Raw genomic sequence first — 237,765 nt, 5'->3', positions numbered from 1 at the left:
TTTTCACGGATCCGTGTGTCAGTGATTGGATCAGGGTGCTTCCCTTGTGTATTCCGTGTTTCCAAGAGGAAACTATTCCCATTCACACTATATTGTGAGCACTGCACATTGTAGTCACTGTCCAGGGTGCTGAAAGAGTTACTGCCGATCAGTGCAGCCCCTTCTCTATATCCAGCACTGATCGTAACTTTCAGCACCCTGGACAGAGACCACCGCTGGACCGTGAGTACCATGCGTGGCGCTCACAATATAGATTGTTTCATTTAAAAAAAACCTGCAACAAAAAGTTACTACTTGCCCAGAACTCCCTGCTTCCCTCTCGAGTCCGGCCTCCTGAGATGACGTTTCAGACTGACCGCTGCAGCGGTCACATGGACTGCCGCGTCATCCAGGGAGGTCAGACTATGTCAAAAGAGGGATGTGTCACCAAGACAACGGCTGGGGTACGTATGAACTTATTTTTCTTATCGCTGCGTTCCAGCACTGATCAGCAGCCTCTTCTCTCAATCAGTGCTGGATAGAGAAGGGGCTGCCGATTAGTGCAGTGCAATATCTGTGTGCCGTTGCTAGGCAACGGCTCCGTCACTCACGGACGGCACACAGATGCCTTCTGTTTTTTTTACACCCATTGACTTGTATGGGCCACACGGTCACGGAATCTCGGACAAAAGTAGGGCATGCTCTACTTTTGTCAAAAAGACTGAGTGTGCATGGCCCCATTGAAAAGATTTGGTCAGGGTGCTAACCGTAAAAAAAAAAAAAATAGCACCTTGAAGGAAAAAACATTAGTGGGCATGAGGCCTAAGTGCACATAAAATACTGCCAAACCCCCCTATTGCATGCACCAACATCAAAGGCCAGACAGCATCCTGCAAAAAAAGATACATTGGGTATTGGTTTATATATTAGCCAAAATACGCAAGCTTGCAACTAGTCAAGGGTCCTAATCACCTTGAGTCCCTAACAAATTACTGAAAATGGGGGGTAAATTTAATAGACTCCACTTTACGATTAGTCCAAACAGCACGTGCAGACACATGGCAGTCTGTCAGTCACTGGTTAGAGGGGCTGGGGGAGAGCTCTCCTACTTAATACAGTATTCATTGTAACTAGGAGGCCACTACTTTAGTCTGTAAACCAGGGTTTTGTTTTTTTTTGCGCTACTATAGTCTTTGATCGTGGCGCTTCCCCCTAGAACAAGCGTTCATCTTCCCAGATTGGCTCTAGACAGGGAGACTTCTTCCATCACTGTTTCTGGCTGCATTGGTGGAGCCCCACTACACTGTCCTTTCCCAGGCTTCTAGTTTTGAATTCTTGTATAAACGAAGACTGTTAAATGCATTGTGGTATAGCAAGTAAAAGCCATAGTTGTGTTAGTGTCTCTTTCACAAACATTGAAACAATCCCAACTAAAGTATTAGGGTTGTCCCTCCACAGGATAATGAACTTCTATATAAAACCGTGTAAACATTAAGGAAAAAGTATATAGCCATCCAATTTCATAAAAATAAAAAAACATATTAATCATAAGGCCTCACAAGCAAGGCAAAGACTCCAGTAATTGTACATTAAGTAAACGTGACCAAAAAAAAAAAATCTAATCTGGAAAATATCCTATAAAGTATCCAATTAACAAAGTAGGTAACTACAAAAAAACGGTACAAGGAAGGCTGCTCTCAAACGTGTGGTATTCGAAGACACCCCAATGTCTTATAAGTATTGCTCCCACCAAGAAAATGCCAGTACAAGGCGAAGTTCCCATGGGTCGGATACGATGCGTAAAAATCACGCAGCGTATCTGACCTAGAACCTACAGCGCCTTCCATCTGAAAAATCGCACCACGTTGAGGTTTTTTTTTGGACTGAATTCCCACAGTATAAAAAAAACAAACCTTATACTTACCCCCTCCCTCTGACGACTGCTCCTACACTGATGTTGCTGGCCAAGTGACTGCAGCGTTCACATGGGATGAAATGGATGGCAGAAAGGAGGGTGTTCTGGGTAAGTTTCTACATTAATTTTTCCTTTCCAGATCTGCAATTTATTTATATTTTTTGGCAACGTAATCCCTGTGAAATTATGCTGCAAAAAAACACTTTGCTTTCTGTTGCGGGCTTTGTATCTGCATTGAATTCAATGGGGAAAACCACAAAGTTAACAAAAATGCAGCATAAGTTTACATGTTGCGGATTTAGATTCCACATCGTAGGTCCGTTAATGTTTACGATGTGTTTTCTGCAGCATGGACATGAGATTTAGTAAATCTAATCCACTGGCACATTAGTGCAATTAAAGTGACAGTAATGACCAAAGCTATCACTTTATATCATGTTAAGGTGACAGTGCATGGAGAAAATAAAACCCAGGAAAAAGACAGGAAAGAGTTGAGATTTATATATATATATATATATATATATATATATAAACCATACAATGCATTATTTTTTTTGTTGCAGTTTTATGTTACGCACGGTCACTTGAATGAGATGTATGTACAAAGTTTAGATTTTCCACTGATTTGTTATGACTGACAGTTAATATGGGTAAGGTTGGCTTTATTTAAACATTTACACTTAAAATGTGGTGACAGAGCTCATCTCGTACATAATGTGATCGGCGCTGTAATGTAGATTACAGCTGTGTTTTTTATTTAGAAAAACTATAATTTTCACCAAGTTATGACCTATTTTAGCTTTATGCTAATGACTTAATAGACAACTGGGTGTGTTTTTACTTTTCATCAACTGGGCATTGTGGAGAGAAGTGTATGACGCTGACCAATCCGCGTCATACACTCCTCCCCATTCATTTACTCTGCACAGTGATCCGGCGTTGTTCACTATGTGCAGTCACTTACACACACATTAATGTTACTGAAGTGTCTTGAGAGTCAATAGACATTGCGTCCAACCAGGACACGATGTCTATTCACAATCCCAATTTTCAAGGAACAAGGCAGCACATCCAAAAATAGGAATTTTATTTTCCCACAAATGTGACGTTTCAGTCCAGCAGGACCTTTCTCAAGCATGTCCTGCTGGACTGAAACGTTGCATTTGTGGGTAAATAAAATTCCTATTTTTGGATGTGGTGCCTTGTTCCTTGAAAATTGTTGTTTACATTTGTGGAAACTTGAATCCGGTTCCTGTAAAGGCTTGCACCCATTATATTACATCAAATATCCTCTCCGGTGCTGTGATCATCTTCCTTTATTCAGCTATTCACAATCCTGACACTTCTGTAACTTTTGTGTGGAACTTAATGACAGCAAGCGTGATCTCGCTGTAAATGACAGCAGAGCATGATCTCGATGTGTGAGTAAGTCAGACACAAATGTTACCAAAGTGTCGGGATTGTGAATAGACATCGCGTCCTGGCTGGAAGCGGTGTCTATTTACTGTCAAGACATGTGTGCGTGCATTACATGAATGGAGAGAAGTGTATGACGCTGATTGGTCAGCGTCATACACTTCTCTCCACAACTGTCAAAAAGTAAACACACCCAGTTGGTCATTAACCCCTTCCCGACATCCACCGTATATATACGGCGCTGTCGGGAGGTGCTTCCCGCAAAGCGCCGTATATATACGGCGCAGTGATGGTGTGGGCTCAGGAGCAGAGCCGGCACCATCACCGTGGGGTGACAGCTGTATTATACAGCTGGCACCCTCTTGTAACTGCCAGGACCGGAGCTATTCTCCGATCCGGCAGATTAACCCCTCAGATGCTGCGCTCAATAGAGCGCAGCATCTGATAGGTTTTCACCCGATCGGCAACCCAGTGATGCAATCGCTGGGTTGCTGTGGCAATCGGACGCCAGAAAATGGCGTCCGAGTCTGCCTTGTACGGGAGCCTGCGGCGTGTCCTCATAGGCTTGCTGTCAGTGAATAACTGACAGCGCTAATACACTGCACTACGTATGTAGTGCAGTGTATTAGAGTAGCGATCGGGGCATCAGGCCCTCATGTCCCCTAGTGGGACAAGTAAAAAAAGTAAAAAAAAGTTAATAAAAATGTGGTAAAACAATAAAAACACACACATTTCAAATAAAAATAAAGCTAAACTGACTTTTTTCCCATAGTAAGTCTTTTATTATGGGAAAAACCGTAAAAATAAAAAAAACTATACATAATTGGTATCGCCGCGTACGTAACGACCCAAACTACAAAACAATTATGTAATTTATCCTGCATGGTGAACGCCGTAAAAAAAAAAAACATGAAAAACAACGCCAGAATCTTTGTTTTTAGGTCACATCTCCTTCCAAAAAATGCTATAAAAAGTGATCAAAAAGTCACATTTACTCCAAAATAGTACTAATAAAAACGGCAATCCGTCCCGCAAAAAATAATCGCTGACACCGCTTTGTGCACGCAAAAATAATAAAGTTATGGGTCTTAGAATGTCGACGCAGAAAACAAATGATTTTATAAAAAAAGTGATTTTATTGTGCAAAAGCTGCAATACATAAAAAAAACTATATAAATTTGGTATCGCCGTAATCGTATCGACCCGCAGAATAAAGCTAACATGTAATTTAGGGCACACTGTGGATGCCGATAAAAAAAACAATAAAAAACTATTCCAGAATTGCTTGTATTTGGTAATTTCCTTTACCAAAAAATGAAATAAAAAGTGATCAAAAAGTCGTATGTGTTCTAAAATGGTACCAATAAAATCTACAGCCCGTCTCGCAAAAAACAAGCCCGCACACCGCTGAATCTACTGAAAAATAAAAAAGTTATGGCACTAGTAATGCGGTGATGAAAAACATCTCAATGTGCAGGCCGGAGGGGAACATTCCTTCAGTTTCAGGGCCCCAGGATTTAGGAACTAGGAAAGGGAAGGGACATCCGCTGGAAGCGAGGGTGCCCGTATTATACCAGCGCAAAACTTTCCCAGTAATATTTCCCAAACTACGAAGGAGAAAAAGTCCCCAAAAGGTGCAGTGTAAAGAGTGTTACAAAAGGGGGATAAGAAAGAAAACCGTTTATCAGTGTGACGCCGGCCTGTGCATAACGGATCGCTTCACAGCGTAACACACATCTATGGATAATTGTATTATTTACCCCATTATTATACCCTCTTATTATTCCCTGATGTACTCCGCACAGATTACATATACCCCTGATATACTCCGCACAGATTACATATGCCACCACATTATAAACGGAAATACCAGCAAAACCCCAAACAGAACTATTACCAAGCAAAATCCATGCTCAAAATGGCGGTCTTTCCCTTCTTAGCCCTACAGTGTGCCCAAACAGCAATTTATGGCCACAAGTAAGGCATTACCATATCCGGGAGAACCCGCTTAACAATTTATGGGGTAAGATTCTCTAGGGGCACAACATCTTGTGCGGTGAATGGGCAGATCAGTGGAGAAATTGCAATTTTCACTTTGCACAATCCACTGCGTATTCATTTCTGAAAAACACCTGTGGAGTCTAAATTCTCACTACACCCCTTGATAAATGCCTTTAGCGGTGTAGTTTCTAAAACGGGGTCACTTTTGTTTGGTACATCAGTGGTTTTGCAAATGCAACATGGCGTCCGCAAACCATTCCAGCAAAATCTACGCTCCAAAAGATAAATACCGCTCTTTTTCTTCTGAATGCTCCCATATACGTAAACAGCCGATTATAACCACATATGGGGCGTTACTGTACTCTGGAGAAATTACTTTACAAATGTTGGGGTGCTTTTTCTTCTCTATTCCTTGCAAAAATGAAAAATGTGTATCTCAAACGACATCTTGTTTGAAAAAAAAATTATTTTTCATTTTCATGGCTTAATTCTAATTAATTCAGCAAAAAACCTTTGGGATCAAAATTTTCACTATACCCCTAGATGATTCCTCAGGGGGTGCAGTTTCCCAAATGGAGTCACTTTTGGGGTGTTTCCACTGTACTAGTACTACAGTGGCTCAGCAAATATGACATGACACCCAGAAACCATTCCAAAATCCAAATGGTGCTCCTTCCATTCTGAGCCCTACCGTGTGTCCAAACAGATGTTTGTGACCACATGTGGGGTATTGTTTTACTCGGGAGAAGTTGCTTTACAAATGTTGCGGTGCTTTTTCTCCTTCAGTCCTTGTGGAAATGGAAAAAAAATACCTAAACCTACATTTTCTTTGAAAAAATGTAGATTTTCATTTTTACGGCCTACTTACAATAAGTTCTGTAAAAAAACTGGCTGGTCAAAATGCTTGCTACACCCCTAGATAATTTCCGCATGGGGTGTAGTTTCCAAAATGGGGTCACTTGTTGGGGGTTTCCACTGTTTTGTCCCCTCAGGGGCTTTGCAAATGCGACATGGCCTCCGCAAACCATTCCTGCTAAATTTGAGTTCCAAAAGCCAAATGGCGCTCTTTCCCTTCTCAGCCTCGCTGTGTGTCCAAACAGCCGTTTATTACCACATGTGGGGTATTGTTTTACTCGGGAGAAATTTCTTTACAAATTTTATGGTGCTTTTTCTCCTTTAGTCCTTGTGGAAATGAAAAAAAAATAGCTAAACCTACATTTTATTTGAAAAAATTTAGATTTTCATTTTCACAGCCTACTTGCAATAATTTCTTCAAAAAACCTGTGGGGTCAAAATGCTCACTATACCCCTAGATAATTTCCTCAAGGGGTATAGTTTCCAAAATGGGGTCACTTGTTGGGGGTTTCCACTGTTTTGTCCCCTCAGGGGCTTTGCAGATGTGACATGGCCTCCGCAAACCATTCCTGCTAAATTTGAGCTCCAAGAGCCAAATGGCGCTCTTTCCCTTCTAAGCCCTGCCGTGTGTCCAAACAGCTGTTTATTACCACATGTGGGGTATTGTTTTACTCGGGAGAAATTGCTCTACAAATGTTGTTGTGCTTTTTCTACTTTAGTTCTCTTGGAAATGAAAAAAAATTTGCTAAACCTACATTTTATTTGAAAAAATGTAGATTTTCATTTTTATGACCTAGTTCCAAAAATTTTTGCAAAAAAACTGGCCAGTCAAAATGCTTGCTACACCCCTAGATAAATTCCTCGAGGGGTATAGTTTCCAAAATGGGGTCACTTGTTAGGGGTTTCCACTGTTTTGTCACCTCAGGGGCTTTGCAAATGCGACATGGCCTCCGCAAACCATTCCTGCTAAATTTGAGCTCCAAGAGCCAAATGGCGCACTTTCCATTCTAAGCCCTGCCGTGTGTCCAAACAATCGTTTATTACCACATGTGGGGTACTGTTTTACTCGGGAGAAATTGCTCTACAAATGTTGTGGTGCTTTTTCTACTTTAGTTATTTTGGAAATGAAAAAAAATTAGCTAAACCTACATTTTATTTGAAAAAATGTAGATTTTCATTTTCGTGGCCTAGTTCCAAAAATTTTTGCAAAAAAACTGGCCGGTCAAAATGCTTGCTACACCCCTAGATAAATTCCTCGAGGGGTGTAGTTTCCAAAATGGAGTCACTTTTGGGGGGTTTCCACTGTTTTAGTTCCACTAGACCTGTTCAAAGCGGATATGGTGCCTAAAATATATTCTAATAAAAAGGAGGCCCAAAATCCACTAGGTGTTCCTTTGCTTCGGAGGCCGGTGCTTCAGTCCATTAGCGCACTAGGGCCATATGTGGGATATTTCCTAAAACTGCAGAACCTGGGCAATAAATATTGAGTTGCATTTCTTGGGTAAAACATTCCGTGGTACAAAAAAAATGGATTCAAAATGAATTTCTGGAAAAAAATAATGAACTTTGTAAATTTCACCTCTACTTTGCCTTAATTCCTGCGCAACGTCTAAAGGGTTAAGAAACTTTCTAAATGCTGTTTTGAATACTTTGATGGGTGCAGTTTTTAAAATGGGGTGACTTATTGGGGGTTTCTAATATCTAAGGACCTTAAAGCCACTTCACAACTAAACTGGCCCCTGTAAAAATAGCATTTTGAAATTTTCTTGAAAATGTGAGAAATTGCTGCTAAAGTTCTAAGCCTTGTAACGTCCTAGAAAAATAAAATGATGATCAAAATACGATGCCAATATAAAGTAGACATATGGGGGATGTTAGTTAGCAACATTTTTGTGTGGTATAACTGCCTGTCTTACAAGCAGATACATTTAAATTGAGAAAAATGCTAATTTTTGACATTTTTCGCTAAATTTTGGTGTTTTTCACAATTAAATACTGAATGTATCGGGCAAATTTTGCCAGTAACATAAAGTCCAATGTGTCACGAGAAAACAATCTCAGAATCGCTTGGATAGGTAAAAGCATTCCGGAGTTATTACCACATAAAGTGAAACATGTCAGATTTGAAAAATGAGGCTCTGTCAGGAAGGTCAAAAGTGGCCAAAGAGGGAAGGGGTTAAGAAAGTCATTAGCATAAATCTAAAATAGGTCATAACTTGGTGAAAATAGATCGTTTTTCTAAATCAAAAACATTGCTGTAATCTACATTACAACACCGATCACATTATGTACAAGATGGGGCACTTATGTGGTGAGCCTCTCTAATGCACTGGCACTTCTTTTTCACACCCCCTGACCTTAATCTCTTGGTCGGTATATTAGAGTATGTTCACACGCAGTGACTAAAAACTGCGAAAACAGCTCCTGATTTTCAGACGTTTTTGTAGCCGCTCGCGTTTTTCGCAGCTTATTTTATGGCCGTTTTTTTAGCTGTTTTTCAATGGAGTCAATGAAAAACTCCTCCAAAAACGTCCCAAGAAGTGACATGCACTTCTTTTTCGCGGGCGTCTTTTTACACACCGTATTTTGACAGCGACGCGTAAAATTAAAGCGGCTCTGTCACTACATTATAAGTGCCCTATCTCCTAGATAAGGAGATCGGCGCTATAATGTAGTTGACAGTAATGCTTTTTATTTAAAAAAAAGTTCTATTTTTACCACTTTATTAGCGTTTTTAGATTTATGCTATTGATTGCTTAACCCCTTAAGGACGCAGCCTAGTTTGGGCCTTAAGGCTCAGAGCCCATTTTTCAAATCTGACATATTTCACTTTATGTGGTAATAACGTCGGGATGCTTAAACCTATCCAAGCGATTCTGAGATTGTTTTCTCGTGACACATTGGGCTTCATGTTCGTGGTAAAATTTGGTCGATATATTCAGTGTTTATTGGTGAAAAATTGCATAATTTAGAGAAAATTTTGAAAAAATAGCATTTTTCAGAATTTAAATGCATCTGCTTGTAAAACAGACGGTTATACCACCCAAAATAGTTACTAGTTAACATTTCCCATATGTCTACTTTGGATTGGCATCGTTTTTTGAAAATTCTTTTATTTTTCGTGGACGTTACAAGGCTTAGAACATAAACAGCAATTTCTCATATTTTTAAGAAAATTTCAAAAGCCTTTTTTTTAAGGTACCTCTTGAGTTCTGAAGTGGCTTTGAGGGGCCTATGTATTAGAAACCCTGATAAAACACCCCATTTTAAAAACTAGACCCCTCAAAGTATTCAAAACAGCATTTAGAACGTTTTTTTTAACCCTTCAGGCATTTCACAGGAATTAAAGCAATGTGGAGGTGAAATTTGCAAATTTCATTTTTCTTGCTGAATTTCAATTTTATTCAATTTTTTTTCTGTAACACAGAAGGTTTTACCAGAGAAACACTACTAAATATGTATTGTCCAGATTCTGCAGTTTTTAGAAATGTCCCACATGTGGCTCTAGTGCGCTCGTGGAATAAAACACAAGCCCTAGAAGCAAAGAAACACCGAGTGCATTTAGAGTCCTCTTATTTATTAGAATATATTTTAGGCAGCATGCCAGGTTTGAAGAGGTGTTGAGGTGCCAAAACAGTAGGAATCCCCCAATAGTGACCCCATTTTGGAAACTACACCCCTCAAGGAATTTATTTATGGTTGTTGTTACCATTTTGACCGCACATTTTTTTCACAGCACGTATTTGAATTGGGCTGTGAAATGAAAAAAAATGTGATTTTTTTCCAATAAAATGTCATTTGTGATCAAAATTTCTTATTTTCACAGGGAACAACATACCCCATTTTGTTGCCCAAATTGTCCTTAGTGCGGCAATACCCCATTTGTGGTGATAAACTGCCGTTTGGGCCCATGGTAGGCCTCAGAAGGGAAGGAGCGCTATGTGTTCTTTGGAGTGCAGATTTTGCTGGTTTGGTTTTCGGGTGCCGTGTCGCATTTGCAGAGCCCCAGAGGTATCAAAGCAATGCAAAACCCACCAGAAGTGACCCCATTTTGGAAACTACACCCCTTAAGGAATTCATTTATGGGTGTTTGACTATTTTGACCCCATAGTTTTTTCACAGAACTTATTTGAATTGGGCTTGGAATTAAAACAAAATTATTTTTTTCAAATAATATGTCGTTTTGGCTGAAAATTTCTTATTTTCACAAGAAACAAAATACCCCATTCTGTTGCGCAATTTGTTCTGAGTGCCGCAATACCCCATTTGTGGTGATAAACTGCCGTTTGGGCCCATGGGAGGGCTCAGAAGGAAAGGACCACCATTTGGCCTACTGGGGATTTTCTAGTGCGAAGTCATGTATGCAGAAGCCCCTGAGGTACCAATACAGTTGAAACCCGCAAGAAGTGACCCCGTTTTAAAAACTACACCCTTAAGGCATTCATCTAAAGGTGTAGTGAGCATTTTGACCGGAGACATACACCCCATAAACTGTAATGTGGGTACTCCTGGGTACGGCAATACCCTACATGTGGCTGTTATCAGCTGCCTGGGCACACAGCAGGGCCCAGAGGGAAAGACGAGGGGCATAAGCTGTGCGGAGTGCATCAGGGTAAGTAAAATTGGGGTAAATTATAAACCAAGGGATGTATGATAAATTTTAAAACACTCTTTCATACAGATCTCTGGTTATTCGGGACACGTGTCACATTGATATATTGTGTCATCCCTTATCGCCCTCTTATAGCAGACTTTGCACCTCTTTTGACTTTTTCCCTTCTTGCCAGTTTGGGGAACTTCTCCTGGAAAGTATTGCCGCCCTGGTACGATGCGTGTGGCCCCGCTTCCAGAAGTACTGGGTGCCCCCCCTTCTTGGTACCTAAAGATTAGGTTCTTGATAATCACCTCTTGAAATTCCAGGAAAGTTCCCCTCTGGCCTGTACATCGACGTAGCACGTACGCATTGTACAATGCCATCTGTATGATGTGCACGTCCAGCTTCTTATACCACACCGCATGGCGCTGTAGGGCTTCAGGGCTTGATCTTACAAGTCCATCCCTCCCATGTACCTATTGTAGTCCAGGATGCAGTCTGGTTTGGGGATGGCTTTTCCTTCATATATCCTAAACCTGTAGGTATACCCTGATGCACTCTCGCAGCTTATACATCTTCACGCCATACCTTGCCCTCTTACCCGGCAGGTACTTGCGGAATTGAACCCTCCCTTTAAAATGTACCAGGGACTCATCAATAGAAATACACTTCTCGGGGGGTGAATGCTTGGGAAAACCGGGCATTGAAACGGTCTAATAGGGGTCTCCATTTATACAAACTCAAAACTGGGGTCATCTCGAGGTGGGCACGGCTCATTATCAGTATAATGTAAGAAGCGAAGTATTGCCTCATTTATTTATTTTTTTAGGTTACAGTTCAGTTCTGAAGTTGCTTTGAGGGGCCCATATATTAGAAACTCCTATCAAACACCCCATTTTATAAACTAGACCCCTCAAAGTATTCACAACAGCATTTAGAAAGTTTATGAACCCTTTAGGTGTTTCACAGAAATTTAGAGCAAAGTAGAGGTGAAATTTACATATTTTTTTTGTCAGAAAATCCTCTTTATACCATTTTTTTTATAACACAAAAGGATTTATCAGAGAAACGCAGCTTAATACTTATTGCCCAGATTCTGCAGTTTTGAGAAATATCCCACATGTGGCCCTAGTGCGGTAATGGACTGAAGCACCGGCCTCCGAAGCAAAGGAGCACCTAGAGGATTTTGAGGCCTCTTTTTTTATTAGGCACCATGTCCGGTTTGAAGAGGTCTTGTGATGCCAAAACATTGGAAACCCCCCAAAAGTGACCCCAATTTGGAAACTAGACCCCCTTGAGGAATCCATTGTAGTTTTCTTGGGGTGCATGCGGCTTTTTGATCAGTTTTTATTCTATTTTTAGGTGGCGTGGTGACTAAAAAACAGCAATTGTACTATTGTTTTTTCATTCTATTTTTTTACAGAGTGCACCGTGCGCTATAAATGACATATTCACTTTATTCTGCGGGGCGATACGATTACGGCGATACCAGATGTTTATAGGTTTTTTATGTCTTATGGCGTTTGCACAATAAAATACGTTTTGTAAAAAATCATTCACTTTTTGTGTTACCTTATTCTAAGAGCCAGAACTTTTTTATTTTTCAATCAATAAAGGCGTGCGAGGACTTATTTTTTGCGTAACGAACTGTAGGTTCGATCAGGACCATTTTTAGGTACATTCGACTTTTTGATCTCTTTTTATTCCATTTTTTGGGAGGGATAAATAACGAAATAATTTTGTAGTTCAGGCCGTTACGGACGCGGCGATACCAATTATGTATAGTTTGTTTGTTTATATATTTTTAATAATAATAAATGACTGATAAGGTAAAAAGGGGGATTTTTACTTTTAATAGTTTTAAAACTTTTATTTTCTTATTTTTACACATCTCTTTTTTACTTTATCCCACTAGGGGACTTGAGGGCAGGAGGTCCTGATCGCAATTCTAATACACTGCACTACATGCGTAGTGCAGTGTATTAGAACTGTCAGCTACTCACTGACAGCAAGCATAGTGGGTCCTGAGATTGTCAGGACCCACTAGGCTTCCGTCTATGGCATAGCCGGACGCCATTGTTTGGTGTCCGGTTGCCATAGTCACCATCGCCGGCCGCTATCGTGTAGAAGCCGGTGATGGCAGCTTAACCCCTAAAAAGCCGCAATCTCTATAGAACGCGGCTTTTAAGGGGTTAATCAGCGGGGACACAGCGATCGGTCCTTGCTGTAGGAGCTGTGACAGCTGCTGTACGAGACAGCAGCTGTCACAGCTCCTGTATGTGTCGGGAGGACGGCCGTTACGCCCGAGACGTACTATTAGGTCATGGAGCGCGAACGATACAGCTGCCATGACCTAATAGTACGTCCAGGAGCGGGAAGGGGTTAATGCCCAAGTGTGGGCGTATTTTCACTTTAGACCAAATGGGCGTTGTACAGGGGAGTGTATGACGCTGATCAATCAGCATCATGCACTCCTCTCCATTTACACAGCGCATAGGGATCCTGTTTTTTTTCTTACTATATAACTGGATGGCTACATATCCCTCCCCCCGAATGTTTAAACTATATATGGAGTTGTCGGTCACTGATGGATGGGAGGGAGGTTGTTTTTGGAACATTACCTACCCCCAAATAGACATGCTTTTGGCGTATGTGTAATGGTTAACAGTGGTGCAGGGTCCTCAATTTCATGTAGCTGGATGTGCCTGTTTAGAGGCACATACGCTCTGTAGTCACTAAGACAGGAAGTGATGACATCTGATAGACTGATGCAGCCTGGACATCATTTGAAGCAGAATGGAGCATCACACAGGAAAAAATGACTGCATTCAGGTTACATGGCATGTTGTATCTGTGACATAAATTATACTGTACCTCTAATCTACAGAGATTTTTTCCTAAATGAAACTGAGAAGAGTAATGGTGGTATGTTCACATGGTGCATTAGAGGACTACACTGCCAGATAGAGGCAACATGCTGCTGCCCACTGTTCCTACAGATGCTGTGGACTCCAAGGCATGCTGCTTTACCAGGTGTATGACAGATCAGTTTGCTCAGTAAGTGGTGTGAAAAGAGCCTAAACAAATAGCAATGGGGTGCCTAGGATTCTGCGGCTACAGAAGGTCTGTGTGTAGACTTATAGTCCAGGACAGACTAAGACCATGTTTACACGTGGTGCAGCCAAAAACACATCAATAGCACACTTTTCTCTATAAAAAGTTTAAGGAATCTGTTCCTACAACCACTACAATTGAAAGAAAATGCATTATGATACAGCAAGTAAAAGCCGCAGTTACTTTTTATTTTACACACAAACTGAAATAATCCTAACAGCTACTTATCAGGGACTGTCTAAAACAATGATGGACAGTCTGCATGTGGCTTTGTACAAAACCCGCTTTGAGGCACATAGGAGTATCTCATAGTGAATAACCAGCCAATCATATGTCTATGGCCATCTGAAGTGAGTGTAGTGAAATTGTATGAGAGTTATGTACTTGCGTATCTTAGGCCCCTGTAATGTGGCAGGTTGGCCCACACTAATACAACGTAAAAATTGGTCTCTCAAAGAGGTATTCCGGTTACAACAAGTTACCCACTATCCGTAGGGTAAGGGGCAACTTGCTGATCGGTGGGTATCTGGACCCCTACTGCTTACAATTATAGGGGTTCAAAATCCCTTGTTTTAACCGAGCGGCAGGTCGCTCATGCGCACTGCCGCTTCATTCTCTATGGCAGTTCCCGGGAAAAGCTGATCACTGCACTAGGCTATCTCCGGCGCTGCCATAGAGAATGAATGGAGCGACAGTGCGCATGAGTGACCTGCTGCTCGGTTCAAACAAGGGGTTCAGGCTCCCTGTTCTCGTGAACGGTGGGGGTCCGAGCTGTAGGACACCCACCGATCAGCAAGTTACTCCTTACCCCACAGATAGGGGTAACTTGTTGTAACCGGAATGCCCCTTTAAAGACTACAAAAACAATGCACTAGATCAGGGGTCAGCAGCCTTTGCCACTCCAGCGGTTGTGAAGCTACAATTCCCAGCATTTGACTGTCTGCATGTTTGGAGTTGTAGTTTCACAACAGCTGGAGTGCCAACGGGTGCTGACCTCTGCAGTAGATTTATATAAAATGAAAGGATTCACATTTGAGTGCTAGCTGGTCTGTTTATTTTCTTTCTCTTTCTGTAATCCAAGCAGTTCTGTCTTCAGTTCTCCAGGTTTTGGTGGAATCTCAGGCACACTCTGCAACACATTAATTTCTGATTAATAACTAAAGTAACCTTATATGCCCACTCCTATGTAAAAGTGGCTTTTTCTAGTAAGGCTAAACTGAAAGACTGGCTTAGGGTACGAACACATACGGCGTAATTATTGCACATACTAACCCCCTCCCTCCTCTGACGCCCGCTCCAGCCTCCCTGGATGACGTTGCAGACCATGTGACCGCTGCAGCAGTCACATTGCCTGCTATGTCATCCAGGGAGGCTGGACTGGAGACGCAGGGAACTCTGGGTAAGTATAACTTTATTATTGTTTTATTTTTTTTCTTACTTGTGATTTTTGTGGCGAAATTGCTGTGATGCTGCCACAAATATCGCAACACACACCATTTTGTTGCGGGTGTAGTAATGTTAGGGCTTGTGTATGAGGCTGCACATAGCGATATATCTATATCGCTAGTGCAGTGTAAATGAATGGAGAGGAGTGCATGATGCTGATTGGTCAGCGTCATGCACTCCTCTGTACAACGCCCACTTGGTCGAAATGTAAAAGTACGCCCACTTGGGCGTTAAGAAAGCTCATTAGCATAAACCAAAATCGCTCCTAACGTCGTGAAAAAAAGATTGTTTTTTTAAAATAAAAAGCATTACTGTAACCGACATTACAGCGCCGATCTCCTTATGTAGGAGACAGGGCACTTATAATGTGGTGACAGAGTCTCTTTAAGCACCCGATTGAATTCAATTGGAAAACCCACATGGAAGAGATGCGATTCCTAATGCTGCGGTTGAAGAAACCTCACCTTAGGTCAATTTATGTGCAGTTTTTTTCGGCGGCAGCTTTCCGCAGTGTGGGGACAAGATCTGTATTTCACTATAAGGGTATGTTCACACGGCGGGGGTCCGTAACGGCTGAAAATACGGGGATGTTTCAGCCTGAAAACATCCCCGTAATTTCAGCCGTACCGGCATGTGCAGGCGCTTGAACGCCGCGTCAATTACGGCCGTAATTAGCGCTGCTATTCATTGGAGTCAATGAATAGCGGCTCCAATTACGGCCAAAGAAGTGACAGGTCACTTCTTCTACGCGGGCGTCTATTTACGCGCCGTCATTTGACAGCGGCGCGTAAATATACGCCTCGTGTGAACAGACAAACGTCTGCCCATTGCTTTCAATGGGCAGATGTTTGTCAGCGCTATTGAGGCGCTATTTTCAGACGTAATTCGGGGCAAAAACGCCCGAATTACGTCCGTAAATAGGCCGTGTGAACATACCCTAAGGCCTAGTTCACACAGAGTATTTTGCAGTCATAAAAAAAATCTGCCTCAAAATTCCCTCAAGATTTGACCTGGCTGCGCTTTTTTTGTGCCATTTTTCACCCGTGACTATTGAGGACCGCGGGCAAAAAAGCGCCACGGAAAACGCTTTTTCTGCCTTCCATTGATTTCAATGGGAGGCAGAACCGTGGCAAAAAAAGGACATACCACTTCTTTTTGCCACGAGTGGCTAAAAGCCATCCGGGAAGAAAAACTCCACCGCCTCACATTAAATTCAATGGGAGGCGATTTTGGCGTTGATTCCAATGCGATTTCCACGTCAAAATCAGCACCAAAAAACTCAGTGTGAACTAGATTTACACTGGGTTCCCATGGAGCGTAAACACTGCAGAATTTTTGCAACGGAATTAGTAGTAGCAAAGTGAATGAGATTTTACAAATCCAAGCCACATGATGCGGGGAAAAAAACTAAATGCAGAACAGTCTTGCGGAAAGTCAATTTATGCTGCATGTTCTGTGCGGTGATGCTGTGCGCTGGGCCCATACACGTCAAATGGGAGCACGAAGATACGAATGTTGAATTTTGTACAGCGTTTACGCAGTAAGAAACGCTGGAAATCCATCAGTGCATATAAAGTTTGCTATAATCAATGAAATGCAATGCCGCGCCGCAGGTAAAACCACTGCAGAAAAACACATTGCTTCCAAAGCAATATGCACAGCAATTTGCTGTGGATTTCTGTGACAGATTTACCAGCATTTTGTTTTTTTCGATTCTACTGTAAGAAATCTGCAGCGTTTCCTGCCTGTGAGAGCTTACCCCAAGGCCTGATTTACACGGGCGTGTGCGTTTTGCGCGCGCAAACGGCATTTGACAGCTCCGTGTGTCATCCGTGTATGATGCGCGGCTGCGTGATTTTCGCGCAGCCGCCATCATAGAGATGAGGCTAGTCGACGCCCGTCACTGTCCAAGGTGCTGAAAGAGCTAACTGATCGGCAGTAACTCTTTCAGCACCCGCGACAGTGAGTTCCGATCACAATATACACCAACATGTGAATCAAAAAAAAGACGTTCATACTTACCATGAACTTCCTGCTTCCTCCAGTCCGGTCTCCCGGCTGTTGCCTTGGTGACGCGTCCCTCTCTTGTCATCCGGCCCCACCTCCCAGGATGACGCAGCAGTCCATGAGACCGCTGCAGCCTGTGATTGGCTGCAGCCTGTGCTTGGCCTGTGATTGGCTGCAGCTGTCACTTGGACAGAATTGTCATCCCGGGAGGTCAGACTGGAGGAAGAAGCCGGGAGTTCTCGGTAAGTCAGAACTTCTTTTTTTTTTACACGTTCATGTATATTGTGATCGGAAGTCACTGTCCATGGTGCTGAACCAGTTTAACTCTTTCAGCACCGTGGACAGTGACTGTCTCCTGCCGTCGCGTACCCGAACATTTTTTGCCGGGTTCGGTCAAAACGAGTTCGGCCGAACCCGGTGAAGTTCGGTGCGCTCATCTCTAATTTGACACTCCGTTTGGATGTTTGTAAACAGAAAAGCACGTGGTGCTTTTCTGTTTACATTCATCCTTTTGACAGCTCTTGCGCGAATCACGCAGTCCGCACGGAAGTGCTTCCGTGCGGCATGCGTGGTTTTCACGCACCCATTGACTTCAATGGGTGCGTGATGCGTGAAAAACGCACGATTATAGAACATGTCGTGAGTTTTACGCAACGCACTCACGCTGCGCAAAATTCACGCATCGTCTAAACTGCCCCATAGAGTAATATAGGTGCGTACGACACGCGTGAAAAGCACGCGAGTATATTACGCTCGTGTAAATGAGGCCTAATGCACACAGAGCATGAGCGCACGAGTGGCCATCCCCGACCGCTACAACATGCTAGAAATGTCTAAAGTGGGGAAACGGAGTGACGCAGCAGAGAATTATGGGCTGTTGCACTGTAGGAGCTGTTAACAAAAAACTTGTGATCTGTCTTCCGCTTGTTGCATCAGCACTGCTAAGTTCACATTCATATAGGGAAGATCTTGCTGACATAACTGCAGGATGTGGAACGTTCTGGCTAAACATGCAGAGCATTTTTTACATTATATCCCTGTCTAGTGCCTTGTGCCATTCTAACAGACTCGTGCTAAAATAAAAGCACATCTGTTTCATATCTGCTAAGGAAATCTGATGCAACTCCTTTCAAATCAACTGCAATGAATGCAACTATTTTACAAAGTGACGCTGTTAAATGGATTCTTACAAGATCAGGCCTGTAGTATCTATGCACAACTTCTGCCCCTGCCAACATAGATACCAGTGTAGCACTCATCATCTTCAAATATTGAGGCCAGGTTACACCTGCAGGCATTGTGATAGGTTTCCTTAAAAAGAAATAAAAATCAGATTAGTCGGTTTTACAGGTACAGAGCTCCATATGATGCGATGGCCTAAAATTCAGTATAGCCAAGAATTTAACTGTTAGGCTGTGTTCACACGTAGCGTTTCATTTGCGTTTCTTGCTGCAATAATTTTTGCAAAATGTATGCGATTTTTCAAAGATGGTGGAAAATATGCGCTTTGACCGCGATATATGTACACCACCTAAAGCCTTATTCACACGAGTGTAACCATTTTGCATCCGCAGAAAAACAGACCGTATTTCATGCATTTCAATAGCGTGTGGCATCAGTATGCTTTCCCTATGGCATCAATTTTCACATTCGTGTTTCTGCACTCCCTGTTTTTTTTCTTCTCATCATTCCTTTAGCAAATTATGCGTGAAAAACGGACAGCACACGGATGTCGTCCGTGTGCGGTCTGTTTTTTTTTTTCCACGCACACAGCTCGTTGTTTTTTTCTTATTCTACCTCACAAAGCATTTTTTCCCAGTTTCCCAATACATTACACAGTACAAAAAATGGTACAGTTAAGAACTACCACTCATCCCGCAAAAAAATGTAAATCTAAACTCCCCAAAAATGGCTGGGTCCTGAAGGGGTTAAGGATGGAATCTGAAGGCATTTCTTTAGCCGCAGCACTGGAGGAAGCGGCAATTCTAATGGAATTCACTTTAAAGATACTGGTGTCTATACCTGCGCTTCGCACACCAAAGAGTATCCAACCCCTAATGGTATTGGCTATGGCCTTCCTACCTGGTTAGTAAGAAACAAATTCATCATCTCTCCCTGCAACGGCTGTGTCCTATCCAGATAAGGTTTTAACAGTGTCACAACACTTTGATTGCTAGAATTTCCACACAGAATTCTAGTGTGGAAATTCTGCAACGTTTACACTACGTTGGAACCCGGCCTTAGGGCGGATTTACACGAGCGTGTGCGTTTTGCACACGCAAAAAACGCAGCATTTTGCGTGCGCAAAAGGCATTTAACAGCTGCGTGTGTCAGCCCCGTATGATGCGCGGCTGCGTGCTTTTCGTGCAGCCGCCATCATTATGACACTCCGTTTGGATGTTTGTAAACAGACAAGCACGTGTTGCTTTTCTGTTTTCATTCATCCTTTTCAGTGCTGTTGCACGAATCACGCGCGTACCATGGAAGTGCTTCCATGTGGTGCGCGTGATTTTCACGCACCCATTGATTTCAATGGGTGCGTGACGCGCGAGAAACGCAAAAATATAGGACATGTCGTGAGTTTTTCGCAGCGGACTCACGCACCTGTCTGCATGCCCCCATGGACAAATATAGGTCCGTGCGACATGCGTGAAAATCACGCGCGTTGCCCGGACGTATATCACGTTCGTGTAAATAAGCCCTTAGGGTATGTTCACACGGCGGGGGTCCGTAACGGCTGAAATTACGGGGATGTTTCAGCCTGAAAACATCCCCGTAATTTCAGCCGTACCGGCATGTGCAGGCGCTTGAACGCCGCGTCAATTACGGGCGTAATTAGCGCTGCTATTCATTGGAGTCAATGAATAGCGGCTCCAATTACGCCCCAAGAAGTGACAGGTCACTTCTTTGACGCGGGCGTCTATTTACGCGCCGTCATTTGACAGCGGCGCGTAAATATACGCCTCGTGTGAACAGACAAACGTCTGCCCATTGCTTTCAATGGGCAGATGTTTGTCAGCGCTATTGAGGCGCTATTTTCAGACGTAATTCGGGGAAAAAACGCCCGAATTACGTCCGTAAATAGGCCGTGTGAACATACCCTTAGGGTGCAGTTACATATGGCAGATTTTTAGAATCCGTTCCATTCATCTGATTGAAACATCATGCACCTGCTGCAGGAACAACCACATTCAGATGTGTGGAACTAATTTTCAGTTGCAAAAAATGTCTACAATAAAATCTGCTGCGTGTGACTGCAACCTTATTGTCTATACCTAGTACCTTTCCTCCCTAGCACCTGTTCTTGTCTAGACCCAGTGCCTTTAGGCCTCCTTCACAAACACTTTCAGTGTTTTTAAAACGCATGTAAAAAAAAAACAACATGTGTTTCATGCATTTTTTTAATGTGGTTTTTATTTTGTGATCTTTTGTACATGCAATTTTCCGATCGTTTTTGAAGTCATGTACAGAAGACTATGGGGGGGAAAAAACACCATACATAGAGCATGCTGCAATTTGGGAAAAAAAAAGTAAATGACCGCAAAAACGCTACAAACAAATACACTGCATGTAGGTGCTCTCAAGAGTAAAATTTGGCCACAGTGTGAGCAAAAGAAAAACGCCAATGAAAACGCAGGTAAACGCTATATGTGAATCCAGCCTAACGGTATGTTCACATGCTTCGCAAAAACCGTCTAAAAAAACAGCTGTTTTGAAGGGAAAACAGCTCCTGATTTTCAGCCGTTTTTTAATTAACTAGCGTTTTTCACTGCTTTTTTACGGACGTTTTTGGAGCTGTTTTTCTATAGTCAATGAAAAACGGCTCAAGAAGTGTAATGCACTACTTTTTTGTTAACGTTTTTTTAATGCGGCCGTTTTTCAAAATGCGCAAGTAATAAAACACCCCGTTGTAACGGAACGCCATTTTTCCCATTGAATGGGCAGATGTTTGGAGGTGTTCTACTTCCTATTTTTTGGAAGTTTTTCGGTCCGAAAAACGGCCGAAAATAAGCAGTGTTGAACATACCCTTACTCTCCAGAACCTGTTCTTTTCTAGACCTAGAACCTTTCTTCTTCACCACCCCTATTTTTGTCTAGACCTAGTACATTTCTTCTCCAGCATGTTATTTTCTACACTTAGGGTATGTGCACACACACTAATTACGTCCGTAATTGACGGACGTATTTCGGCCACAAGTCCTGGACCGAACACAGTGCAGGGAGCCGGGCTCCTAGCATCATACTTATGTACGATGCTAGGAGTCCCTGCCTCGCTGCAGGACAACTGTCCCGTACTGTAATCATGTTTTCAGTACGGGACAGTTGTCCTGCAGCGAGGCAGGGACTCCTAGCATCGTACATCACTATGATGTTAGGAGCCCGGCTCCCTGCAGTGTGTGCAGTCCGGGACTTGCGGCCGAAATACGTCCGTCAATTACGGACGTAATTAGTGTGTGTGCACATACCCTTAGTATCTTTCCTCTCCAGCATCTGTTAGGTACTAGGTGTAGAAACTTTCTTCTCTAGCACCTGTTCGTTTCTACACCTAGTATATTTCTTCTCCAGCACGTTATTTTCTACACCTAGTACTTTTCTTCTACAGCACCTAAGTTACTTTTTAGACCTAGTACCTTTCCTCTCCCGCACCTGTTATTGTCTAGACCTAGTACGTCTTCTTCAGCGCCCCTATTTTTGTCTAGACCAAGTACTTTTCTTCTCCAGCACCTTTTATTTTCTAGACCTTGTATAGTACTACTCCAGCACGTTCTAGAACTAGTACCTTTCTTCTCCAGCACCTGTTATTTTCTACACCTAGTACTTTTCTTTTCCTGCACCTATAATTCTCTCAGCAACAGGCAGCAATTTATTGCATCATGTATTTGTCATACCTTGCAATGAGAATGCACAACAAATGCAATTATTATAATCCCATGACAGCCAGAAGGGGGTTTCAGATTACACTCTACTCTGAGAAAAAACATTTACACTAAAATTAGTCTTCAGATGTTCCAAAGCAAAACCTGCTTTTTATGTTTTTTCAGTCATAAATTATTTGATGATCCTACATTATAGTTGATGATCTGATCCACTGCTTGGTTCTTTAATGGCAGGGACTATTCTGAAGGACTGGCGCATAGCAAATGTCGTGACAATATTCAAAAAGGGGTCTAAAGTGAGCCCGGAAATTAAAGGCCCGTAATTTTAACCTCTATTGTGGGTAAAATGTTTTAAGCTTTTCTTAGAGATGCTATCCTGGAATATCTCAATGAGAATTAACGGTATAACTCCATATTAACATGGGCTTATGGGGGGACTGGTCCTGTAAGTGGGTAAGTAACTGGGTCAGTGATGGAAATAGCGGGTGGTTATAAATAATAAGTACTCAGAATGGGTCACCACTACCAGTGTGGTACCATAGGGGTCAGTACTGGGCCCTATGCTGTTCAATAAATGTATTATTAGTGACCTGGTAGAGGGGTTGCACGGTACAATTTCAATTTTTGCCGCTGATACTAAATAATGTAAACTAATTAACACAAAAAACAATATTATGTTACAAATAGATCTAAAGAAGTTGGAGGCTTGGAGAGTAAACTTAAAGGGGCTTTCCCATCAGGAACATTTATGACATATACCATTTAGTTCTATGGGACTTACAGAAACAGCGTAGTTCAGCGAGCTACGCTGTTTTCTTCTTCATGGTCGGGAATCCCACGAGTCAGCCGGAGCATAGAGAGGTAGAACGGGGTTTAGAGGGCTCCCATTCTAGAAATAGGTGCGGGTCCCAGAGGTGGGACACACATATATCTGACATTTATGACCTGTGGATGTGTTAAATGTCCCTGATGGGAAAACCCCTTTAACTGTAGAAACCAGTGTCAGGCAGCTCCTACCAAGGGAAATAAGAACATGGGGCGCATCAAAAAGGGCATAGATGCACATGATGAGAACTTAACTCTACCACCTTATAGATCACTAGTAAGACTGCACATGGAATATTGTGTACAGATTTGGGCATCAGTGCACAAGAAAGACATAGTAAAGCTTGAGCAATTTCGAAGACTGGCAACTAAAGTACTAAAAAGAATGCGTGGACTACAGTACCCAGAAAGATCAAAATTAGGGTTATTTAGTTTAGAAAAAAAACAACTTCTGAGCGGTGACCTAATAACTATATATAAATAAATATTGGGGGGGGGGGGGCGGTTTGCCTTCAACATTGCAGTATAATAGGCTGAGCTGTTTTATGTCTTACAAACTATGAAACTATGACTTCAAGAGCTTACTTGGGACCGAAGTCCCTGGGCAGAGCGCTTTCTGAGGACGGTGGTGCTTATTGAGGCCCTGTGCATGAAGCTCCAGTGGCATTACTGTCCATATGTGGACTGAAGCTTCCCGATGCGATACAGTGGCATCCTTCACCCATAGGCTGCCACGTTAAAAAGTGTATTTCGTGCGATATGTTTTTTGCAGGATCCCTCAGCATGGAATAGCACAGTCGACTACGATATTCCAGCCTTTAAAAAAAAAAAAAGTATATTAGCCCAACGGGCTTAGGCTGTTAACTCAGTGGCGTGCAGCCAAATGTATACAGACATACGCCTTTGCAGTTGCATGTGTCTACCACGCACTCCGATCGTAAAAAAAAGTTTACTGCGCAGTATACATGGTACATATTTTTTTTGCAGGAACCCTATGTATTGAGAAGCGCAGAGGACTACACTTTTAATAACAATATGTACCCTGATGAAATGTATGCCAAAAAGATACTCTTTTAAAATACATTTGTCTATTAAAGTCTATAGGCGCATAGGCTCAAATGTCAGGAGATATTCCTGGCGTATACACCGAATGCGCACCAAAGACCTGGTGTGAACGCAGCTTAATGCGCATAGGTCAACCTCTTACACTGCAGTCTGAGGGCAGCATAAGAAGTGACAAACACACTAATTTTTTAATAGCGTTTCAGGCAAAGTCCTCGGGTGTAACTACATACACGAAGCAACCAGTACACCCGCGTACATTTCTCCTCAGAACCTCACCTTGTCTCACCGGCTTGCGTACAACGTGAGGACGTCAGAAATCTGGCCAGCGCGCAAGCACTTGGTTCATAGAGGTACGGCTTGTGTTTCTCTCACACTGTCTCTACGCCGCAATATAACTTTCACAGCAACAACCATTTTCCTGGAGCCCTACTCGAGCCACCACGTAATAGCATGACTTTACCAAAATGGCCGTCACATAGAGACACTTGTTTTGCGTTCTATTCCGTTAGTCTTTGTAATTAGTTTTAGAAAAGTAATAATTTAATACCAGAGGGAACTTTTGTGGCGTGTAGCTTTAAGGGCATGGCTACACGATGACGTTTTGGGGATGAGTTATATTTTATATGTGCAATATTATTGAATGAGATTTCTATGACATTGGGAATGTACGTTTTTTTTTTTTTCTAGCAGTCTGCGGTACCACCTGTTCTTTTCACATAAAGTTTTTTCCTGGTATCAGTTTTTTCAGTTCAGTATGGACCTTTTTTTGTATTGTGCCTGACAATTTCTTCAGCTGTCACTGTTATGGGGGCACTGTGCTTGTTTTTATGCCGCAATATTGATGTCATTATTGGAGAACTGAGGCTTTCTGGGCACTATGCTTATTATTATTCGGGCACTGTTCTTGAATTTATGAAGTACTATTGCGGTCTTTATGGGGATCTGTGGCTGGCTGTCATTCTGGGGGCTCCAATGCTAGGCTGTGAGGTTTACATTATGGGGCAATGTGGCTTTCTGGGCACTATGCTTGTCATTATTATAGCACCGTTCTTGTCTTCTTGGAGTACTATTGCAGTCTTTATAGGGCTTTGTGGCTGTCATAATGAAAGCACTATCATAGCTGTTATGGGAGCACTGTGGCTGTCATTCTGGGGGCTCCAATGCTGGGCTGTTAGGTTTACATTATGGGGCATTATAGCACCGTTCTTGTCTTCATGGAGTACTATTGCAGTCTTTATAGGGCTCTGTGGCTATTCTAATGAAAGCGCTTTCACAGCTGTTATGGGAGCACTGTGGCTGTCATTCTGGGAACTTCAAGTATAGACTGTTATTATTGGGATCCACTGTGGTTTTCTGGGCACTATGTCATTATTAGGGCCCCATTCTTGTCTTTATGGAGTACTATTGGCTGTTCTAATGAGAGCGCTATCATAGTTGTTATAGGAGCACTGTGGCTGTCATTCTGGGGGCTCCAATGCTAGGCTGTTATAATTGGGATCCACGGTGGTTTACATTATGGGGCAATGTGGCTTTCTGGGCACTATGCTTGTCATTATTATAGCACCGTTCTTGTCTTCTTGGAGTACTATTGCAGTCTTTATAGGGCTTTGTGGCTGTCATAATGAAAGCGCTATCATAGTTGTTATGGGAACACTGTGGCTGTCATTCTGGGGGCTCCAATGCTGGGCTGTTAGGTTTACATTATGGGGCAATGTGGCTTTCTGGGCACTATGCTTGTCATTATTATAGCACCGTTCTTGTCTTCTTGGAGTACTATTGCAGTCTTTATAGGGCTCTGTGACTGTCATAATGAAAGCACTTTCACAGCTGTTATGGGAGCACTGTGGCTGTCATTCTGGGGGCCCCAAGGCTAGGCTGTTATTGGGATGCACTGTGGTTTACATAGTGGGGCATTCTGGCTACCATTGTTATGGGGAACTGTGGTCATCATTATGGGGGATATTGTGGTTGTCACTGTATGAAGGCACCTTGGCTTCACTGTTGTAGGGGCACCCATGACCCATGTAGGGGCTTTTTTTATGGGAACATTGCAGCAGTTTCTGTACTGTTTGGGGGTAATGTGGCTATCATTATAGAGGGACTTATCATAGGACCCTATGATTGATCTGTGAAGTCTTAATGCTTGGACCGCACTACACCATCACTCATATGATCCAACCAATACACCATTAATGTCCATGATGGGAAAACCGAGCAACTCTATGGCTTCTACATTATACACACATACCTCCCAACTGTCCCAGATTAAGCAGGACATTCCGGGCGGTATCCCGCTGTCCCCAGCAGCCGGTGGTATGTCCCGGTTTCAACTGCATCTGTGTCCTCAAGACGCAGATACACTTGAATCCAATGCTGAAGCGGGGAACCGTCAGCTCCCTGCTCCAGCATTCAACTATGGAATCCCGAGCCAGAGCGGGGCAAACTCTCTGGCCGGAGACTCCTCTCTTGGGAAAGCCCTTGACGTCAGTGTCCATATATGGACAGTGACGTCAGTGGCTCCTCCAGGAGTGGAATCCCCGGCCAGAGTGTTGCCGACGCTCTGGGCAGGGATTCTGACATCTTAAAGCCCCTAACATCATAGTCCAAATATGGACAGTGACTTCAGGGGCACCTCCTGGAGCGGAATCCTCAGCCAGAGCATTGCCAAAATCTGTGGGGGTATTATACTGTATGGAGGTAGCTATGGGGGCATTATGCTGTCTGGTGGCAGCAATGGGGCATTATGTTGTCTGGGGATAGCTATGGGGCATTACACTGTATGGGGCATCTGGGTTGGCTTTATACTGTATGGGTGCATCTATGGAGACATTATGCTGTGCGGGGGCAGCTATAGTGGCTTTATACTGTGGGGGTTCTATGGGGGCATTATATTGTGGGGAGGCACTATGGGAGCATGATACTGTATGGGCTGAACCACGTGTGTATGGGCGGGGTTAAAAGCGTGGCTTAAAAGAAAACAAATTGCTGTGACTCGCTACGCATAGGTTGTCTCTCTTTGCGATACTTGAAAGTTGGGAGATATGTACACAGTACACTTACTGGTGATATTTTTTTTTATTCTAGGTGGAAATATCTCATGTGATTGAGAGTTTTTGAAAATTTCTTGTAATGTCAATCAAGGATTTACAGAATGTGAAAAATAGGATAAAAAAAACCCTGTAAACAATTAGATTGATATTGTAGAGTGAATGAGGCAGGAGCCATATTTGGAAGGACTGATGTCACCCACAGTGGAACTTCCTGCCTGACAGTGATACATTGTACATCCGTGCACACCTGATCGCTTCATGCAGGAAGACGCCGCAAGCTGCTGCTCTGACTGTAAGTGTCACCCTCTTCTTGCTGGTTATGACTGTATCACGTACAGTCCGTATATAGTATACAGTATGTCGCCTTATTCCCCTGTAACCCCTTCGTTTCTGAGGAGACCGGTAAAGCGCAGTATAGACCTAAACGATCTCTTCCACTGTAGCCGGCATATGTACTTCTTCACCATACTGCCATACTAACACATCCCATCCCCCCCGTGTTATGTATACCCCCTCCACTGCACCCAGAGAGTTAAAGTCCCCCTGCCCCCCTTTCTCGGCATAGTCACGTGTCACCCAGGACCCCGCCAGTTGGTTAGCCCAGGCGGTGACGTGTGATTCCTACTGCACAGCTAGTGAGAGAAGAGCTCGGTGGTCCCGGAGCAGTTGTATACAGAATTGCTGGTGTTTGAGCTTGCAGGTTTTAGATTACCCATCTGTACCTAGCACGGTCATGGAGGCTCAGGATCCCGGCAGGTGAGAGCACAGGCTTCTTGGGGCCTATGAGTCTATGCAGCGGCCTACTATTTTCATAGAGACGAACAGTGCGCATGCGCCAGTCTAGCTGCCATTGTTTAGAATGGGGGGAAGAAGCGGGGACATTAAATGTCATAAATGTTCTCTCTTCAGTCTATTGCTCTCTTATCAGAATAAAAACCGATGTCAATCGAATAACCGACCCATACGCTTCTAAATTCAGCTGTCCCGTTTATGCTGATCTTCCTATTGACAAGTAGATCTTCCATCTTATGTGTTTTATAGTTGTATGGTTTTTAACATTTTAACCAATCAAAGCTCAGATTTCACTTCTTAATCTGCTCTGGTGAAATGAAAGCTGAGCTTTGATTGGTTGTTAAGAGCAAGAATGACAGTTTTATTGTTAAACAGTTCGATCAATTTGATAACTTTGCAATTTACTTTACTTTGTGACAACTTGGAAAAGTATGTTTTAGCTGAGGCTCTGTTCACATAAAGTCTTTCTCATACAATTGCCATTTTTTTTTTCCGTTGAATTGAAATGTGTTCTATGCAAATATATGCCATATGTTATTAGATCCATCTGTCCACTGACTTTAAAGAGGCTCTGTCACCAGATTATAAGTGCCCTATCTTCTACATAATGTGAACGGTGCTGTAATGTAGGTAACAGCAGTGGTTTTTATTTAGAAAAACAATCAATTTTCACCAAGTTATGACCTATATTAGATTTATGCTAATGACTTTCTTAATGCCCAACTGGGCGTGTTTTTACTTTTTGACCAAGTGGGCGTGGTGGAGAGAAGTATATGACGCTGACCAGTGACCAATCAGCGTCATACACTTCTCTCCATTCATTTACTCTGCACATAGTGATCTTTCTACACTTTTTACACTTCGGTAACATTTGTGTGGGACTTACAGCACAGCACATTGAGATCACGCTGTGCTGTCATTTATAGTGAGATTACACTAGCTGCGCTGTAAGTTCCACACAAACTTACCGAAGTGTCGGGATTGTGAATAGACATCCCGTCCAGGCTGGAAGTGATGTCTATTCACTTTCAGGACACTTCAGTAACGTTAATGGATGAGTATGTGGCTGCACATCATGATCTAGAAAGATCACTATGTGCAGAGTAAATGAATGGAGAGAAGTGTATGACGCTGAATGGTCACTGATTGGTCAGCGTCATACACTTCTCTCCACAACGCCCACTTGGTCAAGAAGTAAAAACACGCCCAGTTGGGCATTAAGAAAGTCATTCGCATAAATCTAAAATAGGTCATAACTCCGTCAAAATTGATTGTTTTTCTAAATAAAAAACACTGCTGTAATCTACATTACAGCGCCGATCACATTATATAGGAGATAGGCCACTTATAATCTGGTGACAGAGCCCCTTTAATGGTAATGGGCACTGTTTTGGCATACTTTTGTCCCGTAGAAACATCACAGTGTACAATTGTTGTATAGTCACTTATATAGTACCAACACACAGCAGCGCTGTACAGAGATTTTCATCATTCTGTGTCCCGAATGGCGCTCACAATCTAATCTCTCTCTATCTCAGACATATATGATTTCTGTGGGATCGGTCAACAATCTTGTGTATGTGGGGCCTCCTAACCGCACCCGTCGGCATGATGACAACAAAGGAATCAGGCTTGTTTGATTTCAACATACCCAATACATTATTCCCACAGGAAATAAGGCGCCGCTTGAGGCGTCTGGCAGCGGCTTATTCTCACACCCCATTAAAATGCATATAAAATTTACCTCAAGTTTATGGCCCTCTAAAAGGGGTTCTCTGGGAAATTACAAAATATGTAAAAATAATTAAAAATGACATTTCTATAAATTCATAGATATCTTCAAATATTTATAAACGCTCGTCTTGACTAGGGGGTAATCATTAATTTAATCAAAATAACCACGTCACATTTGTGTAAACAAAAGCCGTCCTATAATGGAGAGCACATGCAGCAGGACAGGATGAGACCGGTGTAAGCTCTCTTTCCTGTTCTGGCTTTCAGTCATTAGGGACGTGAATACACAAACAGTCCGCCTGACAGAAGAGACTGACTCATAGGTTGTGTCCATATCACAGTTGACGCACCATCTCCGCTACGTCTGTGTACCTCAGAGGCTATCCAGGAACGGAGAGCGCACAGGCACACTTGAGCTGTGTCTGTGCGAGCTCAGTCCGTGTTCTTGCTCTGGGGAGTAGCTGTGGGGGGGTGTATAAATAGCCAGGGGCCCAAAGGCCCCTCTGCCACATAAGTAGATACCAATATTCTAAATAGAATGTGTGGGGGGGGGGGCGCCTGTTACAGATTTTGCATTGGGACACAGGAGATTCAAATTACGCCTCTGTCCATGCTGCAATTCAGCCTCATTCAAGTAAATCGGGCTAAGGTGCAGCACTAGACACCGCCGTATAGATGTATTTTTGTTACAATTGGCAGACCCAATACGTGTACCTCAACGGTTTAAAATAATAAAATGTGGGTCTCAGACTTGACTCTGAAACTTTGTATTAGCAACATACTGAACATAGTAACGTTAACATGATGTATTAGTACAGGATTGCACAAGATACTGTAGACTCTAGGAGCCAATAGGACCACTCTGGAAACCACGATTATTATTATTTTTACATGGGGGGGCTCAAAAAGTTATGCACCAGCAGCTGATTTGTTGGTGCGTTTGCTACCAGGCCGCTAGGATTTGTCTAGCCCTGCATTTAGTTAGGTTTTTTGAAAACCCTTTAAATAAGTTGTTCTTTTTTTTGGTGCAAATCAATTTAGACACATTTATTGTTGATTTGCGCAAAAAAAACCTGAAGTTTGGGCCTTACTAGACGCATTTAAAGAGTTGTCTACTAAAGGGGGTGTGGCTTAGTGGAAAAGGGTGTGGCTTAAAATGCACCAAAAAAAGCCTGTGTAGATTAAGCCAACCAAGAGGTGGTATAAGGAAAAGTGTCTAACCTATCTAGCAAGATGCGCCAAATGTATCATACAATAGGGGAGATTTACTAATAAAAGTGGGCCAGAATTCAGGCTGAAAATAAGGCGGAATTCTTGCGATAGTGTTTTAGACATTTTTTGTGACTCATCTGACAAGGGGGCATGGCTTAGCGGAAAAGGGTGTGTAAACTGTCATATATATGTGTGCAAGAGGAATAACACTTTCTGGCTTGTATTCTGCATTTGAATGACTGAATGACTTATATTCTGCATTTTTTTAGCAGTTTTCCCTCCACAGGCTCTATCTCTAAATATCAGTATTCTCTGAGCTAGTGGGTGGACGGCTCATGTCTTCGATACACAACACACATAGAAGGGGAGAATCCTGCTCTCTTATCTCTATCACATATTTAAAGAAACTGCAGCATTGTGGAGGAGATTATACAGCGGTAATGAGCAGTGTAGCTGAGAATCCAGCACTGGGGTGACATATAACACTTACTAGCAGCTGCAGCACATATCTCTGTGTTTTGCTTTTCTCATTCTGCTCCGGCTTTCCCCCTCCGTATCCATAGACTTTTATATGCAGCATGTCTTTCCCTACCGGCTTAAGAAGCTTTGTGCATTTTTTGCTTCTCATATCCAAGTAATTGTAAACTCATCCAATAATGCTGAGGTCTGGGTTTGATAAGTATGTCTTTATCTGTGCAGTAGTGAACTTGTTGGTATCGTTCTTTGAAATTATTTTTTTTTTTAATCAAATGCTTTCCAGAGGATAATACGTTGTCTGTGCTGATCAACATTCAATGAAAAGGAAATTTACTCTAAATGTTATTATTTACCCCTCCACCATGCTGGACTTGTGGTTGTAGACATGTTTTGAAGAGTCTTTCATTGCTTCGACAGAGTACACATTTTCTTTCTGTCACTTCCAAAGTTCTAACATTTTGACTCCTCAGTCCATAAACCGTACTCCACATCTCAGAAATTGTTTTCTTTATTTTTTTCTTTCTTTAGTCTATATATAATATAATAATATATTTATCGTTTTCTTTTTTAAATTCCAGCTTCTATTATATATTGTTCAGTGTTTGTCTGGTTTTCCTCTCTCTGACTCCTAAAAGGTATTAATGGCTGATCTGAACCTGACATATCCATAGTAGATGTCTTCAATTTTTACATGCATCCTTTATCCTCATGACTAATAGTTATTGTTTTGTTTTTATTTCCAGTTATTACAACTTCCAGCAAGCCCAGGCATTCTATGCCTATCCATTCCATCAAATGATGAATGGTCCATCAAGCATGGAATTGGGAAATGAACAAAGGACCCTGCACACTCTTACTGGAGTCCCAGCCCATGAGCTTCAGGCTTTTTCTGGCATGCCAGCCAATGAGCCTCAAGTACTGCACACTTTGACGGGCGTGCCAGCCAATGAACCCATCGATATGCATATGTCAATGGGAGTCCCGGACATTGCTCAGGGAAATTTGCAAGGTAAATAAAAAAAATAAAACATCCTTTTTATGGAAATGAACAAATGGATGTTTTTCTTCTAGCTTCTGAAACACATAGTCATGTAGAAATTTCCTACTGTTTAGGCAGGGCTTAGCTGTCCTGGTCACGTTTTTTGGATAGCAGTGGGGGAAGGGTCCTTCAGCAGCTAGGTGTCTTGGTCTCTGTTTACACTTTACGTCAGAGCTACGTTTACCGTATATGGCAGGAAGTGCTCCAGGTGTATAAGCTGATGTGCTTATAGATGACCATTATCCACACCGGAGAGTAAATTGAAAAGGTTTTTCCTGCTTGATCTTATTTTCTGTTAAAGGGGTTTGCCCATCAGGGACATTTATGGCATATCCACAGGATATGCCATAAATGTTAGATCGATGTGGGTCCCACCTCTGGGACCCGTACATAGCTGTAGAACGGGGCTCCCTAAACCCGTTCTACCTTTCTTTGTTCCCACTGCCTCCCGGGCCACTACCTGATTACATGGCAGAATTTACCGCTAAGTTACGCTGTATCCGTAACTCCCATAGAAGTGAATGGCAGTTACAGAAGCAGCGTAGCACGTGAGCTACGCTGTTTTTGTAACTGCTATGTCCCTGATGGGTTAACCCCTTTTAAGACAAGTGAATTTGTAGGTGTCTAGCCGTTATTTATGCCTGCTGGCTCCAGAGATTGAGCTGAATGTGCATGGTAACAGAGGGAGTGAGATCATGTGTTTTGTGTTGGTATTTTATGTGCGTTTTTTTTTTTTTTTAGAAGAGCCTACCAATGGAAAAAAAAAGAGGGGGAAAGCTCAAGCTGAACCCAAACCAAAGAAGTCAGCCGCAAAGACTCCTAAAGCTCCTAAATCAGCAGGGAAACAAGAGAAGATCACCGATGCTTTTAAAGTGAAGAGGAAAGTGAATAGATTTAATGGTGTGTCTGAAGCTGAGCTCTTAACTAAAACCTTGCCAGATATCCTAACATTTAATTTGGACATAGTAATTGTAAGTATGTAGGAATGGTGCGTTTATACTTGTATAATAATAACGGATGGTGCCCTCTAATATATATATATATAATTTTTTCTTAAAATATTGTGCAGATTGGAATTAACCCAGGTCTTATGGCCGCGTACAAAGGCCACCACTACCCAGGTCCTGGAAACCACTTCTGTAAGTAAATGAATACACATAAAATACTTTATTTCAAAGGCCCATTTACACGAAAATCATTCAGAACGCGAGCGAGCGTACACAATAATCGCTTAATGTGAATAGTTGTAGCGAATGAACAACTAGAGATAAAACGCATGTTGATCATGCAAATCATTTTTTTTATGCGCACATAGAAATAATCAGTCGCTCTGACATTGTAGTATGTAAACAGGAATCGTTTAATAGCTGACATTGTGACCTTGTTAAATAGGCAAAGAAATGGTTACATTTTAACTATTGAGATAATGTGTGTAAATACATGTTGCTACTCGATCGCATACAGTGATCGTATTAAAGATCCTTAATACGAATATCTGCTCGTGGCAATGGACCTTTAGTGTGAAAAAATTTAGAGCAGGGCTGGACAAATTCCAGGAGCCTTGGAAACCAATGCACCTAGAAATTTGCTATTGGCTTCTAGCTTTTTAGATTGTGTTCTGTGATCCTGGTGTAACTTGCTCCTAAAGTCTACAGCAATTTGTGAACTCCTGTGTTAAGGGCTTTTCATAAAGGGAAACTCCGGACAAAACTAAACTTCCCCATGTGTACCATTGTGGTGTTCCATGTGTCAGTCTCTCACCTGTTATTTTTCTTGCTACTTCTGTCTCTATATATCAGACTGGGATGGTTGCTCCGCAGCAGTGGGAATCTGTCTCGGTGACTTGCTTTCTCTACTTGATTCTATGGAGGTCTATGTGTCACCCATCACGGGCTTCAGCAGTTCCTGTACAACATTAGTTTTGCACAGGGGGGGGACGGACAGAAACTTCTATCAGCTACCACTGATACTTAGACAGGTTCCTGTCACACAGGTATAATGTAGAAGAATATAGCTCAGCCTTCCTGTCTGTATACTTATGGTTTCTCAGCTTCTTTAGGAGAATATAGAGAGAATGATAATCACAGTGCCCCCCAGCATGCAGAAATGGAATAGTCTTTAGCTGGTCATGTGATGCTGTGCTGATGCATCATGGGATTGATAGCAAAGCAGAGAGGAAGAGAAAGCTGGGCAAATCTAAGAATCAACATGGAGACTTTTTTTTTAAAGCACAGACAAAGCAGCAGTTCAAAAAGTAAGTACAGTATACATAAAAGAAGTGTAGAGAATGGTATACAGTCAGGTGGGGAATGCAGACATGGAAAGTTGTTTCCACTGGAGGTTTTCTTTAACCCCTTCCCGACATTTGACGTATCCATATGCCAAAGTTGAGTAGAGGAAGTATGGAATGAGCTCACGGAGTGAACCCGCTCCCTACGATGCGGATGTCGGCTGCATGTTACAGCCGACACTTCAGAGTAACGAGCGGGATCGCGCTCGAGCGCGATCCCGCTCGTTTAACTCGTTAAATGCCGTGGTCAATAGCGACCGCGGCGTTTAAATCATTAGAAAGAGGGGGCGACCCTCTCTAACAGCTCATCACGCCCCCTTCAATGCAATCGCAGGATGACGATGGTTGCTATGGCTGCCTGGGGGCCTAATGAAGGCCCCCAGGTCCGTCATCTTTGTGCTCTTATTAAGCGCTCCCTCCGGCAGGGCTTAATAGAAGCCTGTCAGAATCACGATATACTGCAATACATTAGTATTGCAGTATAAAGTGCAAACGATCGCTGGTTGAATAAAAAAGTAAAAATTAGTCAAATAAAGGTTTTTTTATGTAAAAAAATAAATAAATATTAAAAGTTCAAAAAAAACCTTTTCCCATTTTACCCCTAGAGCATAGTAAAAAAAAAATAAGAAAACAAACATAATTTGTATCGCTGCATCCATAAAAGTCTGAACTATTACAATAAGCGCACGTTGTAAGCCGAAATAAAACAAAACTGTAAACGCCAGAATCGCTTCTAGTCACCTCATCTCCCACATAAATGAAATAAAAATTGATCAAAACGTCGCATGTACCCTAAAGTGGTATCATTAAAAACTACAGCTTAGCCCATGATTTGGCGACACAAAATAAATTTTATTTTTTACACTCAGGTTTTTACTGTAAAAGTAGTAAAATATAGAAAAAACTATATATATTTGGTATCGACATAATTGCATTGACCCACAGAATAAAGTTAACATGTTGTTTAAATTGCACAGTGAATTCCGTAAAAACGATGCACAAACAACAATGGAGGAATCGCTGTTTTTTTTTTCATTTTCTACCCCACAAATAATTTTTGTATAATAATAATAGTAATTAGTACATTATATGGATCAATAAATGGTGCTACGAAAAACTACAACTCGTCCCGCAAAAATCAAGCCCTCATAGGACTATATAGACTGAAAAATAAAAAAGTTATGGCTTTTGGAAGGTGGGGAGGAAAAAACGAAAATGAAAATCTGAAAAAGGGCTGCGGCGGGAAGTGTTTAAAGGGAACCTGTCAGCATGGTCATGCTGCCCTAATTACGGCAGCATGATATAGAGACAGGGCCCCCGATTACACCTCAAGGGGTTTCTCCCACAATTAACATTTATCACCTATCCACGGAATAGGTGATAGATGTACGATCGCTCGGGGTTCCACCACTGGGACCCTTACCAATCACTGTGAGTAGGTGATAAATCCCCTTAACTATGTTTTACTGTAAAGTGCTTCAACATTTTAGAGAAATCACAGGTAGTGGACGCAAGCCAGTGTTAGAACTATGATTTCTCTAAGATGCCTCACTGCCTTACAGTAAGACCTAGTTTAGTGTAATCAGGGCACCTGTTGCTATATTATGCTGCCCACAGTTAGGGCAGCGTTAACGTTCTGACAGGTTTACCCCTTTAGATGCCAAGGATGTATGTAATCTCATGACTATAAATGCTCGTTGCTACTAGAATATAAGGACTAGAGCTTTGTGGTATGATATTAAAGCCCAAAATCTTAGCTATCAAATGAAACCAGGCTTACAGCTCCAGGTGCAATATTTGGGGTGCAGCTAGTTTGAACTCGGGGAGCAGGAGGAAGTTTTACTTCCTTGTTTTGTGCCTCTATAAGGGAGGGGGAGCTGCAGATGACAGCAGGAATAAAGAGCACAGCAGTCTGTTACTGTCTTCTCTGCCCCTGTACAGCCATCCAGTGAACCCAGGGGCTGATACATGAACTTTTCATGTTCTCACCTCTCATACAAATTGGAGAGGATCTATGCTCTACTAAAGAAGTAGGAGTATAAGCAGTTGTACTGTACATCTTATTATCACTCCTTGTCTAATGAGACTGTCTGTCGAATCTGTGACTCGAATGTTTACCGGTATCTGGATTGCAGAGATCTTTGGTTTATTCAGTTCTAGTTCTTATGGGAGATTTGTGCATGTATAAACTCTGCACATCTTGAACTTTTATTTATAGCAGTTGTTGTTCATCTAAGTCTTCGTTCACATCTGCGTCAGGGCTCCGTTCTGGCGTTCAGTCTGAGCTTTCCGTCAGAAAGGAGCCCTGACTGAAGCAAATGGAAACCACAGGTTACCATTTCCATCACCATTGATTTCAATGGTGACGGATCCAGTGCAGATGATTTCAGTTTCCGTTTGTCTCCGTTGTGCAAGGGTTCCGTCGTTTTGACGGAAACAATACCGTAGTCTACAGCAGTATTGCTTCCATCAAAACGACGGAACCCTTGCACTAGGGATGGACGATTCATCGAAACTTCGATACTGTTTCGATACCGTGCACCCTGAAACAGTTCAATCCAGCAATTTCTCACGTTTTCAAGAAAATTTCAAAAGGCTATTTTTACAGGGGCCAGTTCAGTTGTGAAGTGGCTTTTAGGGCCTTATATATTAGAAACCCCCAATAAGTTACCCCATTTTAAAAACTTCAGCCCTCAAAGTATTCTAAACAGCATTTAGAAAGTTTCTTAACCCTTTAGACATTTCACAGGAATGAAAGCAAAGTAGAGGTGAAATTTACAAATTTCATTTTTATTTTTTTTTTGCAGAAATTAATTTTTAATCAATTTTTTTTGTAACACAGAAAGTTTTACCAAAGAAACGCAACTTAAGATTTATTGCTCAGGTTTTGCAGTTTTAGGAAATATCCCACATGTGGCCCTAGTGTGCTACTGGACTGAAACACTGGCCTCAGAAGCAAAGGAGTACCTGGTGGATTTTGGGGCCTCCTTTTTATTAGACTATATTTTATGCACCATGTCAGGTTTGACAGGCTCTTGCATTGCCAAAACAGTGGAAATCCCCCAAAAGTGACCCCATTTGAGAAACTACACCCCTCAAGGACATTATCTAGGGGTATAGTGAGCATTTGATCCCACAGGTTTATTGCAGAAATAATTGAAAGTAGGCCGTGAAATTGAAAATCGAAATTTTTTTCAAAGAAAATGTAGGTTTAACAATTTTTTTTCTTATTTCCACAAGGACTAAAGGAAAAAAGGAAGGCAAAATTTGTAAAGCAATTTCTCCCAAGTAAAACAATACCCCACATGTGGTCATAAACGGCTGTTTGGACACACGGCAGGGCTTAGAAAGGATGGAGTGCCATTTGGCTTTTGGTGCTCAAATTTAGCATGAATGGTTTGCGGAGGCCATGTCACATTTACAAAGCCCCTGAGGGGACAAAACAGTGAAAACTCCCAAAATGTGACTCCATGAAACTGCACCTCTTGAAGAATTCATGTAGGGGGGTAGTGAGCATTTTGACCCCACAGGTGTTTCATAGAATTTATTAGAATTGGGCAGTGAAAATAAAAACAATCCCTTTTCTTCAGTAAGACATAGCATTAGCGCAAAATTTTTCATTTTCTCAAGAAATAAAGGAAAAAAAGAACTGCAACATTTGTAAAGCAATTTCTCCAGAATATGACTATACCCCATTTGTGGTCATAAACCGCTGTTTGGGCACACAGTAGGGCTCAGAAGAGAAGGAGTGCCATTTGGCTTTTGGAATGCAGATTTTGCTTCTGGTTGCTGTGTCGCATTTGCAAAGCCCCAGTGGGACCAAAACAGTGGAAACCTCCCAGAAGTGAAAATGGTCATAACACTTTAATATAATAAAGTTGCCCCACAACCTTTTTTTAGGGGTCCAATCTCAGACATGGGTAAATAAAAAATAAAGTTGTGGAGAAACTCTTTTAAACCCTTCCTACATGTAGAAACAACGCTACGTCCATTTTAGTGGTTCATTCCCTCTGTCAAACCACAAATATGCCGCTAGCGACCGCAATATCTAGGTCTCACTCATCGGTGCCCTGTGACACAATTTCGGGTTGACTTGTGTTACTGACAGGCAATTGTTCTCTGGTATACTTAGTATATCAAAGCATTATACAAGTGATCAAATTATCACATTGTGAAGTCCTCTATTAAATAAGGTTTGTTAGAAGAAAAAAAAAGTGTTCACATAAACAAAAATGCTGGGATCCGCATCTTTCAGACATTTATGGCATATGCTGTAGATATCCTACAAATGTCTTTGGTGGGAATACCCCTTTAATCACCGTTTATGGTTGCATTGGTTTAACTCCTTAACGACCGCCAATATGCCTTTTCATGTCGGCCGTTAAGGGTACTTATGCAAGAGCGCAGCCTTTTCACAGGGCTCTGACGTAAGCCCGGCACGGGTGTCCTGTGCCGGCTAAAGCGGGTGTCGGGCAGTCTAAAGACAGCCGTACACCTGCACTAACGCGTGGGATCGATTTCAACATTGATCTCACCTGTTTAACCCCTTAGATGCAGCGCTGGTTTTGGAGGAAGGGTGCTCCCTCTTTCACCCCATCAGAACCCTGCGATTGCAATCGCAGGGTGCCAATGGCTTCTATGTCAGCCGGGGGCCTAACATAGGCCCCCAGGTCTGCCTGTAGTGTATGCCTGCTAAGCCATGCCTGAGGCATGACCTAGCAAGTGCCTGGCAGTTTTACACTGATAGGGAATAATACGCTGCAATACAGAAGTATTGGAGTGTATTATAAAAGCGATCAGAAGATCGCATAGTGAAGTCCCCTAGTGGGACTAAAAGTAAAGTTATCAAAAAGTTTAATAAAGTTAATAATAAATAAATAAAAATCCCAAATAAAAAAAATGATAAACCCACTTTTTCCCTTAAAAATACTTGAATATGAAATTAAAACATTACACATATATGGTATCGCCACATCCGTAACGACCCCAACTTTAAAGCGATTATGTTATTTAACCCGCACGGTGGACGCCGTAAAAAATAAAAAACAATGCTAGAATTGCTGTTTTCTGTTGATCCTGCATTCAAAAAATTTGATCAAAAGTGATCAAAAAGTCACATGTACTCCAAAATGGTACCAATAAAAACTAGAAGTCATCCCGCAAAAACCAAGCCCTCGTAACCGCTGCATTGGCGTAAAAATAAAACCATTATGGCTCTTAAAACAAAAAACAAATAATTTTGAAAAAAAGAAAGTGTTTTTACTGTGTAAATGTAGTAAAACATACATAATCTATATAAATTTGGTATCCCCACAATCGTAATGACCCGCTGAATAAAGTTATTATGTTATTTATACCACACAGTAAACGGCGTAAATCTAAGACGCAAAAAAGAGTGAGGAAATTTATGATTTGTTTTCCATTACCCCCCAAAAAAATTACAAGTTAATCAATAAATTATATGTACCCCAAAATGGTGGTATTAAAAAATAGTTGTCCCGCAAAAAACTAGACCTTATACAGCTATGTCGACGCAAAAATGCAAAAGATATATCTCTTGGACTGCGACGATGGAAAAACTTAAAAAAAATAGCTTGGTCATTCAGGTTTAAAATAGGCTGGTCATTAAGGGGTTAAACCTATATTGCCATACGTTATTTTGATAAAAGAGAAGTAGTATGATTTATTTTTTTCATTTTATATTGCTAAAGAAATAAATTAAAAATGTACCGAATTCTCCTGCACCCTGAAGTAGTCTTTGTCTTGTCGCCACCGATATCCTATGTGTTTTATTTATAACCAGAAACATATTTTCCACTGTGCTTTTGAGCTTTGCAGGATTAATTGGTGTAATTCTCAAGTGGCGTAGTGGTGCTAGTGAACCCGTTAATGAATATTTGGTAATTGGCAAAAAGTCATGTGCTGTGTGCTGGCAGATCTGTCTATATGTTTACTCTTCATCCTTTCAAAGAAAGTGACTACAAGAGGTATTACTTTATGAAAGTCAGGGGACATGGAGACATTTCTGATTGGGAACTGTATGTTTTTAAAGCTAGATGTAGAAAGATTTCAAACTAAGCCTGCATGGAGAAAAATAAAATCTATTTTATTTCCTCCCAGGGAAGTGCCTTTTCTTATCCGGGCTCAGTGATAAGCAACTGAACCACATAGATGACCATGATCTTCCTGAGAAGTATGGCATTGGCTTCACCAACATGGTAGAGAGAACTACTCCAGGGAGCAAGGACCTCTCGAGGTGAGCGGGCATTAAAGGGAACAAAATATGTCAATTATTGCTCAGGAAATATTAATCTAATGTATTTTTCCGCCCATAATTTCTCCTCTAGTAAGGAGTTCCGCGAAGGAGGAAGAATCCTGTTACAAAAGCTGCAGAAATACAAACCACGCATAGCTGTTTTTAATGGAAAATGTGAGATGACCCCTTCCTACACTCCAAATTATAACCGTATTGTTCTCGTCTAAAGTTTAAATACGTTTTGGACATCATTTTCTTTTTTCTTTCAGGTATATATGAAATTTTTAGCAAAGAAATTTTTGGTGTCAAGATTAAAAAGTTTGAATTTGGAATCCAACCACACAGAATTCCAGACACGGAAACAGTCAGTATATTGCATTAACAACAATATCTTTATTATATAGCACAGTATCAAAATAGTTTTGTTTTTTTTCTCCCAAACAGAAGAACGTTTTGGAAAGCAAAATAATAATAATAATAATGTATGTAGATTCTGAACAGATTCATGCTTGGGTGTATAGAAAACATCTCACACAGGCAGACGCTGCAGGCAGGCATTTGAGGTCATTCTGTTCCCTCCTATTGTGTGGGTTGTCGAATACTTTGGAATTGGAAGTTCTAAAACCATGCAAGTTAATAGCCTAAGGGGGTTAGTTATGTTCACAACTACATTAGAGGCTCCATTTGGAGTCTACACCAGAGCGCTAATTTTTTCCGTCAAAGCAGTGGACACCACGGCAGAACTCGACCAACCCCATTGTAAGTCAATACAATACTATATAATATCCATCCACACATTCCAATATGACGGGATACTCCGTTTCTATATATTGAGTAAAGACACCACGACATTTGCGGAGGGGTCTACTAGAGGATCGCTGCCTGCTTGGTGCAAACAAATCTGCTTATGCCATGCTTAATACTTGAAGTGAGAAGTATTAGTAGATAAATGCCAATGTATTACTGATCATGGCCCATCTGTATTTGAAAGATAAGCCACTCTCTAAAAGGTTCATCTTTCTATTTGAGTCCGGCAGACTTTTTCTCTCTCTCTTCCTGGTTTCTCTATTAAGAAGTTTCTGCCTCCATTGCTTAGTTCTATGTGAGTAAATGACGGGCTGCAGCAGGAAGGATGGATTATCTGTGCCAATATCCTTTACTAGGGAAAAGGATTTACTGCTCCTCCAGCAAGGTGACCACCACATTACAATGGAACCCAAACAAAGAACAGGTGGTCACCATACTGTCAGATGGGATGCAGGTTTACAGCTATTGTAAGCACACATTTTTAAAGACGCACTTCTGGAAAAACTGATACTGTGTTATGCCCAGTGCAGGGCCTGAGGGGATGGTGCATGACTTCTTTCTTTGGTGTTCTTTGAATGTCTGTAAATCATGCATCGTCTGATCATAGCTGCATTGGGCATTACACCGTGTATCTGTTTCTGGGACTGTCCTAAATATCATTTAAAGCAAGCCGCACTAATCACATGGGTAGATTGTAATGTTTTGTAAAAATGACACCGAAACGTCCCTTTCATCTGACCTGTCCTTTTTTTGGATGCAGGTTTGTTATGTGATGCCTTCATCAAGTGCTCGGTGTGCACAGTTTCCTCGAGCTCAAGACAAGGTTCATCACTACATCAAATTAAAAGATTTGAGAGACCAAATGAAGGGTAGCGAGAGTACCCGGGAAATTCAGGAGGTGCAATACACATTCGACTTGCAATTGGCACAAGGTAGGCTACTTTACAACAACAAATTGGATGTGTTCTTGTAATAAGCATTTGCAAATTTCACACCCAAAAAATTTTTTTCAAACACTGTACAACTCGACATTTTACTAAGTCACTATGTACTATATTCTTGTATGTGGAGATGCATTCATAGCAAACATGCGGTTCCTAGATATAAAAACTTGGTGACCAAATTAGTTGTTTTTTTCTCCAGTGCTCTCACTTATCTTAGCTCTTCGTAAACATTTACTTATTAATATACTTCTATTTTCAAAAGTAGCTGCGATCCGGTCACGCATCACATGACTTGTGAAGTCACCTTTTCTTCCGTCTCCAGTGACGTCCTGTATACCAATAACATAGGCTAGGAGCTGATGGTCCTAGCCCAGTATATGGCATGTCACTAATGACCTATCGTTTTGGGGGAGCGTAGTTTCGCTCCCCCAAAACACGGGGAGGTCACCGGTTTATCGGGAAAGATGGCTGGGAAACGGAGAGGAGCCTACTAACCACTGCTTACAGCTTGCTAAGCATCATGGGAACTATAGGCTCCTCTTGATGCTGAGTATACAAACACGCTCGACGATTACAGGCCAGCAATAAAAAGAAATGGCGCGTGCTGGGAATGCAGGTACCGTATGGGAAAGTGTTTTAGCTAGGATTTATTTTTGGGTGGAGGGGGATCTACGAAAACCTCTTTTAACATACATACTGTTTCACAATACTTGAGCTGTTTCTATGCTCTATTACACAATTTTTATTTAACCAGCACAGAGAACTCCAACAGTGTCACTACATTTAACTAGGGATGCACGATGCATCGAAACTTCGATACTGTTTCGATATTGTGTACCCTCAAACGGTTCGATACAGTTATTTCATGTATTTTGATACTTAGCTGTGCGGCTGCACAGCTTAGTATAGTAACACATGAATGTATGAGAGCGGGGCTGCGGCTGTGTAATACCGCCACTGCCCCGCTCCTGAGTCCTGACAAGTGCGCACGCGCGGTCAGCATGATGTGATGCGACCAGCACTGCACTAAGACCAAACATGGCGGGCGCACTGCAAAACACCCACAACACTTCAGTGCCTGCCCCGATGCTCATTAGTGCAGCGCTGGTCACATCACCTCATGCTGACCACGCGTGCACTAACTATTAGGAGCGGGGCAATGGCTGTATTACACAGCCGTAGTCCCGCTCTAACGGCGGAGATCAGAGAAACCTCCCATCTCCGCCGCTATTCCCCTGAATGCTGCGATCAAAGCTGACCGCCACCGCAGCATTCAGGGGAAAATGAGAAGGGAGAATTCCCTTTGGATCGCGTCACAGGGAATTCCTGTGACGCGATCGAGGGCCATAATATATATTGTCAGACAGCCCTGGGTCCATTGAAGGACCCCAGGGCTGTCTGACCATATTTCCTGTTAGGGCATACTTAGGTATGTCCTAACAACTGCCTGTGTACTATCAGTATATCCATATATGCCAGTACATTGATGTCTAAAAATAAAAAAGTATAAAATAAAGTAATGTTAAAAAAAAAATACACACATTACAATAAACATTAAAATAAGTTTCAATACATAAAATATACACATTCGGTATCGTCGCGACCGTAATAACACATTTATAGCGTCATTCATGTTTACACTGTTATAAAATAAAAAATACTGCTTTCTTTCACTTATTAATGTGAGGCACGAGGTATTATGAATTTTGAACCTCCATGTGCCTCACATTAAATGTAATTAACCCCATCATGTACCTCACACATTAACGCACTGTTGTCCATTATGACTGAGAAACATGATGAAATTAATTACTATTAATGTGAGGCACATGGAGGTTCAAAATTCATCACACCACGCGCCTCACATCAGAAAATGGAAGAACTTTTTTTTATTATTATTATTGTTGGCAAAAGTATAGTTTTGGTATCGAGTATCGCAATACGCCAAGTATCGGTATCGAAATCCAAATTCTGGTATTGTGACATCCCTACATTTAACTCCATTTTAACCTTTTTTTTGGGCCTCATTCAGACGGCCGTATTTGGTCTCGATACACGGACAGTATGTCGGCAGTATTTCCCGGACCGAACACAGTGCAGAGAGGATTATAGTTCTCTATGATGCTAGGAGTCCCTGCCTCCCCGCGGGAATACTGTGCTGTACTATAATCATGTTTTCATGTACAGTACAGTACAGTACAGTATGCCCGCGGGGAGGCAGGGACTCCTAGCACCATAGATAACTATGATGCTAGGAGCCAGCCTCCCTGAAATCCGGTCTGGGAAATACTGCAGACACACGATCCGTATATCACGGACCAAACACGGCCGTCTGAATGAGGCCTTAGGCAGATGACTAAATTATTTTAAAATTCATTGGCACTCACCCAGACATTGGCATTAGGTAAAGGAAAAAGTCCTCTGTCAGTTTCCTGTATTGGTTTCTAGATTTGACTCCCATAACATAAAGCTGTTTCTTAACCTAAAGAATACTTTTAATTTTGATTTGTGTTTCATTTCCTTTTTCTGTTCTACAGAGGATGCTAAGAGGCAGGCTGTAAAGGAGGAGAAGTATGATCCTGGATATGATGCTGCAGCTTTCGGGAATGCTGCTGAAGAGACGCCTAATGCAGAGGGGGGAATTAGTAACTTGCCAGACCCTGCAGGTAATGTATACAGTGAGATTACTATTGGGATGTAATGGGATGAGAAAATAACTTCTAATTGCTGTAAATTCTTTTTTTAATGGAGTTGTCAAAACGTCTTAGATTGTATTCACCTAGGTGATCAGCGGATCCCTGCTGGTTCATTTTTTATTGAACGGATTGGCAAAAGATCCAACAACCCAACATTTCTTCCTTTATTCAGGAGAGATATAACCGTGCAGACAGCCGCTTACACGTTTTCGAGCCTAATAATTTAAACATATGCACATCTGTCTGCGCTGTTATGTTTGCTGAATCAACAAAGCATTTTACCATATGTTGGCGTGCTGGATCTTATACCAATATTGTTATCAAGTTCTTCCATCTACCCAATGGAGATCTTGACAAAGCAACAGACTTATTGGGTGAACGGATATTTTGACTTTTTCAGCTTTAACCTCCGCTATAAACTGTTGTAGAAACTGTGGACATTCACTCATTGCAGGGGAGATAGAGTATTGTATGAAGCCCATTCAAACGTCTATATGCCCATATAATAAATTGTGAAAGGTTTTTTCAGATGGAACAACTTTTTTAACCCCTTCCCGCAAATGGGCGTGACTGTACATCCTGATTAACAGTACATTCTCGCAATAGGGCGTACAGTCACGCCCTGTAGATGAAGCGGGCACAGGAGCTGCGCTCGCTTCATCTTCAGTGGGTGTCAGTTGTAATATACAGCTGACATCCCACTGCAACGGCGGCGATCACAGTTACCGCCGATCGCCACCAATTAACCCCTTAAATGCAGCAGTCAATATTGACTGCCGCATCTAAGTGGTTGACAGGGAGGGGGCTCTCTCTGTACCCCACCGAATCCCCCCTCCCGCGAGATATCGCGGGTGCCAATGGTTGCTATGGCAAACAGGAAGCCTAGCAACAGCATCCTGGTTGGCCAGGTACAGAAGCCTATTAGGTCCTGCCCAAACGTCAAAACACGCGTCAAGAATCGCGGAAAAAACTTGTTTATTTCCATCTCCCATTGATTTTCAATGGGGTTTTTGAGGCGGAAAATGGGCATGTTGCTTCCTTTTACCACAAGCGTGTTTTTGGTTTTTTTTGCTCCCGTTAAAAAAAACGCCTCCACTTCCCATTGAAATCAATGGGAGTCAAGTTCGGCCGTTTTTTTCCACGGTTTCCACCGAAAAAAACGCAATAAAAAAACTCTGTGTGAACAGGGCTCTACGGCCGGACTGTTGCCGTCTTTAGAAAATAATAAATGTGTTATATAAATATAAAATCTAGAATAACCTTTTTTCTTTTAACATTTAGCACCCTGTAACTCGGAGATAGCTGGACATGCTCAGAATGGACAATGGATGCCTCAGCCCTTTGTTGAACAGATGTCTACATTTAATCATAGCGAGGGCCCGCAGCAAGAAGACGGCAGCGTTTAAGGACCACCGGCATTCCAAGCTATGCAAGCGTTCTGCAGTTTTATTGCAGTGACAAGGAACTGAACCTCAGTTGAAGAACTGATGCCTTTTTGTTCTCATTTTACCTCTGATCTTAATCCTAGTGTAAGCATCGATAGTAGCTATTACCTTCTAAAGTAGGTAGTTATATTGAAAGATTTGAACTTTTCTAGACAACTTGTGCGTAGACTTTTATTTTTTTTCGTCTTCTTTTTTTTAAATCTCGTGTTTGATGTTTATTGCAGTTCTTCACAAACTGCAGCTCCACTTATTGTTTTATTCGGGGGAAATGTTATCTGTTTTAACTGCCTTTTTATATGCATTTGTTGAAAGGTGGTTCTGTAAATCTTGGACATACTTTATTTTCAAAAAATGACGAGGATTATGGTTGTTTACTGCTTTGCGGATAAAAGGCTTAGCCCATTAATAATGAGGTTTGCCTTACCAGGACATGTGCCAGGTGTGGGGGGTTTTTTTTTTGTTTTTTTTGTTCATACGATGCTTTTTATCAGAGGGATTTGTGTACTATACAGTAGTTGGACACCAGTGTAGCTACTAGTTTTAAGTCATACTTTGATATAAAATAATAAAAATTGCTCCATAGCTGAAATTACAAGATCACAACAACTTTTTATTTATTATCTTACAATGTTTCTATACTTGAAGAATCAGCATAATTAAATCCAGTGGCAAGGATTTATTTATTTATTGTTGCTGTATGTGACTGACTGCAGTGTGAATGATATTGTCAAATTTAAAAAATGTTTGAATGATGTCACAAATTCCAGTTTTTGTAACAATTTCTTTCTTCTGTAAATGTGAGGTCACAGATTTTTAGATATGTAACTCTTTATGTGGTTTCAGCACATTAGAGGGGGAGGGGAAAATGGTTAATGCCAATCAAGTCAAGTACGTGCTCCTTTACTACAGTGAGGGCGGCCTACTGTGTGATGGATTGGATTTATCCCGCAGTACTTTGAGTATTGCGTTGTGGATGAGCCAAGCTATAGTGTGGCAACCATTTTGAATTTGTAATGCATCAGGAAAAATAATTGTGCACATACAGATGTAAAAACAAAGCACTAACCCGCGGTTTTGGCATTTAGGTTAGCATTTTTGAAATGTTAGACTAGCGGAATTTCTAGACCTGGATTGAGAGCTGCTGAGTTATAGGAATAAAACTTTGTTAAATTGCTTGCAGAAATCATAATTGCATTCAAAGATAACATCGAAAAACCATTAGTAATGGTTGAGTGCTACTGGGATGAATTTCAAGTCTACCAATACAAGCTACTATGTGGGTCATTACATTCTGATTGTTTCTTTATGGTGCTATGTTTGAGCTATTGTTGCACATGTGTGTAACAGCAGTACAGTATCAGTATGTCAGTTGAAATTTTTATTTTATTTTCTTGTAACTGGCAGTTTTCTTGTTGAAATGTTATATAATGTAGACAAATATTATGGTTCAGGTCTTTTTTTTATATATTTGTGACGTGTATTCAAAAAAAGAAGCAAGAGTAACAAGCAGATTGAAAATAAAAGGCCTCTCAGCCTACATGCTACATGGTTTTATTTACTTGAATAAAAAAATGAAAATAACTGTAAAAGGTGAGTTTGTGTTTTTAAGATATATCTGTTCGGCTGTCGTTTCCCTCTACATATAGGGAATAGCCTGCGCTCTTTCCCATATAATATTGTACTGATGCCAGCCTGTTACCATTGAAACAACTCACACCATTAGTTTCTAAATGCCTCTTCCTATGAACTAATAATTAAAAACAGCACGGGGGATGGTTTTATGCAATTGGCTACCTTAAAAACCACCTGGTAGTTTACATAGTGGATTGAAATAAGACACCATTCCATCAAGTTTAACCCCTTCCCGACATTTGCCGTATGGGTACGCCATGGAAAGCATTGACTTCCCGCATTTTGCCGTACCCATACGCCGAATGTTTGGGACCGGCTCAGAAGCTGAGCCGGTGCCATCATCACCGGATCTCAGCTGTATCTTACAGCTGACATCCGGCTGTAACGGCGGGGACCGAAATTAGCTTCGATCCCCGCCATTAACCCCTTAAATGCAGCGCTCAAACGCGATCGCTGCATTTAAGGTGTTTGCAGCTCATCGGAACCCCAGCAATGAAATTGCCGGGGTTCCGGTGGCTGCAATGGCAACCGGAGGCCTAATACTGGCCTCCCGGTCTGCCTAGCACGGAAACCGGTCAAGATCCGCTCGGCGGCGGAGCCTGACCGGCTTCCGTAGCTTCCGGCAAGATGGCACCGGCTCAGGAGCTGATCCGGCGTCATCAGCGGTGGAAGTCAGCTGTACTGTACAGCTGACATCCACCTGTAACGGCAGGAACCGGAGCTAGCTCCGATCCCTGCCATTAACCCCTTCGATGCAGCAATCGAAAGCGATTGCTGCATCGTAGCGGTTACTAGCAGATCGCCAGCCCTGACAGGCAATCGGGACTGGCGACTGCTGCTATGGCAACAGGAGACACAATGGTCTCCTGCTCTGCCATTACGGAAGCCGATTAGGCTCCGCCGGGAGGCGAAGCCTAATCGGCTTGCTGTCAGTGAATGACTGACACATCTAATACATTGCACTACGTAGGTAGTGCAATGTATTAGAAAAAAATAAATCTGACAGCTGGACCTTCAAGTCCCCTAGTGGGACTTGAGAAAAAGTGTGAAAAAAATAAAAGTTTGAAAACAATAAAAGTTTCAAGTAATCAAATAAAACACAATCCCCCTTTTACTCTTATCAAGTCCTTTATTATTGAAAAAAAATAATAAACCATACGTATTTGGTATCGCCGCGGCCGTAACGACCTGAGGTATCAAAATATTATATTATTTATTGCACGCGGTGAACAGCGTAAAAAAAAAACGTCAAAAACTATACCAGAGTTTCTGTTTCTTGGTCACTTTGCTCTATAAATATAGGAATAAAAAGTGATCAAAAAGTCGCACGTATTCAAAAAATGGTACCTATAAAAACTATAGCTTGTCTCGCAAAAAACAAGCCCTCATACAACTCGGTCGACAAAAAAAATAAAAAGTTATGGTTCTCACAACTTGGCGACAGAAAAAATACATTATTTTTACAAAAGTAATTTTATTGTGCAAAAAGTTGTAAAACATAAAAAAGTGCAATAAATTAGGTATCGCCGGAATCGTACGGACCCGCAGAATAAAGTTAACATGTAGTTTATAACGCATGGTGAGCGCTGTATAAAAAAAAACTAAATAAAACTAGAATTGTGTTTTTTTTTGTTTACCTGGCCTCCCAAAAAATAGGATAAAAGGTAATCATAAAGTCGCATGTACCCCAAAATGGTACTAATAATAACTACAGCTCGTCCCGCAACAAACCAGCCCTCATACCGCTACGTCTATGAAAAAATAAAATTAGTTATGGCTCCAATAAGTCAGGAAATCAAAAAAATATGCAGTTGTGCCCGAGGGGAACATTTCTTCTGTTTGAAGAGGCGATTTATCAAGGACCTAAAATTAGGGAACCAGGAAAGGGAGGGCCCAAACATATCCGCTGGAAGCGCCGGTGCCCGTATTATACCAGGACAACACTTCCCAGCAAAATTCCCCAAACTGCAAAGGTGCGGAGTGTGGACCAAAAGGGGGATAAGAAAGGACGCCATATATCAGTGCAACACCGGCCTGTGCAGAAAGGATTGAGCACAGCGTAACACACATCTATGGATCATTTTATTGTTTTTTTTTTACCCCATTATTATACCACCTGAATATGCCCCTTATATACTCCGCCCGGCTTACATATACCGCCACATTATAAACGGAAACACCAGCAATACTCAAACAAATCTACTACCAAGCAAAATCCGCTCTCCAAAAGCCAAATGGCGTTTCCTCCCATCTGAAACCTACAGCGTCCCCAAACAGCAGTTTCCTTTCACATATATGGCACCGTCATACCCGGGAGAACCCTTTTAGCAATTTTTGGGGTGTGTGTCTCCAGTGGCATAAGCTGGGCACGACATATTGGCCACTGAATTGGCATATCTAGGGAAAAATATAAATTTTTAATTTGCACCATCCGCAGTGCATTCATTTATGGAAAAGACCTGTGGGGTGAAATGCTCACTACACCCCTTAACAAATGCCTTGAGGGGTGTCGTTTCCAAATGGGGTCACTTCTCAGGGGTTTCTTTTTATTATTTCACATCTGAGTCTCTGCAGTTGTGAACCAATACTTTGTAAATCGCCAAATTCGGCCTCAATTTTACATGGTACTCTTTCACTCCTGAGTCTGGTCAAATGTCCAGGCAAAAGATTAGTGCCCCATGTAGGGTGTTTCTAAAACCAGAAAACCCAGCATAATAATTAGAGAGCTGTCTTGTTATGGTGGCACAAGCTGGGCACCACATATTGGCATATCTATGGAAAAAATCCCATTTTCACTCTGCAACATCGAGTTCACACAAATTTCTACAAAACACCTGCAGGGTTAAAATGCTTACTACACCACTAGGTAAATGCATTGAGGGGTGTAGTTTCCAAAATTGGGTCAATACTGGGGGGTTTCCACTGTTTTGCGCCCACAGGCGCCCAGAAACCAATCCAGCAACATCTGCACTCCAAATGGCGGTCCTTCCCTTCTGAGCCCTGCTGTGTGCCCAAACAGCAGTTTATGACCACATATGGGGTATTGCCGTACTCGGGAGAAATTGCTTTACAAATGTTGGGTTCTTTTTTTTCCTTTATTTGTTGCGAAAATGAAAAATTTTTTGCTAAAGCTACGTCTTATTGAAGAAAAAAGATTGTTTTTATTTTCACTGCCCAATTCTAATAAATTCTATGAAACATCTGTGGGGTCAAAATGCTCACTACGCCCCTAGATTAATTCCTCAAGGGGTGTAGTTTCCTAAATGGTGTCAAGTTTTGGGCGTTTTCATTGTTTTTTCCCCTCAGGGGCTTTGCAATTGTGACATGGCCTCCGCAAACCATTCCTGCTCAATGTGATCTCCAAAAGCCAAATAGCGCTCTTTCCCTTCTAAGCCACGCCGTGTCTCCAAACAGCCGTTTATTACCACATGTGGGGCATTGTTTTACTCGGGAGAAATTGCTTTACAAATTTTGTGGTGCTTTTTATTTTCAGGGCCTACTAACAATAATTTCTGCAAAAAAACTGTGGGGTCAAATCGCTCACTTTACCCCTAGATAATTTTCTCAATGGGTGTAGTCTCCAAAATGGGGTCACTTGTGGGGGGTTTCCACTGTTTTGTCTCCTCAGGGACTTCGTAAATGTGACATGGCCTCCGCAAACCATTCCTGCTAAATGTGATCTCCAAAAGCCAAATGGCACTCCATCCCTTCGAAGCCCTGCCGTGTGTCCAAATATCCATTTATTACCACATGTGGGGTATTGTTTTACTCGGGAGAAATTTCTTTACAAATTTTACAGTGCTTTTTCTCCTTTAGTCCTTGTGGAAATGAGAAAAAAAATCGCTAAACCTACATTTTCTTTGAAAAAATGTTGATTTTAATTTTCACGGCCTACTTCCAATCATTTCTGTAAAAAACCTGTGCGGTCAAAATGCTCACTGTACCCCTAGATAATTTCCTTGAGGTGTGTAGTTTCCCAAATGATGTCACTTTTGGAGGATTTTGACTGTTTTGGCACCGCAAGAGCCCTTCAAACCTGACATGGTGCCTAAAATGTATTCTAACAAAAATAAGGCCCCAAAATCCACTAGGTGTTCCTTTGCTTCTGAGGCCGGTGCTTCAGTCCAGTAGCACGCTACGGCCACATGTGGGATATTTCCTAAAACTGCAGAAACTGGGCAACAAATATTGAGTTGCATTTCTCTGGTAAAACCTTCTGTGTTATAAAAAAAATTGTATTAAAAATGTATTTCTGCAAAAAAATATGAAATTTGTAAATTTCACCTCTACTTTGCTTTAATTCCTGTGAAATGTGTAAAGGGTTAAGACATTTTGGGGGTTTCTAATATATAAGGCCCTCAAAGCCACTTCACAACTGAACTGGCCCCTGTAAAAATGGCCTTTTGAAATTTTCTTGAAAATGTGAGAAATTGCTGCTAAAGTTCTAAGCCTTGTGATGTCATAGAAAAATAAAAGGAAGTTCAAAAAACAATGCCAATCTAAAGTAGACATATGGGGGATGTTAATTATCAACAATTTTGTGTGGTATAACTGCCTGTCTTAAAAGCAGATACATTTAAATTGAGAAAAATGCAAATTTTTGCAATTTTTCGCTAAATTTTGGTGTTTTTCACAATTAAATACTGAACATATCGAGCACATTTTGCCAGTAACTTAAAGTCCAATGTGTCACGAGAAAACAATCTCAGAATCGCTTGGATAGGTGAAAGCATTCCGGAGTTATTACCACATAAAGTGACACATGTCAGATTTGAAAAATGTGGCTGATGAAACCAGACGTGGTGTAAAGTCAGCAGGCGAAGTAGATGGCAAAACACGATTCCAACACTAGAGATTGCAAAGGAAAAAATACAGCACGGGACACAGGATACAGGTAGCATGGCACAGGGAACAGGATACGACTAAGGGACCATTTGCAACCCTAACATACGAATACAAACAATGCAAGGAGTGAAAGGGCAGAGCCCCCTTTTCTAGTCCAGAGTGATGCAGGCTAATTTGTAACATATTTCATGTGTGCGCGCTGGCACTTTAACGAGCGTGCATGGGCACCCTACGGTACACTGCAGGGCGGAGTGGAAGTGAGTGTTGGCGTCTCCTGGGGAGGAGATGCGGGCCAGCACTCAGATCCGTGGCTGTCGAGGCGTGAGTCAGAACGATAGTCTGCAGCCATGGACGTTACAACAGGCATCCGTTAAACTAATATGTTATAGGCTTTCCAGTAGCCTTTCATTAAAGTAGCTGTTAAACGGATACCATTATAGTCTATGGGTAATGGATCCGTTGATATGATGCCTAATAGTGACATCCGTCATGACTCTCATGACCCCAGTTCACCATGTACCCATATAACCGATAACATTAATGTCTATGGTGATGGATGCCACTGTTGGAAAAGCGTCAAAGCCTATGTTTAATACCTATGCTTTAAAGCCTTTACTACTTTCCGAAGCATACATTAACGTATGTCTTAGCAAAATATTTCACAAATTTACAACGTATTTACAAACCATGTTTATTTGAGAAAACATTCTAAGTTAATGCAATTAAACTAAAACATATGTACTTAGATGCGGCGGATCTGAAACTTTCCAGTGGGGTCAGGAATGAACCATTTCTCCCATAGCTTGTAGTGTGAGCAGGGGAACTTCCAAGGTTTAAATCGTCCATTCCAGTGGAGCAGCTTGGCATCTTGAATCACATTCTGAGATATCTGTTCATCTGGGCTCAACCCTTCGGTATATAAATGGAATAAAATCATTATGGCATAAATCTTTATATTCTATCTTTTGCAACCTACCCATTGAACATCCACCAAATAACAATCCTCAGTGTTTTCCTTACACTGAACATACTGTAGTTTATGAATGTAAAGCTATGTTCAGACTTGGTTAAGGGATAGACTTTGGTTTTGCCACATTTGAAATTTTTGTTTCAGAGGACCTGTCACCTTTTAGTTTTATTATCTCAATGACATGAAATTGCAAAAGCACTTGATACTATTCCTCACAACAGCTTCGTGCTGAAGCTACAGAGGAACGGACTGGAGGGAAATGTAACATGGGTAAAGAATTGGTTAAGGCCCCAGGCACACGACTGTATTTTTGTCCACCCGTAAATACTGGCGTAAATACGGGTCCTTGGTCACACGTATTCGACCCGTATTGCACCAGTATTTACGGACCCGTGCCGGTAAATACGGCTCCGGTGTCACCCGTATTCCACCCGTATTTACGGGCACGTTTTCTCTGCAAAATTACACTGCAGTAATCGGCAGCCCTTCTCTCTATCAGTGCAGGATAGAGAGAAGGGACAGCCCTGTCCGTAATAAAAGTAAAATAAATTCATACTTACCCGGCCGTTGTCTTGGTGACGCGTCCCTCTCTTGACATCCAGTCCGACCTCCCTGGATGACGCGCAGTCCATGTGACCGCTGCAGCCAGTGATTGGCCTGTGATTGGCTGCAGCGGTCACATGGGCTGTAACGTAATCCCAGGAGGCCGGACTGGAGGAAGAAGCAGGGAGTTCTGGGTAAGTATGAACGTCTTTTTTTTTTTTTTACAGCTTTATCTATATTGTGATTGGCAGTCACTGTCCCTGGTGCTGAAAGAGTTACTGCCGATCGTTTAACTCTTTCAGCACCCTGGAGAGTGACTATACACTAACGTCGCCTAGCAACGCTCCCGTAATTACGGGTGCACACATGTAGTCACCTGTAATTATGGGAGCCCCATAGACTTCTATGGGCCTGCCCGTGCCGTAATTACGGCCTGAAATAGGACATGTTCTATATTTTTCAACGGCACGGGCAACTTCCCGTAAGCATACGGGGAGGTACCTGTGGCCAATAGAAGTCTATGGGCCCGTAATTACGGGCCATAATTACGGCCCGTAATTACGGGCGTTTTTACGGTCGTGTGCATGGGGCCTAAGGGATAGAAAACAGTCATTATAAACTATACACACTCAAAATAGGCTAAATTCAGAAGCGGGGTACCACAAGGATCTGTGTAAGGCCCAATTATTTTAATCTCTTTATTAAAGGCGTTGTCCAGTTTAGAAAACCAACTTTAATATAACCTATTAGGTCTGAGGGTACCCCCAACCTTTTTGGGATCCCTATCTCTTGGCCATAACAGAAAGCGATTATGAAGAGCACCTCTCGCTCTGGAGGACCTGTCCTATCCTGCATTACACAGACAAATCATTGTTATGAATGGATACAGTGTAATGCTTCATTTCTCTTGTACTGGCGCTGCAGGGAAAATTAACACTTACTGCCAGGTTTTCCCACAGATTACAGCTGATTACTGGGGCTTCCAGAAGGGGAACACTCTGTGATCTGCTTATTGTCAAGGGACCCTTCAAACGAGCAGGGATTATCCAAAGCGGAGAACCCCTTTAACCCCTTGACGCACCAGGACGTAGCGGTACGTCATGCACTGCAATGCTTTAACGCACCGGAACGTACTGGTGCGTCATGGATGTAAACTGTCACCCTGTCAAAAGACAAGGTGACAGAACTGTGCTATCAACTGTTTATGACAGTTGATCGGCACAGTAAGACAGGGGGGGGGGTGAACGCTGTGATTGGTCAGTCACAGTGGACTGACCAATCACAGTTCCTTGACAAAAAAAACTGTCTGTAAACATTGTTACACCATCTGGTCTCCTCAGTGTGAAAGTGAGTAGATCAGACATGTAACAGTGTGCCCACTTACCCGCAAAATCACGTACAGTTACCTGATGGCGCCTTCTCTTGTAACTGGAGCTGAGCCAGCTCCATCACCGCCGGGTGTCGGCTGTATATTACAGTGGACATCACGCTGTACTGGCCAGGACCGGAGCTAGCCTCCGATCCAGCCAATTAACCCCTTAGATGCAGCGATCAAAAGCGATCGCTGCATCTAGGTCAGGGGTCTCAAGCACGCGGCCCGCGGCCTGCATGCGGCCCCTAGGGCTGTCATCTGCGGCCCGCGGGACACAGAGCCGCTAGTACAGACTCTGCTCCGGGAGTCTGGAATTCACTGACATCGCTGTCCACATATGAACAGCGATGTCTGGGGCTTCCCCAGAGCCGGAGTCCCGTGCAGAGCGCTAGTATAGGCTCTGCTCTGGGACTCTGTGGAATTCCCTGACACCGCTGTCCATATATGGACAGTGTGTCAGGGTCTTTCCCAGAGCGGAGTCCCGGGCAGAGCGCTAGTATAGGCTCTGCTCCGGGACTCTGTGGAATTCCCTGACATCGCTGTCCATATATGGACAGTGTGTCAGGGTCTTCCCCAGAGCGGAGTCCCGGGCAGAGTGCTAGTATCGGCTCTGCTCCGGGACTCTGGAATTCACTGGCATCGGTGTCCATGTTTAGACACACAATGTCTGGGGCTTCCCCAGAGTGGAGTCCCGGGCAGAGCGCTAGTACAGGCTCTGCTCCGGGACTCTGTGGAATTCCCTGACATCACTGTCCATATATGGACAGTGTGTCAGGGTCTTCCCCAGAGCGGAGTCCCGGGCACAACACGTCCACATAAAACTAAGGGAAATGCTAAAGGGGAAAAATCATCTAAACTCGCACCCGCTAAAGTGCGATCTCCGCAGCCGAAATGCTCCCCGGAGCTACTTACAGGAGATAATATGACCACCCCTCAGCTGTCCCCACAATGTACCCCTCAACACGGCTCTGACATGGACTCTGTTTAGGCTACCCTGGTGGTGCAGGAGGTCTCGAAGTTGTTGATGCCTCTCTTTGACAAGCGTTTGGATGTCCTACACACGTCTATCAACTCGGCCTTAGCCCAGATCACCTCCAACTCACAGAAGATTGCTGACTTGGAGACCGGATTCACCTCCTCGGAACACACCATATCAAATCTGGAGGATACCCTGCACCAGAACCAAGCCACAACTCAGGCAGTGAGGGACAAGTTGGAGGACCTGGTGAACAGGGATAGACGTAGCAACCTGAGATTTGTGGGCAGCCCTGAAACGGTGACAGCTGATTGCTTGACGGACTATCTCAGCAAATCCCTCCCACAAGCGCTTAACCTTGAACTTTGGGGTGACCCCCTCATGATTGAGAGAGCACACAGGCTGGGCCCTCCTAGGTCAAATAGAGGAGTGGGTGACACTAGTCCGCGTACGGTCATAGCCAAGTACCTCCATTGGGCTATAAAAGAAAAAGTTCTGAGAGCCTATAAGAACCAGAGGGACTTATTGATCAACGACTCCAAAATCCTGATTTTCTAGGACTACTCTGCAGCTGTCTCTCAAAAAAGAAAAGCCTTCACTCCTGTTTGCCGCTTGCTTCATGAGAGGAACACTCGCTTTCAACTTTTATTCCCCGCAGGGCTGAGAGTTCAAGATGGCGGCCGCATCCGCATTTTTGAAGATCTGGTTCTGGCTTGGAGACAGCTTCACCTGGAGGACCGCGATGCCGAGTAATATGCACCTGTGTTGTCAGGGAATATGCCCGATTTTTATTGGACATGTGCACGAATTGATGCAGACAACATTCCGTTTGCTTTATTGACAGTAACCCCGCTGTTCTTAGCCTGGATTGCTGTTACTGTTGTTCATCTAATTGTTCACCTGTTTTGCCTTTATTGCTTTTACTGAATGTCTTTGATGTTTTCTCTCCTCTTTCAGACTCCTGGGTGCACGACTCCAGCAATTGCTGACACCACTCTATCTAGGCTACACATGCTGCTCGCTGGGACCATGTGGGACCGCGTGGAGTGGCGACTGGTTTGCATCTCTACTGATCCAGAACTTTCTACTAGCCACAGGATGACATAGCCTATAAAGTGTGGAGTACAATTAACACAACACATGTATTTTAGGAAAATATAAGCTTTATTCAAAAAAATCACAAGAATTAAAAGATGAGTCATGCAAAGCATGAATAAAAACGTTCATCCAATGCAGAGGATATGTATACATAATGGGTAGAATAACAAATATAGACAATGTCAATTTGTCTAACTGGAGCAGACAGACTATTTAACCCGTTAGTGACCGGCCCATCGTGTTTCTACGTCGGTCACTAACGGGCCTTATTCCGATGCCATAGACTTTTTACGTCGCGGCATCGGAATAAGTAAACAGAGCAGGGAGCTGTCAAATCTCCCTGCTCTCAGCTGCTAGAGGCAGCTGAGGGCTGGGGGCGTCCCTGCTCTGCCGTGTGAGATCAATATTAGTATCGATCTCACCCGTTTAACCCCTCAGATGCGGTGCTCAATAGCGAGCACCGCATCTGAGTGGTTTTGGAGAGAGGGAGGGAGCTCCCTCTCATCCCACTGACACCCGGCGATACGATCGCCGAGTGTCTGTGTCTCCAATGGCAGCCAGGGGTCTAATAAAGGCCCCCAGGTCTGCCTGGAGTGAATGCCTGCTAGATCATGCCGCAGGCATGACCTAGCAGATGCCTGTCCGTGTTAAACGGACAGGCAGTAATACACTGCAATACAAAAGTATTGCAGTGTATTATAAATGCGATCGCAGAATCGCATATTATAGTCCCCTAATGGGACTAGTAAAAAAGTGAAAAAAAAGTTTAATAAAGTTAATTTTAAAAAAAATGTGAAAAAAATGAAAAACCCAGCTTTTCCCTTTACAAAATGCTTTACTATTAAAAAAACAAAATAAAGTTAAAAAGTTACACATATTTGGTATCGCCGCGTCCGTAACGACCCCGACTATAAATCTATTACATTATTTAACCCGCACGGTGAACGCCGTAAAAAAAATTAATAAAAAACTATGGAAAAATTGCTGTTTTCTGTGAATACTGACTTTAAAAAAATGTGATAAAAAGTGATCAAAAAGTCGCATCTACTCCAAAATGGTACCAATAAAAACTACAAGTCGTCCCGCAAAAAAAAAGCCCTCATACAACCGCATCGGCGAAAAAATAAAAACGTTACGGCTCTTTAAATATGGAGACACAAAAACAAATAATTTTGAAAAAAAAGAGTTTTTACTGTGTGAAAGTAGTAAAACATACAAAAACTATACAAATTTCCGACCAGACATTTTGTCCTGCGGTGCGTATTTATCGTACTGCAGCATGTCAATTCCTGCTGCGGAAAGTGACTAAATTGCAGCGTTTTTTCAGAGGAGACGTCACCATCCCCCAACACTGAGAAAAACGCAGCAAAATACGCACCACTTTCTGCAGTAAAAACCACAGGAAATGGTGCTTTTTTTCTGTAGCAGAATTTCTGCTGAAATATATATATATACACACACACACGTATGTATATATACACTATCTCTATCACAGACAAAGTGACAAAGTACGCACATTATGCACATAGTACGCACAGTACACAAAGGTCGCACAGTACACACATTATGCACAAAGTACGCACAGTACACAAAGTACGCACATTATGCACAAAGTACACACAGTACACAAAGTACACACATTATGCACAAAGTACGCACATTATGCACAAAGTACGCACATTATGCACAAAGTACACAAAGTACGCACATTATGCACAAAGTACGCACATTATGCACAAAGTACGCATATTATGCACAAAGTACGCACAGTACACACATTATGCACAAAGTACGCACAGTACAAAGTACGCCCCTTATGCACAAAGTACGCACAGTACACACATTATGCACAAAGTACACAAAGTAGGCACATTATACACAAACTACGCACATTATACACAAAGTATGCATAGTACACAAAGTACACACAAGTATGCACATTATACACAAAGTACACCTTGTAAACACATGAATATGGACATTAAACATACATGAATATGGACATTAAACACACATGAATATGGACATTAAACACACATGAATATGGACATTAAACATACATGAATATGGACATTAAACACACATGAATATGGACATTAAACACACATGAATATTGACATTAAACATACATGAATATGGACATTAAACACACATGAATATGGACATTAAACATACATGAATATGGACATTAAACATACATGAATATGGACATTAAACATACATGAATATGGACATTAAACACACATGAATATGGACATTAAACACACATGAATATGGACATTAAACATACATGCAGTTACCTTTTATGTCTTCACTGCATCTCTTCTCCTGCTCACAGCACAGAGCCCGCCGACAGTCTCCCCTTCCCCATGTCCCGACAGCTAGCAGCAGAGGAGAGATGTTTAGAGCAGGGAAGGGGGGCTGGAGGGGGAGCTTCTAAAGCAGCACAGACCACGGCTGCTAAGTAGAAGCGAAGCTCCCCTCGCCTGACAGGTGCGGTCCTGGCACCGGGGCTCCCTCCGGTGCTAGCGACGCCACTGGGCATGAGGGGGTTCGGGCGGTCATGGGCCCCCTGGGAGCCTTGGGCCCCCTGGGAGCCTTGGGCCCCGGGCGGCCGCCCGAAACGCCCTTATGATAATCCGCCACTGTGTATGCTGTTTTGAATACTTTGAAGGGTGCAGTTTTTAAAATGGGGTGATTTATGTATATATATTTATATATTCTAATATATAAGGCCATCAAAGACACTTCAGAACTTAACTGGTCTCTGAAAAAATAGCCTTTTGAAATTTTCTTGAAAATTTGAGAAATTGCTACTAAAGTTCTAAGCCTTGTAACGTCTTAGAAAAATAAAAGAATGTTGAAAAATGATGCCAACATAAAGTAGACATATGGGAAATGTTAACTAGTAACTATTTTGTATGGTATTAATATCTGTTTTACAAGCAGATATGTTTAAATTTAGAGAAATGCTATTTTTTTCACATTTTCTCGAAATTTTTGGTGTTTTTCACAAATAAATACTGAATTTAATCAACCAAATTTCTTCAGTAAAACAAAATACATGTCGCAAGAAAACAATCTTAAAATCGCTTGGATAGGTAAAAGTATTCCACAGTTATTACCACGTAAAGTAACACATGTCAGATTTGAAAACATCAACAGTGTCCTGAAGGCCAAAACAGGCTGTGTTCTTAGGGGTTAATGACCTTGTGAGTGGGATTGAAAGTAAAGTGTCAGTTTTTGCTGATGATACAAAATTTTGTATAATACTTTAAACTCAGCTTGATTATAAAATATTATAGAAGCTGGCAGCCCGGACAATAAGGTGGCAGAATGTAATGCATGTAAGTCACAGCAATAGTATTACTGCATATACATAAAATGGAATAAAACTAGGGATTACAGAACAAGAAAAGGACATGGGTATTCTGATTACAAGTTGTAAAGGATCTGCCTGACACAACTTCTGTGTCGACGCCCATAGGTAATCAGTCTGCACCTGCTTCTATGTCTGTGAGACTGACTCCATCTTCCACCACCCAGGATGGCAGGCTTAGGAGTGGGAGAGCCTATCACAGCCTGGCCAGATGGAGCTAGCTCCCGCCCTCTGTCTATTTATACCTGCCTTTCCTGTTCCTCCTTTGCTTGTGATTCTTCTCTGTTGGTTTCCTGGCCCTGCTGCAGCTTCTTGAACTACTGATCCTCTGCTTGTGATTGACCTTGGCTTTTCTGACCACTCTTCTGCTCTGCGTTTTTGTACCTCGCTCATCTCCTGGGTTGACTCTGCTCGTTCACCTCGCTTGTTGCTCACGGTGTTCCCGTGGGCAACGTCCCCATTTCCCTGGCTTCTTTGTACCCTTGTCTGTTTGTCTGTCGTGCACCTATTGAGTGTAGGGACCGTCGCCCAGTTGTACCCCGTCGCCTAGGGCGGGTCGTTGCAAGTAGGCAGGGACTGAGTGGCGGGTAGATTAGGACTCACTTGTCTGTTTCCCTACCCCGACATTACACAAGTAAACTAAGCAGAAGTACTCAATGCCAAGCAGTAGCTGCAAAAGTAAATGAGATTTAAGAGTGTATAAAAAGAGAGATATAAACTTGTGATCCCGATGTAATATATCCCTCTATTAATCCCTTGTAAAACCACATTTAAAATGTGCCATTTAGTGTCGGGCTCCACATTATAAAAGGGTTTCTAATAGAGATGGCGACTAGATTGTTACATAGGATGGGAGGTCTCTCTTACAATGAGAAGCTAGAAAAATCAGGATTGTTCATCTTGGAAAAAAGACACCTTAGAAGTAAATCTTATTAACATGTGTGGTCAATACAAAGAACTGGCATAATTTATTAATAACAAGAACTGCACTAGGGACATTCTTTATGTGTGGAGGAGAGGTGATTCAGGCATCAATATGGAAAACGGTTCTGTACAGTTACAGTGTTTGAACTATGGAATTGCGTTGAGGATTATAAATCTGGGATAGGTTATTATTTCACAGCCTTGAGAGAAGGGCTAATATCAGGTATTTTGAGACTGAGAGAACCACTCAAGGTTTATCTGCGTTAAAAAAAAAAAGAAAGGCAACATCCTTTATGAAATGTTCTTAGGACTGCTTGTGTAGAAAACTGAGAACGCTGTTTTTACATGAAGTTCACAATGGTCATTTAAAACTGTAGTAAATTTCTGACCGATAGAGAATGCTTGCCCCAAATTGTAATTTTCAAACTAAAGATAAGACAATTCTCATTCAGATTGAAGTTCTTTCCACCCCACACAAAGCATCGTTGAAAGAGCTGAAGACCATACCACCATTTTCTTTATTTAAAATGGTACTTTGTGCCAGGGAATTCCTGACTGGGTTCCAGGAAACTCCGGTTGGAAATGTCTACTAAGAACAAATATATTGTAATTGTGATGTATATATGATGGCTCAGTGATTAGCAGTGTGGTCAAGGGCCACATCTGCAAGTAATGTGTATGTTCTCCCTCTGCTTGCATGAGTTTCCTCTGGTAGTCTAGAATCCCCCCACACTCCAAAAACGTACTGATTCATTGGGTTCCTACGAAATTGGCCCTTAAAATTGTGTCTGATATTGTTAGCCTCCCCTCTGACAGGAACTGATATGAGTTATTACAATATATGTACAGTGCTACAGATTATGTTGGTGCTACTAAAGAGGAATTAAATAATAAAATAAATAATGTTTTGTGAGAATAATATAGAGGCAGGGGTATATTCACCAAGATGCCGAATGTGCCAGACTGGAGCGATGACAGAATATTTTTCATGAAACACAATAAGCATGGGAGGAGTACTCACTCCACCTCCAACAGTACTGCTGTACAGATTCTCTCTGAAAAATAAGACAAAGTATCTTGTGTTAATATACCAAAACATTGTAAAGTGCACAATTTTTTTTAGCAAGTGCTGAGAGTTATTTCCTGTACAGGTTGTTAGGTGTCTCATAACCACTGCTCAGGACGTGACCAGGCAGCCATGTTGAAGAAGTCTCCCATATAAGTTCCCAATGGATCTCTGGAATGGCAGGGACGAAGTAAGTAAAAGCTGAGAATGCTTCTTTTGCCCAGAGGGTCACTTTAACGCTATAAAATATATCTAAATATCATATCTCAAAAATTTCAGGTGTAACAGTTTTAAACTTTATCTGGCATTCAAAAACTTGGCAGTCCCAAACAGTTTTGGATTTTCTTATCATGCCAGGACAAAAGAAGAGACACACGGGTACCACAATATTTATAATATATCAGAAAGTGAGGTGCTCTACAATCCCCCCAAAAACTGCAATATACTAGAAGATAGAAAGGATGGGGATAAAGTTGAGGCACTCACTGTTATATTTTATTTGAATGTTATATTAAATAACGTACTCCACATTTTTCTTCATCCATTTCTCCAGTTTTTTTGTAATGTGCTGCTGTCTCCACTCAGTCATGTTTGCTACAAATACTCCTGGGTTGAAAGAACATGTACTTGGGCTGATTCCAAGTTTCCGTATTATCTTCTTTCTATAGTCAAGGAACCCCATATATGTGTTCTACAATAGAAGGATATAGTTAAATGAAACAGAAGGGCAACTTGATATATGTTTATGAAGTACATGACACATGATGGAGCATAACAAGGAGAGAAGAGTCTCAACATAGGTCAACTCTCCAAAAGGGCACAAAATATTTTTTCACCTTTGTTTCCACTGAAAGAATCTTAACCTGCACCTGTCATTTATTTAAATCATACTTATCATTAGGTGTGACCTTTTCCCTTACCTTGGCATTATTTACATGCTGCCTATACATCTCAGCGCCGTGCGCAACAATTGGAGCAATTTGAGCCAATCGGATGCTCCCCCTCCCCTCTCACAGCCTGCAGTTTCAGCTGCATCATTCTCCTCTCTGTCGAATGCTTACTGGACTACTGCAGACAGGAAAAAGAAGGATACAGGCTGCTGCAAAGTGAACAAGATGCCCCTTTCTCATAATAAACATATATATCAAATATTGATATACTCACAAAGGCTATGTAATAAAATACACTCTAATTTTACATATAAGCTCCTGATCTCTGATTTTCAATGAATAGGTGACAGCTTCACTGTATCCTCTATATCTCTTCTGCATTGTTAGCAAGAAAAACAAATCATAGGTTTGTGCCTGCACCCAGCACAGGGGCTCTGGTACCCTCTCTCCTAGATCCGAGATTGTATACTAGCTTTGAGGAACCCTAATGGCTGATATATTTTCATATGGGAATAACTCGTAAGCTCTTTTTGTTCAAAGGTATTAGGGTATCACTGTTTTGTATCTGACCTGATCCATCAGTATTTATAAAATGCAATGCTTTATGTATGCATATCTTATATATACTACCTGTCAATGTTTTAAAACGTACATCATCACAGAATATGATGGTACACTAATAATAATAATAATAATAATAATAATAATAATAATAATAATAATAATATCATAATAATAAATCTAATACTTGTTCCCTTTGGGAAATATTTTATTGACTTTTTTTTGCTTAATCTTTTACATGGTATATTATTGTTTTGGGAATGTCTGGGTGGGGTAAAGTAGACACTGTTGGGGTAACATATCACATAGGCTACACAGGCTGTTATATAATATAGTGTCTCTAGTATTCATTTTATGCATAAAAAGCTCACTTACTATAATTTTTTACATATTTCAATCTAATATATAGCATGCTGATGTCTCCAGGAAATATGTCATTCTGATATGCCATACAGATGAGTTACAAGGTCACATAAGTGAGGTCCTGAACAAATAGGTCCTGGTACTCATTTTCAGCTGAAAGTACCCATTTATGTGCACATATTTCTTTATATAGTATCCCTACACTTCTTTATACCTGTATCCCTACGCTTGTGATCACATCATGGAGTGACGGCAAGTCACAATCATCAGAAAATGCAGCAATGTGTCCTCTTGATATTTTAGTGTTGTAAAGTTCCTGGATATCTCCTGTAAACAACAGAAAATCAGAACACAAAGTAAACTGCTAGTTTAGGAATAAGATGTGTTGAGGCAACATGCGCTAAGTGAATAGGACTAATGGTGGAATAAGGATGAACAACTACTTCACTGTGCGTGTATTCACTGTATCTAGATGATTTATAAAATGGCTGCCTGTCTCTTTGAAATGTTGTCATGTTGTTAATAAAGTTAAAGGGGTTGTGCAGTTTTCATTTATTTTTACACTTGTTTGTAGAATAGGAAAACATACAGTTTTCTACTATACATGTATTAGAAATTCTGCTCACATACATTTCTTATAGTGCATGAGGCCCCTGTCTGTCACAGAATGGTATAGCTCACAGATTAGTTCTGTGTAATGCATCCACAGGCTTATGTTCCATGCACACGACTGTAAAAAAAACTCAGTAATTGCGGACCGCAATATGGTCCGCAATTACGGACCCGCCCGATTCTATTGGCCGCAGACACTCTTCCGTACCATTATGGATAGGTGTGCGTGCCATAGAACCGTGCCGGGAATTATGGAGCATGTCCTACTTTTCGTTTTTTGTGGGCCGTGCTCCCATACTTTGTATGGGAGCACGGCACGAAAATGCGGTCCGGGCGCATGATTACAGGAATGGCCGTGTGCATGAGGCCTAACTGAATATGACTAAACATGGTGTCATTCACGTGACCAACACACACACAATGTGTTAAGACATAGGGGACACATGCATGGGCTAAGTGAATAGGTCTAAGGGCGGGTTCACACATAGCGGAATTTCACTTAAATTCCGCTGCGGACACTCCGCAGCGTTAATCCGCAGCGGAGCCGTTTCTCCATTGACTTTCACTTTAATTTAGCAGTGTTCGTTTACACGATGCGTACAATTCCGCTGCGGAGCATAGGCTGCGGAGCGGAATTTGGTGTCCGCAGCATGCTCTGTCTGTTGCGGAGCAGTGGCGGACTCATGGCGGAATTTCTCCATTGACTTCAATGGAGATTCAAAGTTCCGCAATGAAGTCCGCAGCTGTCATGCACATGTCATGTGTGCTGCGGATGCGTCTTGCTTTTTTAACTTGACATTTCTTCATTCTGGCTGGACCTATGTATTTCTAGGTCTACAGCCAGACTGAGGAAGTCAATGGGGCTCCCGTAATGACGGGAGCGTTGCTAGGAGACGTCAGTAAATAGTCACTGTCCAGGGTGCTGAAAGAGTTAAGCGATCGGCAGTAACTGTTTCTGCACCCGGGACAGTGACTACCGATCTCAATATACATGTATCTGTAAAAAAATATATAAGTTCATACTTACCGAGAACTCCCTGGGTCTGTCTCCAGTCCGGCCTCCCAGGATGACGTTTCAGTGTAAGTGACGGCTGCAGCCAATCACAGGCCAAGCACAGGCTGCAGCGGTCACATGGACTGGAGCGTCATCCAGGGAGGTCGGGCTGGATGCCGAAAGAGGGACGCGTCACCAAGACAACGGCCGGTAAGTATGAAAGTCGTTTACTTTCACTAGGGAAAGTGCTGTCCCTTCTCTCTATCCTGCACTGATAGGGAGAAGGGAAGCACTTTTCCCGCAGTCCGCAGCAGCTAGTCCGCATCAATGTACTGCACATTTTGTGCAGATCCGCAGCAGAATCTGCAACGCAGATTCTGTGCGGCATGGATGCGGACAGTTGCGGAGGAATTCCGCCATGTGTGGTCATGCCCTAATGGTGGAATAATGATATACAACTTCTTCACTGTGCCTGTAATCACTGTCTATAGGTGATTTATAAAATAACTGCCTGTCTCCATGAGATGTTGTCATGTTGCTAATAAAGTTAAATTAAAAAAAACACACACAGAGGAGACAGAAGATTGGAAGATCTCCTCACACACACTGACAGACATGATGAGATGTTGCTGTAGGTAGAAATACTTTATAACTTCTGCTCCTCAATAACCTATTAATCACCTGTTATATACCTGGACAGTGTTACCTGAATGCCAGTGGTCACATGCAGTGGCGGATTATCATTAGGGCGGTTCGGGCGGCCGCCCGGGGCCCAAGGCTCCCGGGGGGCCCATGGCCGGCCGAAATGCACATGATCGCACGGGCCCCCTCATGCCCGGTGGCATCGCTAGCACCGGAGGGGGCCCCCGGTGCTAGCGGCAGCCACATTCATTTGTATAGGAGTCCTCAGGTCTTAGATACAAATGAATACTATAGGCTGCAGGTCACGTTCGGCTTGCAGCCTATAAGGCGCTGGGAAGACTCCCTGCGCAGGCCGGCGTGATGAGGTACTGCATCACGCCGGTCTGCGCATGCATCTAGTCCGGAGGATTCACACGCGTCCAGTTGGAGCGGCCGCCACGGGGTAAGGTAAGTAAACTGTATATATTTTTTTAGGTGGGGACTATCGCTGTGTATATATTCAAGGAGGGGGGGATTGCTCCGTTACACTATATACCAGGGGGAGTGCTGGGTGGCCCTATATACAAGGGGGAGGGTAGCGCTGTGTGGGCCTGTATACAAAGGGGAGGAAGTGCTCTGTGTCACTATATACAAGGGGGGGAGTGCTGTGTGGCACTATATACAAAGGGGGAACGCTGTGTGCACTATATACTAGGGGGGGGCGCTGTGTGGCCCTATATGCAAGGGGGAGCGCTGTGTGGCCCTATATACAAAGGGGGAGCCCTGTGTGACACTATATAAAATGGGGGGGCGCTGTGTGACACTATGTACAAAGGGGGAGGACTATGTAGCACTATTTACAAGGGGGGGCAGTGTAGCGCTATCCACAGAGGTATATGTGTGGTGCTCTTTATAAGGGGCTTTTGACCTTATTTACAAGAGGGGGAGGGCTGTGTGACGCTCTCTACAGTGGAGCTGTATGGCACTATCTATAGGAGGCTGTGTGTAACGCTTACTATGGGGCGATGTGTGATATCTACAGGGGGCTGTGTGTGGCGCTATCTATGGGGGTGTGTAATATCTACAGGGGCTGTGTGTGGCACTATGTACAGGGGGCTGTGTGTAACACTCTCTACGGGGGGGATGTGTGATATCTACACGGGGCTGTGTGTGGCGCTATCTATGGGGATGTGTAATATCTACAGGGGCTGTGTGTGGCACTATGTACAGGGGGCTGTGTGTGGCACTATGTACAGGGGGCTGTGTGTATGTGGTGTTTTACAGTGTGTGATATTATTATATTGAGGCGCGCAGTGTTTGGTGCTATTATATTTAGGGGCACAGTATGAGGCACCATGATAACTTTATTTTCGTTTATAGGTGTGGAAATGTTGGAAAAGTGAGGAGCCGAAGACATCTGAGTGGCAAATTCTGTAGAAATGAGACATGGAGGGAGAAGTCGTCATGAGCTCTGGGCCGGATGGGGAAAAGAAGAGGAAAAAATCTACTAGAATCTGAGACGTCGTCACCTGTGATTCACTAGATATATAGAGAATCTGTCACCTCTCCTGACATGTTTATTATAGGAAACCCTTGTATTTCACAAAAAGTCTTTCTGCAGTCCAGGACTTGTCAGGAGGACGTGTCCCTGCACGGTGTGATACTGTCAGTATGTACGGACACAGCCCTGTGACAAGGGGAATCGTAACACCCATTTGTTAATGCTTGCCCAAAAAGGTAGTGTTAAAAATAGTTACGGTGGGGTAGGGCAGCGGTGCGACAGGGGGGCCCAAGTTTGGGTAACAGCCCAGGGCCCATAGTCTACTTAATCCGCCACTGGTCACATGATATGGGTCACATGACTGCTGCCATCTTTAAATTAATAAAGAAAAGAAAATGTGGACAACCCCTTTAAGTATACATTGAGTTGCTAAATGCCAAATGTTTTGAACAAAACGTTTACCAACAGTTGGCATTAGTAGGCTTCACTCAATGCTGAGATAAATTTACATTTTACATTTTTAGTACATAGTAATAAATCCTAAACAAAAAATAATTCTGTGATAATAAAAAAAAACCTACCTAAAACAATTATGTCATCATCCAAATAAATGACTTTCTCATGTTCTGAGGTAAGCAATGGCAGATAGAAACGTACAAAATTCAGCTGTTTTTTGTAAATGAAGAGAGAGAGAGAGAGAGAGAGAGAGATAACTAATACAGTATAAAACATGTTCTAAAACAAGTCATAAAGTCTACTTACCACCAGAACTGCACAGTTTTAGGCCGCATGCCCACTTCAGGTTTTTTACTCAGGGTGCTATCCATTTTTTTTAACTGATAGCACTCTGACACATTCATTTCAATGGGGCCATGCACACTTCCGTTGTTTTAACGGAACCGTGCGGCCATTCCGACAAAAATAGGACAGGCCCTACTCCTGTCCGTTTTTGACAGAACAGTCTCGGCCTTTTCATTCATTTGGTCCTTGAAACAATGGACTGCACACTGAAGCCATCCGTGTGCGGTCCGTGTTTCATGGATCCGTCATTAGCGGCCGTACAACGGAAGTGTGCATGAGGCCTAAAGGAGACATACAATTTAGAAAAGGCTTTTTCATGTAGTTGTGTTGCATCTTAATTATAATTTTAGTTCTATGCTGATATATAAGCCTGAGGTTGCACTACTGAGAGATTAAGGTGGCATCATGTCCACTTCCGATTTCTGGCAGGTACAATGTTGTCATTGAGACCAAGGGTATGTCAAAATCAAAGCTACATGGCTTGAAAAGTAGCAACTATGTGTGTATATGTGTGATCACTCGGTGATTTGGATACACACATTGTCACAATGACAATACTGCACTTCACAGAAATCAAAAAGAAGTAGGTTACTACACAAAGTTTCCTATTTATTTCAAATGAGCTGGTTTGAGTCAACCATGCAAAAGGACAAGTTCAGAAATATTTTGCAACCTGAAAAGTTTTATCCAGATCCTCCACGCCTCCACACAATCTCACCTAAAAGAACACACTCAGATCACCACAGGTAATTGAACTGATGAAAATATGTCACAGACCTCTAGATTTAGATGGAGAAACAGGAACTACCCCTTCCCTTTTTCCTTCTGCTATTGTACTTTTTAGTTACTTTTAATAATGTTCTTCCCTGTGGACCTATTCTTTCTAACTCCAGGAACCTGCATGTCCTTCACCCTTAGTTGGGCTAATGATGACCAAACTGTTGATTACAACTAGTCTCTGCCATTGCAATAATATAATTTACACCAAAGGCCGTCAAAACATTGATTGGGATTTAACAGAAGATTGTGGATGGTTTTGAGTAGATCACTGTGGGCTTGTCAGTTTACACTGTGCTGGTAGCACTGCATGTCCCTCGGTGTCACATTGCATTGCACATGGGCGTAGCTAACTTTTCCCACGGGCGCAACTTAGAGGGGGGTGACAGGGCCGCACCATCCATGACAGTGGCCTGCTGCCTCTCTATGGGGTCGGTGGCGCCCCTCAAACGAGCCACCGCCACCCCCTCCTGCACTATAATTGTACCTGCGTCTATAGGACATAGGTACAATTAGAAGCAATGTATGGCTGGATACGTTCCGTGCCCGGACATTCAGCGCCTTTCCACGAGCGAAGCGGCGCGATACTTTGCGCCAATAGCGTAGTTGAAAGGCGCTGATTGACAGGGCAAGTCATTCTGCCCTGCCAATCAGCTCCTTTCATAGACGCAAACGCGCGATCACGTCATCGCGCTGCTTACGTCGTTCAACCCCAGGAAACCTGCGCAGAAAAGAGCAGGTCTCCATTGCCGCCGGACGACGTGGGAACGGGATTAAGGTGAGTTTGTATAGTTTTTTTTTAAATCTTAATAAAAAAGTGTGTGGCTTTATCTACTGGTGGTGTCTTTATCTACGGGGGGCTCTATCTACAAGGGGGGCTATATACTGGGGTGGGCTATATGTGGAGCACTATATATAGGGGTGTATAACAAAAAGACAAGAGCATGGAAGCAGCACTCACGAAAAAAAGTGACGTTTATTCACCCAACAAATGCAACGTTTCACTTCCTCAATGGAAGCATTTTCAAGCTTGAAAATGCTTCCATTGAGGAAGTGAAACGTTGCATTTGTTGGGTGAATAAACGTCACTTTTTTTTGTGAGTGCTGCTTCCATGCTCTTGTCTTTTTGTTATACATCATATGGGGAGAAGTCACTCCTATCATTTGAAGCTTAGCACCGACCATTTATTTGGTAATCTGCACTTGTGCTGCTCCTATCCGCCTTACTATATACAGGGGTGGGATATAAGAGAAGCACTATATACAGGGGTGGGCTATATCTACAGGGGGGCTATATACAGGGGTGGGCTATCTGTGGAGCACAATATACAGGTGTGGGCTATATGTGGAGCACTATAAACAGGGGTGGGCTATATCTACAGGGGGGCTATAAACAGGGGTGGGCTATCTGTGAAGCACTATAGGGGGAGCTATATGTGGGACACTATATACAGGTGTGGGCTCTATGGGGGCATTATCTACAGGGGGCTCTCTGGGGGGCACTATCTACAGGGGGCTCTATGGCAGGCACTATCTACAGGGGCCACAGTGTATAGCACTATTATAATTAGAGGTGCAGTGTATGGCACTATTAAATTTAAGGGCGTAGTGTGTGGTATAATGAGAACTTTATCTTTGTTTATAGGTGTAGAAACGTTTGAAAATTGAGAAGCTGAAGACATCTGAGCGACAAACTGCAGAAATGGGCTGTGACCGGGAGAAGTCATCATAGAGGTCTGGACCGGATGGAGAAAAATAACTAGAATCTGAGATGTCACCGGTGAGTCATTTAATGTAAATGTTTATTCTGCCTCTAATCAGTACTGTAGTTACTGTATGATCTGCAGCGAGATGATGGGTGGTATCATTATGATATGATTTTTTTTGTGAAACAGCAAATCCCTGCATATCCTTACCATTGTTCGGGCCATGCTGGGAGCTGGAAACAATTTAGTGCAAACCTATACGGCACGGGTTGCACTAAATTGAGCTGTATTTGTGCTGGTGTTGTAAATATGTACTGAGCTTGGTTCTGTTACTATATACATGTACTGAGCTTGGTTCTGGGGCTGTATTTATGTACTGAGCTTTGTTCTGGTGCTGTATATATGTAATGATCTTGGTTCTGGAGCTGTATTTATGTACGGAGTGTCACGGAGCGGGTTAGTGGACCCACTAGGCCGTACCGCCGCAGCGGGGAGGCAGCTGGCCAAACAACAGGACACCCCAGAAATACAATGTCCCGCACAAGGGCACCTGAATAGTCCAGATGGTGACCGCAGCTCTGGCACAGATGAGATGGGTGCAGCAGATGGCGCCAAACGTGGCGGATGACACAGGAGCCGCAAGTTGCGCCAGACGTGGCAGATTCCTCCGAACGTGGCAGATAACACAGGACGTGGCGGATTCCTCCGGACGTGGCAGATTCCTCTGGACGTGGCAGATGACACAGGACGTGGCAGATTCCTCCGGACGTGGCGGATGACACAGGACGTGGCTGATTCCTCAAGACGTGGCAGATGACACAGGACGTGGCGGATTCCTCCGGACGTGGCAGATGACACAGGACGTGGCGGATTCCTCAAGACGTGGCAGAAGACACAGGACGTGGCACGACTTGATACTAGGGCAAAGCACGGGAAACAGGAACGGGAACAAGGTACGGGTAACAACAGGAACGGGAAACACTAAGGGACCATTTGCAAGACAGACTGGGAAAACTAACAACGCTCAGGCATCGAACTAGGGGGCTGGACCCCTCTTATAGCCCAGGGTACTCACGGGTCAAAGGTCGTTCAAGATGTCCGGTGCGCATGCTGCCCCTTTAAGAGCGGGGACGAGCGTGTGCGCGCACCCTGCGGGCTCCGGCGAAGGTGAGTGGATGCAAGCACTGGCGTCTCCTGAGGAGGAGGCTGGGGCCAGCGCTTGCCGACTCGTGGCTGCGGCTGTCAGCGGGAGGCTGGAGCTGACAGCCCGCAGCCACGGACATAACAGTATCCCCCCTCTTACGCCCCCTCTTCTTGGGACCGGAGCGAGAGAGAAACTTCTTTAGAAGAGTTGGGGCATTGAGGTTCTCCTCTGGCTCCCAGGACCTCTCTTCGGGGCCAAATCCCCTCCAATCCACCAAATAAAAGGTCTTTCCTCTCACTCTCTTGGTGTCCAAGATCTCCTTGACCTCAAAGATGTCCGAGGAGCCGCTGGGAGCAACCGCAGGGCTGGGAGTCTTGGAATAGCGGTTTAGGATCACAGGCTTCAGGAGGGAGACGTGGAAGGAGTTGGGAATCCTGAGGGTAGGAGGCAGCCGAAGCTTGTAGGCGACAGGGTTGATCTGCTGCAGGACCTCGAATGGTCCAAGGAACCTGGGGGCGAACTTGTATGAGGGCACCTTCAAGCGAATGTTCCGAGAGGACAGCCAGACTTTAGTCCCCGGAAGATACTGAGGCAGCTCTCTTCTCTTAGTATCTGCCTTTCGCTTCATGCGATCTACTGCCAGCAAAATAGAGGACCGGGTCTGTTGCCAGATTTGCAGGAAGTCCCCATATGCAGAGTCAGCAGCGGGAACCAAAGATGAAGTCGACACAGGAAGAGGGACTCTGGGATGTTGACTGTACACGATGTGAAACGGAGTGGAAGTGGTGGACTCACTTGTGTGGTTGTTGTAAGAAAATTCAGCCCATGGTAGAAGGTGTGCCCAGTTATCGTGCTGTGAAGTGGCGGAGATAATTCTCCATGATCTGGTTGATCCTCTCAACTTGCCCATTGGACTGGGAATGATAGGCAGAGGAAAAGTCCAATCTCACATCCAGGAGTTTACAGAGGGCTCTCCAGAACCTTGAGGTAAACTGAACCCCCTGGTCGGACACAATGTGAAGAGGCAAGCCATGCAAGCGGAAGATGTGCTGAATGAAGAGACTTGCCAGACGAGGAGCAGAAGGTAGGCCGGTCAGCGGGATAAAATGAGCCATCTTAGAGAACCGGTCCACCACCACCCAGACAGTGTTACATCCTGCTGAGGGGGGGGAGGTCTGTGACGAAGTCCATCGCAATGTGCTGCCAGGGGGCATTGGGTACAGGCAGAGGTTGAAGCAGACCGGCAGGCTTGGAGTGAGTCCGTTTGTTAGAGGCACACACCATGCAAGAAGAGACAAAGTCCGGAACATCCTTAGGTAGCGTGGACCACCAAAAGTGACGAGCAATCAGGTCTCTGGTTTTACGGACACCGGCGTGCCCAGCAAGTTTAGAACTATGTTCCCAGCGAAGAATTCTTCTCCTGTCTGCCAACCGAACAAAAGTCCTCCCAGGAGGGATGTCTCTAACCTGCAGAGGATTAGCAGTGATAATGCAGGACGGGTCTATGATGGTCTGAAGGGACTCCACCGTGTCTTCCGTCTCAAAGGATCTGGACAGGGCATCGGCCCTCACATTCTTGTCCGCGGGACGGTAGTGGAGCACAAACAGAAAACGGGTGAAGAACAGCGACCACCTGGCTTGACGAGGATTAAGTCTTTGAGCGGACTGAAGGTAAGTGAGGTTCTTGTGGTCGGTGAAGATCAGGATGGGGTGAGCAGCGCCCTCCAGAAGATGTTTCCACTCCTCCAGAGCCAATTTGATGGCCAGCAGCTCCCGATCTCCAATGGAGTAATTGCGCTCAGCAGAAGAAAACAGTCTAGAGTAGTAGCCACATACTACTGCCTTTCCTTTCGAGCTCCTCTGGAACAGAAGTGCACGTGCACCGACAGAGGAAGCGTCCACTTCCAGTGAGAACGGCCGAGATACGTCAGGATGATGGAGGATCGAGGCTGAAGTGAAGGATTTCTTGAGGCTAATAAATGCGGACTCTGCCTCTGGAGTCCACACTTTGGCGTTCACACCCTTCTTGGTAAGGGTCGAGATGGGAGACGTCAGAGAAGAGAAGTTAGGAATAAACTGCCTTGGGGACGTGGCCATTCCAGGACAGCCTTCACTTTCTCAGGATCCATCTTGAGGCCTTGATCCGAGATGATGTAGCCCAGGAAGGGCAGAGAACTCTTCTCAAAGACGCACTTCTCCAGCTTGGCATATAAATGATTCTCCCTCAATCGTAGTAGAACCTGACGGACATGCCTCCGATGAGTGGTCTGATCTGGGGAGAAAATCAAAATATCATCGAGATAAACAACACAGACATAGAGTAGATCTCGGAAGATGTCGTTAACAAACTCCTGAAACACTACGGGGGCGTTACACAGTCCGAAGGGCATCACCAGGTATTCGTAGTGCCCGTCCCGGGTGTTAAATGCCATCTTCCATTCGTCACCCTGGCGAATCCGGACTAGATTGTAAGCTCCACGCAGGTCAAGTTTAGAAAACATTTTGGCCCCTCGTATGCGATCAAAAAGCTCAGAGATGAGTGGCAACGGGTATTTGTTCTTGACTGTGATCAGGTTGAGGCCCCTGTAGTCAATGCAGGGACGAAGGGATCCATCCTTCTTTTTAACGAAGAAGAATCCAGCCCCGGCCGCGGAGGAAGATTTTCGTATAAAACCCCTCTCCAGATTCTCCTTGATATAGGCCGACATGGATAGAGACTCAGGCAAGGAGAGAGGGTATACCCGTCCACGGGGAAGAGAGGCATTAGGAACGAGTTCAGTGGGGCAGTCATAGGTGCGATGTGGAGGCAGTGTCTCAGCCTCCTTTTTGCTGAAAACATCTGCATACTGAGCAAAATGGGGAGGCAGTCCCGACAGCGACTGATGCAGAGAAGGCTTGACAGGATGAATCTGCAACAGACAACGACCATGGCACTTGGAGCCCCATTGGAGAACCTCTCCAGAATTCCAGTCCAGGACTGGGGCATGTAGTCGAAGCCAAGGCAGGCCCAGCAGATTAGGATTGATGGCCTTGGGCAAAACAAGGAACGAAATAAATACAGAGTGAATTACTCCAATCTGGAGCTTCAACGGCTTGGTTTTAGAGATAATGGGATCAGGCAGAGGCAGTCCATTAACTGAGGCAACAGCCAAAGATGTCTCCAGGGGAACTGTGGCAGCTGAAGATGATCCACCAGCTCTTTCTGGATGAAATTTGCAGCAGAGCCAGAGTCAAGATAGGCAGAGACTTGATGCGTCCTGTCGCCGGATACCAGGGTCACAGGTATAGTTAATTTGGAAGTGAATCCTCTGTTAGATTCCGTTCCACCTAGGGTTGTCTCTCCAATCAATCCTAGGTAATGGGGTCTCTCCGGCCTCTGGGGGCACAGACGCACAATATGGCCTCCATGGCCGCAATACAAACAAAGTCCAGAAGTGCGTCTGCGTTGTCTCTCCTGGGTAGACAATTTAACATAATTACTCTGCATCGGGTCCTCTGGTGGGACGACTGAGAAGGATTGCGGGACAGCAGAATCCAGCCTGGGAAGTTCTCTCCCCCGGAGAACCTCTTGGGAACATTCCCGGATCCTCATGTCGACACGGGAGGCGAGTAGAATAAGATCGTCCAGGGTAGATGGCAGATCGCGAGCAGCCAGCTCGTCCTTGATCCCTGAAGACAGTCCCTGCCAGAATGTAGCCACCAAATCCTCGTTGTTCCAGGTCAATTCAGCAGCCAGGATACGGAACTGAATGGCATACTCGCCCACGGAGAGGTCTCCCTGGTGTAGGGTCAGCAAGGGTGCAGCAGCCGAAGAAACTCTCCCAGGTTCCTCAAAGATCGAGCGGAAGGTCTGTAAGAAGCACTGCAAGTCCCGGGTCTCTGGTCCCTGATGTTCCCACAGAGGATTGGCCCATGCCAGGGCTTTGCCGATAAGGAGAGAGATGATGAAGGCGATCCTGAGGTCATCCGAACAGAAGGACCTGGCATGTAGTCTGAAATGGATCAGGCACTGATTCAAAAATCCCCTGCAGGACCTCGGATCTCCGTCATAGCGTGGAGGTAGCAGCAAGGAACACAGGGGGTTGGTACCAGTACAGACAGGAAGTGTAGTAGGCGGAACCGCAGGAACGGGTGCGGTGATGACTGTGGTTGGAGCAAGCAGCCGATGGGCTATGGCGTTCACCGAAAGGAGGAGCTGGTCTTGTCGTGACTGGAGATCCTCCATCTCAGCCAACATGGCTTGTGTAGTCAACGTCTCAGGTTGACCAGCGGGGTCCATGGCCTGAGCGTACTGTCACGGAGCGGGTTAGTGGACCCACTAGGCCGTACCGCCGCAGCGGGGAGGCAGCTGGCCAAACAACAGGACACCCCAGAAATACAATGTCCCGCACAAGGGTACCTGAATAGTCCAGATGGTGACCGCAGCTCTGGCACAGATGAGATGGGTGCAGCAGATGGCGCCAAACGTGGCGGATGACACAGGAGCCGCAAGTTGCGCCAGACGTGACGGATTCCTCCGGACGTGGCAGATAACACAGGACGTGGCGGATTCCTCCGGATGTGGCAGATTCCTCTGGACGTGGCAGATGACACAGGATGTGGCGGATTCCTCCGGACGTGGCGGATAACACAGGACGTGACAGATTCATCAAGACGTGGCAGAAGACACAGGACGTGGCAGATGACACAGGATGTGGCGGATTCCTCCGGACGTGGCAGATGACACAGGACGTGGCGGATTCCTCAAGATGTGGCAGAAGACACAGGACGTGGCACGACTTGGCGACTTGATACTAGGGCAAAGCACGGGAAACAGGAACGGGAACAAGGTACGTGTAACAACAGGAATGGGAAACACTAAGGGACCATTTGCAAGACAGACTGGGAAAACTAACAACGCTCAGGCATCGAACTAGGGGGCTGGACCCCTCTTATAGCCCAGGGTACTCACGGGTCAAAGGTCGTTCAAGATGTCCGGTGCGCGCGCTGCCCCTATAAGAGCGGGGACGAGCGTGCGCGCGCACCCTGCGGGCTCCGGCGAAGGTGAGTGGATGCAAGCGCTGGCGTCTCCTGAGGAGGAGGCTGGGGCCAGCGCTTGCCGACTCGTGGCTGCGGCTGTCAGCGGGAGGCTGGAGCTGACATCCCGCAGCCACGGACATAACACGGAGCTTGGTTCTGGTACTGTATATATGAAATGAGCTGTGTTCTGGTGCTGTATATATGTACTGAGCTTGATTCTAGTACTGTATATGTCACTTTGCGTGTTTGTGGACCCAATGGACCGTACCGCCGTAGCGGGAAGGCAGCTGATCAAACAGGGAACCCCTTCAATACAATATCCCGCACAAGGGTACCTGGATAGTCCAGACAGTGGCTGCAGCTCTGGCACTGATGGAGATGGGTGCAGCAAGTAACGCCAAACGTGGCGGATGACACAGGTGCCGCAGGTTGCGCCAGACGTGGCGAATACCTCTGGACGTGGCAGATGACACAGGACGTGACACGACTCCGACACTAGTAGGCACAGGAACAAGAACAGAACGGGATACAGCAACAGGTAACAGGTAACAGGGCACGGGTAACAACTGGAACGGGAAACACTAAGGGACCATATGCAAGACAGACTTGGGATAACTAACAATGCCCAGGCAAGGATCAGAAGGGCCGGGGCCTTCCCATAGACCTGGAAATCATGGGCAGTTGATGATGATGATTTCCTCTTGTGCGCGTGCTCTCGTGCCCTGCCTTGAAGGGCCACCCCACGGGACACAGCAGACCGCCGGGAGGCGAGCAAACCCGACGGCCTGCGGCCATGGATGCCACAGTATATATGTAATGAGCTGGGTTCTCGTGCTGTATATTTGTAATGAGCTTTGTTCTGGTGCTGTATACATGTAACGAGCTTTGTTCTGATACTGTATATATGTAATGAGCTGGGTTCTGGTGCTGTATATATCTAATAAGCTTTGTTCTGGTGCTGTACATATGTACAGAGCTTTGTTCTGATGCTGTATTTATGTACTGAGCTTCGTTCTGGTGCTGTATATATGTAATAAGCTTTGTTCTGGTGCTGTATATATGTAATGTCAAGAGAAAATACAATTTTGCGGTTAAGCAAAAAGAAGTGCCTTAATTACCAGCCAAGCTATAATAATATGTATAGGTTAAAACATAACTTTTATTAATTAGGGTTAAATATAGTTAGGACACACAAGAATGGATTTAAAATTTATCCAAAGTTCACTGACAGTTGTGAATTTTGCATCGGTCAGATGCAATCAGTATAAGATGTAATCTTGTCTATGTGTGTGTCACCTACGGCGTCTGCAGAACGCCGGGTAACACAATTGAGTAGCGTCTGTGTCTATGTCAGTGAAAACTCTGAGGTTTTAAAATTATTAACGAAGCTCCCCCGACATGTTTCGCTGCATCCGCAGCGTCTTCAGGGGTAAATGGAGCAACTGAACGGCGCGCAGAGGGTCCGTCCCTCTTAAGACCTCGGGCCGCCATGACAGTGGGCGTAATTGATGAAGGACCAATCAGGAGGGTTGGTACAGTCCAGTCATAATACGTATGACGACCGTCTTGGTCAGCCATACAGAGACTAGGAGAGAAAGTGCCAATCACTCAGGAGCGGAGGCGCCTGCGCGGTCGGCATTAAACTACGGTAAGATGAAATTAAACTAAGTGTGAGGGGGCAAGGACTGCGCATGTCACCACACTTAGAGAATCGGAGGTGAAGAAAGAGAAAAAGTGAGTAAATATTATCGGCAAAATGCCTAAGAAAAACTGTGTAGTGATGTGTATTGACAGTATCTCTGCACAATATGTGGAAGAGACCGTATAGTAGTTTTGGATGATGATAAATATGATTAAAATGTTGAAAATGATAAAAATGAAAATAAATGAATGGAAATTATGAAAGTAAAAATAATAAAAAGAGGAATGGATATTGATGAATAGATATAATAAAAGTGCATAAAAATGAATTAAAAGAGTGATGAGCGATAAAATATTGTTAGAGGACGCTCAATTATAATAAGGGTGTGTATTAAGTCACTTCCAATATATATAGGAATGTGAAGGGATAAATTGTATAGAGTGAATAAGGAGGGAAAAAGGGGGGGGGAAAAGGGGTGGGGGGGGGGTAGGGGGGGGGGGGGAAATGTAATGTAGTGTGATGCTGAGAAAAATGATAATGAATGTGAAAATAAAACGTGATGCTTATGAGTGAAATTGATGACTAATGTTAGAAAAAGTTATATTATAAAGATTATGTTAATTAATAAAGGAAAAATATAGGAATAGATATCCTACATTATGAATATAAGGTCCTCAAGAAGAGTCCCATAAATTTATTAATGGCATAAACAAAAGAACATTATAGATATAGGAGTAATAGTAACACAGATCGAGAAGACGGACATTATAAATAATCCATAGAGCTAGAATAGCATGTAGGATACGCCGTGTTAATAAAAATTCTGGAGTAGTGTCCATATTGTCTGAGTATTAATTTATAAATATCAATAATCATTAGCTGTAGAGTCACAGATATACGGGAATGTATATAGATGGCGATCAGAGGGGAATTTTCCCAAACAAAGGGGGAAAAAAGAAAAGAAGAAGAAAGGTAAGGGTTAGGTTGAGGATATAGTGCCTATCAGAGAAAAGCTGTATAGTTAAAGCCTTCATTTAGACCAAGGGGGCTCAATGAGCTCAACCTGTGAATCCATCGGGCTTCTTCTTGAAGTAATTTCTTATCAAGGTTACCAGCTCTAGGTCCCAATTGTAATTGGGTAATTCCCCAAATTTGAAGGTTCTTAGTATTTCCATTATGTATGGATCTGATGTGTCTGGAAAGTGGAGTGTCCTCACCACTGACAACTGTGCTGAGATGTTTTGAAATCCGTCTACGTAGTTGCTGTATGGTTTTACCTATATACAGTTTGGGACAAGGACATTGTATCGCATAAACAACATCACTGCTTTGGCAGTTGATGAATTGTTTGATGGTATAAGATTTGCCATCAACAGGATTAATGAAGGACTTAATGGTTGGCATCAGGGGGCAGAACGAGCATCTGCCACAGGGATGAGATCCTTTAATGGGGGGGGGGAAGCCAAGTACTTTTTGGAATGGATGGTTTGGAATAGTGACTGTGCACAAGGTACTCTCTTAGATTTTTACCCCTACGAAACGTAATATTGGGTGTGTTCGAAATAACATTAGCAAGATCAGGATCAGCCTGAAGGATCGGCCAATGTTTTTGGAGTATTCTAAAGACCTGTGAGGAACCCACGTCAAAATTCCCTATGCATCTAATGGTGGATGTAGAGATATCTTTTTCTTTCCTCCTTCCATGGAGTAGCTCCTCCCTAGTGGTCGCTCGGGCCCTAGCGTACGCCCTATGTAAAAACTTCTTGGGATATCCCCTCGCGCGAAATTTGTGATAAAGCTCATCACATTCAGATTGAAATGATACCTCCTCAGAGCAATTGCGCTTCGCTCTGAGGTACTGTCCTATCGGTATGCCCCTTTTAAGGGCTGGAGGATGGTAGCTTTCCCAATGAAGAAAGTTATTAGTGGCGGTGGTCTTACGGTAAATGTCAGTATGGACACTGCCACCAGGATCAAGGGAAATCTTAAGGTCGAGAAAATTAATCTCTTGTTCATGTATTTCAGATGTAAATTTCATGCCTATGTCATTGACGTTAAGAATCTCCATAAATTCTAAAAAGAGTGCTTTATCCCCATCCCAAAATATAAGAATGTCATCAATGTACCTGCCCCAAAAAAGAATGTGACAGGTAAAACGAGACAAATCCTCAGTGAAAACACAAGTATCTTCCCACCACCCTAGGAAAAGGTTGGCGTACGTGGGTGCACATACTGTGCCCATGGCCGTGCCTTTTATTTGCTGATAAAATTTACCATCAAAAATGAAATAATTGTGAGATAGAAGGAATTGGAGTAAAGAAATAATAAGTGCATTATGTGCTTTGAACTGAATTCCCTTGGTGTTCAAAAAGTGTTGGACAGCAATTAAACCCAAATCATGTCTGATATTTGTATATAGAGATTCAACGTCAATACTGGCTATTAGAGTGGAAAGTGTAACTGAAATTCCCTGGATCCTGGTGACAGCGTCCTTTGTGTCTCTAAGATATGAAGGTAAGGTAGAGACAAAGGGTACAAGCATCTCATCAACATATGAACTGATCCCCTGTGTAAGATTGTCGTTGCCCGAGACAATGGGTCTACCCGGTATAGGACGAGTTATTTTGTGGACCTTAGGTAAGGCATAAAAAGTGGACAGAGTAGGGTTGGCATCATACATCCTCTTGAACTCATCCATAGTGATAAGATCTTGAGATTGCGCTTGAGTTAGCACAGAATGTAATTCTTTAAGAAAGACTTCAGTGGGGTTCTTTTTGAGGATGATATAGGTAGATCTATCGTCCAAAAGTTTATGAACCATGTTTGTATAGTCTATCCTGTCCAAGATGACAATATTGCCCCCTTTGTCCGATGGCTTGATGATAATGGATTCATTCTTGTTAAGTTCAGACAAAGCGGCCTGCTCCATCTTATTAAGATTGCCAAGAATTTTAGATTTATTGAATTTTAATTTGTGTAAGTCTGCACTGACCATCTTAACAAAAATGTCTATGTGACCATACTGGGAGAAGGATGGTGTCATACGTGACTTTGGTCGCAGAGATGAAAAGGGGCCAGTGGCCGCAATGGCTCCGAATTCATTCTCATCAAGAAGTGCCTCTAGATCAGTCAAGGTTCTCAGTTCATTATAAGTGGATGAAGAGATAGGAGAGGAGTTAGTCCCAAAAAGTTTGTGTAAGGCTAATTTTCGCGCAAATAAATTCACATCTTTAGTCCAGTTAAATTCATTAAATCCAGGAGTAGGGGTATAAGACAGACCCTTCTGCAAAAGTGTCATTTGATGGGGATTCAGATTATAAGATGAAAGATTGTAGATTTGCATACCACCTTCACATGTGGTGGAAAAACTGGAGTCAGGATTATTTAATTCGTCTGACTCCAGTTGGTGTTGGGTGGTCCTAAAAAAGGAGAAGGAGTATTCAGAGCAGCTGATGTCCTCCCGATCACACTTGATGTAGATGTGTTTATCCCCAATAGACCCATGTTTTTTCCCGCTGTTAATGGTGCAGCAAGAGCACTGGTAGTGAACATGGTGGGTAAAGCAAAGGATGAAGTAGAGGAGGGTGCCAAAACAGGTGCTCTGGATATGGTCTCTTGTCCCAATGGGCCTGGACATATTTGTCTATTTCCCTTTGGTGGCAAGAAAGTCCTTTTTGGGGGGTTGTATCTCTTGTTGTTAGTTTTACGCTTAGTCCCTAATCTCTTATCATCAAAAGAGGGTCTGGAGTCGTCGGTACCTGAGACGTCAGACTCAGAGTAGTCTGTAGATCTAGCCTCTCTATAGGTACCAGTAGAAATATGTCTGCGAAACGTATATGCCTGCCCTGTTTCGAAATCCTTGCGATCGCGTATATATTTGCGATGTTTTCGCTCTTTCATATCTCTTTGCAAATTTTCAATATTCCTCTGTAATTTAATTTCACAGTCGTTGAAATCAGATGTTGTACTGAAAATTTTTATGTCCTCAATCTCTTTAGAGAGCTGCAGTTTGATTTTTTCAAAGGCGCGTTTTTCAAAGTCAAGAAGATATTGTAACATACGCAAGGAATTATCGGTCAGTAAATCTTCCCAACCTTTAAGAAAAATGCTATCATTACGAAGTGCATTAGGTATGATGTTAATACGTAAACCTCTGTAAACAATTTTTTGTTGAACATATGTATCCAAACTAGCAATTTCCCAGTAGGATCTTATATATTGTTTGTATGTTTTTTGAAGGTCCTTGAAAGCAGTGTTTACATCAAGGTGGTGAAAAGGTAAGTTGTCAATGGAAAAAACACTAGCCACTTCCGCAGAGAAGTCACCAGAGTGTAGTTTCTGAGATAGAAAACTCGCCATCCCCTGTTGATTAGGGAAATACAAAAAGTGACTTTATCCACAATGGGGAATGGGTCAAGAAAGGGTAATTAACCCAAATGATCTAACAGGTAATAGGTAGGAGAAGACCCAGCAGGCTGGCGGGCATTGAAATATCAAGAGAAAATACAATTTTGCGGTTAAGCAAAAAGAAGTGCCTTAATTACCAGCCAAGCTATAATAATATGTATAGGTTAAAACATAACTTTTATTAATTAGGGTTAAATATAGTTAGGACACACAAGAATGGATTTAAAATTTATCCAAAGTTCACTGACAGTTGTGAATTTTGCATCGGTCAGATGCAATCAGTATAAGATGTAATCTTGTCTATGTGTGTGTCACCTACGGCGTCTGCAGAACGCCGGGTAACACAATTGAGTAGCGTCTGTGTCTATGTCAGTGAAAACTCTGAGGTTTTAAAATTATTAACGAAGCTCCCCCGACATGTTTCGCTGCATCCGCAGCGTCTTCAGGGGTAAATGGAGCAACTGAACGGCGCGCAGAGGGTCCGTCCCTCTTAAGACCTCGGGCCGCCATGACAGTGGGCGTAATTGATGAAGGACCAATCAGGAGGGTTGGTACAGTCCAGTCATAATACGTATGACGACCGTCTTGGTCAGCCATACAGAGACTAGGAGAGAAAGTGCCAATCACTCAGGAGCGGAGGCGCCTGCGCGGTCGGCATTAAACTACGGTAAGATGAAATTAAACTAAGTGTGAGGGGGCAAGGACTGCGCATGTCACCACACTTAGAGAATCGGAGGTGAAGAAAGAGAAAAAGTGAGTAAATATTATCGGCAAAATGCCTAAGAAAAACTGTGTAGTGATGTGTATTGACAGTATCTCTGCACAATATGTGGAAGAGACCGTATAGTAGTTTTGGATGATGATAAATATGATTAAAATGTTGAAAATGATAAAAATGAAAATAAATGAATGGAAATTATGAAAGTAAAAATAATAAAAAGAGGAATGGATATTGATGAATAGATATAATAAAAGTGCATAAAAATGAATTAAAAGAGTGATGAGCGATAAAATATTGTTAGAGGACGCTCAATTATAATAAGGGTGTGTATTAAGTCACTTCCAATATATATAGGAATGTGAAGGGATAAATTGTATAGAGTGAATAAGGAGGGAAAAAGGGGGGGGGGAGGGGGGGGGAAAGGGGTGGGGGGGGGTAGGGGGGGGGGGAAATGTAATGTAGTGTGATGCTGAGAAAAATGATAATGAATGTGAAAATAAAACGTGATGCTTATGAGTGAAATTGATGACTAATGTTAGAAAAAGTTATATTATAAAGATTATGTTAATTAATAAAGGAAAAATATAGGAATAGATATCCTACATTATGAATATAAGGTCCTCAAGAAGAGTCCCATAAATTTATTAATGGCATAAACAAAAGAACATTATAGATATAGGAGTAATAGTAACACAGATCGAGAAGACGGACATTATAAATAATCCATAGAGCTAGAATAGCATGTAGGATACGCCGTGTTAATAAAAATTCTGGAGTAGTGTCCATATTGTCTGAGTATTAATTTATAAATATCAATAATCATTAGCTGTAGAGTCACAGATATACGGGAATGTATATAGATGGCGATCAGAGGGGAATTTTCCCAAACAAAGGGGGAAAAAAGAAAAGAAGAAGAAAGGTAAGGGTTAGGTTGAGGATATAGTGCCTATCAGAGAAAAGCTGTATAGTTAAAGCCTTCATTTAGACCAAGGGGGCTCAATGAGCTCAACCTGTGAATCCATCGGGCTTCTTCTTGAAGTAATTTCTTATCAAGGTTACCAGCTCTAGGTCCCAATTGTAATTGGGTAATTCCCCAAATTTGAAGGTTCTTAGTATTTCCATTATGTATGGATCTGATGTGTCTGGAAAGTGGAGTGTCCTCACCACTGACAACTGTGCTGAGATGTTTTGAAATCCGTCTACGTAGTTGCTGTATGGTTTTACCTATATACAGTTTGGGACAAGGACATTGTATCGCATAAACAACACCACTGCTTTGGCAGTTGATGAATTGTTTGATGGTATAAGATTTGCCATCAACAGGATTAATGAAGGACTTAATGGTTGGCATCAGGGGGCAGAACGAGCATCTGCCACAGGGATGAGATCCTTTAATGGGGGGGGGAAGCCAAGTACTTTTTGGAATGGATGGTTTGGAATAGTGACTGTGCACAAGGTACTCTCTTAGATTTTTACCCCTACGAAACGTAATATTGGGTGTGTTCGAAATAACATTAGCAAGATCAGGATCAGCCTGAAGGATCGGCCAATGTTTTTGGAGTATTCTAAAGACCTGTGAGGAACCCACGTCAAAATTCCCTATGCATCTAATGGTGGATGTAGAGATATCTTTTTCTTTCCTCCTTCCATGGAGTAGCTCCTCCCTAGTGGTCGCTCGGGCCCTAGCGTACGCCCTATGTAAAAACTTCTTGGGATATCCCCTCGCGCGAAATTTGTGATAAAGCTCATCACATTCAGATTGAAATGATACCTCCTCAGAGCAATTGCGCTTCGCTCTGAGGTACTGTCCTATCGGTATGCCCCTTTTAAGGGCTGGAGGATGGTAGCTTTCCCAATGAAGAAAGTTATTAGTGGCGGTGGTCTTACGGTAAATGTCAGTATGGACACTGCCACCAGGATCAAGGGAAATCTTAAGGTCGAGAAAATTAATCTCTTGTTCATGTATTTCAGATGTAAATTTCATGCCTATGTCATTGACGTTAAGAATCTCCATAAATTCTAAAAAGAGTGCTTTATCCCCATCCCAAAATATAAGAATGTCATCAATGTACCTGCCCCAAAAAAGAATGTGACAGGTAAAACGAGACAAATCCTCAGTGAAAACACAAGTATCTTCCCACCACCCTAGGAAAAGGTTGGCGTACGTGGGTGCACATACTGTGCCCATGGCCGTGCCTTTTATTTGCTGATAAAATTTACCATCAAAAATGAAATAATTGTGAGATAGAAGGAATTGGAGTAAAGAAATAATAAGTGCATTATGTGCTTTGAACTGAATTCCCTTGGTGTTCAAAAAGTGTTGGACAGCAATTAAACCCAAATCATGTCTGATATTTGTATATAGAGATTCAACGTCAATACTGGCTATTAGAGTGGAAAGTGTAACTGAAATTCCCTGGATCCTGGTGACAGCGTCCTTTGTGTCTCTAAGATATGAAGGTAAGGTAGAGACAAAGGGTACAAGCATCTCATCAACATATGAACTGATCCCCTGTGTAAGATTGTCGTTGCCCGAGACAATGGGTCTACCCGGTATAGGACGAGTTATTTTGTGGACCTTAGGTAAGGCATAAAAAGTGGACAGAGTAGGGTTGGCATCATACATCCTCTTGAACTCATCCATAGTGATAAGATCTTGAGATTGCGCTTGAGTTAGCACAGAATGTAATTCTTTAAGAAAGACTTCAGTGGGGTTCTTTTTGAGGATGATATAGGTAGATCTATCGTCCAAAAGTTTATGAACCATGTTTGTATAGTCTATCCTGTCCAAGATGACAATATTGCCCCCTTTGTCCGATGGCTTGATGATAATGGATTCATTCTTGTTAAGTTCAGACAAAGCGGCCTGCTCCATCTTATTAAGATTGCCAAGAATTTTAGATTTATTGAATTTTAATTTGTGTAAGTCTGCACTGACCATCTTAACAAAAATGTCTATGTGACCATACTGGGAGAAGGATGGTGTCATACGTGACTTTGGTCGCTGAGATGAAAAGGGGCCAGTGGCCGCAATGGCTCCGAATTCATTCTCATCAAGAAGTGCCTCTAGATCAGTCAAGGTTCTCAGTTCATTATAAGTGGATGAAGAGATAGGAGAGGAGTTAGTCCCAAAAAGTTTGTGTAAGGCTAATTTTCGCGCAAATAAATTCACATCTTTAGTCCAGTTAAATTCATTAAATCCAGGAGTAGGGGTATAAGACAGACCCTTCTGCAAAAGTGTCATTTGATGGGGATTCAGATTATAAGATGAAAGATTGTAGATTTGCATACCACCTTCACATGTGGTGGAAAAACTGGAGTCAGGATTATTTAATTCGTCTGACTCCAGTTGGTGTTGGGTGGTCCTAAAAAAGGAGAAGGAGTATTCAGAGCAGCTGATGTCCTCCCGATCACACTTGATGTAGATGTGTTTATCCCCAATAGACCCATGTTTTTTCCCGCTGTTAATGGTGCAGCAAGAGCACTGGTAGTGAACATGGTGGGTAAAGCAAAGGATGAAGTAGAGGAGGGTGCCAAAACAGGTGCTCTGGATATGGTCTCTTGTCCCAATGGGCCTGGACATATTTGTCTATTTCCCTTTGGTGGCAAGAAAGTCCTTTTTGGGGGGTTGTATCTCTTGTTGTTAGTTTTACGCTTAGTCCCTAATCTCTTATCATCAAAAGAGGGTCTGGAGTCGTCGGTACCTGAGACGTCAGACTCAGAGTAGTCTGTAGATCTAGCCTCTCTATAGGTACCAGTAGAAATATGTCTGCGAAACGTATATGCCTGCCCTGTTTCGAAATCCTTGCGATCGCGTATATATTTGCGATGTTTTCGCTCTTTCATATCTCTTTGCAAATTTTCAATATTCCTCTGTAATTTAATTTCACAGTCGTTGAAATCAGATGTTGTACTGAAAATTTTTATGTCCTCAATCTCTTTAGAGAGCTGCAGTTTGATTTTTTCAAAGGCGCGTTTTTCAAAGTCAAGAAGATATTGTAACATACGCAAGGAATTATCGGTCAGTAAATCTTCCCAACCTTTAAGAAAAATGCTATCATTACGAAGTGCATTAGGTATGATGTTAATACGTAAACCTCTGTAAACAATTTTTTGTTGAACATATGTATCCAAACTAGCAATTTCCCAGTAGGATCTTATATATTGTTTGTATGTTTTTTGAAGGTCCTTGAAAGCAGTGTTTACATCAAGGTGGTGAAAAGATAAGTTGTCAATGGAAAAAACACTAGCCACTTCCGCAGAGAAGTCACCAGAGTGTAGTTTCTGAGATAGAAAACTCGCCATCCCCTGTTGATTAGGGAAATACAAAAAGTGACTTTATCCACAATGGGGAATGGGTCAAGAAAGGGTAATTAACCCAAATGATCTAACAGGTAATAGGTAGGAGAAGACCCAGCAGGCTGGCGGGCATTGAAATATCAAGAGAAAATACAATTTTGCGGTTAAGCAAAAAGAAGTGCCTTAATTACCAGCCAAGCTATAATAATATGTATAGGTTAAAACATAACTTTTATTAATTAGGGTTAAATATAGTTAGGACACACAAGAATGGATTTAAAATGTATCCAAAGTTCACTGACAGTTGTGAATTTTGCATCGGTCAGATGCAATCAGTATAAGATGTAATCTTGTCTATGTGTGTGTCACCTACGGCGTCTGCAGAACGCCGGGTAACACAATTGAGTAGCGTCTGTGTCTATGTCAGTGAAAACTCTGAGGTTTTAAAATTATTAACGAAGCTCCCCCGACATGTTTCGCTGCATCCGCAGCGTCTTCAGGGGTAAATGGAGCAACTGAACGGCGCGCAGAGGGTCCGTCCCTCTTAAGACCTCGGGCCGCCATGACAGTGGGCGTAATTGATGAAGGACCAATCAGGAGGGTTGGTACAGTCCAGTCATAATACGTATGACGACCGTCTTGGTCAGCCATACAGAGACTAGGAGAGAAAGTGCCAATCACTCAGGAGCGGAGGCGCCTGCGCGGTCGGCATTAAACTACGGTAAGATGAAATTAAACTAAGTGTGAGGGGGCAAGGACTGCGCATGTCACCACACTTAGAGAATCGGAGGTGAAGAAAGAGAAAAAGTGAGTAAATATTATCGGCAAAATGCCTAAGAAAAACTGTGTAGTGATGTGTATTGACAGTATCTCTGCACAATATGTGGAAGAGACCGTATAGTAGTTTTGGATGATGATAAATATGATTAAAATGTTGAAAATGATAAAAATGAAAATAAATGAATGGAAATTATGAAAGTAAAAATAATAAAAAGAGGAATGGATATTGATGAATAGATATAATAAAAGTGCATAAAAATGAATTAAAAGAGTGATGAGCGATAAAATATTGTTAGAGGACGCTCAATTATAATAAGGGTGTGTATTAAGTCACTTCCAATATATATAGGAATGTGAAGGGATAAATTGTATAGAGTGAATAAGGAGGGAAAAAGGGGGGGGGGAGGGGGGGGGGGGAAAGGGGTGGGGGGGGGTAGGGGGGGGGGGGGAATGTAATGTAGTGTGATGCTGAGAAAAATGATAATGAATGTGAAAATAAAACGTGATGCTTATGAGTGAAATTGATGACTAATGTTAGAAAAAGTTATATTATAAAGATTATGTTAATTAATAAAGGAAAAATATAGGAATAGATATCCTACATTATGAATATAAGGTCCTCAAGAAGAGTCCCATAAATGTATTAATGGCATAAACAAAAGAACATTATAGATATAGGAGTAATAGTAACACAGATCGAGAAGACGGACATTATAAATAATCCATAGAGCTAGAATAGCATGTAGGATACGCCGTGTTAATAAAAATTCTGGAGTAGTGTCCATATTGTCTGAGTATTAATTTATAAATATCAATAATCATTAGCTGTAGAGTCACAGATATACGGGAATGTATATAGATGGCGATCAGAGGGGAATTTTCCCAAACAAAGGGGGAAAAAAGAAAAGAAGAAGAAAGGTAAGGGTTAGGTTGAGGATATAGTGCCTATCAGAGAAAAGCTGTATAGTTAAAGCCTTCATTTAGACCAAGGGGGCTCAATGAGCTCAACCTGTGAATCCATCGGGCTTCTTCTTGAAGTAATTTCTTATCAAGGTTACCAGCTCTAGGTCCCAATTGTAATTGGGTAATTCCCCAAATTTGAAGGTTCTTAGTATTTCCATTATGTATGGATCTGATGTGTCTGGAAAGTGGAGTGTCCTCACCACTGACAACTGTGCTGAGATGTTTTGAAATCCGTCTACGTAGTTGCTGTATGGTTTTACCTATATACAGTTTGGGACAAGGACATTGTATCGCATAAACAACACCACTGCTTTGGCAGTTGATGAATTGTTTGATGGTATAAGATTTGCCATCAACAGGATTAATGAAGGACTTAATGGTTGGCATCAGGGGGCAGAACGAGCATCTGCCACAGGGATGAGATCCTTTAATGGGGGGGGGAAGCCAAGTACTTTTTGGAATGGATGGTTTGGAATAGTGACTGTGCACAAGGTACTCTCTTAGATTTTTACCCCTACGAAACGTAATATTGGGTGTGTTCGAAATAACATTAGCAAGATCAGGATCAGCCTGAAGGATCGGCCAATGTTTTTGGAGTATTCTAAAGACCTGTGAGGAACCCACGTCAAAATTCCCTATGCATCTAATGGTGGATGTAGAGATATCTTTTTCTTTCCTCCTTCCATGGAGTAGCTCCTCCCTAGTGGTCGCTCGGGCCCTAGCGTACGCCCTATGTAAAAACTTCTTGGGATATCCCCTCGCGCGAAATTTGTGATAAAGCTCATCACATTCAATTGCTCTGAGGAGGTATCATTTCAATCTGAATGTGATGAGCTTTATCACAAATTTCGCGCGGCCCGAGGTCTTAAGAGGGACGGACCCTCTGCGCGCCGTTCAGTTGCTCCATTTACCCCTGAAGACGCTGCGGATGCAGCGAAACATGTCGGGGGAGCTTCGTTAATAATTTTAAAACCTCAGAGTTTTCACTGACATAGACACAGACGCTACTCAATTGTGTTACCCGGCGTTCTGCAGACGCCGTAGGTGACACACACATAGACAAGATTACATCTTATACTGATTGCATCTGACCGATGCAAAATTCACAACTGTCAGTGAACTTTGGATAAATTTTAAATCCATTCTTGTGTGTCCTAACTATATTTAACCCTAATTAATAAAAGTTATGTTTTAACCTATACATATTATTATAGCTTGGCTGGTAATTAAGGCACTTCTTTTTGCTTAACCGCAAAATTGTATTTTCTCTTGATATTTCAATGCCCGCCAGCCTGCTGGGTCTTCTCCTACCTATTACCTGTTAGATCATTTGGGTTAATTACCCTTTCTTGACCCATTCCCCATTGTGGATAAAGTCACTTTTTGTATTTCCCTAATCAACAGGGGATGGCGAGTTTTCTATCTCAGAAACTACACTCTGGTGACTTCTCTGCGGAAGTGGCTAGTGTTTTTTCCATTGACAACTTACCTTTTCACCACCTTGATGTAAACACTGCTTTCAAGGACCTTCAAAAAACATACAAACAATATATAAGATCCTACTGGGAAATTGCTAGTTTGGATACATATGTTCAACAAAAAATTGTTTACAGAGGTTTACGTATTAACATCATACCTAATGCACTTCGTAATGATAGCATTTTTCTTAAAGGTTGGGAAGATTTACTGACCGATAATTCCTTGCGTATATTACAATATCTTCTTGACTTTGAAAAACGCGCCTTTGAAAAAATCAAACTGCAGCTCTCTAAAGAGATTGAGGACATAAAAATTTTCAGTACAACATCTGATTTCAACGACTGTGAAATTAAATTACAGAGGAATATTGAAAATTTGCAAAGAGATATAAAAGAGCGAAAACATCGCAAATATATACGCGATCGCAAGGATTTCGAAACAGGGCAGGCATATACGTTTCGCAGACATATTTCTACTGGTACCTATAGAGAGGCTAGATCTACAGACTACTCTGAGTCTGACGTCTTAGGTACCGACGACTCCAGACCCTCTTTTGATGATAAGAGATTAGGGACTAAGCGTAAAACTAACAACAAGAGATACAACCCCCCAAAAAGGACTTTCTTGCCACCAAAGGGAAATAGACAAATATGTCCAGGCCCATTGGGACAAGAGACCATATCCAGAGCACCTGTTTTGGCACCCTCCTCTACTTCATCCTTTGCTTTACCCACCATGTTCACTACCAGTGCTCTTGCTGCACCATTAACAGCGGGAAAAAACATGGGTCTATTGGGGATAAACACATCTACATCAAGTGTGATCGGGAGGACATCAGCTGCTCTGAATACTCCTTCTCCTTTTTTAGGACCACCCAACACCAACTGGAGTCAGACGAATTAAATAATCCTGACTCCAGTTTTTCCACCACATGTGAAGGTGGTATGCAAATCTACAATCTTTCATCTTATAATCTGAATCCCCATCAAATGACACTTTTGCAGAAGGGTCTGTCTTATACCCCTACTCCTGGATTTAATGAATTTAACTGGACTAAAGATGTGAATTTATTTGCGCGAAAATTAGCCTTACACAAACTTTTTGGGACTAACTCCTCTCCTATCTCTTCATCCACTTATAATGAACTGAGAACCTTGACTGATCTAGAGGCACTTCTTGATGAGAATGAATTCGGAGCCATTGCGGCCACTGGCCCCTTTTCATCTCTGCGACCAAAGTCACGTATGACACCATCCTTCTCCCAGTATGGTCACATAGACATTTTTGTTAAGATGGTCAGTGCAGACTTACACAAATTAAAATTCAATAAATCTAAAATTCTTGGCAATCTTAATAAGATGGAGCAGGCCGCTTTGTCTGAACTTAACAAGAATGAATCCATTATCATCAAGCCATCGGACAAAGGGGGCAATATTGTCATCTTGGACAGGATAGACTATACAAACATGGTTCATAAACTTTTGGACGATAGATCTACCTATATCATCCTCAAAAAGAACCCCACTGAAGTCTTTCTTAAAGAATTACATTCTGTGCTAACTCAAGCGCAATCTCAAGATCTTATCACTATGGATGAGTTCAAGAGGATGTATGATGCCAACCCTACTCTGTCCACTTTTTATGCCTTACCTAAGGTCCACAAAATAACTCGTCCTATACCGGGTAGACCCATTGTCTCGGGCAACGACAATCTTACACAGGGGATCAGTTCATATGTTGATGAGATGCTTGTACCCTTTGTCTCTACCTTACCTTCATATCTTAGAGACACAAAGGACGCTGTCACCAGGATCCAGGGAATTTCAGTTACACTTTCCACTCTAATAGCCAGTATTGACGTTGAATCTCTATATACAAATATCAGACATGATTTGGGTTTAATTGCTGTCCAACACTTTTTGAACACCAAGGGAATTCAGTTCAAAGCACATAATGCACTTATTATTTCTTTACTCCAATTCCTTCTATCTCACAATTATTTCATTTTTGATGGTAAATTTTATCAGCAAATAAAAGGCACGGCCATGGGCACAGTATGTGCACCCACGTACGCCAACCTTTTCCTAGGGTGGTGGGAAGATACTTGTGTTTTCACTGAGGATTTGTCTCGTTTTACCTGTCACATTCTTTTTTGGGGCAGGTACATTGATGACATTCTTATATTTTGGGATGGGGATAAAGCACTCTTTTTAGAATTTATGGAGATTCTTAACGTCAATGACATAGGCATGAAATTTACATCTGAAATACATGAACAAGAGATTAATTTTCTCGACCTTAAGATTTCCCTTGATCCTGGTGGCAGTGTCCATACTGACATTTACCGTAAGACCACCGCCACTAATAACTTTCTTCATTGGGAAAGCTACCATCCTCCAGCCCTTAAAAGGGGCATACCGATAGGACAGTACCTCAGAGCGAAGCGCAATTGCTCTGAGGAGGTATCATTTCAATCTGAATGTGATGAGCTTTATCACAAATTTCGCGCGAGGGGATATCCCAAGAAGTTTTTACATAGGGCGTACGCTAGGGCCCGAGCGACCACTAGGGAGGAGCTACTCCATGGAAGGAGGAAAGAAAAAGATATCTCTACATCCACCATTAGATGCATAGGGAATTTTGACGTGGGTTCCTCACAGGTCTTTAGAATACTCCAAAAACATTGGCCGATCCTTCAGGCTGATCCTGATCTTGCTAATGTTATTTCGAACACACCCAATATTACGTTTCGTAGGGGTAAAAATCTAAGAGAGTACCTTGTGCACAGTCACTATTCCAAACCATCCATTCCAAAAAGTACTTGGCTTCCCCCCCCCCATTAAAGGATCTCATCCCTGTGGCAGATGCTCGTTCTGCACCCTGATGCCAACCATTAAGTCCTTCATTAATCCTGTTGATGGCAAATCTTATACCATCAAACAATTCATCAACTGCCAAAGCAGTGATGTTGTTTATGCGATACAATGTCCTTGTCCCAAACTGTATATAGGTAAAACCATACAGCAACTACGTAGACGGATTTCAAAACATCTCAGCACAGTTGTCAGTGGTGAGGACACTCCACTTTCCAGACACATCAGATCCATACATAATGGAAATACTAAGAACCTTCAAATTTGGGGAATTACCCAATTACAATTGGGACCTAGAGCTGGTAACCTTGATAAGAAATTACTTCAAGAAGAAGCCCGATGGATTCACAGGTTGAGCTCATTGAGCCCCCTTGGTCTAAATGAAGGCTTTAACTATACAGCTTTTCTCTGATAGGCACTATATCCTCAACCTAACCCTTACCTTTCTTCTTCTTTTCTTTTTTCCCCCTTTGTTTGGGAAAATTCCCCTCTGATCGCCATCTATATACATTCCCGTATATCTGTGACTCTACAGCTAATGATTATTGATATTTATAAATTAATACTCAGACAATATGGACACTACTCCAGAATTTTTATTAACACGGCGTATCCTACATGCTATTCTAGCTCTATGGATTATTTATAATGTCCGTCTTCTCGATCTGTGTTACTATTACTCCTATATCTATAATGTTCTTTTGTTTATGCCATTAATAAATTTATGGGACTCTTCTTGAGGACCTTATATTCATAATGTAGGATATCTATTCCTATATTTTTCCTTTATTAATTAACATAATCTTTATAATATAACTTTTTCTAACATTAGTCATCAATTTCACTCATAAGCATCACGTTTTATTTTCACATTCATTATCATTTTTCTCAGCATCACACTACATTACATTCCCCCCCCCCCCCTACCCCCCCCCCCACCCCTTTCCCCCCCCCCCTCCCCCCCCCCTTTTTCCCTCCTTATTCACTCTATACAATTTATCCCTTCACATTCCTATATATATTGGAAGTGACTTAATACACACCCTTATTATAATTGAGCGTCCTCTAACAATATTTTATCGCTCATCACTCTTTTAATTCATTTTTATGCACTTTTATTATATCTATTCATCAATATCCATTCCTCTTTTTATTATTTTTACTTTCATAATTTCCATTCATTTATTTTCATTTTTATCATTTTCAACATTTTAATCATATTTATCATCATCCAAAACTACTATACGGTCTCTTCCACATATTGTGCAGAGATACTGTCAATACACATCACTACACAGTTTTTCTTAGGCATTTTGCCGATAATATTTACTCACTTTTTCTCTTTCTTCACCTCCGATTCTCTAAGTGTGGTGACATGCGCAGTCCTTGCCCCCTCACACTTAGTTTAATTTCATCTTACCGTAGTTTAATGCCGACCGCGCAGGCGCCTCCGCTCCTGAGTGATTGGCACTTTCTCTCCTAGTCTCTGTATGGCTGACCAAGACGGTCGTCATACGTATTATGACTGGACTGTACCAACCCTCCTGATTGGTCCTTCATCAATTACGCCCACTGTCATGGCGGCCCGAGGTCTTAAGAGGGACGGACCCTCTGCGCGCCGTTCAGTTGCTCCATTTACCCCTGAAGACGCTGCGGATGCAGCGAAACATGTCGGGGGAGCTTCGTTAATAATTTTAAAACCTCAGAGTTTTCACTGACATAGACACAGACGCTACTCAATTGTGTTACCCGGCGTTCTGCAGATGCCGTAGGTGACACACACATAGACAAGATTACATCTTATACTGATTGCATCTGACCGATGCAAAATTCACAACTGTCAGTGAACTTTGGATAAATTTTAAATCCATTCTTGTGTGTCCTAACTATATTTAACCCTAATTAATAAAAGTTATGTTTTAACCTATACATATTATTATAGCTTGGCTGGTAATTAAGGCACTTCTTTTTGCTTAACCGCAAAATTGTATTTTCTCTTGATATTTCAATGCCCGCCAGCCTGCTGGGTCTTCTCCTACCTATTACCCGTATATATGTAATGAGCTTGGTTCTGGTTTTGTGTATAGAACCATATTGCTTGTAAAATGTACAAATGTTTTTATGCTCAAGTTACATAAAAAAAATGTGGAAAAGAAATTACACGTCATTGATTGGTAGAGAAAACAAACATGGCGAGGGGGAAGGAGATGTCGGGAAAGAGGTTGGGGGGGCGCCAAACTGAATCTTTGCCCCGGGTGCTGGAGAACCTAGCTACGCCTCTGGCATTGCATATGTGAGGATGCTGGGTAAAGGAGGCTGGTCTGTTTGTTCCAGGTGCCATATGTCATAGGATGGCTTCAGCAGATAAGACAAATGAAGGGGCCCCCCTGTTTTTTTTTACCTACTCCCGTATTTTCACCTAAAGAACATCTCAGGCAAGTTTTTGATAGGGGCCAATAGGGTCCCTCTGGTAACACTATTTTATGAGACACTATTTATGGGGGGAAATGAAGAAAAAGTTCATACATCCTCTTGGTAACGGCGCCAGGCTAGTAAGTACAATTGCAATGTGTAAAATTATATTCTTTCTTTATTCGTGCAGACTACACATTTCAGGACCGAAATGGTCCCTTTGTCAGGTCAGGTATAATGTTTGCACATGGAAGGTGCTCCATTTTATATCATAAAGAAAATGGGAAACCCGGGCAGAAACAGTTACATTTCTTAAAAAAACATACAGAAGGGGAGGAGGAAAAAGAAGGAGGGAGCTTGAATAAAGAAAGAATATCATTTTACACATTGCAATTGTACTTACTAGCCTGGCACCGTTACCAAGAGACTGCATGAACTTTTTCTTAGTTTCCCCTTGCTTACAATCTTATCCCAACGACAAGGATTTATCCTTCCAGGGATCGCAGTAGGTGGCTGCCAGCATATACCGATACCATATAGACTCACGACTTCTGGTTCTTCTGGTGGTGTGCCCACTACCAGAGAAAAGGCTTTTTGGTGAGTCCTTTGGCCTGACTAATTTCCAAACTGTATTAATGAGGGAACTCTGTTGGCAGTGTTAATGAGCGCACTGCGATGGCACTATAATTGGGAGAATTCTTATGGCACTATTAATGTGGGTACGATGATGGCATTATTGAAAAAACTGTTTGTGACCCAGCGGGGTCAGTTTCTTGCACAGTTTATCAATTTCTTGATCATTTTTATTGCTATAGATCTTCAGAACCGTCAATATTATTACATTACATCTTCTCTCCAAGGTTGCCTATGACTGTTATACAGCTTATTCAACATTTGGATCCTGGGTCTGTGAAGGATCACCACTATGTATATTTGTGTGCTTGCAAAAATCATTATTATCCTTACATAAAGCTTCTCAGTATATCATATTCTGCTATAATGCTATGTAGTATGACAAGATGGCACAAGATGGCGCTGGAGCATGAGACAACGCCCTGGAATGTGAACAAAGCAACAATGAAGTTTGTAACCACAAACTTCTGCCAACTTACTGAACAAATAAGAAAAGGGCATGTTTGAACAAGAACCAATTAGCACCTTGGAGGCGTCCCAAGATCATATACTGATAATTGACGTCATTTTTGCTATATGAGTTTTTGCATTGTTTTAAATAAAGCGTTGTGCGCCCCTACACTCATCGAGTGAGGACATTCTACCTGAACTCTGCTTCTGGTGTAATTCTTCCCGCGCTACTCGGTGAAAACCAGGCTGACTAACTGAGGACGAGACTCCACATGTCTATACCCATAACAATCTATATAACTTGTTTTTTTCCACAATCTTACTGTGTCAGACATCAGCAAACTGTTTCTTATTCTGTTCTTGGGAATTCTTTAGGTAAAAGAATTTCCTGTAATATAACAAACATGTCAGAAGCTGAGCAGTCTAGGTGAGCGCAGTACAATGAGGGGTTTATGGTTAGATTAAACTGAATGTTGCAATCCTTAAATGTTTAACTCTAATGTTCTATAAAGTGACCCTCCGGTTTTTGCTAAAAATGTAACATGTGCTAGGGAATGCAGAGTTAACTTAGCTGCTGCCCTCCGTTTTGCTTGTCCAGCCGATCCGCCAGGCCCCCTCTTCTGTCATCCAAGATGGCTGCAGCGCTTCTCAGACTACACAATGCCCACTGTGTTTCGGTAGTCTGAGACACTGTACCCTGCTCTCAGATTCGTCAGCAAATCGGATAGCAGGATGGAGTGTCTTGGACTATTAAAGCAAAATATGTATCGGGTAGTCTGAGCAGATTTACAGCCATCTTGGATTACAGGAGAAAGGGCCCAGGGATCGGCAGCACAACAACCGAAATAGAAGGTACCAGACAAGTTTATGCATTCCCCAGAAAATGTTAAATTTTTTTAAGCTAAAACTGGAGGGTCGCTTTTTCTGTAGTAAAAAGATTTACTTACTGGTTGAAGAAGCTCAGGGAAGGCTGCATCAGGGTGAATTTTTCCTTTAAGAACCATGGGGTTAAACTCCACAATTTTAAATTGTATTTCAGACAAATCTGTTTCTTCAATCCATTTTCTGAAATATAGCATTAACCAACTGAATATTCCTATACAAGAAGATATTTGTATTTGACGAGGAATTGCATGTAAAATAGGCTACATTTTATTACTTTCAAGTAACGTTACATTACCTGATATGTACCAGAGAATTTCTCAGACCAATAATATAAAATAGCACATTGGCGTTAGTGTTACTGTAGATACTGTTGATCGCAGCAATGGTAGCACCTATGCGGCCTGAAGCAGCACAAATAACAACAGGAATGACATCCTCCTCCTCTTCCAGTTCCAAAGCAGCATCTACAATACACATTTATGTGACTCAGTTCATTTAGAAGTCATGCAGAACACAGGCTTCTTTGTACAATAAGCTACTATTGATGTGTTTTGAGTAATCACTTGAATGTCAATTTTTGTTTCAAATGGTTTTTGAAAGTTTTAGAAAAATATCAGTTTAAAAACAAGATAGCATTCTGTACTTACCTACGTGTTCTTCCATTAGGGTAGGTGTCTTATACATTGTGCTATACCATATTGCACAAAATGTCAACACAAGCAAAAACAGCAATATGTGATTAACTGAAACAAAACATATAGACTTTTTAGCAAAACATTTGTATATTGTTTTTCTTTAAAGAATGTTTTTATGAGATTAAAAAAAACCCTGAAGCATAACCCCATTATATCCTATAGGAGAGATCTGAACTAACATATGACTGATGTCTCTAATCTACTAAAACTTAAAGAGAGCCTTCCACCTGCCCATACATGTGCAGCTGAGTGCAGCATGTAATGGGCAGGGCAGTACAAACCCTGTCTCACAATAAAAAAAAATCCTATCTTTCTCCATTATTTAGATATCGGTGCCGTTATATTTGGCGCCCAATATTTAAATAACCCCCTGAATTGTCAATGGGGCGTATAATTGGCAAGGGGGCATGTAACATCGTGGTGACACTGTCCAATCAGCTACAGACAGTGTCACAGCAAGAGCTGTAGAGAGGAAGCGCGTGTCCCGCCACCACAGAACAGAAGAGGAGAGGAGAAGAAGAATGTGAATTCTTCTGTTCCATGGCGGCGGGAGTATCTTCGGCAGCGGCATCGGAGCATCTCACTCACTCTTCTCTCGTGAGAGATCACACAATCTTGTCGTCCTTGTCTGCCGAGAGCAGAAGAGTGAGAGCGCGCGCGCGCATGCTCGCACAGCTCTGAGCTGCGCGTGCGTGCGCACACACTCTCTCCAGCTCTTGCTGTGACACTGTCCGTAGCTGATTGGACAGTATCGCAGTGATGTTACACGCCTCCTTGCCAATTACACGCCCAATTGACAGTTCAGGGGGTTATTAAAATATCAGGCGCCAAATATAACGACACCGATATCTAAATAACGGAGGAGGATAGGAAAAATGTTTAAAGTGCTCCAGGGTTTGTGCAGCCCTGCCCATTACATGCTGCACAAGTATGGGCAGATGAAAGGTTCTCTTTAAGGGCTATGAAAACCTTTGGTGTATTATTATTGTAATGTTTGTATATATTAATCATAACAACTTTTCTATATACATTTACTAAAAATGTTGTACCGTTTCAGCGCTGCAGCTTTTATGTATCCACTAGAAGCTGCAGAACGCGGCTGTAAACCCAATCCGTTAGTGAACTGGATTGAGGGCTCGTCTCACAGCGGTTCCTGTGTGCCTCTGACACATTATCCAACCCTAATAATAATAAAATCTATTATAATCACCATATACATACATTATAATAAAAAAAAAAAATGTTACCAACGGTTTACATAGCCTTTAAAGATCACTGTAGAAATGAATAGTTATGCAACCATCTGATATACCATGACCCACATTTAACAATGTATTTGCGCCTCTTTTGGGGTGCATTTTACTTCAAAATAATTTATAATCTGCTGGGTTACATAATTATTAACCATTTGTGTCAGAATTTAGAGCTATTTACCACCTTGCACCTCACTTTGTAAAAGTACAGTGAACATTTATAAAAAAAGGTGCAAATGTTGGTTGTATGGAAGAGCTCAGTGACTTTAAAGACGGCACTGTCATAGGATACCACCCTTGCCACAAGTTAGTTTGTGAAACTTCTGATCTGCTAGATTTGCCCTGGTAAACTGTAGGTGCTATTATTGTAAAGTGGAAGCGTCAAGGAGTAACAATAGCTCAGCCAAGAAGCAACAGACCACACAAACTCACAGCGCGGAACTGCCGAGTGCTGAAGCGTGTGACACATAAAAGTCGCCTATCATCTGTTGCATCACTCTCTACAGAGATCCAAACTGCCTCTTAAAGTGACATCAGCACAAGAACTGTGCGTCGAGGGCTTCATGAAATGGATTTTCAAGGTTAAGCAGCTGCACACAAGCCTAAGATCGCCATGTGCAATCTCAAGAATTTAATGGAGTGTTGTAAAGCATGCCGCCACCACCTGACTGTGGAGCACTGGAAACATGTTATTTGGAAAAATGCATACTGTAGAAATTATTGGAGAAGGGCCATTTCATGTTAAAGCATGACTGTGTCACTGCGCACAATCAAGGTCTATGAACACTTGCATTGACTGATTTGACGAGTTCGTTGTTGAGGAACTTGAGTGGGCCCACACATCGTCCTGACATCAACGCCCTTGAACACCTTTGGGATGCCTACTGCAAGACAGACCTTCTTGTCCAACATCAATATCTGACCTCACAAATGCTTTTTTGGCTGAATCGGCACAAATTCCTACAGACACACTCCAAAATCTTGTGAGAAGCCTTACCAGAAGAGTGCCCAACTCCAAGATAATGATGGATTTGGAATAGGATGTCCAAAAAGTTCATATAGGTATGATAATTGAGTGTCCATGTACTTTTGGCCATATAGTGTATGTGCTTATGATCAGGGAATGAAAACATTATTGTATACATTATTGTATACATTTAGAGGCTGCAAACCTGTACATGGCTAGTCCTGCTCTCATCTAAGAAGTGGATAGAATTGTATCCAGTCTAGACAATGCTCTGTAGGATAAATACATCACCAGCAGCTGCACAAATCTCACTGATAATTTTCTACAATTTATAGGCCTTATTATACCCACAGAGACCAGTGATTGGCTGCAGTGATCACGTGGGTATACAAGCACAACATCACTGCAGCTATGTCAATACACAGCAGCAATTATTGGAAACAAGCCTTCTATGAACGCTTGTCTGCCCGATAATTGCCCAGTGTAAAAGCAGAGGCGTAGCTAGGTTCTCCAGCACCAGGTGCAAAGATTCAGTTTGGCGCCCCCCCCCCCAACCTCTTTCCCGACATCTTCCCCTCACCATGTTTGTTTTCTCTACCAATCAATGACGTGTCATTTCTTTTCCACATTTTTTTTATGTAACTCGAGCATAAAAACATTTGTACATTTTACAAGCAATATAGTTCTATACACAACACCAGAACCAAAATCATTACATATATACAGTACTAGAACCAAGCTCATTACATATATACAGCACCAGAACAAAGCTCGGTACATAAATACAGCTCCAGAACAATGCTCTGTATATAAATACTGCACCAGAACAAAGCTCATTGCATATATACAGCACCAGAACAAAGCTCAGTACATAAATACAGCACCAGAACAAAGCTCAGTATATATATAGTACCAGAACCAAGCTCAGTACATATATACAACACCAGCACAAATACAGCTCAATTTAGTGAAACCCCTGTCGTATAGGTTTGCACTAAATTGTTTCCAGCTCCCAGCATGGCCCGAACAATGGTAAGAATATGCTGGGAGTTGCTGTTTCACAAAATAAAAATCATATCATAATCATACCACCCATCATCTCGCTGCAGATCATACAGTGACTACAGTACTGATTAGAGGCAGAATAAACATTTACATTAAGTAACTCACCGGTGACATCTCAGATTCTAGTTCTTTTTCTCCATCCGGTCCAGACCTCTATGATGACTTCTCCCGGTCACAGCCCATTTCTGCAGTTTGCCGCTCAGATGTCTTCAGCTTCTCACATTTCAAACATTTCTACACCTATAAACAAAGATAAAGTTCTCATTATACTACACACTATGCCCCTAAATATAATAACGCCATACACTGCACCTCTAATTATAATAGCACCATACACTGTGTCCCACACACACACACACACCGTGCCCCCTGTAGATAGTGCCTGCCATAGAGCCCCCTGTAGATAGTGCCCTACATATATCTCCCCGATAAATAGTGCTCCACATATAGCCCACCCCTGTATATGGTGCCTCACATATAGCTTCCCCTATAGTGCTCCACAGATAGCCCACCCCTGTATATAGTGCTCCACATATAGCCCACCACTGTATATAGTGCTCCTGTAAAGGATCTGCCAGGCACAGCTTCGGGGTTAACTCCCAGAACTAATCAGTCAGCACCTGAGAATACATCCCTGAGACTGACTCCTGCTTCCACCATTCAGGCTGGCAGGCTTAGGAGTGGGAGAGCCTATCGTAACCTGGCCAGACTCAGCTAGCTCCCGCCCTCGGTCTATTTAAACCTGCACTTCCTGTCCCTCGGTGCTTGTGATTCTTTCCTTGTGGTTTCCTGGCCCAGCTACAGCTCCTGCTATTTTTGATCCTGCTCCATACAGACCCTGGCTTAACGACTACTCTTCTGCTTTTCGTTTTGTACCTCGCACACTCCTGGCTTGACTCGGCTCGTTCACCACTCTGGTTGCTCACGGTGTTGCCGTGGGCAACTGCCCCTTTTCCTTGCTTGTGTTCCTTTGTATGTTTGTTGTGTTTGTCGTGCACTTACTGAGCGCAGGGACCGCCGCCCAGTTGTACCCCGTCGCCTAGGGCGGGTCGTTGCAAGTAGGCAGGGACAGAGTGGCGGGTAGATTAGGGCTCACTTGTCCGTCTTCCTACCCCCTGCCATTACATAATCACAAGCCCATACCTAGTCTACCCCTGGTCCCTGACACCACTATGGACCCCCGTGAGACCCTGGCTCAGCAAATGCAGGGTCTCTCCCTACAGGTCCAGGCCCTGGCTCAGAGGGTCAACCAGCCTGATGCTACCCTGGTAGTTCCCCTCACCGCACCTCTTGAACCCCACCTCAAGTTGCCCGACCGGTTCTCAGGGGACCGGAGGGCTTTTTTCTCCTTTCGGGAGAGTTGTAGGCTTTACTTTCGTTTAAAGCCTCATTCCTCAGGTTCTGAGAGCCAGCGGGTGGGTATAATTATGTCCCGGCTCCAGGAAGGGCCCCAAGAGTGGGCCTTCTCCTTGGCTCCTGACGCCCCTGAACTTTCCTCCGTTGATTGTTTCTTTTCTGCTCTCGGACTTATTTATGACGAGACTGACAGGACTGCCTTTGCCGAGAGTCAGCTGGTGACCTTAAGTCAGGGTAAGAGACCTGTTGAGGAGTATTGCTCTGACTTTCGGAAGTGGTGCGTAGCTTCTCGGTGGAATGACCCTGCCTTAAGGTGCCAGTTTATGTTGGGTCTGTCGAATGCCCTGAAAGACCTGCTAGTTAGCTATCCCTCTTCTGACTCCCTACACCAGGTTATGGCTTTAGCGGTACGACTTGACCGACGTCTCAGGGAACAACAACGTGAACGTTTATGTGTTTTCTCCTCCGACTCCCCCATGATGCCTCCCGAAGCTCCGTTGCTTCGTTCCTCCCCGAAAGATTCAGAGATACCTATGCAACTCGGGGCCTCCGTGTCCCCCCAACAACATAGAGAATTCCGCAGGAAGAATGGTCTCTGCTTCTACTGTGGGGACGACAAGCATCAAGTGAACAACTGTCCTAAGCGTAAGATTGCAGCCAGAGAACTTCCGCATCTAAGTGATCATCGGGGAGGTCACTTGGGCGCACAGGTATTTCCCGTAAATATGAAACGTACTAAGATCTTGCTTCCCTTTCAGGTCTCTTTTGGTGGTAGGTCTGCTACCGGCAGTGCCTTCGTGGATTCAGGGTCCTCTACTAATATCATGTCTGTGGAATTTGCTATGTCCCTTGCTATGCCTCTGATTGATTTGCCTAAACCTGTCCCGGTAGTGGGTATCGACTCCACTCCTCTTGCTAATGGTTATTTTACACAGCATACCCCTGTTTTTGAACTCCTTGTTGGCTCCATGCATTTGGAGCAATGCTCTGTACTGTTGATGCAGGGCTTATCGTACGATTTGGTTCTAGGTCTTCCCTGGTTGCAGTTGCATAATCCCACGTTTGACTGGAATACTGGGGAGCTAACCAAATGGGGTAATGAATGTTGTATGTCATGTTTTTCTGTTAATTCTATTTCTCCCCCTAAGGAGGCGAATACGCTACCCGAGTTTGTTCAGGACTTCGCTGATGTTTTCTCTAGGGAGGCCTCCGAAGTGTTACCTCCTCATAGAGAATACGATTGCGCTATCGAATTGGTACCAGGAGCTAAGCTTCCTAAGGGTAGGATATTTAATCTTTCTTGTCCCGAACGTGAAGCTATGAGAGTGTATATCCAGGAATCCCTGGCCAAGGGTTACATTCGTCCCTCTTCTTCTCCGGTAGGTGCTGGCTTCTTCTTCGTGGGGAAGAAGGATGGTGGTCTTAGGCCATGCATTGACTACCGTAGCCTGAAAGGAACCAGTATCCCCTTCCTTTGATTCCTGATCTCTTTAATCAGGTTCAGGGGGCCCAATGGTTTTCTAAATTGGATCTACGGGGGGCGTATAACCTTATTTGCATCAAAGAGGGGGATGAGTGGAAGACTGCGTTTAACACGCCCGAAGGCCATTTCGAATACCTCGTCATGCCCTTTGGGTTGTGTAATGCCCCTGCGGTCTTCCAGAATTTCATAAATGAGATTTTGAGAAATTACCTGGGGATTTTTCTGGTAGTGTACCTTGATGACATACTGGTGTTTTCCAAGGACTGGTCCTCCCACATTGAGCATGTCAGGAAGGTGCTCCAGGTCCTTCGGGAAAACAAACTGTTTGCCAAAACCGAAAAATGTGTGTTTGGGGTACAGGACATTCCATTTTTGGGTCAAATCCTCACTCCTCATGAATTCCGAATGGACCCCGCCAAGGTTCAGGCTGTGGCGGAATGGGTCCAACCTGCCTCCCTGAAGGCGTTACAGTGTTTTTTGGGGTTCGCTAATTATTACAGGAGATTTATTGCTAACTTCTCGGTCATCGCTAAGCCCCTTACGGACCTCACTCGCAAAGGTGCTGATCTCCTCCACTGGCCTCCTGAGGCTGTCTAGGCTTTTGAGGTCCTTAAGAAGTGCTTTGTCTCGGGCCCGGTGCTGGTTCAGCCCAACCAAATGGAGCCATTTATCGTGGAAGTTGACGCATCTGAGGTGGGAGTGGGGGCTGTCTTGTCCCAGGGTACCAGGTCCCTCACCCATCTCCGCCCCTGTGCCTACTTCTCCAGGAAGTTTTCGCCAACTGAAAGTAACTATGATATTGGCAACCGCGAACTCTTAGCCATTAAATGGGCATTTGAAGAGTGGCGCCACTTCCTGGAGGGGGCTAGGCACCAGGTAACGGTCCTTACCGACCACAAGAATCTGGTTTTCCTAGAATCTGCCCGGAGGCTAAACCCGAGACAAGCTCGATGGGCGTTATTTTTTACCAGATTCAATTTTTTGGTTACCTATAGGGCTGGGTCTAAAAATATTAAGGCTGATGCACTGTCGCGTAGCTTCATGGCCAGCCCTCCTTCGGAGGAAGATCCTGCTTGTATTTTGCCTCCAGGTATAATCATTTCCTCGATCGATTCTGATTTAGTCTCTGATATTGCTGCTGATCAAGGTGCAGCTCCCGGGAACCTTCCTGAGGACAAGCTGTTTGTTCCCCTGCAATTCCGGCTAAGGGTACTTAGGGAAAATCATGACTCCGCACTATCTGGCCATCCAGGCATCCTGGGTACCAAACACCTCATTTCCAGAAATTATTGGTGGCCTGGGTTGCCTAAAGACGTTAAGGCCTACGTCGCCACTTGTGAGGTTTGTGCTAGGTCCAAGACTCCCAGGTCCCGACCAACGGGCTTACTGGGTTCGTTGCCCATTCCCCAGAGACCTTGGACACATATCTCCATGGATTTTATCACCGATTTGCCTCCATCCCAAGGCAAGTCGGTGGTGTGGGTGGTGGTGGACCGCTTCAGTAGGATGTGCCACTTTGTGCCCCTCAAGAAACTACCCAACGCCAAAACGTTGGCTACCTTGTTTGTCAAACACATCCTGCGTCTCCATGGGGTCCCTGTCAATATTGTTTCGGACAGAGGGGTACAATTTGTTTCATTGTTTTGGAGAGCCTTCTGTATGAAGTTGGGGATTGATCTGTCCTTCTCCTCTGCCTTCCATCCTGAAACCAATGGCCAAACGGAGAGGACTAATCAATCTCTAGAACAATACTTAAGGTGTTTTGTCTCTGACTGTCAATTTGATTGGGTCTCTTTCATTCCCCTCGCCGAATTTTCCCTTAATAACCGGGTCAGTAACTCGTCAGGGGTCTCTCCTTTTTTTTGTAATTTTGGGTTTAATCCACGGTTCTCCTCCGTTTCACCTGGTAGTTCCAACAATCCCGAGGTAGAGGTCGTTCATCAGGAACTGTGCACAGTCTGGGCCCAGGTTCAGAAAAACCTAGAGGTGTCCCAGAGCGTACAAAAAACTCAGGCTGATAAAAAACGTTCTGTTAACCCCCTGTTTATGGTCGGGGATCTGGTGTGGTTGTCGTCTAGGAACTTGCGTCTCAAGGTTCCGTCCAAGAAGTTTGCTCCCCGGTTTATTGGGCCGTATAAGGTCATTGAGGTCCTCAATCCTGTCTCCTTCCGGCTGGAGTTACCACCGTCTTTTCGGATACACGACGTGTTTCATGCCTCCCTCCTCAAACGCTGCTCCCCGTCCTTGGCTCCCTCGAGGAGACCTCCTGTTCCCATCCTCACCCCTGAGGGGGTGGAATTCGAGGTGGCCAGGATTGTGGACAGCAAGATGGTCCAAGGCTCCCTCCAGTACCTGGTCCATTGGAGAGGATACGGGCCTGAGGAGAGGACTTGGGTACCCGCCCGGGATGTTCACGCTGGGGTATTGGTCAGGAGGTCCCACCTGCGTTTCCCCAGTAAGCCAGGTCCACTTAGAAAGGGTCCGGTGGCCCCTCATAAAAGGGGGGTACTGTAAAGGATCTGCCAGGCACAGCTTCGGGGTTTACTCCCAGAACTAATCAGTCAGCACCTGAGAATACATCCCTGAGACTGACTCCTGCTTCCACCATTCAGGCTGGCAGGCTTAGGAGTGGGAGAGCCTATCGTAACCTATGTACATATAGCCCACCCCTGTATATAGTGCTCCACCTATAGCCCACCCCAGTATATAGTTCTCTACCTATAGCCCACCCAGGTATATAGCCCCCTGTAGATAGAGCCCCCCGTAGATAAAGCCCCCCGTAGATAAAGCCCCCCTGTAGATAAAGCCGCCCCCCGTAGATAATGCCACACACTTTTTTATCAGGATAAAAAAAAAACTATACAAACTCACCTTAATCCCGTTCCCGCGCTGTCCGTCAGCAATGGAGACCTGCTGTCTTCTGCGCAGGTCTCCTGGGGTTGAATGATGCAAGCAGCGCGATGACGTGATCGCGCCGCTTGCATCTATGAAAGCCACTGATTGGCAGGGCAGAATGACTTTCCCTGTCACTCAGTGCCTTTCAACGACACCCGCGGCGCAAAGTATTGCGCCGCTTCACTCGTAGAAAGGCACTGACTGGTCAGGAACGGAACGTACCCGGCCATTCATTGCTTCTAATTGTACCTGTGTCCTATAGACGCAGGTACAATTATAGTGCAGGAGGGGGTGGCGACGACTGGTTTCAGTGGCGCCGCCAACCCCTCAGAGAGGCAGCAGGCCGCCGTCATGGATGGTACGGCCCTGGCACCCCCCTCTAGGTTGCGCCCGGGGCACATGCCCCGCCTGCCCCCCTAGCTACGCCCCGGGTAAAAGGGCCTTATCAGTCTAGAGTCCAGGCTGTTTAGTTCACAGAGCATTGTGAAAACTTTATACAATTGCATCCATTTTTCAGCTAAGAGCAGGACTAGATATGTACTGGTTTACAGCCTCTGAATGTAAACAAAAGTGTTCTTATTCACTGAAAGCAAACAAATATCTTAGAAATAGAGTGAGGAATTGAAAGACAAAGTAAATTATAAACTTGTGAAAAGTTTTATTTATACAATGATAAAGCTTTATTTACATAAAACCGGAAACCCCTTAAAGTCCAAGTCATTTTTTTATTTTTCGTTTTACACTCCCCACCTTCTATGAGCCATTTTTTTTTCTGTCAATGGAGTGGTGTGAAGGCTTGTTCCATTCAATTCTTTGCCGGGTATACGACACGTCACTTGTGACGTGGTGTATATCGGCTTGTTCTGCTTCACAGCCCGTAACACGCATGCGCTGTCACTCCTGTTCTCGCGGTCCCTGCTGTTCTCGAGATAACAGCAGGGGCCGCGCATGTGCATTACAATAGAACAAGCCGATATACACGCATACCCGGAAAAGAAGTCAAGATCAACAAAGCGGCCAGAGCCAGAGCAGAGAGAGACGTCACCCATCAAGTTCCCCACGGCAGGATCTGGAAACGGGGCCACTTTGGAAAATGTAAGTATATTACAAATGTATTTACATTTATAAATTACAAGCATTAACACAAAGTCATTAAATCTCGGACAACCCCTTTAAGGCCAATAGAGTGGAGCATGTTAAGTAGGAGTTGGTGGTCTACAGTGTTAAAGGCCGCAGAGAGATCCATAAGAATCAGTAGAGAGCATTTGCTTTTAGATTTAGCCGCCAAGAGATCGTTTGAGATTTTAGCAAGGGCAGTTTCTGTGGAGTGTAGAGTGCGGAAACCAGATTGTAAGGGGTCACGAATAGAGTTAACAGAGAGATAGTGGATAAGGCGAGAGTAGATCAAGCGTTCCAGGAGTTTGGAAATGAAGGGGAGATTGGAGACTGGTCGGTAGTTAGCAGCGCAGGATGGGTCAAGAGTTGTTTTTTTTCAGTAATGGATTTATAATGGCATGTTTAAAGGAGGAGGGAAAGATTCCAGAAGAAAGAGAGAGGTTAAAGATTTTAGTCAGGTGACTAGTGACAGCTGGGGAGAGGGACTGGACAAGGCGTGAGGGAATAGGATCACTAGGGCAGGTAGTAGGATGAGAAGAAGAAAGGAGCCTAGAGAGACTACTTCTTGTTCTTCTGTTATTGGGTGAAAGGCTGAAATTGAAGAAGAATGAGTGCGGGAAGGAAGGGGATCGATGTTACTAGGGGACTGGGAGATAATATCATGCTGGATGTTGTCAATTCTAACTTTAAAATAAGTGGCCAGGTCTTCAGCACTGAGATCTGTGATTGGCAAATGCACTTTAGGACTAAGGGTATGTTCACACGCTTAGCAAAATACGTCTGAAAATCCGGAGCTGTTTTTAAAGTGAAAACAGCTCCTGATTTTCAGACGTGTTTGTGTCAGGGATCATTAGCCTGTATATTGTTTGCAAAAACATTATTGCTTTATATCAGTATATTCCACAAAGATTTGAAAATGAAACAAGATGGAACCTGTATCAGGAACACGCCTATGGAGACAGCGCCCCTGGAATGCAAGAGGAGTGTACAGATGAACTTACAGCTGAATAGAGCCAATGGGGCTTAAGCACGTCCCACATCTCTAGGGAGGAGATTGTGTTTCTTTGTTCAATAAAGTTTAGTCTTCACTTCCTACTTCACTGAGGGAGGATCTGTACCACCATTTGTCTGCCTGGTATATTTCTTCCACACATGCCCTCAGTTTCCAATTTACAGAGGTGGCTATTCGGTGTGAAATAACAGGGAAAAGGAAGTTTACCCTGACATTTGTAACAACTCGCGTTTTTCGCAAAGTATTTTACGGCCGTTATTGGAACTGTTTTTCAATGGAGTCAATGAAAAACGCTTCCAAAAACGTCCCAAGAAGTTACATGCACTTCTTTTTCACGGGCGTCTTTTTAAGCGCCGTATTTTGACGACGAAGCGTAAAATTAAGCCTCGTGGGAACAGAGCACCATAAATCCCATTGCAAGCAATGGGCAGATGTTTAGAGGCGTAATAGTGCTGTTTTTTCAGGCGTAATTCGAAGTGTAAACGGCCCGAATTACATCTGAAACCACTGCATGTGAACATACCCTAAGGAGGGAATGAAATAAAAAATAAATCATGTTTTAGTAGAATCAGCAGGATCAGATTGATGAGAGCTAAATAATAATTACTTACGTTTTCGTAAAATAGCCATATGGTTTATCGAACTGGGGTATCTGGAAATAAGCAAAATAAATAATGCTGCTTATCTTATTATAGACATTGGTGGCATAATGCAAGATGATAGCTAGAAAAAAATGGCAGCAGTGCTAGGAAAGTGCAATGCATCTTTTGTCACCTGATGGCTTTTTTTCTGTACAGCCTCATGTAAGGTGAAAGGCAGGGGTCGCATAAGACTGGCATCGGGGCAATGGAGTGTAATTAGTAAGATAAACATATTAAATTGTATTAGTTTTACATTTTGAGCCATATGCAGATATTATGAAAACCTTTATATTACATTCCCATATCATAAAGCTGGAACTATTATATTGTATAATGTAATTGTACTAGTATAATGTAATCTTAATTTGTGTATTTCATAATATTAAAAAAGCATTCAATGGGAATCTTGTAATTATATTTGGTACGTATCTAGACTTAAGTCTGGAAAAGGTTAAATTATTTGGCAAGCACTGCCAAAAACTGAGTATTACTTCCTGTGTCTACAAGCAGACAAATATACATTAAATTCCCTGCACAGCAATGTCTAAAAGTTTTACCGTTAGAGATTTTAACATTTGTAACAAGTGTTATCTTTGCCAACATTTGAACAAAAACAACTTTTTTTCTAATGAGATAATTATAATTTCGATTCAATGCATGATGAAAATCTAACGTTATATACAACATATTTTCAAAGTCACGATAACTTATTATTTAAAGGGAAAAAACATACAACATTTTAACAGCTGAGTTTCACATACCAAGGCGGTGAATGTTTAGGCCAAGTTTTCCTTATCGGACATTTCGTGGGAGGAGTGGAGAAAATGTCCACTGTGTTAGTGTAAGCATAAAAAACAATGCTGAAATGTATATTCTTTAGTGAGCAAAGGTGTACCAGGATGAAGGAGGCATAGATTGTGATCCCCGTATTTTCTTTTGTTCTATCCAACGTAATGAACTGCTCCGTAAAATGCTAGATTTGCAAGCACAGACAGAAAGAAATGAGTTCCAGATGAAAACTGTTCCAACATCTGCAAATCCCCCTTGTGCCTTGCATAGGGATTTTTGGCTTTCTGAATGGAAAATAAGAATATTACTGTGAAGGTGCCACTAAAGGTTTGACAATACTATATATATATATATATATATATATATATATATATATATATATAGTGCCTTGCAAAAGTATTCACCCCCACCTTGGTGTTTTTCCTGTTTTGTTGCATTACTAACCTTGAATTAAAATGAATTTTTGGAGGGTTTGTACCATTTAATTTACACAACATGCCTACCACTTTCAATGTGAAAACTATATTTTACTTTGACATAATTAATAATTAAGACAAAAAGCAGAGAACTTTAATGTGATTAAGAAATTACCCCCTGATAGTGAATACTTTGTGGAGCCACCTGTAATGACAGGGGTGGGGAGACAGACAAGTGAGCCCTAATCTACCCGCCACTCAGTCCCTGCCTACTTGCAACGACCCGCCCTAGGCGACAGGGTACAACTGGGCGACGGTCCCTACGCTCAATAAGTGCACGACAGACAAACAGACAAGGGTACACAGAGCTAGGGGGAGAAAGGGGCAGTTGCCCACGGCAACATTGTGAGCAACAAGAGAAGTGAACAAGCCGAGTCAAACCAGGAGAGTACGAGGTGCCAAACGCAGAGCAGGAGAGTAGTGAACAAGCCGAGTCAAACCAGGAGTGTACGAGGTACCAAACGCAGAGCAGTAGAGTAGTCAGCAAGCCGGGGTCAATATGAAGCAAGGACAATAGTACAAGAAGCTGCAGCAGGGCCAGGAAACCAAACGAGAAGAATCACAAGCAAGGAGGAACAGGAAAGGCAGGTATAAATAGACAGAGGGAGGGAGCTAGCTCCGTCTGGCCAGGCTGTGATAGGTTCTCCCACTCCTAAGCCTGCCATCCTGAGTGGTGGAAGATGGAGTCAGTCTCACAGACATAGAAGCAGGTGCAGACTGATTACCTATGGGCGTGGATACAGAAGCTGTGCCTGGCAGATCCTTAACAGTACCCCCCTTTTTATGAGGGGCCACCGGACCCTTTCTAGATGGACCTGGTTTATTGGGGAAACGAATGTGGAACCTCCTGACCAATACCCCAGCGTGAACATCCTGGGTGGGTACCCAAGTCCTCTCCTCAGGCCCGTATCCTCTCCAATGGACCAGGTACTGGAGGGAGCCTTGGACCATCTTGCTGTCCACAATCTTGGCCACCTCGAATTCTACCCCCTCAGGGGTGAGAACGGGGACAGGAGGTTTCCTCGAGGGAGCCAAGGACGGGGAGCAGCGTTTAAGGAGGGAGGCATGAAACACGTCGTGTACTCGAAAAGATGGGGGCAACTCCAGTCGGAAGGAGACAGGATTGAGGACTTCAATGACCTTGTACGGCCCTATAAACCGGGGAGCAAACTTCTTGGACGGGACTTTAAGGCGCAAGTTCTTAGATGATAGCCACACCAGATCCCCGACCATAAACAAGGGGTTAGCAGAACGTCTTCTATCAGCCTGAGTTTTTTGTATGCTCTGGGACGCCTCTAGGTTCTTCTGAACCTGGGCCCAGACTGTGCACAGTTCCCGATGAACGACCTCTACCTCGGGATTGTTGGAACTACCAGGTGAAACGGAGGAGAACCGTGGATTAAACCCAAAATTACAGAAAAAGGGGGAGACCCCTGACGAGTTACTGACCCGGTTATTAAGGGAAAATTCGGCGAGGGGAATGAATGAGACCCAATCATATTGACAGTCAGAGATAAAACACCTTAAATATTGTTCTAGAGACTGATTAGTCCTCTCAGTTTGGCCATTAGTTTCAGGATGGAAGGCAGAGGAGAAGGACAGATCAATCTCCAACTTTTTACAGAAGGCTCTCCAAAACAAAGAAACAAATTGTACCCCTCTGTCAGAAACAATATTGACATGGACCCCATGGAGACGCAGGATGTGTTTGACAAACAAGGTAGCTAACGTCTTAGCATTGGGTAGTTTTTTGAGGGGCACAAAGTGGCACACCTTACTGAAGCGGTCTACTACAACCCACACCACCAACTTGCCTTGAGATGGAGGCAAATTGGTGATAAAATCCATGGAGATATGGGTCCAAGGTCTCTGGGGAATGGGCAAAGAACGTAGTAAGCCCGCTGGTCGGGACCTGGGAGTCTTGGACCTAGCACAAACCTCACAAGCGGCAACGTAGGCCTTAACGTCTTTAGGCAACCCAGGCCACCAATAGTTTCTGGCAATGAGGTGTTTGGTACCCAGGATGCCTGGATGACCAGATAGTGCGGAGTCATGATTTTCCCTAAGTACCTTTAGCCGGAATTGCAGGGGAACAAACAGCTTGTTTTCAGGAAGGTTCCCGGGAGCAGAACCTTGATCAGCAGCAATTTCAGAGACTAAATCAGAGTCAACAGAGGAAATTATTATACCTGGAGGCAAAATACAAGCAGGACCTTCCTCCGAAGGACGGCTGGCCATGAAGCTACGCGACAGTGCATCAGCCTTAATATTTTTAGACCCAGCCATATAGGTAACCAAAAAATTGAATCTGGTAAAAAATAACGCCCATCGAGCTTGTCTCGGGTTAAGCCTCCGGGCAGATTCTAGGAAAACCAGATTCTTGTGGTCGGTAAGGACCGTTACCTGGTGCCTAGCCCCCTCCAGAAAGTGGCGCCACTCTTCAAATGCCCATTTAATGGCTAAGAGTTCGCGGTTGCCAATATCATAGTTACAGTGAAGGAAATAAGTATTTGATCCCTTGCTGATTTTGTAAGTTTGCCCACTGTCAAAGACATGAACAGTCTAGAATTTTTAGGCTAGGTTAATTTTACCAGTGAGAGATAGATTATATAAAAAAAAAAAAAGAAAATCACATTGTCAAAATTATATATATTTATTTGCATTGTGCACAGAGAAATAAGTATTTGATCCCTTTGGCAAACAAGACTTAATACTTGGTGGCAAAACCCTTGTTGGCAAGCACAGCAGTCAGACGTTTTTTTGTAGTTGATGATGAGGTTTGCACACATGTTAGATGGAATTCTGGCCCACTCCTCTTTGCAGATCATCTGTAAATCATTAAGATTTCGAGGCTGTCGCTTGGCAACTTGGATCTTCAGCTCCGTCCATAAGTTTTCGATGGGATTAAGGTCTGGAGACTGGCTAGGCCACTCCATGATCTTAATGTGCTTCTTTTTGAGCCACTCCTTTGTTGCCTTGGCTGTATGTTTCGGGTCATTGTCGTGCTGGAAGACCCAGCCACGAGCCATTTTTAATGTCCTGGTGGAGGGAAGGAGGTTGTTACTCAGGATTTGACGGTACATGGCTCCATCCATTCTCCCATTGATGCGGTGAAGTAGTCCTGTGCCCTTAGCAGAGAAACACCCCCAAAACATAATGTTTCCACCTCCATGCTTGACAGTGGGGACGGTGTTCTTTGGGTCATAGGCAGCATTTCTCTTCCTCCAAACACGGCGAGTATTTTGGTCTCATCTGACCACAGCACCTTCTCCCAATCACTCTCAGAATCATCCAGATGTTCATTTGCAAACTTCAGACGGGCCTGTACATGTGCCTTCTTGAGCAGGGGGACCTTGCGGGCACTGCAGGATTTTAATCCATTACGGCGTAATGTGTTACCAATGGTTTTCTTGGTGACTGTAGTCCCAGCTGCCTTGGGATCATTAACAAGTTCCCCCCGTGTAGTTTTCGGCTGAGCTCTCACCTTCCTCAGGATCAAGGATACACCACGAGGTGAGATTTTGCATGGAGCCCCAGATCGATGTCGATTGACAGTCATTTTGTATGTCTTCCATTTTCTTACTATTGCACCAACAGTTGTCCCCTTCTCACCCAGCTTCTTACTTATGGTTTTGTAGCCCATTCCAGCCTTGTGCAGGTCTATGATCTTGTCCCTGACATCCTTAGAAAGCTCTTTGGTCTTGCCCATGTTGTAGAGGTTAGAGTCAAACTGATTAATTGAGTCTGTGGACAGGAGTCTTTTATACAGGTGACCATTTAAGACAGCTGTCTTTAATGCAGGCACCAAGTTGATTTGGAGCGTGTAACTGGTTTGGAGGAGGCTGAACTCTTAATGGTTTGTAGGGGATCAAATACTTATTTCTCTGTGCACAATGCAAATAAATATATATAATTTTGACAATGTGATTTTCTTTTTTTTTTTTTATATAATCTATCTCTCACTGGTAAAATTAACCTAGCCTAAAAATTCTAGACTGTTCATGTCTTTGACAGTGGGCAAACTTACAAAATCAGCAAGGGATCAAATACTTATTTCCTTCACTGTACTCTCAGTGGGCGAAAACTTCCTGGAGAAGTAGGCACAGGGACGGAAATGGGTGAGGGACCTGGTACCCCAGGACAAGACAGCCCCCACTCCCACCTCGGACGCGTCAACCTCCACGATAAATGGCTCCATTTGGTTGGGCTGAACCAACACACCGGGGCCGAGATAAAGCACTTCTTAAGGACCTCAAATGCCTGGACAGCTTCAGGAGGCCAGCGGAGATCAGCACCCTTGCGAGTGAGGTCCGTAAGAGGCTTAGCGATGACCGAGAAGTTAGCAATAAATCTCCTGTAATAATTAGCGAACCCCAAGAAGCACTGTAACGCCTTCAGGGAGGCAGGTTGGACCCATTCCGCCACAGCCTGGACCTTGGCGGGGTCCATGCGGAATTCATGAGGAGTGAGGATTTGACCCAAAAATTTTATCTCCTGCACCCCAAACACACATTTTTCGGTCTTCGCAAACAGTTTGTTTTCCCGAAGGACCTGGAGCACCTTCCTGACATGCTCAATGTGGGAGGACCAGTCCTTCGAAAACACAAGTATGTCATCAAGGTACACTACAAGAAATACCCCCAGGTAATCTCTTAAAATTTCATTTATGAAATTCTGGAAGACCGCGGGAGCATTACACAACCCAAAGGGCATGACGAGGTATTCGAAATGACCTTCGGGCGTGTTAAACGCAGTCTTCCACTCATCATCCTCTTTGATGCGGATAAGGTTATACGCCCCCCGTAGATAAAACTTAGAGAACCATTGGGCTACCTGAACCTGATTAAAGAGATCAGGAATCAAAGGAAGGGGATACTGTTCCTTACAGTGACCTTATTCAAGTTACGGTAGTCAATGCATGGCCTAAGACCACCATCCTTCTTCCCTACGTAGAAGAAGCCAGCACCTAGAGGGGCGAATGTAACCCTTGGCCAGGCATTCCTGGATATACTCTCTCATGGCTTCACGTTCGGGACAAGAAAGATTAAATATCCTACCCTTAGGGAGCTTAGCTCCTGGTACCAAATCGATAGCGCAATCCTATTCTCTATGAGGAGGTAACACTTCGGAGGCCCCCTTAGAGAAAACATCAGCGAAGTCCTGATCAAACTCAGGTAGCGTGTTCACCTCCTCAGGGGGAGAAATAGAATTAACAGAAAAACATGACGTGAAGCATTCATTACCCCATTTGGTAAGATCCCCAGTATTCCAGTCAAACGTGGGATTATGCAACTGCAACCAGGGAAGGCCTAAAACCAAATCGGACGATAATCCCTGCATCAACAGTACAGAGCACTGCTCCAAATGCATGGAGCCAACAAGGAGTTCAAAAACAGGGGTATGCTGTGTAAAATAACCATTAGCAAGAGGAGTGGAGTCGATACCCACTACCGGGACAGGTTTAGGCAAATCAATCAAAGGCATAGCTAGAGACATAGCTAATTCCACAGACATGATATTAGCAGACGACCCTGAATCCACGAAGGCACTGCCGGTAGCAGAGCTACCACCAAAAGAGACCTGAAAGGGAAGCAAGATTTTATTACGTTTCATATTTACGGGAAATACCTGTGCGCCCAAGTGACCTCCCCAATGATCACTTAGGCGCGGAAGTTTTCCGGCTGCTTATTCTTACGCCTAGGACAGGTGTTCACTTGATGCTTGTCATCCCCACAATAGAAGCAGAGACCATTCTTCCTGCGGAACTCTCTACGTTGTTGGGGGGACACGGAGGCCCCGAGTTGCATAGGTACCTCCGAGTCTTCCGTGGAAGAACGAAGCAACGGAACCTCGGGAGGCATCATGGGGGAGTCAGAGGAGAAAACACAAAAACGTTCACGTTGTCGTTCCCTGAGACGTCGGTCAAGTCGTACCGCTAAAGCCATAACCTGGTCTAGGGAGTCAGAAGAGGGATAGCTAACTAGCAGGTCTTTCAGGGCGTTCGACAGACCCAACCTAAACTGGCACCTTAAGGCAGGGTCATTCCACCGAGAAGCTACGCACCACTTCCTAAAGTCAGAGCAATACTCCTCAACAGCTCTCTTACCCTGACGTAAGGTCACCAGCTGACTCTCGGCAAAGGCAGTCCTGTCAGTCTCGTCATAAATGAGTCCGAGAGCAGAAAAGAAAAGATCAACGGAGGAAAGTTCAGGGGCGTCAGGAGCCAAGGAGAAGGCCCATTCTTGGGGCCCTTCCTGGAGCCGGGACATAATTATACCCACCCGCTGGCTCTCAGAACCTGAGGAGTGGGGCTTTAAACGAAAATAGAGCCTACAACTCTCCCGAAAGGAGAGAAAAGTCTTCCGGTCCCCTGAGAACTGGTCAGGCAACTTGAGGTGGGGTTCAAGGGGTGAGGTGAGGGGCACTACCATGGTAGCATCAGGCTGGTTGACCCTCTGAGCCAGGGCCTGGACCTGTAGGGAGAGACCCTGCATTTGCTGAACCAGGGTCTCAAGGGGGTCCATAGTAGTGTGAGGGACCAGGGTAGAGTAGGTATATGGGCTTGTGATTATGTAATGATGGGGGTAAGGAAACAGACAAGTGAGCCCTAATCTACCCGCCACTCAGTTCCTGCCTACTTGCAACGACCCGCCCTAGGCGACGGGGTACAACTGGGCGACGGTCCCTACTCTCAATAAGTGCACGACAGACAAACAGACAAGGGTACACAAGCAAGGGAAAAGGGGCAGTTGCCCACGGCAACACCGTGAGCAACAAGAGGGGTGAACGAGCCGAGTCAAACCAGGAGTGTTCGAGGTACCAAACGCAGAGCAGGAGAGTAGTGAACAAGCCGAGTCAAACCAGGAGTGTACGAGGTACCAAACGCAGAGCAGGAGATTAGTCAGTAAGCCAGGGTCAATATGAAGCAGGGTCAAATGGTACAAGAAGCTGCAGCAGGGCCAGGAAACAAGAATCACAAGCAAGGAGGAACAGGAAAGGCAGGTATAAATAGACAGAGGGCGGGAGCTAGCTCCGTCTGGCCAGGCTGTGATAGGCTCTCCCACTCCTAAGCCTGCCATCCTGAGGTGTGGAAGATGGAGTCAGTCTCACAGACATAGAAGCAGGTGCAGACTGATTAGCTATGGGCGTGGATACAGAAGCTGTGCCTGGCAGATACTTAACAAGTACGTAAAACATTCCAGCAGAATCCATATAGTCTGTACAGGGTACTGCAAGATGGCTTACAAAGAGATATTGGGGCAGATTTACTACTGTATCTGCGTCTAGAATGTGTAGAAAAATGCTCCAAATTTTTACATTAATTGGCGCATTTAATTTTAGACTCATTTAAGAACAGAACATTTTGCAATTCACTAGACACTTTGAAAATTCCCAGAAAATGGGGTGTGGTTTTGCGGGAATGAGGTTTAAAATGCACCAAACGAAAACTAAGCCAACCAAGAGTTGGCATAAAGAAGAAAAAAGTGTCTAGCATGTCTAGCAGGATACACCAAATTTATTATACAGCATGCACCACTGTGATAAATGTGGCTGTCTAAATCTTAGCAAATGTGCTGCATTGTTGTTAAGCTGACTTTCTACAAGACCATAGAAAGCCTCATATGTAAAAAACCAGAGGTCATGACATTAACATTTTTGAACCGTCAACAATCCAACGCAGGAGGACGCTCACTCTGCTCTTACATGTCCTTGTGTGATGCTATCAAATATCGCTGGGGCTTCCCCTTTCAATTGCTGTTTAATTATCAAAAGCACTCCCATGCTGTAAAGGATCTGCCAGACACAGCTTCTGTGTCGACGCCCGTGGTTAGTCAGTCTGCACCTGCTCCTAAGTCTGATCGAGTGACCCCTTCTACCAATCATGCTGGGAGGCTGAGGAGTGGGAGAGCCTATCACAGCCTGGCCAGACGGAGCTAGCTCCCGCCCTCTGTCTATTTATACCTTCACTTCCTGCTCCTCCTTTGCCTGTGATTCTGTCTGTTTCCTTGCTCTGCTGCTGCTGCTTGTACTTTTGTCCTCTGCTCCATATAGACCCTGGCTTACGGACTACTCTCCTGCTCTGTGTTTGGTACCTCGTACACTCCTGGTTTGACTCGGCTCGTTCACTACTCTCCTGCTCTGCGTTTGGTACCTTGTACACTCCTGGTTTGACTCGGCTCGTTCACTACTCTTGTTGCTCACGGTGTTGCCGTGGGCAACTGCCCCGTTCCCCTAGCTTCTGTGTACCCTTGTCTGTTTGTCTGTCGTGCACATAGTGAGCGTAGGGACAACTGGGCGACGGTCCTTATGCTTAATACGTGCACGACAGACAAACAGACAAGGGTACTCAGAAGCTAAGGCAAATGGGGCAGTTGCCCACGGCAACACCGTGACCAACATGAGTAGTGAACGAGCCGAGTCAAACCAGGAGTGTACGACGTACCAAACGCAGAGCAGGAGCGTAGTCAGTAAAGCCAGGGTCAAAATGAAGCAGAGGTCAATAGTATTAGCAGGAGCAGCAGAGCCAGGAAACAAGAGAGATTCACAGGCAGAGGACAAGCAGGAAATGAAGGTATAAATAGACCGAGGGCGGGAGCTAGAACCGTCTGGCCAGGCTGTGATAGGTTCTCCCAATTAGACAAATGCAAACAGACAACATTAAACATAATAAAATTGTAATGGCAGGAAGGAGGTGAAGGGAAAGTGAGCCCTAATCTACCCACCGCCCTGTCCCTGCCTACTTGCAACGACCCGCCCTAGGCGACGAGGTACAACTGGGCGGCGGTCCCTACGCTGTCTAAGTGCACAAGAAAACAAACAGGGAACATGCAAGGGAAGGGGCAGTAGCCACGGAACGCCACGAGGAAACGGAGCGGCGAACGGACAGTCAGGACCAGGACGAAGTGAGTACACCCAAGCGGGCAAGGAGACAGAAGCAAGCCAGGGGCAAAGCAAAGCAGGTCAAGCAGAACTGCAGCAAGGCAGAAGCACAGCAGAAGCAGGCTGGAGAAAGCAGCAGTGGGGCCAGGAATCCAAAAGAATTACAAGCACTGAGGGAGAGAACAGGGCAGGTAATAAAGGACAGGGGGCGGAGCTAACTCCGACAGACCAGGCCGCGATAGGCTCTCCCACTCCTGAGCCTGCCACCCTGGTTGGTGGGAGATGGTGTCAGTCGAACAGGTCTGGCCTCAGGTGTGGATTGATTAATCCCAGGAGTATACCTAGATGAAGTACCTGGCAGATCCCTAACAGTACTCCCCCTTTTATGAGGGGCTACCGGACCCTTACTAAGGGGACCCGGTTTAGTGGGGAAGAGAAGGTGGAACCTCCTGATTAATACCCCAGCGTGAACATCACGGGCAGGTACCCAAGTCCTCTCCCATGGACCAGGTACTGGAGGGAGCCCTGGACCATCCTACTGTCCATAATCTTGGCCACCTCGAATTCCACCCCCTCAGGGGTGAGAACGGGAACAGGAGGTATCCTCGAGGGGGACCAGGACGGGGAGCAGCGTTTAAGGAGGGAGGCATGGAAGACGTCATGTATGCGAAATGATGGGGGGAGCTCCAGACGGAAGGATACAGGGTTGAGGACTTCAATGATCTTATAAGGTCCAATAAATCGGGGAGCAAACTTCCTGGACGGGACCTTAAGGCGCAAGTTCCTGGACGACAACCGGACCAAATCCCCGACGACAAACCGGGGGTTAGCAGAACGTCTACTATCCGCCTGAATCTTTTGTGCGCTCTGGGACGCCTCTAGGTTCTTCTGAACCTGGGCCCAGACAGTGCACAGTTCCCGATGAACATCCTCTACCTCAGGATTATTGGAACAACCAGGGGAGACGGAGGAGAATCTTGGGTTAAACCCGAAATTACAGAAAAACGGGGAGACCCCTGACGAGTTACTGACCCGGTTATTCAAGGAAAATTCAGCAAGGGGAAGGAATGAGACCCAATCGAATTGACAGTCAGAGATGAAACACCTTAAATATTGTTCCAGGGATTGGTTGGTCCTTTCTGTTTGGCCATTAGTTTCGGGATGGAAGGCGGAGGAGAAGGACAGATCAATCTCCAACTTTTTACAAAAAGCTCTCCAAAATAAGGAAACAAATTGTACCACTCTGTCAGAAACGATATTGACTGGGGCCCCATGGAGACGCAGGATGTGTTTCACAAACAAAGAAGCTAACGTCTTGGCGTTAGGTAGCTTCTTATCACCGACTTGCCCTGAGATGGAGGCAAATCGGTGATAAAATCCATGGAGATATGGGTCCAAGGTCTCTGGGGAATGGGCAAGGAACGTAGTAGGCCCGCAGGTCGGGACCTAGGGGTTTTGGACCTAGCGCAAACCTCACAAGCGGTGACGTAAGCCCTAACGTCTTTAGGCAACCCAGGCCACCAATAGTTTCTGGTAATGAGGTGTTTGGTGCCCAAGATGCCAGGATGACCAGATAGAGCGGAGTCATGGTTTTCCCTGAGTACCCTCAGCCGGTATTGCAGGGGAACAAACAGTTTGTCCCCAGGGACATTCCCGGGAGCTGCACCCTGATCAGCCGCGATATCAGAAGCTAAATCAGAATCCGTGGCAGAGACGATTATACCAGGGGGTAAAATACAAGCAGGATCCTTCTCAGAAGGAGGATTGGCCATGAAACTACGTGACAGAGCATCAGCCTTAATATTCTTGGACCCAGCCCTATAGGTAACCAAGAAATTAAATCTGGTAAAGAATAGTGCCCACCGAGCTTGTCTAGGATTAAGCCTCCGGGCCGATTCTAGGAAAACCAGATTCTTGTGATCCGTAAGGACCGTTACCTGGTGTCTGGCCCCCTCCAGGAAGTGCCGCCACTCCTCAAAAGCCAATTTAATGGCTAGAAGTTCGCGGTTGCCAATATCATAGTTACTCTCCGTGGGCGAAAACTTCCTAGAGAAGTAAGCACAGGGGCGGAGATGGGTGAGGGAGCTGGTACCCTGGGACAAGACGGCCCCCACTCCCACCTCGGAAGCGTCAACCTCCACAATAAATGGCTCCTCTTGGTTGGGCTGAATCAGCACGGGGGCCGAGATAAAGCACTTCTTGAGGGTCTCAAAGGCCTGGACGGCCTCAGGGGGCCAATGGAGGACATCAGCACCCTTGCGGGTAAGGTCCGTAAGAGGCTTAGCGACGACCGAGAAGTTGGCAATAAATCTCCTGTAATAGTTGGCGAACCCTAAAAAACACTGTAACGCCTTAAGGGAGGCAGGTTGGACCCATTCCGCCACAGCCTGAACCTTGGCAGGGTCCATGCGGAATTCATGAGGAGTGAGGATTTGCCCTAAAAATGGTATCTCCTGTACCCCAAAGACACATTTTTCAGTCTTAGCAAACAGATTATTCTCCCGAAGGACCTGGAGCACCTTCCTGACATGCTCCACGTGGGAGGACCAGTCCTTGGAAAACACCAGTATGTCATCAAGGTACACAACAAGAAAATTACCCAGGTACTCTCTCAGGATTTCATTAATAAAATTCTGGAAGACAGCAGGGGCATTACACAACCCAAAGGGCATGACCAGGTATTCGAAATGACCCTCGGGTGTGTTGAACGCAGTTTTCCACTCATCCCCCTCTTTGATGCGGATAAGGTTATATGCCCCCGTAGATCGAACTTAGAAAACCATTGGGCTCCCCGAACCTGATTAAAAAGATCAGGAATCAAAGGAAGTGGGTACTGGTTCCTTACGGTGACCTTATTCAGGTTACGATAATCAATGCACGGCCTAAGACCACCATCCTTCTTCCCCACGAAGAAGAAGCCAGCACCTACAGGAGAAGTCGAGGGGCGAATGAAACCCTTGGCCAGGTATTCTTGGATATACACCCTCATGGCTTCACGTTCAGGACATGAAAGATTAAATATCCTACCCTTAGGAAGCTTGGCACCAGGCACCAAATCGATAGCGCAATCGTAATCTCTATGGGGGGGCAACACCTCGGAGGCCTCCTTAGAAAACACATCGGCGAAGTCCTGAACAAACTCAGGAAGCGTGTTTACCTCCTCCCGGGGAGAAATAGAGTTAACAGAAAGACATGACATAAGACATTCATTACCCCATTTGGTAAGCTCCCCAGTATTCCAATCAAACGTGGGATTATGCAACTGCAACCAGGGAAGGCCTAAAACCAGATCAGACGATAATCCCTGCATCACCAGTACAGAGCACTGCTCCAAATGCATGGAGCCAACCAGGAGTTCAAAAACAGGAGTATGCTGAGTAAAATAACCATTAGCAAGGGGAGTTGAGTCGATTCCTACTACAGGGATAGGATAAGGTAAATCAATACAAGGCATCTTTAGAGACATAGCAAATTCCACAGACATGATATTAGCAGATGACCCTGAATCCACGAAAGCACTGCCCGTGGCAGCCCGGCCAGCAAACGAGACCTGAAAGGGAAGCAAAATTTTATTGCGTTTCACATTAACGGGAAATACCTGTGCGCCCAAGTGACCTCCCCGATGATCACTTAGGCGCGGAAGTTTTCCGGCTTCTTATTCTTGCGCCTGGGACAGGTGTTCAGTAGATGCTTGTCGTCCCCACAGTAGAAGCAGAGACCATTCATTCTGCGAAACTCCCTACGTTGTCGAGGGGACATGGAGGCCCCGAGTTGCATAGGTACCTCCGAGTCCTCCGTGGAGGGGCGAGGAGACGGGACCTCGGGGGGGATCGCAGAAAAGTCAGAGGGGAGCACACTGAAGCGTTCTAGCTGACGTTCCCTGAGACGTCGGTCAAGTCGTACTGCTAGGGCCATAACCTGGTCAAGGGAGTCAGACGAGGGGTAGCTAACCAGCAGATCCTTCAGGGCGTCAGATAATCCTAACCTAAACTGGCACCTTAGGGCCGGATCGTTCCACTGAGAAGCTACGCACCACCTCCTAAAATCAGAACAGTATTCCTGAACCGGTCTCCTACCCTGACGTAAGGTCACCAGCTGACTCTCGGCTAAAGCAGTCCTGTCAGTCTCGTCGTAAATGAGTCCGAGGGCAGAGAAAAAACGATCAACAGAGGAAAGTTCAGGGGCGTCAGGAGCCAAGGAGAAGGCCCACTCTTGGGGCCCTTCCTGGAGTCGGGATATGATGATACCCACCCGCTGGTTCTCGGAACCTGAGGAGTGGGGCTTTAGGCGGAAATACAGTCTGCAACTCTCCCGGAAGGAGAGAAACGTCTTACGGTCCCCTGAGAACCGGTCAGGTAACTTGAGGTCGGGTTCTAGAGGTGAGGTGAGGGGTACTACTAAAGCAGCGTCACCCTGATTGACCCTTTGGGCCAGGGCCTGGACCTGTAGGGAGAGGCCCTGCATCTGCTGGGTCAGGGTCTCAAGGGGGTCCATGATAGCGTCAGCGTAGGAGAAATGGTAGACTAGGTAAGGGCTTGTAATTATGTAATGGCAGGAAGGAGGTGAAGGGAAAGTGAGCCCTAATCTACCCACCGCCCTGTCCCTGCCTACTTGCAACGACCCGCCCTAGGCGACGAGGTACAACTGGGCGGCGGTCCCTACGCTGTCTAAGTGCACAGGAAAACAAACAGGGAACATGCAAGGGAAGGGGCAGTAGCCACGGAACGCCACGAGGAAACGGAGCGGCGAACGGACAGTCAGGACCAGGACGAAGTGAGTACACCCAAGCGGGCAAGGAGACAGAAGCAAGCCAGGGGCAAAGCAAAGCAGGTCAAGCAGAACTGCAGCAAGGCAGAAGCACGGCAGAAGCAGGCTGGAGCAAGCAGCAGTGGGGCCAGGAATCCAAAAGAATTACAAGCACTGAGGGAGAGAACAGGGCAGGTAATAAAGGACAGGGGGCGGAGCTAACTCCGACAGACCAGGCCGCGATAGGCTCTCCCACTCCTGAGCCTGCCACCCTGGTTGGTGGGAGATGGTGTCAGTCGAACAGGTCTGGCCTCAGGTGTGGATTGATTAATCCCAGGAGTATACCTAGATGAAGTACCTGGCAGATCCCTAACAAAAATAGCATAACCCTCGCAGATTAAAAGATGGAATCGGAACAATAGCGCAGCAGGACAACCAATTAGTAATCCAAAAATTAGGCTATAAAAATTAATATCAACATTTTTCCACTAAAAAGTTGCAGTTTTACAAGGGATAAAGGAGAAAAAGCCACCCAACATTTGTAAAGCATTTTCTCCCGACTAAGGCAATACCCCACATGTGGTCATAAACTGCTATTTGCACACAGAGCAAGGGGAAGGAGCGCAATTTGTTTTTTGGAGTGGAGATTTTACTAAATTTGTATTCTGACACCATGTTGCATTGAGCTAAGGTACCAGTAAATTCGAAAGCCCCGAAAACTAACGCCATTTTGTAAACTACATCCCTGAAGAAATTCATCTAGCGGTATTGTGGGCATTTTGACCCCGCAAGTGTATTGCAGAAATTAGTGCATCAGGGTATATGTAAGCTGGGCGGAGTACATCAGGGTATATGTAAACTGTGCAGAGTACATCAGGGTATATGTAAGCTGGGCAGAGTAGATCAGGGTATATGTAAACTGTGCAGAGTACATCAGGGTATATGTAATCTGGGCGGAGTACATCAGGGTATATGTAATCTGGGCGGAGTACATCAGGGTGTATGTAAACTGGGCAGAGTACATCAGGATATATGTAATCTGGGCGGAGTACATCAGGGTATATGTAATCTGGGCGGAGTACATCAGGGTATATGTAATCTGGGCGGAGTACATCAGGGTATATATAAAATGAGCGGAGTACATCAGGGTATATGTAAACTGGGCGGAGTACGTAAGGGTATATGTAATCTGGGCAGAGTGCATCAGGGCATAATAGGATGATGTAATAATGGGGTGAATGAATATTCCATGGATTGGTGTAGTACGCTTTGAACCAATCCTTCATGCACAGGCCGGGCTTATTGGGTATTATACAAAATAGCTGCGCTCCAGTATTGCCTAATCTTTGACTTCTTCACTAGCCCTATAAGTCGCACAGGGCTCTAAAGTTCCCTCATCTCCGCCGCATCCATGGGGTCCACCTGTGGAGTCTAGCAAATGATGATGTGGGGTTTCTAGTGAAAACTCATGGACCTAAAAAATGTGCCGTCATTTTGCATCATTGCGTTTTGAGAGTCATAACGTGTTATTTTTCCATTGATGGAGCTGTGTGGGGGCTTGGTTTCTGTGGAACGAGCTGTAATTTTTATTGGTTCCATTTTGGGGAACAAGCGATTTTTTTATCACTATTTATTAAATTTTTTGGGAGATGAGGAAACCAAAAAAAGCAATTCTAGCACGGTTTTGGTTCTTCTTTTTTACAGTGTTCACCGTGCAGTATAAAATACATGTTAAAGGGAATGTGTTGCCAGAAAAACATGTTTTTTTTTTTAAATTTAAACATTTAGTGTGTGGGTGATTAAACATTGTTCAAATTTTTTTTTTTTTTTTTGCACGAGTCAGGAAATATTATAAATTATTTCTAATTTATAATACTACCCATTTTTGGTCACTAGATGGAGCTGTTCCCAAAATTGCAGCATTGCAACTTTGGGTTAAAAGCCCTCGCTCTAGTGAGCTCTCAGCATCCCCCCCTCCTTTATCCTGGCTAGTGCCGGGATAAACGAGGAGTTTGAACGGTGTAACCTACTACACTGTGTGTCGCCATTTTTTGAGCTAACCCACAGTGTAGTAGGTTTACATACAGTAGTAAACACACACAAACACGAACATACATTGAAATCTCTTACCTGCTCCTGCCGCCGCGGCTCCCTCCGGCCCGACCGCTCCGTTTGCTGCCGCTGGTGCAAGTGCACAAATCCGGAAGCCGCGACCGGAAGTAGTAATATTACTGTCCTGCCGCGACTTCCGGTCCACAGGAAAATGGCGCCGGACGGCGCCAATTTCGAATAGGACTGTGTGGGAGCGGCGCATGCGCAGTTCCCACACAGACGCCGTACACTGCAGTCAATGGGACGGGAGCCGTTCGCAGTCCCTATTGGACTGTGGCTGCCGTATTCCATGTCTGTATGTGTCGTTAATCGACACACACAGAAATGGAAAAAAAAATGGCAGCCCCCATAGGGAAGAAAAAGTGAAAAAATAGAAAAAAGTAACACACAAACTCACAAATAAATAAAAACGTTTTTAATAAAGCACTAACATTAAACTGACATGAATTTTTTTTTTGTGGTGACACTGTTCCTTTAACTTCATTCTGCGGGGCGATACGATTACAGCGACACCAAATTTATATTGTTTTTTTTACGTTTTACTACTTTCCCACAATAAAAATACTCTTTTCTAAAAAAATCATGTTTTAGTGTCGCCATTTTCTGACAGCCATAACTTTTTTATTTTTCAGTTGATATCGTTGTGGGAGGGCTTGTTTTTTGCGTGACAAACTGTAGTGTTTGTGGGTACCATTTTGGGGTACTGGCGACTTTTTGATCACTTTTTATTACATTTTGACCAAAAAAATAAATTCTGTCAAAGTTTTTTATAATAAATTTTTATATTGTTTACCGTGCGGTAAAATTAACGTTATATTTTTATAGCTCAGGTCGTTCCGAATGCGGCTATATGAACTATGTATAGTTTATTTTTCTAATTATAAAGGACTTGATCAGGGAAACAGGGCGATTATTGTTTTTATTACTTAAAACTTTTATTTATGTACTTTTCATTAACTATTTTTTTTTTACACTTAGGCCTCATGCACACGACCGTAGCCGTGTGCACGAACGTGATTTTCGGGTCGGCCGGCTGCGGACTGTCAGCCGCAGGCCGCCCGCAAATCGCGGTACAAGCACATGGCCGCCGCCATTGTTTTCAATGAGCCCGGACCGCAGAACAGGGTCGTAATAAGACATGCCCGTTCTTTCTGCGGTCCAGGCTCCCGGGCCGTGCAAGGACCGCAAAAACTACGGTCGTGTGCATGGCCCCATAGAAAAGAATGGGGCCGCAATTCTCTCGTGGATTTTCGGGGGAATTGCGGCCGCAAAAACACGGTCCTGTGCATGGGGCCGTACTTGAAGGGGGATTTGAAGATCTTATCTTCTGATCGCCGCTACAATACACTGCACTACTTATGTAGTGCATTGTGTTGTAACTGTTATTCTTCATCTGACAATTAAAGAGGCTCTGTCACCACATTATAAGTGGTCTATCTTCTACATAATGTGATCGGCGCTGTAATGTAGATTACAGCAGTGGTTTTTATTTAGAAAAACAATCTATTTTGACGGAGTTATGACCTATTTTAGATTTATGCTAATGACTTTCCTATTGCCCAACTGGGCGTTTTTTAGCTTTTGACCAAGTGGGCGTTGTACAGAGGAGTGTATGACGCTGACCAATCAGTGACCAATCAGCGTCATACACTTCTCTCCATTCATATACTCAGCACATAGTGATCTTTCTAGACCATGATGTGCTGTCACTTACTCACACATTAGCGTTACTGAAGTGTCTTGAATTGTGTGGTGGCATTAAGGGGGCATCACTACTGTGTGGGGGCACTAAAGGGCATTACTTCTGTGTGGCGGGGCAACACTACTGTGGGGGGGGGCAATAAAACTACTGTGGTGTACTAAGAGGGCATCATGTCTATGTGGTGGTGGGCATGATCATTGTATGAGGGCACTAAGAGGCATTCTTACTGTGTGTCGGGCACTAAGGGGGCATAATTACTGTGAAGGGGAATCCTTACTGTGTGAGGTGTAATAAGGACGCATTATTTCTGTAAGGGGTCACTGAGGGAGCATCATCATTGTGTGGGGGCATTTTTCGTACCTACGGTCCGCAATTAGGGACCAATTTACTTCTATTGACCACGGACACCTTCCCGTATATTTGCGGGAAGGTGTTCGGGCCGTAGAAAGCCTCCGCAAAAGATAGGACATGTCCTATCTTTTGATATTTACGGACTGTGCTCCCATACTTTGTATGTGGAAAAGTGAAGAGCTATAGATACACTACCGTTCAAAAGTTTAGGGTCACTTAGAAATTTCCTTATTTTTTAATGAAAAGCACAGTTTTTTTCAATGAAGATAACATTAAATTAATCAGAAATACACTCTATACATTGTTAATGTGCTAAATGACTATTCTAGCTGCAAACGTCTGTTTTTTAATGCAATATCTACATAGGTGTATAGAGGCCCATTTCCAGCAACCATCACTCCAGTGTTCTAATGGTACATTGTGTTTGCTATCTGTGTTAGAAGGCTAATGGATGATTAGAAAACACTTGAAAACCCTTGTACAATTATGTTAGCACCGCTGTAAACAGTTTTGCTGTTTAGAGGAGCTATAAAACTGACCTTCTTTTGAGCTAGTTGAAAATCTGGAGCATTATATTTGTGGGTTCGATTAAACTCTCAAAATGGCTAAAAAAAGAGAGCTTTCATGTGAAACTCGACAGTCTATTCTTGTTCTTAGAAATGAAGGCTATTCCATGCGAGAAATTGCCAAGAAACTGAAGATTTCCTACAACGGTGTGTACTACACCCTTCAGAGGACAGCACACACAGGCTCTAACCAGAGTAGAAGGAGAAGTGGGAGGCTCCGCTGCACAACTGAGCAACAAGACAAGTACATTAGAGTCTCTAGTTTGAGAAATAGACGCCTCACAGGTCCTCAACTGGCAGCTTCATTAAATAGTACCCGCAAAACGCCAGTGTCAACGTCTACAGTGAAGAGGCGACTCCGGGATGCTGGCCTTCAGGGCAGAGTGGCAAAGAAAAAGCCATATCTGAGACTGGCTAATAAAAGAAAAAAAATTTATATGGGCAAAAGCACACAGACATTGGACAGAGGAAGATTGGAAAAAAGTGTTATGGACAGACGAATCGAAGTTTGAGGTGTTTGGATCACACAGAAGAACATTTGTGAGACGCAGAACAACTGAAAAGATGCTGGAAGAGTGCCTGACGCCATCTGTCAAGCATGGTGGAGGTAATGTGATGGTCTGGGGTTGCTTTGGTGCTGGTAAAGTGGGAGATTTGTACAAGGTAAAAGGGATTTTGAATAAGGAAGGCTATCGCTCCATTTTGCAACGCCATGCCATACCCTGTGGACAGCGCTTGATGGGAGCCAATTTCATCCTACAACAGGACAATGACCCAAAGCACACCTCCAAATTATGCAAGAACTATTTAGGGAAGAAGCAGGCAGCTGGTATTCTATCTGTAATGGAGTTGCCAGCGCAGTCACCAGATCTCAACCCCATAGAGCTGTTGTGGGAGCAGCTTGACCGTATGGTACGCAAGAAGTGCCCATCAAGCCAATCCAACTAGTGGGAGGGGCTTCTGGAAGCATGGGGTGAAATTTCTCCCGATTACCTCAGCAAATTAACAGCTAGAATGCCAAAGGTCTGCAATGCTGTAATTGCTGCAAATGGAGCATTCTTTGACGAAAGCAAAGTTTGAAGGAGAAAATTATTATTTCAGATAAAAATCATTATTTCTAACCTTGTCAATGTCTTGACTATATTTTCTAGTCATTTTGCAACTCATTTGATAAATATAAGTGTGAGTTTTCATGGAAAACACAAAATTGTCTGGGTGACCCCAAACTTTTGAACGGTAGTGTATCTGGGCAGCAAACTCTGCAGAGATGAGTCGTGGCCAGGAGAAGTCGTCATGGAGATAAAAGGGAAAGTGAGTCCAATCAGAGAAGAGAGTGTAAGCCACTGGATCAAATTGTACTGTATTCATCGCACGGTATTCACAGCGTGATAATACGCAGTGTAGTCCTGGTATGTGACCACTGTATGGTGATTTGGTTGTATTGGTGCAGTTGCACACGACCGAGTGCCACTCGGGCCGTATTTCACGGCATCCGAGTGGCACCCATTTACTTTAGCGGGTGAATCGGGTCCATGAAAACTGACCTGCTTCTCTGATCCGTGGAAAGATAGGACATCTCCTATCTTTCCACAGATCACTGACGGGACACTACTGGCACACAACAGTCGCGTGCATTAGGCGTAAGTCTTTGTGGTAATCATATGTGCATATAGTGTGGGTGTATTATTTGGCCTTTGTTTAGTAGTATTGTTTGGTAAGTGCGTGATTGTATTATTGAGGGGTAAACTATCATATATACATTAGTGTTTATGATGGGGCAATTTATTTGGGGGCAGGACTGATGCATTTACTAATACCGGTTCCAGGCCCTGTAATTTCTCAACCTTAAACTTAATGTGGTGACAGAGCCTAAGTGGCCTATCTTGTACATGATGTGATCGGCGCTGTAATGTAGATTACAGAAGTGTTTTTTTAAATTAGAAAAACGATCATTTTTGACAGAGTTATGATCCATATTAGATTTATGCTAATGAATTTCTTAATGGACAACTGGGCGTGTTTTTACTTTTTACCAACTGGGCGTTGTGGAGAGAAGTGTATGACGCTGACCAATCAGTGACCAATCAGCGTCATACACTTCTCCCCATTCATTTACACAGCACATAGTGTTCTAGCTAGATCACTATGTGCAGCCACATACACACACATTATTGTTACTCAAGTGTCGTGACAGTGAATATACATTACCTCCAGCCAGGACGTGATGTCTATTCAGAATCCTGACACTTCGCTAACGTTTGTGTGAGATTTACAGCAAGGCAAGCGTAATCTCGCGGAATTACAATGTAAACTGTTATTTAAAACGAGATTACACTTGCCTTGCTGTAAATCTCACACAAACGTTAGCGAAGTGTCAGGATTCTGAATAGACATCACGTCCTGGCTGGTAGTGATGTCTATTCACTGTCAGGAGTCTTCAGTAACGTTAATGTCTGAGTATGTGGCTGCACATAGTGATCTAGTAAGATCACTATGTGCTGTGTAAATGAATGGAGAGAAGTGTATGATGCTGATTGGTCACTGATTGGTCAGCGTCACACACTTCTCCCCACAACACCCACTTGGTCAAAAAGTAAAAACACGCCCAGTTGTCTATTAAGAAACTCATTAGCATAAATCTAAAATAGGTCGTAACTCTGTCAAAAATGATAATTTTTCGAAATAAAAAACACTGCTGTTATCTACATTACAGCGCCGATCATATTATGTACAAGATAGGCCACGTATAATGTGGTGACAGAGGCCTCATGCACATTTCCATTGACCGTCGTACGGCCGCTAACGAAGGATCCGTGAAACACGGACCGCACACGGATGGCTTCCGTGTGCAGTCCGTTGTTTTAACAGACCAAATGAATGAAAAGGCCAAGGAGTAGGATCTGTCCTATTTTTATTGGAACGGCCACACGGTTCCGTTAAAACAACGGAAGTGTGCATGGCCCCATAGAAATTAATGTGTCAGGCCCCATGCGCACGGCCACATTTTCGGGGCCGTGTTCCCGTACAAAGTATGGGAGCACGGACCGTAAAATGCAAAAGAACGGACCTGTTCCATTATTTTCTGAACAATTCTACGGCACGGCCACCCATCCGTAGCGATATGGAAAGGTGTCCGCGGCCAATAGAACTGAATGGGTCCATATTATGGTCCGCAATTACGGAGTTTTTGGGGTCGTGTGCATGGGCCCTAAAAAAACGGAAGAAAATAACTGAAATGGGCAGGAGGGGGAGCAGGTAAATAATCCTGTTCGAGGAAAGAGGGCATTCAATTGTTTGCTACGCGGCCCACTCTTTTCTAGTTATGCCTCTGACCTCAACAGGTGAAAAAACTGCGTCCTTAATGGGTTAATAATGACTATTTCGCCTCTGTAAATACAAACGGAAAGGTGTCAGGTTATGGAACTGATGTGTATACTGTAGCTTGGTAGCAGCCACCGCCACCTCAGACGATACAAGTGCTACACGACAGAGAGCCAGGCAAAATGACAACACGTCCAGAGGTCTATGCGCCGCGCTACAGGTGGAAGGGACGCCCCCACAAGCAGCCCTAGCGACAGGCCTGTCCCCGCCTCCCCGCCGCTGCTCGCCCTGCCAGTGACCCCGCCGCCCCGCTGCATTGTGGGATGGGGGATCAGAGGAGGCGGCCCGGGATCTGATGGCGGCTGATCCCGTCCAGTTGAACTGGAGGCATGTGACCTCTTTTACCGGCCCGGTCCCAAGCTCCAGGCACGGACACCGCGCTGTGGTCATACGGGAGCTCATGATCATCTTTGGGGGCGGTAACGAAGGGATAGCGGAGGAGCTGCACGTCTATAACACAGGTGAGAGGCGGGCGGTGGGGACACCGGGGAGGCCGCACATGTGTACAGTTCCAGTATGCCACCTACATGTCCTTGTCCCTGTGTATACGTCCCCGCTGCAGTCGCCTGCACCAGTCTCATTGGAATGGATGAAAAGTGCAGTGCTGTCAATGGAGCTAATAAAGTTGTGGCTACTCCACACTGCTGTACATTGGCACATGACGTCATGTTTCCTGTCAATATCGTCTGTACGGCTGGCATATCCTGGCACCGTTACTTTATTCTGAATTTAGCTGGTACTGCTATTTCCCACCTGTCATTGTTCTGCTTGTCTACAAGATTACATCTGTATTCGCGAAATACATTGGGTCACACAAAGGACAGTTAATGGCATATATTATGAGTGGCATACCGATGTACAATGTTCGTGACTGTGCACCGTATCCCTCATCATACCCCACATCTGATTAGGAATATGTAGCAGCTATTGGAGCTTACTGTCGTGCACCTGGCATTATTCACTGCCACCATACCACCCTGCACCTGCCATTATTCACTGCCACCATACCACCCTGCACCTGCCATTATTCACTGCCACCATACCACCCTGCACCTGCCATTATTCACTGCCTCCATACCGCCCTGCACCTGCCATTATTCACTGCCTCCATACAGCCCTGCACCTGCCATTATTCACTGCCTCCATACCGCCCTGCACCTGCCATTATTCACTGCCTCCATACAGCCCTGCACCTGCCATTATTCACTGCCACCATACCGCCCTGCACCTGCCATTATTCACTGCCTCCATACCGCCCTGCACCTGCCATTATTCACTGCCTCCATACAGCCCTGCACCTGCCATTATTCACTGCCTCCATACCGCCCTGCACCTGCCATTATTCACTGCCTCCATACAGCCCTGCACCTGCCATTATTCACTGCCACCATACCGCCCTGCACCTGCCATTATTCACTGCCTCCATACCGCCCTGCACCTGCCATTATTCACTGCCTCCATACAGCCCTGCACCTGCCATTATTCACTGCCTCCATACCGCCCTGCACCTGCCATTATTCACTGCCTCCATACAGCCCTGCACCTGCCATTATTCACTGCCACCATACCGCCCTGCACCTGCCATTATTCACTGCCTCCATACCGCCCTGCACCTGCCATTATTCACTGCCTCCATACAGCCCTGCACCTGCCATTATTCACTGCCACCATACCGCCCTGCACCTGCCATTATTCACTGCCACCATACCGCCCTGCACCTGCCATTATTCACTGCCTCCATACAGCCCTGCACCTGCCATTATTCACTGCCTCCATACCGCCCTGCACCTGCCATTATTCACTGCCTCCATACAGCCCTGCACCTGCCATTATTCACTGCCTCCATACCGCCCTGCACCTGCCATTATTCACTGCCTCCATACCGCCCTGCACCTGCCATTATTCACTGCCTCCATACCGCCCTGCACCTGCCATTATTCACTGCCACCATACCGCCCTGCACCTGCCATTATTCACTGCCTCCATACCGCCCTGCACCTGCCATTATTCACTGCCTCCATACCGCCCTGCACCTGCCATTATTCACTGCCTCCATACCGCCCTGCACCTGCCATTATTCACTGCCTCCATACCGCCCTGCACCTGCCATTATTCACTGCCTCCATACCGCCCTGCACCTGCCATTATTCACTGCCTCCATACCGCCCTGCACCTGCCATTATTCACTGCAATCATACTGTTGTGTACCTACAATTAGTCACTGCTAACATACTGCCATGTACTTGGCATTAAATACTGCCACCATACCGCTGTGTACCTGGCCTTTTATACTGCCACCCTACTGCTGTAAACCTGGCATTATTCACTACCACCATACTGTTGTGTACCTACCGTTATTCACTGACACCATACTGTTGTGTACCTACCGTTATTCACTGACACCATACTGTTGGTTACCTACCGTTATTCACTGCCACCATACCGCTGGTTACCTACCATTATTCACTGCCACCATACCGCTCTGTACCTGGCATTATTCACTACCACCATACCGCTGTGTACGTGGCATTATTCACTACCACTGTACGTGGCATTATTCACTACCACCATACCGCTCTGTACGTGGCATTATTCACTACCACCATACCACTGTACGTGGCATTATTCACTACCACCATACCGCTGTGTACGTGGCATTATTCACTACCACCATACCACTGTACGTGGCATTATTCACTACCACCATACCGCTCTGTACATGGCGTTTTTTCACTGTCACTTTTCTGAGGAGAACAATGACTGACAACTTGAGGAATTCATTTGCATGGAGTGCCACCATATAAGTACCGCTCATTTTCCTGACACATTAGAATAGTTGTCAACCTCTTTTGTACAGTTACACTTTAGCTCAATGTGCTGTAACATTTGCATAAAAATAAGTTAAATCATGTAACACAAATTCCATGTTTATTATTTACCCACTGGGTATCATAGGGCACAAGTAGCTGTGTATTGATATTCACTGACTATTGATGTCTTTTTATTGGGAAGCTGCTCTTATGTCTCTGTTCACACTGGCTTCATGCGGAATGGTTGTGTATTTGTTTTGTGAATTTTCCCCATTAAGATTAACGGTGTAGTAAAAATCTGCAACAAAAACCAAAACTGTTGTGATTTTTGCTGCACAAAAACTGCGAATGTGTGACTAAAATCACAAGTAGGAAATTTTTTAAAAAAAAGCCCTATTTCCAGTTTAAAATGTTAGAAAAAAGTCCATACTCTACTACCCTATTGCTCCTATAGCGACTCCTTACTGCTACCCCAGCTAATATCTGTGCTGCCGGCCTCCTGGGATGACGTTTCATCCCATGTGACCGCTGCAGCAACAACATGAGGGTAAGGCCACACGGAACGGCTCTGACATGGTTGCAATGCGGGCACAACTGCACTGGCACTATGTAGGCGCAGCTGTCAAATACCTTGTTATGGGGTATTCTGGTTACATGCTCATGCGCACTGCCGCTCCATTCATGGGAGCGCCGGATATAGCCGAGTGCAGTGTTTGGCTTTTTCCGGCGCTGCCATAGAGCATGAATAGGGGGTAAGTTGTTGTGTCCTGCACAATCGTGCGGCCATTAAGGGTGTATTAAGTCATGGCCGCACGATTTTGCAGATAAAGGGACGGTTTACCCGCATTAACGTGTGGCCACTAACAGGCTGTTTGACAGCTGCACCGAACATGGTGCCGCGAGGTTGTTAGCCGCGTTGCGACAATGTCAGGGCCGCTCCGTGTGGTCTTACCTTGAGGTGCATCATTGACGCTTTTTTTGCGTTTGAAAACTTCATGCGGTAAATGATGTCGTTCTGTTGCGTTTTTTTTAGGCACATAGTTTATGGACATAGTTTTCACTGGTGTTGAAGTTTGTTAAGGCTTCCCGTATATAGTTCATTACAAGGCATTGCAGAACTGTTAGCAAAAACGCAAGCAGTTCAGCAACAACTTTGGCAGCGCGGTCACTAACCGCATGCGGTCGGACATTATGAAGAAGCAGTTAACTGCACAAAAAACACATTGTAATATAATAGCAGCAGTCTGTCCATAAACATTTCACCATTGACTTCTATTGAAAAATAACTTGATGCGGTTTAAAAACGCAACGTGGCTGCACCGTGTGGACTTAGGCCTCATGCCCACGAACTTAAAAACGCCTATAATTACGAGCTGTAATTACGGGCCCATAGACTTCTATTGGCCACGTGCAGGCCTATAGAAGTCTATGGGGCTCCCGTAATTACGGGTGGCTACGTGAGTGCACCCGTAATTATGGGAGCGTTGCTAGGCAACGTCAGGGGATAGTCACTGTCCAGGGTGCTGAAAGAGTTAACTGATCGGCAGTAACTCTTTCAGCACCCGGGACAGTGACTTCCGCTGGAGTTAATAGTATTAAAAGTTAACTTACCCAGAACTCTTCTTCTTCTTCCTCCAGTCCGGCCTCCCGGGAGGACGTTTCATCCCATGTGACCACTGCAGCCAATAACAGGCCAATCACTGGCTGCAGCGGTCACATGGACTCCCGCGTCATCCAGGGAGGTCGGACTGGATGTCAGAATAGGGACGCGTCACCAAGACAACGGCCGGGGTACGTATGAACTATTTTACTTTCAAACGCTGCGTAAACTCTGCCCGAAAGGGCTGCCTCTTCCCTCTATCCTGATCGAGAGAAGGGGCTGCCGATTAGTGCAGAGAACACGGGTCCGTAAATATGGGTCGAATACGTGTGACAATGGAAAAAACAACGTTCGTGTGCATGGGGCAGAGTGTTATCCCAGGAGGCGGCTGCAGAGAGACAAGTCGAGGAGCAGTGACGCGTCGCTATAGTAACGCCTGGGCAGATAAAAATTGTCTTTTTTCAAATCCCCTCTTCTCCTGTCGTCTTCTCCACAACAGCTGATAGGGCCGAAAATCTGCACCAAATCAAACACAATTTAGTGCAGGCTTTTGTCCAGCAGTTTCTGGGTTAGATTTGCTGAGGAGTTTTTCGCAGCAAATCCGACCCTTGTGAACATAACCTAGGGGTAAGTACACACGCGGTCGTTTTGTTGCAGCATTTTCTGTTACTGAAAATCAATTCTATTCATCTGAATGGTGTTGTATCTTCAGCAGGTGCATGGATTTCTGCAAGCCCTATTCACAAGAATGGAACTGATTTTCAGTTGCAGAAATTTCTGCAACAAACTTGTAGTGTGTGAATCCACCCTAAGGCCTTGTTCATACAGTGCAGATTTGCTTTAGATTTTGCATGTATTTTTTTCTTTACCAAAACCAGAAATGAAACCTATACAGAAAACATATATAAAGGGAGGCCTTATGGGTCTGCTCTCTTGGATCTAATTCCGGGTTTGGCTTAAAAAAATGCTTGCAAAATTATACAGTGTGAATAAGGCCTAAGGTAGAAATCCGTTCCATTCATCTGATTGGGGTTGTTTCTGCAGCAGGTATATGGATTTCTGCAAATTCTATTCAGATGAATAGAATTGATATTCAGTCGCAGAAATTTCTGCAACAAAATTTGCAGCGTGTGCAGGGGGCCTAAGCCCTCTTACACGTGACCGAGGGCCATGTTGCACGGCACCCGAGTTTTCATGGGCCCGTTCACTTGAGTGGGTATATATCAGGCCTGACTCTCTGATCTGTGGAAAGATAGAACATGTCCTATCTTTCCACTGATCACGGGTGCGGCACACACAGTTGTGTGTAAGAACCCTAAGGCCTTTTTCAAGTAGTGCAGATTTTCCATCATAGGAGTAAAACAATGAGAATACCGGAAACACCCGATCCATCGCATAACAGAAATCGACGGAAAATATTGACCTTGATGAGTTTCGGCATTTTGACCGGCAAAATAGCGCCGCATGCTGCTATCATCATCCGGTGTGTGTGTACATATGTTATGTATATAGTAAGGTAGAACCCGTTATTACATACACCAGGCGTAAGATGTACAACCTTTGCCATCTAAGCCTTGTTTCCTTCTTTCACTTTAAATCTTGTCATAAAGTTACCGGATTTTAGTGTAACTAAACTTTTAAAATACTTTTGACATGTCGGAAGTTTTGATGGGTGGGGTCCAGGGACTGAGACCCCAGGCTTTCCTCACAGTGGTGTATTTCCGAGGAAAGCCGATCAGAAATGAATCGGCACAGCACTTCATCCGAGCACTTCTGCCGCTTCGTTTCACCGATCATAACTTCTGACATGTCAGTGTGTCACTTTTATTGTCATTATTATTATTCTAAACAATATTTTTATGTTTCTTTACAGCTACAAATCAATGGTTCCTCCCAGCTGTGAGAGGCGATATACCACCAGGTTGTGCTGCTCATGGATTTGTATGTGATGGGACGAGGGTTCTGGTGTTTGGCGGAATGGTGGAATATGGAAGATACAGCAATGACTTGTATGAGTTGCAGGTATGATATGTCTCAGTGGCTCAAAGACGCTCCTGTAATGTATAACCATTATGATCCATTTAGAAGCACGTGTTCCTTCCAAATGGTGGAGGGAACTGATAGACAGGTGTGAACGGGGCATAAAATAGCAAGTTGTGGAAACTGTATTTTAACCAGTTCAGGACCAGAAACCGTTTAGCTATTTTTAGCACGCGCTAGTTAAACGACTAACTTTTTTATTTGTTGGGCTAGCGACATGATTTTTGTGAAGTTTTTTCCGTAGACTATGCAGGTTCTATACACATTCTCCTTGCTATTTTCACATTTTTCAGCTTATAGTTTGAAAATTATAGTAGAAAAATATGCTTTTTTTTACTTTTCAGATACATTTTTTTTGGTAATAATATAGCTTTATCCTGAAGTAGACCTTTTATTTGTGATCATCATTGTCTAATTGGGTCAGGGTGAGCGATACAACAATGATTGGCGAGGGGAGTGTTTTTTTGGGTGGGTATTTTATGTGTATTTATTATTTCGTTTATATGCACTTTTTATTTTACTTTTATTTTTAATATTATGGCTTGCCCCTTAACCCCTTCCCGCACCTTGACGTAACTGCACGTCAATGTGTGCAGTAAGTTCGCGCACCTTGACGTGCAGTTACGTCTGTGCTTTGACAGTTAACCTCCGCGCGGCGCTACACCGCAGCGGCGGTTAACTGTGCAGGGCGTCTGCCCTGCATTCCTCGTTGCCGATCAGCGGCCTATCGCCGCTGATTTCGTCAGTTAAAGAGGCTCTGTCACCAGATTTTGCAACCCCTATCTGCTATTGCAGCAGATCGGCGCTGCAATGTAGATTACAGTAACGTTTTTGGCCAAGTTATGACCATTTTTGTATTTATGCAAATGAGGCTTGCAAAAGTCCAAGTGGGCGTGTTTAAAGTAAAAGTCCAAGTGGGCGTGTATTATGTGCGTACATCGGGGCGTTTTTACTACTTTTACTAGCTGGGCGTTCTGACGAAAAGTATCATCCACTTCTCTTCACAACGCCCAGCTTCTGGCAGTGCAGACACAGCGTGTTCTCGAGAGATCACGCTGTGACGTCACTCACTTCCTGCCCCAGGTCCTGCATCGTGTCGGCCACATCGGCACCAGAGGCTACAGTTGATTCTGCAGCAGCATCAGCGTTTGCAGGGAAGTAGCTACATCGACTTACCTGCAAACGCCGATGCTGCTGCAGAATCAACTGTAGCCTCTGGTGCCGATGTGTCCTCGCTCGTCCGACACGATGCAGGACCTGTGAGTGACGACACAGCGTGATCTCTCGAGAACACGGCTGTGTCTGCACTGCCAGAAGCTGGGCGTTCTGAAGAGAAGTGGATGATACTTCTCGTCAGAACGCCCAGCTAGTAAAAGTAGTAAAAACGCCCCGATGTACGCACATAATACACGCCCAGTTGTACTTTTACTTTAAACACGCCCACTTGGACTTTTGCAAGCCTCATTTGCATAAATACAAAAATGGTCATAACTTGGCCAAAAACGTTACTGTAAACTACATTGCAGCGCCTATCTGCTGCAATAGCAGATAGGGGTTGCAAAATCTGGTGACAGAGCCTCTTTAACCCCTTAATTGCGGCGTTCGATTTGAACGCCACAATTAAGGTGTTTAGCGCCGATCGGCAGCCCCCATGTGAAATCACGTGGGCTGGCGATCTGTCATTGTGACGTGACAGTCCCACTGACAGGAAGCCTACGACGACCACCCTCCGGGTTGTCCTCATAGGCTTCTGTACATGGCAACCCAGAAGCCATTGTCTGACGTCCGGTTGCCATGGGTACCATGGCAACCGGACGCCAGACAATGGCTTCTGGGTTGCCATGTACAGAAGCCTATGAGGACAACCCGGAGGGTGGTCGTCGTAGGCTTCCTGTCAGTGGGACTGTCACGTCACAATGACAGTTGGAATGCATTACACTACGTAGATAGTGTAATGTACTCTAGCAGCGATCAAAGCTGCAAGTCCAATTGTCCCCTAGTGGGACAAGTGAAAAAAGTCAAAAAAAAAGAATAAAAATGTTTTAAAAAAAGTGTAAAAATAAAAGTTATAAGTGACATAGACATGAACTGCTTTTTTTCCTATAGTAAGTCTTTTATTATAGGAAAAAAAATGAACACGTAAAAAAAAAAGTACACATATTTGGTATCACCGCATTCGTAACGACCCCAACTATAAAACTCTAATATTATTTTTCCCGCACGGTGAACACCGCAAAAAAAATAAATGAAAAATAAAGCGAGAATCACTATTTTTTGGTCACCACCCCACACAAAATATACAATAAAAAGTGATCAAAAAGTCGCATGTACGCCAAAATTGTACCGATACAAACTACAACCCGTCCCGCAAAAAACAAGCCCTTACACAGCTTTTTTGACTGAAAAATAAAAAAGTTACGGCTCAGAATATGGTGACACAGAAAATAAATTATTTTCTAAATAAGTTATTTTATTGTGCAAAAACCTATATACATATGGTATCGCCTTAATCGTACCGACCCGCAGAATAAAATATAACGGTCATTTATAGCCCAGGGTGAACGCTGTAAAAAATAAATAAAAATCATTGTCAGAATTGATGGTTTTTGGTCACCTTGCTTGCCCAAAAATGGAATAAAAAGTGATCAACAAAATCGCATGTACCCCAAAATGGTACCAATGAAAATTACAGATTGTCCCGCAACAAATAAGCCCTCACACAGCTCCGGTGGTGAAAAAATAAAAAAAGTTCCGGCTCCCAGAATATGGCGATGCAAAATGTGCAGAGCGTTCCAAAAGCGGATAAGATCGGGCGCCATTTATAATATAAGTGCAACACTGGCCACATATCTGCGGATTATTATTTATTTACCCCATTATTATACCCTCTTATTATGCCCCTGATGTACTCTGCCCAACCTACATTTGCCCCCACATTATAAACTGAAATACCAGCAAAATGCCAGAGCTTCTACCAAGCAAAATCTGCGCTCCAAAAGCCAAATAGCGTCCCTCCCTTCTGAGCCCTACAGTCTGCCCAAACAGCCGTTTACGTCCACTGATATGGCATCGCCATACCCGGGAGAACCCTGTTAATATTTTATTTGTGGCACAAACTGGGCACAACATATAGTGCACTAAAATGGCACATCAGTAGAAAATTGTAATTTTCACTTTCCACCATCGGCTGCGCATTAAACCCTTTGCGCACCATGACTTAATAGCATGTCGTGGTGTGGGGTGTGATATATGGAGTGTCTCACGCGCTGAGCCCGCGCCATACGCTGCGGGTGTCAGCTGTGTATTACAGCTGATAGCCGGGACTAACGGACAGAAACAGCGATCGCGCTGTTACAGGAGCCTGTAAAAATCACAATATAATGCAATACATTAGTATTGCAGTGTATTCTACCAGTGATCTAACGATCGCTGGTTCAAGTCTCCTAGGGGGACTAATAAAATGTGTAAAAACAAAAGTAAATAGTTATTATTAGTGGAAAAAATTAAATAAATATTTAAAGTCCAAAAATAAACCCTTTTCATATTTTTTCTCTAAAGTAATGTAAAAAAATACACAAAATTGGTAACGCTGCGTCCGTAAAAGTCCAAGCTATTACAATGTACCATTATTTAACTCACAAGGTGAACGCCGTGAAAAATAAAGAATTTTAAACTGCAAAATCGCAGTTTTTTGGTCACCTTCGCTCTACCAAAAAATTTAATAAAAAGTGCTGAAAAAGTCTTATGTACCAAAAAATTGTACCAATAAAAACTACAGCTCGTCCCGCAAAAAATAAGCCCCCACACCGCTCTATTGACGGAAAAATAAAGACGTTGTGGCTCTCTGAAAGCGGGGAGGAAAAAGAAAAAGCAAAACATCGATCAGTCCGGAAAGTGGTAATTTATTTTCTAATGAAAAAACATTTATGACCACATGTGGGGTATTACCGTACTCGGGAGAAATTGCTTTACAAATGTTGGGGTGCATTTTCTCCTTTATCTTTTGTGAAATTGAAAAAATTCAACATTTTAGTGGAAATAATGTTGATATTAATTTTCACGGCCTAATTCTAATAAATTCTGCAAAAGACGTGTGGGGCCTAAATTCTCACTATACCCCTAGATAGATTCCTTAAGTGGTGTCGTTTCCCAAATGGGGTTACTTTTGGGGGGCTTCCACTGTTTCGGTCTCTCGGGGGCTTTGCAAATTCGACATGACACCCAAAAACTATTCCAGCTAAATTTGAGCTCCAAAAGCCAAATGGTGCCCCTTCCCTTCTAAGCCCCTGAGTGGGTCCAAACAGCAGTTTATTACCACATATGGGGTATTTACGTAATCAGGAGAAATAGTTTTACAAATGTTGGGGTGCTTTTTCTCCTTTATTCCTTGTAAAAATTAAAAATTTCTAAGTTCTTACAGAAAAAAAGGCGATTTTTACCTTTACAGACTAATTCCAATGACTTCAGCAAAACAACTGTGGGGTCAAAATGCTAACTTTACCCCTAGAAAAATTCCTTGAGGGGTGTAGTTTCCAAAATGGGGTCACTATTGGGGGGTTTCCACGGTTTTCATCCCTCCAGTGCATTGCAAACGTGACACGGCACTGAAAACTATTCCAGCAAAATCAGAAATCCAAAATCCAAATGGTGCTCCTTCCCTTCTGAGGCCTGCTGTGGGTCCAAACAGCAGTTTATTACCACATATGGGGTATTGCTATAATCGTAAGAAATTGCTTTACATATGTTGGGGTGTTTTTTCTACTTTATTCCTTGTAAATATTTAAAAATTTTACGTTTTTTCACAAAAAAAGTAGATTTTCATCTTCACATACTAATTCAAATAAATTTAGCAAAAAAACTGTGGGTTCAAAATGCTAACTATACCCATAGATAAATTCCTTGAGGGGTATAGTTTCCAAAATGGGGTCACTTTTGGGGGGTCTTTACTGTTTTGGTACCACAAGACCTATTCAAACCTGACATGGTACATAAAATAGATTCTAAAAAAAGGAAGCCCCAAAATCCACTAGGTGCTCCTTTGCTTCTGAGGCCGGTATTTCAGTCCATTACCGCACTAAGACCACATGTGGGATATTTTTAAAAACTGCAGAATCTGGGCAATAAATATTGATTTGAGTTTCTCTGGCAAAACCTTCTGTGGTACAGAAAAAATGTATTACAAATTAATTTTCGGAAAAAAAAATGAACTTTTTAAATTTCACCTCTACTTTGCTTTAATTCCTGTGAAACGCCTAAAGGGTTAAAACACTTTCTGAATGCTGTTTTGAATACTTTGAAGGGTGCAGTTTTCAAAATGGGGTGATTTATGGGGACTTTCTAATATATAAGGCCCTCAAAGCCACTTCAGAACTGAACTGGTCCCTGAAAAAATAGGCTTTTGAAATTTTCTTGATAATATGAGAAATTGCTACTAAAGTTCTAAGCCTTGTAACATCCTAGAAAAATAAAAGATTGTTCAAAAAACGATGCAAACATAAAGTAGACATATGGGATATATGAAATAGTAACTATTTTGTGTGGTATTACTATCTGTTTTACAAGTAGATGCATTTAAATTTAGAAAAATGCTAATTTTTGCTAATCTTCTCTAAATCTTGGTGTTTTTTACAAATAAATATTGAATTTATCGAACAAATTTTTTCCCTAACATAAAGTACAATATCTCACGAGAAAACAATCTCAGAATGAGAGCTTCAGCTGCTTCGTTCTAGCGATTGGTGGCGGTCTCAGTGCTCGGACCCCCACCAATCCAAACTTCTGACATGTCACTATGACATATCAGAAGTTTGACAAACGTTTAGCTACACTTTAAGCTATATTCACACACGGCGGATACGCTGCGTAAAAGCACACAGCGTCTCCGCCCTTGTCGCCACACGGAATTCCAGCCGAAAAACAGCACCAAATTGTGGTGCAGTCTTTTAGCCGGAATGTCCGCTGCGGAAAACTGCACGTGTAAGAATAAAAAAAAAATTCATACGTACCCTCTGACATCCTGCATCCCTACCTTGGATGTAATTGGCTGCAGCGGTCACATGGCATGAAACGTCATCCCAGGAGGCCGGCCTGGACGAAGAATCACAGAATTCTGGGTAAGTATAAGATTATTATTTTTTTCCTGAGTTGCGATTTTTGTGGTGGAATCGCAGCTTTTTCACGGCAAAAATCGCAACATCTGCTATTTGTTGCGTGTTTTACCTCCCGATTGAATTCAACGGGGAAAACCCAAAACAAAAAAGCAATGATTACTCAAATACAATTGACATACTATGGATTAAAGTACCGCACCGCAGGTCAATTTCTGAGCGTTGTTTTCCGCTTATTATCTACGTATAGATTGAGATTTGTTCAAATCTCATCCACTCTGCTGCTACTGTATTATGCTGTGGGTTTTACACACTGAAATCCGTTGCAGAAAATCTGCAGTATTTACGCTACGTGTGAACTCGGCCTTAGGGCTGGGTCTATTTAGACCTAGCAGCAGCCTTCTACTACTAGCATCCAGGCGATCAATCACATAATCAACAGGATCATGTGACTCTATTCTATATATATATATATATATATATATATATATATATATATATATATATACAGTGAAGGAAATAAGTATTTGATCCCTTGCTGATTTTGTAAGTTTGCCCACTGTCAAAGACATGAACAGTCTAGAATTTTTAGGCTAGGTTAATTTTACCAGTGAGAGATAGATTATATAAAAAAAAATACAGAAAATCACATAGTCAAAATTATATATATTTATTTGCATTGTGCAAGAGAAATAAGTATTTGATCCCCTACCAACCATTAAGAGTTCAGCCTCCTCCAGACCAGTTACACGCTCCAAATCAACTTGGTGCCTGCATTAAAGACAGCTGTCTTAAATGGTCACCTGTATAAAAGACTCCTGTCCACAGACTCAATTAATCAGTCTGACTCTAACCTCTACAACATGGGCAAGACCAAAGAGCTTTCTAAGGATGTCAGGGAAAAGATCATAGACCTGCACAAGGCCGGAATGGGCTACAAAACCATAAGTAAGACGCTGGGTGAGAAGGAGACAACTGTTGGTGCAATAGTAAGAAAATGGAAGACATACAAAATGACTGTCAATCGACATCGATCTGGGGCTCCATGCAAAATCTCACCTCGTGGGGTATCCTTGATCCTGAAGAAGGTAAGAGCCGAAAACTACACGGGGGGAACTTGTTAATGATCTCAAGGCAGCTGGGACCAAAGTCACCAAGAAAACCATTGGTAACACATTACGCCGTAATGGATTAGAATCCTGCTGTGCCCGCAAAGGTCCCCCTGCTCAAGAAGGCACATGTACAGGCCCGTCTGAAGTTTGCAAATGAACATCTGGATGATTCTGAGAGTGATTGGGAGAAGGTGCTGTGGTCAGATGAGACTAAAATTGAGCTCTTTGGCATTAACTCAACTCACCGTATTTGGAGGAAGAGAAATGCTGCCTATGACCCAAAGAACACCGTCCCCACTGTCAAACATGGAGGTGGAAACATTATGTTTTCGGGGTGTTTCTCTGCTAAGGGCACAGGACTACTTCACCGCATCAATGGGAGAATGGATGGAGCTATGTACCGTCAAATCCTGAGTGACAACCTCCTTCCCTCCACCAGGGCATTAAAAATGGCTCGTGGCTGGGTCTTCCAGCATGACAATGACCCGAAACATACAGCCAAGGCAACAAAGGAGTGGCTCAAAAAGAAGCACATTAAGGTCATGGAGTGACCTAGCCAGTCTCCAGACCTTAATCCCATCAAAAACTTATGGAGGGAGCTGAAGATCCGAGTTGCCAAGCGACAGCCTCGAAATCTTAATGATTTGCAGATGATCTGCAAAGAGGAGTGGGCCAAAATTCCATCTAACGTGTGCAAACCTCATCATCAACTACAAAAAACGTCTGACTGCTGTGCTTGCCAACAAGGGTTTTGCCACCAAGTATTAAGTCTTGTTTGCCAAAGGGATCAAATACTTATTTCTCTGTGCACAATGCAAATAAATATATATCATTTTGACAATGTGATTTTCTTTTTTTTTTTTTATATAATCTATCTCTCACTCGTAAAATTAACCTAGCCTAAAAATTCTAGACTGTTCATGTCTTTGAAAGTGGGCAAACTTACAAAATCAGCAAGGGATCAAATACTTATTTCCTTCACTGTGTGTGTGTGTGTGTGTGTGTGTGTATGTGTGTGTGTGTGTGTATGTATATATATATATATATATCGCTCATTGAACAGAGAAGACAGAAGTGGTGAAAACTACTTGTACCTTCCGCCTGTCCTCTGATTTATCCTCTTTCTTCTCCAGCTTAGAAGTAAATTCTTTAGAAGCTGGCAAAAGACAGCGTAAATCAACATAATCATTCTTCCAAATGTTATCCTTAACTGAAGGAGATAAATGGAACCCTAATGGGGACACAGCACACGTCATTGTCTCTTTATAACAATGTTCAGCTACTCCCTTGTACATTTTGGGGATGCTACAGACTCCAATTCACTAGTACCCGTGTCATTAGAAGGATCAATAGACCTCCATACCCCTGCTACGTTTACTGGGGTATAGCTGACGATGGTGAAACAACCCTGCTATAAGCAGCAGCTGTGGGAGCAGAAGCAGAGTTCTGCAGGGATGAAATGAAAGTGGACATCTGCCCTAACAGGGATGTGAGATCTATCTGTGGTAAACCACATTCACCATTCCTGGCGGGATGCTGCTCCACTGGGTCCTGTAGTCCTGAAAATGCCACAACCGGAGGCCAGCAACAGCATTAAGCTGGCGATCTCTACGGGCCTGCCGAGGTTGGGACTGCGCGAATCCTTGTAATCCACTGGAAGCCACAGGAATTAACCCGGGCTATGACTTCTGTCATAATCCAGAAGATAATCTGCTGGACGAAGCGTCAGTAGCGACTGGAACAGGGAGCCTCAGGTCTTCCGTTCGTCCTCGTCTGCGCCGTCCTCTGATAGGAGAAGGGGAATACAGCTGACGTCGACGCCTGTTACGTAAGCTCCACCGTCATCCGCCGCTGCCGGAACTTCTTCCTCCACAGACACTGACCTCCCCACTCCAGATACCGCCTCCACGCATGCTTCTTCGCCTCCGAATCCAAACTGTGGTATTACATCACTCCGCAGCTCCAGCAGACATGACTCCAACCAAGCCGACGTCTCAGCAGATGTAGCCTTGGTTCTCAACTCCTCCATCAGCATCTCCATGATGACTGTAAGTAAACGACTGGTTCCGCACTACTCTTGAGGGTCTAAACTTGCAGCGAACATTTATTCCAGGAATATGTAAGAAGGTCTGCCAAGACGACTGCATATTCCTGGTATATATCTACCTAACTAGTCACCTGACCACACCTCTTACATCAATCCCTGACTGTCACTAAGGCCCTAAAACTGCCCTCACTGTCACATAGGCCACAGCTGTGGCCCAATGACCGACATCACCGGGCAGAATTCCCATTCTACCCTGATACCAGCGGGAAAAAACCTAATCTAAAACCAGGGATGTCTGTAATCCCATATAGAACCCTCCTAATGGTCCGGGTTCTTTCATTATCTTGTGTCTTTTACTACAAGCCGCTAGGGTTGCATGATGCATCAACATATCGATACTATTTAGATGCCGTGCACCCTCAAATGGTTCAATACCGTTAATTCATGTATTTCGATACTAAGCTGTGCAGCCACACAGCTTATTATTGTAACACATGAATTTAGTTAGTGCGGGGCTGCGGCTGTGTAATACAGCCATTGCCCGCTCCTGACAAATGTGCGTGCGTGGTCAGCATGATGTAAATGCAGCGCCGCTCATTAGTGCAACGCTGACCGCATGCACTTGTTGTCAAGAGCGGGGCAATGGCTGCATTACACCGCCGTAGCCCCGCTCTAACGGCGGAGATCAGAAAAACCTCTGATCTTCGCCGCTATTCCCTTGAATACTGCGATCAAAGCTGACTGCAGGAGGGGAAAATAAGGAGGATGCCGTTTGGATCCCATCACAGGGAATCCCTGTGACGCAATCGAGGGACATACCATATGTGGGCAGACAGCCCAGGGTCCATTGAAGGACCCCAGGGCTGTCTGACCATATTTCCTGTTGTTAGGGCATACTGTCCTAACAACTGCCTGTGTACAATCAGGCTAATGTACTGGCATGTAGATATATGCCAGTAAAGTAAAAAAAAAAAAAAAAAGTAATGTTAAATAAAAACAATACACATTTTTTACAATAAACACTCAAATAAAAGGCTCAATACATTAAATATACACATATTTGGTATCATCGCGACCGTAATAACCTGCACAACAAATTTATAGCGTATTTTATGATCTATACACTGTAAATAAAATAAAAACTGCTTTCTTTCACTTATTAATGTGGGGTACGAGGTGTTATGAATTTAGTACCTCCATGTGCCTCACATTAATAGTCATTAACCCCATCCTGTACCTCACAAATTAACCCAATGTTGTCCATTATGACAGTGAGAAACATGATTACTATTAATGTGAGGCACATGAAGGTTCAAAATTCATCACACCACGTGCCTCACATTAGACATTGTAAGAACTTTTTTATGTATTATTATTGGCAAAGTATAGTTTTGGTATCAACATCTTGGAGCTGAAGGCCATCTTCCTGGCCTTGATCTCACGGGCCGTGCTCCCATATAAACTTATGCACATGGATTTATTGTGTTATACCAGATTTAATTTAGGGGTTTCCTAGAAAAGAGGTGAATGCATATGCACTTACAGCTTTGTAGTTTTTTTTCTTCAAGCAAAGCATTTTTTCAATTATATTCTACTTTAAGAATTTTGACTATTTTCATGTCATTTTAGATAATTCCAATTTGTGATACAACAAAACAGGAAAAACACCAAGGGGGTGAATACTTTTGCAAGCACTGCATATTAAACAGACTATTGTTGTCTATGGGCAACGTATCCGTTAAATGGATGCCTTATAGTGACATCCATCACCCACAGACTAATGGTATTTGTTTAATGTATACGTCATGAACAGGGTCATGAGAGTTCATGACGTATACGTTTAACGTATACCATTAAAGGGGTTTTCCACTTTCTGACAACTGATGACCTATCCAGACTCATAGGGTGTCCGGGTGTCAGACACGTACCGATCATATACTGATGACCTATCCGGTGGATAGTTCGTCAGTTGTCAGAATGTGGAAAACCCCTTTAAACTTTATGGTGACGGATGCCACTGTTAAGGCATCTGTCACAGTCTACGTTTAACATATATATGTTGGAAGCTTTTCCCAGTATATAAGTTAAACGTAGGCCAAAAACGTGATGTGAACATAGCTTAATTTACATAAAATGGAAAACCTCTTTAATGGAGATTTTATCTACTTACTACCTGGTCACACTGTTAGTTCAGAATAAAGAAAAATATTTTGCTGGTTTTTCGAGGGTTATACTAATGAGTCTATATACCAAGAATGAAGAGAATTTATACTTAAAGCAAACCTAGCTTTTCAGGTGACTTTTCAAAATAAGCTGTCATATGTGTGTACATGAGGAATAACACTATTTCTGGTAATTATATGTCGTTTTCCCTCTGCAGATTCTTTTCTAATTCTCATTTGTCTAGTTAGTGGGCGGAGAGTAATGGCTATCATGTTTTCAATACAGTTCACACATAGAAGAGGAGAGTCCTGCTGTCCTATCTATCACGTATATAGAAGCTGCAGCAGCATAGAGGATGTTATACAGCAGTAATGAGCAGTGTAGCTAACAATCCAGCTCTTAGGTAACATAGAAGTCTTACTAGTTTCTCCTGCACATTTGTATGTTCCTTTGTCTCACTCTGCTCGCACCCCCTCTTCTACAGGCGGCGTGTCTGTCTCTCACTCTGCTGCCGCCTCATGCTTCCGCCTCCCCTCTCAATAGACTTTGGGAACAGCGTCTTTGTCTTTTTCTCCCTGCTCCCTACTCCTCCTCCCCCTCTTCATAGACTTTTGTGGGTAGAGTGTCTGAATCTCTCACTCTTCTCCCTCCTGCTCTCCCTTCCCCTCTCCAAAGACTTGTATGGACAGCAGTGAAGAGATGCACCCCACTTCCTGCAGTCTCTGCTCTTCTACTAGGAACAGATTTTGCTTGACAACAGGGGGTGGACAGCAGATTACAAGAAGGGAAAAAATCTGCTAGCAGTAACTTCACATAGAATTTGCATGGGTAAAACAAATACATTTTAACAGTAAGTAAATTAGTTGATTTATATCCGGTATACTATTAGATTAGCATAATTTGTTTGAAAAGTTATTGTCCATTTAATTGCCCAAGCACAATTTCTATAAATATTCACTCCCTATTGCGTTTTTTTTTCTTGTTTTTTCTTTTTTATAGGCAAGCCGTTGGCTATGGAAAAAGTTGAAGCCTCACTCTTTAGCCAGTGGGTCCCTGCCTTGTCCTCGTCTTGGACACAGTTTTTCTCTCCATGGCAATAAATGTTATTTGTTTGGTGGCCTTGCGAATGAGAGTGAAGACAATAACAATATTCCCAGGTATATCTATGTACAATTAGTGTTTATCTTGGCACCCTTTATCAGCATTATGTCCAGGAACCCTTTGACCTATCATTGTAGCGTTTTTTTTAAATCATTTTGGCAGTTTGGAATTGGTGAAAAAGAAGTATTCCGATGTCAGAAAATAGAGCATATTCTTTGTGAAATGAAAAGTTACGCAATTTTCCATTATACTTTCTGTATTAGTCACAGTTTTCAGGATTACTGCTTACAGTCATTCAATAGAAACCCTTATTGTTTATTTACAGTGGATAAAAATCAGTCATTGTCTTGTGATGCAAGCACAGATGCCTGTCTCATTACAGCAAGGTTATCAGAGTTCATTATATAGATCTTCTAGACCTGATGAAGCTGGTGTACTTACTCTGAAAATTCATGCCATAATCACTGTAATCCTTTTTTAAAGTGTTCCTGCCTCATATTAACATGAGCACTATGCATGAAACCAAGTATATGCATGATATAATCTCAATCTTCGCACACTTAGAGCTGACAAGCTCCTATCCCTCCTCCCCTCCACCATGCTGAAATCTCGCACATGCTCCGTACGAGCTGCAGTTTCCCTTGCAGTGAGTGCTGTCTTCCAGCAGCAGTTTCAGTGTAAAATTACAGCTTCTAACACCAGATTGTACTGAGCATGTGCGAATTTTCAGCGTAGTGCGGTGAAGGAGGGACACTGATAGGAGCTTGTCAGCTCTAGGTGGAAGGAGATTAAAATCACATCATGCTTATACTTTGTTTCGTAAAATGCTTATTTTAATATCCGGCAGGAAAACTTTGGGAACGGATTATGCCTTCATGCTTACAGAGTTTCAAAGTAAGTACACCAGCAACATCAGGTATAAGAGATCTATTTAATCATGTATGACGTTTATATTGTGAAATCTTGTGACAGATCCTGTTCTTTAAAGAGGCTCTGTCACCAGATTTTGCAACCCCTATCTGCTATTGCAGCAGATAGGCGCTGCAATGTAGATTACAGTAACGTTTTTATTTTTAAAAAACGAGCATTTTTGGCCAAGTTATGACCATTTTCGTATTTATGCAAATGAGGCTTGCAAAAGTACAACTGGGCGTGTTGAAAAGTAAAAGTACAACTGGGCGTGTATTATGTGCGTACATCGGGGCGTGTTTACTACTTTTACTAGCTGGGCGTTGTGTATAGAAGTATCATCCACTTCTCTTCACAACGCCCAGCTTCTGGCAGTGCAGACACACAGCGTGTTCTCGAGAGATCACGCTGTGACGTCACTCACAGGTCCTGCATCGTGTCAGACGAGCGAGGACACATCGGCACCAGAGGCTACAGATGATTCTGCAGCAGCATCGGCGTTTGCAGGTAAGTCGATGTAGCTACTTACCTGCAAATGCTGCTGCAGAATCAACTGTAGCCTCTGGTGCCGACACGATGCAGGACCTGTGAGTGACGTCACAGATCTGCACTGCCAGAAGCTGGGCGTTCTGAAGAGAAGTGGATGATACTTCTCATCAGAGCGCCCAGCTAGTAAAAGTAGTAAACACGCCCCGATGTACGCACATAATACACGCCCACTTGGACTTTTACTTTTCAACACGCCCAGTTGTACTTTTGCAAGCCTCATTTGCATAAATACGAAAATGGTCATAACTTGGCCAAAAATGCTCGTTTTTTAAAAATAAAAACGTTACTGTAATCTACATTGCAGCGCCTATCTGCTGCAATAGCAGATAGGGGTTGCAAAATCTGGTGACAGAGCCTCTTTAAAGTGAAGCTTCACCTTTCCTTAATATTGGCTCTATAGTCGGCAAACTTTCATGTATCACAATTGGTGTTTGTGCTGTTTTCACTTATCAAGTACCTGAATTGTTTGATATAGTCTAATGTATTTTATGTTTCTAACTGTGTTTTAATGTATTCTCCAAATACAAGGTACCTGAATGACTTTTATGAGCTTGAGTTACGTCAAGGAAGTGGAGTTGTAGGCTGGAATATACCACAGACCAAAGGTGCCCCTCCTACCCCACGGGAGTCCCATTCAGCTGTGATATACAACAGGAAAGATCGTGGGAAATCAAAGCTATATATTTTTGGAGGAATGTCTGGATGTCGACTCTGTGACCTTTGGGAACTAGATATTGGTGAGCAATATACTAATAATACAGGAAGAGCTGTCACTCTGTGTGGGTGGAGAGAAGCAGAACCCAAAGGTTTTCTTCATGATTGACATTCTGATTGACTGACATTTTGTGTCAGTATATTTTTCCTTTAAATTTAAAACGATACCACAGCTGTCATTCAGATGCTGGGAAGGCAGAAATAGTGTTAAGACTCATCAGACTTTCTGCTTTTGTGTACTGAATGCTGGATTTGGCACAGTTTAATTAGCATTTTGGGTGCACTGATTCCTTTGCTGGATTGCTGAAGTTTGTCTTAACTCCTCTGCTGGTTTACTCAAGCGGTTTACATCCTTTTTTTGAATTTTTAAATGCTTTATTTATAGTTTTACAGTACAATACATTATAAATGTAGATTGCAGCAAACAAACCTCTGCCTTGGTCGGCAAGCAAAATAAAAACCCCTCTGTCGGAGGAAGATTAGTGTGTCGTTATATGAGGATTATCTCCCATGGGAGAGAGTGGGTACATAAGGGATATGTTGATATTAACAACTAATTAGGTCAAAGGCAGACACACAACACAGCCATACCACAAACATCCATACATTCCCCCCGACTCTCAATCCCTGACAACTACTCCTAGCAAGGTAAGGATTAGACCTCTGTTTCAGGCGTATTCAGCCACCTGGACCAGATCTTCTCAAACTTGTAAGGACAGTTCCTATGAATATACAATTTTTGGTAGAGGGGTACATATTTATTGATCAGCTGAAGCCAATGTGCAATATTTGGATCCTCCATTGCCTTCCATGAAATAATGACTATACTGGCACAAAACAAGGCAAATCGAAAGAAAATCTTGTCATAGTAGCCTGGTACTGCTTCATTAATGATCCCTAGCAAACAAACTTGGGGGACTAGAAGCCTAGGAAACTGAAAGTGATATTGGAGAAATTCAACAACCGCTGACCAAAAGGGCAAGATCTTAGGGCATAACCATACACAGTGAAAATACGTGGCAACATCCGATTGGCATCTAAAGCATATAGTTTACCTAATTTTTGAAAGCACCACTGATCTCGCAAATTCAAACCGTTTTATAACAAGAAAATACTGAATCAAATAGACAACTGAATATATCCCGCAGCTCAGCATCTCCCCCTCAATCCTCTGCTGCCGTCAGATAGATTAGCATAGGAGAACTGATAGATCCGCTTTCATTTATGTGTTGTTTATTCCAAATTGCTTATTATTTGAAAATTGTAACGACAAAGTGGCCTCAAGTGGTTAATTGACCTTTCTTATGCAGCTCCTCTCTAACCAACTCCATTCCAAACAAATGTCCATGATTCAGTGAGACAGTTATATATTCCACTCACTGCGTTAGAATTGAATACATCTGTCATCTTTTCTGCCCGACTTGTCATCTCCCTTGCTGATCTGCGACTGCAGAAATTGTCACAAGAATAGATAAGCACATTCCTGTGGCTGCTGACTGGCTGCTTGCATGTAAGCTGAGCGTAGTGCAAGACTGTGGCGAAGAATAGTAAATTATATTGTAATTGAGACTCCGAAATTGCAGTTAGCCATTATCGTGGCCCAAAAAGACAGTTAATGGGCCACTTCTGTTATAAAGTTTTCCAGCAACTATTTTTCTCAAATCCTTGAGGAACACAGCACCATGGGTTTAGGCTCTTCCCACTAGGAAGCTGACACTAGGTAGGAAAAGTTTTGACACCGCTCAGTTTTACCCGCCTAGTATACGTAGGAGGCAGGCATGACTTGATTCTCAGGTCTGCTACTATTTTTTTATTTTAGTTTTGTTTATTTCAAATTCTCTCCTTAGCTGTAGGAGGGTTGTCCGCCTGTTCTCCAGCCTAGTCAACCCCACTGTAGTGCCAGTTACCCCACTATACGTGCAAGGTTACTAAAGCGGTGATTATGCGCACACCCGTAATACCCCAGAGGGTATGTATGTTCTCACTCCCCCCTCCACCGGAGACTTTATCCAAACCTTACAAAAGGGACATACTTTTAATAAGATGAACATCCTATCTATCATGACATTCCTTTATTGTGGAGGGGAAGTCCCTATCTCTAGTGGACAGACCTGGAAAAATGCTGTATCAGGCTTAATTTGCCTGTCTTTGGGTCAGTGCCGCAGAACAGTTCTTTTGCGGCGTTCTCCAACTTGTACTAGGACTAGATCCGCCCCTGGTGGTCACGTGATCTGCCGATGTAAAGGTTGCCTGCAGGGAGTCTTCACTTAGTAGGTGCTGTTTTCCCAGGGGTCCCTGACACTGTGTTTTTTTATGTTCCCCTTTCCCTTGTGACATGTCTTAATTTCAAGAGGATTCCATCAGACAGCCAGCACAGGTGGACGTGGCTACATACTATGTCTGGTGGTTGTAAAAAAAAGTTTACATTCTGCCCACCATGTCTGCAATCCAGGAACTTCCAGGATGCTACAGCTGCGGCCGCTGACGCCGCCACTCGCCTCCATTGGAGGCCCGCAGACTCCTTGCTGCTTGCCAGCGTCTCCCTCCTAGGAGAAGCCAGCTCGTCCGTCCCCTGACTGTCTGTTCGGGTGTGATAGGGAATTTTTAGTAAGCGCACACACTGGCCCTTTAAAGCTGGAGACGAGCGCGTGCGCTTACTAAAAATTCCCTATCCATTCCCCAGATCACACTGGACTATAAAAAGGCCTCTGCCCTTTCATTCCTTGCCTGAGCGTTGTCTACCCGTGTTCATATTGCAAATGGTCCCTTAGTTGTATCCTGCGCCCAGTGTTCCCGTATCCTGTATTCTGCCACACCAAGTCCTTCCTGTGCCTAAGCCTCTGCTACTGTTGGGACTCTTACAGGTACTATCATGCTAGAGACTTTTGCATAGACTGTCGTTTGGCCAGCTGCCACTCCCCTACAGCGGAGCGGCCTAATGGGTCCACGTATTCCTAGTTCGTGACAGTATGCTCAGGTCATGGAACCCACTGGCCAACCTAAGACGGCATTTCAGGTGATGCAAACGGATATGCGTGACCGGCGTGCACGCCAAGCTCTACTCGTGGCAGTAAATTCTATCAGCACCCGTCTGGAGCATCCTCATTCTCCTCCTCTGGATGCTGCTGCCGTTCCATTGCCTGTTACTCCTCCTGCCTGTTCCGGAGGTATGTTCGCCAAGTTCTGTCTCAGTTAAGAGGTTATCTTTTATATACCAAACTTGAAAAGTGTGTGTTCGAGAAAAACTCTCTGCCCTTCTTGGGCTATATCGTATCTGACCGTCCACAGGGTCTTCGGTCCATACAACGATTTCTGGGATTTGCAAACTTCTATCGGCAACTTAACTCGAACTTCTCGTCTCTGACTGCCTCAATCTCTGCCGTCACAAAGAAGGGGGTGAACACCAAGTTTGGCCTCCGGAGGCAGAGTTAGCATTTACCATCCTCAAGAGCACTTTCACCTCAGCCTCCGTTCTCCATCACCCTGATGCATCTCGGCAGTTCTTTCTGGAGGTGGACGCATCTTCCGTTGGTGCTGGAGCACTACTATGTAAAAAAAAACCTCTAAAGGCAAGGTGGTGGCCTGTTGCTTCTTTTCGAAATTATTCTCTCCTGCAGATCGCAACTATTCCATCGGGGATCGGGAGCTGCTGACCGTCAAGTTGGCATTAGAGGAGTGAAAACGCTTTTTGGAGGGCGTGGTCTTACCCTATTATCATTTATACAGATCTAAAGAACCTCACGTACCTACAGTCAGCAAAACGACTAAATCCTCGTCAAGCCAGATGGTCACTGTTCTTCGCTCAATTTAAATTCTTGTTTTACTTCCATCCTGCTGACAAGAATGTGAAGGCCGATGCCCTGTCTCGATCATTTGAAACCAATGACTTTGAGGAAATTCCTCAATATATTCTAGATCAGTCTAGGATTATTGCCGCTAACCCTCTGCAAATTATAGACATTCCCCCTGGAAAGACTTTTGTTCGTCTTGCAAACAGGAAGAGAATTATTCGCTAGGGACACAACTCCAAACTGGCGGGGCACTCTGGTGTTCGAAAGACTCAGGACTTGATAGCTCATAATTACTGGTGGCCCACGCTGCCTAGAGATGTTGCGTACTATGTCTCTTCATGTACGAACTGTGCCTCAAACATTTCTACCTGCTACAAAGCTACTGGTCTGCTCCTACCCCTGCCTGTCCCTGATCTTGCTTGGCAACATATCGCTATGAACTTTATTACAGACTTTCCCTCAGCTGGATGTACTACAGTCTGGGTAGTAGTGGATCGTTGTTCTAAAATGGCACATTTTATTCCGTTGACTGTTCTTCCGTCTGCTTCTCGTCTGGCAAATCTATTTATGCAACACATCTTCCGTCTGCACGTACTTGCTCTGCATATTGTCTCGGATCGGGGTGTACAGTTTACGTCCAAGTTCTGGAGAGCCGTGTGCAACCTGTTCGATGTAAAGCTGTACTTCTCTGCCTATCACCCACAGTCCAATGGTCAAGTGGAGAGGACCAATCACATTTTGGAGAATTATATTCGTCAACATGACAATTGGGTGCAACTTCTGGCCTGGACAGAATTCTCCTACAACAATCATGCAAGTGAGTCTACTGCCTCTTCTCCTTTCTACATTGTACACAGCCAACATCCACGAGTCCCTCTTCCTATTCCAGCGATGACTCAAGTACCGACCGCTAACTCTTCATTTGGGACTTTTTTTCACATCTGGCAGAAAACTAAGTCTGCGATCCTCCCATATACATGCATGCTCGGCTCGGCCGAGCCTGCATGTGTTACCAGGGAGAAAGCGGCAGCCAGACTCTTTTTGGCAGCAGCTTATCTACAAACAAACCAAAGGATTGGGCATGTTGGAATTCAACATGCCTGACTCTTCTTTCCACATACATCTACCATCAGGAGAGAGTCGGGATGCCGCTATACACAGCAGATGGTCGGCCGGTCCTGTCGAAATCTGCTTGTTCGGCTGACGTACATCTAATGTGTTTGGCCATCTTTAGGGGACATTTCCACACTCTCCCAAACCATGGTTGAGTCTTTGGAGTGTTTGACTTCCCAGATAGCAGCCGAACTCAATGCTGCTTCGTTAAATAATACACAGTCTACCTCTTGTGGTAGATCCCTTCGGAGGTGCAGAAGTGCCAGGGACAAGTCTTGCTCCTCGTCCAGTAATTTCCAAAGGTCCCCTATTAGGGACATCAATGAAGAAGCTGCTTCCAATCATCATCAGTCTTTTTTCCTCCAGTGTATCCTTAGATTCGGGTTCAGAGTCATAACTCACAATTGACAGCTGCCATGCAGACGTTCATACATGCTGCCAGGGACACCTTTCATGTAAAAGATGACCCCATCACCCTTTCGTACAGAAGGGTGCCTCTTCTTGATAACGGCACAAGAGGCTTTGCTTCCCAAACCATAACGAGTTTCATCCAAAGAATGGAAACATCCTGATAGGTGACTGGCTGTTTCAAGGAACTAATGTGCCTATAGCACAGAGAAGACCCAATTTCCCAACTACTGAAAGAAACAAAATAAAATATAACTTTTATTGATGTACTAATAAAAAGTCCAAGGAGAGACAGACAACATGCACGGTTAGTTAAAATTGTAGCTAAAGTCAGCTTGGCACAAGTTAAATTGCAAACAGTGCCTTCACTGCTTCGTTCGGCAGCTGCAGATTGCCAAACGTAACGAAGTGTCACCGTTTATTTCCAGTGTAAAGGCCAGCCTGACATAGCGGTTAAAATATCAAAGCCCCCCCAACATGTTTCGCTGTTAACACAGCGTCATCAGGGAATAAACATGGGGCTGTTTCAAAACGCATTAAGTCTAAAACTCTGTATCCTTTACAGAAGAACTTGATCTCAAAATTGTCTGTTTTTCCGGTACAATTCAGCCTATTTCATGACTGTCAAAGAGTACCACCATCCCACTGCCAGATGCGATATTACTCCGTGATCCTATTGACAAGAAGTTGGATACCCAAACCAAGTCTGCATTTAAAACCCCAGGTTGTGCTTTGCGCCCATCTTTTACATCCGCTTGGATGAGTAAAGTCTGCTCGTTTTGGGGAAACAGCTGCACCAGGTGTCCTGGAAGCAGCACCACTGAAGGATATGGCTGAATTTGCTTTTTGCGCGAGCTGGAGTTGAGAGAGAGAGAGGGAGAATCTTCCAGGAAGAAGCTTTGAATACTCTTATCTTGTATCACGTAGACACCATTTCTTGGACCCATGCGTTGTCCACATGAGCAAGAAATGTCTCATAAAAGGAAATAATCTCCCCCCCCCCCCCCACTTGGATATCTGCCACGTGTCGGGAGACACCTTTATGCTGAAAGTGTCCTGTTAAAGGGGGGGGGCTTGGCCGCTGCTGCCAAGCTGGTCAAGGCTTGAAAGATGGCCATCTGGAGTGTATGGTCTGTTTCGTCCTTCTGTTTGACCTGAAAGAAAATGATCTCCACAAGGAGACATTAGGAAAGGAGAGAAGGACGCATACAAGAAGGGCGGTTCTGAGGTAAAAAATAGCTTTTATTGCCTGTAGCCTCAGAAATAATATCATCTAGACGTTTACCAAAAAGTATTGTACTCAAGAAGGTAAGGCCAACTGTGGCCTTTTTGGACGCTTGATCTGCTGCCCAAGATCTCAGCCAAACCGGGCGCTGGATGGCAATAGAACTAACAGAAGCACGGGCATTAAAACGGGCTGTCTCAAGGGATGCCTCAATTAGAATCTTTTGAATCATGGATAACCTGAGAAACGAGATTAGCTAACTCCTGCTGTGGCACACACAATAGGATGCTGCGATGCAGCGGCTTCCCCCACAATAAGCAGGCCTTGTCAAAGCAGATGCAAAAGCCAGGCGCAGAGTGAACCTGCAGTCACAAAAAAAGATTTAGCTTAAAAATCCAACCTCTTGTCCAAAGGCTCGCTGACAGAAGCCGCCTCAGCCAGAGGAATAGTGGTGGACCTTAATGCCCTAGTAATAGGTGAATCCACAGAAGGAGAAACTAACCACAATGAGACTAAATCGTCCTGAAAGGAAACAAAGTATCTGCGCGTCAGAGACAACAAGACTCCTGTCTGGATATTTCCATTCCTTGGTTAATAATTTCATATATTTACTATGGTTTTGGACACATAGCTTGTGGTGCCATTGGCTGTATAAGGGTACTTGCACCTGAAAGGTGAAGATGGGATCATCCCTTACACGCAAACGGTCTCTTACTGTACATATTAATGCCAGCATAGCAGCTGACAACCGCAATTCCTGTTCTGAATCTGAATCAGAAGGCACGTTTTAAGGAAAGAGAATGATCCATATTGGAGGCAATGTTATCATTGAAGACTGCAACAAGATCTCCCTGGCAAGAGCATGATGAGAAATGAGACCAGTCCAAGGCACCCCTACGCCTCTTATGGGATCCACTTCTAGAAGTAGACTAAGTATTATCCAAACGAATGGAAGAAGAGTTCCTGAGCTCAGACGCAATCTTGGAAGGCAATGGCTCCAAAGACCGCACCAGAGATTGGGATAGTCTGGAAATGACCCCTAAGGCCTGAGCAAAAGGCATCGCCCATTCAGGGGGCTGCCACATTCTCACGAGGAGGGACCATCTGGGGGCCCTGGACAGCAAACACTGCGGGCAGAAGGGGGTAGGCTGGCCACGAATAAACTTTATATCACAAGAGCCAAAGGCATCAGAAATAGCCTTGCCCACCAGTATAGGTTGCTTGGCAACACACTACCGAGGAGAAGACAAGACCAAAAGGCTTGTTTATTTTCTGTTCCCCTGTCGGTTGAAGGGTAAAGTTATTCCCCTTCGGGTCACTTCCCATTCTACATGGATTGTTGGTGCTACCTGGATGGTCAGGCATCAAGCTTCAGTTGCTCAGGTATGCAAAGCTGCTACCTGGACTTCGGTGCACACCTTCACCTAATTTTGCCACATTCATTCTTTGGCCTCCTCTGATGCTAGTCTGGATTGCAAGGTGCTGCAGGCAGCTGTGTTTTAGACGAGTCACATGACTGCTTTAGGGCATCCCATGGTGCTGTGTCCCCCAATTGTATTAACAAGAAAATAGAATTTTTGTACTCATCGTGAAATCTTTTTATCGTTGAACTGCACAGCGTATTTTCCATTGAAATCAATAGGAAGCCCTATTTCAAGTTTATTACAGAGTGTAATACAAGCGGTTTGCGCTCTGAAATATGCTGGGTGCACATGTACAGTACTTATACATCACCTTGAATGCAATTTGGGATCTTTTAATAGTTACATTTTTTTTGTAGAAACCATGACATGGACTAGTCCAGAGGCCAAAGGAACGTTTCCTTTACCCAGAAGTATTCATACCGCTAATGTTATAGGAAATAGGTAAGTTCAACATTCTAATTGACTTCATGCACAACAGCGTCTATCGTTGATGACATGATCATAGGATTTCTTGCTACTGGGAACTCCGGAGATCAGCTATTATCTGTGGGAGAACCCAGCTTAATTTTTTCAGTTTTTCCTACTATTACTGTTATTGCATTAAAATTGGGGCAAGTGTGAGTGATAACGTTTCGATGTGCATTAGATGCGACACAAAGGAAGTCATTCTGTGGTTTATTTTAGAATGTATGTTTTTGGTGGCTGGGTCCCACAGACGTTAGAAGATGATAGCCCTCCCTCTCAAGAGAGCCAGTGGAAGTGCACCAACTCTTTTTCCTATTTGGATCTGGGTCTGTATTAATTGTTTTCTGACATATTTAATTGAGTGACATGCCTGGTAATTTGGACCCATACAGTATGTATACTGTATGATCCCATATATAGTACACTTGATAATGTAAGAACATTTGCATTCCTGATAGACTATTTGCATTTTAAATAATTATGTTTTATCATTGTCCAGACTCCATGAAGTGGACAACTTTAATGTCCGACTCTTCAGAAGATAGAAAGGATTGGCCATGGCCCAGAGCAGGACACTGTTCGGTCACAATTGGAAAACGTTTATATATCTGGAGTGGAAGGGATGGCTACAAAAAGGCATGGAATTATCAAGTTTGTTGCAAAGACCTTTGGTACATAGACACAGGTAGCTGCATTGCCAATACGGTTTTTATTGGGTTTTGCTAATAAGTCATACATATCCAAGATTGTAATTATACTAAAGTGAAGCTCCCACTTTTCAACCTTGGGCTTTAATATTTTCTAATTCTTGGACATGGACCTAGCTTTCAGCGTTTGCGGAAGCCATTTTAAGTAGAAATGATCGAATATCCCAAAATTTGTTTCGGATCCGACTGAATAAATTTATTGCGTATAAAATGTAACCCGATTATCCTAAAAAGTCATGAATGTATCGAACTCCTTTTAACTGTTTACCAGTGATGTCTTGGCATTAATGTCAAAGAGACAGCAACATATATGGCTATGGGTAAACTGATGGTAGCCGGTGGTAAAAAACAACATGTTTAAAAACACACTGCACTGTCAGATTTTTTTATGCTTTTTAAAATTCAAAAACTGTTAAAAAATCATTCTTTTTTGGTGGCAGTTGCCTGCTGGTGTTTATATACACACGGTGGTATCGGAAGAAGCCATGGCTTTTTAAAGAGGCTCTGTCACCAGATTCTGAAATCCCTATCTCATATTGCATGTGATCGGCGCTGCAATGTAGATAACAGTAACGTTTTTGTTTTTTTTAAAACTTTCATTTTTGGCCAAGTTATGAGCAATTTTATGTATATGCAAATGAGGTTTGAAATGGACAACTGGGCGTTTTTTTTTCGTTATGTCCAACTGGGCGTGTATTGTGTTTTTAACTGGGCGTGTTTACTTGTATGACGCTGACCAATCAGTGACCAGTCAGCATCATACACTCCTCTCCATTGATTTACACAGCAGCGATGTGCAGCCACATAAACAGAGATTAACGTTAATCTCTGTTTATGTGGCTGCACATCGCTGCTGTGTAAATCAATGGAGAGGAGTGTATGATGCTGACTGGTCACTGATTGGTCAGCGTCATACAAGTAAACACGCCCAGTTAAAAACACAATACACGCCCAGTTGGACATAACGAAAAAAAAACGCCCAGTTGTCCATTTCAAACTCCATTTGCATATACATAAAATTGCTCATAACTTGGCCAAAAATGAACGTTTTTAAAAAAACAAAACGTTACTGTTATCTACATTGCAGCGCCGATCACATGCAATAGGAGATAGGGATTTCAGAATCTGGTGACAGAGCCTCTTTAACAAGCGGTCCAAAAATTATCCCTTTTTGGGGGCAGATGCCTGCTGGTGTTTATACACACGCAGCAGTATCAGAAGAAGCAATGATTTTTAAACTGGCTATGACTCACACCTATACCCCTCAAGATTGGCAGTGCTAGGGGAAGGACTGCCTGCAAATCATTATGGGAAAGCTTGCCGTGCTTCTCAGTCGTCTTGTTTTGGATTGGCGAAAAGATGACATTTTTTGGAAAGTTGTAACGAATTTGATTCACGTAAAATAGTCCCTCATCTCTTAGGGTATGTTCACACGAGGGCGTCCGTAACGGCTGAAATTACGGGGATGTTTCAGCCTGAAAACATCCCGTAATTTCAGCCGTAACGGCATGTGCAGGCGCTTTAACGCCGCGTCCATTACGGACGTAATTGGCGCTGCTATTCATTGGAGTCAATGAATAACGGCTCCAATTACGCCCAAAGAAGTGACAGGTCACTACTTTGACGCGGGCGTCTATTTACGCGCCGTCATTTGACAGCGGCGCGTAAATATACGCCTCGTGTGAACAGACAAACGTCTGCCCATTGCTTTCAATGGGCAGATGTTTGTCAACGCTATTGAGGCGCTATTTTCAGACGTAATTCGGGGCAAAAACGCCCGAATTACGTCCGTAAATAGGCCGTGTGAACATACCCTTATATTAAAGGGGGTTATTCCATAAACAATATTTATCACCTCTCTGCAGGATTGGTGATAAATATCTGATCAGTGGAGGTCTGACCACTGGGACCCCACCAATCCAGAATACGTGCTTACCTGGTCATCCCTGTGTGCCCCATGAGAATGTAGCCATACTAGGCATGCTTGGCCACTGCTCCATTCACTTTCTATGGGGTTGCTAGACAGCACTGTGCTTGGCTGTTTCTGTCAGCCCCAAAGACTGGGGTGGTACTGCACATGCCATTGCGGCTGGGGAAACAAATTTCCCCGTTCTAGATGGGTATCCCCACCGATCAGATGTTTATTACCTGTCCTGTGGATAAGTGATAAATATTGATTATCGGAAAGCCTCTATAAGCACACAGTTAACATCTGCCTGAGGGATTTGGCAGCGAATTCCACACACCTGATAAGCGAATGAGTCACGTCTGGACGGAGAAGTGCATAAAATTTACTACAATCAATGTTTCACAGTAAGGCCTTGTTCACACAGTGCAGATTTGATGCAGATTTTGCATGCATAATTCTAAACTGGATCCAGTAGAGGAAACATTTTTTTAAGGCATTCCTTTATATATTTATTTTGCTTAGGTTCCGTTTTTGGTTTTGACTTAAAAAATACATTCAAACTCTGCAGCGAATCTGCATTGTGTGAGCAAAGCCTAAATCCGCAGGTAAAACTGCTACGGAAATCATTGCCGCATTGCATTTCTGCATCAATATGCGCAGCAAAAACTTACTATTAACTATAGATTTCTGTGACTGATTTACCAACGTTTATTTGAGATTCCGCTGCAGATTTTCAGTTGCAGAAAATCTGCAGCGTATCCTGTCTGTGGGAAAATACTCTTATGGTATTAGTGAGAATTGCTCCTTTATAGTAATCCGGCATAGATTATCGTGATGGGTAAAATGAAGCACAAGATGTTCCTATAAATGCATCCCTAAGGCCAGATTCACACGAACGAGTTGCACCCGTGCGGGTCTCGTTTTCACGGATCCTCAAACACTTGAGTCTATCGAGGGATCTGTGAAAACGGAAGAAATAGGACATGTTCTATTTTTCAACGGACACCTCACCACGGTCACACGTTGAAATAACGGCCGTGTGAACGGCCCCATTGAAATACATGGGTCCGTGTGACGGCCGTTTGTTATAACGGCAGTCACCCGGACGTGTACTACTGTCGTCTGAATTCGGCCTAATTCTCAGGTGTTTGTTTTCTAAAGGAATACACTTGCAGATGGATTCATGAACATAATGCAGTTCATGAATATGTTTTCTTTCTATTTTAGAGAAACCTCCTCCACCTTCACAGGTGCAGCTGGTATTGGCCACCACAAATTCTTTTCATGTGAAATGGAACGAGCTACCCACTGTTGAAGGATATCTCCTGCAATTGAGTCCAGAATCGCCAGCTTCAACTGGTGCCGGAAAGCCTGCCCCCCTCAGTGAAATTTCAGCCCTGAGTTCTACCATCACATCCACAGCACGTGCTGGTCCACTGCATTCTCAAAGCGGGCTTGTGTGTCCTCAGCGGTTTGAGGAAAGTAAGTTAGAATGAATGAAAAAAATAATACATTGTCATTACCTAAGGTGAGCCTTGATCACTACTGTGCAACGTATTACATGTTATATGCTAGCAGTGATATTAGTAAGTAGAGGGAGGGTCTCCAATTCTTTGTGCGATTTCTAGATTCGGCAAAATCTTGGATGTGATGTCATGCAATTCCATAGATTGTCATTGCATGGGATATCGCATTGTGTTTTACCGGGCAGGTGCACTCATCGCACGCGTTTAGTCTGTCCCTTCCATCTCTACCATACTTTTTTATTTACCTACCAAATGTATGTAATTAAGGGGCAGATGAAAGGCAATATGCCTGTAGGATCAGATTACACATGGCCTGTAAAGAAGCTGTAGACACAATTTTAGTGTTTTCATTTAGATGCTTTGGAAGAATAAAAAAAAAAATGGTTGTGAACACAGAGATAGCCTTTAACATCTTCTCGCCCTACGTTGTACTATTACGTCTTGGGAACTAAGCAGTTCCCGCAAATTGATTTAATAGTGCGTTATGGTGACGATACCTCCCAACGGCCAGGATCAGAGATAAGTCTGATACCGGCCATTTAACCCTATAAATTTTGCGGTCAATGTTAACTGTGGCATCTTAGTGGTTTACAAAGGGAGGAGGCTCCTTCTATTAGCCCATCAGCCTGACGCAATCTTGGGATTCTGATGGGTTACTATGGTAGCCGGGAGTCTAAATATGGCCCCCAGGTCTGCCATCTTACCACACCTATTAGGCTCTGCCAGAGACAGGATCTAATAGAAGGCCTGCTAACATTATGCTGACAGGAATATAACACACTGCAATACAGATGTATTGCAGTGTATTATATCATCAATTAAACGATAGCATAGTCTAGTTAAAAAAAAGTTAAATAAAGTTTTAAACATATAAAGAAATAACCAGAAATAAATCATTTTCTTGTTCGTTACATTGGGTATATGCTGTTGCCACTAGGAGTCTTGACACTGAAAAAAAAGAAGTGCTCCTACAGGATATACCCTGCCCACAGACACTGAGCTATTTATTCAGTCTTAGCTTAGTGTCATAGGAGACGGACACTTTTGCTGATAGCAGCAGAGTTACTAGCAAGAATTTTTTATTTTATTCTTTTCTTTATGAAGAATTAGGGTCACAGGGTCTCCCTGTGTTCCCATTTGGTGGGCGCACTGTGTCATATGCAAATGTACAACCTGCCTATGCAGACAAGCGGGACAAAAGCACCAGCTCATCTGTCACCCACCAGCCTAAGGAGCACCTCTAACACCTCTCCCACCAGCGTCCCCTTGGTAAAGCCGGTAACACTGAAGGGGTGCATCTGGGAGGTGGTCCGCTGGACCAGCCTATTCCCTGGGGCTTTCCCTTAGCCCTCTCTGCGCTCAAAACACCTTTGCACCAACAGCGCTAATTTTTACTGTATGGCTGGCGCCATTATATCGATGCCACCATTTTGCACAGACTGGGAAGGTGGGACCTTCACTGTAGTACGCACCAATAGCGCTCCAGTGCGCTTTTCCCCCCAGTCTCCTTATGGGGAATCATGTCTCTCTCCTGTTTGGATGGTCTCCTCACATGACCGCCAAAGGCCAATCACGGCGCTCCATGGGCAAGGCTTCAGCGCTCACCTCTGCTCTCCCCCATTTGAACGGACGCTGCTGTGGACACAGGACCTCCTGAACAGAGCTGCTGTTGACGTCTTTGAAGCGGGTAGAATCCGCTTCTTCTATTCACTACACGTGTCCTAGCCTACAGACACTGAGTTAGTTTCCTAAGGGAACATACTCTTTTCTTACTGTGCTCGTTTTCAGTTAGTACACTTTTCTAGCAGCGTTAAGTGAAGCAGCCATTACTCCCTGAATAGGAGTACTCCTTGCTACGAAATTTGTGATTTTTTTTTTTCTGTTTCTTTCTTCTCACCGCTTCAGTGTGCAGTTAAAGAGGCTCTGTCACCAGATTTTGCAACCCCTATCTGCTATAGCAGCAGATAGGCGCTGCAATGTAGATTACAGTAACGTTTTTATTTTTAAAAAACAAGGATTTTTGGCCAAGTTATGACCATTTTTGTAGTTGTGCAAATGAGGCTTGCAAAAGTCCAAGTGGGTGTGTATTATGTGCGTACATCGGGGCGTTTTTAATACTTTTACTAGCTGGGCGTTCTGATGAGAAGTATCATCCACTTCTCTTCAGAACGCTCAGCTTCTGCCAGATCACGCTGTGACGTCACTCACAGGTCCTGCATCGTGTCAGACGAGCGAGGACACATCGGCACCAGAGGCTTCAGATGATTCTGCAGCAGCATCGGCGTTAGCAGGTAAGTCGATGTAGCTACTTACTTGCAAACGCTGATGCTGCTGCAGAATCAACTGTAGCCTCTGGTGCCGATGTGTCCTCGCTCGTCTGACACGATGCAGGACCTGTGAGTGATGTCACAGCGTGATCTGGCAGAAGCTGGGCGTTCTGAAGAGAAGTGGATGATACTTCTCATCAGAACGCCCAGCTAGTAAAAGTATTAAAAACGCCCCGATGTATGCACATAATACACGCCCACTTGGACTTTTACTTTTAAACACACCCACTTGGACTTTTACAAGCCTCATTTGCATAACTACAAAAATGGTCATAACTTGGCCAAAAATGCTCGTTTTTTAAAAATAAAAACGTTACTGTAATCTACATTGCAGCGCCTATCTGCTGCAATAGCAGATAGGGGTTGCAAAATCTGGTGACCGAGCCTCTTTAAGTAACCCTCTCTACTGCCATATCTGACCCTAAAGGGGAACCCACACGCGAGACGCACTTTGAGCATGCATAATGGAAAAGTTTAAGTCCATTCTGGGTGGCATTCCTGCCCACCTGCCGGACTCTCGTTCTTCCCATCCTCTTATGGACTCCCAATCCATGTCTTTCTCGCGTGGCGGACCAGAGCTTCTCACTTTCCTTAATTTTCACCGTCCTCTTCTGTTTCACCTCCCCCATGTGGGCAAGGTGTTTCTGGTCCTGATGTCAGGGCTGGTGCTTCCTGTCCTAGAGAGGTTTTGGCTTATGGTGAATAATCTGATTCCGACTTGGATCCAGTTGGTAAGGGTTCTACCGTTCTTCCAACCTTTAGTGGAGGTGCTAATTAGAGCTGTCCGTGACACACTGCAGGTCACTGATTCTGCACCTTCTCGTCTAGACAAGGCCACTACCTTTCCGATGGCAGACTCCACTTCCTTCAAGGATCCCCTGGATTGCCGCGTGGACTGCTTTCCTAAAACAACTTTTGAGGCCTCCGCCTATCACTGCTCTACCTTTTTCAGGGTCTCATCTCTTTGGGCCTAGGTTGGACGAGATTATCTCGGAAGCCACGGGTGGCAAAAGTATCCATCTTCCTCAGAATAGACCTAAGCGCACTACCCCAGCCAAAATGGCTCGTCCGTGTTTTCGTTCCTTTCGTGGTTTCTCCAACTCCACTTTCTTCAGGCTGCAGATTCACCAGCATCAGAAGGCCAAAGTTTCCTTCAAGACCCGAACCTCCTGGCGTTCCTGACCTCCACCTGCAAAGGTTGGAACTGGCAAAGCCACTTCCGCCTGAAGGTGTTCCTCCACTCAATTTGCCTCAGGCAGGCAGGCTTTTGCACTTCAAGGACGTCTGTGTCTCTCACATTTCAGACATCTGGGTTCAGGAGGTAGGATCTTCGGGATGCATAATCGAATTTGGGAGCCCCCTTCAGAGTGTTTCTTTCAGTCCGCTGTTCCACAGGGCCCATCCGGGGTGGTACCCTTTTTTTGGGCAATTGACTCTCTGCTTCTTAAAGAAGCTCTGTCACCAGATTTTGCAATCCCTATCTCCTATTGCAGCAGATCGGCGCTGCAATGGAGATAAGAGTAACGTTTTTTGTTTTTTTTAAACAAGCATTTTTGGCCAAGTTATGGCCATTTTTATATTTATGTAAATGAGGCTTTCTAAAGTACAACTGGGCGTGTTTACAGTTAAAGTACAACTGGGCGTGTATTATGTGTGTTACATCTGGGTGTGTTTACTACTTTTACTAGCTGGGCGTTGTGACTAGAAGTATCATCCACTTGTCTTCGCAACGCCCAGCTTCTGGCAGTGCAGACACACAGCGTGTTCTCGAGAGATCACGCTGTGACGTCACTTCCAGCCCCAGGTCCTGCATCGTGTCGGCCACATCGGCACCAGAGGCTACAGTTGATTCTGCAGCAGCATCAGCGTTTGCAGGTAAGTAGCTACATCGACTTACCTGCAAACGCCGATGCTGCTGCAGAATCAACTGTAGCCTCTGGTGCCGATGTGTCCTCGCTCGTCCGACACGATGCAGGACCTGGGGCAGGAAGTGAGTGACGTCACAGCGAAGTGCCCAGTTGTACTTTAGAAAGCCTCATTTACATAAATATAAAAATGGCCATAACTTGGCCAAAAATGCTCGTTTTTAAAAAAAAAAAAACGTTACTCTTCTCTCCATTGCAGCGCCGATCTGCTGCAATAGGAGATGGGGGTTGCAAAATCTGGTGACAGAGCCTCTTTAAGAGGGTCATCATTCTGGTACCCTTGAACCAAAGGTTACCGGGGCTTTCATTCCAACTTTGTTGTCCCCAAAAAGGATGGTTCGGCCCATCCTGGATCTCAAGCGCCTCAAGGCGCATGTTCAGGCATGTCGTTTTAGGAGGGAATCTCTCCGAACTGTCATCGCTTCCATGGAACAAGGAAAATGTCTTTCTTCTGTGGACATCGACGCATATCTATACGTCCCTATCTGTACTACCAACCAACGCTTCCTGCGCTTTGCACTACTGTCTTTTCATTTCCAATTTGTGGCCCTTTTATTTTGGTCTCTCCATAGCCCCGAGAGTGTTTACGAAGGTTCTCTCCGTCATGATGGCACTCCTTTGGACCAGGGGGATGTCGGTCACCCCGTACCTGGACGATATCCTAATGAATTCTCCCTCCCGGGAGGACAACGAGATGGCTCTCCAGATCACTCTGGACACTTCTGAGTTGGTTCGGTTAGAGCATCAACAGGTCCACAGCAGATTTGTTTGTTTGTTTTTTGGGGGTCACCTTTGACACCCATACGACAAAACAGATAAAAACAAGGACATTTGTTCAAAAACACCGAAAAAGGCCATACTTACAAATGGACACAGCCAGGTCTGAAACGCTGATGAAGGCGAGTGAGCAGGTGCTTTAAATAATAATAGCCACTCCCACTAGTCTTGAGGGGAGTGGTATGTGGTGCATGGGATGTGTAGTAAGAAATAATAAATGAATAGTGTATGTGCAAGTGTAATAATTCACTCACATTATTACACTTGCACATACACTATTCATTTATTATTTCTTACTACACATCCCATGCACCACATACCACTCCCCTCAAGACTAGTGGGAGTGGCTATTATTATTTAAAGCACCTGCTCACTCGCCTTCATCAGCGTTTCAGACCTGGCTGTGTCCATTTGTAAGTATGGCCTTTTTCGGTTTTTTTACCCATACGACAAAGCTTTTCCTTCCTCTGGAGAGTCTCTTCATTCTTGGTAGAGACTCTGCTGCTATCAGCAGAAGTGTATGCCTCCTATGACCCTAAGCTAAGACCAAATAGCTCAGTGTCTGTGGGCAGGGTATATCCTGTAGGAGCACTTTTTTTTTTAATTTCGTAGCATCAAGTCAAACCCACTGTTTGTTCAGAAAGGGATCTGTTCCTTACAAACGGCTGTGCCGACCTCACACTGCCCCTGCATGTGTTTTTCTCTGGACCATAGTGGCCTCTATCAAGAGATTTAATTTGCACAGTTTCACACGCACCCACTACTGCAGACCGATCCTTGCAATCGCTGGATCTGAAGTTCATCCTTACCCTCTCGGTCCATCGCTTGCTTCGGTGGTGGATCACTTCCCCGGCTGTTCCCCGGGGGCGCTCCTTCCTTCCGCTGAACTGACTGATCCTCTCCACTGATGCCAGCCTCAAGGGCTGGGTGGCACCTTTCAGAACCTCACGGCTCAAGGGCTGTGGTCTCCGCAGGAGTCTTCCCTTCCCATCAATCTTCTGGAATTGAGAGCCGTTTTCATGTGTCTTCTGCACTGGACAGTCTCTGGACAGCCATGGCTTATCTAAATCTCCAGAGCGGCAGTCGCAGCACCGCAGTGATGGCAGAGGCTTCCAGGATCCTGGTCTGGGCAGAAGCTCATGTTCCTTCTCTGTCACGGTTCACATTCCCAGGGTCGACAATTGGGTCGCAGACTTTCTAAGTCATGAAACGGTAGATCCCGGGGAGTGGTCTCTTCATCAAGATGTCTTTGACCAAATTTGTCTCAGCTTGGGTCGTCCGGAAGTGAACTTGATGGCCTCCAGATTCAATCCACAGCTCCCCTGCTTCATCTCCCGAGCTGGGGATCCAAAAGCTTGCGCCGTGGATGCTCTCGTGGCGCCATGGTCGGACTTTGGTCTCCTGTACGTCTTCCCTCCTCTGCGTATCCTACCGTGGCTCCTCCGCTGGCTCAAGGCGGAAGGGATTCCTGTTATTATGTTATCCCCGGATTGGCCGCGCCGCTGTTGGTACGCAGACCTAATGTCCCTGTTGGCTGACGTCTCATCGTCCATGCCTCTCCGTCCCGACCTTTTTTTCTTTCAGGGATCTTTCTTCCACCAGAATTTAAGGTCGCTATGTTTAACGGCGAGGCTGTTAAAGCTGCCGTTCTGAGGCCTCGTGGTTTTTTGGAGAGTGTTCTCCTCATTATGCTTAAGGCCAGAAGGTCTTCTTCAGCCCTCTTTTGTCTTTCTCCCAGTCATCCGAGGGAGCGTTCCCTTCACAACCTGGATGTTGTTCGTGCTCTGCGTATTTACATTTCTATCACTGCTTCCTTCTGGCGGTCGGATTCCCTCTTCATCCTCCCAGAGGGTCCCAGGAAGTGTTTGGCGGCCTCTAAGGCCACCACTGCTCGTGGAGTTGAATAATTTTTCTCGAAGCTTATTGTGTCATGGGATAGGTTCCCCATCTTCCAGGTCACGGCCCACTCTACCAGAGCGTTTGGGGCTTCCTGGGCTGTGCGCCATCAGGCTTCTGCCCTTCAATTGTGCAAGGCGGCCCCGTAGTCGTCTTTGGACATGTTTGTCAAGTACTACCGGGTGCACACCTTTGCCTCTGCAGATGCTTCTCTAGGTCACACCATGACCTGTCATCTGGTCCCGCCGCTGGGGACTGCTGTAGGATGTCTCATGGTCTGTGTCCCCCAATGTAACGGACAAGAAAACAGGAGTTTTTTTTTTGAGTACTCACTCAAAATCCTTTTCTTGTCTAGTTTATTGGGGGACACAGCTCCCTTGCAATTGTTTTCAAGGTTTTTTTTTGCATTTATGGTTGTCAGTTTGAGCGTAATCTCGCTGTAACCTGTCATTTACAGCGTGATCTCGCGAGATTACGCTTGCTCTGCTGTAAGTACCACAGAAACGTTAACGAAGTGCCGGGATTGTGAGTAGACATCCCATCCTGGCTGGAAGGAATGTCTATTCACTGTCTAAACACTTAAGTAACGTTAATATGTCAGTATAAGACAGCACATAGTGAATAACAAAGTGTCACTATGCGCTGACTGAATGAATGGAGAGAAGTGCATGACGCTGATTGGTCACTGATTGGTCAGCGTCATACACTCCTTTGTGCAACGCCCACTTGGTCTAAAATAAAAACGCCCAGTTGGGCATTAAGAAACTAATTCGCATAAAGCTAAAATCGCTCATAACGTGGTAAAAATAGATTGTTTTTTTAAAAATAAAAAGCACTGCTGTCACCTACATTACAGCGCCGATCTCCTTATGTAGGAGATAGGGCACTTATAATGTGGTGACCGTCTCTTTAAGGGGTTAACTATGTTTTAGTAAATTTTTTTCTGTTGTACCTATCAATTAAAATGGAGCATGTCTTCTATAAATATGTTGCATCTCACTTGCTCCATTTTTGTAACTCCATGTTTCTGGTGCATTTTGTTTGATAAATGGGCCCTATGAAGAGAAGTACTGTCATACATACCACAGATGGCTTGAGGAAGGCCAAAATGTCGCTGTTATGTGCGTATTGTACTTTTACGGTGGCTCTAGATGTAACCCACACCCAAGTTAACACGCCTTAACCTAACCGGATGCACACTATTCCTATTTGGATAATACATGCCACAGGTTCACTACACCAAACTTGTAAATGTCACCTCTCTTCAGCAGCACACACAGGTATATATGTCACCATTGTATCTATGATGTCTTAACCTTGATCTGGCACCTATAAGAATATAACCCATGAGTGACAAGTCATCTAATAACAACATAAATGAAAATGTATTCACAAGAGCATTGAATACAGACAGCAAGAGATTTCCAGTCAAAGATGTATATATTAATTGTATATGAATAACACTATCCTAAAGAGAATATAGTAAAAATAAAATATTTGTGAACCAGGTGCGGACAGCCCTGCATCTCCTGAGGTCAGAGAGGACATATGTCACCAAAACAGCAGTGGAATAACCAGTCAGGTGAGCATCCGATATATCTATACTATTTTGTCACTCGTCCATCCGGGTTATTAACTCTTTGTTGTCCTTGAAATGTGTTGCTTTAATTTTCTTAAGGACACAGGCTTCTATTCAGTCGTGCTTTTAAACCATCGCTGACTGTAAAGCTGGGTTCACACAGAGTTTTTTGCAGGCGGAAAATCTGCCTCAAAATTCTGTTTGGAATTTTGAGGCCGATTTTGCTCTGCCTGCACGCCGATTTTCGCTGCGTTTTTCACCCGCGGCCATTGAGCCCTGCGGGCAAAAAACAGCGAAATACGCTTTCTCTGCCTCCCATTGATGTCTGGGAGGTCAGAGACGTAAGTGCCTGAAGATAGGGCATGTCACTTCTTTTTCCCACGAGACGGTTTTTCCGCTCACGGGAAAAAAACGCCTCCGCCTCCTATTGAAATCAATGGTAGGCATTTTCAGACGTTTTTTGACGCAGTTTCCGTGTCAAAAACATGTAAAAAAAACTCTGTGTGAACTGGCCTTAAGAGTATGTTCCCACACACAGGATAAGCGGCAGTTTTTCTGCAACAGAAAATCAGCAGCGGAATCTAAAGAATTCCGCAGCAAATAGTGTATCTTTACTGAGCATATTGCTGCGGAAACACTGCGTTTTTTCCACAGTGGAATTTACGCTTTCCCATTGAAGTCCATGGGTCTAACACGCAGCGTTTCCGCACGGAACTCGCAGCATAAATTGACATGCTGCGAGTTTGAAAGTCACACTGCAGAACACTTTCCGCACAACTTTTCTGCGGTTTGTTTTTTTTACACAGCGCGGACATGAGATTTTTAAAATCTCATTCATTTTCTGCTGTTGTAAATGCTGCAGAATTCCGCAGCTTTTACACTGCGTGGGAACCCAGCCAAAGTAATATTTAAAGAATTCTGCTTTTTTTTTTTTAACAAATTATTTTTTAATTGCATTTATTTGTTTCTTTCTAATTTACTAGGTATCTCCATCAATGTATGTGCAGCATAGCTCTTCAGACCATGAAGTTGTGGACATGAAGGAATCCCTGACCGAGAAACAAACACTTTCCAGTGGAAATGCCGAGTTAAATGGCAAACTAAGAACCACAACTGGATCAAAATCATCAGGTAAGAGGAACGTCTGTCCGGAAACACAATAGTCTGCATGTGTTTAAACCAGTATGATGAATGTTTTACACAAAGGACCAGAAGGAATCTCAAGTGCATCCAGTAATGGAACGTCACATTTATAGGCTGCTATTAAAGATAACACAAAATGTACCAATATGTATGTTTAGACACTAGAGCTGATAATCAGATGAATGGATATCTTGTAAACATGGTTTGAACTGTAAACCATTCATAGAGAAGGTTTGCATTAAAATGAACCTTTTTTGGTTTGTTTTTTGTTTTTTTGGTGTCTGAGTGCAGTGAAAGACACGTTTAATAGGTTGTCGTTTACTTTGTGTCCTAGGTCTTCATACATCATCTAAATTGAATGATGTGCATGACTTGGACATAGGAATTTTAACACCTGAGGTTTCTGCATCCTGCATTGTCTCCAGTGCACAATCTATGGTAACCCAGCAGAGCATTAAATCTGAGTCATCACGTACAAATGGGGCACTTATTAGAGATGAACCTTCACTAACTGCACTCAGTACACACTCTGAAGGTTTGAAACAAGTTTCACATATATGTATTTTGAGCCATGTGTTTGTCAAAGCTGTTACATTTCAGGGCAAATATGAAAATTCCAAATCCAGTAATATATAGTTTTATATTATATGTATATAATTTCAAATTGTGGTGCAGGTGAAGTCAGCACTGGTTATATATACATACAATGTGTATATTTAACTACATTTATGTGTTAATTACTGTGTTAACTTTGAACCCATGTTTAATGTGGACAATTATTAACCCCCACCTTCCCCCCAAAAATACTTCTCTAAATATAACTGAACAAAAATAAGTGTAAACAAAAAAACAACAACCACTATATAGGTCGTGCACCCAGATATAAAATAACCCAGCTCACTGCCTTAACTTCCTTTTAAGGAGATCCCATCATGCCCAGCACCTTACCATAACCACCCACAGCAGCATACAGTGCAATGCCTCATGCACACGACTGTAATGGATTTTACTGTCTGCAAATATGGATTCGCAAATACAGATGCACATCCGTAGGCATCCGCATTGCGGAAGCGCCATAGACTTCTATGGGCATATCTATTCAGCAATTGTGGACAAGAATAGAACATGTTCTATATTTTACGGATCATTTCTACAGCCCAGACACAGATCCGTAACTATATGGAAAGGTGTCTGTGGCCTGTAGAAATGAATGGGCCCGCAATTTCATCGGTAATTCCAGTCGTGTGCGTGGGGCCTATAGAAGTGAAAATTTGCAGCTCTGACTACAAGGGTGCTGCCAGCAGCATTTATATAGCAGTTACAGTGAGGTTTATTCTACACAGTGATGGCTAAATAAGGTGTCCCCATACAGTTAAAAAAAAAAAAGTGGTTGATTGTAATTGATATCATTAAAGTATTATATGTCACACCTTAAACTATCTCCTCAACTCAACAATAGTTGTTGTATAAATGTAAAAAGGCAGAACTGGTGTTATTTGCTGTAGTTTTGTGGCTTCTTAAAGCGTACCTGACTTTTCAGGTGAAATTTTCGAATAAGCTATCATATATGTGTACATGAGGAATAACACTTTCTGGCCATTATATGACTTATATGTGACATTTCTAGCAGTTTTCCCCTCTGCAGTCTCTATCTCTAATTCTCAATTGTCTCTGAGTTAGTGAGCGGAGCCTAACTGCTATCATGTCTTCTTTACACTGCACACAGATAAGTAGAGAATCCTGCTCTCTTATCTCTAGCATATATATGTGTGTGTGTGTGTGTGTGTGTGTGTGTGTGTGTATATATATATATATATATATATATATATATATATATATATATATATATATATATACAAAACCTGCAGCAGCATGGAGGACATTATATAGCAGTAATAAGCAGTGTAGCTGAATCCAGCCTTGGGATGACCGGTAAATCTTACCAAAACCTGCTGCACGTCTGTGTGTGCCTGTGTCTCTTTCTCTCTCTCTCTCTCTCTCTCTCTCTGCTCCCTCCTTCCTCTATAGACTCCTATGGGCAGCATGTCTGTCTCTTTCTCTCCCTTATCCCTCCTCCCCTCTCCATAGGCTTCTATGGGCAGTGTATGTATATATCTATCTCTCTCCCTGCTCCCCCTACCTTCTCTATAGACTTCTATGTGCTGTCTGTGAAGAGATAGACACCCCCACTTTTTGCAGTCTGTCTACTCTTCACTGTTACTGGGGACGGATTTTGCTTGACAGCAGATTACAGGAAGAGAGACACCTAGTGGTAGTAACTTCACACAGATTTTGAATGGATAAAACCACTACATTTTAACAGTAAGTAAATTATAAAGTTGATATATATCATGTATACTATTTGATTAGCATAAGTTGTTACGGATGTAGTTTTGGTGCAGTTTTTTTACTTAGTGTTTTGAGCCAAACACAGGAGTGGATGCGAAGTAAAGGAGATTCATTGGTCTTTTCTTTAAACCTTTTTCTTCTTTTGGATGCTTTTCTGACTTTGGCTAAAAAAAACAGAGCCAAAAACAACATTAAAATTGCGTGTGATCCTGGCCTAATGGTAATTCAGAGGAGCATGTCTGATTTTTTTTCTCTTTGTCTTTTCTTTTAGCTGCATTGTCTACAAGTGAACAGTGCACTTCCCAGACAAAGAGCATCTCAGTAAGTTTTTTTTTTCTTAACCCCTTAATGACCGGGCATGTTTGTACCTTAATGACCAAGCCAGATTTGTCAAATCTGGTATGTCTGACTTTATCAGAGAATAACTCTGTGAAAGTTTTGAATATCCAAGTAATTCTGACATTGTTTTTTCGTCACATGTTGTACTTTATTTTAGTGGTAAAAGTAGACTGATACGATTTGCGGAAATTAATTAAAAAATAGAAAAATGGAAGAAATTTTGTAAAAATTACAATTTCCCCCTTTTTTTAACTGCAATATGTCACATATGTACACACATACTGTACAATTTTTTTAATTAAATATATATTTCTATCGCTTTACTCCATTTTGGCAGCACTTTTGAAAAAATAAAATAAATTTTCAGAAATTTAGAGGACTTACAAATTGAATAATAATTTTATAAATTTTGAAGTACATTTTGTTTTCCTGCACCAAGCCAGGTTTTCAGAGGCTCATAGGTCTCAGAGTGATGGAAACCCCCACAAATGACCCCATTTAGAAAACTAGACCCCTTAAGGTATTTACCTAAGGGTATAGTAAGTATTTTGACCCCACAGTTTTTTGCTAAATTTAATACATAGCAGGTGAAAAAAAAAAAAATTCACTTTTTTTCATAAAAGTATCAGTTTGAAGACCAATTTCTTTGTAAAGCGACCATGAGAATGAAGAAACACACCACAAAATCTATCACCCTGTTTCTCCTGTTTTCAAAAATACCAACATTGTGGCCCTAATGCGCTGCCTGGACACACGGCAGGACCCAAAAGGAAGGGAGCACCCGGAGGCTTTCAGGACTCATATTTTGCTTGAAAATGTTTTAGGCCCCACTGTACATTTGGAGAGGCTTTGAGCTGCCAGAACGATAGAAACTCCCCATAAACGACCCCATTTAGAAAACTAGACCCCATAACGTAATTATTTAGGTGTATAGTAAGTGTTTTGACCCCACAGTTCTTTGCTAAATTTAATGCATATCAGGTGAAAAAAAAAAAAATTTCACTTTTTTCATAAAAGTATTAGTTTGAAGACCGATTTCTTTGTAAAGCGAACATGAAAATGAAGAAACACACCCCAAAATCTATCACCCTCTTTCTCCTGTTTTCAAAAATACCCACATTGTGGCCCTAATGCGTTGTTTGGACACACGGCAGGGCCCCAAAGGAAGGGAACACACGGAGGCTTTCAGTACTCATATTTTGCTTGAAAATGTTTTAGGCCCCACTGTACATTTGGAGAAGCTTTGAGCTGCCAGAATGATAGAAACTCCCCATAAACGACCCCATTTCGAAAACTAGACCCCTTAAGGTATTTATCTAGGGGTATAGTTAGCATTTTGACCACACAGGTTTTTCGCTAAATATATTGAAATTAGTCTGTAAAAATTAAAATGTACTTTTTTTCTGAAACAACATAGAAATTTTTATTATTTACAAGGAATAACGAAGAAAATGCACCCCAACATTTTAAAGCAATGTCTCCCGATTACGACAATACCCCATATGTGGTAATAAACTGCTGTTTGGACCCACAGCAGGGCTCAGAAGGGAAGGAGCGCCATTTGGATTTATGATTTTGCTGGAATGGTTTTCGGTGCCATGTCGCATTTGCAATACACTGGAGGGACCAACAGTGGAAACCCACCAAAAGTGACCCCATTTTGGAAAAACCTTCAAGGAATTTTTCTAGGGGTATAGTGAGCATTTAGACCCCACGGGTCTTTTGCAGAGTTTATTGGAATTAGAGCGCGAAAATTAATATCAACATTTTTTCCACTAAAATGTTGCATTTTCTCATTTTCACAAGGGATAAAGGAGGAAAAAAACAACCATTTTTATAAAGCAATTTCTCCCGAGTACGGAAATACCCAACATGTTGTCATACGTTTTTTCATTAGAAATGAATTAACCCTTTCAGGACTGATCCATTTTTTGCTTTCATATTTTAGATTTTCACTCCCCGCTTTCCAAGAGCCATAACTTTTTATTTTTCCATCAATAGAGTGGTGTGAGGGCTTATTTCTTGCGGGAGGAGCTGCAGTTTTTATTGGTACCATTTTTTGGTACATAAAAAGTGATTCAAAAGTTGTATTACATTTTTTTTTTAGAGCGAAGGTGACAAAAAAAAAAATAGCGATTTTGGCGGTTTCAATTATTAAATTTTTTTATGGTGTTCACTGTACAAATTAAATAATGGTATACTGTAATAGTTCGGACTTTTACGGACGTAGCGATACCAATTTTGTTCATTTTTTTACATTACTTTAGAAGAAAAATGCGAAAAGGTGTTTTGTTTTTTTAACTTTAAAAAAAAAAATTCTCACTACTAATAACTATAATTCTTCTACACATTTTATTAATCAATCCCCTTAGGGGACTTGATCCAGCGATCATTGGATCGCTGGTACAATATACTGCAATACTAATGTATTGCAGTATATTGTTATTCTTACAGGCTTCTGTAACAGAGCGATCGCTGTACCTGTCTGTTAGTACCGAGGGGGCCTGCTGTAATACACAGCCAACACCCGCAGCTTATGGAGCGGGCTCAGCACGTTAGCCGGCTCCATACATCAACCGCCGCACCATGACGGGCAATTAAGTCATAGTGCGCAAAGGGGTTAATGCGCAGCTGATGGTTCAAAGTGAAAATTGCAATTTTCCACTGATACGCCATTTTAGTGCATAATATGTTGTGCCCAGTTTGTGCCACAGAAGACAAATACCTCATAAAACGTTAAGCGGGTTCTCTCGGGTATGGCGACGCCATATGTGTGGGCACAAACTGCTGCTTGGGTACACTGTAGGGATCAGAAGGGACGCCATTTTGCTTTTGGAGCGCAGATTTTGCTTGGTAGTTTTTCTGTTTTGGGTTTTGCTGGTATTTCAGTTTATAATGTGGGGGGCATGTGTAATCTGTGCGGAGAACATCAGGGTATAATAATGGGGTAAATAAATAATAATTCATAGATGTGTGGCCGGTGTCGCACTGATAAATGGCGCCCGATCTTATCCGCTTTTGGACACTCTGCACATTTTGCATCGCCATATTCTGAGAGCCAGAACTTTTTTATTTTTTCACCACCGGGGCTGTGTGAGGGCTTATTTGTTGCGGGACAATCTGTAGTTTTCATTGGTACCATTTTGGGGTACATGTGATTTTTTTTGATCACTTTTTATTACATTTTTTTGCAATCCTGAGCAATAAACAGGAATTCTGACACCGTTTTTTAGGTTTTCTTTTTGCGGCGCTCACCGTACGCTATAGGTGACATTTTTACTTTATTCTGCGGGTTGGTACGATTACGGCGATACCATATGTATATAGGTTTGGTCCTTTTTTTTAGCGTTTGCGCAATAAAATGACTTATTTATTAAAAAATAAATTTCTGTGTCACCATATTATGAGAGCTGTAATTTTTTAGTCAAAAAAGCTGTGTAAGGGCTTGTTTTTTGCGGACGGATAAAAGTTTTTATTGGTACTATTTTCGGGTACATGCGACTTTTTGATCACTTTTTATTCTTTATTTAGGGAGCGGTGGTGACCCAAAAAATTGCGATTCTGTCGTAGTTTTTTATTGAATTTTTTTGGGGTGTTCATCGTGCGGGAAAAATAACATTACAGTTTTATAGTTGGGGTCGTTACGAACGCGGTGATACCAAATATGTGTACTTTTTTAACGTGTTCATTTTTTTTCTATAATAAAAGTATTATTATAGGAAAAAAAGCATTTTGTGTTTATAGAACTTATAACTTTTATTTTTACACTTTTTTTAAAACACTTTTATTACTTTTTTTTACTTTTTTAACTTAGGGGACACTTAGTCTTGCAGCTTTGATCGCTGCTAGAGTACATTACACTACACACGTAGTGTGATGTACTCTAACTGTCATTGTGACGTGACTGTCACACTGACAGGAAGCAGAGGAGGAACGGCCGGAGGCTGTTCCTCCGAGGCTTCCGTGCATGGCAACCCGGAGGTCATTATCTGACCTCCGATTGCCGTGACAAGCATCGGTAGCCCCCACGATCACTTAGTGGGGGCTGCTGATGTGCTTCAAACCACTTAAATGCGGCGACGGCAATCCGTCGCCGCACTTAAGGGGTTAACTGCCGAAATCAGCGGCGATGGTCCGCTGTCCGGCAAGACTGATGTCTCAGCTGTCGGGGACATCTGTCAGCGCCGGTCTGTCACTCTGTGTTTACACAGAGTGACAGTTTGAAATGCGGACGAAAATGAACGTCCTGGTGCGGGAACTAGCAGCCGACCATGACGTTCATTTTCGTCCTTGGTCGTTAAGGGGTTAATATTACATTTCAGTGATCTTAAATTTTTAAATGCACCTGAGGCTGCTTTCACACGAGCATATTTTTTATCAGAATGACATCCGTTTTTTTCTTTACATAATACAGAGCTAATGTTAAACTATGAGGCTATTCACCTGGGAATATAAAATATGCACATCTTTTAAAAACGCAGTATGCACTATTTTCATTTGTTTTGCAGATAAAAAAAATGCTCATTGAAGTCCATGGTGAGTGTTTAAAGGGCTTTTACAGGACTTTGATATTGATGACCTATGCATGGGATAGGTCTTCAATATCAGCTCATTGGGGGACCGACTTCCATTCAGCACTCCGGTGCGGTGTCTTCGTTGCTTACCAGGCAGAGTTCCAAAAATTTGGGAGTGGCTATTCCTGGTACTGCAGGTACAGTTAGTGTATAAGTGATGAAACATTGTTCTAATTTTTTTTATTTTTTCACGAGTCAGGAAATATTATAAATTAGATTCTAATTTATAACATTTCCCAGTGCTGGTCACTAGATGGAGCAATTCCCAAAATTGCAGCATTGGCATTTGGTAAAACAACCACATTGCTTTATGCTGCAAAATTTGAGAAAACTCACTCGCTCTAGTGAGCTCTCAGAATCCCCCCTCCTTTATCCTGGCTAGTGCCGGGAGAAACGAGGGGATTGAACGGTCAAACCTCCTACACTGTGTGTCGCCATTTTTTGAGCTAACACACAGTGTAGTAGGTTTACATACAGTAGTAAACACACAGTAAAACACTTACATACACAGAAATAACTTACCTGCTCCTGCCGCCGCAGCTCCCTCCGGTCCGTCCGCTCCGGTTTGCTCCCTCCGCTCCAAATGCACAAGTCCGAAAGCCGCGACCGGAAGTAGTAATCTTACTGTCCGGCCGCGGCTTCCGGTCCACAAGAAAATGGCGCCGTACGTCGCTCGGCCGAAGACCTTCAATCTGGACTGTGTGGGAGCGGCGCATGCGCCATTCCCACACAGACGGCGTACAGCATAGTGGATGGAACGGGCCCCGTTCGCATTCGCTATGGGGCTGTAGCTGCCGTATTCCATGTCTGTATGTGTCGTTAATCGACACATACAGAGATGGGAAAAAAAATGGCAGCCCCCATAGACAAGAAAAAGTTGAAAAATAAAAAAAAGTCAAACACAAACACAAATAAATACATTTTTTTTTTTATAAAACACTAAAAGCAAATTGATATAAAATTTTTTTTTTTCGTGACACTCGTCCTTTAAATGTAACTAAGCTGCAGTACCAGGCACAGTCACTACAAAATGTACGAAGTTGTACCTGGTGAGTAATAAAGAGGCTGTGCCACGGTCCCTTTAATCAGACTGCCCCTCTCCCATCTGATATTGATGGCCTATCCTAGGAAGAGGTAATCGGTATCAAAGTCCCAAAGAGCCCCTTTAAAATATGAATGCATCAGTATTGTATCCGTATTGCATCCATTTTTTTAAAGGGTTGTCTTATGTAATTTAATTTCCTGCATAGAAGACAGCCCCTAAATATTATGTTTACCAATATGCTCGTGTGAAGCTGGCCTTAAACATGATCTTTTAGTAAGTTCTTTTCATTATAAGGTTATATCGGATGAGTCCATGATATCTGCTCCACAAAAATAGAGAGTCTATCTTCGCTCGTATTTTCATTATTCTGTTCCGTCGAAGGAACAAAATAACAAAACTGACAAATCTGTCAAATGTCAAACACAAAGGACACAGGCGGAAACCATTGACTTTTGCCGGACAAAATAGCGCTGCAAATCTTTGGTGCTCTGTAAGACCACATGCAGCAAATCCGCAGCGTAATACAGTACCAGCAAAGTAAATGAAATTTCAAGTACTCTTGTCTACACATTGCAGAATTTATCCACATGTAAATTGACCTGTGGTGCGGGTTTTAAAATCTGTTGCAAGTTAATTTATCTTTTAATATTCTTCTCAGAATTGTATCTAACAAGTTTAGAAAAACAAAATGCACCAGAATCCCCACCTGTTTCTGCATCAAAATGTAAAATCTGCACCTAATGCATCAAAAAACGCAATATTAACAGCATGTAGAAAAGAAGACAGCACGGCACTCCCCATTTGCAAAAGGTTTCTCTTTATTCCTAAATTGAGGCAGGCAACACGGGATTGAAAGACAATAGAACCGACCGTTTCACGTCCTTCAGACGCTTTATCAAGGCATCATGCATGGTTCTGTCCTCTTTTCTACATGCTGTTATTTGCTGAATCTAACTTCAACACGCACTGAGCACCGCCAGATAAAGGCTGTCGAACCACAGGTCCCAGCGAGCTTAAGCACAGAGTCTGTGACATCGCAAGCTAAGGTAGTGCCAACCATATTTACCTCTACATGTTGTTCAATATCAACAGAATTTACCTGTGGAATTACCTGCGTTAATCCGCAATTTGTATGCCAGTTTTTCCGCATCAAATTCCGCAACCTGTGCATGTAACTTCAGCAGCCTCCGTCGCAGATTCCGTCATATTTTCTGGCCAAAATAGCGCAGCATGCAGCACTATTTTGTAAGGCAAAATGACGGAAACCTAAGAACACATTAAAGTCCATGGTTTCCATCCGCGCTGTTGGTGTCAGTCATTTGGTGGTTCCAACACCTGTGTTATTTTTGTTCTGCTGTTTCTATGACAGATGAGAATAACAGAAATACAAGTGCAGATGTGAACAGAGCCTTAGAGAGTTGTGTCTGAAATCTCTTAATGATGCAAATGAGGTTGAGTTGCAATACAAAGCATAAGGGTCTTTTGTTCATAAATCTCGTCATTGTATAATTGTTTCTCAGAGTGGGGTTATTACTAAAACTTTACATTTCTTTCCGATTTATAGACAACTGTATTTGAAAAACATGTACAACTATATGCCATACAGAGTTGGACACCTCTTTACTTGCAATGTAAAAATAAATAAATTAAAAATATACTTTACAGGTTTCTTTTGACTATGTATAGAATAGTGTAGCAGGCTAATCTTTTCAGTACAAAAAAAAATCACGTTCAGACTGAAACCCTATATCTCTTAAAGGTTATGTAAACCGTTGAAGCCTTTTTTTTTCTTTTCATTTTTTTTTTTTTGAATGTAGGTGTTTAGTGATTTTTAAAATATTTCCAATATCCTTTTCTTAGAAATTATATTCAGTTGTTGTGCTGAAGCTTAGATGTATTCACCAGTTTTCCACTCTGATAACTACTATCATGTCTTCTATATACTGCCCACAGAGAAGAGGAGAAACCGTCTCTCCTATCTCTATTTAATGTAATGAGCAGTGTAGCTGACAATCCAGCACTGGGGTGAGATATAACTTACCAGGAAGCGTCTGTCTGTGTCTCTTTCACTGTGCTCCTGCTCCCCCTCTCCTCTCCCTAGACTTGTATTGGCAGCGTGTCAGTGTCTGACTCACTCTCTGTCTGCTCCCCCTCCCTTCTCCATAGGCTTGCACTGGCAGCATGTCTGTGTCTCTCTGCTCGTGCCCCCTCCCCTCTCCATAGACTTGTATAGGCAGGCAGTGAAGAGACACACCCCCATCTTCTGTAGTCCATCTGCTATGTAGCCAGGGATGGACATTGCTTTTGCAATATATTATGCCTGTCAGTGTTACACTAATAGGCTAACATTTATGGCAGACCTTGGGGCCATTGTTAGGCCCCCGGCTGCAATGGCAATCTACCCCATCATGTCAGCGGACCTCTATCTGTAAAACAACTTAGATGCTGTGGTCAATAACAACTGCTGCACCTAAGTTGTTAACTCCCCGAGATTTGACGTACATGTACGTCGTAGTCAGGAGGTTAAAAGAATGGACCAAGCTTAGGAGCTGAGCCTGCTACATACGCAGCAGGTGTCAGCTGTATATTACAGCTGACACCCTGCTCTAACGTCTGGGATCGGAGATAGCAACTGCGGCATCTAAGCCACTAGACGTGGGGAGGGGCTCCCCATGTCGGGATACCGATGGGTTATCATGGCAATGAAGAACCCAGGTCTGCAATTGTGATCCTTTTATAAAGCCCTTAATAGGAGAAGACTAAAAGCAGAATACACTTCAATAGACCATAATACATCAAAAACTACAACCCTCCGCCCGCATAATGCTGTTGACAGAAATCTAAAAAAGTTATGGCTTTTGGAAGGTGGGGAGGAAAAATCTTAAATTAGCTGCGGTGGGAAGGGGTTAATCACTGACACCTACTACTGATGCCATCCCTCCGACATACATTTACTGCGCTGTGTTGCAAGTACATCCTGCCAGCGCAGTAAATGTGCGGAAAGGGGTTGAATGTATGCTACCCTTGTGCATACAGGTATACAGCATTTAAACACGAGAATTATAATGTAAAAGTTATTTTTATCGTCTACTATATAAATAGGTTCTAAGTTTCGGGCAGCAGCCTGTCTCCGTAATCATACTCAGGAAAAACTGTCAGTCACGTTACATGTAATAAAATGCTATAACATTAAAGTAGTTTTTTAGTGGCTTTTAGTATTGTCTTTTTGTATGAGGAATATTTTTAAATGGGATATTGCATAGGAGCGTCCTGGAGAACCTAACCATGCTGACATACTGACCTTTCCAGAGATCAAAAGAAAACACAAATTATGGATTGCCTTCCTAAGGGTGTTCTTTGTGGTTTGCTGACAGACGAATGGTCAAACTGGGGAGCAGACTACATTGAAGAATGGGTGGAGACCGTGGTATGATGTCGGAATCTTCCAAAGCAATAGTGCTGTGGTCACACACTTCTTTTTACTTCCAGACAGCTATCAAAATTCAACAAACAAGGTACTATCTATGTTCTGTCTGCTCTAGATGGCTACAGTTACTAATGCATACGTGTTTTAATATTGTTAGTAACTAGTACATTATTGTTCCAAGTATCTTTCTATATGCTATAAGCTAGTAAAAGTGTGTAGGTAAAGTGTTGATTTTCCTTTTATTTTCTTCCTGAACGTGTTATTTGTTATAGGGATTCTCCAGTCGTAATTGGAGAATTGTTCTTACATTATACTCCTTTACACTGATACCAGTCCTTTCCACACGTTTTTGGGCTGTTTGTGTTAAACATACTAGTATGGTCTGTAGAGGGCCACTTAGCTGGCATGAACTACAAGAGAGCGCCAAATTCCCGATCTGCTTGCCACCTTGACGAAACAGGTGCACTATTAGGCCAGATTCACACAGGTCAGTTTAGAACAGTTTTTTATGAAGCATTCGCACATGTACTTTATGCCTCTACATTGTCTCTACTGATGAGCCAGCTATGTATCCAATGGTAAAATGTATTGGACTGGAGGATGTAACAAAGGGTGGATATCTAACAGACGGCAAGGTAAAGATTTGTATAACTCTTTATCATATGGCCAATCAGAATCATTGTCAATGTGAAGACCCTGCTGGAGTGGTTTTCCTTACACCTGTGTTATCCTCTTTATCCAATTATAATAATATATTCAAACTCTTTTAAATTATATTAACACTTTAACAACCAATGATGTGCATGTACTGCCGGGATCAGACAGACATTTTTTAAAGTATAAGTCTCCTAACAGGAGTAAAAAAAAAATTTTTTTTTAAAATAATTAGATATTAACAACATTTTTATCACAGCACAAAGAAATATAATAACCTCGGTAAGTGACCATAAACAGTAAATTAAAAAGGGGTTTTCCGGGACTTTGATATTGATGACCTCCCCTTAGGATCAATACGGAAGCTCAGTCCCATTTACTTGTATTACACTGAGCTGTAGTACCAGGCTCAGCCACTGCCGAATGTACGGAGCTGTGCCAGGTAAGCAATGAAGAGGCAGCAGCACTCACCAGAGCGCCACGGCTCCTTCAATCAACTGATTGGTGGGGGTGCAAGTAGTTGGACCCCATCAATCTGATATTGATGACCACAGATAAGGTAATCAATATCAAAGTCCCGGAAAACCCCTTTAATACATTTTAAAAGATATTGGTTCTGTTTTGGTAACATACTAAAACCTAATCTATGCAGCAAAAAAGGTAAAGTATAAAATAAAAAATATTCAAAGGTGAACAATTGCTGCGGACATTTAGGTATGTGAATGCCTTGGTCATTAAAAGGTTATTGGCAAGATCCCATAGTATACTTATATGCCTACCAACCAACGTTGCAATCTCCTTTTAGTTTCTATGTTTTATCGTTTGTAGGCTGCAGATCTAGACTTATCCGACTACACTATGCTAAAGAAACATGACCTGTGTCCCGGAAGCCTGTACAGATTTAGACTGGCAGCAATAAATGGTCGTGGAATCGGTCCCTTCAGTAAGATCAGTCAATTTAAGACTTGTATTCCTGGATTTCCTGGGGCTCCATCATCCGTAAAAGTCACAAAGGTAAGAAGAAGAAAGAAATATATATTTTTTTGTGAATTACCTTATAACATGTATACCGTGAATATACACGATCATCCTTAACATTAAAACCATTGACAAGTAACGTGAATAACATTGATTATCTCATGACAATGGCACCTGTCAAGTGGTGGGATATATTAGACAGAAGTTTATGTGTTAAAAGCAGAAAAAATGTGCACGTGTAGGAGGGACTTTCACAAGGACCAAATTCTGATTACTAGAAGACTGGGTCAGAGCATCTCCAAAATGGCAGGTCTTGTGGGGTATACCCAATATGCAGTGGTTGTTACTTACCAAAAGTAATCCAGGAATGGACCACCGGTGAATGGGTCATGGATGCCCAAGGCTTATTGATGTGCATGGTGTGCGAAGGCTAGTCCGTCTGGTCCGATGCCACAGAAGCTACTGTAACGCAAATTCCTGAAACTTAATTCTGACTATGACCGAAAGGTGTCAGAACACAGTGCATCGCAGCTTTCTGCATTTGGGGCTTCATAGCCACAGACCGGGTAAAGTGTCCAAAGCAACTGCAATGGTAATGTGAGCATCAGAACTGGACCATGGAGCAATGGAAGAAGGTTGCCTGGTCTGATAATCACACTTTCTTTTACATCATTTGGACGGCGAGGTGCGTGTGCGACACATACCTGGAAAAGAGATGGCACCAGAATGCACTATGGGACATATAACACATACCTAAATATTGTTTAATACCAAGCACACCCCTTCATGGCATTAGTATTCCCTAACGGCAAAAATTGTTCTGGAATGGTTGAACTCTTTTCACGTCTAAGAACCTGCCTAAGAACCTTCTTTACAGAAATAGTAAATGTCCCAGGAAGAGGATTCTCACCATTTTGAATCGCATACAGACAGACAGACAGACAGACAGACAGACCTACATAATAATAAATGATAAATCAATGTTTTTGGTAGAACTGATATTTCTACATAGCAAAGAAAAACCAGAGCCAACAATAAAGTCATGCTCATTCTGAGTAATTAAATCATTAATTGTAAGGGGCTTGTTCAAAATAATAGCAGTGAGGAGTTAAATTGGTGAAGTCATTCATTCTTTGGAATAACAGGTGGCAATTTTGGCCCTTATTTAAGGTAGGAAGGTGGCAAATGTTGCACATGTTGGTTATAGTGCATTTCCTTCTGAAATACTGGAGAAAGTGGGTCGTTCCAGACATTGTTCTGATGAAAAACGTACTTTGATTAAAAAGTTGATTGGGGGGAAAAACATAGAGAAGTGCAGCAAATTTAGGGGCTGCTCGGCTAAAATGATCTCCAATGCCTTGAAATGGAAACCAAAACCTGAAAGACGCGGAAGGAAGCGGGGAACTACTGTTCAAATGGATTGAAGAATAGCCAAAATGGCAAAGGCTCAGCCAATGATCACCTCCAGAAAGATCAAAGAAGATCTGAAGTTACCAGTGAGTACTGCTAGATTTAGAAGACTATTAAGTGAAGCCGAGTTACCAGCAAGAACTCCCCGCAAAGTCCCGTTGTTGGAAAAAAGACGTCCTGAATAGGTTCAAATTTGCCAAGGAACACATTGACTGGCCCAAAGAGAAATGGCGCAAAATTTTGTGGACTAATGAAAGCAAAATTGTTCTTTTTAGGTCTAGTGCCCGCAGACAATATGTCAGACGACACCCGAGCACTGAATTGAAGCTACAGTACCTGTGAAGACCATAAAGCATGGTGGTGCAAAAATCATGATATGGGGATGTTTCTCATACCATGGTGTGGAGACTATTTATCGCATACAGGGGATCATGGATCAGTTTGAATATATCAAAAAGGAGATCAAGGAGATATCCTTGAAATGGGTTTCAACACGACAATGACCCAAAACACACCAGTAAGCGAACAACATCTTGGTTACAGACAAACCGGATTGAGGTAATGGAGTGTCCAGCCCAATCTCCTCACCTCAATCCCATAGAGAACTTGTGGGGTGACATAAAAAATGTGGTTTATGAGGCAAAACCCAAAAATGCAGAAGAACTGTGGAACGTAGTCCAATCTTCCTGGACTGGAATACCTTTTCAAAGCTGCTAGAAGTTGGTCGACACCATGCAGCATAGATGTCGAAGAGTTCTCAGAAACAATAGTTATGCCATTAACCCCTTCCCGCTGCAGCCACTTTTGACATTCCTGACAGAGCCTTATTTTTCAAATCTGATGTGTCACTTTATGGTGTAATAACTTTGGAATGCTTTTACCTATCCAGGGGATTCTGAGATTGTTTTCTCGTGACACATTGTACTTTAAGTTAGTGGTAAAATTTGGTCGATACATTCTGTATTTAATTGTGGAAAAACATCAAAAATTTTTGAAAAATTGCAAAGATTAGCATTTTCTAAATTTAAAATAACTGCTTTTAAAAAAGTGTAATACATAGTTACATAGTTACATAGTTACATAGTTAGTACGGCTGAAAAAAGACACATGTCCATCAAGTCCAACCAAGGGAAGGGAAAAGGGAAGGAAAAATTTCTACACATAGGAGCTAATATTTTTTTGTTCTAGGAAATTATCTAACCCTTTTTTAAAGCCATCTACTGTCCCTGCTGTGACCAGCTCCTGCGGTAGGCTATTCCATAAATTCACCGTTCTTACTGTAAAGAAGCCTTGTCGCCTCTGCAGCTTGAACCTTTTTTTCTCCAGACGGAGGGAGTGCCCCCTTGTTTTTTGAGGGGGTTTTACAAGGAACAGGATATCACCATATTTTTTGTATGTGCCATTAATATATTTATATAAGTTAATCATGTCCCCCCTTAGTCGTCTTTTTTCAAGGCTAAATAGGTTTAATTCTTTCAATCTTTTCTCATAACTTAAATTCTCCATGCCCCTTATTAGCTTCGTTGCTCTTCTTTGTATTTTTTCCAACTCCAGGGCATCCTTTCTATGAACTGGAGCCCAGAACTGAACTGCATATTCTAGATGGGGCCTCACTAATGCTTTGTAAAGTGGCAATATTACATCTCTGTCCCGCGAGTCCATGCCTCTTTTAATACACGACAATATCTTGCTGGCCTTTGAAGCAGCTGATTGACACTGCATGCTGTTATTGAGTTTATGATTTACAAGAACACCCAGATCCTTCTCAACAAGTGAATCCGCCAGTGTAGCTCCCCCTAGGACATATGATGCATGCAGGTTGTTGGTACCCAGATGCATAACTTTACATTTATCTACATTAAACTTCATCTGCCAAGTGGACGCCCAAACACTTAGTTTGTTTAAATCTGCCTGCAATTCATGAACATCTTCCATAGTCTGAACTATATTACATAGCTTGGTGTCATCTGCAAAAATAGAAATAGTGCTATTAATCCCATCCTCTATATCATTAATAAATAAGTTGAATAATAGTGGTCCCAGCACTGAACCCTGGGGTACACCACTTATAACCGGTGACCATTCAGAGAAGGAATCATTGACCACAACTCTCTGGATACGGTCCTTGAGCCAATTCTCAATCCAATTACAAACTATATTTTCTAAACCTATAGTCCGTAATTTACCCATTAGGCGTCTATGGGGGACAGTGTCAAATGCCTTTGCAAAGTCCAAAAACACTAAATCCACAGCGGCCCCTCTGTCTAGACTTCTGCTTACCTCTTCATAAAAACAGATTAGGTTAGTTTGACAACTTCTGTCCTTAGTAAAACCATGCTGGCTGTCACTTATAATGCTATTTATTGTCACATAATCCTGTATATAGTCCCTCAATAGCCCCTCAAACATTTTCCCCACGATGGATGTTAAGCTTACTGGTCTATAATTACCCGGGGAAGACCTAGAGCCCTTTTTGAAAATAGGCACCACATTTGCCCTGCGCCAGTCCCTTGGCACTATACCAGTCACTAGAGATTCTCTGAATATTATGAAAAGGGGGACAGAAATAACTGAACTAAGCTCTTTAAGAATTCTAGGGTGTAACCCATCTGGTCCCGGAGCCTTGTGCACATTTATTTTATTTAATTTAGCTTGGACCATCTCTACATTCAATTCAGTATATCAGCCGATATATTAACAGCACTGGCACCGGCTACATCAGCTGCTCTTTCTTCAGTTGTATATACAGAGCTAAAGAACCCATTTAGTAACTCTGCCTTCTCTTGATCCCCTGTGATCAACTCCCCATTACCATTATCTAGGGGTCCTACATGTTCAGACCTGGGCTTTTTTGCATTTATATACTTGAAGAATTTTTTAGGATTTGTTTTACTATCCTTGGCCACCTGCCTTTCATTTTGTATTTTTGCTAATTTTATTACATTTTTACAGATTTTATTAAGCTCTTTATATTTTACAAAGGCTACAGCTGTACCCTCAGATTTGTAGTTTTTAAATGCCCTTTTTTTGTCATGTATTGCCCCTTTCACAGAAGGTGTAAGCCATGTGGGGTTTAATTTGAGTCGTTTATACTTATTACCTGTAGGAATAAATTTTGCACTATAATAACTCAAAGTAGATTTGAAAATCTCCCATTTATCATTTGTTCCATTATTTGACATTAGTTCTTCCCAGTCCATATCCTGAATTGCAGCCCTCATCCTGGGGAAATTTGGCTTTCCTAAAATTAAATGTTTTTGCCCTCCCAGCCTGCGTTTGTTTTTTACAGTATAGGTAAAATGTAACTATATTGTGATCACTGTTACCGAGGTTTTCACGAACATTGACATTCCCAACAAGATCTGCATTATTAGAAATGACCAGATCCAACAGAGCTTCACCTCTAGTCGGGTCTTCCACAAACTGGCCCATAAAATTTTCCTGCAACAGGTTGAGGAAATGTCTCCCCTTTGCAGTTGAAGCCGAACCATGACACCAATTAATATCCCGGAAATTAAAATCTCCCATTATCACTACAGTACCCGTCTGTGCAGCCCGCTCCATCTGTTTATATAGCTGAACTTCCATCTCCTCAGTTATATTGGGGGGTCTATAGATTACACCAAAAGTAATTTTTTCAGTGTTTACCTCCCTTTCTAGTTCCACCCACAAGGTTTCAACCTCCTCACAGTCTTCACCCACTATTGTCTCTTTCACACTCGCCTTCATATCACTTCTCACATACAGACATACACCACCACCTTTCCTATTTGTCCTGTCTTTACGAAAAAGTGTAAAACCCTGTAGATTTACAGCCCAGTCATGGGCAACGAAATAGTTGCTAATTAACATCCTCCATATGTCTACTTTAGATTGGCATAGTTTTTTGAACATCCTTTTATTTTTCAAGGACGTTACAAGGCTTAGAACTTTAGCAGCAATTTCTTATTTTTTCAAGACCATTTCAAAAGGCTATTTTTGCAGGGGCCAGTTAAGTTGTGAAGTGGCTTTGAGGGGCCCATACAATACAAACCCCCATGAATCATCCCATTTTAAAAATGAACCCCTCAAAGTATTCAAAACAGCATTTAGAAAGTGTTTTTTAACAATTTAGGCGTTTCACAAGAATTAAAGCAAAGTAGAGGTGAAATTGAGAAATTTTATTATTTTGCAGAAATTCATATTTAATTCATTTATTTTCTTTAACACACAGAAGGTTTTACCAGAGAAACGCAACTCCATATTTATTGACCAGATTCTGCAGTTTTTAAAAATATCCCACAAGTGGCCCTACTATTGTAATGGACTGAAGCACAGGCCTCAGAAGCAAAGGAGCACCCAGTGGATTTTGGGGCCTTCATTCTATTAGAATATATTTTAGGCACCATGTCAGGTTTGAGGAGGTCTTGTGATGCCAAAACAAAGGAAAGACCCCATTTTGGAAATTACACCCCACAAAGAATTAATCCAGGATTGTAGTGAGCATTTTGGCCCCACAGGTGTTTTATATAGATTTTATTAAACTTTGGACATGAAAATTAAAAATTTGAATTTTTTCCATAAGATGTAGTTTTAGCTAAAAAAACAAACCACAATATCCACAAGGAATAAAGAAGAAAAAGCCTCCCAACATTTGTAAAGCAACTTCTCTGGAGTACGGAAATGCCCCATTTGTGGTCATAAACTGCTGTTTGGGCACACGGCAGGGCTCCGAAGAGAAGGAGTGCCATTTGGCTTTTGGAGCACAGATTTTGCTGGATTGATTTCTTGGCATCATGTCGCTTTTGCAAAGCCCCTAAGGTACCAGTACAGTGGAAACGACCCAAAAGTGACTCCATTTACGAAACTACACCCTTTGAGGAATTAATCTAGGGTGTAGTCAGCATTTTGACCCCACAGGTGTTTCATAGATTTTATTAGAAATGGGCAGTGAAAATAAAAAAAAATATTTTTCCAATAAGATATAGATTTAGCGCAACAATTGTCATTTTCTCAACAAATAAAAGGAGAAGAAGCACTCTAGCATTTGTAAAGCAATTTCTCCAAAGTACGGCAATACCCCAGATGTGGTCATAAACTGCTGTTTGGACACACAGTAGGGCACAGAAGGGGAGCAGTGCCATTTGGCTTTTGGAATGCTGGATTGGTTTCTGGGCGCTATATTGCATTTGCAAAGCACCTGTGGGACAAAAACAGTGGTAACGCCCCAGAATTGACCCCATTTTGCAAACTACACCCCTCAAGGTACTCACCTAGGGGTGTAGTGAGCATGTTAATCCCGCATGTTTTCTCCCGAAATTAGTGTGCACTCGATGTGGCAGAGTACAAAGGGCAATTTTTCCATAGATATGCCACTATGGAAACGCCCACCTGGTCAAAAAGTAAAAACACCCCCAGTTGTCTACTAAGAAAGTCATTAGCATAAATCTAAAATAGGTCATAACTTTTGGAAATAAAAACTACTGCTGTGATCTACATTACAGCGCCGATCACATTATGTAAGAGATAGGGCACTTATAATGTGGTAAAAGAGCCTCTTTAAACGCTTAGCTACACTTTAAAAACATGGCCGTTTTGCATCAGTGTGTCTCCAAAATTTCATCCATTTCCAGTCCGTCTGTTCGTGTTTAATGGCTGTTTGACATCCGTTTTGCATCCGTTTTTCATGGCCGTTAAAAAAACTGATATTTCATTTTTCAGGCATTTTTTTGTCCCAACCCCCTGAAAACACCCAGAGGAAGGTCATTGTCATGATTGTTTCACAGCCCCTTGTATATGATGCCACACAGACCCTTGTATATGATGCCACACAGACCCCCTGTAATGATGGCACACAGACCCCCTCTAGATGATGGCACACAGCCCCCTGTAGATGATGGCACACAGCCCCCCTGTAGTTGATGCCACACAGCCCCCCCAGTAGATGATGCCACGCAGACCCGTGTAGCTGATGCCACACACACCTCTATGGAGAAAGCACAACACCCCCCCCCCCCCCCTCCCTGTAGTAAATTCAGGACAGTCCTGAAAAATTCACTACAGTTGACAACAATGCCCCCTGTACTAACGCCACGCTGCCCTTGTAGTGAGCACAACAATACCCGACATTTAATTCCGCCTGAATGCCCTACATACTCACCGATGCAGCGCCGTCTACTTCACATGTGGTCTCTAGTCTTCACAGGTTCTGCGACGGCGGCGCGATGACGCCATCTCGTCGCCTTCACAGAACCCGTGCGACTAGATACCTGAAGAGGACGGCGCTACATCGGTAAGTATATGTCATCGCGCTGCCGATAGCCAGCAAGGGAACCAATAGTTCCCTTGCCTCTTGAACCCCCATGTCACAGATCCGTTTTTAACGGTTGTTACATGTATTGACAGCCGTTAAAAACTGATGCATTGACGTCTATGGGGGCAGTCTGGCTGTGAAAATGACCAAAAATAGGACATGTCCTATTTTTTGATGGCCAATATTCACGGGCCGTTAAAAAAACAGCAGTGTGAATGCAACCATAGATAATCATTGTTCTGAAAACGTCCATGTGATGGCCATTCAAAAATAGTCCTTCACACGGCCATTTTGGACGTCGTGCGAATGAACCCTTTGGCCGATAAAAATGGCTATTTTGGTCCTGATTTTGACCCGTTTTGCATCCGTTTTTTTGTCCCTGTCCTTTTTAAAAACGGATGAATTTAATTTGTACATTTTTTGCCACACACTTCCCTCTGTAGATAATGCCACACACTTCCCTCTGTAGATAATGCCACACACTGCCCCCGCTGTGGGTAGTGCCACACAGCCCCCCGCTGTGGGTAGTGCCACACAGCCCCCCGCTGTGGGTAGTGCCACACAGCCCCCCGCTGTGGGTAGTGCCACACAGCCCCCCGCTGTGGGTAGTGCCACACAGGCCCCCCGCTGTGGGTAGTGCCACACAGGCCCCCCGCTGTGGGTAGCGCCACACAGGCCCCCCGCTGTGGGTAGCGCCACACAGGCCCCCTGCTGTGGGTGGTGCCACACAGGCCCCCCCTGTGGGTGGTGCCACACAGCCCCCCTGTAGGTAGTGCCACACAGTAGGTAGTGCCACACAGCCCCTCTGTAGGTAATGCCACACAACCCCCTGTAGGTAATGCCACACAGCCCCCTATTACATAGCACCTCCCCATAGATGGCACCACCCTACTTTCCTGTAGATAGCGCCACTGTAGGGAACGTTCCAGGAGAAGTCTGACTTTAACGTCCATATATGGACACTGAAGTCAGGTACTTCTCCTGGAGTAGAAGCACCGGCCACAGCGCCAGGGATTCCGTTTCAAGAGTAGGGGACCGCGCCAGGAGAAGTCCCTGACGTGACTTTCCATATGTAGACAGTGAAGTTAGAGACTTCACCTGGAGCGGAATCCCCAGCCACAGCTCCTACACTGAGCAAAAAAATACCCTCCTCACATGCACTTCGCACTGTGAGAAGGAGAATAGAGCAAACGAGCGGCAGAAAGCACGGCCGTCACTCGGATTACATCCGAGTGACAGCCGTGCTTTACACGGCCCCATAGACTTCTATTGAAGCCCTGCGGCCGGGAGAACGGCCAAAAATAGGGCATGCTCAATTTTTTGACGGCCCAGTTTGCCGGGGCGTCAAAAAATTGGCCTTGTGAACAGCCCCGTTTGGGGTCTAATGTTCCTACTGCGGCCGTGTGACAGCCGTTCAAAAAACGGCCATCACACGGCCTGGAATCCCTGTCGTGTGAATAGGGCTTTAGGCTATATTCACACGATAGTGAAAAAAAAATGTCCATTAAAATCTGATCAACTGTCAGTTTTTCATGCCCATTTTGCATCAGTGTGTCTCCAAATTTTTATCCATTTCCAGTCCGTTTTTAATGGCTGTTTGTCACCCGTTTGTCATCCGTGTTTCATGGCCGTTAAAAAAAAACCTGGATGGATTTCAGTTGTTGGTTTTATTGTCCAAACCCCCTGAAAACACCACAGTTCCCATGTAGATCATGCTGCAATGACCCTGTAGATAGCACACCCCTTGTAGATAGCGGCACCCCCGTAGATAGTGGCACTGTAGCTCCCTATAGTAGCGGAATCCCTCTGGCTGGGGATTTCACTCCTAGAGGGAGCCCCTGATGTCTCTGTCCATATATGGACAATAACGCCAGGGGCTTCTCCAGTAGCGGAATCCCCTGGCCAGAGTGTCGGCCAGGGATTCCGCTCCTTCAAGGAGCTACAGCGGCGCTATCGTGAGGGGGGGAGTGACATCTATGGGGGGGTGCCGCTATCTACAGGGGGGTGCTATCTACAGGGGGGGCAGAGGGAAACCGGAGTCCCCGGCCAGAGATCTCACGATGCTCTGGCTGGAGACTCCACAGTTGAAAGCCCGACATCACTGTCCATATATACTTCGGCCATGTTCAGTTTTTACCGGCCGTTACAATGATTGATTCATTAGAAACGGCCGTCAAAAACTGATCCATTGACTTCTATGGGAGCCGTGGGGTCGTCAAAGCGGCCAAAAATAGGTCCTATTTTTTGACGGAAAGTTTTCACGGGTCGTTAAAAAAACGGCCGAGTAGACCGCTTTTGTTCTGAAACAACCATTTTTGTAACGCCCGTCACACGGCTGTTTTTCACTGTCGTTTGAATATAGCATAATATTCCTTTTTCTTTACTCTCTGTAAAGGATTAACACAACCTCTATATTTCTTGTTATAGTTTTGATTTGGAATTGAATGTGTAGTATTTCCAGTGCATTTGCATTTAGGCAAGTAGAAGTTATTATAATGATTTTCGCTTTATTTGCTTTTTTAAACTCTGTAATATATATATATATATATATATATATTCTAATAATATCATTGTCATTTTTTTTTTAATCTAAATTTCTCCTGTAATTTCTTCTTCTTTTGCAGAGTACAGACTGTGTTCATATTTCCTGGGAATCGCCTTCTTCACCAACTGGAAATATACTAGAATATTCTGCATATCTAGCCATACGCACTTCTCTTCCTGAGGCTCAGAACCAGCTGGCATTTGTAAAAATCTACAGTGGCCTAGAGACATCGTGCACTGTAACAGCTTCCCAGCTTGCAAATGCTCATGTTGACTGCAGCTCCCGGCCTGCGGTGGTATTCAGGATTTCTGCTAAGAATGAAAAGGGTTATGGACCAGCTATACAAGTTAGATGGCTGCAAGGTGAGTGAACACCTTCTCTAAAGCTCTACTTACTATTTACCACAAATTGTTATTATCCATGTAGCTTGGGTTTAAAAAAGTATTTTATCGAATATCATAAAATTTAAAAAAGAAGTATACAGAGCAATCTACAATCTTTTGCTACATTATTACAATAGAAAAATAACTGCTACTGTTTACAAATTGTACTATGACATTAAGGACTGAGATGTTTTTTTATTTTTCATTTTCGTTTTTCACTCCCCGCCTTCCAAGAGCCTTAACTTTTTTCTTTTTACGTCAATAGAGTTTTGTGAGGGCTTATTTGTGAGGAGTTGTAGTTTCTAATGAAAAGTCTTTGCGTGCTCAAATTGGGAAAAACTGTGATTCCTAAATTGTTTTTTGATTTTCGTTTTTACAGCTTTCACCATGCGGTAAAAACGACAACTTAACTTTAGGTAATACCAAATTTATATAGGTTTTTTTATATTTTACTACTTTTGCAACGAAAAAACGATTAAAAAAATAATTTCACCACGTTCTGAGAGACTTAACTTTTTTTATTTTTTCGTTGATGGAACAGTTTGAGGGCTAATTTTTTGCGGGATCAGTTGTAGTTTTTATTGTTACTATTTTTTGGTACATACGACTGTTTTTTGTTTTTTTTAGAGCTAAGGTGCCCCAAAATCAGCGATTTTGGTGATATAATTTTTTACGGCGTTTACCATGCAAGTTAAATAATGGTATATTGTAATAGTTCGTACTTTTCCGGGCACAGGTATACGAATTTTGTTTCTTTTTTACATTACTTTAGAGGAAAGAAGGGGAAAAGGTTTGTTTTTGAACTTTTAATATTTTCACTACTAAAAACTTTATTAAACTTTTTTTTACACATTTTTACAGGCTTCTGTTAAGTCATGCCAGAGGCATGGCTTAACAGTGGCAGATAGGAGGCTGACCTGGGGGCCTTCATTAGGCCCCTGGGTTGCTATGGCCACCATCACCCCCCCCCCTCACCCGATCACGTTATTGGTGCGCCGATGAGCTGTGGGAGGGGACCGCCCCCCTCTTTTCAACGACTCAGATGCTGCGGTCACGATTGACCGCAGCATTTGAGGGGTTAAACAGCCAGGAACAGCGCGATCGTAAAACAAAGGTTGACACCCGCTGAGTACAGAGTGCGCCTAGACCGTGAGCGCGCTCCATACTTCCCTATAACGCTTATCATGTACATGTAAGTGATATTGTATCAAGGGGTTAAAGGGTTATTCTGATTTCCCAACTCATTGTTTTGCCCACACATCTAATAGATCGTCCAAATAAAACCCATTCCATGCCTCAGAATCTCCTACCCTATTTTTTAATTATCTACCACTGCTGCTCTGATCCTCGTTCCTCTGCTGATTTATTTTTCATCTCAAAATTATAATTATTTACAGTAGGACCATCATTTAATCCCTGACCAGTACCCATATAAGGAATTGGGTAGGTCAACAAGAAGTTGTTCAGAGGAGATCTACAATGCATTCGGAAAGTCTTCAGACCCTTTCAATTTTTTCACATTTTGTTATATTGAGGCCTTGTGCTAAAATTAAAAAAAATCATGTTTTTCCCCATCATTCTGCACTCAATACCCCATAATGACATAGTGAAAACAGAATGTTAGTAATATTTCTAATTTATTGAAAAGGAAAAACTAAAATATTGCATTGACATAAGTATTCAGACCCTTTACTCAGTACTTAATTGAAGCACCAGCCGGTGGACAGCCATTTTCAGGTCTCCCCAGAGATGTTCGATTGGGATCAAGTCAGGGCTCTGGCTGGGCCACTCAAGGACAGTCTCAAAGTTGTCCCTAAGCCACTCCTGTGTTATTTAGGCTGTGTGCTTAAGGTCATTGTCTTGTTGGAAGGTGAACCTTCAGCCCAGTCTGATGTACAGAGCACTCTGGATCAGGTTTTTGTTCCATTCATATTTCCCTCAACCCTGACCAGTTTGCTGTCCCAGCTGCTGAAAAACACCCCACAGCTTGATGCTGCTACCACCATGCTTCACTGTAGGGATTGTATTGGGCAGGTGATGAACTGTTCCCGGTTTCCTCCAGATATGACGCTTAGAATTGAGGCCAAAAAGTTAAATTCTGGTTTCATCAGACCACAGAATCTTGTTTCTCACAGTCTGAGAGTCCTTTTAGATGCTTTTTTTTTTTTTGCAAGCTCCCGGTGGGCTTTCATGTGTCTTTTACTGAGGAGAGGCTTCTTTCTGGCCACTCTGCCATAAAGCCCTGATTGGTGGAGTGCTGCAGTGATGGTTGACCTTCTGGAAGTTTCTCCCATCTGCACACAGGATCAGTGGCGTAGCTATAGGGGTCGCAGCGGTCGCACTTGCGACCGGGCCCCTAAGCCTGGGGGGCCCACGGGCCCCCGTTGCCATACTGTATGCTTCCAAAAAAAATCTTCTGTGCCGTAAAGCCGGCATTTCCTGGTTACGGTCACATGGTACACTTAGTGTACCATGTGACCGTGTTGTCACGTGACACGTCTTCCGGACAGTGGAGTGGAAGAGTCGGTGCCGAGGACTCCAGGTGAGCTGCAGTCTGTGTTGTGTTGTAATGTATTGTGATGTAATGTGTTGTGTTGTGATGCCTTGTGTTGTATTGTGCTGTTTGCGGTGGAGAGGGGGGGGGGCCGTTAAATCACAGCCCCCCCCTCCTCTCTCCACCGCAAACTTCACAATACAGTATAGTACACATGACTATGAGAGCGGGGCTGCGACTGTGTAATACAGCCATTGCCCCGCTCCTGAGCCCTGACATGTGCGCGCCGTCCGCATGATGTGAGGCGGCCGGCACTGCACTAATGATCTGCGGCACTGAAGACAGAACATGGCACCCCCATGTTCTGTCTTCAGTGCCTGACCGCCGCTCATTAGTGCAGCGCCGGCAGCATCTCCTCATGCTGACCGTGCGCGCACTTACTGTCAGGAGCGGGGCAATGACTGTATTACACAGTCGCAGCCCCGCTCTATAACGGCGGAGATCAGAGGAACCTCTCATCTCCGCCGCTATTCTCCTGAATGCTGCAATCAAAGCCGACTGCAGCATTCAGGGGAAAATGAGAAGGGGGGGATGCCCCTGGATCGTGTCACAGGGAATTCCTGTGACGCGATCGAGGGCCATACCATATATGGGCAGACAGCCCTGGGGTCTATTGAAGGACCCCAGGGCTGTCTTACCATATTTCCTGTTAGGGCATACTGAGGTATGTTCTAACAACTGCCTGTGTACTATCTGTCCACAGGCTAATGTACTGACATATATCTGATATATGCCAGTACATTAAAGTTTAAAAACAAAGTAATGTTAAATTAAAAAAATACACATTCACCTTTTTTACAATAAACATTAAAATAGGTCTCAATACATAAAATATACACATATTCGGCATTGGCACGGCCGTAATAACCTGCACAACGATTTTTTTTTTGCATTATTTGTGATGTGTACTCTGTAAAAAAATAAAATAAACTGCTTTCTATCACTTATTGTGCGGCACGAGGTGTGATGAATTTAACCTCCATGTTCCTCACATTAATAGTAATTAACCCCATCATGTACCTCGCACATTAACCCATTATGACTGAGAAATATGACGGGATTAATTACTATTAATGTGAGGCGCATTCAAAATTCATCATCGCACCGCGCGCCTCATGTCAGAAAACGGAAGAACTTTTTTTTTTTATTACTGTAAACGAAGTATCGGTATCAAAGTCCAAATTTTGGTATCGTGACATCCCTACACTGTGGGTCGCGTCCCCCTGGGGGTTCGTGTGAAGACCTCCGGGGGGTCGCGAGTCACTCACCGAGGTCCCGGTTCCATTCAATCCTGGAGCAAGGAGCTGGCATCTCCTTGATCCAGAATTCACTGTGCCCTGAGCGGCTCGACGAAGGCAGGAGTGATGTAGCGACATCATCGCGCCTGCCTGCACTGAGTCAGTTATAGTACACACCGGAGGAGGCGAAGGATCTTCCACCCGACGTGGGAACGGGGATAGGCAAGTAATTATGCTATTTTTTTTATTATGCACATATGGGGGCATTATACTGTATGGGGAGGCTGATATTGTGTGGGGGGCATTATACTGCATGGGGGGCAGATATGGCATGGGGGCTGATAAGATGGGGGCATTATACTGAATGGGGGCTGATATGGGGGAATTATACTGTATGGGGGCTGATATGGGGAGCATTATACCGTATGGGGCTGTTATGGGGGGGCATTATACTGTGTGGGGGCAGCTATGGGAGCATTATACTGTGTGGGGGCATTATACTATGGGTGCTGTTGGGCAAAGCGTCTGGGCATAGGCACGCACAGGGGTCTGATGATAATGATGATGGTGGTGTTGGGGAGTGGTAGGGGGGCCCAAGCTGAATTCTTGCACCCGGGCCCATGAGCCTTTAGCTACGCCCCTGCACAGGATCTTTGGAGCTCAGCCAGAGTGACTATTGGGTTCTAGGTCACCTCTCTTACCAAGGCCCTTCTACCCTGATTACTTAGTTTGGTGGGGCAGCCAGCTCTAGGATGAGTTCTGGTTGTTCCAAACTTCTTCCATTTAAGAATTATGGAAGCCAATGTTCTCTTGGGAACTTTCAGTGCAACAGAAATTTGTTTGTTATAAACAAATGTCTCATGGGACTATAATGTCATATGGGTTGAGCTACCAGCAAGTGCAACAATTCCCAGCTCCCCAATAATGAAAATAGAAACTCCAAACATCATATACTAAATACCCGAGAAAAGGAGTCAGAACTATTTAAGTAAGAAGCACAAAATATAGAAAATTACAAATTTTATTGGACAATACAAAAATACATGGTTAAAAAACAGACTACAAACCCAATAACTGCATATCTCCAAAGTAGGAGACAATGTGGAGCCACAAAGCTACTTTAATTAATACAGTTTGTATATGTCACATTCATTGGGAAGGTTTCCCAAAACAGGTTACCAAAAAGTATGCTCTAAAACAAGTCCCTAGAACAATGTAATAAGGCTAACGGAACACTTGTGTCCAAAATATTTTCTGAAAATTCCCAGTATAGTACGTCTCTGTGAACAGTAATAGGGGATACCGAGGTAGTGATTTATTTATAATAGTAAGTAAATTTAGTCCACTCAGTACCAGTTTAGTAACTAATTCAAAAAAGAACCAATAGTAAGGATAACCTATTTAGGACATTGTCTAAGTATACAGGTAACCTGGTAACAGCATGACAAAAAGTAGTAGTTTTTAGTGGAAAAGACCAGCAAGTACTAACCCATGTGGCTCCTCAGTTGTAACAGCTCCCAAGTATGGAGAAAAACCCCAACGCGCGTTTCGCGTAGATTGCTTTCTACGCGAAACGCGCGTTGGGGTTTTTCTCCATACTTGAGAGCTGTTACAACTGAGGAGCCACATGGGTTAGTACTTGCTGGTCTTTTCCACTAAAAACTACTACTTTTTGTCATGCTGTTACCGGGTTACCTGTATACTTAGACAATGTCCTAAATAGGTTATCCTTACTATTGGTTCTTTTTTGAATTAGTTACTAAACTGGTACTGAGTGGACTAAATTTACTTACTATTATAAATAAATCACTACCTCGGTATCCCCTATTACTGTTCACAGAGACGTACTATACTGGGAATTTTCAGAAAATATTTTGGACACAAGTGTTCCGTTAGCCTTATTACATTGTTCTAGGGACTTGTTTTAGAGCATACTTTTTGGTAACCTGTTTTGGGAAACCTTCCCGATGAATGTGACATATACAAACTGTATTAATTAAAGTAGCTTTGTGGCTCCACATTGTCTCCTACTTTGGAGATATGCAGTTATTGGGTTTGTAGTCTGTTTTTTAACCATGTATTTTTGTATTGTCCAATAAAATTTGTAATTTTCTATATTTTGTGCTTCTTACTTAAATAGTTCTGACTCCTTTTCTCGTGTATTTAGTAGAAATTTGTTTGTACCCTTCTCTAGTTTGTGCCTCCACACAATCCCGTCTCTGAGCTCTACAGGCAGTTCTTTCCTCCTCATGGCTTGGTTTTAGCTCTGATATGCATTGTCAGCTGTGAGACCTTATACAGACGGGTGTGTCTTTCCAAATCATGTCCAATCAAATTAATTTACCACAGGTTGACTCCAATGAAGGTGTAGAAACATTTGAAAGATGATCTAGAGAAATGAGAGCTAAATTTTAAGTTTCATAGCATTCGAAAATTTGTATTCATCTTTTTGTAAGAAATTTGCAAAAATTTCTACAATCCTGTTTTCGCTTTGTCATTATCGTGTATTGAGTGCGGAATGATGGGGGAAAACTTTTTTTAACTTTAGCACAAGGCCTCAACATAACGAAATGCCAAAAAAGTTAAATGGGTCTGAAGACTTACAGAATGCACTGTATATTTTTTAGATAATAGACCTTCGGGTTTTTTTATGATTTATAAGATCATCTAATAATTTACAATGTTAACCTTTTTATTTATTCTTGGAGACAATTCTCTAACTGCAGATTTTGCTTGCAGTTACCCATTCTTACCCTTCCGTCCTCAGTTTTACAAGTAAATCCTCAACTATCTTATTCTCCTCTGCATTGATTTTCTCCCCCAGTTCACATTTTTTCTCACAATGTGTTGCCTGTACAATTCTTTACATTGGTTGTATTGGCAAGATATTAATTTTATTTACATTTCCCTTTGACTGTACTCCTAGTAATGCTCAATCACCTTCAAAGTAAGTCCCCTGGGACTGAATAGAATGATTCCAGCCACACTGCCATTCTTCGTAGCAGTGCTGAAAGTCTTCATGTGAGAGGTTGTTCAGAGACCTTGTCGCTGCTGATTACCTCATTTGCCGTTAGTCTGACATTTTAACCCCTTCGCGCACCTGGTCGTAAATGCACGACCCTGTAGGGTCAAAATGCTCACTATACCCCTAGATAGATTCCTTAAGTGGTGTAGTTTCCCAAATGGGGTTACTTTTGGGTATTTTCCACTGTTTTGGCCTCTCAGGGGCTTTGCAAATGCGACATGACACCCAAAAACCATTTCTGTTAAATTTGAGCTCCAAAAGCCAAATAGAGCTCCTTCCCTTCTAAGGCCCGCTGTAGGTCCAAACAGCAGTTTATTACCACATATCGTCCTACTACCCTAATCGGGAGAAATTGTTTTACCAATGTTGGGGTACTTTTTTCTCCTTTATTCCTTGGAAAAATTTAAAATGTCTACGTTTCTTCAGAAAAAAGTAGATTTTCACCTTTACAGACTAATTCCAATGAATTTAGCAAAACAACTGTGGGGTCAAAATGCTAACTATACCCCTAGAAAAATTCCTTGAGGGGTGTAGTTTCCAAAATAGGGTCACTTTTGGGGGTTTCCACTGTTTTGGTCCCTCCAGTGCATTGCAAACGCGACATGGCACTAAAAACTATTCCAGCAAAATCAGAAATCCCAATGTGCTCCTTCTCTTCTGAGCCCTGCTGTTGGTCCAAACAGCGGTTTATTACCACATATGGGGTATTGCTGTAATTGGAAGAAATTGCTCTACAACTTTTGGGGTGTTTTTTTTTCCTTTTATTCCTTGTAAAAATTTCAAATTTCTACATTTTTTTTCAGAAGGAAAAAGTAGATTTTCATCTTCACATACTAATTCAAATAAATTTAGGGGTCTTTACTGTTTTGGCACAACAAGACCTCTTCAAACCTGACATGGTGCCTAAAATATATTCTAAAAAAAAAGGAGGCCCCAAGATCCACTAGTTGCTCCTTTGCTTCCGAGGCCGGTGTATCAGTCCAGTAGCACACTAGGGCCACATGTGGGATATTTCTTAAAACGGCAGAATCTGGGAAATAAATATTGAGTTGCGTTTCTCTGGTAAAACCTTCTGTGTTACAGAAAAAAATGTATTACAAATTAATTTTGGCAAAAAAAAAATAATTTGTAAATTTCACCTCTAGTTTTCTTTAATTGCTGTGAAACGCCTAAAGGGTTAAAACACTTTCTGAATGCTGTTTTGAATACTTTGAGGGGTGCAGTTTTTAAAATAGGTTGATTTGTGGGGACTTCCTAATATATAAGGCCCTCAAACCTACTTCAGAACTGAACTGCCTGAAAAAATAGCCTTTTGAAATTTTCTTGAAAATATGAGAAATTGCTGCTAAAGTTCTAAGCCTTGTAACGTTCTAGAAAAATAAAAGAATGTTCAAAAAACGATGCAAACCTAAAGTAGACATATGAGATATATGAAATAGTAATTATTTTGTGTGGTATTGCTATCTGTCTTACAAGCAGATACATTTAAATTTAAAAAAATGCTAATTTTTGCAAATTTTCTCTAAATCTTGGTGTTTTTCACAAATCAATATTGAATTTATCGACCAAATTTTTGCACTAATATAAAGTACAATATGTCACGAGAAAGCAGTCTCAGAATCATTTGGATAGGTAAAAGCATTCCTAAGTTATTTCCACATAAATTAACACGTCAGATTTGAAAAAATCTGCTTCGTCCTGAAGGCCAAAACCGGCTCAGTCCTGAAGGGGTTAAAGTCGATCCTGATCCAGAGCAGCCTTGGTAACTGCAACATTTTCATCAGTTCTTAGATAGATAGATGGATAAAAACTTTATTTATCCCCAAACAGAAAATTGATTTGTAGTTATGTACAACAACAAGTATTAACCTACATCATCAATATATATATATAAAAAGAATATATGAAAACTATCATCCAAACACTTAATACGCATCACGTCACAACTATACAGACATATTATAAAGTGCAATTACCCTTGGCATAAAAGGTCGCCTAAATCTTTCCTTACAACAACTAAATTGTAGCAAGCGATTACTAAAACAATTTTGTTTTGCAATTAAAATGTTATGTAATGGATGCAACTCCTCTAACCTAATTGCACTCATCTTCTTCAATAATCTTTTATTCCATACCTCATCAAATAACAGCACCCCACTACCCATAATCGCTTTTCCCTTTTTAATTACCTTATTTAAGGACTTATTTTTTTCAGCTTCTCTGTTTCCTCCCCAACAGACCGCACCATAGAATATAACGCTCGCCACTACAGAGTTATAAAACATTACCATCATTTTATTACACCCATTAAATGAGTGCAAATTACGTAAAAAATACAACCTGGTCATTGCCTTTTTGTACGCTTTTTCCGTGTTTTCGATCCAATCTAAATTCTGATCCAAATATATACCCAAATATTTATAAGACGTCACCCTCTCCACTTCCTGATTAAAAATAGATACCGGCTCTACATCCTCTTTTTTTTTTTTTCTGCGTAAGTCTATGATCATTTCTTTGGTTTTCCCTATATTTATCTCTAGCCCATTTTCCACACTCCAATAAACAAATTCAGATATAACATCCCTGTATTCTTTTTCACAACCACCCCCCCCCCCCTCCCTTACCGCCTTCATAATCACTGTATCGTCAGAATACTTCTGTAGATGACAACTTACTGATTGGTACCTAAAATCTGACATATACAGTGCAAATAAAAAAGGCGATAACACAGTCCCCTGTGGTGCTCCAATATCACTGACTTCAATCCTCGAGATACTTACTCCGCTACGCACATACTGAGGGTGCCCCTGAAAGTAGTCAAAGATCCAATTTGTCACTCCTTCCATTTTACTTCTCATTCGGTCAGGTCTTATTAAATTAAAAGCGCTAGAAAAATCAAAAAACATTACTCTTAGTATCACCCCATTAATTTCACGTTTTTATGCAAACTGCAGTGGGTCCTCGTACTTTATCACAGCTGATTTAAGGAATCCCAACATCAGCCTTTCAAACACCTTCATAATATGAGAAGTTAGTACCACCGGACGATATTCACTCACCAGTAAAAATTTTGCCACTTTAGGAATTGGGACTATACAAGATATTTTCCATACCTTCAACACTTTTTCCGTAGTCCAATTCCAATGATATAAATCCGCTATTGTGTCACACAATGTAGCGGCACAAGTTTTAAGTACCTTTTGTACTAATCTTATCTGGGCCGGGCGCCTTCTGTACACTTAATTATTTTTTTTTACTGTTCCCTAACATTTTCCAATTTCACCACTGAAAGCCCTGCCCAACTACCGTCTCTAATACTCGTATCGTCGTTCGCAGTCACTTCAGATTTTATCATGGATTCCTCTGTTACATCCTTAACAGACGAAAATCTATTGAAATATTCATTCATTTAATTTTCCATCAACCACATCAACTATTCTTTGTTTTCTCCTCATCCCCATTATAGCCTTCATGCCTGACCAAACCTCCCTCATGTTATTTTTTGCAAGTTTGAGTTCCAATTTCCTTCTATACACCTCTTTGCTTTCTTTTATTTTACTCTTCAACTCATTTTGTAGTGTTTTAATTGCCTCACCATCCTTCTCTCTATAGGCCTTTTTCTTTCTATTTAGTACCTCTTTAAGATCCTTTCCTACCCACGGTTTGTTGTTTCCAAACCACTTCACCTGCACCATAGGTACAATTAAGTCTGTGCAACAATTAATATAATCAGTTATATGTTATAGTCAGAACGACCCAACGGCGGTAATATATCAATACAATAAGCTTTACTCACATTGGCATACAGCAAGTCCAACATTCTGTTGCCTCTTGTTGCACCTTCCACATACTGCGTGATATTTGGTAGAACCCCACTCAATGTCACATTATTAAAATCCCCTGTTACTACAAAACAGTTAGGATGTTCATTCATGATACCTGGTATTACAGATGATAATACCTCACATGCCACTTTAGTATTCCCTGATGGCGGAATACATACCACACCCACCATAATAAAATTAAATTCCCTTGGTAAATAGTACGGTCTTAAGCCCACCACAAGTAATTCAATTTCAATACAGCAATATATCTTTTTTACAGTCACATGCCCTGGATGACACCATTTACGATCAATATACATTACCACTCCACCCCCTTTTTTCTTCCGTGTACTCTCGAAATCTCTATCCGCTCTTATTAATTCAAACCCGGGAACTTCAATGCTCACATCTGTGACGGCACTATGCAGCCACATCCCTGTAAAATCCATGATACTACACTCCCTGACATCCCGAACAAAAACCCCCATTGCAACTAGCTCATCCATCTATTGACCTAAGATTCCCCATTAAAATAGATGGAACTGTCGCGGTTTATACCTCTTTCTTTTTCCCCTTACTTTACATCCAGCCGTGCACCCCCTAAACGGCCACCACACATCCATGGAAATGTTCCCTAATTTAGCAATACCTTTCGGCATGTCATTACAAATCCGCATTAACTCTCTCCTTGGATATTTAATCACAACAATGGTACCGCTATTAATGACAGTAAAAAAAAAATGACACTTCTGGTTTAAAATCCGCAAACATCTCTTTTATTCCGCCACAATAATGGTGTCCTCTTGGACGTTCAACGCCCTGAGTGCCTACTATTTCATGGAATAACCCGACCTTCCAAGGCACGTTGACAAATTAGACCCCCCTAACTGCATCCTCAATAGCGACAATACTGGAAGTTATTACTGGGATAATAGAGGAAGCATCAGTTGCCACAATAGCCCTCCCAAGTACCTCCATTCTTTTTTGCACCGGCAGCTTCATCACTCCTGGCATTCGCCCCTCCGTCCGTGCTGACGATGGTATATCAAAACCTAGAAGACCGGTACCTGCAGCCCGTAAAAGTCCATGACAAACGCGTCCTCCTGACACGGCTCCCGGTACCTCCACCAGCTCCTCTCGAACAGTTGTAGATAATGACCTCCACCAACAATGACTCGCCTCTCCAGCAGTTCACCCGATGCACTCCAGACACCCCGCGGTCTGCTGTTTTTTCTCTCCAGCCACAGGCACTGCAAGTCCGTTCTCTCACCAACGGACCGACATTACCCCCTCCTTCTCTCCAGGTGCCCTGTAGTCTTTCGCCGTTGGTCACAGGCGCTGTTGGTCCGTTCACCACGCAGTCCGGCTCTCTCACAACCGTACCTGTAGTCTTTCGCTGCTGGTCACAGGCCCTGTCGGTCCATGCACCACGTGGTCAGGCTCTCTCACAGCCAAACTAACACCATCAGGGGCGTGGCCAGCAGTCGATGGCGCCGGTCGCATAAGCTGAGAGCTCCGCGCCCTGCCACGCAGATCCAGCAGCCTACAGCGGGGAAAGGTGCCTCATATGGGGAAAAAAAGACCCCAAGGGTCTAGACTCACCCCTGCAGCACAGCACCAGGTCGCCGCCGCTCCACCAACGATCGACGGCTACTTTCTTCGGCGGCAAGCCACGCCGCTCCCTCAGCCGCAGCCATCTTGGACAGCCTCGTGTCAGAAGGAAGGGGAGATGTCCGAGCAGGGAGAGGAGACAGTGCCCCACGTACAGGGTAAGCTGAATAGCCGGATGGCTAAAGTTCACCCTCCCAGCTCCCCTAAGCGGTCCTCCACCTCGTCCTGTGAACAGCAGGGAAGGGGGTCCCCTATCCCAGGAGCAATGGAGGCCAGGCCACGAGGAGCATCAGCTCAGTCAGAGGCCCCAGTACACCTGCTTGAACCACCAATGTCACAGCCCTCAGCACAAATGGCCCTACAGATTTGGCCTGCACCTAAACTTCAACGGCCCACGATCCAGCAGCCGGGGAGGAGAGACGATCTGGGGGATACACCATCTTTGACCCCCTATGCCCAGGCCCCTGTATATGCCTCAGATTCTGACCTGGAGGATTCAGCCTCACTTCCTTCAGATGTGCCCCCTATGTGGAGGGAATGTTTCTCACAGTTGCCCACTAAAGAGGACTTTAAGAGTATGATACAAGAAGTGAAGGCAGCTTTTCGTTCAGAATTGGCGGGGGTGTCGCAGCATATACAGCAGATTGCTACGAGGGTGGAGGCTCTAGAAGATGACCACGATGCCACTAGGCGCCATGTCTCTGTGATACAGTCTTCAGTGTCCTCCCAGCTGGCGTCCATTAGAGATATGCAACTGCATCTAGAGGATTTGGATAACAGAGGTCGCCGTCATAATATAAGGATAAGGGGCATACCGGAGCCCTCGGGGTCTGAAGATCTTCCCATCGTGTTAGAGACTATCTTTAACGACCTTTTGGGTGCACCCCCGTCTAATCGGATACCGCTTGACAGAGCGCATAGAGCACTGAAACCAAAATCCATTACATCTCAGCCCAGAGATATCATCTGCTGTGTCCAGGATTTCCGCACTAAGGAGGACATTATGCTTAAAGCCCGTCAGCGTAAAGACCTGGAGTATGCCGGTGTGCCGATTCAGTTATTCCCGGATCTCTCCTGGATTACGTTACAGAAAAGACGTCTGCTTCGTCCGCTTCTCGCAGCACTACGGGACCACAATATTATTTATCGATGGGGGTTTCCGTTCTCCCTTACAGCCCGAAGAGATGGTGTTTCTGCAACCCTGAGGTACCCAGGGGATTTGCCTCATTTCTGTCACTCCCTTGGTATACCAACGCCCAAGATGCAGAATTGGGAGACTCCTTTGCCGCCTTCGTCTCCACCTCCAGTCTGGCAGTCGGTCCGAAATAAGCGGAGGACCTCTCCAAGACGACAGTCTAACCGAAGTTCACCAAGACCTGAGTTGAATTGATGGACGCTGCGCAGATACACGGCACCTCCGTAATATATGTGAAGGAGCCTGGTCACCCATACCAGCTGCTCCCTTCGCCAGTTGCACTATCCTAGGCTAAAAATGCATTTAGGATTATATTTCTGATTTTATGTTGCTTCTCTTTAATTCGTTAACGTAAATTGTGGCAGGGCGCGATTGCCCGGGATACACTTGGCTCTTTCACCCCCTTTTTGTTTTTGTTTTTTCTCGGCCTGTACGTATTTATACGTACTTTTGTACTAGGTTCCTCGACTGTTGAGACCCGACCTCCTTTTTTGATAGGGGTAATTTGTTTTGCAGTTCTCCCTCTGTTTTTAGAGAGAGTTGCAAAGGGTAATATTGTATTACCAGTTTTCTTTTGCTTTAATATCACCCGCCCCAGGGTATAGTATTCTCCCTGGTAGTATTTTCTGAGTGTGTTTGAAATTCATTGATCTCATGCATTTCTCTTTGTTCTCACTGCAGATATGTGTATTGTCTCCCTGGTACGTCTTTACCCCAGTGTCTTTCCCTCCCCTCCTACTTTCATCCGAAATAACACCTGAGACGACCGTGAATCCTCCAAGAACCTCCAAGGTAGAAGGACGCCGTAGAACACTGCTTGCTTTGAAACCGACATGGGACTGGCCCCGACATAACTGTGAGCTGTATACATCCGCACTTTCTACATCATTCTTTGCTCTTTCATACATCTTTGACCATGGTTAAATTTGTCACACTTAATGTCAAGGGTCTCAACTCCAATGTGAAGAGACGCTTACTTCTCAGGGAGTTGAAATCGCTTGGAGCGGAAGTTGCTTTTCTGCAGGAAACACATTTAGATTCATCCGGAACTTTCCAATTTGCCCGAGGGGCGTATCCTGCTGTGTACTCTGCCTCGTCAGGTCGCAAAAGGGAGGGGGTGGCCATTTTGATAGCAGCTTCCTGCCCCATACAAGTTCACACCTCACATCTAGATCCGAAAGGCAGATATGTTATAATAGAGGGGACTTTGTTTGGACAGCCCATTGTTTTATGTAACGTTTACTCTCCTAATACCGCACAGATTCCATTCCTACGTAGACTCCTTTCTAAACTCCAGAAGCTTCCTAGGGGGGCAGGGCTGGTGGGAGGAGATTTTAATGTCCCGTTCTCCACGTCCATGGATAGGGTCTCTCTTACACACCCTACTCCGACGCCCACCCTTACAGGACTTTCTACACGTTTTAGGCAACTAATTAGAGAGCACCAGCTCTATGATTTGTGGCGAGTGGATCACCCAGGTGATAGGTCCTATACCTTCTTCTCCCATACGCACAGCACTCATACACGCTTAGATTACTTTTTTGGTAATGTCCCTGCCCTCCGTGCGCTCCAGGGGGCGAATATAGACCCCATTTCTTGGTCAGATCACGCACCAGTTTCTGTGTCCCTGCAGATAGGGAAACCAAATACGAGAGTATGTCATTGGCGCTTAAACGAAACTTTGATTAAGTCCCCTGCTCTTAGGGACAGCCTGGCCGGACATATGCGGGAATTTTATGCACTTAATGAGGGATCGGTTCCTTCAGTATCCACTCTTTGGGAGGCGCATAAGGCGGTGATGAGAGGGCAATGCATAGTAATGGGATCTAGATTGAAAAGAGACTCTCGGGCCAAGCGGGTGGCTCTCCATCGGACAATTACTAAGTTGGAGAGACAAATGGGGATTAAACCGGCAGTCCCGACACTACGGAAATTGATAGAGGCTAGAGCACAACTCAAGGACTTAGCTATGAAGGGGGTAGAAAAGTCATTACTATACACAAAAAGGAAATATTACGACAAAGGTAATAAGGCGCACTCGCTTCTGGCCAGACTATTGCGGGATCAGGCGACTGTTCGTACTCCACAGGCGGTTCGGGATAAGGCGGGCATACTCCAGCATCACCCAGACACGATAGCCACACTTTTTCATGACTATTATAAATCCTTATACCATCTGCCAAATACCTTACCACCTGATCCGGCTCGTCGGAGGGAAACGCTGCAAGCATATCTCTCTTCCTGTGCTCTCCCTAAACTGAAAGATGAGGAGCTTTCATCCCTGAATGCCCCGATCTCTGCGGAGGAATTGTTTGATATATTGAAGGACCTCCCTAGTGGTAAGGCCCCTGGACCAGATGGCTTTACATATGGGTATTATAAGACCTTTGCAGAGATCTTGGTTCCACGGATGGCTTCCTTATTTAATGAATTCCTACAGGGTTCTCCCATCCCTCAAACATTCCTGCATTCTCATATCACGCTGATCCCTAAACCGGGTAGAGACCACGCAGAGTGCTCCAATTACAGACCCATAGCCCTTCTGAATTCGGATCTAAAAATTTTCACCCGTCTTCTAGCTAATAGACTCAATGTTTGGCTCCCTTCTTTGATTCACAAAGACCAAGTGGGCTTTGTGCCTCTTAGGCAAGGAGGAGACAACACACGAAGGGCCCTTGACCTCATTGATGCCCTCCAAAAGCATAAGGAATCGGCGATCCTTCTTAGTCTAGATGCAGAGAAGGCGTTTGACCGCTTGGGATGGCCATTTATGTTCGAAACTCTAAATTCATTTGGGATTTCGGGCCCTTATTTGACAGCACTGCGTGGTCTCTACTCCAAACCGACAGCGGCAATTAAACTCCCACACTCCACCTCCCCTCCGTTTCAAATCTGGAATGGTACACGTCAGGGGTGTCCCCTATCCCCACTTTTATTTGTGCTATGCATAGAACCTTTAGCAGCTCAAATACGGAAATCCAGGGATATAGCGGGGGTCCAGATACAAGATAAAGAGTTTAAGGTTTCCCTGTTTGCAGATGACGTCCTCTTGACTATCACTAAACCTCATACTTCCCTCCCTAACCTTACTACAGTTCTCCGTAGGTATGGGAGGCTGTCAGGATATAAAACTAATACATCTAAAACGGAAGCGCTCCCTCTTAATGTCCCACACCAGGAGCTCCAGCTACTCAAACACAACTACACCTACAACTGGAAGGAAACCTCCCTGACTTACTTAGGAGTTCAACTCACTCCCTCCTATACGTCGGTTTACAAGGCTAATTTCCCCTCTCTGTTTGTAGAGCTACGTCAGCTAATGGCCAGGTGGGATCCTCTTCCCATGTCATTTTTTGGGCGCATAGCAGCGGTCAAAATGACCTTGCTCCCTAAATTACTGTACTACTTTGAGACTTTGCCGGTAGCAGTACCTATGAAGGAATTGCCGGCCATGCAGTCTTCTATCCTCAGGTTCATATGGCATTCCGGCAGACATCGAATTCCGAAATCAGTTTTATTATCGGGTCGATCTGCGGGTGGGCTATCGGTCCCTGATGTGGTGAAGTACTACTGGGCGGCACACCTCCGTCGCATACCCAGCTGGGTGTCTTTAAGGGCGTACAATAAATGGACCGAAATAGAGAAGCTATGGATGGCCCCGGTCCACCCAAACTCCCTGTTATGGGGTGACCCACTGGTAATGCCGACTGCATCTTTATTGGGTCCCATGAGATTTCAAAGGGAGGTGTGGGAAACCTGTAAAAACCGCTTCCATTTGGCATCGGGTTGCCCGCCCTTGACTTCGGTACTCTACACTCCCACTATTCCGGGGGGCACTACCTCCCGAATAGTCCGATTGTGGACGGGAATTGAGGTATTTCACCTGGCTGATATGGTTGATCCCCACACGCAAGAGCTTCACCCGTTTTCATACTTTCAAAAACATCATAATATTCCCTCCGCTGCGTTCTTTCACTATCTTCAGGTTAGACATTACATGCAGCAAACTTTCAGATCCACGCGGGTCACTGCACCTACAAGCTTCGAAAGGTTATGTCGGTATGCTACCACCACTAGGGGGCTTATCTCAGCCATTTTTGCATTATTGCTATCCCCGGAGGGTTCCCCTCCGCCTGGGCATAGATACATGTTGAAGTGGGAGGCCTTACTGAATAAATCCATCCCGCTCTCATTGTGGCAGATTATTTGGTCGCAAGCAGCTAAAACCTCCATCTGCACTGCATATAAGGAAAACCAATATAAAATCCTTATGTTTTGGTACCACACCCCTGCCTTTCTGCATAGCTTCAATCCGGGTATTCCGTCGGAATGCTGGCGTTGTAGAGGTCAGAGAGGTGATCTGTTCCATATTTTCTGGAGCTGTTCACTGGTACAACAGTATTGGTTGGAAGTTAAGAACTTGGCATTGGCGGTGTTGCAGCAGGATATTCCCTTAGATCCTCTTCATTACCTCCTAAATGTTCCCCCTAGGTCTTTGGGGAAATCACCAGCTCGACTCTTTCGACACTTTCTCACAGCCGCTAAGACGTTGATAGCGTGGAAATGGAGACAGACAACCCCTCCCTCCCACATCGACCTAGTAACTAGAATTAGGGAAATACGTACAATGGAGCATATGACGGCCTCTATTGACAATGAACTGGACAGGTTCAAAGTGGTGTGGGACCCGTGGGACAAGTATTGGATACAGGGAACTCAAGATTAGGTGGTAGGTGGAGCTCCGACTATCCCCCCTCACCCCCTTAAACCCCTGTGTTTTTTCCCAGATGTTTTGTCTGTCTATTGAAAGTTACTGTCTTACTATGTGAATTGCATGGCCCTTCATGCTGCTCTAAGTTATATGTATATTTTTGAAAAATTTTCAATAAAAACACAGTTGAAACCAAACTAACACCATCACCTCTTTCAAATCGCCTTGCTCCCCCTGTTTGTTAACACGGCACACGCAACTGGAGGTCCAGCTCTCTCACAGCCAGACAGCAGCTTCCTCCCAGTACATACAGTCCCGGTCTGTTTTCCTCACCGCCCGGACGCCGCACCTCCCTCTCCTTCACTGGGGCGCTGGATTGTTAAGATGTCCCCTGCTGAATTGCCGAGACGACCCCCCCAAATCTCCTCTCAACGTGTCCACTGACGCCGCTTCACACGCGGCCGGCTCACTCACAGCCACACTGTCGTGAGCCGTATTGCCGTCCGCACCTCCTTCTCCACGAGCTCCACAAGCTCTTCAGGGATACCACCTCCTGACTCCTACGTCTTCGCTCGTCCTCTGGGCAGAAACGGACCGCAGACCACTCATGTAGACCGACACAAAAACCGTTACAAACACACGTCCCTACAGGGAGCTACTCCCACTTGCTGCCGCTCGCGCAGCGCATATGAGCTGGAATAATTGTGTCCGTCAACGTTCTTTACGTTGAAGGTCGTCCTGAGCGCTGTTCATCCTCAACATCCTTGAAGGCCTTGTGCAATCTGAAAACTGGGGCTGACGATAAAGCAGCTTCCACATATGCTGTCTGCATCTATAAGGTTTCTAAAGCTGTTTTTCCACGTTTCACTCAAAATTTTATTGCGTAACGCTGCTTGATTCTCCTCTGCACTTTCTTCTGTGACGAGAGGGAAAAATAAGGGTGCACTTTTGTAACGTACTGACGCTTCTAAAGGCTCGGGCTCAACTCTGGATGGTCTGGCCGTATACTTGAAATGCCACCGCAACAACCTCCATCCCCACTTTCCTCACGCATCCCTCGCGGGGAGCGTAAAAAATCATTCTCATTTTACATTTACTAACAGCCTGCAGGATGGTCTGCGGACGTTCCATCCTGGTCCCTGTGACAGCCTTGATAGGGCTCCTCTATACTCCGCTCTGAATCAATCTGCCAAGTACAACAGGATAGAATGTCTCCAACCACTGTGCCCTTGTGCATTGAAGCTGTTCCATTCAGCCCTTTTGAGGGGCAGAGGGGTAGACGAGCGCCACTGCCCATTCTCGAACAAAGCATGCTCCTGAAAACCTCATAGGAAGTTGTACAGCTGCAACTGTGCAAGAATGTCCACCGCTGCAGTGTGTGTGTGTGCGTGCGTGCGTGCGTGCGTGCGTGCGTGCGTGCGTGTGTGTGTGTGTGTGTGCGTGTGTGTGTGTGTGTGTGTGTGTATATATATATATATGTATATACAATACCGTTCAAAAGTTTGGGGTCACCCAGACAATTTTGTGTTTTCCATGAAAACTCACACTTATATTTATCAAATGAGTTGCAAAATGACGAGAGAATATAGTCAAGACATTGACAAGGTTAGGAATAATGATTTTTATTTGAAATAATAATTTTCTCCTTCAAACTTTGCTTTCGTCAAAGAATGCTCCATTTGCAGCAATTACAGCATTGCAGACCTTTGGCATTCTAGCTGTTAATTTGCTGAGGTAATCGGGAGAAATTTCACCCCATGCTTCCAGAAGGCCCTCCCACAAGTTGGATTGGCTTGATGGGCACTTCTTGCGTACCATACGGTCAAGCTGCTCCCACAACAGCTCTATGGGGTTGAGATCTGGTGACTGCGCTGGCCACTCCATTACGGATAGAATACCAGCTGCCTGATTCTTCCCTAAATAGTTCATGCATAATTTGGAGGTGTGCTTTGGGTCATTGTCCTGTTGTAGGATTAAATTGGCTCCAATCAAGTGCTGTCCACAGAGTATGGCATGGCGTTGCAAAATGGAGTGATAGCCTTCCTTATTCAAAATCCCTTTTACCTTGTACAAATCTCCCACTTTCCCAGCACCAAAGCAACCCCAGACCATCACATTACCTCCACCATGCTTGACAGATGGCGCCAGGCACTCTTCCAGCATCTTTTCAGTTGTTCTGCGTCTCACAAATGTTCTTCTGTGTGATCCAAACACCTCAAACTTCAATTCGTCTGTCCATAACACTTTTTTCCAATCTTCCTCTGTCCATTGTCTGTGTGCTTTTGCCCATATTAATCTTTTCCTTTTATTAGCCAGTCTCAGATATGGCTTTTTCTTTGCCACTCTGCCCTGAAGGCCAGCATCCCGGAGTCGCCTCTTCACTGTAGACGTTGACACTGGCGTTTTGCGGGTACTATTTAATGAAGCTGCCAGTTGAGGACCTGTGAGGCGTCTATTTCTCAAACTAGAGACTCTAATGTACTTGTCTTGTTGCTCAGTTGTGCAGCGGGCCTCCCACTTCTCTTTCTACTCTGGTTAGAGCCTGTTTGTGTTGTCCTCTGAAGGGAGTAGTACACACCGTTGTAGGAAATCTTCAGTTTCTTGGCAATTTCTCGCATGGAATAGCCTTCATTTCTAAGAACAAGAATAGACTGTCGAGTTTCACATGAAAGCCCTCTTTTTCTAGCCATTTTGAGAGTTTAATCGAACCCACAAATGTAATGCTCCAGATTCTCAACTAGCTCAAAGGAAGGTCAGTTTTATAGCTCCACTAAACAGCAAAACTGTTTACAGCGGTGCTAACATAATTGCACAAGGGTTTTCAAGTGTTTTCTAATCATCCATTAGCCTTCTAACACAGTTAGCAAACACAATGTACCATTAGAACACTGGAGTGATGGTTACTGGAAATGGGCCTCTATACACCTATGTAGATATTGCATTAAAAACCAGACGGTTGCAGCTAGAATAGTCATTTAGCACATTAACAATGTATAGAGTGTATTTCTGATTAATGTTATCTTCATTGAAAAAAACTGTGCTTTTCTTTCAAAAATAAGGACATTTCTAAGTGACCCTAAACTTTTGAACGGTAGTGTGTATATATATATATATATATATATATATATATATACACACACACACATATAATCTTGAGATGGAAATGCCCCTTTAGGCACAGGACATTGCAGTGCCGGTCATATCTGTACTATACTACTCATATACTCTATGCTTTATTAGGGCATAAGAATATCCTGCTGGGGCCCTATCCCTCTGGAGGATCCAAGATGTAGGTGCATTACAGGGCATGTAATTCTTTCTACTGCAGTCACAGTACTGTTAAGAAGATCTGTCAATCGCATTTCAGCAGTCACCCACATTCAGATTTTCACATGGTATAACTGGGTACAACACATCAGCGGTATGCAGTGGGTTTGGTTAATGAAATGACTTATTCAGTTCTCATGATTATTGTTTAAGCGTCTAAATGCTGATCACTGTACAACTTTTTTCCTTTTCAGAGAAAACATGAGGCTGAGTGTGGAAGGTCATAAAAGAGAAATGGCGGTTGTGATCTGTGCCACTTTGCTGGAAAGAATCCTTTTAAATGTGTATTTTAATAGAGCTGTATGTTACACTTTTTGTAATATTTTGTAAATCTCAAAATGTTTATTTTTTCATTATGCTTCTAATTGTATAGATATGCATATGATATAAATATATGATGACGGTATATACTTTTTCATGTTATATTATAAATGTTAGTGATATGTACTCAGGTGGGACTACGTGGTACAGTTTCTAATAATTGGAAACTGACTTTTTGCTTCCATTTTTTTTACCACTTACATATATTTGTATCTAGTTTTAAGCAATAAAATTGTGCAAAGGGACTGGAGGGATCTTACAGTGCAATTCAGTGGGCACATAGCTCTTCCCCCTGAATCTAGGGGCATCCTGCCAGTTTTTCTTGAAAGAATTACTCGGGAGTAACAAGGTGTTACTTTAGAATTCTTATTTTTTTTCCTTTAGACTATGTATGTTTACCTTAGAGTGTGTGTGTGTGTATATATATATATATATATATATATATATATATATATTGCACTTTTAAAATGGATATATATATTTTTGTGTAAAACGTAATATTATATGCAAAAATGGCTGAAGGTTCATATTGCACCTATCTTGTCATCTGTCAGGTTGTTGAAATGAGGTACAAATCGCCTATGTATTTATGACAATGATATAGAGCTGTTGGTTTATAAAAGCATTTATTTGGTTTTGAGCTGCAGTTGAATATATTAGGGGATAACTTTACTAATATAATAGTATTTATACTCTCATCACGTTCAGGATCAATTTATAAATACAGAAGAAAAGCCTTGACAGTTGTAAACAGCAAACTTGTCTATGGATTCTCAATATTCCTAAATCATAATATATATATATATATATATATATATATATATATATATATATAATGTCAACTGCAGACCCTGAATGAAGTGACACTCGTTAATCCGTTAAATATCTTGTGTTTAGTTTCTGCTATTATTGTGATACCACACGGTATACTATATCAGACTCTTGAATCAATATGCGAAAGGTTTTTCTCTGATATTTTTGTCCTGGAAGTCAGATTTTTTTTTTATGTGCCATTGTTTCGTATTACCAAAATCTAAAGAACAGTGAACACTCTGTAAAGAGTGTAGGTCACCAAAATGCTATTTTCCATTATAGTATCATATATAAAAGAAATGTATTCTGAAAAAGCAGACCCTTCAGACTCAATTGCTTCAAAGTGAAAAGTAGTAAAAATAATTAGTATTTCTAATGCAGTATTTTGGAATTATATTCTTTTAAATGTTCTACTTATCATGATTTGCGTTTATAGTTAAGCTAAATAATTTATCATACAGGTTAATGCTGTAGACACCGTATTTAAAATACAGTAGTAAAGGATAAAATTCAAGTTTCTATAGGATTAAGTGGAAACCACCATCCCTTTTTTTATGTCTTTAGGTTAAATCACATTTTTCCCCAATATGCATACTATTGGCTTTATGTCACCTCTCACTTCCTCCTAACGTTACCACGAGGGCAGCTATAGAGATGTGAAAGGCCTTGTTGAAGACGCTGCTTTTTTGTAAATTGTTTGTTTTTGGTTTAATTTTTTTGGGTAGCTCTTGAAATGTGCTGATTCTTCTTGCGGAGATCCAGTGGGTAGGGAGTCTTAAAGATAATGCTACCTGCGAAAAAGTATTCATAACCGCTCCACTCCAGAAGGTTTCACTGGTGCCACCTATAGGGGACTATCTTGTAAGTCAATGTTCTATCCCTTTTAGAGCATTAAAACATGACCCATTGAAACAGCTGATCGGCGAGGCTGTCAAGAGTCGGACCCCCATCGATCAGATATTGATGGCCTATCTTGAGGAAAGGCCATCAATTTTATGTCACCGGACAACCCCTTTAACAAAATAATTGTAGTAGTGGAGATAGAAAGGTAATGGCAACAAAAGAGCTTAATGTATTCATGTGCCTATATTCCGAACAATAGGGATTTTCTTGCATGTTGCCGACAAGTCTTTGTGGTTTTCTGGATGGAAAGATTAAATTGATGATATCAGTGATGTAAACTGACCACAAGCAGCCAGTACGGGGGTTTTCGTTCATGAGACATTAGGGGTTTGAGTAGGATTTCCACCATTTCTCTGGTGTTTTTGGGGCAGCTTTGGTGTTTTTCTTTATTAATACATTATGGAATGTAATTATGAGATTAAGTTTTATGCAAATTCACAGCCTATTAATCACCTGACTTCTGTGCTGTATCTCAGTCTGCGGAGTTAGCACTGAACGCTGTGTATGGGAAATCTTAGCTGCAATAAGAATAGTTCAATGTTTATACAATTGCTAAGTATTTTATACAAATATATAATTCTAACCTGATGTTTATATTGGCTACTAAAAGTTTTATTTTTGCTTCTAGAATCTTTACTCAATATTTATAATGTGTATAGTAATATACTTGTTTTCTGAAAATGGAAGCATCGGGCCAAAACAAAATACTGTGGATGGTATTTAAAGAAAAATGTACTGGTTACTAGTACATTACTTCTGAGATATATGCCCATAGGGTAAAGCTGACCATACACTTATAGGGGTATTCCCAGAAACGACATGTATCATTTATCCTCCAATGATGCTAGGAATACCCCTTTATGATTAGGATCAACCACAATGTAGACTATCAATCATGCTTGGGATCGTTCATGGAAACGATCCGACAATCAACATGCCAGATTGAACTGACAGATCAGGTTCATTGGCCGATCATGCCATACATGCATAGATTCATCCGACGATTGGTCGAAAAAAATCTAACTTGACCAATCACTTTTTTGGCAGCCATCCGTCTGTCGTCAGCCATCGCAAAGGATTGTTCACAGAAAATTTTTAAATGATGTTCGGCTGAAGTGGCCGACTTGGACCATTTTGGCCAAACATCCTATGTGTATAGCCAAAATCTGATCCAGTGTCGCCATTGTGCACTTTTTACTGTGTTCCCTCGCCAGTGTCCCATGCTACCAAGTCGTACTCTTGTTGCTAGTGTGACATTTAAAGTGGCTTAGCGTTGACAGTACTGTCCTTGCCTACCTTGTACTGACGCTCCGTATCAGATTGTGAATTGTGTGGTGCAGGCATTTATCGTGCCTCTAAGTATTTGTGTGTAATGCTGCCTTTTCTATAGTCCTAAATATAAGTTTAATGTAAAATGGTTACGCGCCTTACCCATCAATGTTTACGCAGCACTCCAACTGATTGTTCCTATGTGAACATGTTCTGTTAGATTTAAGCCTGCTTTGCACTTGTATTATTATTGACCTCATGCATGTGGCTTTATGTTGCAGCACTTTACAGGATAGTTGTCTGACATCTAACCATATGCAATGAATAAAAGTGGTGGTTCTGTTAAGTAGAATTAAAGTAATCACTACCAACCGTGTGAGACACCAGTGTGCAAATATCAGAGGGGTAATGGACATAGATTTTTATGAATAGGAAAAAACTGCTTCTGCAAGGCATGCATATTGCAATATTGGCATGCAGAATACTTGAGGTATAAAATAAAAAATAAAATAAATATTTCACACAGTAATGCTTACCCCAATTATTTGTTTTTGTTTTAGTGTAACTGTATAAGTAAATGAGTTACTATTAAATATTATACATTTTGTGCTGTCATCAATTTTGAATGTTTTTATTGTTAAAAATGGTAAAATTCATTTTTGTAATGTATATTGAGAGTATTGTGCTTATCTCACATGATGATGAATAGGTTTAAATTGCTTACAACATGGCTATGACTAGTAGTGTTGAAGCTTATGTGCCACAAACTGCATAGATATGTGAAATACAGGTCTAGAGAAGTTATTGGAGTCAGTGGGGGTCAGACAGCTGGGATCCCATTGATCCTGAGTATAAGGCTACCCAGTATTTGACAGAGAAGTTACTGTGAACCCAAACGGAAAGTCTGTTTCCACCTATTTGACACATCATTGTAACATATCAAAGTTAAAGTGGATTTGTCAATTTCACTATGCTCCTCTGTCTGAAGGCAGCAGAGTATAATACTACGGTGCCCTCAGATTGGAGAGCTTACAGATTCACTTTAAGGCCAGGATCACACACAGCTTTGGTGCAGTTTTTTGCTCAGTTTTTTTAGCCATAGTCAAAAATGTATCTAAAAGAAAGGAAAGTTTAAAGAAAAAACGATGCATCTCCCGTTCTTTTGTGTCAACGCCTGTGACACGTGCAGGTGTTAAAACTGAAGTTTTTTACGCCCGTGTTGCACCCGTTCAGGACCCGTTTTCATGGATCCCTCATAGACTTGAGTCTATTGAGGGATCCGGCAGATTGGGCAAAACTAGGGCATGTCCTATTTTTTCCCGGGCCGTGCACGTCAATATGACTAGCCCCATAGAGTAGCATTGATTTTAATGCAGTCGTGTGACAGCCATTGAAAAAACGGCTGTCACCAGGGCAATTATCCGTGTCGTCTCAATAGGACCTAAGGATCCCACCACTTCTCAGAGCCAGAGGTCCATGGCACTCTGTCAAAAATCATTGACGCTTCAAAAGAAGTGATGGATCAGTGAATTGAAAAAGCCCCTTTCTTCTAGAAACCCATATTTTCACATCCTATTTACCCAGTCGAGACCCCCACCAATATTCTCTCCTAAAGCATCTCACCGATATGAAAAAATAAAGGGAACTAGACTTTTTTTTTTTTTTTTAATCAGTTCAAGTTTATTCAACAAACTGCACATCAATACAGGTCATTATACATTCTCATACATTGTGAAAGCATCTCTCCAAAGACCCAAGCATTTATTTCCAACAAAACAATCCCTTCCCCCCAATTCCCCCCTGTATCCCCCAGCCGGCCCTCCCGTTACAATCTTCTTTATCCTATCTCTCCTTCCCATTTCCCTCCCCATCCTCCTCCAACTCCCCGCATGTACGCAACCGTCAGTGGCTCTGTTCCTGAATGTGTGACCTGTCCCTCCCTGCTCCCGTGCCCCCCGCGCCCTTAGTGTTCCCTTGGACCCCAGAACCATTTAGAGTGAGACCAGTGCACGTAGCGTCATAAGTTCCGAGGAAGCACACCCAGAGTGATCAATCCACCTAGCCCATTGTTTTTCAAATTTAGTCTTGGACCCCCTCTTGGAATATATCCTATATTCCATCAGAACCTGTGAATTAAGTGCCCCTATAATTTCTTGCTTAGAGGGTGGCTCCCCATCCAGCCAGTGCTTTGCTATTCCCTTCCTTACTTGGTATAGTATTTTTCCAATTGCCAGCCCTGTCATCCTATCCCCCTCCAAATCCCCTATATACCCCAGCAGCATTACCACTGGATCCACTGGGATCTGTGCCTCAAACACTCGGCCCATTAACTCTGTCATTTCCGTCCATAAGGCCCCCAATCTCCCGCAGGACCAGAACATATGAAGGATGTCTGCCTTTTCTTCCGGACACCTAGGACACCTGGGGGAACTAGACTTTAATTTAAAGGGGTTGTCCAGCATTAGAAAAACATGGCTCATTTCTTCCAAAAACAGTGCCACACCTGTCCACTCGTGTGTGGCACTGCAGCTCAGCCCCATTCACTGCAGTGGAGCTTACTGCAATAAAATCAGTCTTGTTTTTCTCATACTGTACAACCTCTTCAAGTTTAGTGGAAATGAGTTGATCTTCCAGTTGGCTTTAGCTATGCCTGTCTGATTCTTGGATTATCTATCATTTGTACAGCTCTTCATAAGATATGGTCATCTAGCAAAAATGCTTCGGGCTTGTCCACATTCTGCGGAATTGCCATTTTCCAGCTATAATTTCGGAGGAAAAAAACGCAGCAGAAAACAGTAGCAGCATAGTGGATACGATTTAAGAAATCTCATCCACGTGCTGCGTAAAAATTCTGAGCAGAAATTGATCAGCTCTGCATATTTTTCGGACCGCAGCATGTCCATTCCTGCTGCAGAAAGTGGCCAGAATTGCTGCGTTTTTCAGAGGAGATGTCTCCATCTCCTAACATTGTGAAAAATGGAGCAAAGTATGCATCATTTTGTGCCGTTAAAAATGCAGGAAATGGTGCGTTTTTGCAGCAGCGGAATGTTTGCGTTTTTCAACGGAATTGCTGCAGAAAATTTCTGCAGCAATTCCGTTGTGTGTGGACAAGCCGTAATGAATCAATGTATTTGGGGTGTTCTACAGCAAGACAAACACTGCTTATTCTGTATATTGCCTTATCTGCATGCTTTTATATACAGGGAATATAGTTTGCTTTTGCTCTGTGGCATTTTTTTTACTTGTTTTGTGAGATATGATCCATTTTGCCAAATTCCATTTAAGCTTTTGACTTGTTTATTTTGACCAAAATGTGCTTTGCCTATATTAAAATGTATTTGTTCTTTACCTGTTTACATTAAAATGAAACTTTTGCTTGAAACTTTGTTATAAATTAATTAAATAAACTTGCGTAATATTGTTTTAGCTTGCGACTTAGTTTTATTTATGTATTGAATCAGTCTAGAGAAATCCCTGATTATGGAGCGCCTCAGTTGGTGGCAGGTTGTTTTCGGTTTAGAAATAATTTATGTATTCCTCATTTCTTTTGTAATGGAGAGGAAGACGTAGGGTTTCAGCCTAAGGACTGTTCAAAAATAATGGTGTCAGTGTTGTCTCCAGCAAATGATCAGATGAGGGCTTGTTCAAATCTGCTTCGGAGGCTCCAATAGGGGCCTCCGTCACAGATTCTGTCGTTTTTACTCAACAAAACAGCTCAGCATGCAGTGCTATTTTGTCCTGCAAAAGAACAGACACCATAACCAAAAACCTGATGAAACTCATTAAAATCCATGGGTTTCCGCACTGTTTGTGTTAACCATGCAGTGGTTCTGGCGGCTCCGGTTTTTCATGTTTTGCTCCTTTGGCAGAGCAGAACAGAAAGCCATAACGCAGATGTGAACACAGCCTTCCTGATTAATTTTTAAACCTGATTGGTTGCTATAAGTAACATTTCTTAGTGTGCTGATCAGGTCAATAGTATTTTAAAGAAGCACTCACTCCAGCAAAAAAAATGTGCACATATAATGCTAGCTCACCAGCATTAGTCTAGCAGTCTCGGTATTGCAATGACCGAGGGGGTCACTCTCGCTCATTGCAGGACTGAGCGTTAAATGGCGGCCAGCTGTTTCCAAGTAAAATAGCCGGCCTCCTATTTTAAGGATTTGGCGGAAAAGACACTTACCGTGCTCTTTCAGGGCCAGCTCCTTTACTGGCAGCACCGCTTGTCTTCTTCCTTCTCCTATTCCCTGAAGTGAAAAGAAGGCGGAACAGCCTTTTATAGTGTCCAAAGTACAATGTCTGAATCCCTACGGAGGGCTAAAGACTACACTAACACTCTGCAGTGTGTCTAGCGAAGTCCTATGTCTTCTATCAGATGCAGAAGACAGAGGAGACATGCTGACGATACATAGACGACATGGAGACATTGCAATGAGGACAGAAGTTCTGTGTCACTGATCTATCAAAAGCAGAAGACAGGCTGAAGATACATAAACTGCACTGAGACTCTGCAGTGTGTGTAAAGAAGTTCTATGTGTTGAAGAAATCATGGCTCAAAATATATTAGACTAAAATTTTAGACGAGTGTTCCAACAGACACTCGCTCCGGGAATTTATCCAGATCATAGGTTGTGTCGATGTATCAGAGAGAAGTAAGAGACACAGACATTGCTTGTATGCTCAAAAATACTCCTCAGGTTTATTGCCAAAAACAATTACAATAATATCTTTCAAAAGGGGAATAGGTTTGATTTCGGCCAATCATTTACAATATGACAATAACTGATTCAGCCAATAGCATACTATGAGAATATTTCATATTGAGCCAATCGAACATACAATACATTTAAAATGTAATATTATCATTTTCATTAGATGCTTACGTTAGATTGCACCTGCTCTATTTGGGCTCTAAATCGAGGAGTGTGGGAGTTATTTACAAGTATGTATGTGAATAATGGAATAGAAACCAATAATAAGGAATGTGATAACTTCATGTCTGGGCATTCAGCCAGACCGCTAACTGCTAACATATCAAGGTTATAGAAGAAACATTCAGAGATTATCTATTTCTCGCAAACAAAGAAGAAATAGGGGGGTGGGGGGTTATTGCAGATGGAATAGAAACTACATCTCTGCATGACCCGGCATCCTGCTCAATTATTCATAATCTAATTTAATACAGAAAATATAAGCAAATGGACCATCCATCACATTTGTCACTGATCTATCACAAGCAGAAGACACGTTAAAACTCTGCAGTGTGTGTACAGAAGTTCTATGTCACTGATCCATCACAAGCAGAAGACCGGCTGAAGATACATATGATACACTGAGACTCTGCAGTCTGAGTACAGAAGTTCTATGTTACCGATCTATCACAAGCAGGAGACAGAGGAGACAGGCTGAAGATACATAAACCGAGACTCTGCAGTGTGATTACAGAAGTTCTATGTCCCTGATCTGTCATTTGCTGCACTTAGATAGGACTCCAAGCAGAGTAAATGCAGTTTGAGGAGACTTCACCCCCTCTGCTATTTCAAAGCCATCATGAGAAATTTAGAATACATTAGGGGGAACCATATCAAAGGGGAAGAAGGAACTAAAATGGCAGACAACCCATAAATGGCACATCAACTAAAACCGATATACACAGGAGGCTTTACATTATTCTTTAATAATAGCCTATGCCTCACTATGTAGGCAGAAATGAAAAATTGCTGGAGTGCTTTAAGCTTTTGACCTTACCACAGGCTAAGTTTTAAAGTGGTTATAGTCAGTTCACAGAGTTTTTTGGCGCTGATTTTGACGTGGAAACCGTGTAGGAATCGGCGCCAAAAAAATGACCCAAATAGCCCCCCATTCATTAAAATGAGAGGTAGATGCTTTTTTTCCTGGGCGGGTTATGGCTGCTCGCGGAATGTTCTTCTCGCTGTTTCCACTCTGACCTCCCATTGAAATCAATCGGAGGCAGAAAAAACTGCGGAGCTCGTTTTTGTGACTTTTTTTTACCCGCGATCCTTCCATCAGATTAAAGGGCCCCAGGCAAACAACGCTGGCAGTTCAAAATCTGCCTCAAAATGTCTTCAGGATTATTTCTGCCTACAAAAAACTGTGTGAACTACTTATTTCTGGTCCACAGAGGAAAACCTGTGAACCATGTTAACACGTTACAAGGTTCACCGGTGGCTGTGACTGTTGCATTTTCCTTTTGATTCAACCAGAGTGAATGACTGAAAAAGTGTGTAACTAAAATAGCCAACTCTCAAGATGCAAGCCCTCTTTAGGAATGACAGATTTCTTGGGGCAGGGTGTCAGTCACTCTTTATAATATCCGGTAAGGTAAGTGAAGCCACAGATTTTGGATGTCATTTATGAATATTTACACTAGAGCTACATGGCTTTTATTGTCTAGGATGTGAATCCATTGCAACACTTAGCTTACCATGTTTTTCCTTATTATATAAACATGGTGGGATGTTATTTGAGCATGGGGTAATTTGCTTAGAAACATTTTATAAATGGCTGCAACCGACCATAGGCGTGTGCAACCTGTATCGTAGCACAGGGCGCATTATCCCTCCCGAGTTAAGAGGGCACCATCGCTGCCAATAGTCAGGCTGCTGGGTGCCTCTACACATTACTGCCTCTGCAGCCCCCATCCCCCAACCTACATAATCTCCTTGGCACCATATCCCCTTCTTCACGGCCTGGATTAAAAACAGCTGCTATCAACACTATCTATGTCCTCTCTCTTCTGTTATCATTAACAAGAGGCAGTGGGGTTGGAGAAGAGCAGGAGGGGAGGGACTCCCAGTGTCAAGAGGATGCTTCGTTCATAGTCCAGTGCTATGTCCCCCTCTTGCTGACCGGTGACTACTACAACTGGTTATCAGCTACTGTCCTGGGATGGGGCATGGTTGTAAAGACCCCTTCTGTTTGAAAAGTCTGCCTGCTTAAAGAGGCTCCGTCACCAGATTATAAATGCCAACTGGGCGTTGTACAGAGGAGTGTATGACGCTGACCAATCGGCGTCATACACTTCTCATAGCTTGTCTGATGGCATGGGTGCTTTTGGACCCCTGGGTTGCTCCCTCTGCAGGAGCGGTGCTGCGGTGGCAGTGACATGCGGTGCTGCAACCAATAGAGTAGGGACCCACTTTAAACAGGTCGCCGTGAAGGGGCAAGTGGGCTTATACAGTTTAATCAAAATGTTAACAAAGAACCTCATGTTCATGTTATTAAATTAGGCCTAGTGGCTCAGATCAACGTATATATTGTGGATTGTGCAGTCCATGTCTAGTTTCTCACGATGCTCATAAATCTAAGATTTCACATAACTTGCTAAAAAATGATTGTTTTTCAAAATAAAAACCACTGCTGTTACCTACATTACAGCGCCAATCACATTATGTAGGAGACGGGGCACTTATAATATGGTGACAGAGACTCTTTAATACATCCAGCATAAAAGGTAAGTGTATGAATAAGTGCGATGTATGGGTATATATATATATATATATACATATATATACACAACAGCATTGGGACTGAAGTGTTGAAACTCGGGCCAATGAAAATGAGAATTATAACAAATATGTGACTATTTTCAGATTAAATATTTTTCTTTATTAAAGGAAAAAAGGAGGCGACACAAAGTTTTGTTATTTATTTCTAACAATTTTAATTATCATTACTATTATATTGTTGCTATAATTATACTATTATTACTATTACTATTCTATCATTACTATTAACATTTTACTTTTCTTATTATTACTATCATTACTGTAGTACTTTGAAATCTCTACAATTAGGCATCATTTACACGAGCGTAATATACGCGCATACGACGCGCGTGCTTTTCACGCGTGTCGTACGCACCTATATTAGTCTATGGGGCATGCAGACAGTCCGTGAGTTTTGCGCAGCGTGAGTCCGCTGCGTAAAGCTCACGACATGTTCTATATTTCGCCGTTTTTCGCCCATCACGCACCCATTGAAGTCAATGGGTGCGTGAAAACCACGCAGGTCGCACGGAAGCACTTCCGTGCGAACTGCGTGATTCGCGCAACAGCTGTCAAACTCAATGTAAACAGAAAAGCACCATGTGCTTTTCAGTTTACAAACATCCAAATGGAGTGTCATAATGATGGCGGCTGCGCGAAAATCACGCAGCCGCGCATCATACACTGATGACACACGCAGCTGTTAAGTGCATTTTGCGCACGCAAAACGCACACACTCGTATAAATCAGGCCTAAAGCTATTGATCCAGAAGAAGGCAAAAAACCCTGGACATGTTCATCCAACTTATGTCACAGTGAAAACATTTTCTTCTTGACCCCCGTTAAAAGGCGATTGGTCCTAGCAGCGGGTTTTATCCCAGGTTCTATCTATGACACTTTGCTAATTATTACCATTAATTAACCTAAATACTGCTGTTATATTTTGGTAATAATTTAGTGATGTTATTTACTTATACTGTTATTATAATGCTGTTATTATCATCCCTAGTAATAAGAAGGCGAAAACCCCTGGACACATTCGGCCAATTTGTGTCACAGGGGAAAACTTCCTTCTTGACCCCGGGAAAAAGCAATCCGTCCTAGAAGCCTGGATCAATCTTGCTGATGTTAAAGGAATTTCATGCAGTAAATCAGTCGCTGTAGATTTCTCCTTCGTGGTGTTGGGATAAGCTGAAGAGGGAACACAGCTAGATAATGGGATCAATCATAAAATGTCAAAAAAACATCATGTCCATAAACTTACCGTAACATTTCCATAAACTGCTGTCAACGAGGCCTGATAGGACCTGGATTATCAGATATTCTTGATTTAAGAAAATTATATAAATGTCACTAGAAAACTTTAAAAAAAAATCCTACTCCATCTTCTGCTTCTGGCCTTGTGAAATTCCACATATTGTAGTTCCGTGCTGGATTCTTTGATTACTTAAATTTTTAAAGCCTATGAATCCATTCATGCCTTTTTTTTTTTTACAAAATAACAAAACAAATATTAACTCCCATGAGAAGGGTCCATGTCCAAAAACACATTACTGACGGCGGTAGATGTCCTGAAGAGAACAGAATACAATAAAAGTCCATTTATCAGGAATGGACAATAGGACAAGAGAGTCAGATTTGTGTAGTTATTCCCTGTCCAGTCAGTGGTCTTACTCATTAAGCCGGTTCTTTTCTGGCCACATGGACCTCTCCTGTTGGATCCAAGTCTGCTGGTACATGTTCATCACAGAAAAGGAAAAAAATCAAGACCTTGAACCCACTGACCTCCAGAGAACTGCTGGCTGATGCCAAGCTCTATCCGTTCTGAACTGTAGCACGAACTGTTAATCCTGGAAAAGAGATTTAGTCACGGATCTGATAAAAACCCAAACACTACACCTTTCCACCCATACTGATAAGTGCCGAGAAAAGTTGGCAAGGTTAACCAAGAGGGGGTGGGCACCCTTTGGTCAGACAGGTTTAATAATTCTTACACCAGAAAATGGCGCAAATTGTATTGTAAATCCACATCTACTCATAGCAGGCGTATATTTGCTTTCCTGAATCTAAGACCGACCAAAATGCAAACGTATTAAGAGATGTGCGACTCTTAATAAATTTTGCACGTTTCACTGCAACGTACTTTCGTTTAAGACTGGAGTATAAAACGGCAGTCTTAATAAATTTCCCCCTATATCTTCATAGGTTCTATGATTGAACGATTCACAGCATGTCTCCCTTCTGTCGTATCTGTGTGACTGGAATGTCAAATGCATATCTCAGGTTACATGATGGAATGGCACATGTACAGCCCATGCAACACTATAATCTGGACAGTGCATTACTTGGCAATTTCCATAACTCCCATTGAGTTGTATGCAATAACTTGTAACTTTGTAGTCAGTGATAATACATTAGAGTGTGGCCTTTACTGGGTAGGCAT

General features: G+C 43.2%; 4 protein-coding genes across 12 annotated transcripts; 2 read left to right on the top strand and 2 right to left on the bottom strand.

The window, feature by feature from the left end:
• Positions 1 to 14,041: 14,041 nt before the first annotated feature.
• UQCC6 (ubiquinol-cytochrome c reductase complex assembly factor 6) lies at positions 14,042 to 27,967 on the bottom strand. 4 transcript variants are annotated; one of them, XM_075856657.1, is made up of 3 exons: positions 27,867 to 27,967; positions 18,518 to 18,638; positions 14,042 to 15,003 (listed from the first exon to the last, which is right to left on the bottom strand). In XM_075856657.1, exons 2-3 carry the CDS (start codon positions 18,623 to 18,625, stop codon positions 14,914 to 14,916), a joined length of 198 nt encoding a protein of 65 aa, XP_075712772.1. In that variant the 5' UTR covers positions 18,626 to 18,638; positions 27,867 to 27,967; the 3' UTR covers positions 14,042 to 14,913. The 4 variants fall into 4 exon arrangements, with proteins under 4 accessions (XP_075712772.1, XP_075712773.1, XP_075712774.1 ...); XM_075856658.1 differs by lacking the exon at positions 27,867 to 27,967 and adding an exon at positions 24,371 to 24,543; XM_075856659.1 differs by lacking the exon at positions 27,867 to 27,967 and adding an exon at positions 24,325 to 24,360.
• On the top strand, positions 27,207 to 48,417 carry TDG (thymine DNA glycosylase). Of its 2 annotated transcripts, none has more exons than XM_075856656.1 (10): positions 27,207 to 27,436; positions 32,103 to 32,368; positions 33,140 to 33,369; positions 33,468 to 33,537; positions 40,809 to 40,944; positions 41,036 to 41,118; positions 41,214 to 41,308; positions 42,512 to 42,683; positions 45,233 to 45,361; positions 46,673 to 48,417. In XM_075856656.1, the coding sequence occupies exons 2-10, from the start codon at positions 32,155 to 32,157 to the stop codon at positions 46,795 to 46,797; spliced, it is 1,254 nt and encodes a 417-aa protein (XP_075712771.1). In that variant the 5' UTR covers positions 27,207 to 27,436; positions 32,103 to 32,154; the 3' UTR covers positions 46,798 to 48,417. The 2 variants fall into 2 exon arrangements, with proteins under 2 accessions (XP_075712771.1, XP_075712770.1); XM_075856655.1 differs by lacking the exon at positions 27,207 to 27,436 and adding an exon at positions 27,741 to 27,900.
• A 5,571-nt stretch (positions 48,418 to 53,988) lies between these two features.
• On the bottom strand, positions 53,989 to 136,276 carry GLT8D2 (glycosyltransferase 8 domain containing 2). Of its 4 annotated transcripts, XM_075856668.1 has the most exons (11): positions 136,188 to 136,276; positions 112,628 to 112,668; positions 101,919 to 102,050; positions 100,822 to 100,917; positions 100,470 to 100,638; positions 100,237 to 100,354; positions 69,765 to 69,849; positions 65,670 to 65,782; positions 64,166 to 64,332; positions 63,518 to 63,630; positions 53,989 to 54,222 (listed from the first exon to the last, which is right to left on the bottom strand). In XM_075856668.1, the coding sequence occupies exons 4-11, from the start codon at positions 100,856 to 100,858 to the stop codon at positions 54,056 to 54,058; spliced, it is 969 nt and encodes a 322-aa protein (XP_075712783.1). In that variant the 5' UTR covers positions 100,859 to 100,917; positions 101,919 to 102,050; positions 112,628 to 112,668; positions 136,188 to 136,276; the 3' UTR covers positions 53,989 to 54,055. The 4 variants fall into 4 exon arrangements, with proteins under 4 accessions (XP_075712783.1, XP_075712781.1, XP_075712782.1 ...); XM_075856666.1 differs by lacking the exon at positions 101,919 to 102,050; XM_075856667.1 differs by lacking the exons at positions 101,919 to 102,050; positions 136,188 to 136,276 and adding an exon at positions 113,419 to 113,721.
• HCFC2 (host cell factor C2) lies at positions 135,757 to 231,221 on the top strand. 2 transcript variants are annotated; one of them, XM_075856663.1, is made up of 16 exons: positions 135,757 to 136,121; positions 141,944 to 142,092; positions 154,539 to 154,696; positions 156,627 to 156,835; positions 165,130 to 165,214; positions 165,458 to 165,564; positions 165,738 to 165,923; positions 169,082 to 169,336; positions 177,814 to 177,887; positions 178,868 to 179,015; positions 179,362 to 179,562; positions 181,648 to 181,697; positions 190,709 to 190,849; positions 192,244 to 192,429; positions 202,720 to 203,002; positions 224,703 to 231,221. In XM_075856663.1, exons 1-16 carry the CDS (start codon positions 135,956 to 135,958, stop codon positions 224,711 to 224,713), a joined length of 2,409 nt encoding a protein of 802 aa, XP_075712778.1. In that variant the 5' UTR covers positions 135,757 to 135,955; the 3' UTR covers positions 224,714 to 231,221. The 2 variants fall into 2 exon arrangements, with proteins under 2 accessions (XP_075712778.1, XP_075712779.1); XM_075856664.1 differs by lacking the exon at positions 179,362 to 179,562 and having other exon boundaries at positions 135,760 to 136,121.
• Positions 231,222 to 237,765: the final 6,544 nt, after the last annotated feature.

Source organism: Rhinoderma darwinii, chromosome 3, assembly GCF_050947455.1.
Source record: "Rhinoderma darwinii isolate aRhiDar2 chromosome 3, aRhiDar2.hap1, whole genome shotgun sequence".
Lineage (NCBI taxonomy): Eukaryota > Metazoa > Chordata > Amphibia > Anura > Rhinodermatidae > Rhinoderma > Rhinoderma darwinii.
This window is presented reverse-complemented; position numbering and strand designations above follow the sequence as displayed.

Coding starts and splice junctions, on each gene's coding strand:
- UQCC6 (XM_075856657.1), bottom strand. CDS start 18,625: ATGCCTGCAGGTGTAACCTGGCCTCAATATTTGAAGATGATGAGTGCT. Junction 15,004..18,517: donor GATACTACAGGCCTGATCTT/GTAAGAATCCAT, acceptor AATGTGTTGCAG/AGTGTGCCTGAGATTCCACC.
- TDG (XM_075856655.1), top strand. CDS start 27,878: ATGGAGGCTCAGGATCCCGGCAG. Junction 33,370..33,467: donor TTAATTTGGACATAGTAATT/GTAAGTATGTAG, acceptor AATATTGTGCAG/ATTGGAATTAACCCAGGTCT. Junction 41,309..42,511: donor GAATTCCAGACACGGAAACA/GTCAGTATATTG, acceptor TTTTGGATGCAG/GTTTGTTATGTGATGCCTTC.
- GLT8D2 (XM_075856665.1), bottom strand. CDS start 112,819: ATGAGGCTGTACAGAAAAAAAGCCATCAG. Junction 69,850..100,236: donor TCCCTGAGCTTCTTCAACCA/GTAAGTAAATCT, acceptor TACAAAAAACAG/CTGAATTTTGTACGTTTCTA. Junction 64,333..65,669: donor TCACAAGCGTAGGGATACAG/GTATAAAGAAGT, acceptor CTTCTATTGTAG/AACACATATATGGGGTTCCT.
- HCFC2 (XM_075856663.1), top strand. CDS start 135,956: ATGGCGGCTGATCCCGTCCAGTTGAACTGGAGGCATGTGACCTCTTTT. Junction 177,888..178,867: donor GCAGTGGAATAACCAGTCAG/GTGAGCATCCGA, acceptor CTAATTTACTAG/GTATCTCCATCAATGTATGT. Junction 190,850..192,243: donor ATCAAAATTCAACAAACAAG/GTACTATCTATG, acceptor TATCGTTTGTAG/GCTGCAGATCTAGACTTATC.